At 40.2% G+C, this 288,358-nt stretch overlaps 2 protein-coding genes and 1 pseudogene across 4 annotated transcripts; 2 read left to right on the top strand and 1 right to left on the bottom strand.

Annotated features, from left to right (window-relative positions):
• Positions 1 to 25,158: 25,158 nt before the first annotated feature.
• LOC129023669 (BCL2/adenovirus E1B 19 kDa protein-interacting protein 3-like) lies at positions 25,159 to 32,222 on the bottom strand (annotated as a pseudogene).
• Positions 32,223 to 107,129: 74,907 nt separating this feature from the next.
• LOC129023613 (ankyrin repeat domain-containing protein 36A-like) lies at positions 107,130 to 239,991 on the top strand. The gene is made up of 82 exons (XM_063663411.1): positions 107,130 to 107,293; positions 108,031 to 108,732; positions 112,841 to 112,955; positions 113,122 to 113,295; positions 117,652 to 117,758; positions 119,206 to 119,343; positions 121,793 to 121,860; positions 133,415 to 133,437; positions 133,532 to 133,604; positions 135,290 to 135,318; positions 135,412 to 135,484; positions 137,171 to 137,199; positions 137,293 to 137,365; positions 139,141 to 139,171; positions 141,944 to 142,010; positions 144,562 to 144,622; positions 145,240 to 145,270; positions 148,072 to 148,138; positions 150,698 to 150,758; positions 151,381 to 151,411; positions 154,216 to 154,282; positions 156,836 to 156,896; positions 157,498 to 157,528; positions 160,336 to 160,402; positions 162,946 to 163,006; positions 163,575 to 163,605; positions 165,756 to 165,822; positions 169,824 to 169,863; positions 172,023 to 172,051; positions 172,137 to 172,209; positions 175,396 to 175,424; positions 175,511 to 175,583; positions 181,730 to 181,758; positions 181,853 to 181,925; positions 183,594 to 183,622; positions 183,717 to 183,789; positions 185,458 to 185,486; positions 185,581 to 185,653; positions 187,324 to 187,352; positions 187,447 to 187,519; positions 189,178 to 189,206; positions 189,300 to 189,372; positions 191,050 to 191,078; positions 191,181 to 191,253; positions 192,928 to 192,956; positions 193,059 to 193,131; positions 196,474 to 196,502; positions 196,597 to 196,669; positions 198,345 to 198,373; positions 198,476 to 198,548; positions 200,232 to 200,260; positions 200,355 to 200,427; positions 202,114 to 202,142; positions 202,241 to 202,313; positions 204,032 to 204,060; positions 204,155 to 204,227; positions 205,905 to 205,933; positions 206,036 to 206,108; positions 207,804 to 207,832; positions 207,927 to 207,999; positions 209,687 to 209,715; positions 209,818 to 209,890; positions 211,582 to 211,610; positions 211,704 to 211,776; positions 213,467 to 213,495; positions 213,598 to 213,670; positions 215,374 to 215,402; positions 215,505 to 215,577; positions 217,261 to 217,289; positions 217,384 to 217,456; positions 220,259 to 220,287; positions 220,382 to 220,454; positions 222,108 to 222,136; positions 222,232 to 222,304; positions 224,975 to 225,194; positions 227,562 to 227,745; positions 229,225 to 230,142; positions 231,540 to 231,692; positions 233,206 to 233,276; positions 233,599 to 233,692; positions 234,191 to 234,220; positions 234,823 to 239,991. Exons 1-81 carry the CDS (start codon positions 107,130 to 107,132, stop codon positions 234,212 to 234,214), a joined length of 6,552 nt encoding a protein of 2,183 aa, XP_063519481.1. The 3' UTR covers positions 234,215 to 234,220; positions 234,823 to 239,991.
• A 22,899-nt stretch (positions 239,992 to 262,890) lies between these two features.
• Positions 262,891 to 288,071, top strand: LOC129023616 (uncharacterized). 3 transcript variants are annotated; one of them, XM_054470538.2, is made up of 6 exons: positions 262,891 to 265,045; positions 266,428 to 266,569; positions 266,814 to 266,893; positions 269,794 to 269,954; positions 283,217 to 283,354; positions 285,549 to 288,071. In XM_054470538.2, the coding sequence occupies exons 1-6, from the start codon at positions 264,958 to 264,960 to the stop codon at positions 285,882 to 285,884; spliced, it is 945 nt and encodes a 314-aa protein (XP_054326513.1). In that variant the 5' UTR covers positions 262,891 to 264,957; the 3' UTR covers positions 285,885 to 288,071. The 3 variants fall into 3 exon arrangements, with proteins under 3 accessions (XP_054326513.1, XP_054326512.1, XP_054326514.1); XM_054470537.2 differs by having other exon boundaries at positions 266,428 to 266,590; XM_054470539.2 differs by lacking the exon at positions 283,217 to 283,354 and having other exon boundaries at positions 266,428 to 266,590.
• The last annotated feature ends 287 nt before the right edge of the window (positions 288,072 to 288,358 follow it).

The raw sequence follows: 288,358 nt of genomic DNA, 5'->3' as shown, positions 1-288,358 counted from the left end.
TCTCCTTTGTGCCATAAGGCATTTTCAGATCCATCATCTTATTGAGCCTCACATCTCCTTGGTGAAGTTGGAGTTATTGTCACTACTTTACTGATGAGTAAACTGAGGCTCAGAAAGGGGAAAGTCATTGCCCAGGGTTTCACTGTGGATTTATAGCAGAGCTGGGATTAGGATGCGTGTTCTATATACCCACTGGGGTGCTGGCCCATCTGCAGCCAAGGCCTGTCTTTCTGATTCCATGAGGACCCCTTCCCATTCCTTTCCTTCCCATGACAGCCACTGTCACCACCACCCAGGGTCTGTGCTCACTGTCACACCACCCCTCACTGACCCCTGCAGCTGGGCTGGAACCCACCATGTCCATCAGATTGATTTACATAAATGGTGGTTGGGCTCCAAATCCACTCTCCCCAGACTGACACAAATTGCACTACATGGGACCTCAACCATAGGCCTTTCTGGTCTAGAGAGAGAGATGGTCCCTTAGAAATGTCAATATCACTTGGCCAAGAGGAGTGGGGAAGCACAGGAGAAAGTTCAGGGAGTGAGTTCAGGAGGCGGTGGCCCTTGAGTTGGATCTTGAGGGATGTGTAAAAGCTATGAGGCAAGAACTCTGGGACGGGCATCCTAGGAGGAAAGAGCAGCACTCTCCAAGGCTCAGACTGGCCTGGTGGCTGCAAGGTAGAACTGGGTGACCCGGACCCCACGAGGCAGTGCTCTCTTTTCAGGAGGAAATCTGCAGTTCCCATACTTTGGGCTGTCTCAGAATGCCCCAGAGATCTTGTGAAATTGCTGGGTCTAGTTCCCAGGGATTCTGGTCCAGGCAGAGGAATCTGCACTTCTCACAGGCAGAGGCTGTGACCTCGCCCCACAGTTCTCATGCAGGTGGTCCCTGGACCACTCTTGGAGAAATACAAGCAGGACTGAGGAGGCTTTGACCCAAGCACTGTGTAGTGTTGGGATGGTGATAGATGTGGAATGGGCCAGAGGAATAGTGGTCAGAGCTGTACCCTCCTGGACCACCCTGTCTAAAATGTCGCTCTCCAATTCCCCTTCCCCACGGACACATTCTATCCTCCTTCCATTTTCCTTTTTCCCTGGTGCTCTTTTTTATTTTATTTTATTTTGTAGAGACAAGGTCTCACTATGTTGCCCAGCCTGGTCTCAAAGTCGTGACCTCAACCATCCTCACATCTCGGCTTCCCAAAGCGCCAGGGTTACAGGCATGAAGCACCATGCTCTCATCACCAACTCACATGCTGAACATTTGACTAGTTCATTTATTACCTGTTTCACTCTACTAGCGTGAGGGCTACATGAGGAAAGGGACTTTGTCTATTTCATTCAGTGCTGTAGCCAAGTGTCTACAATGTGTAAGGTCATGGAGGGAGCTTTTTTCTGTTTTTGTTTTTAATTTAAATGTTGGGAAGCAGAAGATATCTGAGTGGCCTCAGTGGCTGACAGGAAAAGGGAGAGCAGCCTTAGTGTGCACAAGAGTGACAGGGAGAACAAGACAGATGTCAGAGGACAGTTGCTGGAAGAGGCTGGGGGAAAGGCAGGGCAACTGGGGAGGGTCCCTCTGGATGTCAGTTCCTTTGAAGCTGGCAGGGACGGAGGAGGCGCGTGGGTGGAGAGGAGTGCCTGAAGAAGACCTCATTGGCTTCCACACTCTTTGTGAAGTGACAGGTGAGGGGCTTCCTGGGAAGAGAGGGCAGGGGAGGAGCGAGTGGAGGCTGGTCATGGTTGGCCTGGAGCAGTGCCCCAGGGAGAAGGGGCGAATGCATTACTGAGGCTGGACTATGGTCATGACCCTTGCCTTGGCCTCGAGACTCATTAAAAACCAGTCTCCTCCAGTGAGCGGAGATCGCACCACTGCACTCCAGCCTGGCAACAAAGCAAGACCCTGTTTCAAAAAATCCAAAAATAACAACAACGAAAAAGCCGGCCTCCAGTCCCAATTTGCCTAGCTGGACCATGTGCTGTTTCCTGGGTGTCCCATCATCACAACTGGACCACAAATCCCAAGTTACCTCCTCCAGAGAGCCTGCCTGGATTCAGTGCCCATCTGGGTGGGCTCCCACAGCACCTAGTCTGCCCCTTCTATGTGACTTGCCTCTGTCTGCCTCTCATCACAGGTGCCTGTGCTCTTACCTGCCTCAGAGCGGGCTCTTGAGGGCAGGGCCAGGCTGATCAATTTTGATGGCTACAGCAGGTGCCAGTAATGGCTGGGCTCTGCCAGACCCAGGCAACCGGCAGTCCAGGTTCTCACACTGGGCACTGGGTGCTCTTTCTGGGCCCAACTGGGCATGACCACTGCTTCTGAGTGGCCAGAAGCTTCCTAGGAGAGGCCTGGTTCTCTTGGGCTGTCCCTCACTCCCCAGTTCCTTCCTCCTTTCCTCCATTCCTGAAACGCTTCCGCATGTCCTCAAAATCCTGCTCCAGCACCAGCCGCCCCCTGGTTTTCATCAGCCTCAGGGAACTCTTCCTTATCCTTCTTGCTGTGAGTAAGAGGCCCGATCGCCTGAGGACACTGCTGCCTTGCTCTCCTCTGCTGCATCCCTTACCAAGGCCTGAGCGGGGTAGGTCCTCTTTTCTTCTCATTGCCTCCCTCTTCCAGCTCATCCTCCTTCTCTCCCACATAAGGACAGTCATGTGCCACGAAACGATATTTTGTTCAACCCAGACCGCATGTGCAATGGTGGTCCCATGAAAATATAATGGAGCTGAAAGACACCTACTGCCTAGCCCAGTGACATAACAGTAGTAACATTATTGCACAGTTACTTTAAAAAATTTATTTAAAAGATTTATAATTCTATAGAAAAAGAAGGCTAAAATATATATTAAAAATGTAGTATAGCCTAAGAGTCCAGTGCTTATAAAATCTACAGTAGTGCACAGTCATGCCCTAGGATTTCACTTTCACTCATCCCTCACGGACTCACCCAGAGCAGCTTCCAACCCTGCACGTTCCATTCATGGTAAGTGTCCTGGACAAGTGCACCATGTCTAGGTACCATACCATATTTTTCTATAGTGCAATACTATGTTTTTACTCTACCTTTCATGATATGTTTAAATGTACAAGTACCGACCATTGTGCTACAACTGCCAACAGTATTCTCTGCAGTAACCTGTGCCAAGGTGTGCAGCCTGACAGCTGTAGGCTGTGCCATAGAGCCTAGGTGTGCGGTAGGTACAATATTGAGTTGTGCGTAAGCATCCTCTGTGACATTCACACAAAGACAGATTGCCCAAGGACATGGTGACACATGAAGGGAATCAGTATTAAAGCTCTTGCCCTCAGATTACACCAAGGGCCACACTCTTATGCACTGAAGACTTAGCTCCCAGTTCATGGGGACTTTCTCCTGCTGAGGTGATGCCACCGTGCACATAGAGAGTCCTCCTCATGCTCTGGCTCTTGGTCCCTCCACCCCTAGAGATCTTTTCTCCACCCTCCCTCAGTCACCCACTCCCACCAGTATATTCTTGACCTTGTCACTGCAGAAACTGTAGCTACTCCAGACTCTCAACTTCAAACATCCTTTTTATAACCACCACTTTCTTTTTCTAGCTGCCTCCCAACTCCAAGACACTTCAGTGACTCCAAATTTTCACTTTTGTGTCTCACTCACCTTCTTGCAAATTTCCCCTTCTCCCAGCTGAGACTACACGGTCCAGCCTGTCATCCACCCTCTCTAACACCCTCCACTCCCTTGCCCCACTATTGATTGTACCCCCAGGGCAAAACCGCACTCCACTGAAACCCAGCCACCCAGTCCCTCTGCTCCTGCACCCAAGTGGCTGAAGACAGCCAGAGAGAAACACACATGCCTTCTGCTCTCACTTAATCATCAAGCCCAAACCTCTGGTGGGCCCTGGAGTCCTTCCTACAAACTCACTTATTTCCTGAGTCCATATATCTGCCAAACTTCTTTATTTTGTTTGTTATCTTAATAAAAATGTATATAATATTTGAAGCATGTTATGAATACCAACTCATTTCATTCTTATAAAACTCTATGAATCTGTCCTATGATAATCACCATTTCATAGCTGAGGAGATGACAGCACAGGAAGAGATGGAGTGACTTTCCCTGGAGCCCAGGCACCCAGCCCAGGAAGTGCTACACTGTCCCCAGGCAACAGTATCGTGCCTTCTCCTTCCTCCTTAAACCTCTAAAATCTTCCCCAGCCTCGCTTAAACCTGCTGCCTTGCTTCCTATTTCAATTTTAAAATAGATGCAATAAATAGAGAACCTTCCCTCCCACCCCCACATGTCCTGAGCTGCTTGCCTCTGTGCCTCCTTCTCCACCTTCCCTTGTTATTGTAGCTGTAGTGTCTGCACTTGTGTCAGGGGCAACTTTTCCCCACCATGTCCACAGCTCAACCCTCAACTCCTTTCCTGAGTGTCCCCTTTGCATGCTGCCCAGTTCCAGAATGCAGTTCTCCTGCCCATCTCACACCCTGCATGTTTATTTATTCATCATCCGTTCTGCTCTACTAGAGTGACAGCTACACAGGGGCAGGGATTGTGCATATCTTATTCACTGCAGATTCCAGGATCTAGAGCAGTATCTGGCACCTAGAAGGTGTTGGTAGTTAATGAAGTCAGTCATTCAATATACATGTCAGGCTCTGGCCTGGTGCTGGGGACACCGGGGTAATTCAGACAGGTTCCTGCTTATGTGGAGTTCATGGTCCCATAGGGGAGACAGACACATTACCTGACAGATTTGCAGGCAGCCATTTATCTTTGTCATCTTACGAAGCAGCCCTTATTGTAGTTGAGAGAAAATGCACTCAAGTCATGAGCTGCAGCCCCACCTCCCCCACTTCAGGACAGAAAGCCCTGGGCTCCAGCCCTTACATTCCTGGGCCTCCAGGGCTCCCTGGACTTTAGGAAATGGCTAGAAAGGGAGTCTAAGTCCACTTTGACTCAGAGCAGTGTGATGTATATGAGGTGCTTCCCCTCTCTGGTCCTCAATGTCTTTGTCTTTCAAGCAGAGATGATGATCCCAGCTCAGCAGGCTCCACGGGGCTGGGGCAAATGGGTCAGGGAGGGTGACAATACTTTGTGGACAGAGAGGAGGAGTTCTGAGTGGCTACCAGAAATGTACCATGTTTATTTGACAATTTCAAACATGACAGAACTTCAGAAAACAGACAGCAAGACTCCCCTGGAATTCCATTTGGGGTCTAGAGCTTAGATTTTGTTTTGTCTATGCAGAGGCAAACATTATATATGCATATGTAACCAGTTAATTGACGTGGGACCATAACATGTGTTTAAAAGTTATTGATGTGGAACATCTTTGCATATCATTATATAAGCATTTATTTTATTTGTTTTAATAGCTGTGAAATATCCCACTGTCTGAAGAAACTAAAATCTGTCCCTCTATTGTGGATATTTTGATTGCTGAAACATTGGAACAATACAGGGATGCCAAATAAAAGCATTTGACAGCCTGGCAGATCAAAGTGAGAGGTTTATTGCAGAAGACAGTAATGCTGAAAGGGGAGGAGAGCTAAGTGAATCCACCTGCTGCAATCAGAGCCCAGAATCCCACCATCCTAAGAGGCAGGAGACAACGCGGCCAAAAGGACAGAGGCCCCCAGGGCTCCCAGCAGTGAGGCCAAGTGCAAACTTGTCATCGCACCCTGTGTTTGGGCTTCTTATGCCCTGGACAGTCTTTCCTAAGACAGAGGCTGTTTTAAGAGCTTAGAGCACCCATTCTACAGCAGAATTTCTTATGAATGAGGTCCCTGTTCTGTGCTCCTCACCTATCCTGGGCCCTTGTCCAAACTTGACTATCGGTAGTGGGTGAACATCACTGGAGGCCCTGCTAGGTTACATTAGGGCCTCTATACACTTCTGTTGCTACCAATTTTACACATTGTTATAGCATTGACACCTCTTTATCCACTTGCCTAATTATTTAAGAAATGCAATTGCTAGGCCAATGTGTTTGCACATTTTCACAGTTTGGTACTGACTAGAGATATTAAAGGAACAAAAGCAAGATCCAGAAATAGATGCAAAGCCTTAAGGGAATTTAGTGACTGAGATGTGGTTTCTAATTGGGGAGAACAGATGGGTTATTGAAGGAACACTATTGGTACACAGGCCAGCCATCTGGAAAAAATAGCCTCACCCCTTGTATAAAAATACATTCCATCTGAAGCCAAGCTGTCAAAAAAAAAAAAAAAGTCAAGAAGGGAGAATTTTTATATGATTTATAAGGGGGAGGACACGATTGTCCTTACCCCAGAACCTGACTGATGACGCAACCATCACTCGGAACATTGCTGGACACTGAGGCTGAAGGAAATCATAAGCAGGGACTCACATGCAGCTTTCTAAGCACAGCCCCAAACCCAGAAGTTATCAATGACTGATAAATTTGACTCGATGAAAATTAAAACTTTCTATAAAAAACCCACAAAGTCAAAGATCTGTCAACAAACTCAAAGTTCTGCAACATACATAAGAGATGACAGGCTAATGTTCGTACTGACTGTTAAAACCTACTACAAGTCACCAAACAGAAAGCCCACAGCCAGACTGGAAAAATGAAGAGACAGTTCAAAGACAAACAAATGCAGATAATTTCTTAATGTAAGACAAGATTAAAATGTTTGTCAACTTTGTGTGTGGCCCTGGGTGTGGCCATGAATGGGTAGTCACTAGTGGTATTCAGATATTCCCTTTTTTCTCCTCTTGGCCCTTGGTGCAACTGCATCTCCCCACCTGTGAAATTAGGTACAGTCTTGCATCTTGCTTTGGAGGAGAAAGTGTAAGCAGAAGTGGGGGAAGCCTCCTGTGAGTCCTGGTTGCTTCATCAGTCTGGTTCTGGGGTGAGGACAATCATGTAGTGAAACAAAGTCTTCGGGGGACATGTTGTGTTTGACAAAAATAAACCTCTGTCATGTTGAGTTTTGGGGTGTGTATGTGGTAGAAGGAGAACCTAGCCTATTCTGACAGATTCCTCCAGCATTGCTGGTGGGTTGACAGCATTAACATAAAGCATTTGTGTGCCTTTTGTCTCAAAATTCCACTTTTAGGAATTTATGAAACAGACACACTCATGTTTGCAGAGAGCATGGATAAAGAGAGTCATTGCAACTTTGACTGCAATAGCCAAGGACAGAGAACAGCCTACACACCAATCAATAGGAAGTTAGTTAAGAACATTGTGGAAAATCTATAGAATGAAACGATCTGAACCCAGAAAAATAACAGAGTAGACGTTTGTGCACCGATGTAGTGTTTATCCCAAGATTAGGGCTGGGTTAGGATGTTAGAGATCCCAGGAGCTGAAAAGATTAAGGTACCCTTTTAAATTATATATAATTTAAAAAGACATAGATACTTCATTAATTTTTAAAAATGTGTTTAAAAGTCCATTTAAAATACTTTTATTAAAGTAGAGTATCTCTGAAAAGATATGCAATAAATGGATATATTAGATTTCTAGGGCTGCTGTAACAAATTACTACACAAGTGGTGGTTTCAGATAAGAAAAATTTATTCTCTTGCCATTCTGGAAGCAAGACTTCTGAAATCTAGGGTCCACAGGTTGCACTCTTGCCATGGCTCTGGAGGAGAAACCTCCCTTTCCTTTGCCAGCTTCTGTTGGCTCTTGGAACTCCTTAGCTTGTGTCAGCACAACTGCAATCTGTGCTTCCATCATTACGGGGCTTTCTTCCCTAGGTCTCTCAGTGTCCTTAATCTCTCTGTTTCTTAAACCTTTCTCTTAAAATACCAGTCATTGGATGCAGGGCCCACCCTAAACCCAGGATAATCTCATCATGAGATCCTTAGGTTAATTATATCTACAAAGATCTTATTTCCAAATAAGGAAACATTCACAGGTACCAGGGGTTAGGATTGAACACATGTATTTGGGGGACACATTCAATCCACTGTCATGGATAACAGTGGGTTCCACTGGGAATGTGGTGGTTCAGGAGTGGAAGGAAGATGAACTTTTCACTGTGTATTCTTTTGAATTATTCACGTTTTAAAAAACATTTTCCTTATTTGCAAACTATGCACCTAACAAAGGTCTAATATTCAGAATGTATAAGAAACTTAAATAATACTATAAGCAAAAAACAACCCCATTAAAAAGTGGGCAAAACACATGAACAGACCGTTCTCAAAAGAAAGAAATACAAGTGGCCAAGAAACATATGAAAAAACACTCAACATCACTAACCAGAGAAATGCAAATAAAAAGCACAATGAGATACCATCTCACACCAGTCAGCAAAGCTATTACTAAAAAGTCAAAAAACAACAGATGCTGACAAGGCTGCAGAGAAAAGGGAATACTTATACACTGTTGATGGGAACATAAATTAGTTCAGCCACTCTGCAAAGCAATCTGGAGATTTCTCAAAGGACTTAGAACAGATCTACAACTTCACCCAGGTATCCCATTACTGGGATTTGTCCATCAAAAAGACACATGCACTCATATATTTATTGCAGCACTATTTACAATAGCAAAGATGTGGAATCAACCTGGGTGCCCATCATTGGTAGAATGGATGAAGAAAATATGGTACATATACACCATGGAATACTACACAGCCATAAATATAGATACAGCTTTCCATGGATACATCTGGAGGCCATTATCCTAAGTGAATTAATGCAGGATCAGAAAACCAAATACCACATGTTTTCAGGTATAAATGGGAGCTAAACACTGGCTACACGTGGATATAAAGAAGGGAACAATAGATACTGGGTACTACTTGATGGAGAAGGAAGAGAAGGAGGCAGGGGTGTAAAAACTTCCTATTGGGTAATATGCTCACTACCTTGGTGACAGGATCAATCATACCCCAAACCTCAGCATCACACAATATACCAAGGTAACAAACCAGCACATATATCCCCTAGATCTAAAATAAAAGTTCAAATTATTAAAACAACTTAAAACAATACATACATTTTTTCCTGCAAAAATGTTTTTAATCAAACATACACAAACCAAAAACAAAGTTGGCATAATCAAAGTGTTGGTACTGCTAAATTGCTGGAATTTACACTCACACTGAGGGTGGCCGCAGGCTCTAAGTTTCTGAGGTTGGAGAAGGTGAATAGCGAGCATAAATACTGAGTTCTGTCTATTCATTCAGGCTGTGAGGAGAAGCCAGGGGCTGGAAGATCATTTTGAGGGAGAGTGAAAGTGCTGGGAAGCATTGTTAGAGTAGGAAAGATTGGAGAATGCTTGTGAAGTAAGGAAAAAAAATACAATGAGAGAAATTTGGAGGTCGGTGGGTGCAAGGAGATAGTGGGGGTGGGAGATCCCTGGGGAGGCCAGATTGGCATGGGGAGGGACAATGGAGGAGAGGAGGATGGTCTCCTCTGCCATGAAGTTCATCCTTCATGGCGTGAAGCAGCAGGGATGGGTTTTGAGCCAGAAAGCACTTGTGGCAGAGAAGAGGTCCTGAAGGGCTTCCCCTTTACCCTGACCACCAGCGCCTCTGGCTGGAGCAGGCTGGCTATTAGCTGGCTAGGGTACTGATCAGACAATAGGGAGGAGGGGACACAGCTGCTTTGGGCAACTCATGGGAGGCCAGGGTAATCAGTTAGGGAGGAAAGGCCTGCCAAGTGGCAGGAGTTCCAGCTGGGGCTGCCCCCCTACCTACGCAGAATACAGTAGAGGATGTGGGCTGAGAAGGGATTGCCCATCTAGTTCTATCTGTCACAGAGCTGAGGGTGCTTGTGGGACCTCCTCCCTCACCTCCCTCCAAACTCACCCATTGCACACTGGACAGTGGCCCCCTTCCTAAGCCTGGGGACATTCATGTCCCTTGGTGAACCTGCTTCCTCATCCTCTGGGTACAGGTAGGAACCTCTGGTAGGTGGAAGCTAAGGTCCCAAAAAGGAGCAGCAGGGAATGTTTGCTTCCTCTGTTATCAATGCAGGAGGCCTGTGAGGCAGAAGCTGCCAAAAGCTCATTGCGAATCCAGTTCCAGTTATAGGCAATGGGAAGGAGAACCACAGTTCACCTCTGTCAGCAAACAGTTCATGAACTCCCGTGCCAGGATGGTGGCCCATCGATGAGGGCTCTACCGTCTAGGTTTGTGTCACTGCATTCTATGATGTTCGCAGAATGACAAAACCACCCAGGAGCTTTGCAAAGGGCAAAGGGCGAGGCTCTGATCTCATTGCATGGAGGTTACGGTCGATCCCCTGGTTGCATAGTCTTTGCTCCCTGGCTCTTAGGAGTGAGGTCTTTGCAAACAAGGTAGAAAGGGCACTGACTGTGGACTGCAAGATCCAGTGCAGAGGAAGTCATTGTCCTCAAATCATCTGTGTATCTGCAAGGCAGGATCCTTAAGCTTCCTCTGTTTCTTCCCAGGACAGCCCTTCCTGGGAGGGAAGAGTGAGCCTCAGGTCATGCCATTCTGGGGCTGGGAGCTGCACTTTCCCCTTTCCATCCTCCTGCCCTGCACACAGTAGGTGCTTACTGGACACTTGAATTCTTGGACATAGTGTGGAAAATAAATCTTTGCAAATGGAATCGTTTGGAACACTGAGCCTGTGCCTATCATGGAAATTCTGAATGTATCTATATCACATCTTTCCAGGTTTAAAACCTGAATCTTTTTAGAGTAAATCCCTTCGAATGCATGCAGGCTGCAAATCAAAAGCAAGCAGTAGCTTCAAGCATGGGCGACTTGGTAAGGCTTTGGCAGGATGCATAAAGCGCAGAGGCCAAGAGGGGTTCCGGCTGAATTTGAAAGGATGCCAAGTTAAGGGGTGAAAAGAATTCTCTGGGCAAATGCAGTCACATTGATCATGCAGGGTCACCGGTGGCGGCGAGGAAGGCTCAGAAGATACAGTTGCAACGGGAGGCAAGCGAGGTGGCTGGCAGGCGGCCAGGCAGACATGGAAACACTGATGAGGTGGGCCCTGGAGAACTCTGGGTCTGGCATCGCACTCAGGGCTCAGGGCAAGAGGTGGGGAGGAGGCGCCTCTGGAGCCCAGGCCCGCATTCCAGCCCAGTTAGGATCTGGGGTCTTGTTTCCTGCCTCTGAGCATAATCTGACACTGTTTGGGGTGGGCGAGGTCGAACTCTGATTCTCTGGACCAGGGGCTCCCTTGATGCTTCCCCAGAAAAGGTCCGATCGGTCTTGAGTGATCTCTGGGTCCCAAATATCAAGAGCCCACCCCCTAGAAGGCTTCCTTGGCAGCGCTCAGGTGCGCAGGGCTGCAGATGGATGCCGTACCGCTGAGCTCAGGGTCTGAGCCTGGAGGAGTGACCAGACAGTGAGACTGCCGAGGTAGGGATGCGCTCCTGCAGTGCGCAGCCCCCAGCTGGGGCCCTGGGTGGCCCTTCCTGCCCTTATCTTCCATGCCCGTAGGTTCCTCCCCACTGCAAGGCACCGGCTCAGCGGACAGCTCTGCCCCGAATCTCTGGCCAGGACTGCAACCTCTCCTCTTGCCCTGATGCCGCTGCTGCTCCTCCATCCCGGGGTCGCCCCCTCTCAGGAGGACCAAGGCGGCAAATCCAGTGAGCTGTTGCTTGCCTTCAGTTCCAAGGAGGATGGGCACGTGGGCCTGGCACGTGGCCACCGCCACCTTCCACCGCTGCCCCATGGTTCAGGCGTGGGGGTGGAAGATGGGTGAGGCCGCCGCGGGGACGGTGCAGTTACCATTTCCTGTCTGACCTCAGTTTCTCTTCTGTAAGCGAGAGGTGGGGTTAAGATCTTTTAGGACCCTCTGCCTACCTGGCAATTCTTGGCGAGGTCTTGGGGACTGTAGCAGGGTGGCGGGGAGAACGGGGATGGTCGGCCTTTGGGGGTCACACTGGGTCTCCTAGTTGCACTGTGCGGAGGGAAGGTTCGCGGAGATGGGAGACTGGGAGGCACAAGCCGGGCAAGCAGAGGGCGCCGGTATCACCCATCTCTGTTTTAGACGCTTGGCACCACCTTGGCACAGTGAATGAGAAAATCAATAGCTGGAATGCACTCAGGCTCCAGTCAGAGAGGCTCACTCTTACTGTGCCTTCTGACTTGGTGGGGGAATCTGGGCAGTGGATGTGTGTGGTGGAGTCCTGGAGAGATGGCACCACCTGAGACGGGTGGGATGGGAGGGAAGCAGACGACAGGGACTGGAGGCCATTTCCTCATGCCACAGAACTCACGCTCTAGTGCTGCATCTTTCTGAGTAGAAGAAAAAAACAAACTAATGGGGAGGGGGCCGAGTTATTCTCCAGGCCCGATGGTGTCCTCTGGGGCTCCAGCAGGGAGGGGAGCTTGCTGCTCCAGAACAGAGGATGGCCTGCCTGGTAGTGGGAACCCCAGAGGCTGTGCGGGGAGCCACAACCCACTTGGCACTCCTCTGATAGTGCCGGTTAGGGTTTCCTAAGTAACTCGCCAGCTCCTGGCACCTGGGGTGATGAGAGCTCCTGCCTGGGGTTGGGGACGGGGAGATGGGCACTGGTTTCCTCCAACTCCAACCTGCCCAGGGCTTGGCTGAGATTTCCCTTGCCTGGGCTTGGAGTGGGACCTGGGGTGAATCCTGGCTTCACCTCACTAAGCCATGTGCTGCCTGACATGTCACTTAACCTCAAGTCTCCATTTCTTTAGCTTCAAAACAGAGGGGAGAATCTTCCTGAAATGTTGTTGTGATGACTCCATGGCAGTGCATGGGGGCGTGAAGGGAAAGGGGTTTTGTTGACCACCTGAGTCATCTCACTATGTAAGCCCAGGAAGAGATCACTGGCAGGAGGGAGTTATGTCCCCGCCTGCAGTGTGCCCTGCTGGTGGCCCTCTCTTTGCTCCAAACTGCAGCTCCTGGGGCAGAGGGGAAAATCCTGCCACTCACAGCTACCCACCTGCCCTACTGCTGGTGTGAGCTGGGGCTACAGGGTATCAGGCCCTGACTCAGCTCAGAGCACCCTGTTACTTGTTTCCTGAGCCTTTCACCTTCTAGAGGGATGTTGTGGGGTTGTGGTCAAGATAAGAAGGGGCGTGTCGAATCACCACTGCTCCAAAACAACTGGCCTGGAAGTAGCGTGTGTGCCATCCTGAGAGGTGAGTAAGCAGAGACCGCACCGCCACCTGAACCAAGGGCTTGAGGCTACTTCTTCCTTGGTTTACGTTTGGAACAGAAACCGCCTTAGTGCATTTATTCATTCATTTAATGGATATATTGTGGGAATCAAACTTAGAATGAAATTACTTTTGGCAAGCAGAAAAGGATTTCAAACTAATCCTTCTATTTGAATTATGAGGAACTGGGGGCCAGAGAGAGGAGTTGCACCTCTGGGACATTAGACATAGGCTTCCAAAACTCTCATTGCACTGTAGAGAGTACCCTCCCAATTCACCAGGTTTTCATAGAGTAGAGGTATCTTCGATGGGTGTTTGAAGCGTAGATGGGAGTTCAGCAAATGAAGGTGTCACAGGAATTTTACTGTAGGAGTAGAGGGTAGCATGAACAAAGGTACAGAACTGGGGAAGCCAGAGGTAGAGAGAAAGGAATACATGTCTGCAATTCCTCGTCTATCTTCTGAAATGCAAAAGGCTCTCAAAACCCAGAGGGCTTTGCAATTTTCATGATGGTTGCAGCTGACCTGAACTGCCATGAGGTTATATCTGATCTTTATTGATTCCATGAAGGTGATTATGGATGTTCGTATATTATGCTGCATGGATTACAGTGAGCATCCCTGGACTCCTCTGAGAAGACTCCCTGATTGCCCATTCCTAGCTTTCTAGTATCCAAACCAGTCTTGAATTTCAAAACTGGTTTTGCCCTAAGGTTTTGGGTAAAGAGTGTGGACCCTATTGTACTCTGGTGGGAATCTAAGGCATGCACATACAGAGATGTGGGAGATGAGGATGCAGAGGTGAGGGAAAGTAGGCCCACAGAGCAGCATGGAGTCTGGACTTGATCCATTAGGCTGTGGGGAGGCACTGAAGGTTCTTGAGCACCTGTGCCTGTTTGAAAACAGTTGGAACAGATAAGAACCAGGACCGAACCAGTAGGCTGTAGACAGTGGCTGCTGCAGTTATGTTTGTTTGCCCCTGCAAATCACATGCTGAAAAGTGATCCCCATTGTTGGTGGTGTGGCCTAATGGGAGGTTTTTGGGTTATAGGGGTGGATCCCTCATGAATGGCTTGGTGTCCACCTAGTATTAATGAATGAATTCTCACTGTGTTGCTTCCTGTGAGAACTGGAAACAAGAGTATGTCTCTGTTGTTAAAAAGAGCCTGGCACTTCCCTCTCCTCTCTCCTGCTTCCTCTCCTGCCCTGTGATCTTTGTACACACCACCTCTCCTTGGCCTTCTGCCAAGGTTGTTCAAGCTACTGAACAAGCTACTGCTTGTCAAGTCTTGTGGGACTATGACAGGGATTGACAGGATCCCTACCCTTGGGAGCCCTTGGTCTAGTAGGGGAGGCTGATTAGTCTATGCCTTCCATCAGTCTGCTCAACACCCACTGAATATGTGCCTACTGTGTGCTGTAGAGGTGAAGCTGCAGCAGCCCCAGTCCTTTCCCCTGAGCTCACAGTGACTGTCGGCACAGCTGAGTGTGTGGGGGGCAGTATGCTTGGCACACTGCGGGAGACACTGAGCAAGTGCCTGCACAGTGTCAGATACAGACAGGAGCCCCACAGGCCAGGGCAGCTTCTCAGCAGAAGCAGCCTGTGGCCCTTGCCAGAAGGAGATATCAGCACCATGCTTCCTGTGTGGTCTGCACAATCATGAGCTGAATAAACCTCTTTTCTTCATAAATTTCCCAGCCTCAGGTATCCTTTAATTGCAACACAAAAGGGCTAAGACTTTTGTGTCACTTAGAAGGTCAAGTCAAAGTGGCCTTAACTCTTCTTCCTGTTTGAGAAGTGTTGCCTTTGGTCACTCAATCATAACCTCTGCCTGCATTTCAGAGCATCCAGGTGGGAGTTTTACACAACCATCTCTCTTAGCCTTCCCAGCATGTCTGTTCCATGGGTATTGTGGTCCCTACAATACAGAGGAGATACTTGAGGTTCAGAGGAGTTGAGTAATTTACTCATGGCTACACAGCCAGCAAATATTGGAGCTGGGATTCAGGTCCACATTTTTTTTTTTTTTTTTTTTTTGCTCTAAAGCCTGTGAATTTTCCCCTCTGCACTGCCTTTGGAGGGGGACCATGGAGGGCCTAGAATGGGAAGGATGTCACTTATTCTGATTAGGGGAGGTGGAGGGGTGGTTTTCGGGCAAGGCCTCCAGGGGTGACCAGGCCTGGGATGGGCCAACTGGGAGCAAGGTACAGGTGCAGAGGAGAACCTGTTGTGAAGTGAATCTCACAGCTCAAGTTTTGCCTGACTGACAAATTTGGAAGTGCTGGATAAACTATGTTGATGCTAATAGTTGACTACCTGTGGTTTTTTGGGGTTTTTTGGTCTGCATTTGGCAGCTTCTCTTCATAGTCTATTATATTCTGTTGTGTGTCTTTTGTTATAATACTTATTTGTAAATAAAGGTGAGATAAAGTATGCGCAGAGTTTGTTGGGTTTTGTTCATGTCATCATGTTCCTTCTTACTTGGAGCCTGTGTGATGGTGTTGAAGGAGTGGACCCACCACCCGAGGATGGAGTGTATGCCCACCACCTGCAGGACCAAGCTGCATGCCAGGGCTGCCTCCCCAGTCCTGCATGGCTTTCATGACCCCCTTCTAGGTTTCCTGGTGATGATGAAGAGTGACCTGCTGGGCCAGGTGGGCCACCCTCTCTGGACATGGCACTTCCCGACAGGGCTGGGCCACCACATATATGCTGGGGACTGTCCTTAGTGTGCTCATTGCTGAACATCAGAAGACACCAAACATGTATTGAGCACTTTTCAGGTACTATGTATAGTGACTACTGGCTTTCTGTATAGAATGCCCTTTAAGCCTGGCTATGCTCCAAAGGTATGTCCACCTTCATATGAAAAATGGGAAGACTGAAGTTCAGAAGAGAACACACAGACAGCTAGGGGTGGAGCCGAGGTCAGACCCAGGGTTCTGCCTGCAAGCCATTTTTGTGCCTAGGCATCTGCTGCCCATAGGAACCTGTAGGGACAAGGCCCTGGGTCATCCACTGGAGCCTGAGTCATTTTACAAAATCATGACTGAAGGTCTACAATTCTTTTGAAGCTGCAGCTATCCAGAATAAGATCTCTCCTGTAGGACGGTGTGGCACTTCTCTCTCCTGGATGTCAGTCACATCTTTGGTGGAGGGGCAGAAGGAGGACTGCATAGTTGAGAACTTTTGGCTTCCCTTCTCTTCACCCTGGACCTAGTGCTTCAAAAGCAAACCTTAAAAACCTTCTTTGTTTTTGCTTCTGCCCCCTCTCCCAGCCCAACCCCTTCCTTCTCCTCTAACTTGATGAGAACATGCAGTTCTCATTTTCACACTGATTTGCTACATGACAAGGGTGCTTTTCAGCCTCCTGCAGCTACTGAGGCCCAGTGCGGTACAGGTTCTTGCCCGAGGTCACACAGCATGTAACTGGCAGAGTCAGAGTTTCACCCAGGTCTCCTAGCCCCACTACACTGCTGTTCCATGAGTGAATCAGCTCAGCATCCAGGGGCTGAACAGCTACTTCTTGCCAAGTCTTGTGGGGCCATGACAGGGATTGACAGGGGTCCTGCCCTTGGGAGCCCTTGGTCTAGTAGGGGAGACTGACAAGTCAATGCCTTCCATCATCAGTCTGCCCAACACCCACTGGACAAGTGCCTACTGTGTGCTGCAGAGGTGAAGATGCAGCAGCCTCAGACCCTTCCCCTGAGCTCACAGTGACTGTGGGGCAACATGCTTGGCACGGTGCAGGAGACACTGAGAAGGTGCCAGCATTGTGCCAGATACAGACATGAACCCCACAGGCCAGGGCAGCTTCTCAGAGGAGAGGAAGCCAAGTAGAAGGCTGCAGACATCCTGAACCAGACTTTGGCATCACACCAGCCTTGATTCAAGTCTCACCCAGCCCCTTACCATGTAGTCTAACAATGGGCAAATCCCTTCAGCTGAGCCTCTGAGCCTCATTCCTCTATTTGAAAGCCTGGCACAATAATGGGAACAGTCATTTCAGGAAAAAATGGGATCTTAAACTAAGCAACGCTAAGGACAAACTCCCTGAGGTGTGGCTAGGTGAAGGAGCCCCTTGGGATACTGAGGCATCTAGAATCTAGCTGTGGCAGGAAGTGTTACCACCTCTAGGTCAGAAGTGTGAGGAGAGGAAATAGTTTTCCCTCTGCCCAGCAGGAGCTGGCAGCATGGAGGAGAGGCTGCCATGGGGTGTTCCCCAGAGTTTGGCAGTGGTGGCCCCTGTACACAGCAGGATGGGAGTGGAGCAGATGCACCGTCATCCCCCAAACTCCTGCCAGTGCTTCCAACTAGCTGAGCCCAGATGAAAGCTGCTGTGAGGGCCCCTGGTGCTCCAGTCTGCAGGGTCAGCCTCCTGGCACTGAGAAGGGCAGAGAAGGTGGAGAATGGATCTGGGGATACACAGTATTGCCAGTGCTGTCACGCCATGATTTGGGCATGGAGTCAAGAGCCCGAGTTTCACTCCTTGTCCAGCCTGCCCAGAGCTTTGGCACTGCCTGGATACCCAGTTGAGATGCCAAGTTCAGAATCCTTCCTAAACAATCTTCCTTGCAGAGATCTGAAAGTTCTGGGCTCCCATCCTGATCAAGGTGCCAGGAAACCCTGGGTCCTAGTCTGTCATCCAGGGCACCAAGAGGGAATCTGCCAGGTCAAGGTGGGAAGAAGCTGGGCTGACATGTCAGGACAGGTCTGATCAGGTGGGGCTGAAGCTCTGGTGGTGTTTGCTGCTCTGCTGGAAATGGCTTAAGAAGAGTCTCCCAGCCTCTCTGGCTTCTGCAGGCCATGAGGTTTCCCCACGTCATGTACAGAAAGTAGATTTAGCTCAGATGGTGAGGGGCAGGGCATGGCTGGGGGTCGTACTAGGGTTGTTTTGAATCTGCCTGGTACCATGCAGGGACCATCCGCTGCAGGGATCGTCCACTGCAGGTTCCATGGGATGCTCTGGGCAAAGACTCCTCTGTGCTCTGCCCCTCGCCATCTAAGCTAAATTCACTTGCTCTGTCCTGGCCTCTCCTCTCTGTCTTGGTCCTTACCTCTCAGTTCTAAAGAACTCAGCATACTCTACTGACCACTTCTTTTCTGTCCCATCCCCACACCCTACAGCCCTGCTCCCTGCCTTCCTGTGGCCTCATGAATGCAGGAGTCCTTCCTTAAATGATCTTCTCTTCCACTTTCTAAAAGTTCTTGTTTGCCTCTTCTCTCCATTTGGAAGGGCCCAGTGGCTGCACTTGCTTTTGGGAGAGGGTACATCTCTCTGGGGCAGAGGGACCCCAGGTATCCGTGATTACCAATGCTCTGCAGACGGTACTGAATCCCTAATGGACAGACACAGCCCTGCCTGGGCTGCCTCCCTACGTGGACTCTGTCTTTGTCGCTCTTGCCTTATTCAGCCCAGTGTTTGATCACATCTTCCGTCACTCAGGCGCCAAGGGGGCATGGCCTAAGACCTTATCAATCAGTGTCGCTGGTTTGGGAGCTGTCCAATCAGGCGCACAGGTGGAGAGGCCTTAGCGGCTTCAGGCCCACGCTGGGGCCTTCGCCTCTCGCTGTGCCGGGATCTTGAGTTCCGTTCTTTACCGCTGTGTTCTCTGCTACTTCAGGCTCAGCCTAGGTGGCCCTGTGACCTGCAGGTATTGAGAGAACCATGCTTAAGACACCAGGGCCTCCTGGAAGCCTAGAAATGGTGAGTGTGAGGGGCCTGGTGTCCTGAGACGTGGCGGGGATGGCTGGAAGTGGCTGGAACCGCCTGTGGCGCAACCTGGGTTCCCTCAGGCCGCAAGATGGCGGCTGGGCCCGCCCTGGGACTTGCATCCTGTCCCAGACTTGCACGGCGACCTCGCCCTGTCTGCAGCATTCCATCGCCTGGATGGTGAGGGTGGGCTGGAGGGTCCTAGGGAGAGTTCCGATTCGGGGTGTGGGGCTTGTGCGAGGGGAGCTATTGTCCGGGGTCCCCTGTCCCTTCTTTCTCCTGTTAAACCTTAAAGGGCATCGTTGCAAAAATGTTAAATAATTTATTGGAGCAAAGAGCATTTAAGCATTGTCCAGCACTGAGCCACGGTTTGTGGTCCACAGGAGGGGCTTGAAGGACAAGCTTTCATAAGGTGCATGAGGACGGAAACCCAATTCAGTAAATGATTGGGGACAGTTATGTAGTTGTCTTATCTATACGATCGAGGTGGAAATTTTCTAGTTATGTAATCAGAGGTTAATTGGTGGTTTGTGGTGGGTTAAGCCTGAATTTTGTTTCCCTCTAAGGAAGGAATTTACAAGAAATACTTCTGAGTTAGATTCTTTTTTTTTTTTTTTTAAACATAGGAACACAGGGCACTAGAGCTACCTCAGTCTAATTGCCTGCTGTTTAATTATTATAACACTGTCCAGGGAACTGGTTTCCCCTTGCGTTTTCCAAATGCGTCTCAAGCAGGGTCTCAAGTCCAACCCCCTGTTCCCCCAGTCTAACTCTGGATTGCAGTAAAATAGTAAATTTCAGTCCGGGCACGGTGGCTCACACCTGTAATTCCAGCACTTTGGGAGGCCAAGGCGGGTGGATCACAAGGTCAGGTGGTGGAGATCACCCTGCCAGCATAGTGAAACCCCCGTCTCTACTAAAAATACAAAAAAAAAAAAAAAAAAAAAAGAAAGCCTGGTGTTGTGGCAGGCGCCTGTAATCCCAGCTACTCGGGAGGCTGAGGCAGGAGAATCACTTGAATCTGGAAAGCAGAGGTTGCAGTGAGCCGAGATGGCGCCACTGCACTCCAGCCCGGGCGACAGTGTGAGAATCCATCTCAAAACAAACAAACAAACAAACCCCCTAAATTTCTAGTTCCTTCTAACATTCCCAAATGTTAATTTCTCCTCCGTAATTCACAAGATTATCAACTATTTGTCCTTTATTGTACATTTCAGACACAGTATTTTAATTATTTTTTCACAAAGCATTGGATGGCACCTTATAAAATATTTGTTTTCTGTTTGTAAACATTTCACAGGAAAGTGGAGAATAATCTCCTGATACTACTGTAAAAAAAATCTCTGTGCCTCTCTTCCTTTTATCTTCCGTAGGCCCAGACTTCTTATGAGAATGTCTTTGGGTTGAGGTTTCTGTTTGGAAACTTTACAGGTTGATGTGTCCTCAGCCCCCTCCTGTGTTTTCCTGGTTCTGAACTTCAGTACTATCTGAGGAAGACCCAAGTTACTTATCATGGCTATGTCTGCTGGAGTGTGTAGTGCATATCAGCCCCTGGGTTATTTCCTCACGGAGAAAAACCTGGGAGTTATGGAGTGCAGTCTCTCAAGGGAGCAGGTGGAGGCCCTGGGGCTGAGAGGAGTCTCCTGGTGTATATATGGTACCTCTAAAAAGCTAACCCCTTGGGACATTTAGTTTGTCTTCATTGATTCTAGCTTCCGTTTCTTGAGACACGTTTTGTTGGTCAGCCAATTAGATGCTGGTTTTGAGGGAAAAAGAGAAAAATGATTCCTGCCCTCTGCATTCTCTCAGATTTCTGAAAGGAAAATTAAAGTATCTCAAAGGACAAGGAAAACCCATCCTAATGAGATGGTGCAAGAACCTGCAAGTAAAATGCACCTGGGTCGTTCACCCACTGATGCACAGTGCCGCGTGTCCTGGGAGGGTGGTCATTGAGCACTTCAGTGAGCAGGATGGAAAGATCTCTCAGTTATTAGATGGCCTGACTTCACATGAGTCAGACATGTCTGTGTTGCAATCAGCACTGCCACTACCTAGTTTTGCCACCTTGAACGAATTTGCTCACTTATTTAAACTTCAGTTTTTAAACTGTAAATTTAGTTTTATCAGTAGAACTAGAAAGGTAAGACAACATTTACAAAGGAAATGAAAGAGATAGATTTGAGAAAAAATTAGATAGCTAGTCAGGAATTCCAGTCATTAAAAAAATCTGATTTACCTTTTTTCTTTTCTAGAGGGAGTGTAGGAAGTTTCTCAGTCTGTTCTTTTTTAGGGGGTGATTTCAAATAGAATCCCAGGACTTAACTGTGGGAATGATATCAAGGAATAGGATAGTGAACATGTCTTCCGTTAAGACTGTATGACTTGAATACATTTCCATAAGAAAATGTGGTAGATTAATTGGTGAATGGCATGGACTCATTAAAACATCAGTTCCTCTTTTTGCAGTGTGAATTCGTGACAGTAGATATCTCTGTCCTACGTCTGTTATCTTGATTTCTGAGTTTAATTCTAAATTTCATGAGATGGACTTGACACCTCCTAGAAGTGTTCCTGTGTGATGAATTGTTTACTAAGTGAGTTGTGGAATAATTATATGTTTATTGTCTGAAAGGGATAAATGCTTCTGCTTTTCTTGTGGAGGTATGAAATGTAAGCACATTAAAATGTCCTTCTGTTACATATAAACACTGAGCAATTTGGCTGAATTTTTCAAAGACTGGTATTTTCTTATTTAAAATGAAGTGAATAACCCTAACTGGGAAGTTGAAGCCTGAGCCCAGTGACCCCAAGCTAAGGCCAATATTGAATCTGCAAAAGGAGTTCACCGGAGGTCCAGTTAATTCTTCCTGGGGAGCCTCCCCTGCAAGTGTCCCAGTCTGGTCACTCCAACCATGGAAGAAGGTTTTAGACTGGGAGAAGCTACAGAGCTCTGGAAAAGTAGGTATCCACAGGCAGATGCAGTTGGGTTTAGGGTGGAAGGGGATTGAATGGGTTGTTCTGAGGATGGAATTGTTATTTTCCAGGGGCTGTTTCTAGACTTTGCCAAATAAAACAAAGTCGGATTTAGGTAAGAAGTTAGTTTCAAAGGAGTATTGCAACAGGGAGAAGTAACAACTATAAGATCTTTGAAGATCCCAGAGGTTAGGCAGACAAGGGCTGCCTTTCATAGGGAGGAACAGACAAGATTAGAATGACGATTGGAGGGGAAGATTAGGACGGAGGATGGCAAAACAGATTCTAGATCGGAGAATGTTTCATCCGGAATTCAGTGTGTTCTTAGGAGGTACACACGGTGAGGTTGTATGTTGACTCAGACTGAGGGCAGGACAAAGTTCAGGGACCTGGGGGAGGGAGAGGAACGTAAGCAATGTTTATATAAGAAGTGTTTTGTTTTGGGCCGGGCGCAATGGCTCATGCCTGTAATCCCAACACTTTGGGAGGCCAAGGTGGGTGGATCACCTGAGGTCAGGAGTTTGAGACCAGCCTGGCCAACATGAAAAAACCCCATCTCTACTAAAAGTATGAAAATTAGATGGGTGGGGTGGCACACGCCTGTGATCCCAGCTATTCAGGAGGCTGAGGCAGGAGAATTGCTTGAAACTGGGAGACGGAGGTTGCAGTGAGCCGACATTGTGCCACTGCACTCAGGCTGGATGACAGAGTGAGACTGTCTCAAATTAAAAAAAAAAAAAAAAAGAAAGAAAGAAAAAGAAAAAAGAAGGGAAGTATTTTGTTTTGACCCTGAAGACAAAACTGTTCAGCCTATTCTTTATGAGAAAAAGATGGAAATTTACAGAGTGTGTGTGTAGCTATGTGATAGGCAAAAAGGGAGCATCATCTAAGTCGTAACTGGAAGAGTGTTGTGTTTCTTTTTGTTAAGCTGTTCCTGGAGGACACAAAGGATGGGAATGTCATTAATCACAGCTATTGGCCAGGATTACCTAGGAGCCACATCTTTCCCCACCACTTTTCTTTGTCCTGTACATCTCTTCCATTTGTCTCTTCCTGAGTCGTATCTCTTAAAATAAACTGGTAAATATTAAGGGCAGTGTTTTTCTGAGTTCTGTGAGAAGTTCTATCAAATTATTGAACTTGAAAGGGGATTATGGGAGTTCTGTTTAGAGGCAGTAGCTCAGATGTATAGATGGGCTCCCAGGGCTTGTGACTGGCATCTACAGTAAGGGCAATGGTGTGGGACTGAGCCCTGAAATTGTGGAGCCTGTGCTCACTCTGGATATCATCAGAATTGAAATTTAGGCACCCAGCTGGTGTTGGAGAGTTGCTTAGTTTTCAGCAAACTCCATAGATTTGGTGTTAGAGGAGCAGCATCACAGGGGCCTGGGTTTGAGAATCCGGGTGTCCAGGGAAGGTCATCTCTGCTCTCCTGCACACAGCCTGTCACACTTCACATTATCCTGTATTTGTGGGTCTCTTACCAGGGAGAGAGGGGACTGGGAACTTAGAGGAAAGGAGTGCTGAGAACAGGCCCTCTCCTACCACAGCTGCAGACGCGTGATTCCCACCCACTAGGGAACATACCCACTAGGCTTTCAAGTGGCCACACTTCTCCCAGGACTAGGCACCATCCTCATGAATTGCACTATGACATCTTTGCTCCTTAAGTTTCTTGCCAGAAACCCACAAAAGTAGTTAGAGGACCCCTGGTACATCTCCACCCTGACAATAAACTTGTAGCGGCAACTTATTAGCTCTGCCAAACTGGAGTTCTGGACAACCCAATTATAATCTCATCTACTACGTGGACACAGGAATAAATCAGAATATAGTCCCACCTGGGCCAGTATGTATAGCACAAACCAGTCTTTCCACCTACCTTGTACTCTCCCCAACCTGTGGATTTTTGATAGCATCTTTCTCTCTTCTGCTTTCCCTCTCACAAACCATCTTTCATGTGTATACTGTGTACCCAGGAACACCCCTTATAGACCTGAATCTAGTGCCTACCAAAATTCAGATATCCAGGAGCCACGTCCCTAGACCTGGCCATTGTAGGTGAAAATGCAAGCTAGAAATAAGAGGATTAATCTTTGAAAGTAAGGGAAGAGATTTTGTTCTTTTTCCTTTTCTTAAAGCATTTATATGTAATTTTTTCTGCTTTTTTAAATATATGACAATTATTTTAACAGCTAAATCAACATTTTGTCATTCCTTTTTGACTCAAGATTTTCTTTAGGACCTGAGAACCATGGCTTTGATTCTATTTTTGATTTAGCAAAGCTCGTTTTATTTATTTTTTTATTTTTTTTACGTTTTTTGAGATGGAGTCTTGCTCTGTCACCCAGGCTGGAGTGCAGTGGCATGATCTTGGCTCACTGCAAGCTCCGCCTCCCATGTTCATGCCATTCTCCTGCCTCAGCCTCCTGAGTAGCTGGGACTGCAGGTACCCACCGCCACGCCGGGCTAATTTTTTGTATTTTTAGTAGAGACAGAGTTTCACCGTGTTAGCCAGGATGGTCTCAATCTCCTGACCTTGCAATCCGCTCGCCTCGGCCTCCCAAAGCTCGTTTTATTTTTATTTTTCTGCTTTCTATCTTCTAAAGTAGACATAGATTTGTTTAGAATAAACTGATTTTAAAAGCACAAAAAACTTGAGCACAAAGAATAGGATTAAATTCAGCAATACAGAGTGATGAAGAGTAAAAGATATTGAGTAGCTTTCCTTTGACAGAAAACTGATCATCTAAGGCAATGACCTAGTATTTGGAGGCCTTGGTACTTACATGGCAAAAGCAAGAACAGTTTAGTGTATGAACAGAACAGTGGAATGTGTAGCTGTACCTTTGTTTCTGTTTATTACATAAGAACAGTTAGCATAGTTTTGTGTAGTATTTAGTAGACAACTGCATCCATGTAAATGAAACAGTATTTCATACAATAGTGTGAATATAAGGTTATAATATTTATTTTGGACAAACTCCTGAAGTAGTGACTTTAATATCAATATTACTTATTGTTTTGAAATATAAAGTATTTTAACTTAAATTTACAGATAATTTTAGAAAATACTGCATACATTATGACTAGTTTGTTAAAAATATTTGTAGTTATTTATATCTAATATCTAAAGAAAATTCACTACCACATTGTTACAGTAGATATTAGTCTGACATACTGCTTAGTTGATCCCATAGGTATAATTATATGTCAGCAAGATTTTGGAGTGTGTTCTTTTATTTTACTAAGTTAGGAATGCAGCTATTACAGAACAAATAGACACAGGTGATGCGGCCACCCAAGGATAACTGCTCTTCAGTTGGCATTGTTGCAAGCTCAGATCTAATCATCTAGATGAACAAAGTCAGCTTCCGATTCTTCATCAGAAAGTGCTGGTGGGGGTTGTCAGATGTGTTTCAATGTAGATGCCCAATCCAATGACCAGCAGATTACAGATCAGCATAGATGGAAGAAAAGCTTTAAGAAATTCTGCTGAGAATATTTTCCCTTTGTTCATAACACTAGTTTCTCATGCTGAGAGTAGCTGTGCACTTTGAGTGTTTAAAGGGGAACTGCTTCAGGGAATATTTTCTGGCCAACTTGAATAATCTCATATCTAACCTGAGTTTTTCTTTAAAATGCTTTCAACTTCTTTCTTTTCTCAATACAATCTTCCTCAGACTGAGAGCTGTTTTTCTCCCAATTCTTTGGGTAGTTGTTTCAGAAGACCTCTTAGTGTCTCTTGGTGCCTTTAAGAGGTGGGCTGTCACAGTGACAACCCTTGGAGCTGCTCTATCCAGACTCATGCTGGGAATCTAGCAGTCTTTTTTCTCTGTCACCTGTAGAAATAGAAACTGAAGCTGAAACTCTCCTGTTGCCATTATTGAGAAAATATAATTCTACCCAGGAGCCCTCCGGCAGCTCAGGGGTCCCACTCTATGATGTAGCACTGGGGTGCAGCTGTGACAGTTGGGGTCCACATGGGATATGGGTTGCCAGCTGTAGGCTGTGGGCTGTGCCTCAGCGGCAGTTAATAGGGTTCAAGAGAGGACACAGCTTGCCAGGAGAGGGCAAGCAAGAGTACTGCAGGCCAGAGCTCAGGGAGAAGGGACCCATTGCTTTGAAGTGTAAATAGCCAAGAAGATCACAAACTGTTCAATAGTATCTGTAGGAGAGTGGGAGGCTACCTTCCACAGGCACCTGGCTCCAAGTTGGAAAACTACTTCCTGTCATAAAGATGGGGAAGTTTATTATTTTTTGAATATGGCCAATTAGCATACACAGATGCCCACCCCCGATTACCAGGTAAATTTAGGGTGAACTATGTATGACAAATGGTGCTGCTAAGTCCTCCACTTGTGGACTAATGATGGTGACCTTCTTTCTATTTTTGCACTCTTCTAAGCAGATTGCCTGTGATGCAGGTCACATTCTGGTTTAATTGTGTGATACAATAGTACAATAGTTTTTTTTTTTCTGTTCTATTATTGTGGAGCTTTCCTGGCATTTCCCGAGTTTTGTTTCTAATTATATTCTCCAAACACTTTCCAGAATTGCCAGACATGATACAAACATATAAAGTTCCCACCACACTTCTTGCTGGAGGGGCCTTTCCCTCTCAGGCTTCCAGCCAATCCACAATTGTGCTACAAAGTGCATGCTGCCCCCAAAATACGCAGGCAGAATGGTGTTTCTCCCTATCTGGGATCTATTGTCATCTAAAGTCACTTCTAGAGAATTTTTAGACCATATTTCTACAAACTCCACAGGGCAGCAATCAACCATTCCACCTCTTTCAGTGATCTGAAACTGATCTGAAAGTGATCTGAAACTGATCCAGAGACCACAGGACCCAGAAACCCAGTCAGGATAACCCATGTGCATTGAGTAGATATGAGAAGAATCTCCACTTTCTCCTTCCTCTTGTCCAAATGCCCACACATGTGCAAATAACACCTGCTGCTTTTCTACCCATCCAAGACCTAAAACTATGCTCCAAATTCTGATTCCAGATCTTGAGATTTGAGAAAAGAGAAAAACTTTTATTTAAGGAATTCAAATATTAGGCCCAGAGAGACACTAAAATGAGGCCACAACCATGTCCTACTGCCTTGAGCTATGCATGCATCTCTTGAAACTGCTTGCTATTGCCACACATAACTATACATTAACCTAATAATCCCACACTGGACACTACACCCCACACCCTATAGCTTAACAATGTGTAGGCAATCAGTAATGCTATTTCTGTAAATCAATAAGAATTCCTCACAAACAACTCTGTATCAGCCCACTACTTGTCCTTTACTTTTGCCTTTACAAATCCACTTGTAACTGCTGCTAATTGAAGTGTATATTCAGGGCAGCTTGAATCTACGCTCCCAGGTTGCAATCCTCAAGCTTGGCCCAAATAAACTCTGCTTCTATGAATGTTGCCTCAACTTTTTTCCTTTTTTTTTTTTTTTGAGATGGAGTTTTGCTCTGTTGCCCAGGCTGGAGTGCAGTGGCATGATCTCAGCTCACTGCAACCTCCGCCTCCCAGGTTCAAGTGATTCTCTTGCCTCAGCCTCCTGAGTAGCTGGGACTACAGGCGTGTGCCACCATGCCTGGCTAATTTTTTGTATTGTTAGTAGAGATGGGGTTTCACCATATTAGCCAGGATGGTCTCGATCTCCTGACCTCATGATCTGCCTGCCTCCACCTCCCAAAGTGCTAGGATTACAGGTGTTAGCCACCATGCCCTGCTGCTTTTTTCCTTTTCAGTCAACATACTATTTAGAGTGTGCAGCGTCTTTGAGGGGATCTCTCCTCTGGTTTTACTCTGCTTGCTGTAATAGCCAAGAATGTAGAGACAGGTGGATCCCACCCAGAATCTGCACGTAAGAGCTGGCTACCATCTGGGATTTACAAAACAGGGCTAGACTTTGGATTGAGAACATACAGAAAAACCACAGGAGATATTTTCTGCATAGTGAGGTCAACATTGACATCTTAAAGTCCCCCTTACAGAATGTGTCCCTTTGAGCTTTCCAGATCTTGTCCAGTGACTTGCTGCAGATAAGTGGGAGGCTCCTGAGGTAAATAGACTCTGATGGCAGAATCTGTAAGTATAAACAAGCATTGTTAAACCAAAATTAAAATTCCGAGGCCTTCCCAACCATCTGAATGGACCCCTCCTCTTGGCCAGGGCATTCCAAAGTGAACCTGAAAGATTAGCTCAGACCATGACAGGAACTTGGGGTTAGATATGCTTCATTATGCCCTCTTCCCTTTGGAAATCAGGAAAAGCCAACCAAGGTTAACATCAACACAGACCTTTAGTCTGATAAGAAATATTTACACTCTATTATCTTTGAAGCCTGTGACCTGGAGGCTTCATCTGCATTATAAATCTGTAGTCCGCACAACCCCTTATCATGACCCAGACATTCCATTCTATTGATAATAACAATTTCAACCAATTGCCCATCAGAAAATTGTTAAATCTAACTATAACATGCAAGCACCCACTTTGAGTTCTCCTGCGTTTATGGGCTGACCCAATGTATATCTTAAATGTATTTGATTGATGTCTCATGTCTCCCTAAAATACGTAAAAGCAAGCTGCACTGAGACCACCTTGGGCACATGTTCTCCAGGTCTCCTGAGGGCTGTGTCATGGGCCATGATCACTCATATTTTGCTCAGAGTAAATCCATTCAAATTTTTTACAGAGTTTGACTCTTTTTTTTCAACATATCTTAGCAGTGAGAGGTCAATGCCAGAAAATAATTAGAGCTGTGACCACAACTACACCTACCTGTAAAATGTGACACTAGAGTAGAGTATTCTTGTCCTTCCTCTTACCTAAGAACTAGCTAATTAGGATGGGTGATATCACATCTGGATCCAAGTTCTAGAGCTCCACCATGACACTTTCATTTTCTGTTTAGAGTCAGGTTGGGTCTCTTTTGCCTGGATTACCATGTGGCCATAATCTCAGAGTCACTGGGAACCCTCTCACAATGGCCTGTGAGTCTGTGAGACATTTGAGGATGTCCTGTGCAGACTTGGATCAGGCTGACAAGAGTGTCTAACTCTGGTTCCATCTCAGAGTAAGATAAATGAGGCACCCAGTGTTTGTTTCTCTCCTCATGGAAGGAAGCTCCTTGGTTGGTACCCAAAGAAGAGTTTCTCCAGTTTCTTGGTACTTGGGTGAAAAACAAGGAGGAGGTCTCAAGACTCAAACTAATAAACCAATTGCCTCCACTTCATATGCCACAAGAAAAATAGGTGAAGCAGTCATGGTCCTTACCATCCAGGAACTTTCAGTCTGGAGCAACTAGATAAATGGTTGAGTTCAGCACCATGTGGTCAGTACAATGAAGGGAGGTGTGCAAGGCACTTGGGCTTCATTGGGACCATGTCCCTTAGCTGTTATGACTTCCGATGTTACCACCTGAAGGGCTATTCATTCACAGAAGAGTTGTGATGGTTGTTGTTGCTATTTCTAGTGTTTTTACCTTGCTAAGAATCCATATTTAGCTTCTAATAAAATTGTTCTAGAAAACCCTAGGAGTTTTGGTTAAATTGCTTAGTATTATATGTTATAAAATAGACAAGGAGGTAGCTAAAAATAGATTAAAATTACACAAACTCTTAGGCTTAGGAAAGAGAACTGGAAATACCCCAGGAGCTTTGAGAACATAATTCTACATAGGACCCTCTCCTTGCCCCATCCCTGTCCAGATTCACCCTCTTCTGGGGCTTCATCTAGGTCTTGAATCTCTCCTCACAGAACTGATTAGAGGAGATCAGAGTTTTGGGTGGTGGCTCCTGCTGCCTCTCCAGAACTTGTGCTTAAAATTTCCTGAAACTCAAAGGTAGACAAATGAGAGCAATTTACTGTATATTTTGGAGCCTTAATTTCTTTTTCATTGAAGTCAGGGCTTGTAGAGACATCCCTCCCAGCAACCTATGTTCTATTTCTGCAGATCCAGTAGTTGCTTAACAAGTCACAAGAAAGTAGACACAAACGTAACAATGAGAAATCTCTCTGAACTACACTTTACCCTTCCTTTCTATATTCCTATTGGTCTATATTTATCTTTCATTCTATATATTTTCTTTTCACATCAGTGATGAGGAAACAGAAGAAGAAATAAAAATGCTGGGTCCTTCATCTAAATCCTGGGAGTTATTGAACACTTAGTACCCAACTCTCAGGCTGTTATAAGGATTAAGTCACATAATGTGAGATTCCCAGAACAGTGCTCCTTAACATACTTTTGAGCACATAGTATCTGCTTAACAAACTGCATTAATGAATCTGTATGTGTTATTTTCCACTGCTTTTGCCTCCATCTGTGAACCTTAAGATGCCAGCAAAGAATGTGATCTTTCAGGATGGAGATTGGTTGTCTTCATCTGGATCATATGTACTTGTGACAGCAGTGCTGGGTGTAAGGGTCTCTGTGCTGTGCGTGCTTTCTTTAGCTGAGTGCTGCTAATAGGTCCAGGGGGATCAACATCAGCATTGACAGGGGACCATTCATGGACCCTTTCAAAATCTGCAGAATCACATTATGTATGGTGGGGCTAAGATTACCAAATGATTTATATGCACTGTGAAGCTGGAGAGACAATGCTTGGCTAAGTGGTTCTCAGCCCAGGCTTCTAATTAGTATCACATGGCCAGTTTGAAGAACTCTCTTGACTTGTGCCCTCCCTCAGAGTCTGTCTATTGGTCTGGGTGGAAGCATCCATGTTGTTTTAATAAAATGCCTCATGTAACTCTGAGGTGAGGCCAGGGTCAAGAACAAGGGGTTCAAGATAACATTCATGAGAGGTCAGTTCAACCTTTGCTCCAGAAAAAAGGTCACAGGGCCTGCTCTCCTTGGGTTTTGTAGGGTCAAGTCAGTGCAGCACAGATTCCCATTGCTGCAGCAGAAATTTCTGGCATCTGTGCTAGCTGAAGGCACCTGAGGGCAAGAAAAGAGAAACTTACATTTTGATCTTTGAGGAGGACCTCATTGTTCTCAAATCTCTTGTGTTATAAAAGATAGAAGGGTTAGACTTTTTCTGAACATCTAGGTCCTTCTGCCTGTGGTTGTGGTCATAGCAGGTGAATGGATTGTGCTGATACTTTTAAAGTCATATCCTCAAGATGCAGGTGTGACTTTTCCAGAGAAATCTGTGAAGGAATCCCAGAAGAGGAAGAAGAGGAAGAAATGGCTTTTTCTCAGGTGAATGTGTCTTAGATCGAGCTGTGTCCACTCTGCTTCCTGGAATTCCATGTGTTTAGAACTCGCAAACTTTTACTCCCCTATTTGTGCTGTTCCTCCTTAATGAATTTGTTTCAGCTATTTTTTTTCCTCTTTTCTTCTAATAGTCAGGAGCTTCTGGAAATTTTCTTTGCTATATACCAGAGCCTTCTCCACATTCTCTTTATCTTGCCTTCTTACAAGCCATGCAGAATTCTTACCATGAATTTATGACCTGTAATATTTAAAATGTTCTCTTTATGGCTGTTGAACATGGGAAGGTGTGGATACCCAAGGTTCCTATTGGGGAAGTGCTGGAGTCCTTGTATATTAGTCAAGAAGGAGAACATGTACTGTTTAGGTTCCATCCATGTGCTCCATCAGCTCTGTGCAGAAGAGGATTAAGAAAATACACATTTGAACAGAATGGCATTTATTGCCCAGATTAGTTCAGAAAGTTCTAAGAAAAATAATTTGGAGATACTTGCTCTCTAGGACGCTAAGTAAAGACTATTTAAATACACTATTAGAGATTACAGAACGTGGTAGCTATCTGTAGCTTGGACTTTTCATAAAATTGATGTATTTTGATGATTAGATTGAGATTACAGCTTATGTTTTTGAGGGGCCAGTATCAACGCAGTGGTGATGTGTTCTCTGCCTCAGCATACAATAAAAACCTGTCCTGTTATAGTTGATGTTAATTTCATTCACTTGCATAAAGAGCTCTGACAGATTTTTCTGCTGTGGAATGAATGATCTTTCCCTTTATTATTTAGTACCTTGGGGGTATTTCCCAGCTGATGTGCATAAACCATCACATTTAATTTGGAAGCTCCACTGTCTTCTTCGATTCTCTTTACATGTATCTTTCTTTGGAAAAATGAAGGCTCTCATTGTTTACTGGTCAGAAAAACTGGGATAAACCCAGGCTCTGCCACTGACTGGATGTTTAACACAATAGTCTTCTTAGGTCAGAAACATTAGCATCACTGGTGAGCATGTTAGAAATTCAGAAACCCAGGCTTTATCCCAGATCTCCTGAAACAAAATCTGCATAATGAGATCTTCAGTTTGTTGTTGTGCATATTAAAATTTGAGCAGTACCCTCTATTTCACCATAACTTTTTCATCTGAAAAATACATACAACTTATTCTGTATGATGTAAATATAGCCCTCAAAAATGTACATGTCTGTGTTCATGCTCTTAATGTTATATTTTATTATCCAGAAAAGCATAGGCTGATACACTGTTGTTACAGATCTTATTCCATCCTCTTTCCTCCAGGAGAGACTACTTCTGTGTTGAAAAGCATTTTATTAGGTGACTCTAGTCAATCATATAAGTCACGATCAGTTCTCTTCGCTTTTTTTGTCTTGAGTCAAATTAAGATTTATGCCTATGGCCACTTGGTAAAAAAGTGTTTGTGTACATTTTTTTGTGTGTTTGTTTTTTTTTTTTTTCAGAGACTGTTGACATTCAGGGATGTGGCCATAGAATTCTCTGTGAGGAGTGGCTATGTCTGGACCCTGCTCAGCAGAATTTGTGTAGGAATGTGATGTTAGAGAACTACAGAAACCTGGTCTCCCTGGGTGAGGATAACTTCAATACATTTTTCCTAATATACCACAAGGGTTTCATTTCCTTCCTTTGTAGAATTTTTTTTCTGTAGTTTCTGCTTTCCATGAATACATTTTAGATTCCTGCTTTCAAGACAATCTTGGAGATTTGTTGTTGTAGAAAAGAAATTCTCGAAGATGTTCCACCTTTACCTGAACTTTCCCCTTTCCTGAGCTGATCTGTGTTGTCTTTTATTATAGATAAGTGGTAATTCCAGAAGTTTGGTGGCTTAAAATATTGTTGCCCACACCTGAAAATCCAATTGCCACTACTAATTTTTGGTTGAGTAATACTGGGTAGTGGAGGTAAAGACCCAGAAATTTAAAATAAGTCCTAAATATTCTGGAAGTTCTGTCATGAAATAGTATTTGGGGATTTTCTAGACTTCTATTCTGTCTTCTTTTCCCTACTAAACATAGTACTAGGTTGGTAATTGGAAAATCCCAGCAACAGTTATGTTACTTTTTAAAATAAAACAGGTATTGCTTTCTCTAAGCCAGAGCTGATCACCTGTCTGGAAGAAAGGAAAGAGCCTTGGAATGTGAAGAGACATGAGACAGTAGCAAAACTCCCAGGTAGGTGAGAATGAATGAAGCAGATGACACAGCAGATGACAGATGAGAGGTCCGAGGTCAATGAGGAAGCCAGACCTTAAAATGTGATTTGGGAGGCCTGCCTTTCAATGGAAATAGTTTGTGAGAAGCCTGGATTTCTTTTTCTTTCTCTCATACAGGGGCATCTTCTGTCTCATGCTCTTAAATTCTCTATGGATTCTACTTTCCCTTTAGTGATCCTCCTTCTAGTTTACATTGAGAGGCAAAGTCATTTTCATGGCATATGAGGGACTACATGATCTGACTGCTTTTCTGTTGCCTTTAGGGACACACAAATATATTTTTTTAGAAACTATGATAAGCCATTTTTAAGTTCCCTTTTGAATCATGGCTAAAATTTGTGAGAGTAATAGTGATATTGGGATTTGTTTCAGAAATTCCAGGAACACTCGGGACAGATGTTATGAGTTTTCTGCTTTAAAATTTTCTTAAACTATGGCGGTTTCAAATGTGTTTCTACAGAAATTCATACTTGGTAATTTCATCAGAATACTAAGCATCTGCCCAAATTTAAAAAAAAATCTGATGTTATTTTACTTCACTTTTTTTAGTATGAACTGAGTTGGTCATTTAAAGTCTATATGCCCTAATTCCTTAACTGTAAGATAGTTTGATTTGTCTACTGCCTACATTTCTCAAATATACTATGCCATTAGGGAGCTTACAACATTGCTGAGCACATATTAAAGTCCCATTTGTGACCTTATTTTTAATAACTATTATTTTATCATTTTATCTTGTTTAGTATGAAGCTTACCAGGACTGTGTCATTCATGTGCCTGTGCATATATGTATGTGCATCTGTACTGTGGATGTTTTTTACAAATTACATTTGTATAACTACATATTTATTGTGTATAATGTAATGACTTGCTATGTGTATACACTATAAAATAATTAGTACAATCACATTAACAGACATATCTACCCTTAGTACCTTTTTTTGTAGTGAGAACACCTGTTTACTGCCTTAGCAAATTTTAAGCATACAAAACATTGTTAACGATAGTCATGAAGCTATATATTAGATCCTTAATGCCTTTTTTTTTTTTTTTTTGAGACTGAGTCTCATTCTATCGCCCAAGCTGGAGTGCAGTGGCACGATCTTGGCTCACGGCAAGATCCGCCTACTGGGTTCACGCCATTCTCCTGCCTCAGCCTCCTGAGTAGCTGGGACTACCGGCACCTGCCACTACGCCCGGCTAATTTTTTGTATTTTTAGTACAGACAGGGTTTCACCATGTTAGCCAGGATGGTCTTGATCTCCTGACCTCGTGATCTGCCCGCCTCGGCCTCCCAAAGTGCTGGGATTACAGGTGTGAGCCACCGCACCAGGCCAGATCCTTAAAACTTATTGATCTTATAACTGAAAGTTTGTATCCTTTGAACATTTATTCATTTTCCTCACCTTTAGTCCCTGGCAGCTACCATTGGACTCTGATTTTATAAGTTCAACCTTTTCAGATTTCTCATATAAGTGAAAACAAGCAGTATTTCTCTTAATGTGCCTGCCTTATTTCACTTAGTACAGTGTCCTTCAGGTACATCCATGTTGTTGAATTGGCAAGATTCCATTATGTTTTATGGCTGAATAATATTCTATTGTCTATTTGGGCCATATTTACTTTATCCATTCAGCATTCACAAACATGTAGGGTTTTTTATATCTTTGCAATTGTGAATAATGCAATGAACTTGGGAGTGCAAATGTTTCTTTGAAATACTTGTTTTGTTTCCTTTGATTATATACCCAAAAGTGGGATTGCTAGATTGCCTGGCAGTACTGTTTTTCAGATAACCTTCATATTGGTTTTTATAATGACTCTACCAATTTAAAACTCTCCAAGAGTGTACAGAATATTTTTTCTTCACATTCTTATCAATAATTGTTATATTTATTTACATATATATGTAAAGATGTGTGTGTGTATATGTATATATACACACACACATATATGAGCTTTTATATAAAAATTCATATATAGATGGATATATCTATACAACTCCATTCCATTCTAACAGATGTGAGGTGATAGCTCATCATGGTTTTTATTTGCAGTTGCCTGATGAGTGGTGATGTTTTGTAACTTTTCATATATTTGTTGGCCATTTGTGTCTTCATTTTAAAATATGAATTCAGTCTTTTGCCTATTTTTCAATTGGGTTATTGTTTTTATTATTGTTTTGGCTTTGGATTTGCTTATTTCCTTATTTTTCATATATTATTCTCTTATGTGTATAGTTTGCAAATACTTTCTCCCATTTCATGAATTTCTTATTTTATTCTATTTTCTGTGCAAAAGCTTTTTAGTTTGATGCAATTCAGCTTGTTTATATTTCCTTTGCTGCTGTACTTTTGGTGTTGAGGCAAAAAGTATATATTGCCAGGACTATCAATATTTCTTCCTATTTTTTTAGGAGTTTTAAGGATTTGTGTCTTATATTTAAGTCTTTAATTCAAGGTAATTTTTCATACGATGTAAGAAAAAGAATCTAATTTCAATATTTTGCTTGTGGGTATCCAGTTTTCCCAGATCTGAGTACTGAAGGGACTATACATTTTTCAGTGTGTATTTTTGGTGCACTTGTTTAGGGTTGACCTTATATGCATGAGTTTATTTCCAGGCTCTCTATTCTGTTCTGTTAATTTTTAATGTCTATTTGTTTCCGTGCTTACCATCTCATTTTTCTTAGTGTGGTCTTAAAATATAGTTTGAAATCATAAAGTATGACGTCCCTTTGCTTTGTCTTTTTTCCTCAAGATGACTCTGGCTATTCAAATCTATTGTAGTTTCATATACACTTTAGGATTGTATTTTGTATTACTGTGAAAAATGCCACTGGAATTGTGATAGGGACTTCACTGAATCTGTGGATGACTTTGGATAATATGGTACTTTAACAATATTTATTCTTCCAATCTATAAATGTGGGATAATTTTACATTTCTTGCATCTTCTTCAGTTTCTTTCATCAATACCTATATATTTCAGTATAAAGATCTTTTACCTCCTTGGTTAAATTTGTTCCTTAGAAATTTATTATTTTAATGCTGTTGTAAATGAGATTGTTTTCTGCTTTTTTTAATCAGGTAGCTTGATGTCAGTGTATGAAACCACAGCTGATATTTGTATGTTAATTTTATATTTTGCTAATTTATAGAGTGCATTTATTAGCTTAGACAGATTTTGGCTTACTGTTTATAGTTTTCTGTATATAGCATCATGTCATCTAGAAATAGCAACATTTTTTCTTGTCTTCAACTTGAATACCTTGTAAAAAAATTTTATTTGAGAAATGTCACATACTTTCAGTGCTATGTTAAAATAAAAGCATTGACAATGGGTACGATGTAGCCTTGCATTGGTGTCTGTGAATCTGAAGAAGCAAACACCTTTTCAAGTTTTTATAAACTGGTTTCAAGAGGTAAAGATCTCTTGTTGATTCCCCCAGGGGATGGGATGCCCTCAGGGTTTGTAGTGAATAGGGGTTGTAGCTGGGTCACAAGGCTGCTGGGTCTTGTTACCAGGGTATTGGGTGATTGTGATCCCTGTCTTATTCCTGGACAGACTGGATTTCCTTCAGGACTTGGGTCTTTAGGGCAGAAACAAGGGCAGATGTCTGCAGTTGAGTGTACATATGGTGGGTCTTATTACCAGGGTGTGGATGAGTGTGTGGCTCCCTCTGAGCACCTGGGCGGGTTTTCCCAGGTCACTGTGTGGGTTGCTAAATGGGCAGGACTGGCCATGAACTGTGACAAAGGAAGCTAGAACTGAGTCACTGAACTGTTTCAGGGGACACAGTAAAGTCCAAGGTCTGCAGGCGTTGGGTGTCTCTTCCAAGGTCTCTGGACAGACAGGACCACTCCCAGACTATACCTGAGTTTCAAATGATTACAGAGTCTGTTCAGTATTCTCAGTGGGATTGAGTTGGGAGACCATTTCTTGCTCTGTAGCCAAGACCAGGAGTCCTCTAGTTTGCCACCTGAATGAGGGCCTGCCTTCTAAAAAGGATGCTTCTCAATCTTGAGCTTTAGCAGGGTTTCACAACATCCCCCCAGATCCCAAAGATTTCTTAAAGGTACGCTTTTTGACATGGGGCCTTGCTATATTTCCAGGATAATCTGGAACTCCAGGCCTGAAGCAATCTTCCCATATCATTTAGCTGTGATTACAGGTGTGAGCCATGCTCACTCTCTCATAAAGAAACTTTTGTCAGGAAATAACCTACAATTATTTTTTGGCTATGGGATCATATACAAGCCAGGTACCATCTACTCCAACAGTGTACTGATGTCAGCTTCCCTCTATGTTTTGTCTCTGTTTTCTATTTCAGATTTGTAATTTTATATTCAGACATTCAGAACAATATGCCAGAATTTACATGTTATGCCTGAAGTAAATCAGATAATCAGTAAGCACCTCATATTTACTAAAACAGTCACTTATAAATTTTTTAGTGCAGGCAAAAAGGAATCATAGGATTTCCACCCACTTTCTTCAGTCTACATCTAAATAAAATATGATTTATTTTATATATCAGTGACTCTCACTTTATTTTACAAAACATATATAGTTTTTTATATTTAGAAATGTAACACTATTATATGCTTCTAAATGTTAAATTACAGCAGTATTATTTTGTGTAAGAATAGCATCAATATATTAAAAACATACTAAAAGTTGCCTCCCATGCCTTTGAAATGCTTACTCATTAAAATATTTTTATTAGAACCTTTTATTTATGGTTATAGTGCAGTTTGTATGAAATTTTACTGCCATACACTCCACATCAGTGATTTAAAATACCTGATTTCCATGAGTGCACACGGTTGATAATTGTAGCTATTTGGACAAATACTTTTTAAATGGTACATCAGTGTTGCATTCCAGGTTTTATGGGTAAATATTTCTCTTATTATATTTTAGAATTTCATATTTTTTGTGTAGCATTTTTGACATCAGTTTATTGTGTTTTTTTGTTTTAGTTATGTGTTTTAATTTTAGACAATGTGCAACTTTGAGTGTACATTTTAAGGCAGTGTGGGGCTTAAAAGATGAATCAGCCATATGTCTATCACAGTTAAGTTATATATGTATGTGATTTTACCTCTAAATATGACTCTAATTTTGTTATGGCTTATCTGATGTGTTTAATGAATATGTATTTTTTGTACAAGGGAACACTTGTGATTTGAAGGTAATTTCTGTATGGTTTTTTAGTTATCCTTTGAAAAAAGTTTAATTGTCATGAAAATACAAAACATTAAATTTGCCATCTTAATTGTTTTTAAGTGTACACTTTATGGCCAGGTATGGTGGCTCATGACTGTAATCCTAGCACTTTGGGAGGCTGAGGCAGGAGCATTGCTTGAACCCAGGAGTTTGAGACCAGCCTGAGCAACATAAGGAGACCCGATATCTACAACAAATAAGAAAACTTAGCTGGGTGTGGTGGCATGTGCCTCTGGTTTCAGATACTTGGGAGGCTGAGGTGGGAGGATCACTTGAGCCTGGGAGTTGGAGGCTGCAGTAAGCTGTGGTCACACCACTGCACTCCAACCCAGGCAACAGATTGAGACCCAGTCTTAAAAAGTGTAAATTTCAGTCATGATAAGTATATTGTTATGCAAAAGGCCTCTAGAACTTGTACGTCTTGCAAAACTTATAAAACTCAATACACATTAAGTAACAACTGCCCATTTTACCCTCTCTCCAGCCCTGGACAAACACCCTCCCACTTTCTGATTCTGAGTTTGACTACTTAAGATATCTCATATAAGTGAAATCAGATAGTATGAATGACTTTGTTACTGGCTTATTTCAGTTGACAGAATATTTTCAAAGTTTATTTTAAAATGTGACAAGATATCCTTTTTTAACAGTGAATTACATTCCATTGTGTGTATACAGCACTTTTATAAATGTGTTTGTCCAGGGACATAGAGATTGCTTCTGGCTTTTGGTTTTTGTGAATAATGATACAACAAATGTGGATGTTCAAATGTTTTCCAGGTCAGGTGTTGAATAATTTGGATATAGATTCATAAGTGGGACTGCTGGATTATATGATGTTTTCCTTTTTAATATTTTGAAGAACATTCATAATATTTTTTATAGTAGCTACATTATTTTTCCATAAGTCCACATGGGTTTTAATTTCTTCACATCCTCAACAAATTTGATATTTCTTTTTAAATTTATAGTGGCTAGTCTAATGGTTGTGAGGTGAGTTTGTTTTGCATTTATCTACAAATTAGTAATTTTAAGCGTCCTTTCAAATGCTTTTTGCCATTTTTATATCTTTTTTTGAGAAATGTCAGTTCAATCTTTGTCTATTTTTATATCAAGTTATCAACTTTTGTTGATTTTTAAGAATTATTTATGCTGGATATTAACTCCCATCACATGTGGTTTGCAAATATTTTCACCCACTTCTTAAGTGACATTGTTACACCACTAAGTGTTTTCTTTGACGTGCAGAAATTTTGAAGTTTAATGTAATTCAATTTTTCTGTTCTGTGTTGCTCATGGATTTGATGTCACATCCAAGAAACCAGTACCAAGACCAATGTCATATCTTACCCCTGTATTTTCTTCTAAGAGTTATATTATTTATATATTTTTAAGTTTAGCTATTTTGTTAAAAACTTTTTTTGTATATGGTACAAGGAAAGAATCCAACTTAAGTTTTTCAGTGTAGATATTCAGTTTTCAGCATCATTTATCTCTTTGTTTCAGTAGCACATTGCTTTTCTTCTTGTAGCTTCATTCTTGTAGTTTCATCCCGTTTTAGTCAGAAGACATACATTGTATGATTTTGGTCTTCTTAAGTTTAATAAGATTTGTTATGTGCCTTACCAGAATGGATCAGGTGCAATGAAGAATATGGTGTATTCTGTTGCTTTTGGCTGGAGAGTTCTGTACATGTCTGTTAAGTCTAATTGGTCTATAATAGGCTTTGGTTTGGATGTTTGTCCTCTCCACATCTTGGTTGAAATGTGATCCGCAGTGTTAGAGGTGGGGTCTGGTGTGAGGTGTTTGGGTCATGGGAGATAATCCCTCATGAATGAACTGGCATCATCCCTTTGGCGATGAGTGAGTTCTCACTTTATTAGTTCCCATGAGAGTTAGTTGTTTAAGGGCATTCTGCACATCCGCCTCGCACATGCTCCCTCTTTCACCATGTGAAACGTTTGGTCCTCCTTTGCCTTCTACCATGATTCTAAGTTTACTGAGGCCCTCACCAAAAGCAGATGCTGTCACCATGCGTCTTTTATAGTCTGCAGAACTGTGAGCCAAATCAGCTTCTTTATAAATTACTCCATCTCGGGTATTCATTTACAGTAATGCAAAATAGACTAATAGAGTCTATAATGTTATCCAAGTTTTCTTTTATTTATTTTCTACCTGATCAGCATTTCTCTCCTTTAGTTATATTTTCTGATCAAGTTTTAACATAAATTTTAAAATAAATTTCTACAAAACAATGTAACATTGGGATTTATAGCAATTATTTTGAATTTCTTCACCACTGGGGGTTATATTGACATCTTAACAAAATTATTTGACCCTTGAGCAAGAATATGTTGTAGAGTATGTTTAGTTTTATACTTTCTATTCTGATTTTTCTATTCATTATGAAAGTGTGATCTTAATGTCTGCAGTTACTATGTTGTTGTATATTTCTTGCATCATGTCTGTCAATATTTGCTTCATATATTTGGGAGCCTGATTTTATAGTTACATATACATATAGATAGTTATAACAGTTACAAATTCCTAGTAAGTAGACTTATTTTATGATTATATAATATCAGTCTTTGCCTCTTGTTCTGGTTTTTAACTTGAAGTGTATTTTCTCTAATATAATTATGACTACCTGACCCATTTGTGGTTACTATTTGTATGGATTTTAAAAATTCTGCTTCCAGCCTGTTTGACTGTTTAAAGTGAGTCTCTTGTAGATTGTGTATTTTATAATCTTGTTTGTTTAGCCATTTTATTTCTTTAAGTAGTTTAAACTGTTTCTATTGAAACAATTTCTTAAAGAAATGAATGTGCTGCTACGATTTTCGTTCTTATTGTTTTCTCTTTTTCTTGTAGGTAGGTTTTCCCTCATCTCCTGTTTGACTGCCTTCATTTTTGTTTGGTTGTTTTTCAGTGACATGCTTTGATTATTTTCTCATTTTATTTTGCATACTTTCTAGGCATATTTTCTTTGTGAGCACCTTGAATAATGGAGATTGCATAAAACATCTTAACATTATAACAATATATTTTGATCTCATAAAACTTCAATCGAATATGAATACTGTAGCTGTTTACATCCTTTAGTTTGTTATTAAATTCACAAGTTATTTTATATTGTATATCTAGTAACAGATTTATACAAATTTATATATTTTTCAAATTCTATAGCAGAATTTTAATAGTTTTATGCACCATCATTATGATAGTAAACAATTCTATGTCTGTTTATATATTTGCATTTAATGAAGAGCTTTATATTTTGAATATGGCTTTATGATATTGTGCAGCATCATTTTGATTTTCAACATAATGGACTCTTTCTAGCATTTTTTGAAGGCAAGGTCTCATTATGTTGCCCAGACCGGTCACGAACTCCTGGCCTCAAACAATTCTCCTATATTGTCCTTCCAAATCTCTGGGGTTATAGGCGTGAGCCACTAGGCATGCCACAGTTTTGCATTTCTTGTAGGAGTGTACTGGCAGTGATAAACACCCTTACTTTTTGTTTATTTTGGAAAGTCTTTATTTTTCCCTTATTTTTGAAGTAACTTTCTAGATCAGGTATTCTTGGTGGATAGTGTTTTTTTTTCATCACATTCAAATATGAGAAATTCATGGCCCCTTTCTTCTTCAAATAACCTTTGTACTATTTTTTTCCTATGTTATCCTTCTAGGAGTCCTTTCATGGGTATATTTTTCTACTTGCTGGTATCTGATAAGTTTCAAATTTCATGTTTTAATTTTGTTTTGTAATTTTGTATTTCTGTGTCTTGTATGTTACAGTATGCTTCCTGGCATCAGGTAATTGTTTTTAGTTTTTATTGTATAATTTTTTTTGAGATGAAATCTCACTCTGTAACCCAGGCTGCAGTGCTGTGACGTGATCTCAGCTCACTGCAAACTCTACGTCCCGAGTTCAAGAGATTCTCCTGCCTCAGCTTCCCAAGTAGCTGGGATTTCAGGTGTGCACCATTGTGCCTGGCTAATTTTTTTTTGAAGGGATTTTCACTCTTGTTGCCCAGGCTGGCATGCAATGGTGCGATCTCGGCTCACCACAACCTCTGCCTCCTGGATTCAAGTGATTCTCCTGCGTCAGCCCCCTGAATAGCTGGGATTACAGGCACCTGACACCACACCCAGCTAATTTTGTATTTTTAGTAGAGACAGGGTTTGTCCATGATGGTCAGGTTGGTCTCAAACTCCTGACCTCAGGAGATCCGCCTGCCTTGGCCTCCCAAAGTGCTGGGATTACAGGTGTGAGCCACCATGCCTGGCCAATTTATATATTTTTTAGTACAGATGGTGTTTCACCACTTTGGCCAGGCTGGTCTCGAACTCCTGACCTCAGGGGATCCTCCCGTCTAGGCTTCCCAAAGTGCTGGGATTATAGGCATGAGCCATCATGCCCAGCCATTTTATATCATCATTTTGTAAGGCAATATTCAGCTCTACACTTTAAGACAGTGTGCGGCAAAAGTCAAATATGAGTCAGCCATATGTCTGTTCCCAATATAATTATCTCTGTGTTTATTTGCTTGTATAAATACCCCCCTGTATTGTTTATGACTTTTATATTCTGTTGTTTGGTTGTCAGTGGTAGTTTTATGCTGCCCAGATGAGTAGTCATAGAAATTATCTTAATTTCAGTATCTATTGGTCAACTTACATTATTTTTGTGTGGGAGAAACACCTGTGATTTGAAGATAATTTTTAAAGAGCATCATAGTTCTGTATCTCCTTTAGGTATTATTACTTATTTCTAATTATCAAAAACACATAACTCAAAATTTACAATCCGAAATATTTTCAAATATTCAGTTAATTATGCCAAGTATATTCATATTGTTATGCAACATATCTCTAGAATCTCTAGTTTTCATCTTGCAAAACTAAATCTCAATACACATTAAAGTGCTACCCATTTCCCCCACTGTCTGGCCCTCTACAAATACTACTGCTTTTTCTGTGTCTAGCTCCTTTAGATATCTCATATAACTGGATTAATACAGTCTCTGTCTTTTTGTGGCTGTCTTATTTCATTTTGCATAATGCCATCAAGATGTATCTTTGTTATAGCTATTAGAATATTTTCTGCTTTTTAAAAACTGAGTAATATGCCATTATTTTTATATTCCAGATTATATTTATCCATTCGTTTGCTGAGGGAACTTTGGGTTGCTCTCATCTATTGGCATTCATTAATAAATAACACTTCATGTGATCGTATATGTGAGAGTTTATATTTATGCTGCATTATATTTTATTTGTCTAGTTATTCATTCACCTTTATGCCTGTACTAAACTGTGTTAATTACTTTAGCTTTATCATGTGTTTTTAAATCACGAACTGTGATATCCCCAGCACAGTTCCTGTGTTTTTATTTTCAAGATGGTTGGTCACTTCATTGTGCCTTGAAATTCTATATGACTTTTTGGTTGCTGCTTCTATTTCTGCAAAAATGAAATCGAATTTTAGAAGAAATTGCATTGAATCTGTAGATCACATTGGGCAGTGTGGGCATTTTCACAGTATTAATTATACCAGCTTTTGAAGAAGAGAATGCTCAAGTGAGTGTTTCCATATATTTGTGAATTTTTCACTTTTCTTCCAGTTATTGACTTACACTTTCATTGCATTTTGGTTATACATCTGTAAAATTTCAATTTAAAAAATTTTTTGACTTCTTTTGTGGCCTAACAAGTGCTCTGTTCAAGAGAATTTTTATGAGCCGTTGAGAAGGGCATGTAACCGGATGTCATTGAGATATGATTTCTATACTCCATAAGGCATAATTTTCTTAAACTGCTCTCAAATCCTCTGCCCTCCTATCAATATTTATTCATATTTTATTATTCATTACTGAAAGAGAGATATTGAAATATCCTTTTACCTATGTCTTGTTTCAATTCTGTTAATATTTGCTTATGTGTAACCATAATGTGAGACAGACACATACCCACCCCCCCACACACAAATATATGTATACACACATTTGTCATAGGTTTCCAGTGAATGAACCCCTTTCTTATTGTTTAATGTCATTTTTTGTCTCTTGGGACATTTAACCTAAAGTATATTTTATAAAATATGATAATTTTTGACTTAAGGTATATTTCAGGTAATATAATCTTGACCTCTCCTAATCTCATTTGGTCAGTATTTACAGAGGATAACTGCTTCCATTCTGCCAGTTTTAGCCTCTTTTCACCGTTAGATATAAAGTGACTCTTGTAGACAAACAAAATTGATTTTGGCTTCTAAATAATCATTATTATCATTATTATTATTATTATTATTATTATTATTATTTTGAGATAGAGTCTCTGTCACCAGGCTGGAGTGCAGTGGTGTGATCTCGGCTGACTGCAACTTCTGCCTTCCAGGTTCAAGCGATTCTTCTGCTTCAGCCTCCCTAGTAGCTGGGATTACAGGCACACACCACAACACACAGCTAATTTTTGTATTTTTCATAGAGACGAGGTTTCACCATGTTGGCCAGGGTGGGATCAATCTCTTGACCTCGTGATCCTCCTGCCTCAGCTTCCCAAAGTGCTGGGATTATAGGTGTGACCCATCACACAAGGCCTCTAAATTATTTTCATAAATCTTTTCACTTAGTGTATACCTTTTGATTTGGAAGTTTATTTAATTACTATTTAAACAAATTTGTGAAAAGGAAGTACTTACTATTGTCATTTTATTATTTTGGTTTCTTTAGCTTTGTCTTCTCTCTTTGTGTTTTCCTTTGTGTCTTTTTGATATTTGTGTTGATATGTTTTCACTGCTTTATTATTTTCTTTTGTGTATTTATATAGGCATTTTCTCTGTGTATACCTTGGCAATTATATAAAAGTTACAACAGAATATTTTAATCTGGTAAAAACGTAACTTGAGTTGCATAAAAAATTTTTCCTTACTATATTTGCCCTCAACTTTATGTTACAGATATCAATTTTATCTTATGTTATATACCCACTGACAGATATTTATGATTATTGTTATGCTTTTATCTTTAAAATTTTAGAGAATAAGTAAAACTGTTTCCAACAGCATTATGCTAATGTTACAGAATTTTATTTTTGTATATGTGCACATATTTTCTAGATAATTATGTGTTTTTATGTAATTATGTGTTGTTTTCTAGCATCATGTTTTTTTCAATGAAAGTGATTCCTTTCATTAGTTCTTATAAGGCAGGTATAGTGCTGATATACTTTTCAGCATTTGATTTTCTAGGAAGGTTACTATATTTTTCATTTTGTAGGACAGTTTTGCAAGTTATCTTAGCATTGCTTGAAAGCTATTTCTTTTTTTAGCAGTTTGACCATATCTCACAATTCCTTTCTGGTCTGCAAGGTTTCCGTGGACAAATTCAGTGGTCATAGGAGCACACTTACAAACGACACATCACTTTTGTCTTGCTCTCAAGAGTCTCAGCTTGTCTGACTTTTTAAATCTTGTCTTGTATATGTGTCTTGTTATGAGTTTCTTTGTGTGTATTGTAGTTGGAGTTTGTTGAGCTTCTTGATTTTTTACATCCCTTTTTCTTACATTTGAGAATTTCCCAGTCATTATTTCTTCTTGTAATTTTCACCTCCACAATTTGTTTCTTTTATATTTTAACTTTTTGTTGATAATCTCATTTTCCTGATTTTCGAGTATTATTCAGGTTATTTCAAATTTTTAAAATTGATTTATACATCTCCATGTTTTATGGTTGCTTTCTATATTTTTTAAATTTTTTTGATTGGACCATGTTGTTCTAGTATTTTGTACACATTGCATTCCTTGGTTGAGATTTTTTGCAATAAGAAAAAGCTACATGTCACAATCTTTATAATGTGGTTTTATCTTGACAGAGTCTGAAACCTAGTCTGGGCTAGACATTCTGAGAGCCTCTCAAATCTGTGCTTAGGATATGTCTGGAATGGTGTGATTATTTGTCAGTTAAATTTCATGTTTCTTCTTAAAAGGCTGTAATCATTTCCTACACCTTTTAACTGTCTGTGGTAGTGTAGTCTCTCTGCTGCTGTAACAATAATTTACCACTGGTCTCAGCATACCCAAGCTGTCTTTCCGGTGTATCCCACCATTCTTTTCAATAGCCTGTTTTACAGGAGACTGAAACCCATCTTTGGAAACATCCCCCTAAGCCAGAAGTAAGCATACATTTGTGAAAATCGTCTTTCTCTTTTGAGGAAGTGGCCAGGAATTGGCAGTTTACTCCTAAAGGCACCATGCTGTATTGCGAAGGAGGAAAGGGTGCCTTGGGTAAATGTAACAAACTCCTTCCCCTTCTATGTGGCTTTTTGCATTGTCCTCAGCTGGGGGCCTGGAAGCACTTAATTCATTTATAGAGTTATCAAACAGACATTTTAGTCAGTATCTTGTTGTTACATATATATGTCTATGAAGCTGTTAGGGCCTATGGTATTTTGTTTTGCCGTCTTGCAAATGTACTTGATACAATTTTATATGCTAGATTTATATAGTATATTTATCAAAGTCTAGTTTTGGGGTAATTTGTTATTTTTATTTTTTGCTGCTGTGTATTCTCATTACACCCAAGAGCTTTGGTCAGAGAAAGGCCCAAAAGATTCATTGCAAAAAGCACTACAGAGAAGATACAGAATATGTGGACATGGGAATTTACAATGTAGGAAAGGCTGTAGAAGTGTGAGTAAGGTACACAAAGGATGTTATAACAGACTTAACCAATCTTTGTCAACTACACATAGTAAAATATTTCAATGTAATAAATGTGTGAAAGTCTTTAGTAAATTGTCAGATTTAAATAGACATAAGATAAGACATACTGGAAAGAAACTTTTCAGATGTAAAGAATGTGGCAAATTTTTTCACGTATTCTCACTCCTAACTCAACATCAGAGAATCCACACTAGAGAGAATTCCTACAAATGTGAAGAATGTGGCAAAGCCTTTAACTGGCCCTCAAACCTTATTAAACATGAGAGAATTCATACTGGAGAGAAACCCTACAGATGTGATGAATGTGGCAAAGCTTTTTTACAGTCTGTAAGCCTTATTATACACAAGAGAATTCATACTGGAGAGACACCCTACAAATGTGACAAGTGTGGCAAAGCCTTTAAGTGCATCTCAGTCTGGAGAAAACATAAGAGAATTCATACTGGAGAGAAACCCTACAAATGTGAGGATTGTGGCAAAGCCTTTAAATGGTTCTCAACTTTTAGTAGCCATAAGATAATTCATACTGGAGAGAAACCTTACATTTGTAAAGAATGTGGCAAAGCCTTTAAAAGGGCTCATACCTTAGTGGACATAAGAAAATTCATACTGGAGAGAAACCCTACAAATGTGAAGAATGTGGCAAAGCCTTTTTGTGGGTCTCATGCCTTACTAGACGTAAGAGGACTCATACTGGAAAGAAACCCTATAATTGTGATGAATGTGGCAAAGCCTTTAAATACTCCTCAAACCTTAATGAACATAAGAAAACTCATACTGGAGAGAAAGCCTACAAATGTGAAGAATGTGGGAAAGCCTTTAAGTATCGCTCATCCTTTAGTGAACGTAAGAGAATTCATTGTGGAGAAAAACCCTACAAACGTGATGAATGTAGCAAAGCATTTAAGTGCACTTCAGACCTGACAAAACATAATATAATTCATACTGGACAGAAATTGTACAAATGTGAGGATTCTGGCAAAGCCTTTAAACAGTTCTCAATCCTTACTAGACATAAGAGAATTCATACTGGAGAGAAACTTTACATTTGTAAAGGATGTGGCAAAGCCTTTAAACAGGCTTCAGACCTTAATGGACATAAGAAAATTCATACTGGAGAGAAACCCCACAAATGTGAAGAGTGTGGCAAAGCCTTTAAGTGGTTGTCACGCCTTACTAGACATAAGAGGAGTCATACTGGAGAGAAACCTTGTAACTGTGATGAATATAGCAAAGCCTTTAAATACTCTTCAAACCTTAATGAACATAAGAAAATTCATACTGTAGAGAAACCCTACAAATGTGAAGAATGTGGGAAAGCCTTTAAGTGTCGCTCATCCCTTATTGATCATAAGAGAATTCATACTGGAGAGAGAGCCTACCAATGTAAAGAATGTGACAAAATCTTTAACTGGGCCTCCAGCCTTCTAAAGCATAAGAGAATTCATATTGGAAGGAAATCTTACAAATGTGAAGAATGTGGCAAAGCCTTTAAGTCTTGCTCAAGCCTTTCTAATCATAAGATACTTCATACTTGAGAGAAACTCCAGAAACCTGAAAAATGTGACAAAGTTTTATTTGGAACTCAAATGCTTCTAAACATAGATCATAATGGAGAGAAACCCTAGAAATGTGAAGAATGTTAGAAAACCTTTAAGTGTTTGTCACACATTACTGTACATAGGAGAATTCATACTGGAGAGTGCCCATACCAGTACAAAGAAAGGGGTATTACATTTAGTCAATGCTCATAGCTTATAGTATATGAAAGCAGTTATAGTTGGGAAATATTGTAAAAATACAAAGAATGTAGCAAAGCATTTAACATCTGCATAAATTCTACTCAGATTTCAATACTTCATACTTAAAGCATAATAAGTGTAATTAAGACTTTTTAGAAAATATAAGCCTTTATAGGAAACGAGTATTGATTTGGAAGATAAATATTAAAACTATAAAGAGGGTGTAATCACTTCACTTTGATCACAGATCTTTTTGTACACATATTTTATGCCAGAGGAAAACCCTGAAGAAGCTTCTCAAAGCTTCTATTACTTTATTAAACATCAGAGAATTTGTACTCAAGAGAAACACTACAAATGTATTAAATGTGGAAAAACATTTGTTTTTTTTTCTTTATCATTTATTATTTTTATTTGGACAACATATATACATATGTACAAAATACCTACTGTCAGAATCCTCTTTTATAATTTCATTTGATTTACAAAAATGGGACAGCAAAATAACTTAGGTCACTAATAATACTGTACAAAAATAAAACTGATTAAACAGTTGTAAAGATCAGCATCTTACAATGATACAGATCATCTGTTGTGAAAGGACATCTCAATCTATCCAGAGTACTGTGCTAAATCTATCTGCAAACTGACAAACCAATGCGTTTCTGTAATACCAACTTCCAAATAGAATTCTAAAAGGAAGCATGACGTGGGACTAAAGTTTAAACTTTAAAACTTTAATCCGGGGACTCATTCCACAATGGTAATGGGCTATCTTATTGCCTAACAAAGGAGTGGAGATATGTTAACTCTAAAACTATTAAATTTTCCAGAATATGACAACTACTTATAGTATTAGATAAAACAACATTTCTTCCTTTTTAAACACCTGCAATAGTCTTTCAAAAATTCTGTTAGGTTAGAAAAGTAAAGAAAAATTACTATCCTGCAATTGGATTTTCCTAAGTTAAATCCATGGTCTTTTTAATATAAAAAGTAACTGTTTCATAGTTTTAGTGTTCAATGAACTCAGTAGTCCTATTTGAACTGTATTTTGATATAGTAAATCTAATTTGAATGCTGGTTCCTCTTTTGTGACATTTTAAAACAGGATTGAATCACAAAGAATAAAAATTCTTGGGTTTATACGTTACATAACTATAACATATAAGAGCATATCAAATGTGTGTTTGTCAACAACTTCAAAAGGCAAGTAACAACGTTCTGGGGAAGCAAATTGTGCATTTTTTTAAAAACAAGTTGCTGCATTTATATCCACCTAAGTGCTTGACAAAAGCCACATATAGATTTACTCCTGAAACTATAAAGATTGTCTTTCACTGACTTAGCTTTGTTTTCTTTCATTTCTGTGAGTGAAAGATGACTTTTTACAAGTTAGCAAGTTGCTAGGCAACCCCAAACTCTTCACTCACTAAAAGGCAGCATGCAGAATATCATAAGCAGAACCATTCCATGAGCCCAGTAAGAAATAGGCAGCCTAACCTATTTCATATGGAAGAACAGATGCCCTTAAAACTTACTTTGGACCCAAAAATTAAAATTTGGTTTAAAATAAGTGTTTCCAAAATCTGAAACAGAGGTAGCAAGTGTTCTTTAGTGGCAAAACATTTGTTTAAAAACTACAGCTTAGGCGAAATCAGACAGACAAAATGTCTGCATTCAGGCATTTGACAGAATCAGAGTGTTGAATATAGAAAAGAATACAAAGCTAAAATTATTACATAAATTGTTTTTATGTAATTTTAAAAGGAGGAGATTAATGTTGAAGAGGTATATTTACATTCAACGTGTACTTTTTTCCATTGAACTATAGAATTTTCCATTGAATTTTAGAATTTTTGAAAAGCAAATATTGATCCAATTGAACTTTTAAATACCTTCATACTTTTCCTTTATACCTGTTGTTCATGTAATAGGACTGAGTCAACAACTGTTGCTGCATCATAGCTATGAGGGTTTTTTTTTTTTTGTATTAGATCACCACCATTCATGAAATATTCCATGGATGAGTGAGGATACTGAAATGCAAGATCCATGATGAAAATCTAAGTGGAGAGGTTCTTTTTGGTTGAATTAAGCCTTGTAAGGGATGCATGAGGTAGATGTTTAGAGTAATATTCATCTGCATTTTAATGAGAGGGAAACACTTTAAATGTTTGTAGTAAATTGTTTTACCAATTGCAGTTTTATGTAATAAAATGAAGTTAGTGTTGTAACACTTTTTTTGAGATTATGTGTGAACTTAATTTGTTTTAAATTCAAATTGTGTTTAATGTATTAAGACTATAATGCATGTAATGAAGTGTTATCTTGCCACCAACATTAAATTGTCCTCTTACTCAAGGATGTAAAAGATGGTAACAATATATTATTTGGTAACATAGTGAAATGACATCTCCAGTAATCCCTGCTGCCAGTGGCTTTAAACTACAGATAACTTGAAGAACATTCCTCCCATAGATTGCATTTTTATTTTTCTTTAAAGTTATTTAAAGTTATGTTTAATTTTTGTGAGTATGTAGTAAATGTACATGTTTAGAGCATATATGGAATATTTTGATGCAGTCATTACATGTGTAATGATCTCATTAGAGTAAAGGAGATCGCTATTACCTCAAGCATTTACCCTTTGTGTTACAAACAATCCAATTATATTTGTTATTTTTTAAATGTACAACTAAATTTTTAAGGACTACATGGTTATTATGATCTCAATGAAAACTTATAGGAGTTCAATTAAAATCTATATATTTTTGAGTCCTGAATGACTATTAACAAAATTTTGTCCTGTATTTTTATTTGAACATGTGTCCTCTTTCCCTACAAACATGTAACATATACAGACTTTTAGTTTTGATTTACACAGAGTTAAATGTACAAAGCCCTTACTCTAAAGATAATCTTTAGATATAAGGGAATTATGAGGCAAGTAATTGGGTTCGTGTGCATCTGTATGTACCTATTTTGAAAAGAAAAGAATATTGAAAGAAAATAATTTTTGTAGGGTTGGTAATTTACTAGAAAACTAATAGTATGATTTAGCCACGTGTCCCAACCCAAATCTCATGTCGAATTGTAATCCCCAGTGTTGGAGGAGAGACCTGCTGGGAGGTGATTGAATCATGGGGACCTACATTCACCTTGCTGTTCTCATGATAGAGAGTTCTCATGAGATCTTTTTAAAAAGTGTGCAGCACTCTCACCTTCTCTTTCTCTTTTTCCTCCTCTGGCCATGTAAGTTGTGCCTCCTTCACCTTTGCCTTCTGCCATGATCGTAAGTTTCCTGAGGCTTCCCCAGCCATGTGTTCTGTACAGCCTGGGGAACTATGAGTCAATTAAACCTCTTTTCTTTATAAATTACTCAGTCTCAGGTAGTACTTTATAGCAATATAAAAACGGACTAGTACAACTAGCAACTTCAAAGATTCTGAAAACAAATCTGTATTCTCTACTTTGTATTGAACTTATTTTTGTGAAATATTATGGCTCATGATTCAGAATCTCCCCATGCAAATTCTCTGTCTTTATTTGCCTGCCATTCATGCTAGAATCATAATTTTTTTGTTTCTTATAATATTCTTGTTTCACGAAGTATTCTTTATATGAACTGGTCAGGGATTATAAAAATAATTTTTATGAAATTTAGAAGTGCACAGAAAATAATTTTCAGATGCAAGTAATTCCACAATGATTATATTATTTTCACTGTCTTATGAGCTACATGTGGGCCATGAAGATTTCCATTAAAAACACACCTTAAAATATAAACTGTGGCCTAAAAGCGTCAAAAGAAGAGAGGGAGAACCTCACATCAAAGCCCAAATTAGAGCTGGGTGTAGTCCAGCAGTTGTTGCTGGGCTTTCCTGTGGGTGAAAGAAGCTTAGGGTGGGGCCCTCTATGGTTGTTCACTGCTGATGGGTGCAGGGAGAGCTGCTTGGTGTCTCAGGACTTCTGCCTACCTGGTCTTGGCTCTGCCAAGAGTTTCCTTCCAGTGGGGAAGTTGTGTGCCCAGCTGCATGTCCGTCCCTCATGGGGAGCCATGCTCAGTGTCTGGGGATGAGGACCCTCAGTCCACAAACTGGGGATCCACCTGGCCTCTGTGCATGGCTGCCTCCCAGGCTTCCAACCACTGGCAACCCTTGACCAGTCATTCTCAGTCAAGTCCCCACATCATGGTGTGCCCACGTCACAGGGCTCAGGAGTCCCCCAGGACACAATTGTTCACCCATAGAATCCTGCCTCAAAGTCTCAGGTTCTCATGTAAGGCAGGATGATGAGGGGGCAACCATGCCTTTGATTTGTCCTGCATCTGAACTGGGCACAGTTCTCTCTGCTCCACATATGTTACCTCATCAAATAGGTCACAGGAACAATCAGGTTGGGGGTCATGATGAGTGCACTGGAACTGGAGGGTTTCAGTTGCCAGAGCCTTCCAAGCAGCCACATGCAGCTGGCTAAGTCCTGAGCCCAGGGCAGAAACCACTGGACCCAGCCTGTAGGGTGCAATGACCAAGGGTGTGTTCAATGCCTGGAGTCAGCCCTGTGATCTGGTCTTAGGGGTGGTTGAGAGGCAAGCAGGGCCTGATGGAGTAAGAGCTGGGGGCCTGGGAGGTGCCACATCTATGCCATAACAGAGTTCTTAGGGACCTTAGGTTTCCAGAGCCAGGCAGCCCAGGTTCAAATCCTAACTGCTCAATTTCCTGGCTGTGTGACCTTGGGCAAGTTGCTTAACCTGTCTGTGCCTACATCCAGGATGGGGCTGCTATTTGATGAGATAACATCTCTTAAGATTTGGTAAGTATTTTATTGGTAAAATGTGGGCATGCATTTCTGTAAATATACAGATAGGATTGGTCTTCCATGGCCTTCTAGCCATGGGCTCTCAGCTCCTATAGGCAGTGGGTCAGGGCTGGCCTGGGCTGTGGGGAGGCCCGAGGAGCCCTGTTCAGTCAGCTCTTCACATATCCTGCTCTTGCAGGACTGCTGCTTGTGTGCTGCACTCCCGCTGGCATGGGGTACATAGTCAAAGCTTCCTGGTAGACTCCACCCACTCATCCCCAGAGAAGTCCCATGAAGGGCAGGTGCTCTGCACAATAGGGAGACTTTTGTCCAGAGGGAGGGGAGTATCCAGTGTGTCAAGTGCTCCTACATTGCCCAGGAGGAAAAATCACATTGATGGGGCATGGAGGGGGCAGATTTCAGCCCTGCCTATAGCATCATACCCACTAGGGCTCCTTCAGTATCCAGCAAGAAGCACCTAGGTACCCACCCCCACTGGGTCACCAGCACCAGCCCCCCAGCCCCAGCCCTGCCCTGTCACACTTTCAGATCTGCAGACACACACACACCTCCCAGCCTCAATCCAGGTTAGGGTGCGGTGGGCCCCCTTTTCCTCCCTCCTCAGGGTGCTCATAGATGAGGCTGGATGGCCCCAGACAGGCCACCACATAGTCATCATGAATGGGACAACTAGAAGGATAGGAGATGCAGAATTCACATTGTGTGGCTGGCAGGCTGGAGCTCATTTTCCCAGGAAAGTTCTATTTTGCAAATCAGGGATGATGGACTGAATCCAAACCCTACCACTGTACCTCAGCATGGTAGGCAGCAAGCCACAGCTCCAGTCCTCACCCAGCCATCCCAATGGGTCAGGCTCGTCACAGGCTGTCCTGTTGCCGAGGGACCAGCATGACTAAGGGATAGTGACAGAGCCCCTCAGTCACCCCATCCTAAGCCTCTAACCACAGAGAAAACCCCCTCTCTGTATTGTTAAAATTTTAAGAAAATTGAATTCATTAAGAATTTGCCTACACATACAACAAACAGACCCGCAAACAACCAAAGTGAAATAACGTTAAACAAGAGAAAACCACGACCACCACCCTAAAACAGCCTTGTTGAGTCCACGAAGCACCTGGTGCCCCATTGTCATATGTTTTTGTAATATTTTCAAAGTTGAGCCGTGTTCTACTCTTTGTCTTAAAGGGGGTCTTCAAATTGTATACAATGAAGGCCCACAAACCCTGGCTGTACCCTGGTGAGGGGAATTCTCACTTGTCTTAGGTCCCCATGGCATGATTTAAGTAATTTATTTCCTTTGCCAAGGGCAGGAATAAATCAGAGGGAATGGAAGATGTTCAGTTCCTGAGTGAGGCTGCAACCTCATGACCCCTGGATCACCTGGCTGCAGGTCCCTCACCCTTGGAAATTAAAGTGGCGCTCTGAGTAGAAAAGGCACTGCCTGGTCTTCCCCCAGCCACAGAGTCAGGAGTGGGTGACAAAGGGTGCAGTGCCCTGGCCTCTCTTCCAGAGACCTGGTTTAATTGATCAGGGGCACTGCTCACAGCTTTTGAGCAACACCAGACGGTGTGGGTGCCAGGTAGTTGCAGCTTCTGTTTCTGATAAAGGCCTGGGGACTAAGATTTAATGGATTAGTTAAGATGATGTGAAAAATTGATCTACAAACTACAATTTATGGCCCGCTGTTTTTTGTGGACTGTGGCATGTGGTTTTCAAGTCCTGCATCTTAAAGTCCTGGGGACACACAAGGCCAGCGTTATTTTCCCAACTTTGCCCTCAGGGCTCATCTTCGGCTCCTTTGCCCAATGCCCTCCAGACTTTTAAAAGAGGAAGCTTAATTTTGTAGAATTAAAAAATAGAAAACAGTACTTCATTATCTGGCTGTGAAATAGGGGTGTCCTGTTTTAATTTTAGTGGCTAATAAAATGCCTTTCCTGGAATTAACTACTTCTAATTTAAACACCACACGATTTTGGCTACTTGGATAGAGCGTTTTATGAACTGTTATATTTTGCACTACAGTTTTTAAGCTCCAGTATGACATATTTTTCTCAAGACTTATCAGGATTTTTTATATAAAGTAATATACTAGATGGAGGAGAAAAGGTAATCAGGTAAAATACAAATGGTAGCAAAATATAACAGATTAAAACTTCTTTTATTTGAAGTTCTCTCTCCTTATACTGTCACCCCACTCACTTTGTTCCCACTGTTGCTATAGAAATGATTTGGGAAACAATGGTCCTAGCTGCATCATTAATTCAGTATGTCTTCCAACTGGTTTCCAATTAGGCGTTCAATTTCAAGGCCAGTTGGACTTAAATGACTTTATGGAAACAGAAGAATCAGCCATGCCTGGCAAGCACAGCTGAGCATTCTGTGAGGAGCCCCGGGTGCACTTCAGTTTTCCAGCAGAATCAGGACAGCCACACAGGCTCATGTCCCTGTGACCCCTCGGCCACACGAGGTGCATGTCTTCAGCCACCATTCCCTTTGGGGAGGACTATTTCTTTCCCTTCTCCAGGACTATACCTTGTTATCCAGGACCCATTAGAATGAGCATGGGAGTTTCAAGCTTGGTGAAATTCAACCTTGGAGGCAGTGAAGGGAGAGATGGCAGGGCTGGGGCTCCAGTGTTGGGAAGTGGGGACCCAGCCATCCTGGGAACTGAGGCTACAAGCCCCAGCCATGCTCCATCGTCTCAGGGCACTGCACTTACATGGCACAAATTCAAAGCCAGTATGGCAAGAATTTCAAGATGGTGACAGAAGAGCATTTTTTTTTTTTTTTTTTGAGACAGAGTCTCACTCTGTCGACCAGGCTGAAGTTCAGTGGCCCAATCTTGGCTCACTGCAACCTCCACCTCCCGGGTTCACGCCATTCTCCTGCCTCAGCTTCCTAAGTAGCTGGGACTACAGGCACCTGACACCACACCCGGCTAATTTTTTGTAGTTTTAGCAGAGACGGGGTTTCACCGTGTTGGCCAGGATGGCCTCGATCACCTGACCTCGTGATCCGCCCACCTCAGCCTCCCAAAGTGCTGGGATTACAGGCGTGAGCCACTGCGCCCGGCCCCAGAAGAGCATTTTCAAGCTCAAGCTGGGGCCCTTCTGAGTGAAGGTCTTGTAGCTCTCATGCCCTGACCCCCTCCATGCTGGTGCTTGTGCTTTTGCGACTGGGAAACCCCATGGGGGCTGTGAGCAGATCTCAGCTCAGGGTAAATTCTGGGTAAGGGAAAAGGCTCACGCAGGCAGATCAGCTCTTGGAGCCCAGGCAAGGGGTGGGGGAAGGTTCAATCACCCTCAGCTCCAGGGCCTCCTGCCTGTGTCCTCTTCTCCCTCTGGTCTGTTGGCAGTGAGGTCTGACCAAGGAATGGGACTGGACAGTTGCCTGCCCTCTTGTGTTGGACAGTTGGTGGCAAACAGCTAGAGAAGTTCAGGTGTGCAGCTTGCCGTTATATGAAAACAAGCACATTGCAAGAGGATAATCACAGAGCCCTGAACATAAAACATTTACAAAATTAAGCTTATGTAGGGCCATCAATCAAGTTTCAAACATTTCCAAGGATTGAATTTATAAAGACAATGTGTTCTGATCATGTAGAATTAAGTTAAAAATTAAAACAGAGATAACCAGAATAAAAATCTTTCAAGTTTGGGAATTAAGAAAACAATTTTAAATAAAATACATGTCAAAGAAAAGAGGCACATTGGGAGTAAAAATAGTTTAAATTTAATGACAATAAAAAGATATTATACCAATATGAGTAATATGAAGCTAGACATTTTTGTAAGTAGACTTACTCTATAAATGCATGATAAAGAAAAGAAGAAAGCATGAAAGTCACTTATATGCACAGTTATCTCAAGAAGTTAATTTTAAAACCTCAGAGAAAGTAAGAAGAAAGTTATAAAGATAAGAAATTGATTAAACAGAAAACAAGTCTATAACTGTTAAAAAATAACTCTGGAATGAAAATTCTTCCCATAAAAATTCTAGATTTAGATGAACTTACCTGGTCAAACCTGTTAAACATTTGAGAAATTATGCTAATTTTACACAAACTCTTTCAAATAATAGATCAGGAAGTACTCTCCACAGCTTGATTATGCATCCAGCATAATCTTAATACCAAAATGTGATATAGGCATTATAAGAAGCTTTACACAGACTAATATTTTTGCCACCTCTGAACACAGATGCAAAGACTCTAGACAAAATATTAACAAGCCCCAAATCCTCAATATACAAAAATAATAATTACTTGAATTAATTGGGTTTATTCCAGGAATGCGAGATTGGATTCTCATTCTTAAGAATAAGAATTAATCAATGTAGTTAAGCACATACCTAGTATAGAGTAGAAAATTGTATACTAATATTAAGATTCATCAACAGCATTTGATAATACTTAACATCCATTCATAATAAAAACAAACATTTAGAAACTAGGAATAGAAGGTAGTTTCCTTAATCTGGCAAAATAAATATACAAAAACTTATGGAAAATATCAACATGATGGTGAATTGCTGAAAGCTCTCTGAGATTGGGAACAAGACAAGAAGGTCTGCGACTATAAATTTCAATCAACCCTGGCCTGGAGATCCTGGGCAGTGCAATAAGGCAAGAAAAAGAAACAAAAGCCATAACTATTAGAAAGAAAGAAATACTATTGTCATAATTTGCAGATAATACAATTGGGTAAGTAAAAAACCAAACAGAGCCTGGAGATCTATTATTAAAAGTAGCAAGTTTGGCAAATGTTTCTATATACATCAATAAACTGAAAAAACTTTCAAGTTAGCATGTATAGTAGCATACAATCTCAAATGCTGAGTAAAGAATCTTGTGAAAGGTATGCAAAACCTCATCAAGGAAAAATATAAACCTTCAGAGACATTTAAAAAACATATAAATTAGGAATACCGTACTTATTGGTACTGCAAAACACAATTATGTAAAGATGCCAATCCTTTACAGATTGAATTGGTAGAGCTGATGAAATACTCGTCAAAATCTCATATGGTTTTCTGTGTAAACTTACAGGGTAATTTTGAAATTTATATGAAAAAATTAATGAGTTTGGAAGAACCAAGAGGGAGCTTTTTATCCAAAATATAAAAATAAGTCTCCTATGATATTAGTTCATTCTCATGCTGCTATGCAGAAATACTCGAGACTGGATACTTTATAAAGAAAAGAGGTCTAATTGACTCACAGTTCTGGATGGCTGGGGAGGCCTCATGGCAGAAGGCACCTCTTCACAAGGAGGCAAGGGAGAGAATGAGTGCCACCTGGGAAAATGCCAGCTGCTTATACAATCATCAGATCTCATAAGAACTCACTCATTATCATGAGAAAAGCATGAGGGAAACCTCCTCCATGACTTAATTGCCTCCCACCAGGTCCCTCCCAGGACACATGGTGAGTATGGGATTATAATTCAAGATGAGATTTGGGTGGGGACACAAAGCCATACCATATCATCTACAGCTGCAGGAATTAAGATAGTGGAAAGAAGGACAAACAGCATTGTCATCAGCCCAAGGGAAGGGAATTAGAGGTAGCACCTCTGCCAGACTCCCAACTGCCACTTGCCTGTCTGCTACAGAGCTCTGCTATAAACAGACAAATCTCTGATGGTGAGAATGGGCTGGCACCCCTTAGAGTTGGGCATAGCTGAGAGGTCAAGGGGATGGTGAGCTCTCTCTCCACGGGCGTCCTGGACAGTTCAGAGAAATAGCCAAGCAGGGTCCACAGACAGCAGTAGAAGGCAGGTCTGCTGAGAAATGCCCTCACGGACACCTTCTCCTTCATCCCAGGTCCAATTGGAGCCACCTTTGGTCAAGGGGTGGCTGCTAGTTTGGGGGAGAGATGCTGGATTGATAAGGATGCTGAGTTTCAGTGACTAAAAAGGCCAAATTGATCAGTGACATCTGACATGGGGAAGGGGCAGGCAGTGGTGGCTCCAGCGTTCTGAACAGCTGGCCTGTCATAACAGCATCCAGGGGGAGCAGGAAGAGCCACACATGTGCCAGTTTCCATGCATCTGGCCAAGGGGCAGCATGAAGGACTCACAAGGCAGCTGGCAGGAAACAAACCCTGAAAGAAATTCACGTTAGAAACATCCTGGCAACCTGGTGCCACTTAACTTTCTCTTTCTGCTTTAATATGAGGGAAAGGAGATGCCAGGAAAAAGAGATGCAAATGTTGCTTAACAAGGAAGTCCAAAAGTCAGATAAGTTGAAACAGCTTTCTTCTCCTGCCAGAAAGATCAAAATGTGGAGAGAAGCCCCAGCCTGGACACCCATGCACAGGTGCAGAAGGCTCTACCTGCCCTATGACTGCAGCAAAGCCCTGGGGCCTCCCTTCCCTGGTAGGACAGTAACAGGTGAGACCAGCTGCCAAAGGACACCTGGCTGACACACTTACCTGAGTAAGCCCTGGTCTACTTAAAGGGGAGGGAGGTATATTTACTCAGACATTTTTATTAATTTTTGCTTTTGCCCTAAATTACAAAGACCAGATGGGACATTTTATTAGGTATCGTTGAACCAAGTATATTTAGTTAGCCAACATATTCAGCTAAAAACCTCAAGAAAAATGATTAAATTAAAAATTGCAATGTTACACAGGTGACTACGATGAAGACTTCTGATTTACTAAGGCTAACCCTTCTGGGAAAACCACACTGAGGCCAAGGCTAGCCCTTCTGGGAGTTCCAACAGCCTTGCCTAGTGACAGTGTTTGACCAGCCATCTCTAAGAGGAGAAGGCCTGTGTGTGCCCCTCCACAAAGGAAAGGGTGGGTGGATTCCACGGGCATCCTTTCTCATTCATGCTAGGGAATAGTGTGGGCAGGTGCCGAGCAACATCAGTGCAGCTGTCCCCAGCAGGGCGGCCTTGAACAGATTAGGCATTTCTGTGATGAAACCTGGGGCCAAGAGGAAGGAATAACACCTGCCTCTTGGAACTGTTGCAAGTGACAGGGCATATCCCATGGAAGGCTCACTGTTATGAGCCAAATAGACAACACTTCCCTGTCCTTGCTGACTGCTCCACCAGCTGTATGGATCTCCCAGATGTTCATTCCCATCTCCCTGCAAGACAGGAACTGTCCCCACCAAGAGGAAAGATGGCCTGGAGCAGGTGCAGCTCACAAGGGCCTGTGCCCTGGACTGTCCATTCCTCCCAGAGTCTTCCTCTCCTGGTGTAGTGCCTGCTGGTGTGGGCATTGGTTTTGTGGATTCCTGGGCAGACTCCAGGATCTGCAGAGGTCAACAGCTTTAGGTGGGATTCCCCATCTCACACCCTCCTCTATCCCAGAACATGTAGACAGAAAGGACACAGGGCTAGAAGATATTTGGAAGTCTACCTAGGTCATTCTTATTTGAATTCCCAGCTTCTGGCAGCAGAATTATGAGAAAGACAAGGGACACCAGGATGGGTGGAAAAGTCCTGAGGGGCTTGGGGCACTGGGGTCTCTGACCACCTCTAGCCTGAGGAGATGTCCTGGGATTACCTGCGCTGTGAGCCGTCCTCCAGGGTGTCCCTGCTTAGTTTACATGAGGTTCCCAGTGACATCCAACTTCTCCCAACACTTTCCAAACATAAGCCCCATTTTCTATGAGTATCATGAGACAAGGCCTCATTACATGAAGATGGAATGCCTGGACACTGAGAAGAAATTTCCTAGGGAGCTTCCTCTCCTCTGGGGCCCTGGGCCTCTCTCTCATGAGCCCTGCAATTTGATCCTTGTGCGTTCTGTGGACTTCTTCACTCCTGGCCCTTCTGTCCTGGGCGAACAGTGGCCTCTGCTCAGTAGGACATAAGCCTCGCCTCTACTTTCCCTCTTTGATCATGGCTGTTTCATCTCAAATTGCTATCAAGGAGCCTCTGAAGTAGGAAGGACAGGCTTGCATGCATTGGTGTTTGAGAGTCAGTTTATTCCTTCCAAGTAACTGTACTGGCCAGGAAACGGAAATAATCAATGGGGAATAACAACCAGCATTTAGAAGTTGTTCATAGCTAGAGGGACTGGCACACAAGCAGCCCGCACAGGATGACTCTGCCACCCACTTCCCCAGATGACAGTCCGGGCACTTCTCCTCTGTGGGGCTGTGTGCTCTGTGGGGGCCTGGAGACCTGGCCAGGTTTGTAGCTCTCTTGGCAATGAAAGACAGAAGCAGGCAGATCTGTTGAGATGCTTAACCCCATCTAGGGCAGAGCCCACCTCTTCAGCAAGCTCCTATGTTGTGGTCTGAGTTGTATTTCCCCAAAAATTCAGCTGTTGAAGTTCTAACCCCTAGGACTTCAGAATGTGGCTATATTTGGAGATGGGCTCTTTAAAGAGGCAAATAAATGAAAAGGAGACCGTTAGCTTGGGACTTCATCCAACATGACTTGGTTTCCTTAAAAAGAAGAGGCGATTATGACATAGACACCTGCAGAGGGAGGAGTCGACCATCTGCACACCAAGAGGAGGGGCCTCAGGATGAACCCACCTTGCCCACACCTTGACCTTAGACTTCCAGCCTCTGGGATTGTGAGGCAACAGATTCTGCAGTACTTTCTCATCATCATTTGAGCTTCCAGGGCTGGAGGAGCCAGAGGTGTCCTGGTGTGGATCTTGTCCGTGCTCCCACTTCCAGCACAGGTGCTGAGAGGATGCTGGAAGACGGGCAGGTGGCAAGTGCCTTTTGTAAATGGGATCCCATTTACACATATACATTTCATTTTCTGGTCAAACATATTTTCTCATTGCTTTCTAAATTTGAATAACATGAACACATCTCCTAAACTCACAGAGCCTATGGTCTATTAGGAAAATTAATAGTCACCTGGAGAAACTGAGGAGAACATATGTGATCATTTGGATTGCCATTCGGTGAAACTTCATCCTTCTTCCCCTTGCTGTGGGGGTAGGGTGACTTCCCCATTGTGGATTTGGGGAGGATGTTCGCACACCAATGCATGCAAGCCTGGCCTTGCCAGCTCAGAGTCCACCCTAGTGCTTTGGGAGGCCAAGTTGGGAGGATTGCTTGAGCCCAGAAGTTTGAAACCAGCTGGGCAACATAGCAAAAGCCTGTACCTACAACAAATGAAAAATTAGTCAGGTATAGCAAAGCTTGCCTGTTGTTCCAACTATGCAGGAGGCCGAGGTGGGAGGATCACTTGAGCCCATGAAGTTGAGGCTGCAGTGAGCTGCGATTGTGCCACTGCACTCCAGCCTGGGCAACGGAGCTGGAACTTATCTCATCTAAAAAAATGAGCACACACATATTCATCATATTGTGCTGTAATAGGGTGAAAAGGAAGTGTCCTTACTCCAGGAGAGGAGTCAGCGAATGACAGCCTGTGGACCTAAGCCAGCCTGTTTCTGAATGGCCCATGAGCTAAAAATGATATTTATATTTTTAAATGGTTGAAAAAAATCAAAGGAATGATAATGTTTTGTGACACATGCACTTTTTACGAAAGTCACATTTCCAGTTAGTAAAGCTGTATCGGAATGTAGCCACATGCCGCATGGCTGCTTTCAGGCTACAGCAGCAGTTTCATAGTTCAGACTCAGGATGCCTAAACGACTTACTTTCTGGACCTTTATAGTAAAAGCATGCTGATCTGTGAAGAAAAGGCAGTCTTAGGGTGAAAAACAAAAGTGTTGCCTCACATAGGGTGGAGCACAACTGCACTGTGACCCTGCAGCAGAGTGAAGCAGGCTTCAGGGCGCCTTTCAGAAACTTGCTCAGGCAGCCAGCTGACACCTCCTACATGCCCAGGTCTGTGAAAGCCTGCCTGCCCCAGCACAAGGAAGCAGAGGATTCTACCCTGTATTTATTTGCAGGGAAAGATCCCATTCTATAACCTTGACTTTAGCGCCAAATCTTTCCTGCTTACGCACTGTATTTTTTCTTTCCTTCAAGTTCTCATGACTTATCTATTCTCTGAACACCTTTCCAAGTGCAGTGTCTTGTGCTGAATATGAAGATAGAGAGTTAAAGATGGTCATCTGCCTGTCCGTGCTTCCACCAACTCTGCCATTTATCCATCCTTCCATTCATCCACCCATCCAGCAACCTTTCCATCCATCTATCCATCCACTCATCCATCTGTCTATCCACTCACAATTCATCCACCCAACTACCACCCATCCATATCATGATATATCTACTCATCTATCCATCCAGATATCCACTCATTCATCCATTCACCCATGCAAACTTCCACACATGCATTCAATGAGTATTTCCCAAGTGGCCATTTGCCAAGTGCCACGTCTGCTCAGAGATATGCTGATGAACAGCTAAGTCTGTGCCTTTGTGGAGTGCACAGTTTTTGAAAACAGGAACAAACTACTCTGTCATTATAAATAATAATGAAAAAAAGTAGAGGAAATGGGAAGTTATCCTGGTGATTGCAATGGAAAGAGAACTTTCTGAGAAGGGGAATTTAATCCAAGACTTGGAGTTGACAAGTAAAATGACATTTGAAGTGTGAGATTCCCGAGGCTGGACTAAGCTGGCCCCTGGGGCTGGGGGCTTGGAAAGGGTCACAGCCAGGAAGGGCCCTGGAGAGATTGGGGCCTGCAAACCAGAGTGGATTCTCATGTTCATGACATACTGTGACAGTGCCTTGTGCTCTAAGCCTCCATACCAGGACAGACCTAGCACTTCTGGGGAATGGAGGGTGGCAGGAGATGCTTGCTCAGAGGCTTTCTGGATCACCTGTGCTGGGAGCAAAAATTCACCTCAGAATTCATGTCCACTGGAGCCTGTGAATATGGCCTTATTTGGAAATGGGGTCTTCGGAGATGTGGTCAAGTTAAGATGTTAGCATACTGAGTAAGGGTGAACCCTAAATCTACTGACTGGTGTCCTTATAGAAGAGACACAGAGGGGAGACATAGATCAGAGGCCATGTGAATACAGTGTCAGAAATTGGAGTGATGCATCTATAAGCCACTGACTGCTGGAGCCGCAGAAGCTGGAAGAGGAGAAGAATCCTTCCCTAATGTCCCTGGAGGGACCAAAGCCTGCCAACACCTTGGTTGTGTACTTTTGGCCTCCAGAACTGTGAAAGAATAAATTTCTATTGTTTGTATCTGGAGTCACTCAGTTTATGCTAACTTGCTATCAGAGCCCAATAAACCAGCACATTGTCCCCATCCAGGGCAAATTGCTCCCCCTTAGTTACATGGCTGCTGGCTGGTGCTCACCTTGCCACATGCCCAGGACACAGCAGCCCCAAGGCAAGGCCGGCATTTTTGTCCAACCCATCCCACCTGAGGCCTTAACTGTAGCTCCTTGTGGGGCCCAGCTACTGGCCTGGCACACACAGTAATTGCTTTAGAATTTACACATATTTGCTTTATTTATTGTAAAATAACCATGGCTCTGCTCCCCAACCCATTCTTCATCTTGGACCCTGTGGCTCCCATCCTCTTGGCCAAAAGCTAAGGGGCCCCCAAGCTGGCTACTATGAGTCCTGACCAGCTGGTGCAGTCTGATGAGGATGGGGTTTTCTTTATCATCTATAAAAATGAGAAATCCCTAAACAAAGAAGCACCACCCACTTTGGAGCTGAGACTTGGGTAGAATTCAGTTTCATACTCAATAGGAAATGATTTATAAGAGGTTTGGAGGCCAAAAGTTGGCCTGAAGAGGTGGGTAGACAAAATAATTTATCAGAAAATTCCAAGTGACAGTCTGTAATGGTTGGAATGCTGCATGGTACAAACCTTTCCCAGCCAAGACAAGTGATGGGGGTCTGCCATGGTTGCCAATGCCTAGTCCTAGTTTGGTTCAGAGCTGAGTGGATGGGCAGACAGCCATCTGTCATTGTCACAGAGCCACTGTTGCCTCTGCTGACCAGAAGCATCCTCCCTGGGAAGACCTGAGGCTCCCAAGCACACACCTGATTTTCTGGGTGAATTTTAGGCTCAGTGACCCACCTCTCAGGAACCAGTGCACTGTGGATCCTGGTGGGCATGGAGCCCATTAAGACAGTGAGAACATTGAGCTAACAGATGGAGCAAGTGATCCTTCTCATGGGGAGACAGGGAAGACAGAGGTTGGGGCAAGTCCAGCTGCATCTCCACAAGACAGAAGGGACCTTGGGTGATGAATGCCCAGGGGCACCCATCTCCTCCCACCTGGGCTGTAACAGACACACAGCAGGGGTCTCTCCAAGCAGTAATGCCAGTGACCAGTCAAGTGACTGAGGCCGGAGCACAGGAGCCAGCGGCTGCACAGAGTGACTCTTTCCAAGTCTGGGTGCTGCAGCCTTGTTCTGGGGCCCCTTGCATTGGCCCAGAGCACGGTCAGCTCAGCCGTTTTCCCTTACCTGCCTAAATGAAACCCAGACATTCCCTGTGCACAACAGAAGAATAAACTCAACTTCCAGAGCTTCCTGTGTCCAGGCTGCTTCTGTATTTCAGATGAAAGTTCTTATGGGTGCAGTTGAGTTTGGGCATCCTGAAATCCCCAGAATCTGTGAGATTCTCTGACCAGGAAGAAACACGAGGTGAACCATCCCTGGACCTGCACACATGTACATAGCCCTGGGGGCGAGTGGACACTGACCACACCTGTGACACTGAGACATCATTCCCCACGCAAACAGGAGACACCCACATGCCTGTGCTGCTGTTTCCAGGGCAGCGTGCTGACCTCATCGCAGAAGTTGCTGAAGATATCACTCGAGTTGCACTCTGTACTTGGAAGTAGATGCTGATTTGGAAACCACTCCCCCAATAAGACAGATGAAAGTTTCAACGTGGAAAAGAGGTGGTGTTGTTGTTTTTTAATTTGTGGCCAGTTTCTCTGATGATAAAGAGATGGCTGTGCAGTTCTTATTTTTGAACCCCATGTACATATTGCTTATTAATATCAGTATCATCCATTAATCAGCAAGGTTTCCATTTTTAATCACCTATTGATATATGGCCTGTGTCTTTGTAGAACTAAACAAATTTCTACTCTTTGTGTCCCTCTACCACCTTGAGGCAGAGAGGCGCATGGCCGTGGGATGAAAATGTTTATTTACTGCCTGCTTTCTGATTAGAACATACCTAGTCCATGGCTTCAGATGGCTTTTACACAGAGGGACTTATGGCCACCTTCCTGTTATCCAGACAGGCAACATTGTTTTTTCAAGAGCATAAGGAATGCAAGGACACAATTGCTGCCCAGGACCAGCCCCAATGCAGAGGCAGAGAGGATTGCAGGGCTTATTATTTCCTTGTTCACGGGCTGTTTCTGGGGCCGGGTGCACTTGCCCCAGCTGCTGAGCTGCCAATTCCTCTCTGCTGTGCTCTCCTGGGCTTTGGCAGGCACTTGTCCTTGAAGCATTTGTTTGGGAAAGTGAGGGAGGACCAAGGTGACTTCAGGAAGGTGTGGGTGCTCCCTCTGTCCTGCAGGTCTGTATCCCGCAGAGGCCATTGGCCTCTTGCCTCCTCTCTGCTCCCCTTCTCTCTCACACACAATTTTCGGCCCTCACCCTAGTGACAGCTCTGATTTATTTGAGCTTTTTCACTGGCCAAGAGGCAGAGCCATTTCTGGTTACAAACAACCCAGCATAGAGCTGGGTACGAACAGCCAAAGACCACTCCTTTCCACCCCTTCCCAGGCATGGCAGAGATGGGGCTCAAGGAAACTAGAGAAGGACCCCACACTCTTGGCAGCACCTGGGGAGGCCACAGCTATCCTGGCCTGGGGAGGCTGGTTGGGATGGAGGGAAGAAAGTCCCTTGTTAGGACCTGAAAGCTGGAGGAATAGAGCCTCCCAGGCCTGGGGATGTGAGGCTCCCAGGCTGAAGCCTGGCTCCCTGTCCACCTGTGCCCATTTCACCCTGGGCTTTCAACTGCAAATCTTGCTCATCTGGAATTTTCATGGCAAGAAATAACCCTCTGTCTCTAACTGCCCTGAGGGAGGCCCGTGCTTCTTCATCTTCTAAACACCAGATCCACCAAGAAAGTGTCCATGGCCAGGCAAAGGAGGCACTCAGATGGCCAGGAAGGCTGGGGCCGAGGACTCAACAGACATCCTGGGGAGGGGCACATATGCCTCTCAGAAGTCCCCAGTCTCAGCCTCAGAATGAGCTTCCCCTCTTGCAGCTGGCTCTGCCTGGATGTTTGGGACTGGAGCCTGGCCTGACAGGACCCCTGGCAGCAGGCAGGCACAACCTAGGTGTCCCAGGCTGACTCTGGATGGGACTGTTATTCTTACAGCTGCAGTCACCACTATGGGTTCAAGACATAAAGCTGGGTGATCTCCCAGGCTATAGCCACCAAATGGTTCCAAACAGTCCCAAGAATTTGGGATGTCTCAAGGGCCTCCTGAAGGTGGGGGTGGAGAGGGGCACTGAGGGGCCAAGTGTTGCACCTATAGAATCAGCTTCATCTTTGCCTTTTTGACTTTGTTTTTACACCATTTAGTGGTTTATGGGGGAAAATAGATTCCTGCTGCTAAAATAAGTTGAAAGGCATTTACCTGCTGAAATGGGGAAACTGAGGCCCCATGGGAGGAAGCCCCAGACTCAGCTGGGATCCCACAGCAGAGTGAACAGGAATCCTAACCTTCAGTCTAGGGCCTGCCCCTGATTCTGGCCACCACCCCCCAGCTGAGGTTGTCAGGGAAGGATGGGCTCCAGCTGCAAGAGCCTCTGTGTGTACTGGGGGTGGTGGACAGACCCACAGGTGCACCACTGGCCACCCAGCAGAGGACACCTGGCCCTACAAGCACCTGCTGCCACAGCTGTAGGTTGGATGTGCGTCTGTGATCTGTAGCTTCATAAAATGCCTTTTAACGAAAGTAAAACAACACAGGAGGGTGGCCCTGGACACGAGGATGTGTCTGGGAGAAATGCTTCTTACAGTGTGTAATGATGGACAGAACACATCCCCAGTATTGGCCAAAGCTGTCGTTCAATCCCTTCCTGATGGCAGTGTTTTCTCTGGTGCACGGAACAATTTTTATTTTAATTATACTTTAAGTTTTAGGGTACATGTGCACAACGTGCAAGTCTGCTACATATGTATACATGTGCCATGTTGGTGTGCTGCACCCATTAACTCTTCATTTAACATTAGGTATATCTCCTAATGCTATCCCTCCCACCTCCCCACTCCCCCCACCCCACAACAGGCCCCGGTGTGTGATGTTCCCCTTCCTGTGTCCATGTATTCTCAATGTTCAATTCCCACCTATGAGTGAGAACATGCGGTGTTTGGTTTTTTGTCCTTGCCATAGTTTGCTGAGAATGATGGCTTCCAGCTTCATCCATATTCCTACAAAGGACATGAACTCATCCTTTTTTATGGCTGCATAGTACTCCATGGTGTATATGTGCCACATTTTCTTAATCCAATCTATCATTGTTGGACATTTGGGCTGGTTCCAAGTCTTTGCTATTGTGAATAATGCCGCAATAAACATACGTGTGCATGTGTCTTTATAGCAGCATGACTTATAATCCTTTGGGTATATACCCAGTAATGGGATGGCTGGGTCAAATGGTATTTCTAGTTCTAGATCCCTGAGGAATCGCCACACTGACTTCCACAATGGTTGAACTAGCTTACAGTCCCACCAACAGTGTAAAAGTGTTCCTATTTCTCCACATCCTCTCCAACACCTGTTGTTTCCCGACTTTTGAATGATCGCCATTCTAACTGGTGTCAGATGGTATCTCATTGTGGTTTTGATTTGCATTTCTCTGATGGCCAGTGATGATGAGCATTTTTTCATGTGTCTTTTGGCTGCATAAATGTCTTCTTTTGAGAAGTGTCTGTTCATATCCTTTGCCCAATTTTGATGGGGTTGTTTGTTTTTTTCTTGTAAATTTGTTGGAGTTCATTGTAGATTTTGGATATTAGCCCTTTGTCAGATGAGTAGCTTGCAAAAATTTTCTCCCATTCTGTAGGTTGCCTGTTCACTCTGATGGTAGTTTCTTTTGCTGTGCAGAAGCTCTTTAGTTTAATTAGATCCCATTTGTCAATTTTGGCTTTTGTTGCCATTGCTTTTGGTGTTTTAGACATGAAGTCCTTGCCTATGCCTATATCCTGAATGGTATTACCTAGGTTTTCTTCTAGGGTTTTTTATGGTTTTAGGTCTAACATGTAAGTCTTTAATCCATCTTGAATTAATTTTTGTGTAAGGTGTAAGGAAGGGATCCAGTTTCAGCTTTCTACATATGGCTAGCCAGTTTTCCCAGCAGCATTTATTAAATAGGGAATCCTTTCCCCATTTCTTATTTTTGTCAGGTTTGTCAAAGATCAGATAGTTGTAGATATGTGGTATTATTTCTGAGGGCTCTGTTCTGTTCCATTGATCTATATCTCTGTTTTGGTACCAGTACCATGCTGTTTTGGTTATTGTAGCCTTGTAGTACAGTTTGAAGTCAGGTAGCGTGATGCCTCCAGCTTTGTTCTTTTGGCTTAGGATTGACTTGGTGATGAGGGCTCTTTTTTTGTTCCATATTAACTTTAAAGTAGTTTTTTCCAATTCTGTGAAGAAAGTCATTGGTAACTTGATGGGGATGGCATTGAATCTGTAAATTACCTTGGGAAGGATGGCCATTTTCATGATATTGATTCATCCTACCCATGAGCATGGAATGTTCTTCCATTTGTTTGTATCCTCTTTTATTTCATTGAGCAGTGGTTTGTAGTTCTCCTTGAAGAGGTCCTTCACGTCCCTTGTAAGTTGGATTCCTAGGTATTTTAGTCTCTTTGAAGCAATTGTGAATGGGAGTTCACTCATGATTTGGCTCTCTGTTTGTCTGTTATTGATGTATAAAAATGCTTGTGATTTTTGCACATTTATTTTGTATCCTGAGACTTTGCTGAAGTTGCTTATCAGCTTAAGGAGATTTTGGGCTGAGATAATGGGGTTTTCTAGATATACAATCATGTCATCTGCAAACAGGGACAATTTGACTTCCTCTTTTCCTAATTGAATACCCTTTATTTCTTTCTCCTGCCTGATTGCCCTGGCCAGAACTTCCAACAGTATGTTGAATAGGAGTGGTGAGAGAGGGCATCTCTGTCTTGTGCCAGTTTTCAAAGGGAATGCTTCCAGTTTTTGCCCATTCAGTATGTTATTGGCTGTGGGTTTGTGATAGATGGCTCTCATTATTTTGAGATACGTCCCATCAATACCAAATGTATTGAGAGTTTTTAGCATGAAGGGTTGTTGGATTTTGTCAAAGGCCTTTTCTGCATCTATTGAGATAATCATGTGGTTTTTGTCTTTGGTTCTGTTTATATGCTGGATTACATTTATTGATTTGTGTATGTTGAACCCTTGCATCCCAGGGATGAAGCCAATTTGATCCTGGTAGATAAGCTTTCTGATGTGCTGCTGGATTCTGTTTGCCAGTATTTTATTGAGGATTTTTGCATCAATGTTCATCAGGGATATTGGTCTAAAATTCTCTTTTTTTGTTGTGTCTCTGCCAGCTTTGGTATCAGGATGATGCTGGCCTCATAAAATGAGTTAGGGAGGATTCCCTCTTTTTCTATTGATTGGAATAGTTTCAGAAGGAATGGTACCAGTGCCTCCTTGTACCTCTGGTAGAATGCGGCTGTGAATCTGTCTGGTCCTGGACTTTTTTTGGTTGGTAAGCTCTTAATTATTGCCTCAATTTCAGAGCCTGTTATTGGTCTATTCAGGGATTCAACTTCTTCCTGGTTTAGTCTTGGGAGAGTGTATGTGTCGAGGAATTTATCTATTTCTTCCAGATTTTCTGGTTTATTTGCATAGAGGTGTTTATAGTATTCTCTGATGGTAGATTGTATTTCTGTGGGATCAGTGGTGATATCCCCTTTATCATTTTTTATTGCATGTATTTGATTCTTCTCTCTTTTCTTCTTTATTAGTCTTCCTAGCAGTCTATCAATTTCGTTGGTCTTTTCAGAAAACCTGCTCCTGGATTCATTGATTTTTTGAAGGGTTTTTTTGTGTCTCTATTTCCTTCAGTTCTGCTCTGATCTTAGTTATTTCTTGCCTTCTGCTAGCTTTTGAATGTGTTTGCTCTTGCTTCTCTAGTTCTTTTAATTGTGATGTTAGAGGGTCAATTTTAGATCTTTCCTGCTTTCTCTTCTGGGCATTTAGTGCTATAAATTTCCCTCTACACACTGCTTTGAATGTGTCCCAGAGATTCTGGTATGTTGTGTCTTTGTTCTCATTGGTTTCAAAGAACATCTTTATTTCTGCCTTCATTTCATTGTGTACCCAGTAGTCATTCAGGAGCAGGTTGTTCAGTTTCCATGTAATTGAGCGGTTTTGAGTGAGTTTCTTAATCCTGAGTTCTAGTTTGATTGCACTGTGGTCTGAGAGACAGTTTGTTATGATTTCTGTTCTTTTACATTTGCTGAGTGCTTTACTTCCAACTATGTGGTCAATTTTGGAATAGGTGTGGTGTGGTGCAGAAAAAAATGTATATTCTGTTGATTTGGGGTGGAGAGATCTGTAGATGTCAATTAGGTCTGCTTGGTGCAGAGCTAAGTTCAATTCCTGGATATCCTTGTTAACGTTCTGTCTCCTTGATCTGTCTAATGTTGACAGTGGGGTGTTAAAGTCTCTCATTTTTATTGTGTGGGAGTCTAAGTCTCTTTGTAGGTCGCTAAGGACTTGCTTTATGAATCTGTGTGCTCCTGTATTGGGTGCATATATATGTAGGATAGTTAGCTCTTCTTGTTGAATTGATCCCTTTACCATTATGTAATGGCCTTCTTTGTCTCTTTTGATCTTTGTTGGTTTAAAGTCTGTTTTATCAGAGACTAGGATTGCAACCCCTGCCTTTTTTTGTTTTCCATTTGCTTGGTAGATCTTCCTCCATCCCTTTATTTTGAGCCTATGTGTTTCTCTGCATGTGAGATGGGTTTCCTGAATACAGCACACTGATGGGTCTTGACTCTTTATCCAATATGCCAGTCTCAGTCTTTTAATTGCAGCATTTAACCCATTTACATTTAAGGTTAATATTATTATGTGTGAATTTTGATCCTCTCATTATGATGTTAGCTGGTTATTTTGCTCGTTAGTTGATGCAGTTTCTTCCTAGCCTTGATGATCTTTACAATTTGCCATGTTTTTGCAGTGGCTGGTACCGGTTGTTCCTTTCCATGTTTAGTGCTTCCTTCAGCTCTTTTAGGGCAGGCCTGGTGGTGACAAAATCTCTCTGCATTTGCTTATCTGTAAGTATTTTATTTCTCCTTCACTTATGAAGCTTAGTTTGGCTGTATATGAAATTCTAGGTGAAAAATTCTTTTCTTTAAGAATGTTAAATATTGGCCCCCACTCTATTCCGGCTTGTAGAGTTTCTGCCAAGAGATCAGCTGTTAGTCTGATGGGTTTCCCTTTGTGGGTAACCTGACCTTTCTCTCTGACTGCCTTTAACTTTTTTTCCTTCATTTCAACTTTGGTGAATCTGACAGTTATGGGTCTTGGAGTTGCTCTTCTCGAGGAGTATCTTTGTGGCATTCTCTGTATTTCCTGAATCTGAATGTTGGCCTGCCTTGCTAGATTGGGGAAGTCCTGGATAATAACCTGAAGAGTGTTTTCCAACTTGGTTCCATTCTCCCCGTCACTTTCAGATACACCAATTAGACATAGATTTGGTCTTTTCACATAGTCCCATATTTCTTGGAGGCTTTGTTCATTTCTTTTTATTCTTTTTTCTCTAAACTTCTCTTCTCGCTTCATTTCGTTCAAACTTGAAAAAATCTTTTATCAAGGTTTTTAACTTCTTTTCTATTGGTTCGAACTTCCTCCTTTAGCTCAGAGAAGTTTGATCGTCTGAAGCCTTCTTCTCTCAACTCATCAAAGTCATCCTCTGTCCAGCTTTGTTCTGTTGCGGGTGAGGAGCTACGCTCTTTTGGAGGAGGAGAGGCACTCTGATTTTTCGAATTTTGAGTTTTTCTGCTCTGTTTTTTCCCCATCTTTGTGGTTTTATCTACCTTTGGTCTTTGATGATGGTGATGTACAGATGGGGTTTTGGTGTGGATCTCCTTTCTGTTTGTTAGTTATCCTTTCAACAGTCAGGACCCTCAGCTGCAGGTCTGTTGAAGTTTGCCAGAGGTCCACTCCAGACCCTGTTTGCCTGGGTATCAGCAGCGGAGGCTGCAGAACAGCGAATATTGATGGACAGCAAATGATGCTGCCTGATCATTCCTCTGGAAGTTTTGTCTCAGAGGAGTACCTGGCCATGTGAGGTGTCACTCTGCCCTCACAGGGGGTGCCTCCCTGTTAGGCTTCTTGGGGGTCAGAGACCCACTTGAGGAGGCAGTCTGTCCATTCTCTGATCTCAGGCTGTGTGCTGGGAGAACGACTACCCTTCAAAGCTGTCAGACAGGGACATTGAAGTCTGCAGAGGTTTCTGCTGCCTTTTGTTTGGCTATGCCCTGCCCTCAGAGATGGAGTCTACAGAGGCAGGCAGGCCTCCTTGAGCTGCAGTGGGCTCCACCCAGTTTGAGCTTCCTGGCCACTTTGTTTACCTACTCAAGCCTCAGCAATGGTAGCCGCCCATCCCCGAGCCTCGCTGCTGACTTCCAGTTTGATCTCAGACTGCTGTGTTAGCAATGAGCGAGGCTCCCTGGGCATAGGACCCTCTGAGCCAGGCGCGAGATATAATCTCCTGGTGTCCCATTGCTAAGACTGTAGGAAAAGCGCAGTATTAGGGTGGGAGTGAACTTATTTTCCAGGTGCCATCTGTCCTTGGCTAGGAAAGAGAATTCCCTGACCCCTGTGCTTCCTGGGTGAGGCAATGCCTCACCCTGCTTAGGCTCAGGCTCGGTGCACTGCATCGACTGTCCTGCACCCACTGTCCAACAATCCCTAGTGAGATGAACCCAGTACCTCAGTTGCAAATGCAGAAATCATTCATCTTCTGCGTCGCTCACGCTGGGAGCTATAGACTGGAGCTGTTCCTATTCGGCCATCTTGGCTCCATCGCATGGAACAATTTCTTACCAATCCCTTTTGCATGGGAGGGGTGTTAGGGGATAGAGCCTGAGCAGAGTGGGAAGGTCTGCAAAGGGTGTTTCTGGAGGCTGAGACCTGGGAGCCCAACCTCACCCCTTCCTGTCTTTAGCCCTTTCTCTGTGATGGCCATGCAGACACCCTGTGCTCCACCTGCCTAGGGTGTGGGCCAAAACTGGGCTGGCAGAGGTGCTGCCTGCAGTCCTCAGGGTGGCCCTATGGCTGGCTGTTCAGACACCTGCCCATGGTCCACTGTGTGCCTGCCCTGTGCGGGGCATGGGACATGTGCCCGGGCACCACCCACGGCCTCCTCTAGTGACACTCAGTGGATTTCTACAGGGCCTGGTGTGAGGAGGGCTCAGAAAATACTTTAGGGCTCACTGCAGCAGGGCCCAGGATGGACACTGCTCCAATGCCCCATTTGGGAGAGGACTCTCCTGAATTATGGAGATCCAGGCTCTCCAGAGGGTTGTGATCCAGGCGCAGGTACAGTGACTGCACCATGCCATGGTCATGCAGCAGGCCAATGATTGTGAGCCCCTCCTTCCAGTGCTTTGGTCCTAGGGTTGCCCCCATGGTAACTAAAGTGTCTGACTTCCCATCTGAGGACCTAAGCCTTGCTGGTCAGGGGGCACTGGGACTCTGAGGCCTGTGTCCCCCACTGTCATGTGGGCCTGTGATATTTGGATTTTTGGGACTTTGGAGAGTGGGAGGCAGACGAGTTCATGACCAGTCTTTTGGCTTCGGAGCCAGAAAGCCTGGGTGCTCAATACAGACAATGTCAGGAGGATGTGGCCTTCCTGCCTCCTAGCATCCTTTTCCCTTCTTGAGATGGGCCCAGCTGCCCTCTGAGCAGATTCTTCACTCATTCCCCGGCCCCTCCAGCAGGGGCAGTGGGCCCTGCCCCCACTTCCTGGGCAGAGGCCTTGACTACACCAGTGCAACAGCCTGCTTCAGGTCCCTGGCTGGCCGACAAGATCTGCCAGGTCTTTTGCTGTTCCTTAGGGGCCTGGAGGCTGGGTAGGGTGGGCTGAGGCCAGCCACTTTCTTGCTGCCATTGGAGCTGAGATGGAATCCAAGATAGCTAAGTAGGAAGGGAAGAGCTGGTGGGTGCTCACGGCTTCATGGAGCCCTGTGGTATCCACATCTGCCCTAGATCCTTACTGCCTATGTACATTGGTACAGCTTGGCTTAAGCTGGTTTGGGTTGTAGTTTCTGTCATTTGCAATTCCAACAATTGTAGCAGATGTACCCTCTGAGCCTCAGCTTCCACCCTTCATGCCTTGGGGAGAGGCTTTTCCTTGATTGGCAGCACCACTGGACAAGCCAAACCTCACCCAGGCCAACCCTCCCTGGGGTGGAAAATTCCTGCTGACACCAGCCTCCCTGGGGTGGTCCCACAAGAAGGAGGCCACCAACTGCCTGAGTCCTGGGCTGTGCCTGAGCCCTGGTGATTCAGGTATTGAGTGGTTCTGTCTGGGGGCAGCCCTGGTCTTGCTGAGAGGCAGTGTGGCCACAGCTAAGAGGTTCGGGGAGGCAGCCAGGGCTGAATCCTAGACAGATTGAACATGAGTCTGTAGCCCACTGATCACACAGCGGTGGCTCACTTAAACTTGGATGACAATAGCAGCTACCTGTCGGGGCCCAGGAAGACACTGGCCAGGTGTGGCCCTTCTCCTTCCCTGGGTAGAAGGTGTTGGGGATCTCTGTCCACTGAGGTCCTTGATTTTCACACCTGTGAGGTGAAGTTCCCAGCACAGGGGAACAGAACCCCTTCAGGGTCCACGTGGTGCCTGGGCCTTACTCACATCCTCCTGGGAGCAGCCTGGGGCTCAGGGCTTTGGGAGCCAGTGGAGAAGAGTAATTAATACCCCAGGCCTAGGGAGATGCAACGCCTAAACAGGGTGCACTGGATGGCAAAATTCCATTCTATCTTGTGGCGTCAAGACTGGAAGGGTCAGCCTGGCTGATGTTGTAGCCCATTCATCCTCTCCCTCAGCCCTGGCCCCACTGTCCATGGCCACAGGCTTCAGCTTATGCAGCTCCTCCTGGGAAGTTCCCTATCAGGATCTCATCCTTTAGGCACCTGGAAATCAAGGCCACCCACACAGCCCCAGGGCCCCGGGCTCACTGGACCCCAAGAGATTCAGAGCTATGGGGTATGGGACACACGTTCACAGGCAGCCAGACGGAAAAGGGGCTCGACCTGGCTGTGGATCTCCCGGGAGCCGAGACGTGTCGGGACACACGCACGCTGGGTGGGAACTGGAGTCTTGGGCTGCTGGGCCTCCCGCCCCCAGGGTGTGAGCTCAGCACACACTTCATGGCTCTTGTCCACACAGGAGCACTGGCTCAGATTCCTCCCAATGCAGCAGCAGGAACATCTCTCTCAGCAGGGTCCAAGGCAGGACCCCCAAAGAGGCTGCCTCCAGAAACTGCTGAGAAATGAGGTCCAGGGACCCTGAGCTCTGACTGGCACTGTCAGAGGAAAGTCAAGGCCGGGCTAAGAGCCCCATCCCCTCCCCTCAAGAGTGGGCATGAGACCCCATCTCTCCTTGCCTCCGTTTCCTCACCTGTAGAGTGGCTATGAGGAGTAAATTACTTTATCTACATGGGCTGAGCAGTTTGGAGGCACTGAGCTCTTGTGATGTGGATGTTCTTGTTGAAGGAAGGGCTTTTACAACGGCCACTGCTGCAGGGCCCTCAGCATCCCCATACACCATCCTTCCAGAAAGATCAATTCTGGCCATATCTCAGCACCAGACACCCCAAAGGGCCTGTGCAGTAGGACCTAGAGTCACACCCCCACCCTGCATGACAAGGGACCCTCTTTGAGAAGACCTTGGTCAATGTAGCAGGGGGGTCAGGATGCAGTGACGGGGAAGATGATGGCTGGGGCACCTCTGTTCAAGAAGGTGTCCTTTGTCCATCTGCAGCAGGGTCATATCACTGTCATGAGTGGACCGTGTGCAGAGCTGGCATGCCCAGTCCTCACAGGAGCTTCCCCTAGCTATAGCGCGCCTTGGCCAGCTTGCCTTAAGCATGCACTCACCTCGACCAACTGGGGGGACCTCATGGGTGCTGGGATTAGGAGCCCACCTTGCATGTGACCCCCAGCCCCTGACAAAGGATGAGGCTGCTCTGGTGCAGAGGGAGGAGGGAGAAGGACGCGCCCCCCAGGCTGGCCACAAACAAAGCTCTTGGCAGGACACCCCCACCCAAGGTAGCAATTCAGCAGGCAATTGAGGGCCCAGGTGTGGATATTTTTAGTCTGTGACCTGCCATCCACTCTTGTCTGGGTGTTAATGTCCAAATGTTTTACAAGTATATTACCAGAAAGAATTAATCCTGAGAGGCAGCCATTTGTGGGAAGGTGTTAGAAAAATGTTGCTTTTCATCCCTTCATCCTTACCATGCACAGAGGGCCGGGCAAACTGGCTTCTGAAGCTCTGGTAAGGTGTAGGCTGAGAAGGAACCTAGTGGACCCCCCAAACCATCCTGCTGCAGGAGCTGCTTCCTTGCATGGAGGGCCCAGAGTAAGCAGCACGGACACTAGAGCTTTTGGAACTCCTGCCGCAGTGGGTGCCAGAGAGAAGGGCTCCTCTATCTCTCTTGGAGGGTGATCCAGCAGCAGCCAGGGCAGGGGTTGCTGCCCTTCCTCAAAATGTGCTGGAACCCCCCTTTAGGAATTGGCTAAAGGAGAGCTGTCTGTCCTGTTCCTGCTAGAGAAGGGCTGGCGATGAAGGGGCTGACCAGATGGGACCCCAGAATCGTGGAGGCAGGAGTCAGCAGGATGAGAGGGGTTCCCTTAGACTGTGCCTCTTCTAGATGGACGGTCCAGGCCAACCTGTATTCCAGCCAGCCCAGGGCACGCACTTCCTGGAGGACTAGGGTAGCAGCCTGGGGATGGAGCATTCTGCCCTCCACCCGAGGCACATGAGGAGTCTCTGAGGAGAGCTAGATGGGCCAGTGGGTCACCTCAACAACCCTCACCCAGCCAGGACAGCCAAGGCATGTCACCTGGAATGACTGGCTCTCCAAGGGCCAGCTGGCCACCCTATCCTGGAGGTGATCAACAAAGCTTTGACCCTGGCCAGAAAGGAAGATGCTGGCAGGGCCCTGGGCTGAGGACAGCAAGGACATATCACACTTACCTGGGCAGGACCCACACACAGAGACTCCTGGAGAGGCACAGGGCCTGTCACCAAGATGAACAATCTCTGGGGATTGTGTCCCTGGGGACTGGCTGTGTGGGTGGACTGTGTGAGCTGCCCCAATGTGCCACCCAGAAAGTGGAAATGGCCCTGGAAAGCGGTAGCAGGGAAGCCCCTCCCTGGTGGCTTATTCTCCACCTGCCTCCCTCTGCTCCTGGCAGCCTTGCCCCATCTCGATTTTCAACCCCACCTGTGTCTGCCTGGAGGGTGCCATGGCTAGCTTTAGTATTTCCTTCTGCAGCTCAGTGATGGGCTCCAGCAGCCCTCACCATGCCTCAGAACCTGAGACCCTTAGGGAAGGACAGGACATGCTGCAAACACAAACCCAGTGTGAGAGGGTCCTCAGGCCACAGAGGTCACAGGTAGGGGGCTACAGACTCCAATTCTGATTTCCTGACCAGGATCCAACCATCAGCATGCTCTTTAACCTTATTAAGTCTTGCTGTTCCCATCTGTGACATGGGGAAGGCACCCACCTCAGAGGTTTTGTGTAGCAACAAATGAATATGATTAAAGTGCCTTTCCTGGTGCTATACATGAAGCCAGGTATGAGTCCTCGTGCAGCTGCCCGCCATGTCCAGGTCCCAGAGGGTAGCCTGGACCCTGACACTGGGCCAGGGCTCAACAATGCCTGGATGCCAGGCCCCCCGGAGATCCTGGGACCCTGGCCTGGGCCTGGACAGAAGGTGTTGCTGCGGCATTTGGAGATGATCCCATGGGTGAGGACTGGGGCCTATGTGGCCCTGTGAAGGGGTGCACCCTAAGGTGGGGCTTGGGCACCCAGGCTGAGAGGGTACAGGATGGACGGGCCGGCGGGTGAGATCCAAGGCCACTCTCCATGCTTCAAACAAACCCCTCACCCTCCATCTGCAGACTCAGCTCTGCATATTTAAGATACTAATGGGCCCTTACTTAAAAAATGATATTTTGCTTGTACACTCAGAGTTTTCATCCGACATCAGTAGGGAATCAAAAATCTCTTATTTGGAAACAGCACGTAGGGGAAGCAATGAAAACAGCATGGTACTGGTACCAAAACAGATATAGATCAATGGAACAGAACAGAGCTCTCAGAAATAATGCTGCATATCTACAACCATCTGATCTTTGACAAACCTGAGAAAAACAAGCAATGGGGAAAGGATTCCCTATTTAATAAATGGTGCTGGGAAAACTGGCTAGCCATATGGAGAAAGCTGAAACTGGATCCCTTCCTTATACCTTATACAAAAATCAATTCAAGATGGATTAAAGACTTAAACGTTAGACCTAAAACCATAAAAACCCTAGAAGAAAACCTAGGCAATACCAATCAGGACATAGGCATGGGCAAGGACTTCATGTCTAAAACACCAAAGGCAATGGCAACAAAAGCCAAAATTGACAAATGGGACCTAATTAAACTAAAGAGCTTCTGCACAGCAAAAGAAACTACCATCAGAGTGAACAGGCAACCTACAGAATGGGAGAAAATTTTTGCAACCTACTCATCTGACAAAAGGCTGATATCCAGAATCTACAATGAACTCCAACAAATTTATAAGAAAAAACCAAACAACTCCATCAAAAAGTGGGTGAAGGACATGAACAGACACTTCTCAAAAGAAGACATTTATGCAGCCAAAAAACACATGAAAAAATGCTCACCATCACTGGCCATCAGAGAAATGCAAATCAAAACCACAATGAGATACCATCTGACACCAGTTAGAATGGCAATCATTAAAAAGTCAGGAAACAACAGGTGCTGGAGAGGATGTGGAGAAATAGGAACACTTTTACACTGTTGGTGGGACTGTAAACTAGTTCAACCCTTGTGGAAGTCAGTGTGGCGATTCCTCAGGGATCTAGAACTAGAAATACCATTTGACCCAGCCATCCCATTACTGGGTATATACCCAAAGGACTATAAATCATGCTGCTATAAAGACACATGCACACGTATGTTTATTGTGGCATTATTCACAATAGCAAAGACTTGGAACCAACCCAAATGTCCAACAATGATAGACTGGATTAAGAAAATGTATAATAATAATAATAGTAATAATAATAAAAAATAAAAAATAAAATAAAAAAAAGAAACTTAAAAAAAAAAAGAAAATGTGGCACATATACACCATGGAATACTATGCAGCCATAAAAAATGATGAGTTCATGTGCTTTGTAGGGACATAGATGAAATTGGAAATCATCATTCTCAGTAAACTATCGCAAGAACAAAAAACCAAAAACCGCATATTCTCGAACTCATAGGTGGGAATTGAACAATGAGAACACATGGACACAGGAAGGGGAACATCACACTCTGGGGACTGTTGTTGGGTCGGGGGAGGGGGGAGGGATAGCATTGGGAGGTATACCTAATGCTAGATGACGAGTTAGTGGGTGCAGCGCACCAGCATGGCACATGTATACATATGTAACTAACCTGCACATTGCGCACATGTACCCTAAAACCTAAAGTATAATAATAAATAAATAATAAATAAATAAATTTAAAAAAAAAGAAAATTTGTCATTGTTCAACAACCTACACATCCTCTGGGAGTTATTGTTTTAAAATGCAACATGTACTGTTAGTTTAAATCATCCCAACTGTGATAACACTCTTTAAATCTTCAGTAAACCTTTGCATTTGAACCACTTGCAGATGAGAGTAAATCTATTAGGTGAGAGGAGAGTCAGCACTCAGTGGAGGTGAAATAAAATGAAGTAACAAAAACCTAGATTGTGGGCTAACACCTCCCACCATCCCCCTCAGAATGTGGCAGCTTGAACAAGGAGATATGGCAGGCCTGGCCACAGTGCCCAGTGGGGCTTCCCACCCTAGCTTTTAGGATACTGGACACTTGGGGCCAGTGTCCACCTGGGGCCTAGGGGTAAACCTAAGATCAGTGTCCACCTGTGGCCTAGGGGTCAACCTAAGACCTGTATTTCCCCTGGGACCTGATGTCCACCTGAAGACTGTTCACCTATGGCCTACTGTCCACCTGGGGCCTGAGGTCACTAGGGGCCTAGGTATCTTTCTGGGGCCTGGTGCCCACTTGGCCCTGATTTCTACCTGGATCCTGGGTATCCACCTGGAGCCATATACCATGAGCCTGGTTACCTTCCTGTGGCCTGGTGTCCATCTGGGGCCTGAGAGTCAACCCGGGGCCTAATGTACACCTGGAGTTCCGTGTTCACCTGGGGCCTGAGTTCTTGAGGAGCCTGGTCTTTACCTGGGGCCTGTATCTGTGTATGTGTGTGTGTAATCTCACTTTCTATATAGTTTTGAAAAATAACTCTCTGGGTTTTTTTTTTCTTATCATTGTTCTTATGCAGGTAAATTTCAAGTAAATGGACACATTGATTTGTTTCTGTCTTCTCATTTTTTCTTATCATCGTGCTTCATTTGCTTTATTATTTCTGTTCATCACTATTTGAAGGGTCAATCACAGGATACCAAAAATGACTTTATAAGGAACAGTGGTAAAGAAAAATTGACCAGAAAATATGAAAATCTGTAACATAAATATAATTAAAAGTGTAACTTTGAAATTTTAATTTAAACGAATAGGATAGGGAAAATAGGTGGAAAATTAATTTTAATTAGTTCTTTAGTTAACTAGTACCGAAATATTGAAAGACAAAAGTAAAAAAGCTGAAAAAAGTATAAATAACATGGTCAATAAGCTTTATGTAAAAGTATACAAATGTAAATTCAACAAAAAAACATAAATTTAGTCATGTTTTCAAATGTAGGTCATGAATTAGACAACCAAGGAGTAATCAATGCATTCTAAATAATCAGCATCATATTGTATTCCTCAAAGCCAGCACCAATTGGAGGTATATTTCTAACTTTAAGTATGTTTTTTAGAAAAAACTGAAAATCTAATAAAACAACTAAATCATCCACCTGAAAACCTAGAAAAAGCACATAAGTAAACAAAAAGCATAACAAATTTAATATAAACTACTTAAAGAAATAACAGAAGACAAAAGATTAAAATAAAATAATTTTTGATATTAGCAGCAACACCACTTAAGAACATAAGGCACATAAATGAAACACAGAATTTTGAAAAAGATATTACTAGAGATGTAACAGAGATAAAAAAATTTGGTCTTAAAATAGCAAGAAAAAATGTTTATCCCTGTTCCTTTCACAAATTCCTCCAAACTATCAAAGATACACAGAAAGAAACAAATAAGAACAAACAGAAAATAGAAAAGCACAACAAACCAGACCTGTTCATTTCACACTCTCCTATTAGGTTGGTGTAAAAGTTATTCTGGTTTTTGCCATTAAAAGTAATGTGAAAAACTGCAATTACTTTTGCACCAACCCAATAATCTTTTGCTTATGATTTGCCTTTTTCTGCATATGGGACTGCGGAGAGCACACACCAGCCATGACAATCCAAGTATTCAATTTCCATATGTGCATTATGACTGGCATGGGTTTGTGGGTGGTGGAGGTACAGAGCGTTGGCACAATTTGCTATGTAGGGGATGCTCTTAGACATCCAGATAGAGTTACCAGGCAGTAGCCCATCACCTCTCTGAGTCTAGAGGTCTGAGAACAGGCTGGGTGGGAGAATATAGCGAGAACTCTGTGAGGAATTAGAGATATGAGGGTTACACCCTTGACCTATGTGTAGCTGGCAAGTCCTATTCAATGTGCTGAGTTTTAGAGAAAGGCTCAGACAAGGGACCAGAGCATGTGCAGGAGATTCCACAAGCTCCCCAGGGTTCGGCTTGGGCCAGGGCCTTGACCAGCACAGCCTTGAAAGGACAGAACTGGGGTCATGCAGTCCACCTCTGTGGGCACCTGGAACTAGGACAGTCCCACTTACCCTAGTGTAGACAGGGGCTACAGGAAAATAAGCCTCCGTTTTCTCTTGTATATAATGTGAGGTGCTTAGAGCATGAAACCACAGGGTTCCACATGCTCAGAAAGTGTCTGTTGATCTTGATTTTTTATGAATGATCCCATTTGTGCTGAGACACTTGGAAAAAGCTATTCACTCCTGGGGGTCCTTCAGAGCAGAGAGAGGCTTGGAGGTTTGAGTGAATTATTTGGGATAGGAAAGAATGTGCCCAGGCACTGGACCCTGTGTCAAAAGTCTCAGAACAAGATCAAACCACATTTGGAAGTTGGGGGAAATTGCTGCCCTGGCTGAGGTGAGGATGCCTCGAGAGTGAACTGCACACCACAGGAGCTGGAGGCAAAGAGGGGACAAGAGAGGCTGCTGAGGTCCTTCTTACTGCCCCTGGAGCCTGCGGATCTGCTCCTTTGCATCCTGGGACCCTGGAGAGCCACCAACTTGAGGACTCCTAAATGCAATTTCCTGTTTTGTTCTGTGATGCTCCTGCCTGAGGCTGCAGTGCTGATGCTGGCTGGGTGGGTGGAGGACAACCTCCTGTGTTCCTGGCGCCCACTGAGCTTTGCTCTGCATCTGGGGCCAGGGGAGTCATGCTGAGGTCATGCATTTCCTGTTCTTGTGAATAATCTCCACATTATGAGGTGGTCAGAAGCAGGAAAGAGCATTTGTCATCCTCCCATTTATTCACTCAGCAACTCTGCCCTTGGCATTAGTCCTGTGTGCCAGGTGCCCTGGTGGGCCCAGCATATGGTACTGAAAATGATCTCGTGGTCCCTGACCCCTAGGGGCCAACAGTCTGAAGACAGGTAGACATCAAGCCCCAAGTTGATACCTAGGTGCCTGGTGAACATCAGGCCGCAGATGGACACCCTGGCCAGAGGTAGACATCAGGTCCCAAATGGAAACTCGGCCCAAGGTGGATATCTTGCCACAGTTGAATAGCTAGTCCCAGGTGGACATCAGCCTCCAGGTTGACATCAGTCCCCAGGAGGATATCTAGGCCCCAGGTGGACACCCACTGCATACTTGTAAATTGTCAAGATTGCTTTTTTAAAGCAACAGAGAGTTATCATAGAGCATGATAACTTTTACTAGATTTTGAATATTCCTAAACTCCATGAGAAATCATAGTAAATATTTTTAAAATCAGGGTGTATATGAAATGAGTATTTTTAAATTTCTCTTTCATGTTTAAGGATTTGGAATGAAAATGTTACAAAAGCTATCTGTGTTATTTGTAGAAAATGTAGACAATGAAAAAATCAGAGGGAAAAAATATCTATGTTTTTTGGCTATGGGATAATCACTGCTATATCACATTCCTTCTAACCTTATTGCCATAGATTTTTTACAATTAATATTGATTTTATGTCACATAGTTCATTACATATGTAATGGAGTATTACTTGTTCATTAGTAAATCACAAAGAGTTTGACTGTATGTATATTGAAAAAGGCAAAAGAGAGAGATAAATTTACATAATTCAGGTTTTTCCACTTAGCATTTTATCAATAAATATATGTGATTGAGTGCAGACGAATGAGAGAGTTGGTTCTGCATTTACTTCGGATGGCCTCATGCCCTATGTGCTTATCACTAAATATGATTCTATTGTAAACCATTTGGATTTATTTTTAAATATGTCCTTAAAGGAACAAAAACATCTACCTTTGATGTAAAGCAAATAAACAACAAGAATCTGTTCTAATGCTAGAGCAAAAGCAGACTGAGGATGATTGTAAAATTACATATATGAACACGTCACTTTAGAGGCCACTTAATTTTTTTCCAAGGGGATATCTGACTATATTTCACTTGCGTCTTATTTAATGATTTTATAATTTAAACCCTAAATTATAAATCTAGAATTTAGAAAGTATATTTCCTCACTGGATTACATTTTTGGAAATGTTATTTTATATGTGCACAAATATTACAAAATCACTGTAGACACCTGAAAACTATATTATCTTTTAAAGGCAATATTCTACATTAAACTGGTATAACAAAATTGTTTGGTGCATTTTTTCCAGTACATTTTGCATAAATTACATATTTAACCTTTTTTTATTCAGCAAATAATTTTTGAGTATCTACTAAGTGCTAGGTTCTGCATTACTAACTGAATTTAAGGAGTGAAATAACAGACATGGTCTCAGACAATAAAAATTAACATTAGGTCACCTATTTATATATTTTAAAATGGTAATTATGAAAACTTTTTGAGATTTTTAACTAGATAACATTATAATAACACACTTGATGTTGTTAATATTTGCCAGTGAGCAAAAAAGAAAATAAAAAGATGGTTTAATTCATTCAATATACACTTTAAAATTGCAGAAAATAGTCAAGTTTCTCTGCTTTGCAGTTGAATGTCTATGTGTTTTCTCTGCAACTTGGCTTTTGTGGAGTGAGAGAAACAATTATTGTTCCAGCCCAATAAAGGCAGAAGAGTAACAATAAATCTAATATTTTAAATGCTTATCAAAAGATAGTAAACATATTATTTCAGAATACTGAGATCAATAAGTTGACCTACAAAAAAAGCCAAACTGACAGTATTACTGAATAAGGAAAGGCCCAAAGAGACAAAATACTTTTTATTTTGTAACCTCGGTACGACACAGCTTACCCTAACTATAAAGACCCTAAATTACCAAGATGGGTGCTTATAATATGGAGAGTAAAAAAAGTCATTTCACTTTTAGCTTTTTTATTTCTCTCAGAATAAAAAGTGTATAAGGAGTTTATAAACAAGTTGATACTATAAGTGAATACTACAATGACAGCACTTTTCAAGAAAAAACTTTTTTCTCTCTTACAAATATCATGTTAGCAGTATTTGTTTTCTCCAGAAATAATGAGGAAATAAAAACATAAGTATGTGGGTAATCAGTGTAGTTTCTAAAGAAATGAGTTAGGCAACAGGCTAATAATGTACACTTCACTGGCTTTTGAATGCAAACAATCATATTCTTTATAAGGCACAGATTTTTTTAAAGAACAAGTTATGTGAACCTGAAAAGTAATCACCACTTGGTAGTGACAATATGGATAGGGTGAAGGGCGTCATCAAGAAGCAACGAAAAGATACATTTGCAGTTAAATTTGAAAACCATGATGTTTAATACATATGGTAGTAAAGAATACTTTCTCCTGTTTCAAAATTATTTTAGAATTTAAGATAGAAGCTAAAATACCTAGGGATAAAGATATGACTATCAAAAATTAAAAATTAAAGGACATTTTGAGTATTATAAGAATGAGAACTTACTACCCAATGAACAGGGGATAATTCATTATGCTCCATATCCATCGCATTAAAAGACAGGCCCATTACCTGGATAATTTGAAAGTTTAATTTTATTTAAAAGTCTTGTTGCATTCATCAAGCTAAAGGATTAGCTCCCAGAAATATTCTAGGATTGCATATCCCCAACTCTGTAGGAAGTATAGAAACAATGTTATAAGGGCCACCATCTAAACATTATTATGTAAATAATTTAGTACCATTCCATTTGCCTTTGTAGATTTAAAAATGTAAATGGCTTTCTCATATTCGGAAACATCATTTTTCAAAACCCAGATAAACATAGTCTATTGCAGGAGAATAATTATTTTCTTTATTCAAAAAGAAATACTGGATGCTAAGTCCAAAAGACATAAATTATTTTATACTAAAACTACTAACATTTTATTCATTAAAATATAAAGGTCAAAGATTTTAAAATGATCTTTAAATGATTAATAACATGTTGATCTCTTTTTCTTCTTTCTGTAAACCTTTTTGAGTCTTAAAAACACTAAACTATACAAGCAATATTAAATAGTATATAAACTTGGATTAAAATATTCAAATTTACTAGAATGTGGACATTGGAAAGAATGAAAATAAACAGAAGCATAAAGCAGCAGATATAAAATTAAGAAAGCAACTAAGAGTGTTTAAAGTACATATTCATCCATAGTCTAATGTCTACCATAAACAATGAGTCTTCTCAGTAAAACACAAATTGTTCATGAAGGGAAAAAGCATGTTGTATTAGAGAATATTCAACATAATTTTTTTTAGTACTAACTTGTGCCTGGAGCATTATTGGTTTTTCTATTATGAACTTATGCACTTGATAATTTTTTTCATAAAAAATTGTGTTTACAACTCCATTCAAAAGCAGTTTTTGGTGGTTTTTTTTATTTTTTTGAGACAGAGTTTTGCTCTTTTCACCCAGGCTGGAGTGCAATGGTGCGAACTTGGCTCACAGCAACCTAGCAAACTTTGCTTCCCAGGTTCAGGTGATTCTCTTGCCTCAGCCTCCCGAGTGGTTAGGACTACAAGCATGCACCACCATGTCTGGCTAATTTTGTGTTTTTAGTAGAGACGTGGTTTTGCCACGTTGACCAGGCTGGTCTTGAAGTCCTGACCTGAGGTAATCCGTCCACCTTGGCCTCCCAAAGTGCTGGGTGTGGGCAAGAGCCACCATACCCGGCCTCAAAAGCAGTTTTTAACAGCAAACACAATGTAACACCGAAGTTGAAAAATCCATGCTCACCCAAGGATGCCAGGTTTAATAAATTATTTATAGAATACTGCATCGAAAATAAGACAATAACTCAAAATATACCATTAAAGATGTATCCACTCCTACAACTAGAGACAATTAATCTATCTGGTAGCAAATGATACTTCAATCAGTTTCAGCATGTCTGAAATCTTTAAGGACAAAAGTGATAAAACGACTTCATTCTTCATTACACTCTTAGAACACTTGAAGGAAAATAATTTCTGAAGCACAAAGAACTAAAGAGGTGTAATCTTTCAAAAAGATATTCAGTGTTCAAAATCCAAGAGTGCAATATCAGGCTGGGTGCGGTGGCTTATGCCTGTAATCCCAGCACTTTGGGAGGCCATGATGGGTGGATCCTCTGAGGTCACGAGTTCAAAACCAGCCTGGACAACAGTGTGAAACCCTGACTGTACTAAAAATACAAAAATTAGCCAGGCATGGTGGTGTGCACCTGTAGTCCTAGCTACTTGGGGGGCTGAGACAGGAGAATCGCTTGAACTTGGGAGGTGGAGGTTGCAGTGAACCGAGATCATGCCACCTCACTCCAGCATCAGTAACAGAGTGAGATTCCATCTCAAAAAAAAAAAGAGTGTAATATCAGTATACACAGATAATATACTGAATGAAACAAATAGAATAATTTGAACAGGTATCTTGATGAACAAGGAGTAATCAGAAAGGTTGTATTCATGTCTTTGAAGGAAATTGCAATGTGAGAAATTAGTACTTTGACTACTATACTAAAAGTTTATTGCTAACATGTATTGAGTTATTAACGTGTGTTAGGCAGAGTACCACATAATTTACACGTATTGTCTCATTTATGGTAGGGAAAACATAATTTCGAACTCTGGGAGTATAAATGAATTAGATAGAATAAAATTCTATTTAAATGGCCATCAGTAAATCGGTATCTAGGAACAGGGTGATACAGTGCCCAAGTTTTCTATTCTTACTAAATGCTGTTTCATTTTCAATGTTTTCTTGGATATTGCTCTTTTTTGGTCATTTTGGTTTTTTTTTATTTTAGAAAACTAATAAATCGACTCTTCTTGGTACTGCCTCTTGGGTTTTATAGAAGAAAAATAATTAAATTCTGTACATTTACCTTTACCTCATTTTTTCTCTTTTATTTTAATTGACATATAATAAATGTACATGTTATGGGGTACAGAGTGATATTTTGATATATTTATGCAATGCGTAAAGATCAAGTCAGAGTCATTATCATATCCATTACCTAAATCATGTATTATTTCTTTAAAGTGAGAATACTCAAAATCTTTTATTTTAGTTATTTGAAAACACACAATAAATTCCCATTAACTACAGTCACCCAACAGTGCTGTAGAGAACTAGAACTTCTTCCTTCTCTCCAGCTGTAATTTTGTATGTATTAACCACATTTTTCTTATACTCTTCTTTCTCCTACTCTTTCCAGCATATGGTAACCAAAACTCTACTATCTACTTCTACGAGATTAGAAATTTTAACTTCCATACATAAGTAAGTGAGAACATGTAGTTATGTGGTGTTTATGTTTCTATGCCAGGCTTATTTCACCTAACATAATGCCCTCCACTTGCATTCTTGTTGCCACAAATAACAGGATTTTGTTCTTTATTATGACTAAATAATATTCCATTATATATGTATGTCACATTTCTTTATCCATTCATCTGTTGATGGACACTTATGTTGATTCCATATCTTGGCTATTGTGAATAGTGCTGTAGTAAACATGGGGGTGCAGGTAACTCTTTGATATACTGATTTTCTTTCCTTTGGCTATATATTGAAAACCATATGATTAAATTAATAAACACAATAAAAGCGTTTGGCAAAATTAAATATTCTTACATGACAAAAAACCTCTCAACAATTTAGTACAGAAAATATATGCCTTAACACAGAAGGACATAAAGGACAAATCTACAGCTAAGATCATACTGAATGTGGAAAAGGTGAAAGATTTTACTGTGAACAAGAAAAGGATGCCTATTTTCACCAATCATATTTCACATATTGAAAGTCTCAGCCAGGACAATTAGGTGAGAGAAAGAAATAAAGGACATCTGAATTGGAAAGGAGACAGTTGAATTGTCACAGTTTAAAGATAATGTGATCTTATACACAGAAAAAAATAAGACGCTACCAAAAGCTTCTCAGGGTGATACATGAAATTAATAAGGTTGCAGGATATAAGTCAACATACAAAAACCAGTAGCATTCCTATATATTGATAGTAAACTAGCTGAAACAAGAAATTAAGAAAGCAATTCCTTTGACAATAGCTACAAAAATGTACTTAGAAATAAATTTAACCAAGGAAGTAAAAGATTTCTACAACAAAAATGACAAATATTAATGAAAGAAATTAAAGAAAACACAAAAAAGGAAAGACATCCACATTTATAGATTGAAATAATTAATATTCTTAAAATGACCCACTATCCTATATGATTTACAAATTTAGTACAATCACTAGCTTGTATTTTTAAAAGCACCTTTGCTGCATATTCTTAAGATATTCAATGACAATGCCTGGATTTAAGTTTGAGGTATTATATCTATTTTATATTGGGCACAATATAATGTTATCAGAGAGAACAGTTTTGATTGGTCCTAGGTCATACAGTAATATATACATTGTGATTTATAGACAAGCTATCTTTTAATACTCAGGCATTTAGAAAGTTCATTTAGACAAAGTTATAAAAACTTGCCTTCCTTTATGCCTATATCACATAAAAATCCCAATTTAAGAGGTAATAACATTTTTTATTTGATATACAATTTATCAACACAATAAAAATCTAACAATTATCATGTGCAGAGTGTGAAAATCTCATCAGATTAAGGAACACAAAGACATCTTTTTCATATTTCGAATGTAAAACTCTTTTGGAAACTGTTATTTTTAGAAACAGTTAAAAACATTGTTTCATTAGTTTTTCATGTAAAATTGTTACAACCAGCATGAAATAACTGTCATCACAGAAGCATGGTGTATTCGATTCCAAAACATATTCTTTGTAAGTTTTAATATATTTATGTATTATTTATACTTAGATTGTAACCCATAATGTACAGATATTATTTTTCCTTCAACTCTTAAGAATACTCTTAAATAATAAAATTAAAATTAATGAATTATAATTTTTGTTGGTTGGGAAAAAGAATAGACACACACGTGACAGTGCATCACTTCATCTCATCATTTCATCTCATCATTTTATCTAATCATTTCATCTCAACCCATCTCATCTCATCATTTCATCATATCATCTCATCATTTCATCAAATCTCATCCCATCTCATTTCCATTTCATTTTCATTATTTCATTTCACCATCATTTCATTTCATCTAATTTCATTTCATTATTTCATTATGTCATTTCATATCATCTTATTTCATTTCATCTCATATTTTTCATCTCATCATTTTTCATATCATTTTTCATCTCAATTCATTTCATCTCATCATTTCATCGCTCATCTCATTTCATCCTTTCATTTCAACGTTTCATCTCATCATTTCATCTCATCTCATTTCAATTTAATTTCATTATTTCATTTCATCTCATTTCATTATTTCACCTAATTTCATTATCTCATCTCATCTCATCTCAATTCATCTCATCTGATTTCATCTCATCATTTCATCTCATTTTTCATCTGATCATTTAATCTCATTTCATTTCATCTCATCATTTCATCTCACCACATCTCTTCATTTCATCATTTCATTTCAACATTTCATCATTTCATCTAATCTCATCTTTCAATTTCATTTCAATATCATCATTTCATTTCATCATTTCTTTTCATTTCATATCATTATTTCATTTCATTTCATCTCATTTCAATTTATCTTATCATTTCATCTCATCATTTTTCATCTCATCATTTCATCTCATTTCATCTCATCTCAATTTCATTTCATTATTTCATTTCATTTCACCTCATTTCACTTCATTTCACCTCATTTCATTTCATCTCATTTCATTTCATTTCATCTCATCATTTCATCTCATCTTATCATTTCATCTCATCATTTCTTCTCATTTCATCATTTCATCATTTCATCTCATTTCATCTCATCATTTCATCTCATCTTATTTCATCTCATCATTTCTTCTCATCTCATCTTATCATTTCATCATTTCATCTCATTTCATCTCATCATTTCATCTCATCTCACCTCATCTCATCATTTCATCTCATCTCATCATTTCATCTCATCATTTCGTCTCATTTCATCTCATCGTTTATTTCATCTCATCATTTTATCTCATCATTTCATCTCATCTCAATTCAATTTCCTTTCATGATTTCATTTCATATCATTCATTTCACCTCGTTTCATTACATCTCATCATTTCCTCTCATCATTACATCATTTCATCTCATCATTGCATCTCATCATTTCATCTCATCATTTCATCTCATCATTCATCTCGTCATTTCATCTCATCATTTCCATTTCATTTCCACTTCATTATTTCATTTCGTCATTTAATTTCATCATCTCATTTAATTTCACCTCATTTCATTATTTTGTTTTTGCATTTCATTATGTCATTTCATTTCATCTCATTACATTTCATCTAATTGCATTTCATCTCATTTCATTTCATTACATCTCATCATTTCATCTCATATTTTCATCTCATCATTTCATCTCATCATCTCATCAACTCATTTCATCTTATCATTTCATCATTTCATCTCATCATTTCATCTCATCTCATATCTTCTCATCTCATTTCAGTTTATTTCATTTCATTATTTCATGTCATCTCATCATTTCATCTCATCATTTCATCATTTTATTTCATCATTTCATCTTATTTCATCTCATCATTTCATCTCATCTCATTTCAATTTTATTTCAATTTCATTTCATTATTTCATGTCATTTCATCTCATTATTTCATTATTTCATTTCATTTTATTTCATCTCATCAGTTCATCTCATCATTTCATCTCGTCATTTCATCTCATCATCTCATCATTTCATCTCATCATTCATCTCATCATTTCATATCATCATTTTATCTCATGATTTCATTTCATCTCATCTCATTTCATCTCATCTCATCATTTCATCATTACATCTTATTTCATCTCATTTTATGTCATCATTTCATGTCATCATTTCATCACGTCTCATCTCATCATTTCATCTCATCATTTCATCATTTCATCTCATTTCATCTCATCATTTCAACTCATTGCATCTCATCTCATCATTTCCATTTCAATATTCCATTTCATCATTTCATTGCATTATTTCATTTCATTATGTCATTTCATCTCATCACATTTCATCTCATCTCATTTCATCTCGTCATTTCATCTCGTCATTTCATCTCATTATTTCATCTGATTTCATGTCATCATATCATGCCATCATTTCATCTAATCATTTCATCACATCTCATCTCATCATTTAATCTCATTTCATCTCATCATTTCATCTCATCATTTCTTCTCATCTCATCATTTCCATTTCATGATTTCATCATTTCATTTCATCATTTCATTATTTCATTTCATCTCACTTCATCACATTTCATTTCATCTCATCATTTCATCTCATCATTTCATCTCATCTCATCATCTCATTTCATCTCGTCATCTCATTTCATCTCATCATTTCATCATATCATCTCATCATTTCATCAAATCTCATCCCATCTCATTTCCATTTCATTTTCATTATTTCATTTCACCATCATTTCATTTCATCTAATTTCATTTCATTATTTCATGATGTCATTTCATATCATCTCATTTCATTTCATCTCACATTTTTCATCTCATCATTTTTCATATCATTTTTCATCTCATTTCATCTCAATTCATTTCATGTCATCATTTCATCCCTCAACTCATTTCATCCTTTCATTTCAACATTTCATCTCATTTCAATTTAATTTCATTATTTCATTTCATCTCATTTCATTATTTCACCTAATTTCATTATTTCATCTCATCTCATCTCAATTCATCTCATCTGATTTCATCTCATCATTTCATCTCATTTTTCATCTCATCATTTAATCTCATTTCATTTCATCTCATCATTTCAGCTCATCATTTCATCTCACCACATCTCTTCATTTCATCATTTCATTTCAACATTTCATCATTTCATCTAATCTCATCTTTCAATTTCATTTCAATATCATCATTTCATTTCATCATTTCTTTTCATCTCATTATTTCATTTCATTTCATCTCATTTCAATTTCTCATCATTTCATCATTTTTCATCTCATCATTTTTCATCTCATCATTTCATCTCATCATCTCATCATTTCATCTCATTTCTTCTCATCATTTCATCTCATCATTTTATCTCATTTCATCTCATCTCAGTTTGATTTCATTTCATTATTTCATTTCATTTCACCTCATTTCATTTCATTTCACCTCATTTCATTTCATCTCATTTCATTTCATTTCATCTCATCATATCTCATTTCATCTCATCATTTCTTCTCATCTCATCATTTCATCATTTCATCTCATTTCATCTCATCATTTCATCTCATCTCACCTCATCTCATCATTTCATCTCATCTCATCATTTCATCTCATCCTTTCATCTCATCATTTCATCTCATCGTTTCTTATTTCATCTCATCATTTTATCTCATCATTTCATCTCATCTCAATTCAATTTCCTTTCAGTATTTCATTTCATTTCACCTCATTTCATTTCATCTCATTTCATTTCATCTCATCATTTCATCTCATCTTATCTCATTTCATCTCATCATTTCTTCTCATCTCATCTTATCATTTCATCATTTCATCTCATTTCATCTCATTTCATCTCATCTCACCTCATCTCATCATTTCATCTCATCATTTCATCTCATCCTTTCATCTCATCATTTCGTCTCATTTCATCTCATCGTTTCTTATTTCATCTCATCATTTTATCTCATCATTTCATCTCATCTCAATTCAATTTCCTTTCATTATTTCATTTCATATCATGCGTTTCACCTCGTTTCATTACATCTCATCATTTCCTCTCATCATTACATCATTTCATCTCATCATTGCATCTCATCATTTCATCTCATCATTCATCTCGTCATTTCATCTCATCTCATCATTTCCATTTCATTTCCACTTCATTATTTCATTTCATCATTTAATTTCATCATCTCATTTAATTTCACCTCATTTCATTATTTCATTTTTGCATTTCATTATGTCATTTCATTTCATGTCATTACATTTCATCTAATTTCATCTCATTTCATTTCATTACATCTCATCATTTCATCTCATCATCTCATCAACTCATTTCATCTTCTCATTTCATTTCATCTCATCATTTCATCTCATCTTGTATCTTCTCATCTCATTTCAATTTCATTATTTCATTTCATTATTTCATGTCATCTCATCTCATCTCATCATTTCATCTCATCATTTCATCATTTTATTTCATCATTTCATCTTATTTCATCTCATCATTTCATCTCATCTCATTTCAATTTCATTTCATTATTTCATTTCATTTCATCTCATTTCATTATTTCATTTTATTTCATCTCATCAGTTCATCTCATCATTTCATCTCATTTCATCTCATCATCTCATCATTTCATCTCATCATTCATCTCATCATTTCATATCATTTTATCTCATGATTTCATTTCATCTCATCTCATTTCATCTCATCTCATTTCATCATTACATCTTATTTCATCTCATTTTATGTCATCATTTCATCATTTCATCACGTCTCATCTCATCATTTCATCTCATCATTTCATCATTTCATCTCATTTCATCTCATCATTTCAACTCATTGCATCTCATCTCATCATTTCCATTTCATTATTCCATTTTATCATTTCATTTCATTATTTCATTTCATTATGTCATTTCATCTCATCACATTTCATCTCATCTCATCTCATCATTTCATCTCATCATTTCATCTCGTCATTTCATCTCATTATTTCATCTGATTTCATGTCATCATATCATGTCATCATTTCATCACATCTCATCTCATCATTTAATCTCATTTCATCTCATCATTTCATCTCATCTCATCATTTCATCATTTCATCTCATCATTTCTTCTCATCTCATCATTTCCATTTCATTTCCATTTCATGATTTCATCATTTCATTGCATCATTTCATTATTTCATTTCATCTCATTTCATTATTTCATTTCATTATGTCATTTCATTTCATCTCACTTGATTACATCTCATTTCATCTCATTTTATTTCATCTCATCATTTCATCTCATCATTTCATCTCATCTCATCATTTCATCTCAACATTTCATCTCATCTCATCTCATTTCAATTTCATCATTACATTTAATAATTTCCTTTCATTATTTCATTTCATTTCATCTTATTTCATTAGTTCATTTCATCTCATTTCATCTCATCATTTCATCTCATCATTTCAGCTTATCATCTCAGCTCACTTCATCATTTCATCTCATTGTTCATCTCATTCCATCTCATCATTTTATCTCATTATATATCTCATCTCATTTCAATTTCATTATTTCATATCATTTCATTATTTCATTTCATTTCATCTCATCATTTCTTCTCATCATTTCATCTCGTTGCATCTCATCATTTCATCCATCATCTCATCATTTCATCTCATTTCATCTCATCTCATCTTTCAATTTCTTTTCAATTTTCTCATTGTGTCTCATCATTTCATCTCATCATTTCTACTCACCATTTCATCTCAAAATTTCATCTCATCATTTCTTCTCATCTTATCTCATCATTTCGTCATTTCAATTCATCATTTCATCTCATCTCAAGTCATCTTATCATTTCATCTAAGTGACATGATGTAATGGAATCATGAAATGAAATGGATAGGATGCCCTCAGTGATGTTAAATTTAAAACTTGTTTGTTTTCATGTATTCATTTTTATATTTATATGTATTTATATTTATATTTACTTATATTTCTTTCTACTTATTTTTATTTATATTTTTACTTATTTCTTTATTTATAGACAAGGTCCTGTTCTGTGGCCTAGGCTGGAATGCAGTGGTGCATTCACAGTTCACTGCAGCCTCGAGGAAACCTCCCACCTTAGCCTCCCAGGTAGCTGGGACCCCAGGTGCGCACCAACACACCTGGTTAATATTTTATTATTTGTAGAGATGGAGTCTTGCTACGCTGCCCAGGCTGGTCTCAAACTCCAGGGCTCAGGCAATCCTCCTGCCTTGGCAACCCAAAATGCTGGGATGACAGAGAGGAGCCACAGTGACCAACCTATTTATTTATTTATTTAATAAAAACAAGGTCTCACTATGTTGCCCAGGCTGGTCAACTCCTGGCCTCAAATGATTCTCCAAACTTGGCCTCTCAAAATGTTGGGATTACAGGTATGAGCCACCATGCCTGGCCTAAAAATAGTATTATATTTTTGTATTATATAATTTTCAATTAGGTAATATGAATATTCTGTACAGGAAATACGCCCTTAATTACACAGGAATAAACATTTGTTATACTGAGAAAAATCTAATAGAGCTAAAAATAAAAATTAAATTGGAAAGGTCATTAGATACTCATACATTCTTACGTTTTATACATTCTTTCATATATTCATATATTCTTTTAACAGTATCAATGGTTTGAAGTTATGTGTACAAAACCAAGACCTATATGTAATACAACTAATAACAGGCACTTACAATTCAAGGCATATTATACACAAAGCTTTAACTTCTCATCATCAGATTTTTTTTCTTTCTGTTTTGGCAGACACTATGAACACAACATTCAACTCACAGACACTATGGAGCCTTTACTAAGCATAAAGTACTGTGAAAGGCCAGGGCTAGGACAGAACTGAGACAGGGCCAGGGCTAGGACAGAACTGGGGCAGGGTCATGGCCAGAGAAAAACCAGGGGCAGGGTCACAGCCAGGGACATGAGAGGACCAAGGCCAGGGCCAGAATCAGGGCAGAACCAGGGCCAGGGCAGGGACATGGCAGGGCCAGGGCCATGGCAGGATCAGGGCCAGCAGAAGGCCAGGGCAGGCCTAGGGTGGCACAGGGCCAAGGCAGGGCAGGGTCAGTGTAGAGCAAGGAACGGGCCAGGGTATGGCAGGGCAGGGACAGGGAGGTCCAGGGCCAGAGTCAGGAGCAGGACACGGACAGGGCAGGGCCAGAAACATGGCAGTACCAGAAAGGGGACAGGGCAAGGGCAAGGCCAGAGAAGGACCATGGAAAAAACATGGCCAGGGAGGGTCCAGGGCAAGGGCAAGGCCAGGGCAGAACCAGGGCCAGGGCAGAACCAGAGCCAGGGCAGGGCAAGGCCAGGGTAGGGCAGGGCCAGTGTAGGGTGAGGGTAGGGCCAGGGCGAGTTCAGGGCCAGGGCAGGACTAAGATAGCACAGGGCCAAGGCAGGGCCAGGGCAGGGCCAAAGGAGGGGCCAGGGCCAAGCATGGCCAGTGTGGGGCCTGGGGATTGTCAGGGCCAGGGTCAGGGTCAAGGCTGGGCCAGGGCAGGGCCAAAGGAGGGGCCAGGGCCAAGTATGGCCAGTGTGGGGCCTGGGGATTGTCAGGGCCAGCGTCAGGGTCAAGGCTGGGCCAGGGACAGGGCCAGAGCAAGGGCAGGGCCAGGGAGAAGGCAGAACCAGAGAGGATCCAGAGCAAGGCAGGGCCAGGGCAGAACCAGGACCAAGATAAGGCAAAGCCAAGGCCAGGGCAGGGCAAGGCCAGGGCAGGGCAAGGCCAGGGTAGAAAAGGCCAGTGTAGGGCCAGGCCAGGGTAGGAGAAGGCCATGGTAGGGCCAAGGCCAAGGCAGGGCAGGGCTAGGGTAGCACAGGGCATGGCCGAAAACAGGGCAGGGCCATAGCAATGGCAGGTCTAGCAACAGGGCCAGGGTAAGCGCTGGACCAGAGCATGGTGGGGACAATACAGGGCCAGGACAGACGATGGCAAGGCAGGTCCAGGGCCATTTCATGGACTCGGTAGGCCTGGGGTCAGGCCAGGGCAGGGCAAGGGCAAGGCCAGGGAGAAGGCAGGGCCGGGGCCAAGGCAGTGCCAGGGCAAGGCAGGACCAGTGCAGGACCAATGCAGGGTGAGGGCAAGGCCAGGGCATGGAAGGGCAGGGCAGGACCAAGGAAGGGCCAGGAGAGGGCCACGGCAGGGTCAGGGCCAGAATAAGGGTACGGCTGGGGTCAGGAATATGGTAGGACAAGGGCTGGGCCCAGGCTGGGACACGCAGGGCAGAGCATGGCCTGTGCAAGGCAGGGCCACAGCCAGGCCATAGAGATGGGAGGGCAACACCAAGGCAGAGTCAGGGTAGATCCAGGGCTGAGCAGAGTCAGGGCAGGTCCAGAGTCGAGGCAGAGCTAGGGCCCAAGCAGGGCCATGGCAGCGCCAGGGCAGAGGAGGGCAGGGCAATGCAGGACTGGGCCATGGCAGTGCCTGGTCAACTCCGGGGCAGGGCCAGAAGCAGGACAGCGCCAGGGCCAATGCTCAGGCCAGGGACAAGGCATGACAGGAAGTGCCAGAGCAGGGCTGGGCCAACGTTGGGGCAGGGCAAATCAGACCAGGACACCTCCAAGTCCAGCTCTGGCCCTGCCTTGGCCCTGGCCCCTTCCTGGCCTGACCTTGTCCCTGGCCCTGCCCTATCCATGCCCTGTGTGTTTGACCAGTTTTTATAACCAGAATCCTACAAGAAACTTAAATCAGCTCTTTTTATGCATTTTTAGTAGAGATGGGGTTTCACAATGTTGCCCAGGCTGGTTCCAAACTCCTGAGCTCAAGCCATCTGCCTGCCTTGGCCTCCCAAAGTGCTGGGATTACAGGAGTAATCTGGCCAAGTATTTAACTTCTTCATGCCTGTTTCCTACATTTGGAAAATGGGGATGCTTTAAGTACCTAGCACATAGAATTATTGTGAGAATCAATGCCTCACATATTTACATATTGATAAAATTATACTCATAGAAAGATAGTATTAGTTAAAATTTAGTGATTATTTACTGCAAATATTATTACTATTACAAACAACATAGTATAGACATTATTACTACTACTATAGTTATCTTAAAAATCTAAAATAAAAATTTTACACAATAGCCTAATGTAATCTCTCCTGCTCGGCCCTGGCTCAGCCCTAGTGCCGGCTCTGCCCCGAGTCCTAACACATCCCTGGCCCTGACCCTTCCCTGGTCCTGCCGCTGCCCTGGCCCTTCCCATCTTCAGGCCTTACCATGGCCCTACCCTGGTCCTGACCCTGCCCTGGTCTGGTCCTGACCCTGGTCCTACCCTAGAGAAGGGGTATGGCAGAGCCAGGGAAGGGCCGGGGCAAATAAGGGACAGGACACATCCAAATCCAGGAAAGGGCCAGGGCCATGACAGAGCCAGGGCGAGTCCTTGGCAGGGCCAGGAAAGGGTCATATCAGGGTCACTGTATGGCCAAGGTCCAGGCCAAAGCCAAGGCAGGGAAAGGGTCAGGCCTGCATAAGGGCAGGACCAGAACCAGTGATACGGCAGGGCCAGGGCTGTGCCAGGACAGAACAAGAGCAGAGCAGGGCAGGACCAGAGCCAGGCCATACAGAGAGCAGGGCAAGTGCCAAGGCAAGGCCAGGGTAGTGCCAGGGCTGAGGCAAGGTCAGAGAAGGTCCAGGGCTGAGTCAAGGCTAGAGCCAAGACAGGGGCAAAGGCCGGGGCAAACCTAGGGCACAAGCAGGGCAGGCTAGGACACGGCAATGGCAAGACCAGGCCATGGCAGGGCCAGCCCAGGATAGAACAGGGCACAGGCAGGGCAGGGCCAGGGCCACGGCTGGGGCATGACAAGGACCAGGACCGGGGTCCAGGCCAGGGGAAGTGTATGGCCAGGGCAGAGGTAGGGCCAGAGCCAGGGTCTGGAAAGGACCAAGGCAGGTCCATTGCAGGGCCAGGGTTCAGACCAGGGCCAGAGCAGGGCTGGGACAGGGCCAGGGCCAGGGCCAGGAAAGGGCAATGTCAGGACAAGGGCCATGGCAGGACCAGCAATGGGGCTAGAGCCAGGACAGGGACAGGGACAGGGACAGGGTCAGGGCTAGGGCCAGAATAGCATGCCAGGGTAGAGCCAGGACAAATTAGGGCCAGGACCAGGGCTGGGCCAGGGTATGGCCTTAAGTAGCGAAGCGCCAGGGCCAGGGTCCATGCCAGTGCCAGCGCTGGTCCAGGGCAGAGGCAGGGCCATGGCCAGGTCTAGGACAAGGCTGGGGCAGGGCCAAGGTCTGGGTCAGGGTCAGCACAAGACCAGGACAGAGCAGGGCCATGGTAGGGCCAAGTTAAATCAGGGACAAGACACCTGCAAGTCCACTTCAGGGCCAGGGCCGGGGCAGGGCCAGAGCCAGGGCAGGGCCAAGACTGTGGCAGCTCCAGGGCAGGGCCAGGGTTAGGACCATGGACATCTCCAAGGCCAGTGCCAGGGCAAGGGCAAGGGCAGGGGCAGGGCCAGGGTCATCTAAGAACCAGGGACAAAGCCAGGCCCAGAGCAGGGCCAGGACAAGTACCTGGCAAGGCTAGGGGGTCTGGGACAGGGCCATGGCAGGGCCAGGGCCACAACCAGGTCTGTGCTATGACCAGGTCCAACACAGTGCCCAGGTAAGGCTAGGGTGAAGGCCAAGGTAGGGCCAGGGCAGGGTCAAAGCCAGGCTAGGGCCAAGGCAGGGCCAGGAAAGCATAGGGCCAAGGCAGGGCAGGGCCAGGCCAGTGCCAAGACCTGGGCAGGGCCAGGGAACAGCCAGGGCAGGGCCAGGGCCAGGGCCATGGCCATGCCTGGGCAAGACCAGGTTTGGGGAAGGAGCAAAACAAGGGCAAGGATAGTGCAGGTTCTTGGCACAGCCAGGGTCCAGGACAGTGTCAGGGCAGGGCCAAGGCAGGGTCTCAGCCATGGTAAGACCAGCAACAGGGCTGGAGCTAGGCCAGTGACAGGACCAGAGTCAGGGCAAGGGCCAGAGCAGTGCAAGGCCAGGGTAGGGCCAGGCATTTCAGGGTCAGGGCCAGGGCCAGGGGAGAACCAGGGCAAGGTCTCAAGCAGGGAAGGGCCAGGGCCAGGACAGGTCCAGGGGCTGTGTTAGGGCAAGGGCAGGGCCAGAGCAAGGTAAGGGTCAGGGCCAAGGCCAGGGTAGGGACAGGGCAAGAAATATGGCAGGACCAGGGGCAATGCCAAGGCCAAGGCTGGGCCAGGGCTGAGCCAGGGCAGGGCAAGGCAGGGCAGGGCATGGTATGGCCAGTGCAGGACAGGACAAGAGTCGGTCTACAGAGAGACCAGGGCTGATGCCAAGAAAGAGCCAGGCTAGTGCCAAGGCTGAGGCAGTGTCAGAGCATGTCCAGGGCAGGGCCGGGGCCAGGGCCAGAACCGAGCCAGGGCACAGCCAAGGCAGGATAGGGGAGGGAAATAGCATGGCCGGGTCAGTACTGGGATAGGGCAGAGCAGGGAAGGTGAAGGTAGGGGCAGGGCAGGGACAGGCCAATGCAGAGCCATGTCACGCCGGGGCCAGGACACCTCCAAGTCCACTTCAGGGCCAGGGCTATGGCTGGACAAAGACCAGGGCCAGGGTCAGGGCCAGGTGTGTGCTAGGGTCAGCTCCAGAGCAGGGCCTAACGAAGACTAGGGTGAGGGCCAATGTAAGGCCAGGGCAGGGTCAAAGGCAGAGTAGGGCCAGGGCAGGGTGATGACACATCCAGAGCACAGCAGGGCAGGGTGATGGCAAGACCAGGGACAGACCACTGCCAGCTCAGGGCCAGGGAAAGGCCAGTGCAGAGCCACGAAAGGGTCTGGGTCTGGGTCAGGGCCAGGACCAAGGCAGAGCAGGGCCAGGGCCATGGCAGAGTCAGGGCAGGTCCTTGACAGGACCAGGTTCCAGGCCAGGGCCAGGGTAGCAGCAGGGGCAGGGCCTGGATAAGGGTAGGCCCAGGGATATGGCAGGACCAGGGCTAGGGCCAGGGCCAGGCCATAGTGAGGGCAGGGCAAAAGCCAAGGCAGGGTCACGGCAGGTCCAGGGAGCGGCTAGCACCAAGCGGGGCCAACGCACAACCAGCGCAGGGTAAGGCAGGGCAATGGTACCACTAGGCCATGACAGGGAAGGTCAGTGCCAGGAGAGGGCAGAACAGGCAGGCTCATGGTGGGGCCAGGACAGGGTCGGGCCAAAGCAGGGCCAGGACATGTCCAAGGCCAGGTCAGGGCCAGAACAGGAGCAGGACCATGACCATTGGCAGGGCCAGTGCCATGAGAGGACCAGGGTCAGGACAAGGGGCAGGTCCAGAGCCAGGGCCAGAGCCAAGGTCAGGCCAGTGCAGGTTCAGGGCAGGGCCAGTGCCAGGGCAAGACCAAGTCAGGGACAGGGTAGCACAGGGCCAAGACAGGGTCAGGATGGGACCAGAGCAGGACAGGGCTGAGAGTCCAGGTAACAGTAGGGCAGGTACAGGGCAAGGCAGGGCAGTATAGGGCCAGATCCACGGCAGGGGCAGGGAAAAGCCAGGCCCATTGCCAATGCACCAGCCCTCCCTACAAGGCTCCTACCACCTGGCCACTGCTGCAGCCCGTCCATCGCTGTAAGCCTGACCCCCAACCCTGGCTGCAGCCGCCTGCCCTCCTAGCGTGGCCGCTCTCCTACCGCTCCGGCGCACTGCAGTCTCCGTCGCTGCCACCCACCCGCAGCGAGGCGAGCCATGGTGTCGCAGGCTCTAGGTGTCTCCTCCTCCTCCTGGCACAGAGCAGCTGGGTGGGCAAAGCCAGAAAAGCGTAGAGGAAGATGTGAGGGGTGGAAGGGTTAGAGCCTCAACTTATCATGCCGGCCACTGGGTGGCAGGGGCCAGTTTCAGCAAAGGCACTCACACCTACCCTCCAAAGTCCAGCCTCTCCTTTTGGCCCAAGCTGGCCGGGAACTGGGGTCTGGGGTGGGTGCTGGAGACACCACAGCACCCAGCTCCCCACTCCACAGGAACCATTGGGCCCACCGGGGCCGCACTCCTCGGGGAGCAGGAGAAGCAGAAAAATTCAGACCCAGCCAGCCCTCCGCACCCAGGTGCCAATTCCTGTTCCGGACACCTCCACGCACAGGGCCCTGTCCCCCGTGGTGTCCCCAGGGGTGCCTGGCAGCCTCTGAGGCACAGACCCAGAGTGCACAGGCCCAGGAACCACGGTGGGTGTGGGGGCTCTGCCATGCTCAGGATTCCCACGCAAATGCTGCGCGCCTGCCGCACTCCAGTATGACCAAGAGTGGGTCGCCCTCTGGAGTGTGGAGTCAGGGAGAGGAGAACCACTCCTTCCTTGGATGCCAACTCTGCTGACCGCCGCCAGCAGCGCAGCACCTGATAGCACCGAACTCGCCCCCCCTCCACGGCTAGTCCTGCCCTCAATAGCGCCCCCCACCTCCATCCCCCAATGCCGCCAGTAGCGTGTACCTGATAGTGCCCTATCCTGTCCTCCTCCATGGGCACTGCAGCCCCAGAAAGCGCCCATAACCCACCCTCCCTGCCGTGGGCAGTGCAGCCCTGTACAGTGCTACCAACCAGTACCCCTAATGCAGGCAATGACACCCTGGATAGCGCCCCCAACCCACCCCACACTGTGAAAGGTGCAGCCCTGGATAGCCCCTGTCCTACCACTCTGGTAGTGCTGCAGTCTCTGTCACGGCCACCACCAACCACAGTGAGGCAAGCCAGGGGGCCGCAGGCTCTAGCACCCAGCAGCCAGGCACGGAGCAGCTCTCGCCGATGGCCGGCTCCTACCACTCTGACCACGCTGCTGTCTCCGTGGCCATCTTCTTCGACTACAAAGGAATAAAACTAGGTATCAGTAAGAAGAGTGATTTTGGAAACAATACAATCACATGGAAGTCAAACACTACCCTCCTGAATAAATGACTAGCAGGTCAATGAAGATACTAAGACAGAAATTCAAAAATTTCATGAAACAAAGGGTAATGAAAACACAGTATATCAAAACTTGTTACACAGAAAGCAGTACAAAGGCAGAGATTTACAGCTATAAGTGCCTACCATCCAAACTAAAGAAAAACTTCAAATAAGCAATACATCTTAAAGAACTAGTAAAGTAAGAACAAACTAAACTGAAAATAAGAAAATAAATAAGATCGTAGCAGAAATAAAATTGAAATAAAAAACACACAAAATTAAACGAAAAGTTGGTTTTCTGGAAAGCTAAACAAAATTGACAAACTTTTAACCAGGCTAACTAAGAAAAAAGAGACAAGATTCAAATAAATAAAATTAACAGCTAATAAAAAAGGAGACATTACAACTAATACTTCAGAAATTCAAAGGATCATAACTGGCTATTATATACCAATAAATTGGAAAGCCTAGTAGAAATTGGCAAATTCCTAGATGCGTACAACCTACTTAGGTTGAACAATGAAAACATCCAAGACCAGAACAGATTGGTAACAAGTAATGAGATTGAAGCCATCAGAAAAAGTCTCCCAGTGAAGAAAAGCCCAGGAACTGATGTCTTCACTGCTGATGGCTTCACACCAAACAATTTAGAGACCTAGTATGAATCCTACTCAAAGTATTTTGAAAAACAGGAGGGAATACTTCCAAACTTATTCTATGAGACCATTATTACTGTGATACCAAAATCAGACAAAGCCATCAAAGAAGGAAACTACAGGCCAGTATCTCTAATATTGATGCAAAAATCCTCAACAAAATACCAGTGAATCAAATTCAGTAATACATTAAAAAGATAATTCATCATGATCAAGTGGGATGTATCCCTGGGATGCAAGGGTCACTCAACATACAATGTGATACATCATATCAACCAAATAAACGACAAAAACAGTATGATCATGTCAACTGAAACTGAAAAAGCATTTGATGAAATTCAACATCCCTTCATGCTATAAATCCTCAAAGAAACGGGTACAGAAGAAACATACCGCAACATAATAAAAACTACAGGAAAGACACCCACAGCTAGAATAAGCAATCAGTGCAGCCCCTGATATGGCCCCCAACCCACGCTGCCCCCTACCACCAGCAGTGTCGCTCCCCCCAATAGCACACCCAACACACCCAAACCGCCCCGCCTCCCCGCACCATGGGCATTGCAGCACCCCACAGCGCCCTCAACCCGAAACCGCCACCCCCCCACCCCACAGCCTCGCAGTGCAGCCCCGGATAGCACACTTGGCCCACCTCACTGTTGCCAGCAATACAGTCTGGGATAGTGACCCCAACCGGCTCCCCGCCAAGGGCAGTGCAGCCCCGGTTTGGGCCCCCAAACCACTCCCCCGGTGCAGGCAGCACAGCCCCAGATAGCACACCCAACCAGCCACCCAAGGCGGGCAGTGACGCCTGAGATAGGGCCCCCAACCCGTCTCAGGCCACCCGCAGTGCAGCCCGGATAGCGCACTTAACCCGACGCATTTCTACGCTCTGGCTGGCTGCAGTGTCCATCGCTGCCACCAACCGCAAATAGGGGTGCAAACAGGAAGGATTTTATTCACCGTCGATGCGGCCCCGAGTTGTCCCAAAGCGAGGCAGTGTCTCCAAGGTCTGTGCTGAGCAGAACGCAGCTCCGCCCTCGCGGTGACACCCTCCCGCCCGCCCGGGTCTGTGCTGAGGAGAACACTGCTCTGCCTTCGCTGTATCTCCGAAGTCTGTGCAGAGGAGAACTCAGCTCCGCCCTCGCGATGCTCTCCGGCTCTGTGCTGAGAACGCAGCTCCGCCCTCGCAAAGGCACACAGCGCCGGCGCCAGCGCGGCGTAGAGGCGGACAGCGGCGGAGAGGCGCCCCGCGCCGGTGCAGAGAGGCGCACGTATCTCAGGCCCAGGCTCCACTCCCCAGCTCTGAAAGCGTAAGAACTGAGGGTGGCTGAGGCTCGGGGTTGTTCAGGGCGGGGTGGGCTCTGGACCCAGCAGGCCCGACACCCAGGCCAGGGCTCCAGGGGAGGCCAGGTGGGGCGAAGGTCAAGAAGGGGCCGGGGCTGGTCAGGAAGGTCTCCTGGTGACCAGAGCACTTTGCCTGAGCCAGCGTCGGAGGGAGGTGGGCTGGATGAGCCAGGGAGGCGCCGGGAGGGGCCTTGGCAGACGCGACCTCCTCCGTCAGCCCCCAGGCCACTGAACCCTGGGTAGCGAGAACCGGCAGGGGAGGCTGCAGACGGAGGAGTGGAGGCTCCTTGGCTTTGGGGGCTTTGAGTAGAAGCATCTAGGGGGTCCCTCAAGAGGCCCCCACATGCTGCCCCATGGTGAGAAAAGGCGCAGAGAGGCGCACAGCGCCGGCGCAGGCGCCGAGAGGCGCACAGGAGACCTCAGGCCCGGGCTCCACTCCCCAGCTGTGAAAGGGTAAGAACCCCGGGGCCAGCCCGGCTGCGGCAAGTCAGGCAGTCTTTGGCAGGAGCACCGGGCATGGGCTTCGGCCCGGGGTGCAGGAGGCGCGCACCCCCGGCCGGATGGGCGGCGCACTCAGGGCCCAGGAGGCCATCCCAGGGGAGCCCCGCCAGCCCCCGCTGGAGCCCGAGCTGCAGCTGCCACCTGCAAGTGGTGCGCTGGCTGCAGCGGTGGCAACCCCGGATCCCGTCCTCCCGCCCATCAGCGCGGACCCCGGGGGCGACGCAGTGGCGAAGTCGGGCTGTGGGCCCAGCGGCGGCACCAGGCGGAGAAGCACCACTCAACCCCATCCCTGGGCTGCAGAGGGCCCAGCGCGGGAGTGGCTCCGAGCGTCCGCAGCCGGTGGAAGAGGAGAAGAGCGCGTGGGCGACAGTCAAACAGGCCCTGGGGCAGGGCGCGCCTCGCGCTCCAGGGAGCCCCGCCAGCCCGCGGCATCTGCGCAGCAACCGCCGCCTGCACTGGGCGCGCGCGAGAGAGCTGCTAGGGCGGTTTCTCCCCCTCGGGCCTGTTGGGCGGGCCGGCTAAGGTGCGCGTGCTCGCTGGTCCTAACTGTTCTGTTGGGCGTTTCTGCTGAGAGGCGGGAGGCGCTGAGAGTCTGTGCGAAGGTCCGTGGACAGACTGCATTATTTGTTGTTGCGCTTCGGAGGCGGCGATTCCCGAAGGCGAGCTACGGCTGGAGCATTCCCAGGCTACAATTTGCAGCCATGATTGTGGAAGACTACGAGGAGGACTGGTGGCCCACCCTCAGGGAGCGCTTGTGCTCGGATGGCTTCTCATTTCCCCAATACCACATTAAATCGTCTCATCTGAGGAGGATCCACAGAGCTGTCTTCAATGGTAATCTGGAGAAACTGCGCTACCTTCTGATGACATTTCATGACGCCAATAAGAGAGACGACAAGGGAAGGTAATGGGGGCCGGGAGCCGGGGCTGCGGGAGGAGGCCTGTGGATGTGGAGAAGTACCACCCCCCCAGGCTGAGGGCTGCGGGGCTTATGGTCCGGGGCTCGGGGTATGGACGGGGGCTAGGGGGTGCCTGGCTGGGGTGGGAGTGGAGCGGGGCCTGGGGAGTGGGGGTATATGGGGTGGCGGGCTGCGGAGTGAGTTGGGGGATGGGAGTGGGGAGTAGGGGGTGCATGGGGTGGGAGTGTGAATGGGCTGAGGTGGATGGAAGGAAGGCTTGGGGGGTAGGGGCGTGGACGGTGTGGGGTGGGGAGATGGGGTGAGGGTTCAATGGGATAGAGGATTGGAGGTGGGGGTGAGGTGTGGGGGTGAATGGGGTGGCAGAAAGAAAGGGGTGCAGAGGTGAGAGGGGCGAGTCCTGTCACCAAAGGGGCTGGACTTTCCTGGCAGGCTCAGCCGCACCTGGGATGTGGAAACCTTGGCGGGGGCGAGCACCCAGGCCATTTTCACGAGCAGCAAAACAAAAACAAAACTTCAGTTGGTTTCCAATCACTCACCATGCTTCTTGTTTGTAAATCATTTTAAAGTCATTTCACTAATACAATTCAGCATGTACAGCGTTTTATTTTTAATGTACACATTTTAAAGCATAATGTTATATACATTATGGAAAAGGGCATAATGACAGAAAGCATTTCCATAATATATCAACTTCCTGACTAAAAATTCTTTGGAAAAAAATCCAATATTTAGTTGATATCAATAGACACCTATGTCAATGTGGTTTTCACTGAGGGACCTTAGAGGGAAACTTTGAAGTGGGAAGATTATGTTCTTGAATAGAAAGACACATTTTTCTAAAGTTCTGAGCTCTTTCTGTGTTTATAAATTTTACATAATCCAAATAAAGTTATCAAAGTGTTAACATTTTTGAATTACTCATGCTGTCTTTTACTATTGTGATGACATTAAGAAAACTTTTGAAATGGAGTCAAAAACTTGCCTTTCTAGATATGAAAATGTGCTGTTAATTTCCACAAGTTATTTACTAACAGCTGAAACAACAAATCAGTGAATGAAACAGGTTTGAAAATCCAGGAACACACCAATATGTGTAAGAATTTATTAGGTTGGTGCAAAAGCAATTGCGGTTTTTGCCGCAATTACAAGTAATGGCAAAAACCGCAATTGCTTTTGCACCAATCTAATAGAATTGGATAATGGTGACATTTCATATTGGTAGGAAAAGATGAATTACTCATAAATGAAGTGCCTGCTAACTATTTGGAGAAATCTGGCTAGATTTTTATGTCACAGAAATAAGTTTGTTTTGGAATGTAGATTAAAAATTTTAAATACACAAAATAAGAAAGATAACAGAAAAAAACACAAATGCCTACTTATATTGTTACGTGTTTATATTCCTAGAAATATCACAAGCACACATTCTGAAGGTCGATTTAGCAAAATAAAAAAAATCCAGTTTATAAGAAAAAATTAACAAAAGACAATATGTGTATATACATATTAGATAAGTGATTTTCATTTTACAGAGAATTCTTCAAATAAACAAGAACTCTCATTTAAAATAGAGCAAAGCATTTTTTTTCAGATATTAAAGCAACCTATGCACATGGGAAAAAATATTTAGTGTTCCTGGGAGGAGAAGGTATTTAAGTTAAAAAAGGAATGAAATACTGTTTTCTGTCCACAAGTTTGTGAGGGTAAAGAGTAGCAGTACATATACTGCTGTTTAAAGTTGACATTTCTGATGATTTTTCAAATAGACAATTTGTTGGTAAGTATCACACTTTAAAAATGTATGTGCCCTTCACCCATCAATTCCATTATACTAAAATATCTCTAGGAAATAGAGATACATGCAATTTGTTTTTCTCAGCACTGCTTAAAATAGCAATGTATTTGGAAAACCCCTTATAATGGATTTTATAAATTTTATAAATTTATCAATAAATTTCGGTGCATCCATAGGATGGGACAATATGGGACCTTCGCAGATGTCAGTAGATACAGATGTATGTTGAGGTGTGAAGATGTACTCTGAAAAAAAGTTGGTTTGATTATACATACACACAAACAGTCTATGGTGTTTATAAGCCAAGTATGTGTACAAAATATAACATTTCTTCTTTTCTGGCAGGTGTATTGTGATATTTTTTCTTATCTGTGATGTATAAATGATCAGTATGTTTAAAACTTCTAGTAAATGTTTTTTATTAATGAAATTATCCTTGGGAAAAGAAGAAATATAAATCTTGCAAAGAAAAAAATAATTCTCACTTTCTATTTTATTTTATTATTTATTTCTTTGTTTGTTTGTTTATTTTTGAGATGGAGTCTCGCCTTGTCGCCCAGCCTGGAGTGCAGTTGCATGATCTCAGCTCACTGCAGTCTGCCTCTCAGGTTCAAGTGATTCTCCCACCTCAGCCTCCTGAGTAGCTGGGATTGCAGGTGTGCACCACCATGCCCAGCTAATTTTTGTGTATTTTAGTAAAGACAGGGTTTCACCATGTTGGCCAGGCTGGTCTAAACTCCTGACCTCAGGTGATCCCCCCGCCTCAGCCTCCCAAAGTTCTGGGATTACAGGTGTGAGCCACTGTGCCTGGCCTTATTTTTATTTTTTTGTTTGTTGGTATCTTCTGTGAACTTTCAGCCTCTTCAGAGGCAGAGGGAATATTTTTATTTGTGCTTGATTATTTTATTATGCATAGATTTTAGTATATAAATAGGTTTTTATTTTAGTTTTATTACATATATGCAAACAATTTTAAATTAATTATTTTAGTTTATCAGTGTCCTCATGAAAATGAAAACGAGCAAATATAAGTGATTATCACTATTCCAAAAGCACTGCTTTAATTTATAGTTTTTTTCATAATAAACTCCCCAACTATATGTATGCATTCTTTCAATCCGGTTATTCATCAAGCATAACCTGAATACCTATTAGGTAGCAGACACATTCCACCATCTCTCAGGACTCTTCCACCCTTAACAACTTCATGTTTACCTGCCCAGCCTGAGCAGGTTGAGATTTAAAATGGAAGCATTAGGACTGAATCCCAATTGGATCTTTTATTCCTTTTTTTTTTTAAATAAAAGCAATTCTGAAGTTAGAAAATAGTGAAAGATAACCTTTAACTGCCATTTCAAAAACTTATGACAGTCTCAAATACTACTATTAATCATTGCAAATACCTAATTTACATAACATTCTGTAAGTATTGAAAAAAATGAGCCATACCTATTCATTTGAATCCTGAGTTTTCTTTGGATTACTTTTTTTTGAAAATTGAAGTAAGAATTACTTTGTTTTAAAAATTTGTTTTTTTATTTTTGCCTTCTTTTTCCACAGTACTTTATTTAGGTGCCAATCATATGAGTAGAACTGGCTGTTCTATGTACTGTATCCCACTTAATGTAAGGCATCATGGATTGGGTGATGCCACATTACTTTATATATGAATAAGATAATGTTTAAAATGTTGCCAGTTATAATTGTAATAAATAATGAATTGTAAACAGTATTCCAATGTCAGGAGATGTTAATATATAAGAGAATAGTAGCTTATATAAGAGAATAGTGAGAAAATGAGCATCTGAGAATGACTGAAATATAATGATACATCTAATCTTTAATAGATACCTCAATGTAGATATGATTGTATCATTTTACTTAATTAAAATGTCTTTGTAAGTAGTAATATCTAAAAATTAGTGAGCTGTTATTTGTGTTAGAAAGTGTTCTAAATGCTGTGCATAGATTGTTATGTAGGCATCACAGCAGTGTTCTGTGGGATAGCTACTATTCTCATATATTTTATTGATAAGGAAATTGAAGCAAAGAAAGGCTAAATAACAGCTAAGTGACAGAGCTTACAGTAAATTTTAAGCCCCAATTAAACTGAATCCAAAAGCCAAGCTTTTTCTATTAAGTAGCCTGCTGTTTCATTAATGTGGTGAGTAATAAGCGCTAACAAATGTTGTACTTTCTTCACAAGAAAATTACATATTTGTTTTGAAGACAGAGAAATAACATGCTAATTAATGCTTATAGTTACATGTTTTTTAAAAGTCCTGTCACTCTCACAGGACTGCCCTACATTTGGCCTGTGCCACTGGCCAACCGGAAATGGTATTTCTGCTGGTGTCCGCAAGATGTGAGCTTAACCTCTGCGACCGTGAATGCAGGACACCTCTGATCAAGGTATATAGTAGCTGACTCTTTAAGCATGAGATGGATTTGGTTTGAGTACGTAGGATAGAATGAATTTATCTCATTGGAATACCACTATATAACTAGTTAGTAAATCCTACGGAGTGTTTATTTTGATTTTTCAGTATTTGCATGTTTCTCGGTCTAATACTGACAGGCTGTACAACTGAGGCAGGAGGCTTGTGCAACTATTCTGCTGCAAAATGGCGCCAATCCAAATATTATGGATTTCTTTGGAAGGACTGCTCTACACTATGCTGTGTATAACGAAGATACATCCATGATAGAAAAACTTCTTTTATATGGTACAAATATTGAAGAATGCAGCAAGGTATAGGTCAACCAATGTTATTTTCAAACTATCTGAAATGCATTTATTTTAACATTGACACATGTAAGGGTCAATTTTTCATATTTGGAAGCTCAAACATTCCTTGAATGAAAATATTTTGAAATGCCTTAACTGTCTAAGATTTTACTTTAAATATTGGAACTTTTAAAGAAGCATTATAAGGTACAGCTTTTTTTTCATGCACTTATGGTAAATAATTATAAAAACAAATGAATTACAATAAATTTATAATTCATGACAACTGAATTTGGGAAAGGCAATAGTTAAGTGTTTTTCCACTAAATTACTTTTTTTCTAATCAGTGTGAAGTGACACAGGAAAGTAAAATTGGCCCTTATAAACAGGCTTTATTTTAAATTTCAAAGAAAATTAAAGAATTTCGGAATAAATGTACATCTTGTTGCTGTTGACAAGTATTGTATGTGAAGGTGATTTCATTTGAAAGTGATTCCTCTGTGGAAAGGCTTAAGAGGGAAAAATGAAGAAAAGGAGAGCAATTAGAAGTGCACAAGCTAATTTGGAAATTAGGTAATGAGGGAAAATACTGTGGAGAGGGTTTTTGTGTGTTTTGTTGTTTGTTTTCAATTTATATGTTTAGACAAGGATCGCTTCGGTTTTGGGAATGATTATTCTTACTTTGGGAAAGAGTTTGTGAGTTGTAAAATTGCCTAGGGATCAACTTCGGGAGGACTCTGAGGAAACCAGGTTGGCAGTGAATAGTGGTGATGATGTGGCACACAGTTCCGCAGAGAGAAGAACACATAATTAATGGACATTATTCAATTCTGGCAGAAACAGTCACTTAGACAAGCATCTAAACTCTACTCTCAAGTCCAGAATGTCTTGATGGGCAGGTGGGAGATAAGGAGCTTATAAATAGTAAAATCAAGTTGGATTTTGAGTTTACTAGTCTCTTCTCTACCCCTACCCAGGAAAAGTAAATGAAATTTTCAGTGAATGGCTGTATCTTTTGCTCTTTCCTCTTTTCAGCCAAATCCCAAATGATGAAGGGAATTTGCCATGTGGGTGAGAGATGAGACTGAAGTGATTATCAACTGTGCTGGTTCGCAGTTAGAATTGTGCATGGCAGTAACCTGGGGAAATTAAAAGCAAATCTCTAAGTCTAGGATATCCCCTGAAGATTTTAATATAGTAAATGTAATATTTACTATTAAATATTACTGGACCTGTATGTTTTAAAATATTTCCTTGAAGCTGGGCATGGTGGTGCATCTAGCCAGAGCAACAGAATAAGACACTGTCTCTAACAACAACAACAAAACAATAATAAATTTCTTGAGACACTGATACGCTGCTGGTTAAGAACCACTGAATAGATAAGTGTAATATAAATTCCCATATCTCAAACACATAAAAAATCTCTAGAAGAGTTGGATGATAGGTGCTGCTTCCTTTAAATTTCTCCTTTCCAATAATATTGGCCTGACTTTTACCTGTATCTACCTCTGTGGGTGGGAAGTTAAAAGGACTATTATTTGCAGTATCTATCAGTGTAAGAATAACACCTTTTCTTTGCCACCGTCACTTATTCGCTGCCATTCATAGGGTCGTTAGAAATTTGCTATTGTGGACTCTTTTAATAAGTAGAGACTGACTCTTTCAGGACTCTGAGTCTCTTTGTTATCATTCTGGTGATTAGGTCAATACATCATTATTAAAAGCAGGGTTCTCTCAATTACAATAGTAAAACATTCTAAACCTTTTTTTAAAGCTGAAGCTCTATTAGAGACTGCCTCAGTATGTCAGTTAAGTACATAGAACTATGGCATAATCAGGATAGCAGTTTTCAACACTGAACACCGTGAAGTCAGTAAGAATACAGAGAATGCATATAGGTCATTATTAGAGCTTTAATTGATAAGCCATTGTATTTTTATTTCTGATTTATATTTTACCTAAAATAAAAAAATTAGGTTACAATATAGAAACTAGAATAATTTAATATTATTTTAATAATTTAGTTGTAGCAGTCCTATGAACTAATTATACATTTAGTGAACAATCTGGGAAAATTAAACATAAATTATGAATGAATGAATGTTGTAAAAGTGCTCAAAGTGGGTATTATGACTCTTAGTAACAATTTTTATTGCATTCTTGGGCCTATTTTGGAAAAAAAATCTGGAACTAAAGAAAGGAAGTATTTTACATGAAAATACTTGTTTTATATACAGTCGCTTGGAGACATATCCATGGCAAATATAAAAATACAAGGTCTATAGTCTAAATGCGTCCCATAGATGTGTTTAGTTTGCCTGTGTAAATTGTCTCAGCATGGAAGGTTTAGGAGACTCGTGCACAGATCTGGATTCCAGGCTTCTCTTCAGGAATCCCATCTGGTGTCCCTTGAGCCTATCTCATGTTTAGGACGCTGTGCAGAGGTTGCCCCTTTCTATGAGGCATGTGGTCTCCATTTTGCTACTGTGCCTACCTAGGTACTTCACTTCCTCATGTCATCTCCCTTGCCTCTGTAGGGATGACTTTACAAGCCCTGTTTTATAATATATTTTAGTAAATATTTCAAGGTTTTCAAGACATTTTATATTTATTTAAATATGGAGTCTATATTTTATATAAATCCCTTGGTAATAGGGTTGAACTTTTGAATTTAGATGGTGGTGTTTTATAAACTATTTTTCTTTATATATACCATAAATAATCATCTTCCCATTAGAATGCATGTAAGCTTTTTAAGGTGAATCATGGTATAGTTGCATAGGTTATGCATATTGCAGACAACGTTATATTTTTCTCTTCAGCATTGCCTCCTAAAAATGCAAGTAATTGGCCAGGCGCAGTGGCTCATGCCTGTAATCCTAGCACTTTGGGAGGCAGAGGCGGATGGATCACAAGGTCAGGAGATTGAGACCATCCTGGCTAACATGGTGAAACCCCCTCTCTACTACAGATACAAAAAATTAGCTGGGTGTGGTGGCACACGCCTGTAGTCCCAGCTACTCGGGAGGCTGAGGCAGGAGAATTGCTCGTGCTTGAATCCGGGAGATGGAGGTTGCAGTGAGCCGAGATGGCACCACTGCACTCCAGCCTGGGCGACAGAGCGAGACTCCGTCTCAAATAAATAAATAAATAAATAAATAAATAAACGATGCAAATAATTTAGTGGCTTTCATTATGCTATAAATAATTCATATAGGTCATTATTAGAGCTTTAATTGATAAGCCATTGTATTTTTATTTGTGATTTATATTTTACCTAAAATTAAAAAAGTTAAGTAAGAATTAATATGGAAACTAGAATACAAATAAATTTTTAAAGGAGTTATGTACCAGGGTCCTAAGATTATAATTACATAAATATTTGCATCAGGGTCCTAAGATTGTAATTGAGAATAACGTTTCATACAGAGCTTTCTGACAGCTAAGATAAAAATATTACTAGAGAAAACCCATGGACTATTGAATAATAAGCAGTGAAAGTTCATTTGAAGCCTATCTCTATTAATTCAGAGCCCAGCTCTCCAAATTAAAAAGAGGCTTCAAATGAACTGTCAATCGTGTCAGAATCTCAGATGACAACGTCAGGTGCTCGCACCTGACGTTGTCATCTGAGATTCTGACACCATCGATAGAAGAGAATGAGGCGAGTGTGTATCACCCAGAGGAAACCTCCACCTTTGCTGGTAAACTGTCACAACTGTATCCCTGAAACTCTCATTTCTCAAATGTTAACGTTCTCCAAAATAAGTATTTACAAATAGGGATTAGGTGAAGTTTAAAAGATTTATTAAATACCAGACACATAATGCACAGTTCTGTAACATTTTTCAAACATGGGTGATCGTGAAGTCTTTCTTTTGGGGTATAATGTTCAACTTCTGGTAAAGTAAATATCCTTTGGAATATATTAATAGTTTAAGAAACACCGCTCTATAGATAATAATTTAGATCATTTATAAAAATACCTGAAACATTTATTACTGTATCTTAGAGTTTGAGGACATAGAGAAAAAAATACAGCTGCTGCCCTCAAGAAGCTCTTGGTTCAGGTGGGAAACAATAAAATCCTTGAAACATGCCATGCTAAATGCTGTGACAGAAGCAAAGATTCTTGGAACTGGGAAACGTTTGAAGTGAGTTTTGGAGATGACCAGAGTTCTTGTGGTGAGGCAGAGGAGGTTGTTTCCAGGGGAAGGAGCAGAACATAGAAAAGCACCGAGGAGTGAAAAGAAAGGGACTACCTCTTATGTCCTTTCAGTTGTATATATTTAAGCTCACAGGATCTTACATAAGGTTTTCAGTTCAGTTGATAAATATGTAATTATGTGATTATAAATTGTTGCTGTTGTTTTACAGACTGAACGTCAACCACTTTTATTTGCTGTATGTCAAAGAAAACTGAAAATGGTGGAAGTTTTATTAAAGAAAAATGCAAATATAAATGCAATTGATTGTCTTAGCAGGTACAGACCTTAGTTCTTATTGTGTTGTTTTTAAACCTGAGTGTCATTGTAGAGTTGGTAGCGGTCACTCAAGTCACAAATATTACATTAGTAAGAAGACTAACTTTTAATTATTGGGATATAGTGAGAAATATCAACATAGATCGTCACTTAGGTAGAAAAACAATTATTTGGACTGAGTAACATAAAGAACAGTATATAGCAGGATTTGTCTCTCTATATAGACATTATACACATAAAAGGCTTCTATATGTAGAAAGCTCTGTATATTGATAGATGTTTGTTATTTGTAATATGATGTGGTGTTATTTATAATGTAATAATGTGATGCTTTTGATTGTATGATCTTATGTTAGCTAAAGGGGTTTCATGTTAGTTTTTCATTTCTACTGTGTTTTGATGTTGTTTTTAATTGATATGGGGAGAGGGAGAAAAGATAGCTTTAAATGGATAAAACTTTAATGAAAACAAGCTTTAGGTTCACACAGAACTGGATTTAATCCCTAGCTTTCCCACTTGCTAGATGTGTGACCTTGGTAACATTGCTTATCACCAAGTATGTTTTCTTCTGTGAAAAGGAGGGCAATAATATATCCTTCAAGGGTGGTTGTGTGTAAGTAGCATTATATATATATATATAATGTTAGAATGTCCAGCTAACAGAGCAAGGTGCTGATGTTTTGGAAACAATGGCTGAGCATATAAGTATGTGCGTATGTATAATATATATATATACACACACATATGTATGTAAGAATATAATGTAAGTAACATCATATATAATATATAAATATATATTTATAGATAATATATAATCTATAATGTATATTATATATTTTATAGATAATATATAATATACAGTATATATATTTTATATATATATATGATGTTACTTATGTTACTTATACACAACCACCCTTGAAGGATATATTATCCTCCTCCATATATGTATATTTATATATATATAGTGTTTAATTAAATGCTGAACACATGCTTATCAGCATCATTAACTGAAGCTACGACTACTACTATTAGCATTCCTATTAATATTATTGTTGTAAGCCCGCAGATAGCTCTTATCTGACCCTTTAGCTGATTTTGCATTATAATGTATAGTATCAGACTAGGGAAGAAATGAATAATTTTTCACTTAAATTTGCCTACTGTAGATAGGTGGCCTGAGCATAGTTTCTTACCCATCAAAGGACTTTAAGTTAGCAACTTTATGTCATACCACAGTGGGACAAGAGGCTTCCTTTTTGTTCCTTGCTTTTAACCTTTGTGGTAACTTGCAAAGATAAACCCTTGAACACCCAAGATGCTTGTTTCTTAGTACACGTAATTGGGTTAATTCTACGTGGACAGACAACATATTAAGTTGATAAAGTATATAAACTTAGCTTTTGAAATGTCATTAAAGTTTTTAATTACCTCTCTGTTATTTTAGATCAGCCCTCATACTTGCTGTTACTCTTGGAGAAAAAGATATAGTCATTCTTCTTCTGCAGCACAATATTGATGTGCTTTCTCAAGATGCATATGGAAAGATTGCAGAAGATTATGCCATTGAGGCTGAGAATATAGTGTAAGTCTTTACATAAAAAGGCTAGTGAACACTAAATTGAAGTTTAAAATAATTGTAACAATTGCATCTTATATATCAGGTGAGATTTCATAGTTTAGTTTAAGTAGTTTTCAAGTGACAAATTTTCAAGTTTTTAAGTTTTCGAGAGTTGTGCAACTTCGTCAGCCAGAAATCAAGCAAAAGGCTAGATAAGTAGCAGTAGGTGCAGGATTCTTGATATTGAAACTTTTAGGACTTTTCTCCTTAGGGATTCCAATGTTGTACATTTTATTTCAAGTATAACCCCTATGCATAGGATAAAGTAGTTTCACATCTTTTATTTTTCTAATTAGTTATTTGGGTCTCAAAATGTCCAGTTTATCAAAAAATCTTGTGCTGTGTACTGGGGACCATCTACTATAGCCTGATCATTGAATTTTTCAAGAACTTAAGGGGTTCCCTAAGTCCAAGGAAGACAATCGGTATCTACAAGTCAGAAGGAGAAGGGGAAAGGACATTCTAATCATTGCTTTGTTTTCATTGATTCTGTTGCTGCTTTCTTGCCATTGAAAGTACTCTTGCAGTCTGGTAATGATTAACCTTTGCCACCCGGATGCCCTTTCTGTTTGAGATCCCTCAATCTTCATGTTGATCCATAAAAAGGCTTCAAAGTTACAACTGTTTTTTTTAGTTCACTTGCACATACTTATATGCTCAGCCATTGTTTCCAAAACAGCAGAACCTTGCTCTGTTAGCTGGATATTCTAACTTTATCAACATATATACTGAGCAAATTGACACTTTCACCCACAGTCAAAACCTGATGTAAAGCCCACATTTTAACCTGGGCTTCTAGACCTTCATGGTGAGTTATTTTTTGAATCCCTTTTTTTACTCTTCAAATATTAGTTGGGTTAGTTCTAAACTGTCAGAGATATTCAAATAATATTGTAGAAAGAGATCACAGTTTTTTTCTTTATTGCTACCAGATCTGTACCCTGAGACTTTTTAAATAAACAGTGTAAGAGCTTTTCTCAGGTAGTGGAAGCTTCTATGCCATCCTTCCTTAGAGTAGGAGGCATCAACTTGTGGTTGGCCCCTCAAGTGATCTGTTTTCTATAATAATGAAGATCTCCCAAGCTGCTTGCATCACTATCTCAAGTTTGTAAAATATTTTCGGATTCTACCTTACAGGAAGCCATTCATCGGAATTATCTAAGTCTCAAGGTGGTTAGTTAGATTTCACAGAGCTAACCCTCATCCATGACTTATCGGCATTTATATGTAAAAGTAAGGCTTTGTGCTTGCTTTGGCAGCACAAATACTAAAATTGGAACAATACGGAGAAAATTAGCATGGTGAAGCATTTCATATTTTGCAGTCACGGGAAGGTCATTTGACTGTTTGCTGGCTAGCTAAGTCACAGTTTGAATCGAAACAAAATGGGTGGCCCCTTATATTAGAATTGTGATTTTCACTACAAAAACATTTGTGTAAGGTGATCTATAAACTGAGAATGGAGATAAGTAACACATGGGGTGTTGTGTAAATATTTTGTTAGTATGTATCTTGGAAATGAGAAAATGTCAACTTTCATCTACTTCATGGAACTTAAAAAAGATGAAAGTAGGGTTTTGTCTTCCATGTCAGTTGGAGATAACATCACTGATGGAGATTAACCATCATTCTAGCAAACATCTGCTGGTTCAGTTAGAGTCTATAGAGAAGTAATAGTGGTAGCCCAAGCCAGATCTTGACATCTGTTAGTTTTCTGCCCTTGGAATTGATGAGCTCAATAATAGTGTACAATCGTGTTACCTATTTTAGTGAAATAATGTATTCATAAATTTATTTATGAATTATGAAATAGTTGAGATGCCCTGAATTATAAGCCACAAATAATAGAACAATAAGCAAAATTAGGACCTAACATTTTTCTTAAACTGAAGCATTTGAATATTAGAACCTATGAAAAAATACACATTGGGTTTGATTTGGGATTTCAAAATAGTTTCAGCAATAAAGTTCAAGAACAAATTCTACTGCTTTACTGTTTCTCTGTGAATGTTAAAAATGCTGCTTCATTAAACCTATATAACAACCTAGTGAAAGAAGATAGTAAAATCTAGAAGCAGACATTGTGCCTAAGAGAAGCAACTTGTTTAAGAGCAAATACCTGTTGGCTATAGAGCCAGGACCTTCCAGTAAGAGCCAGGAAGGTGACTTTCCATTATGTCAAGCTGATGTGAGATAGTTTGCTGAGCTGTACTGCCTTCACTTCATGAGTACTTCACCTGTTTTTATTATTTAATTAGAAAGGTACTAAGAAGTTTGTAGAGCTTACAGGAGAGAAGTGTATAGGATAATTAACATCCTGATATTGTTCAAGAGACTCTAATAATTTAGTATATTTGGTAAATGTTTTTGATAATAGTATTAAAATATTAATTTCATTTATTTTTATACATAGCATTTTCAAACTAATTTCTGAATACAGAAGAAAGAAATGTGAAGAGCTTTCTATATATTGCAATCCAGGTAAGATTTCTCATAGTGAATTACTCTTGATGGTACTGCCATAGATAAAAAAGAATAAAGATGTTTTGATTACAAAAAAGCAGTTTAAAAAAATCACTGTTTAAATTGCACACATTTAAAAAATACTTAGTAGTCTAGATTTTATAATTATTTAAAAAGTTAATTGTAGGTAGTTTATAATCTCAGTATTGTTTGAAAAAAATTATTATTTAATTATGGTTTCTAATATTCTAGATGATCTTTTTGTGTAAATAAGAAGACAAATTTTTAAGGTATTACATTGCATGTTTTTTATAGTCACGTAATAATGAATTAGACTTTTTATATAATTAGAACTTCTATTTAATTTGTAAAATAAATTCTTTGCAGTTAGTAAATGAATCAGTAATTACAGTTGGCCCTTGAGCAACATGGGATTTAGTGCTGCCAATGCCCATGCTGATGAAAATACATATTTGGTATGTTATATATATTATATATTGTATTCTGAATACAAGAAGGTAAGCTAGAGAAAGGAAGCTTTTGCAGTAGTTAAAGCTGTAGTTTCCTTGTAGTTTGATGCTTGAACTACTATCAATCTAGTGTAAGGTGTTCACGCATCCATGGTAAAATAAAGTAAATTTACTCCATTTACTCATTTTAAAATGTTGGTCTTTTTCTTGCCCTTATGCCTTCTTCATTTGTTTTACTTAAATTTTTATTTATAAAAAAACAATAATAGTTGGTAGGGACTTTTTTTCCTGTGAAAACCATCAATGAAGAGGCCATGTTGATCTAGGAAATATAAACATATGTATTTGGTAGCAGTAGAAATATAAAGCAGATGCAGAAAAGAGGTACAGTTAATATGATTTAGTGAACATTGAATGTAAAACATTAGTGGGGAGAGAGAAATCTTGGATCATTCATAGGTTTCCAGGTTGTGTACTGGCCTTTATACTGCACAGGAGAAAGGAGTAGGATGTGTTCACTGAATGGAGAAGTACAGCTGGTCAACAGGGAAGAGTAACTTCCCTTCCCTCCAACTCTGAGGTTGGAGATGCAGACGTAGAATGATGTTATTATAATTCTTAGGCAAAGTCATCGATCTCAACTGTCCATGATGCAGATGTAGAATGAGAAGGCATCCAGTGACAAAACCCTGGGAATGTCAACATTCCCTCCCGCCCCCAGAAAAAAAAGAGTTGGTAAAGGAAAATGAGCAGTGGCTAGAGAAAAGTAGGAGAGGAGTCAGAGGAAGTGATGTGGCAAAAATAAAAAATGTGAGAATTTTAAGGAGGGAGTATCAATTCTAACAAGTAAGGTTACTAAAAAGCCAATTAGATTTAACTTTTAAAAGCTCTTTGGTGGTACCCTTTTCAAAAGAACCATTTTTGAGGTGTAACGTGGGCTGTTGATGTGATTGGTATGTCTGGTGTCCAAATATGGAGGAACAAATCTACCAAGATCCTACGTAACTCTTTTGTAACTGCAGAAGCTACGTGCACAGGGTCAGGGAAAATGGTCTTGACTTCTGAGTACATGTGCCCACACTTTTACAGAATTGTGAAAACCTAAGGGTAATGTGTGAGAAAAACTGTGGTCTTCTTATCTGCTCCTTGTGGAAATACTTAGTTTGTACTGAAATCCCTGATAAGTTCTTCTGGATGCATTCTGAAACAAAAGTCTGGCAGCAGTAACTGGAACCAGCTTGTCCAAAGCACATACATCCCAACTCCCTCCAACATGGAATCATAACACAGCCACATTTCAAGAGTTTCAAGTTTCAATTGGAAGTAGTCTACAGAGGAGCAGTTTGGAGAAGCTGACATCTTATATAATGTTATGGAGAAAAATATAAGGTGATATGCTAAGTATACCAAGTCTCTGTGTTCTGGGACACTTTGTTTTAGTGCAGTTCCCTTTTCATGACCTCTTCTAATATCTCTGCTTTTACTGTTTTCTTTTGAATTTCATCCCTAAAGAAAATATTATTAGAACACACTCCTAACATAGGTATTTTTGACAACTATATATGATTTTCTTTTAAGAGAATTAGCTACCTATTCTAAAGTATATCTGGTATTCTATTAATCTTCAATGCTAAACTTCTTTATATCTTTAGCACAATGACAGTGTAAGTGATGCTGGTCCTTTAAGATTTTAAGTTTCTTTTAAATTTTCAAACTTTAAATGTCTTTTAAATTTTCAAATTAAGTTAAGACAGTTAAGGTGTCTTTTAACTTTTCAAACTTGACATAGTTTTAATGTAAAACACTTTTCTGGTATTATATTTCTTCAAATATTGGTAATCTGTTACTTAGCTGGAATATTTGGTCAGTTGGATTACCACACCTTTAACCATCTATATATAACTTTCTTGATTTTTTTTTTTTTTTTTGAGATTGAGTCTTTTGCAGTTTCCCAGGCTGGAGTGCAATAGTGTGATCATAGCTCACTGCAGCCTCAAACTTCTGGGTTCAAGTGGTCCTCTTACTTCAGCCTCCTAAGTCGCTGAGACTGCTACTAGCATATGCCACCACCCCAAGCTAACTTTTTTATTTTTTATTTTTTAGAGACAAGGGTCTCTCTCTGTTGCCCAGGCCAGTCTCAAACTTTTGGCTTCAAGTGATCCTTCTGCCTCAGCCTCCCAAAGTGCTGGAATTATAGTCATGAGCCATCGTGCTGGTCCATAACTTCCTTTATTCCCCAAAATGAGTTTAAAGTCCTATTGGCCCTTAATAATAAAAACCCACTGTTTGGGAGGAGAAGTGGATAACTCCTCCTACATTTTAAATGCAGTTTTTGACTTTTTGACCTGTTCTGTGAAGAACTGCCTTTAACAGATGATTTTTAGTTTTAATAGATATTTTTAGTTTTATAAGAACTTAAGAAAAAAGATTAGAAACAAATTAAGTGAGCTCTATGATTGATAGTACAGTATTATATCCGGTGGCTACATATATTTCTATAATTATCACAATGACCTGAATGATGCAAATTATTTTATGTATGTTTTTATTAATATATATATTTTTTGAGACTGAGTCTCGCTCTGTTGCCCAGGCTGGAGTGCAGTGGCGTGATCTCGGCTCACTGCAACCTCTGCCTCCTGGGTTCAAGCGCTTCTCCTGCCTCAGCCTCCCAAGTAGCTGGGACTATAGGTGTGCACCACCACGCCCAGCTAATTTTTATATTTTTAGTAGAGATGGGGTTTCACCGTGTTAGCCAGGATGGTCTCCATCTCCTGACCTTGTGATCCGCCCGCCCCAGCCTCCCAAAGTGTTTGGATTACAGGCATGAGCCACCGCCCCCAGCCTACTAATACATTTTAGAGACAGGGTCTCACTCTGTTTCCCAGGCTGGAGTGCAATGGTTATTCACAGGCACAATCTCCACTGCAACCTCGAACTTTTGATCTCAAGCAATCTTCCTGCCTCAGCCGTTGGAGTAGTTGGGACTACAGGTGCGTGTCATTGCACCTGGCCTGATCCCCAATTATTATAAAAGAAACCTTGGTGAGTTGAAGACAATTGGCTATGATCTTTTTGTTTCTCTTCTAGAAGCTTTCATACTATGGGGTATATTTTTAATCATCCATATTCTCAATTTTTTATTCTGGTTAAAATAGGATTGCTGCTTGTTTTTCTTTTTTTTTTTTGGCATAATTATTTCTATTCCTTTATGGATGTATTCATGCGGAAATACAGGAATCTCAAAGGCAACTGTTAAGGAAAACATATTAGGGAAAGGTATTCTATAAACAGCCTCTGATTGTAGTCACAGGTCACATCACCTTAAGGAAAACTAATTTCATATAATGCCATTATATCAGAGTTTCCCAAGACCACCTCTGTGTTTGGTGATTCACTTGTAAGGACTCAGCAAACAGTCCTACTCTGGGCTTTGATTTGTTACAGTGAAAGAATACAAAGTAAAATTGGCTCAGGGCAAAGGGGCATGTGGCAAGTCTTGGGGAAGCCGGGCACAAGCTTCCGGGAGCCGTCTCCTGTGGCGTCACCAGGATGTGCTGAATTCCTGCAGCTTCACGTTTTGACAGCACCTGGGCACTATTGTCTACCAGTATGAGTCTGACTAGACTGTGTCCAGGGTTTTTATGGAAGCTGGTTACATAGGCATTCTCTCTCACACATACACACAAATTCCACACTTCCAGAAGAAAAGCAGCTGTTCAGAGTCAACCACATTGTTTATGCAAACAGTTTAGGTACAGTGAGCTACTTTTCTCAGGAAATGGTGACAAACCTTTAAAATGCAAATTTCCAAACACCAGCAAAGGGCCAGTTTTGCATGTAGGCTTTTCTAAGAATGACAGTCTTACGACTGTTATATGAATTATTTTCTTCACAGCAGTTACAGCCCCAACTTAATTTTAGTGTCTTAAAAATTCTATTTAATAGTGAATAACATGGTGATATAGCATGGTGCTTATTTCATTTGCATCAGTTGCAACTTAATATGAAATATTAAGTTTCTGTGCTGTTAGATTTTGGAATTTTGGTGACTATTTAACAGGTTTCTATACAGAAGTTACTATGGTAATATTAGGTAATTATAATCTGTTCTTATTCGATTAACCTTTCAGTAAAATGGTTAGATAAAATAAGTAATGATTTCTGATTTAAAGTTAAAATAAAAAATTTGTTTCATTTTAATTATATAGATGGTTCAGTTTTGTGTTATATTTTGTTAAATTTCTGTTTATAATTATGAAATTTAAAAAATCAATCATCAGTTATTTTCTTGCCTGTTAATACAGTTATTTGCTTTATGTACTTTTATATACTGTAATTCTGGAGAGAATATTCATATTGTGTTTCAAATTGAGTACATCTTGCTATAATATATGGCAATATATTATAGCAATATATTAGTAATAGAAGATTCAGTGAAAATCTTTTAAAAAATTAATAACGTTATTTTAAGAGCAATTTTATATTCTCAGCAATATTGAAAAGAACCTAAAGAGATTTTTCATATATGCCATACCCCCTCACATGCATAGCTCCCCCCATTATCAATATCTCCCACCTGAGTGGTACGTTTGTTACAACTGAGAAGCTTACATTGCTGGATCATAATAATCACCCAAATTCCATAGTTTATATTTAAGTTCCCTCTTGGTATTGTACCTTCTATATAGTTGGACAAATGTATAATAAATGTACCTGCCGTTAGAATACTTTCGCTGCCCTGAAATTCGTCTCTCTTTTTTTATTCCTCCCTCCCAACTAACCCCTGTCAACTACTAATATTTTTGCTGTCTCCATAGTTTTGATATGTCCAGCATAGTCATATATTAAGGATAATATAGTGGATATCTTTTTCAGTATTACAAAACATAAATTTCCAAGATAATTGAATGTATTAATTAAGCTATCCATTTTGCTTTTTTGCTTTTAGTTTATTAATGTAGGATTTAATGGCATATGCTTTACATGTTGAAAAAGCATAATTTATATAGACATTTGCCACATAATAAGGAGGGTTGAGGAAAATGACTTCGTGCTGTGTATTACACAGCACTAACTGGATCATCCTTCTCTGTGAGATGGGTCCAGATAGACTAGAAGTGGAAAGGCACAATCTCAAGAGGCTGTACTTTATAAAACTGGAGTCAGAAAGTCTTTCCTATTTACCTTGCAGTTGGAAATAAGACCAGCTAGTGAATACTATAGGCATACAAATATGTTTCTTATTGACCTTCTTTCTTTGAGGGATCAGTTTGAAAACAGTCTATATTATTATAACATAACTCACTTATAACTAGGTTCTCCATCATGAAAAATGCCAAGAGAGTCATACTATTTTTGTTTACCTAAAGTGACAAAGATTTGTTGTTGTTGTTGTCTTTCCCACTAGGTAGTGGGACAACTGTTGACACATCTTGGTAGCTCCAGTGAGTTTATGGTTCCTTTATATATATTTTATATATTAGAAAGTCCTCCCTGGCAACTTGCCATACCTCCCCAGTGTTTCTTTATAAGCTTCTCTCTGACAAGGAGACAAGACTCAGATTGGATAAGCTTTTAAGGGAGTGCTATTTCCTCTGTGTGTGTTTTTTTGAAGGAGCTAAAATGAAAGCTGAATTTAAGCATTGTTTGTGCCCTACATAGGGTGAATGAATAGCTAGAACTAAGCAAACTTACCAGAATCTTCCCTAGGAGAGGATTAGTGAGAGTAAGGACACTGATCTCTCTTAGGCTCTTCTGCACTGGCAGCTGAAAAATCTTTGCAGGGATCCATGACCCTGGTCTGTATGCTGTATTTTGCCATAGAATAGAGTACAGTTTTCATAGACCTAGATTTTTTGTATTAGAATGCTTTATCCTGAATAGTTTAAACTGAAGAGGTGGAGAAACTGTTGTGTTTCAACAAAATAAGTACAGTAATTTCCTCTTATACATGGGGGATACATTTCAAGACCCTTAGTGAATGCCTGAAAACATGAATAGTGCTGAACTCTATGTGTACAATAATTTTTTTAAAAAATATATATCTATAATAAAATTTAATGCATAAATTAGGCACAATAAGATTAATAATATCTAATGGTAAAGTAGATCAATTGTAACAATATACTGTAATAAAAGTTATGTGAATGTGAGCTCACAAAATATCATGTACTATAGTCACCCTACTTTCTGCACTGATGTGAGATGATAAATTGGCTATGTGATAAGTGAGGCAAATGCAGTAGGCATTGCCATGTAGTCTTAGGCTACTATTGACCTTCTATTTGACTATATGTCAGAAAGAAGATCATCTGCTTCACGTGATCTTGGATCCGTGAGCCATGATGATATTGTTGGTTGGATGTTAGGAACAGATTATGTCAATGACTAATGAGCAGATATCATATATAATGTGTATGCACTTGACAAAGGGATGATTCACATCTTGGGCAGACTGGGATGTAATGGCTCAAATTTTGTCATACTACTCAGAATCTTATGCAATTTAAACCTTATGATGTATATACATCTGGAATTTTATTTATGGACCATAGTTGACCATGGGTAACTGAATCTGCAGTCAATAAAACCACCAATGTCATATTATGAAATATATATTTGGTCTTCAACCGCATTTTCTGTCATACAACTCCTAAAATCCTCAGAATTTCCAACATGATATCATTTATATGCTAATGATTGACTTATGGCAGGCAGCCTCCAGATGGCTTCAGGGTGGGACTCATCATCAGAGAGATCAGGGTGTGATTAGAGGGTTGGGACTTCCAGCCCCACCCCTCACCTCCTGGGATGTGAGAGGGGCTAAATGTTCAATTAATCAGTCATGCCTATGTAATGAAGCTCTCATAAAATCCCAAAAGGATTGGATTTGGAGAGCATCCAGGTAGCTGTAGTCATTATTTTTTGTCATAGAAGAATCAATATCATGAAAATGGCCATACTGCCCAAAGTAATTTATAGGTTCAATGCTATAGACTGCCATTGACTTTCTTCACAGAATTAGAAAAAACTACTGGAAATTTCATATGGAACCAAAAAAAGAGCCCATATAGCCAAGACAATCCTAAGCAAAAAGAACAAAGCTGGAGGCATCATGCTACCTGACTTCAAACTATACTACAAGGCTACAGTAATGAAAACAGCATGGTACTGGTACCAAAACAGATATATAGACCAATAGAACAGAACAGAGGCCTCAAAAATAATGCCATACATCTACACCATCTGATCTTTGAAAAACCTGACAAAAGCAATGGGGAAAGGATTCCCTATTTAATAAATGTTGTTGGGAAAACTGGCTAGCCTTATGCAGGAAACTGAAACTGGACCCCTTCCTTACACTTTATACAAAAATTAACTCAAGATGCATTAAAGACTTAAAAGTAAGTTCTAAATGTATGAAAACCCTGGATGAAAACCTAGGCAGTACCATTCAGTACATAGGCATGGGCAAATACTTCATGACTAAAACACCAAAAGCAATGGCAACAAAAGCCAAAATTGACAAATGGGATCTAATTAAACTAAATAACTTGTGTGCAGTTTTATTTGGGAGTGTGCGTTTTGTACCTCTGAGTTTTAAAAATGAAGAAAGTAAGTAGTCATGCTTTCCTGACTCTTTGGTAGACACAGCCTTTTAAGACAGTCATTCTGAGCTGTTATGGTCTTAGGGTTTTCTATACTACTAAAACTTATTGACAACATGTAACCAAGAACTTGAATTAAAATTTTTTTTAAAAAAATGAAAAATAAATCACCCAAATACACATTAAAAACCTCTTACAACATATGTACACATCCATAGATAACATGCAGAACTTGATTTTGTGTATTAAAACCTTGTAGAAAAGTTCAGACAGTGCACACAATGACTGCAACTTGGTCTTCGTAAAATCAGTGATATATATTTCAGATCTATCCACGTTGACCCAGTGAGGTATTTGATTTATTGTATGATCTAATGATATGCCATGTGATGACTGCGGCATATTTAATTATGCTCTCTTCATGCTGATACCATATGGACATAAATATGATGACGTACCAGCATGGATATGCTCACGTGGTAGCTTTTATTGATTTGTACTATATTAGAAATGAAACAGAAGTATTGGAAATCCCAGCAAGCATAGCTGTATCTCTCCCATGGCTGTGTTGATTGCAACTGTTTCCCCCTTAAAGCATGTCTTTTTGACATGTCATGACGCTGAGAAAATCCAGTGTGTGCTTTTCAGAGAATGACAGTAAGGAGAGGAAATGGCCAATGGTCAAAGTGTTACTTGTCCTCTCGGCTCCCCCTCATGAATGTTAAACTCTAAACTACTCAGGTCACAATTTAGAACCCCTTTGTTGATCCCTATAGAGTGTTCCCAGATGTCAAATGACAAATAGGCCCTTGAAAAAAAAACACTCTGTAAAGCCGTATTTCTCTGGTTTTTGTGTGTGAATGTGTGTATGTTTGTGTGTGTGTGTGTATTTTTTTCTCTTCTGAAAACTGTAAATAGAATAATTTTCATTACAAATGAAAATATTTCTGTTCCATATTTATTTCCTGTCTCATGGCACTCTGCTCTTCTTGGATCTAGTAAGGATCTCAGCGTGTCTTATTTATACCTGCAAAAAATTACATCATTCTTCATTTTTCATGTCAATTAGTGACATGTTTTCAAGTCTTCACAAGTTATTTCTGAAGACGTTGGTGCATTGAGGAGAGGCAGTGTCATTGTAGTTAAAGAAGTTTTTAAATAGGTTATGTTCCATAATATTTCAGAGCCCGTTTCTCTGGAAGGCATAGACATGGTGGTTTTATGCGTAGTTAAACATAAAATAGCTCCACAAAGTCTTGTGTACATGAAAGTGTTCATATCCTGGAAGATTCTAATTTACTACTCAGTACTGTCTCCTGGAGAGGAAAATAGGTAAGATAGGCTGCTGAGCCTATGATAATAACTCATAATATGAGGTGAAAGCATAGAGACAAAATGAGAGATGATAGATACTCAAACCGATGTGAGTGAAGAACAGCTGTGATAGAGTGTCTGTGAGGCTGTGAAAGAGTGTCTAAGAGGCCATGGGGCTGCTTTTGTGAAGAAGGAATTTGTACACGTTAGTGAAGTGTCTGATACATTTAACATTTTAATAAAGCAAAACCTTATCTTCACATGTGTCAGAATGGGATTGTACAGATATCACAATACAGTGGTGGTGAGAATAATGAAGAAATGAATGTGGAGGGCAAAGAATGAAGTCCACCAATATGGATATTAGATTTAGGAACGAAAAAGAGCGTATGTCAAATTAGGCAGAACAAAGAAAGCAGCTAGCTAGGTAATTTGGAGGTTTCTGATGAGGAGACTTGTGGGGAATCACTTAATGGAAAGCAGAAGTTAGAAGGATGAGGGTGACCCCCAGGGTTTCATTTCTCCTCCCTAGAAGTTTTGCACATCGATGATATGTGCTTCGTTCACATCAGTTAGCATATTGGGATGCAGCTTAATCTAGAAAAAGTGTTTTTTTTTCTTTAGGAAAGCTGTGTTTGCTGAGGTAGTTATTTCATAAAAGGACCTGAAAGACCCCTATGGTATATTATATCAAACTAGCTTTAGAAACAAAGTAATAAAAGAATGTATATCTTGAGTACTAAAACAAACTACCAATATTCTTGGCAATCATGACATATATATATACATGTACATATGTACATATTTGGTTGGTTATTAATAAGAAAAGAAGTCTCTTGTGATTTAGAGATTTTGTTTACCTTATTTACATGGGAATCTGATTATGCATGATTTCTTTGACATGTATGTTTTTGCAAAAGTGGAAAAAAATGGCAAAAGAGCTGAACTGCTGAATCTGGGAAATGTAGGAATATTAGGAGCCTTCATGAGTACAAAGAAAATGATTTTTTAAATTATGACTCTAACCGAACTCACTTCAGATGCATTTAGAATATTTGCATGAAAGATGATTTGATTTTGGCTGCTCCAGAAACTACTGGAAGAAGGAAAGAGTACTAGAATTCAGATAAACCACAGTGACTCGTTACTTCTCTTTGTTACTATTGGGAATCAGAGACATAGATTTTGTTGATATTAGTTATTCAAATGAAATAAACATGAACGTGTATACATTGGCTTTGTTTTTCAAGGAGCTAACTTTTGGATACAATAGCAATTTAATGAAAATTCTTTAGAGAATAACATGATACTTCAAACCAGACTATTTTAGAAACAAGAATAATGTTGAATTCATGAATTGATTCATAAAATGGTTATTTTCAATGAATATTGGAGTCATTTCCAAATGTGAAAGCTTATTAATATCTAATGCTTGTAGCAGTTTTATTTTGTAGAAGTCTGTCTATATTGATAAATGATGATACTTTTTATTGAGGTTTATATACTATACCTTATTGCCGTGAGTGGATGAAAAAACTTTCGGAAGGCTGAACTAGAGAACACAAGAAACTTGGGCAATTATTACACCACATAGATCTGAGAAATAATGAATACTATCTACTAGGATTCACGAAACATATATCCAAGCTGATCAATTTAGGACACTTCCACTGAGGAGATGTGAAGTGTACATTCAGCTCAAGTGTCATCGTAATTGTGTACCTTCTCAGTTATTGGGCAAGTTAAAGAGCATGATGAATGGTTGCAGTATAATGGTGTATTTCCTTCTCATCTCTTGCACTAAAGACATGTGAGAGCATGTACCACCTGCTTTGACATTGATTCCCAGGTGCATGAGTTGTTCCTCTGTTTTTAGACCACATTTGTTTTTATCCCTCCGCATATCCACATTGATACTGACACTGTTTCATTTTAGTTTTAGGCATATGACAAATCATATCACATTTGAAATTGTAAGTGTATATTTCATGAAGCCTGTATTGGTGTTTTCTTCAGTGTATTTCTGTCATGTTCCAGTCCCAAGACACAAAGTATAAAACATAAAAACCTAAACTAATAGGGGCAGGAGGATACAGCTTGATGGTAACAGTGCATGAATGTATGGATAATTTTATCATATTTACATATGATTGATTATGTATCCCTTTTGCTTTTCAGTGTCTTCTCAACCAGCCTTGAAGGTAATTACACATTCATTTCTGTTTTGAACTATTAACTATATAGTCTGTGAAATATACTTTATGTATTGATTATTTTGTTTCAAATCCCATTCAGGCTACAAGTGACAAGAAAGATTCTGTTTCAAATATAGCCACAGAAATAAAGGATGGAGAAAAATCTGGAACAGGTAATTTTGCAATACACATTTAATGTCATGTTCACTCAGGATAGAAGAGAACTTCTCTTCCCTGAAATAAATCACAGGGGGCTCATTGAATCTGCACATTCTGATTCAGCAGGCCTGAGATTCTGCTTTTGTAATAAGTTCTTGGGTGACGCTGATGCTACTGGTCCTTGGTCATGATCTGAGTAGTAAGATTGTATTCTTCCCCACAGTGAAATTGGCAAGAACGATTGGAGCGCAGTGCAAGATATAACAGGCTAAGGAACAGCATATTCTTGCTTTAATTCTACAGCATGTTTCCATCGTAAAGGGAAGGAGAAAGAGATTAAGTAATAAAAATTATAGGCATCAGGTCATATTGTTAAAACCACATGGAAGAAGTGATCGGAATAACCCATAAACAATGTAGAAAGAGAACTAAGGAGACCTCTGATGTAGTAATTATTTCACTCAAGGAGAGGGATTGAGAGGCAAGAAAGAGGGAAAAGAAGATGTTATTTATGTAATTTTGGGGTTTCTGCTGCAGAAACCTGGTGGGACTCACTTCAGATGCATTTAGAATGTTTGCATGAAGGAAGATTTGATTTTGGCTGCTCCAGGAACTACTGGCAGCAGGATAGAGTGCTAGAATTGTGATAAACCATAGTCATCTGTTACCCCTCTTTGTTATTATTGGGCATCAGAGATATATGTTTTGTTGTTATCAGTTAGTCAAATGAGATAAATGTAAATATGCATACACTGGCTTTGTTGTTCAGAGAGCTAACTTTTGGACAAAATAGCAATTTAATGAAAATACTTTAGAGAATAACATGATCCTTCAAACCAGATTATTTTAGAAACAAAACTAATGTTGAATTCATTAATTGACTCCTAAAGTGGTTATTTTCAATGAATATCAGAGCAATTTCCAAATGGAAAAGCTTATTCATATCTAATGCTTTTAGTAACTTTATTTTGTATAAGTATGCCAAATTTGATGGTTTATTATACTTTTTGATGAGGTTTATATATTATACCTTCTTGCCATGAGTGGATGAAGAAACTTCCTGAAGGCTAAACTAGAGGATACAAGAAATGTAGGCACATTATGACACCACAGCGGTGTGAGAAATCAAAGAATATTATATACTAGAATTCACCAAACATATATTTAAGCTGATCAGTTCGGGACACTTCCGCAGAGCACTTGGGAAGTGTACATTCAACTGAAGTGCCATTGTCATTGTGTACCTGCTCAATTGTCAGGCAAGTTTAAGAGCATGGTAAATATTTGTAGTATAAAGGTATAAATCCCTCTGATGCCTTAATGAAAAACATGCAGGAGCGTTAATCACCTGCTTCGACATTGATTCCCAAGTGTGTGAGTTGCTGCTCTGATTTTAGATCACATTTGTCCTCATCACTTGGCATATCCACATTGATATAGACACTGTTTTATTGTAGTAATAGACATACGAAGAATAATATCACATATGAAACTGGAAGTGTTTGTTTCGTGAAGACTATACTTCTGTTTTCTACAGTGTAATTCTGTCATGTTCCTGTCCCAATACACAAAGTAGAAAACATCAAAGCCTATGCTAATTCAGGCAGGAGGATACAGCTTGATGCTAACACTGCATGAAAGTATGGATAACTTTATCATATTTACATACGAGTGATTATGTATCCCTTTTGGTTTTCAGTGTCTTCTCAGAAACAACCGGCCTTGAAGGTATTACACTCTCATTCATATTTTGAATTATTAACTGTATAGTCTATGAAATATACTGTATGTATTGATTATTTTGTTTGAAATCCCATTCAGGATACAAGTGACAAGAAAGATTCTGTTTCAAACATAGCCACGGAAATAAAAGATGAACAAAAATCTGGGACAGGTAATTTTGCAATACACATTTAATGTCATGTACACTCAAGATACAGGAGAACTTCCCTTCCCCAAATAAATCAGCAGGGGGCTCATTGAAGCTGCGCATTCTGATTCAGCGGGTCTGAGATTCTGCATGTGTAATATGTTCTGCAGTGATGGTGATTCTGCTGATTTTTGGCCATGATCTGAGTAGTAAGATTATAGACTTCCCTACGTTGAAATTGGGAAGAAGAACCATTGGAGAGCAGTTCAAGACATAACAGGCTGAGGGGACAGCATCATTTTGCTTTAATTCTACAGCATGTTTCCATCAAGAGGGGAAGGAGAACAAGATGAAGTACTAGAAATTATAGGCGCCAGATCATCCTGCTAAAACCAGAGGGAAGAAGTGATCGTAATAAGCCAAAAACACTGTAGAACTAGAAGTAAGGAGACCACTGATGTAGTAATTATTTTCCTCAGGGAAGAGGGATTGTGAGGCAGGAAGAAGGGAAAAGAAGTTATTTATTTAATTTCAGGGTTTCTGCTGAGGAAACCTGAGGGAACTCACTTCAGATGCATTTAGAATGTTTGCATGAAGGAAGATTTGATTTTGGCTGCTCCAGGAACTACTGGAAGCAGGATAGAGTGCTAGAATTGTGATAAACCATAGTCGCCTGTTACCCCTCTTTGTTACTATTGGGCATCAGAGATACATGTTTTGTTTTTATCAGTTAGTCAAATGAGATAAATGTAAATATGCATACCTGGCTTTGTTGTTCAGAGAGCTAACTTTTGGATAAAATAGCAATTTAATGAAAATACTTTAGAGAATAACGTGATCCTTCAAACCAGATTATTTTAGAAACAAAACTAATGTTGAATTCATTAATTGACTCCTAAAGTGGTTATTTTCAATGAATATCAGAGCAATTTCCAAATGGAAAAGCTTATTCATATCTAATGCTTTTAGTAACTTTATTTTGTATAAGTATGCCAAATTTGATGGTTTATTATACTTTTTGATGAGGTTTATATATTATACCTTCTTGCCATGAGTGGATGAAGAAACTTCCTGAAGGCTAAACTAGAGGATACAAGAAATGTAGGCACATTATGACACCACAGCGATGTGAGAAATCAAAGAATATTATATACTAGGATTCACCAAACATATATTTAAGCTGATCAGTTCGGGACACTTCCGCAGAGCACTTGGGAAGTGTACATTCAACTGAAGTGCCATTGTCATTGTGTACCTGCTCAATTGTCAGGCAAGTTTGAGAGCATGATAAATATTTGTAGTATAAAGGTATAAATCCCTCTGATGCCTTAATGAAAAACATGCAGGAGCGTTAATCACCTGCTTCGACATTGATTCCCAAGTGTGTGAGTTGCTGCTCTGATTTTAGATCACATTTGTCCTCATCACTTGGCATATCCACATTGATATAGACACTGTTTTATTGTAGTAATAGACATACGAAGAATAATATCACATATGAAATTGGAAGTGTTTGTTTCGTGAAGACTGTACTTCTGTTTTCTACAGTGTAATTCTGTCATGTTCCTGTCCCAATACACAAAGTAGAAAACATCAAAGCCTATGCTAATTCAGGCAGGAGGATACAGCTTGATGCTAACACTGCATGAAAGTATGGATAACTTTATCATATTTACATACGAGTGATTATGTATCCCTTTTGGTTTTCAGTGTCTTCTCAGAAACAACCGGCCTTGAAGGTATTATACTCTCATTCATATTTTGAATTATTAACTGTATAGTCTATGAAATATACTGTATGTATTGATTATTTTGTTTGAAATCCCATTCAGGATACAAGTGACAAGAAAGATTCTGTTTCAAACATAGCCACGGAAATAAAAGATGAACAAAAATCTGGGACAGGTAATTTTGCAATACACATTTAATGTCGTGTACACTCAAGATACAGGAGAACTTCCCTTCCCCGAATAAATCAGCAGGGGGCTCATTGAAGCTGCGCATTCTGATTCAGCGGGTCTGAGATTCTGCATGTGTAATATGTTCTGCAGTGATGGTGATTCTGCTGATTTTTGGCCATGATCTGAGTAGTAAGATTATAGACTTCCCTACGTTGAAATTGGGAAGAAGAACCATTGGAGAGCAGTTCAAGACATAACAGGCTGAGGGGACAGCATAATTTTGCTTTAATTCTACAGCATGTTTCCATCAAGAGGGGAAGGAGAACAAGATGAAGTACTAGAAATTATAGGCGCCAGATCATCCTGCTAAAACCAGAGGGAAGAAGTGATCGTAATAAGCCATAAACACTGTAGAACGAGAAGTAAGGAGACCACTGATGTAGTAATTATTTTCCTCAGGGAAGAGGGATTGTGAGGCAGGAAGAAGGGAAAAGAAGTTATTTATTTAATTTCAGGGTTTCTGCTGAGGAAACCTGAGGGAACTCACTTCAGATGCATTTAGAATGTTTGCATGAAGGAAGATTTGATTTTGGCTGCTCCAGGAACTACTGGAAGCAGGATAGAGTGCTAGAATTGTGATAAACCATAGTCACCTGTTACCCCTCTTTGTTATTATTGGGCATCAGAGATATATGTTTTGTTGTTATCAGTTAGTCAAATGAGATAAATGTAAATATGCATACACTGGGTTTGTTGTTCAGAGAGCTAACTTTTGGATAAAATAGCAATTTATTGAAAATACTTTAGAGAATAACGTGATCCTTCAAACCAGACTATTTTAGAAAGAAAAATAATGTTAAATTCTTTGACTCCTAAAATATTTATTTTTAATGAATATTGGAGTGATTTCCAAATGGACAACCTTATTCATATCTAATTCTTGTAGCAACTTTATTTTGTGTAAGTATATCAAATTGGATAATTTTTATACATTTTGATGAGGTTTGTATATTATACCTTGTTCCCATGAGTGACTGACAAAACTTTCTGAAGGTTAAACCAGAAAATACAAAAGTGTAGGCTCATTATTATACCACATGGGTATGAAAAATAATGAATACCATATAATAGGATTCACCAAACACATATCCAAGCTGACCAATTTGGGACACTTCCACTGAGGAGCTTGGAAGTGTACATTCATCTAAAATATAATTGTCATTGTGTACCTGCTCAATTGTCAGGCAAGTCAAAGAGCATGATGAATATTTGTAGTATAATGGTTTAAATCCTTCTGATGTCTAGTATGAAAGACATGCACGATCCTGGCTCACTTCAGCTTTCACCTTCTGGGTTCAAGTCATTCTCCTGTCTCAGTCTCCTGAGTAGCTGAGTTTACAGGTGTGCACCACCAACCTGATAATTTTTCTATTTTTACTAGAGACCGACTTTCACCATGTTGGCCAGGTTGGTCTCGAACTCCTGACCTCAAGTGATCCACCCACCTCGGCCTCACAAAGTGCTGGGATTACAGGCGTGACCCACCGAGCCCTGCCAACAAGAAGTGTTTTTACTTTTTTAACTTTTTAAAAATAAAGATAGAGCGTTTCTGTGTTGCCCAAGCTGGTCTGAAATGCCTGGGCTTCTCAAGTGATACTTCTGCCACAACTTTTTGAGTACCTGAGATTACAGGAACAAGTCACTGTGCTCTTTTATGTTTTTAATATTTTATAGGTACCTATTGTTGATTTAAAATGCATTTTACTTTGTGTTTAATAGTGCTTCCTGCTGTTGAACAGTGTTTAAACAGGTATGATTTCACAGATTTTTTAAAGTGATATGTTAACATAGTGAATAGAGAGAATAGAAACTAGTATCCGTTAAGTGTTCTACTCTGTGCTAGACATCATATTACATGCTAATATTTATCAGGTCATGTAATCTCCACGCAGCTTTACAAACTATTTGTGCTATTATTGCTTTTTTACTAATTAGGCAACTCTGCTTTAAAGAGGTTGAAATATTGGCTCATGATTCCACGGTTAACAGGTAGCCAACCCATGATTTGACCATCATCTTGCCTGGCTCTCTAATCACTTCATTTGCCCCTAAGCATAGATGGATGCAGACCTATGCAGCAGTGCGATCACAGTACTGGTTTAACTCAGATCAATTCAGAAAGTCAAATTTTGTTATATATTATCTTTAGAGTATTCCTTAGGAGCCTGGATACTCCAAAAGTTTGTCCAAATATTTTGGAAATGGCAGTGGTAACCATATTAAATTTTTTTTAACCATCAAAATTTTAAAGGCAGATATCAGTTACCTGAGGTCACAGGACCCTAAGTTTTTCGTAAGCAAGACCAGGCCAGTCCTAGAAAAATATTATCTTACTGTGCATGGAGAATATCTAAATATAGACCATGTTATGTTAACTATATTTAGCATATATTAAAAAGATATTTCTAATTCATTTCTCCACTTACTGCCTACCCAGTTAGATTTTCTTATTAAGTGAGTACCCTGCCTAGTTTGCTGAAGCTTTTTCTTATTTTATGGATTCTTCTTTTTTCCTCCTATGACATTTTAGTATTTTATTGATTTCTTTTCACTTTCCCTACTTCTTTTCTTAGAGTTTAAGATCTTCTTTTATACTTTTCATGTATGGCAGCTAAATATTCCCCATTTTCCTACAGACACAATCAGAGGTGCATAGAATTTCAGAATGTTAAGAAATCCTGGAGACTAAACAAAATATCCTCTAGTACTTGAATCCTTGCTTATCATCCTGATCAATTGGTTTGTTCAGGTGGAGAACCTGAAACTCAAAGAGAGAAAATTATTTGGATACAGTAAATCAGAGAAATGAGAATTGCACTCAGGTTTCTTAGTTCAAAACCCAGTCTTCTTTTACATCATTCTGTCACTGAGTGATTTTAGTTTTAGAAAGAGGGAGTGGCTCTAGTGAACACGGTGGAAGAGGATGAGAATGGAATGAGCTGTTGAACCCAATGAAAGTGGATAAGAATGGAATTTGCAGGGGACAGCCAAATTTGAAGAGAAACAAACTCTTAGTTGGATAGAAATGAGGGTTTTAGGAAAAAATCTGAATATTTGGTTTAATGCAAGTTTGATAAAGATAAGGGAATTGAAAACACAGGATGTTGGGAGCTATCAAGAAAGGCATATTAGAATACGGCGTTCAAGGAGTTCTGAAGAGGTTGCTGCCTTTTTGTTTGTTTAACTGGAGGAACTGACAAACTTCAAGGTTTTATTGAAAAATGTTAAAAGAATTTGAGCCACTGGAAAGAGTCTCCGGAGCAGATAGGAATGTGGTATCATCTTCTTCCATCCCAGCTTACAGAGGGCTTAGAATCCCTCAAGAACTAGGGAGCTGGAGATTGCTTAAGTACACGGATCTGTGACCCAGGCTGGATGTCTCTTTTTTTCTGACTCTTTTCTCAATTCTCTCATGTACATGTAGGGTAGGGCAAATGTAGGATTGGCCGGCAAACCAGCAGTGAAGCTTCCTTTGGGTAGTTGGTAACATGCGTATGCTTGGGGTGGATGACTGAGACTTACTTTCCAGAAGCAGAGGGATAGAGAGCTCCTACTCTCAATTATGTTAGCCCATCTTTTGAGGAATCTGGGCTTTCCTAGGCTGAAGATGTAGATTGGAGGTTGCCACGGATCCCTGCAGAAGAGGGATCCAGAAGTGGGAGCCCATAGGAAGGAAGATATTTAGATAGTGATGAATGAAATGGAGGTATAAGTACTTAGGAGGGAGACTTTTCCAGCAGTCTCTCTCTTGGGTATCTGAGTGTCTATGAAGGTTCTTAAGCTTGCTGGTTTTTGTGGATCTGAATAAGGCAGGATCTATATAATGACAATAATTGGATTTTAAAATTTCTAATGTTGTAATCTTCTGTGAAGGATATTCCCAATAACAACCTAACAACCTATACATTTGTACTTTGACTTTTGTACACTCAGCTTTCAAACATTTGCAGTGTTTCAGGGGGCTCCCTGCAGTGTTCTAGGGTGAAGAGAATCAGTGGGCCCTCTTTAAGTAGCTCACATGCTGAAGATCCAAGACTCTCATTTTCCAGTGACACAGATTAGTCTTTGCATCAGAAGTAGATAATGGAGAAGAGACAGTGCCTTTTCTGCCTTGTTTTAGGTTATCAGGTTTACTCCAGTTCAGTAAGAAAAGTTGTGTCAGATATCCACTGGATTTTCAGTTTAGCCTTTAGGGTAGATAGTTTATAAGGACAAATTATTGTCTGGCCGTGCCGTTATAATGCCTGTCACTATTTGTTACGGGTTTAAGGGTGAGTCTGCATTGGATATTTCATAGTTTGGGAGAGGTGGAGGCAGAAATAGGTAACTGAAATGTTTTCTAAAATGGAAACCATATCTTAATTATACCAGGAAATATTATTTAATATGCAGATAACTGAGTTTCCTCAGACTTTGTTTTACCATTTTTTTTTGGAGGGGACATGCATGTATAGACTGACGGTTTTTGTTTTCTTTTAAGAAATGAACGTGCTCGTTTTTGTTGTATCTTTTTGCTCCGTAGGAGTCTCTACAGACCGGATACTGTTGTACAGCCTGTGACAGAGGATGAGTTTGATTTGGAATCTGAGGTAGAGTACTGTCTTGTGAAATTAATTTTCTCACTCTGAATCTCATGTTTTATATTATTTTCTTCTAAAACTTAGCAGTTGTCTACCTATCGTTGTTTTATGTTAGTATTAAAACTTTTATTAGAGATAACCATTTTAAAAAAATGGGAGGGGTTAATTTTAATTTTTTTACTTTGGCAAATAAGAAATAGTTGATAAATACTTTGAGAGGTGTGACCTGAAAAAAAAAATTGCTGGAAAATGCACAGTGACAGAAAAATGTTGTTCGGGAACGCTTTCCCACAATAGAGGAGATGCAAATTTTGGTCTAGGCTTATCTGAGTAAGTGTTTTTACTTTGAGTTGTATATCATATGAGTATGACCAATAATACCTCGTTTAAGTGAATCTTTGTTACCTCAGATGACTTATTATGGGAATCATGGAATCACCCTGTTACACATACCATGTAGTTTCTTTTTATTTCTTGTGCACCTATTTTAACATCATACAGTATTTTTGCAGAGAGCTATTTCTTTATTTTTATTCTTGGTTCTATAATTAGAGTGAAATAATATTAGAAATTGTGGAAATTTAACTAGACATGGTATCATGTGCCTGTAGTCCCACCTATTCAAGAGATCAAGCCAGGAGAATTTCTTGAGCCCAGGAGTTTAAGACCAAGCTTGGCAATAGAGCAAGAGCTTATCTCTAATTTTAAAAAGTTGTGGAAGATTAGAAATTTAAATTCTGTTGTCAAATCTGTATTAGAGAGGGTTTACACTGTGTTTTCCGGGTCCTTTTTATTAAGAGTATACTTTAAACTCTTTATCTAATTGAAGAATATGCGTTTTGTTTAAAATAACAACCTGTTTGATAAGCAGAGACTCTTCATTTTCCTAAGGTCAGACTTTAATTTCGCAAGGTTTGTGCATTGTAATAAAAAAAAAAAATCTACTCAAGGTGTTTGTATCGCATTCTAAATTTTAAATGTCGGAGGCTTTTGTGCTGTTATTGAAAAAATAATTGTAAAACTCCTGCATTACTATGAGCCACTTGAAGCTAGAAAACCTATTTGTATGTATCCTGGAGTACCCAGAATAATATCTGGCATGTAAGAAACATTTTATTAGTTTTTAATGTGACTCAACAACCAGGCAAATGGGCTTTTTTATAATGGAATGTTACAGGTGACATAATACGCCTAAGATATCTAATAATTAAATCTATTAAATTTCTTGAATGTTTTGAATTTATCTTTTCTTGTAATGTTGAGAATGTATAAGTTGAGGTGAGTTATGTTGAGAAAATATGTCATAGAGAAGAAAATAAAATTTAGAAAAGATGGAAAGGAAATAGGAAAGGTGGATACAGCGTGTTTTCTAATATCTTCCAACTGGAAGCTTGGATTAGGATTTTAGATTAAATTTTCTTAAATTTTTAAAGCCCCAACCATGTTCTACTAAATACATATTTTTCAGGACATACATTAGTCTTTCGAATTCTGAATAAAAATTCTGTCTCCACGTGTTAAGTTGCTGGAATTTTATTGTTTTGTTTTGTTTTTTTTTTTCCCCTCTCGGTCTGTCTGTCTCTCTCTGTGTAGTAAGAATGTTTCAGCTTTCAGGTGAATGATCATGGTTAACTCTTGGGATGTGTTATTTTATAGTAAACAAATGAAACTCTTTATTACATAAGTATTTACGCAAAACAAATTGTCGAGTAAATGCTAACCAGTATTATTAGGCATATATTATGAATGCAAGCTTTTCTTTTAAGCTCATATTTGATTGACTGGTCATGTCTCTTTTTTTGTTTGTTTCTCCCTCCTTCCCGTTTGTTTAAAAATGATTTACCTCAGTCTAACTTTTTCCTTGCAGACGGCATGTCTTTAGTGTCTGTTGTTTCATTTCACCTCTGTTTCTGTTGTCAGGATACTTAGTTACAGCTTTCTGTTTAGTAGCTATGTGTGGCCTTCATTCATGAATCACTGCTCCATAAGGTGGACGGTTGCTTTGTTGTGTCTTTTTTGGAAGGAGCTGAAGTTATACAATAATTTGTTTTTAGCTTTTGACACACAGAATAGAAGCAACTTATACTGTTTCCGACGCTGGCCCATTTAAATATAGTACTACTAAAAACTACATTCTCACATTTTTTCCCACAGAAAGTAATTCACACAAATATATATCATGCATAAATATTTTGAAAAATAAAGTGATTATTGACTTTTTATTATTAGTTTTGTTCAGTAATACTGTAAATTACATATGAGTAAATTTTTGTCCCAGTTTGTTGTGGTTAATGAAAGAGACTAATGGATATCATAGTATTTGTATAATAATCAACTGGGGTTGAAAGGAGTAACATTTTGAGAATATCTGTATCACCAATCATAATCATCATCCCATGTGAATATGTAGATAAGTAAATGGCAGACTTGGGGTTTGAATCTACGTATGAGTGACTTCAACGTGTATATTTTTTTCTGTTAGATCATGTAGTAATGGTGGCTATTATCATTATTTAAATTGCTCCATGTTATTCTTAAACCTATTGTGTTTTTCTTCTAGATTATTTCAAAACCATACATCCCAAAGAGAAGGATTATTTCTGTACAATCTACAGAAGATGGTAAGCTATTTGAAGCCTGCCTATTATATTATTTACTTACCCTTCATTTATTTGTCTTTTTTTTCTGTTTTCTTTTTTCTTCTTCTTCTTCTTTTTTTTTTTTTTTTTGAAATGCAGTCTTACTAGTCTGCAGCCCAGGTTGTGGTGCAGTGGCACGATCTTGGCTCACTGCAACTTCCACCTCCTGGGTTCAAGTGATTCTCCTGCCTCAGCCTCCCGAGTAGCTGGGATTATAGGTGCGCACCACCACACCTGGCTAATTTTTGTGTTTTTAGTAGAGATGGAGTTTCACGATGTTGTCCGGGCTGATCTCAAACTCTTGACTTCAAGCGATCAACCCACCTCAGCCTCCCAAACTGCTAGGATTACAGGCATGAGCCACCGTGCCAGGCCTTCTGTAGTATTATTATTATTATTATTATTATTATCATAAGGATAGAGTCTTTCTATGTTGGCCAGGCTGGTCTCAAACTCCTGGGCTTCTCAAGTGATATTTCTGCCTCAGCCTTCTAAGTAGCTAAGATTGTAGGAACAAGCCACTGTGCTCTTTTATGTTTTTAATATTCTGTAGTTTTCTATTGTTGATTTAAAATGCATTTTACTTTTTTGTTTAATAGTGCCTCCTCCTACTAAAGAGTGTTTTCACAGGTATGATTTCACAGATTTTTTAAATTGATATGTTTAACTAAGTGAATAGAGAGAAGAGAAACTAGTATCTGTTTAGTGTTCTCCTCTGTGCTAGACACCATATTACATGCTTAACATTTATCATGTCATGTCATCTTCACACAGCTTTACAAACTATTTGTGCTATTATTGCGTTTTTACTAATTAGGCAACTCTGTTTTAATGAGGTTGAAATATTGACTCAGGATTCCACAGCAAACAGATAGCCAACCCAAGATTGGACCATCATCCTGCCTGGCTCCCAAATCACTTCTTTTGCCCCTAAGCATAAGTGGATAGAGATCTATGCAGCAATGGGATCATGGTACTGATTTAAATCAGATCAATTCAGAAAGTCACATTTTGTTATGCATTGACTCTCTAAGTCATTTTGTTATGCATTGACTTCTAAGTGTTCCTTAGAAGCCTGGCTACTCCAAAAGTTTGTCCAAATATTTTGGAAATGGCAGTGGTAACCATATTACTTTTTTTTTTTTTTTTTAACCATCAGCATTTTAAAGGTAGATATCAGTGATCTGTGGCCACAGGACCCTAAGTTTTTCATAAGCAAGACCAAGCCCATGCCAGAAAAATACTATCTTACTGTGCTTGGCGAATATCTAAATATAGTCCATGTGATGTTAACTATATTTAGCATATATTAAAAGGATATTTCTAATTCATTTCTCTACTTACTGCCTATCCAGTTAGGTTTTCTCTTTTAATGAGTACCCTGCCTAGTTTGCTGAAGCTTTTTCTTATTCTCTGGATTCTTTTATTTTCCTTCTATGACATTTTAATAATATTTTCTTGATTTCTTTTTACTTCTGTTTTTCTTATGATCTTCTATTATAGTTTTCGTGAACAGCCGCTAAATATTCCCCGTTTTCCTACAGACACAATCAGAGGGGCATAGAATTTCAGAATGTTAAGAAATCCTGGAGACTAAACAAAATATCCTCTAGTACTTGAATCCTTGCTTATCATCCTGATCAAGTGGTTTGTTCAGGTGGAGAACCTGAAACTCAAAGAGAGAAAATTATTTGGATACAGTAAATCAGAGAAATGAGAATTGCACTCAGGTTTCTTAGTTCAAAACCCAGTCTTCTTTTACATCATTCTGTCACTGAGTGATTTTAGTTTTAGAAAGAGGGAGTGGCTCTAGTGAACACGGTGGAAGAGGATGAGAATGGAATGAGCTGTTGAACCCAATGAAAGTGGATAAGAATGGAATTTGCAGGGGACAGCCAAATTTGAAGAGAAACAAACTCTTAGTTGGATAGAAATGAGGGTTTTAGGAAAAAATCTGAATATTTGGTTTAATGCAAGTTTGATAAAGATAAGGGAATTGAAAACACAGGATGTTGGGAGCTATCAAGAAAGGCATATTAGAATACGGCGTTCAAGGAGTTCTGAAGAGGTTGCTGCCTTTTTGTTTGTTTAACTGGAGGAACTGACAAACTTCAAGGTTTTATTGAAAAATGTTAAAAGAATTTGAGCCACTGGAAAGAGTCTCCGGAGCAGATAGGAATGTGGTATCATCTTCTTCCATCCCAGCTTACAGAGGGCTTAGAATCCCTCAAGAACTAGGGAGCTGGAGATTGCTTAAGTACACGGATCTGTGACCCAGCGTGGATGTCTCTTTTTTTCTGACTCTTTTCTCAATTCTCTCATGTACATGTAGGGTAGGGCAAATGTAGGATTGGCCGGCAAACCAGCAGTGAAGCTTCCTTTGGGTAGTTGGTAACATGCGTATGCTTGGGGTGGATGACTGAGACTAACTTACTTTCCGGAAGCAGAGGAATAGAGAGCTCCTACTCTCAATTATGTTAGCCCATCTTTTGAGGAATCTGGGTTTTCCTAGGCTGAAGATGTAGATTGGAGATTGCCACGGATCCCTGCAGAAGAGGGATCCAGAAGTGGGAGCCCATAGGAAGGAAGATATTTAGATAGTGATGAATGAAATGGAGGTATAAGTACTTAGGAGGGAGACTTTTCCAGCAGTCTCTCTCTTGGGTATCTGAGTGTCTATGAAGGTTCTTAAGCTTGCTGGTTTTTGTGGATCTGAATAAGGCAGGATCTATATAATGACAATAATTGGATTTTAAAATTTCTAATGTTTTAATCTTCTGTGAAGGATATTCCCAATAACAACCTAACAACCTATACATTTGTACTTTGACTTTTGTACACTCAGCTTTCAAACATTTGCAGTGTTTCAGGGGGCTCCCTGCAGTGTTCTAGGGTGAAGAGAATCAGTGGGCCCTCTTTAAGTAGCTCACATGCTGAAGATCCAAGACTCTCATTTTCCAGTGACACAGATTAGTCTTTGCATCAGAAGTAGATAATGGAGAAGAGACAGTGCCTTTTCTGCCTTGTTTTAGGTTATCAGGTTTACTCCAGTTCAGTAAGAAAAGTTGTGTCAGATATCCACTGGATTTTCAGTTTAGCCTTTAGGGTAGATAGTTTATAAGGACAAATTATTGTCTGGCCGTGCCGTTATAATGCCTGTCACTATTTGTTACGGGTTTAAGGGTGAGTCTGCATTGGATATTTCATAGTTTGGGAGAGGTGGAGGCAGAAATAGGTAACTGAAATGTTTTCTAAAACGGAAACCATATCTTAATTATACCAGGAAATATTATTTAATATGCAGATAACTGAGTTTCCTCAGACTTTGTTTTACCATTTTTTTTGGGGGACATGCATGTATAGACTGACGGTTTTTGTTTTCTTTTAAGAAATGAACGTGCTCGTTTTTGTTGTATCTTTTTGCTCCGTAGGAGTCTCTACAGACCGGATACTGTTGTACAGCCTGTGACAGAGGATGAGTTTGATTTGGAATCTGAGGTAGAGTACTGTCTTGTGAAATTAATTTTCTCACTCTAAATCTCATGTTTTATATTATTTTCTTCTAAAACTTAGCAGTTGTCTACCTATCGTTGTTTTATGTTAGTATTAAAACTTTTATTAGAGATAACCATTTTAAAGAAATGGGAGGGGTTAATTTTAATTTTTTTTACTTTGGCAAATAAGAAATAGTTAATAAATACTTTGAGAGGTGTGACCTGAAAAAAAAAAATTGCTGGAAAATGCACAGTGACAGAAAAATGTTGTTCGGGAACGCTTTCCCACAATAGAGGAGATGCAAATTTTGGTCTAGGCTTATCTGAGTAAGTGTTTTTACTTTGAGTTGTATATCATATGTGTATGACTAATAATACCTCTGTTTAAGTGAATCTTTGTTACCTCAGATGACTTATTATGGGAATCATGGAATCACCCTGTTACACATACCATGTAGTTTCTTTTTATTTCTTGTGCACCTATTTTAACATCATACAGTATTTTTGCAGAGAGCTATTTCTTTATTTTTATTCTTGGTTCTATAATTAGAGTGAAATAATATTAGAAATTGTGGAAATTTAACTAGACATGGTATCATGTGCCTGTAGTCCCACCTATTCAAGAGATCAAGCCAGGAGAATTTCTTGAGCCCAGGAGTTTAAGACCAAGCTTGGCAATAGAGCAAGAGCTTATCTCTAATTTTAAAAAGTTGTGGAAGATTAGAAATTTAAATTCTGTTGTCAAATCTGTATTAGAGAGGGTTTACACTGTGTTTTCCGGGTCCTTTTTATTAAGAGTATAGTTTAAACTCTTTATCTAATTGAAGAATATGCGTTTTGTTTAAAATAACAACCTGTTTGATAAGCAGAGACTCTTCATTTTCCTAAGGTCAGACTTTAATTTCACAAGGTTTGCGCATTGTAATAAAAAATAAAAAATCTACTCAAGGTGTTTGTATCGCATTCTAAATTTTAAATGTTGGAGGCTTTTGTGCTGTTATTGAAAAAATAATTGTAAAACTCCTGCATTACTATGAGCCACTTGAAGCTAGAAAACCTATTTGTATGTATCCTGGAGTACCCAGAATAATATCTGGCATGTAAGAAACATTTTATTAGTTTTTAATGTGAATCAACAACCAGGCAAATGGGCTTTTTTATAATGGAATGTTACAGGTGACATAATACGCCTAAGATATCTAATAATTAAATCTATTAAATTTCTTGAATGTTTTGAATTTATCTTTTCTTGTAATGTTGAGAATGTATAAGTTGAGGTGAGTTATGTTGAGAAAATATGTCATAGAGAAGAAAATAAAATTTAGAAAAGATGGAAAGGAAATAGGAAAGGTGGATACAGCGTGTTTTCTAATATCTTCCAACTGGAAGCTTGGATTAGGATTTTAGATTAAATTTTCTTAAATTTTTAAAGCCCCAACCATGTTCTACTAAATACATATTTTTCAGGACATACATTAGTCTTTCGAATTCTGAATAAAAATTCTTTCTCCACGTGTTAAGTTGCTGGAATTTTATTGTTTTGTTTTGTTTTTTTTTTTTTTTCCCCTCTCGGTCTGTCTGTCTCTCTCTGTGTAGTAAGAATGTTTCAGCTTTCAGGTGAATGATCATGGTTAACTCTTGGGATGTGTTATTTTATAGTAAACAAATGAAACTCTTTATTACATAAGTATTTACGCAAAACAAATTGTCGAGTAAATGCTAACCAGTATTATTAGGCATATATTATGAATGCAAGCTTTTCTTTTAAGCTCATATTTGATTGACTGGTCATGTCTCTTTTTTTGTTTGTTTCTCCCTCCTTCCCGTTTGTTTAAAAATGATTTACCTCAGTCTAACTTTTTCCTTGCAGACGGCATGTCTTTAGTGTCTGTTGTTTCATTTCACCTCTGTTTCTGTTGTCAGGATACTTAGTTACAGCTTTCTGTTTAGTAGCTATGTGTGGCCTTCATTCATGAATCACTGCTCCATAAGGTGGACGGTTGCTTTGTTGTGTCTTTTTTGGAAGGAGCTGAAGTTATACAATAATTTGTTTTTAGCTTTTGACACACAGAATAGAAGCAACTTATACTGTTTCCGACGCTGGCCCATTTAAATATAGTACTACTAAAAACTACATTCTCACATTTTTTCCCACAGAAAGTAATTCACACAAATATATATCATGCATAAATATTTTGAAAAATAAAGTGATTATTGACTTTTTATTATTAGTTTTGTTCAGTAATACTGTAAATTACATATGAGTAAATTTTTGTCCCAGTTTGTTGTGGTTAATGAAAGAGACTAATGGATATCATAGTATTTGTATAATAATCAACTGGGGTTGAAAGGAGTAACATTTTGAGAATATCTGTATCACCAATCATAATCATCATCCCATGTGAATATGTAGATAAGTAAATGGCAGACTTGGGGTTTGAATCTACGTATGAGTGACTTCAACGTGTATATTTTTTTCTGTTAGATCATGTAGTAATGGTGGCTATTATCATTATTTAAATTGCTCCATGTTATTCTTAAACCTATTGTGTTTTCCTTCTAGATTATTTCAAAACCATACATCCCAAAGAGAGGGATTATTTCTGTACAATCTACAGAAGATGGTAAGCTATTTGAAGCCTGCCTATTATATTATTTACTTACCCTTCGTTCATTTGTCTTTTTTTTTCTGTTTTCTTTTTTCTTCTTCTTCTTTTTTTTTGAAATGCAGTCTTACTAGTCTGCAGCCCAGGTTGTGGTGCAGTGGCACGATCTTGGCTCACTGCAGCTTCCACCTCCCGGGTTCAAGTGATTCTCCTGCCTCAGCCTCCCGAGTAGCTGGGATTACAGGCGCGCACCACCACACCTGGCTAATTTTTGTGTTTTTAGTAGAGATGGAGTTTCACGATGTTGTCCGGGCTGATCTCAAACTCTTGACTTCAAGCGATCAACCCACCTCGGCCTCCCAAACTGCTAGGATTACAGGCATGAGCCACCGTGCCAGGCCTTCTGTAGTATTATTATTATTATTATTATTATTATTATTATTATTATCATCATAAGGATAGAGTCTTTCTATGTTGGCCAGGCTGGTCTCAAACTCCTGGGCTTCTCAAGTGATATCTCTGCCTCAGCCTTCTAAGTAGCTAAGATTGTAGGAACAAGCCACTGTGCTCTTTTATGTTTTTAATATTCTGTAGTTTTCTATTGTTGATTTAAAATGCATTTTACTTTTTTGTTTAATAGTGCCTCCTCCTACTAAAGAGTGTTTTCACAGGTATGATTTCACAGATTTTTTAAATTGATATGTTTAACTAAGTGAATAGAGAGAAGAGAAACTAGTATCTGTTTAGTGTTCTCCTCTGTGCTAGACACCATATTACATGCTTAACATTTATCATGTCATGTCATCTTCACACAGCTTTACAAACTATTTGTGCTATTATTGCGTTTTTACTAATTAGGCAACTCTGTTTTAATGAGGTTGAAATATTGACTCAGGATTCCACAGCAAACAGATAGCCAACCCAAGATTGGACCATCATCCTGCCTGGCTCTCAAATCACTTCTTTTGCCCCTAAGCATAAGTGGATAGAGATCTATGCAGCAATGGGATCACGGTACTGATTTAAATGAGATCAATTCAGAAAGTCACATTTTGTTATGCATTGACTCTCTAAGTCATTTTGTTATGCATTGACTTCTAAGTGTTCCTTAGAAGCCTGGCTACTCCAAAAGTTTGTCCAAATATTTTGGAAATGGCAGTGGTAACCGTATTACTTTTTTTTTTTTTTTTTAACCATCAGCATTTTAAAGGTAGATATCAGTGATCTGTGGCCACAGGACCCTAAGTTTTTCATAAGCAAGACCAAGCCCATGCCAGAAAAATACTATCTTACTGTGCTTGGCGAATATCTAAATATAGTCCATGTGATGTTAACTATATTTAGCATATATTAAAAGGATATTTCTAATTCATTTCTCTACTTACTGCCTATCCAGTTAGGTTTTCTCTTTTAATGAGTACCCTGCCTAGTTTGCTGAAGCTTTTTCTTATTCTCTGGATTCTTTTATTTTCCTTCTATGACATTTTAATAATATTTTCTTGATTTCTTTTTACTTCTGTTTTTCTTATGATCTTCTATTATAGTTTTCGTGAACAGCCGCTAAATATTCCCCGTTTTCCTACAGACACAATCAGAGGGGCATAGAATTTCAGAATGTTAAGAAATCCTGGAGACTAAACAAAATATCCTCTAGTACTTGAATCCTTGCTTATCATCCTGATCAAGTGGTTTGTTCAGGTGGAGAACCTGAAACTCAAAGAGAGAAAATTATTTGGATACAGTAAATCAGAGAAATGAGAATTGCACTCAGGTTTCTTAGTTCAAAACCCAGTCTTCTTTTACATCATTCTGTCACTGAGTGATTTTAGTTTTAGAAAGAGGGAGTGGCTCTAGTGAACACGGTGGAAGAGGATGAGAATGGAATGAGCTGTTGAACCCAATGAAAGTGGATAAGAATGGAATTTGCAGGGGACAGCCAAATTTGAAGAGAAACAAACTCTTAGTTGGATAGAAATGAGGGTTTTAGGAAAAAATCTGAATATTTGGTTTAATGCAAGTTTGATAAAGATAAGGGAATTGAAAACACAGGATGTTGGGAGCTATCAAGAAAGGCATATTAGAATACGGCATTCAAGGAGTTCTGAAGAGGTTGCTGCCTTTTTGTTTGTTTAACTGGAGGAACTGACAAACTTCAAGGTTTTATTGAAAAATGTTAAAAGAATTTGAGCCACTGGAAAGAGTCTCCGGAGCAGATAGGAATGTGGTATCATCTTCTTCCATCCCAGCTTACAGAGGGCTTAGAATCCCTCAAGAACTAGGGAGCTGGAGATTGCTTAAGTACACGGATCTGTGACCCAGGGTGGATGTCTCTTTTTTTCTGACTCTTTTCTCAATTCTCTCATGTACATGTAGGGTAGGGCAAATGTAGGATTGGCCGGCAAACCAGCAGTGAAGCTTCCTTTGGGTAGTTGGTAACATGCGTATGCTTGGGGTGGATGACTGAGACTAACCTACTTTCCGGAAGCAGAGGAATAGAGAGCTCCTACTCTCAATTATGTTAGCCCATCTTTTGAGGAATCTGGGTTTTCCTAGGCTGAAGATGTAGATTGGAGATTGCCACGGATCCCTGCAGAAGAGGGATCCAGAAGTGGGAGCCCATAGGAAGGAAGATATTTAGATAGTGATGAATGAAATGGAGGTATAAGTACTTAGGAGGGAGACTTTTCCAGCAGTCTCTCTCTTGGGTATCTGAGTGTCTATGAAGGTTCTTAAGCTTGCTGGTTTTTGTGGATCTGAATAAGGCAGGATCTATATAATGACAATAATTGGATTTTAAAATTTCTAATGTTTTAATCTTCTGTGAAGGATATTCCCAATAACAACCTAACAACCTATACATTTGTACTTTGACTTTTGTACACTCAGCTTTCAAACATTTGCAGTGTTTCAGGGGGCTCCCTGCAGTGTTCTAGGGTGAAGAGAATCAGTGGGCCCTCTTTAAGTAGCTCACATGCTGAAGATCCAAGACTCTCATTTTCCAGTGACACAGATTAGTCTTTGCATCAGAAGTAGATAATGGAGAAGAGACAGTGCCTTTTCTGCCTTGTTTTAGGTTATCAGGTTTACTCCAGTTCAGTAAGAAAAGTTGTGTCAGATATCCACTGGATTTTCAGTTTAGCCTTTAGGGTAGATAGTTTATAAGGACAAATTATTGTCTGGCCGTGCCGTTATAATGCCTGTCACTATTTGTTACGGGTTTAAGGGTGAGTCTGCATTGGATATTTCATAGTTTGGGAGAGGTGGAGGCAGAAATAGGTAACTGAAATGTTTTCTAAAACGGAAACCATATCTTAATTATACCAGGAAATATTATTTAATATGCAGATAACTGAGTTTCCTCAGACTTTGTTTTACCATTTTTTTTTGGAGGGGACATGCATGTATAGACTGACGGTTTTTGTTTTCTTTTAAGAAATGAACGTGCTCGTTTTTGTTGTATCTTTTTGCTCCGTAGGAGTCTCTACAGACCGGATACTGTTGTACAGCCTGTGACAGAGGATGAGTTTGATTTGGAATCTGAGGTAGAGTACTGTCTTGTGAAATTAATTTTCTCACTCTGAATCTCATGTTTTATATTATTTTCTTCTAAAACTTAGCAGTTGTCTACCTATCGTTGTTTTATGTTAGTATTAAAACTTTTATTAGAGATAACCATTTTAAAGAAATGGGAGGGGTTAATTTTAATTTTTTTTACTTTGGCAAATAAGAAATAGTTGATAAATACTTTGAGAGGTGTGACCTGAAAAAAAAAATTGCTGGAAAATGCACAGTGACAGAAAAATGTTGTTCGGGAACGCTTTCCCACAATAGAGGAGATGCAAATTTTGGTCTAGGCTTATCTGAGTAAGTGTTTTTACTTTGAGTTGTATATCATATGTGTATGACTAATAATACCTCTGTTTAAGTGAATCTTTGTTACCTCAGATGACTTATTATGGGAATCATGGAATCACCCTGTTACACATACCATGTAGTTTCTTTTTATTTCTTGTGCACCTATTTTAACATCATACAGTATTTTTGCAGAGAGCTATTTCTTTATTTTTATTCTTGGTTCTATAATTAGAGTGAAATAATATTAGAAATTGTGGAAATTTAACTAGACATGGTATCATGTGCCTGTAGTCCCACCTATTCAAGAGATCAAGCCAGGAGAATTTCTTGAGCCCAGGAGTTTAAGACCAAGCTTGGCAATAGAGCAAGAGCTTATCTCTAATTTTAAAAAGTTGTGGAAGATTAGAAATTTAAATTCTGTTGTCAAATCTGTATTAGAGAGGGTTTACACTGTGTTTTCCGGGTCCTTTTTATTAAGAGTATAGTTTAAACTCTTTATCTAATTGAAGAATATGCGTTTTGTTTAAATTAACAACCTGTTTGATAAGCAGAGACTCTTCATTTTCCTAAGGTCAGACTTTAATTTCGCAAGGTTTGTGCATTGTAATAAAAAATAAAAAATCTACTCAAGGTGTTTGTATCGCATTCTAAATTTTAAATGTCGGAGGCTTTTGTGCTGTTATTGAAAAAATAATTGTAAAACTCCTGCATTACTATGAGCCACTTGAAGCTAGAAAACCTATTTGTATGTATCCTGGAGTACCCAGAATAATATCTGGCATGTAAGAAACATTTTATTAGTTTTTAATGTGAATCAACAACCAGGCAAATGGGCTTTTTTATAATGGAATGTTACAGGTGACATAATACGCCTAAGATATCTAATAATTAAATCTATTAAATTTCTTGAATGTTTTGAATTTATCTTTTCTTGTAATGTTGAGAATGTATAAGTTGAGGTGAGTTATGTTGAGAAAATATGTCATAGAGAAGAAAATAAAATTTAGAAAAGATGGAAAGGAAATAGGAAAGGTGGATACAGCGTGTTTTCTAATATCTTCCAACTGGAAGCTTGGATTAGGATTTTAGATTAAATTTTCTTAAATTTTTAAAGCCCCAACCATGTTCTACTAAATACATATTTTTCAGGACATACATTACTCTTTTCGAATTCTGAATAAAAATTCTTTGTCGACCTGTTAAGTTGCTGGAATTTTATGGTTTTTTTTTTTTTTTTTTCCCCCTCTCGGTCTGTCTGTCTCTCTCTGTGTAGTAAGAATGTTTCAGCTTTCAGGTGAATGATCATGGTTAACTCTTGGGATGTGTTATTTTATAGTAAACAAATGGAACTCTTTATTACATAAGTATTTACACAAAACAAATTGTCGAGTAAATGCTAACCAGTATTATTAGGCATATATTATGAATGCAAGCTTTTCTTTTAAGCTCATATTTGATTGACTGGTCATGTCTCTTTTTTTGTTTGTTTCTCCCTCCTTCCCGTTTGTTTAAAAATGATTTACCTCAGTCTAACTTTTTCCTTGCAGACGGCATGTCTTTAGTGTCTGTTGTTTCATTTCACCTCTGTTTCTGTTGTCAGGATACTTAGTTACAGCTTTCTGTTTAGTAGCTATGTGTGGCCTTCATTCATGAATCACTGCTCCATAAGGTGGACGGTTGCTTTGTTGTGTCTTTTTTGGAAGGAGCTGAAGTTATACAATAATTTGTTTTTAGCTTTTGACACACAGAATAGAAGCAACTTATACTGTTTCCGACGCTGGCCCATTTAAATATAGTACTACTAAAAACTACATTCTCACATTTTTTCCCACAGAAAGTAATTCACACAAATATATATCATGCATAAATATTTTGAAAAATAAAGTGATTATTGACTTTTTATTATTAGTTTTGTTCAGTAATACTGTAAATTACATATGAGTAAATTTTTGTCCCAGTTTGTTGTGGTTAATGAAAGAGACTAATGGATATCATAGTATTTGTATAATAATCAACTGGGGTTGAAAGGAGTAACATTTTGAGAATATCTGTATCACCAATCATAATCATCATCCCATGTGAATATGTAGATAAGTAAATGGCAGACTTGGGGTTTGAATCTACGTATGAGTGACTTCAACGTGTATATTTTTTTCTGTTAGATCATGTAGTAATGGTGGCTATTATCATTATTTAAATTGCTCCATGTTATTCTTAAACCTATTGTGTTTTCCTTCTAGATTATTTCAAAACCATACATCCCAAAGAGAGGGATTATTTCTGTACAATCTACAGAAGATGGTAAGCTATTTGAAGCCTGCCTATTATATTATTTACTTACCCTTCGTTCATTTGTCTTTTTTTTTCTGTTTTCTTTTTTCTTCTTCTTCTTTTTTTTTGAAATGCAGTCTTACTAGTCTGCAGCCCAGGTTGTGGTGCAGTGGCACGATCTTGGCTCACTGCAGCTTCCACCTCCCGGGTTCAAGTGATTCTCCTGCCTCAGCCTCCCGAGTAGCTGGGATTACAGGCGCGCACCACCACACCTGGCTAATTTTTGTGTTTTTAGTAGAGATGGAGTTTCACGATGTTGTCCGGGCTGATCTCAAACTCTTGACTTCAAGCGATCAACCCACCTCGGCCTCCCAAACTGCTAGGATTACAGGCATGAGCCACCGTGCCAGGCCTTCTGTAGTATTATTATTATTATTATTATCATAAGGATAGAGTCTTTCTATGTTGGCCAGGCTGGTCTCAAACTCCTGGGCTTCTCAAGTGATATTTCTGCCTCAGCCTTCTAAGTAGCTAAGATTGTAGGAACAAGCCACTGTGCTCTTTTATGTTTTTAATATTCTGTAGTTTTCTATTGTTGATTTAAAATGCATTTTACTTTTTTGTTTAATAGTGCCTCCTCCTACTAAAGAGTGTTTTGACAGGTATGATTTCACAGATTTTTTAAACTGATATGTTTAACTAAGTGAATAGAGAGAAGAGAAACTAGTATCTGTTTAGTGTTCTCCTCTGTGCTAGACACCATATTACATGCTTAACATTTATCATGTCATGTCATCTTCACACAGCTTTACAAACTATTTGTGCTATTATTGCGTTTTTACTAATTAGGCAACTGTGCTTTAATGAGGTTGAAATATTGACTCATGATTCCACAGTAAACAGGTAGCCAACCCAAGATTGGACCATCATCCTGCCTGGCTCTCAAATCACTTCTTTTGCCCCTAAGCATAAGTGGATAGAGATCTATGCAGCAATGGGATCATGGTACTGATTTAAATCAGATCAATTCAGAAAGTCACATTTTGTTATGCATTGACTCTCTAAGTCATTTTTTTATGCATTGACTTCTAAGTGTTCCTTAGAAGCCTGGCTACTCTAAAAGTTTGTCCAAATATTTTGGAAATGGCAGTGGTAACCATATTACTTTTTTTTTTTTTTAACCATCAGCGTTTTAAAGGCAGTTATCAGTTATCTGTGGCCACAGGACCCTAAGTTTTTCATAAGCAAGACCAAGCCCATGCCAGAAAAATACTATCTTACTGTGCTTGGTGAATATCTAAATATAGTCCATGTGATGTTTACTATATTTAGCATATATTAAAAGGATATTTCTAATTCATTTCTCTACTTACTGCCTACCCAGTTAGGTTGTCTCTTTAAGTGAGTACCCTGCCTAGTTTGCTGAAGCTTTTTCTTATTCTCTGGATTCTTTTATTTTCCTTCTATGACATTTTAATAATATTTTCTTGATTTCTTTTTACTTCTCGTCTGTTTTTCTTATGATCTTCTATTATAGTTTTCGTGAACAGCCACTAAATATTTCCCGTTTTCCTACAGACAAAATCAGAGATGCATAGAATTTCAGAATGTTAAGAAATCCTAGAGACTAAACAAAATATCCTCTAGTACTTGAATCCTTGCTTATCATCCTGATCAAGTGGTTTGTTCAGGTGGAGAACCTGAAACTCAAAGAGAGAAAATTATTTGGATACAGTAAATCAGAGAAATGAGAATTGCACTCAGGTTTCTTAGTTCAAAACCCAGTCTTCTTTTACATCATTCTGTCACTGAGTGATTTTAGTTTTAGAAAGAGGGAGTGGCTCTAGTGAACACGGTGGAAGAGGATGAGAATGGAATGAGCTGTTGAACCCAATGAAAGTGGATAAGAATGGAATTTGCAGGGGACAGCCAAATTTGAAGAGAAACAAACTCTTAGTTGGATAGAAATGAGGGTTTTAGGAAAAAATCTGAATATTTGGTTTAATGCAAGTTTGATAAAGATAAGGGAATTGAAAACACAGGATGTTGGGAGCTATCAAGAAAGGCATATTAGAATACGGCGTTCAAGGAGTTCTGAAGAGGTTGCTGCCTTTTTGTTTGTTTAACTGGAGGAACTGACAAACTTCAAGGTTTTATTGAAAAATGTTAAAAGAATTTGAGCCACTGGAAAGAGTCTCCGGAGCAGATAGGAATGTGGTATCATCTTCTTCCATCCCAGCTTACAGAGGGCTTAGAATCCCTCAAGAACTAGGGAGCTGGAGATTGCTTAAGTACACGGATCTGTGACCCAGGGTGGATGTCTCTTTTTTTCTGACTCTTTTCTCAATTCTCTCATGTACATGTAGGGTAGGGCAAATGTAGGATTGGCCGGCAAACCAGCAGTGAAGCTTCCTTTGGGTAGTTGGTAACATGCGTATGCTTGGGGTGGATGACTGAGACTAACCTACTTTCCGGAAGCAGAGGAATAGAGAGCTCCTACTCTCAATTATGTTAGCCCATCTTTTGAGGAATCTGGGTTTTCCTAGGCTGAAGATGTAGATTGGAGATTGCCACGGATCCCTGCAGAAGAGGGATCCAGAAGTGGGAGCCCATAGGAAGGAAGATATTTAGATAGTGATGAATGAAATGGAGGTATAAGTACTTAGGAGGGAGACTTTTCCAGCAGTCTCTCTCTTGGGTATCTGAGTGTCTATGAAGGTTCTTAAGCTTGCTGGTTTTTGTGGATCTGAATAAGGCAGGATCTATATAATGACAATAATTGGATTTTAAAATTTCTAATGTTTTAATCTTCTGTGAAGGATATTCCCAATAACAACCTAACAACCTATACATTTGTACTTTGACTTTTGTACACTCAGCTTTCAAACATTTGCAGTGTTTCAGGGGGCTCCCTGCAGTGTTCTAGGGTGAAGAGAATCAGTGGGCCCTCTTTAAGTAGCTCACATGCTGAAGATCCAAGACTCTCATTTTCCAGTGACACAGATTAGTCTTTGCATCAGAAGTAGATAATGGAGAAGAGACAGTGCCTTTTCTGCCTTGTTTTAGGTTATCAGGTTTACTCCAGTTCAGTAAGAAAAGTTGTGTCAGATATCCACTGGATTTTCAGTTTAGCCTTTAGGGTAGATAGTTTATAAGGACAAATTATTGTCTGGCCGTGCCGTTATAATGCCTGTCACTATTTGTTACGGGTTTAAGGGTGAGTCTGCATTGGATATTTCATAGTTTGGGAGAGGTGGAGGCAGAAATAGGTAACTGAAATGTTTTCTAAAACGGAAGCCATATCTTAATTATACCAGGAAATATTATTTAATATGCAGATAACTGAGTTTCCTCAGACTTTGTTTTACCATTTTTTTTTGGGGGGGCACATGCATGTATAGAGTGACAGTTTTTGTTTTCTTTTAAGAAATGAACGTGCTCATTTTTGTTGTATCTTTTTGCTCCGTAGGAGTCTCTACAGACCGGATACTGTTGCACAGCCTGTGACAGAGGATGAGTTTGATTTGGAATCTGAGGTAGAGTACTGTCTTGTGAAATTAATTTTCTCACTCTGAATCTCATGTTTTATATTATTTTCTTCTAAAACTTAGCAGTTGTCTACCTATCGTTGTTTTATGTTAGTATTAAAACTTTTATTAGAGATAACCATTTTAAAGAAATGGGAGGGGTTAATTTTAATTTTTTTTACTTTGACAAATAAGAAATAGTTGATAAATACTTTGAGAGGTATGACCTGAAAAAAAAAATTGCTGGAAAATGCACAGTGACAGAAAAATGTTGTTCGGGAACGCTTTCCCACAATAGAGGAGTTGCAAATTTTGGTCTAGGCTTATCTGAGTAAGTATTTTTACTTTGAGTTGTATATCATATGAGTATGAGTAATAAGTGAATCTTTGTTACGTCAGATGACTTATTATGGGAATCATGGAATCACCCTGTTACACATACCATATAGTTTCTTTTTATTTCTTGTACATCTATTTTAACATCATAACAGTATTTTTGCAGAGAGCTATTTCTTTATTTTTATTCTTGGTTCTATAATTAGAGTGAAATACTATTAGAAATTGTGGAAATTTAACTAGACATGGTATCATGTGCCTGTAGTCCCACCTATTCAAGAGATCAAGCCAGGAGAATTTCTTGAGCCCAGGAGTTTAAGACCAAGGTTGGCAATAGAGCAAGAGCTTATCTCTAATTTTAAAAAGTTGTGGAAGATTAGAAATTTAAATTCTGTTGTCAAATCTGTATTAGAGAGGGTTTACACTGTGTTTTCCGGGTCCTTTTTATTAAGAGTATATTTTAAACTCTTTATCTAGTTGAAGAATATGCGTTTTATTTAAAATAACAACTTGTTTGATAAGCAGAGAGTCTTCATTTTCCTAAGGTCAGACTTTAATTTCACAAGGTTTGTGCATTTTAATAAAAAAAAAATCTACTCAGGGTGTTTGTATCGCATTCTAAATTTTAAATGTCGGAGGCTTTTGTGCTGTTATTGAAAAAATAATTGTAAAACTCCTGCATTACTATGAGCCACTTGAAGCTAGAAAACCTATTTGTATGCATCCTGGAGTACCCAGAATAATGTCTGGCATGTAAGAAACATTTTATTAGTTTTTAATGTGAATCAACAACCAGGCAAATGGGCTTTTTTATAATGGAATGTTACAGGTGACATAATACGCCTAAGATATCTAATAATTAAATCTATTAAATTTCTTGAATGTTTTGAATTTATCTTTTCTTGTAATGTTGAGAATGTATAAGTTGAGGTGAGTTATGTTGAGAAAATATGTCATAGAGAAGAAAATAAAATTTAGAAAAGATGGAAAGGAAATAGGAAAGGTGGATACAGCGTGTTTTCTAATATCTTCCAACTGGAAGCTTGGATTAGGATTTTAGATTAAATTTTCTTAAGTTTTTAAAGCCCCAACCATGTTCTACTAAATACATATTTTTCAGGACATACATTACTCTTTCAAATTCTGAATAAAAATTCTTTCTCCACGTGTTAAGTTGCTGGAATTTTATTGTTTTGTTTTGTTTTGTTTTTTCCCCCTCTCGGTCTGTCTGTCTCTCTCTGTGTAGTAAGAATGTTTCAGCTTTCAGGTGAATGATCATGGTTAACTCTTGGGATGTGTTATTTTATAGTAAACAAATGGAACTCTTTATTACATAAGTATTTACACAAAACAAATTGTCGAGTAAATGCTAACCAGTATTATTAGGCATATATTATGAATGCAAGCTTTTCTTTTAAGCTCATATTTGATTGACTGGTCATGTCTCTTTTTTTGTTTGTTTCTCCCTCCTTCCCGTTTGTTTAAAAATGATTTACCTCAGTCTAACTTTTTCCTTGCAGACCGCATGTCTTTAGTGTCTATTCTTTCATTTCACCTCTGTTTCTGTTGTCAGGATACTTAGTTACAGCTTTCTGTTTAGTAGCTATGTGTGGCCTTCATTCATGAATCACTGCTCCATAAGGTGGACGGTTGCTTTGTTGTGTCTTTTTTGGAAGGAGCTGAAGTTATACAATAATTTGTTTTTAGCTTTTGACACACAGAATAGAAGCAACTTATACTGTTTCCGACGCTAGCCCATTTAAATATAGTACTACTAAAAACTACATTCTCACATTTTTTCCCACAGAAAGTAATTCACAGAAATATACATCATGCATACCTGTTTTGAGAAATAATGTGATTAATTTCCTTTTTTTATCATTAGTTTTATTCAGTAAGAATGTGAATTACGTATGAGTACATTTTTGTCCCAGTTTGTTGTGGCTAATAAAAGAAACTAATGGATATCATAGTATTTGTATAATAATCAGCTGGGCTTGAAGGAAGGAACATTTTGAAAATATCTGTATCACCAATCATAACCTTCACCCCATGTAAATATGTAGATAAGTAAATGGCAGACTTGAGGTTTGAATCTACGTATGAATTACTTCAACTTCCATAGTTTCCCTGTTAGATCATGTAGTAATGGTGGGTATTATCATTATTTTAACTTGCTCCATGTTATTCTTAAACCTATTGTGTTTTTCTTCTAGACTATTTCAAAACTATACATCCCGAAGAGAAAGATTATGTCTCTACGACCTATAGAAGATGGTAAGCTCTTTGAAGCCTGCCTATTGTGGTATTTATTGATTCTTCATTTTTTTTTTGTTTTTTTTTTTTTTTGAAACACCGTCTTACTTGTCTGCAGCCCAGGCTGTAGTGCAGTGGTGTGATCTTGGCTCACTGCAGCCTCCACCTCCTGGGTTCAAGTGATTCTCTTGCCTCAGCCTCCCGAGTAGCTGGGATTACAGGTGCACACCACCACACCTGGCTAGTTTTTGTATTTTTAGTAGAGATGGAGTTTCACCATTTTGTCCAGGCTGGTCTCAAACTTTTGACCTCAAGTGATTCCCCCGCCTAGGCCTCGCAAACTGCTAGGATTTCAGGTGTGACCCACCACATCAGGCCTTGTTTATTATTATTATTGTTTTTATAAGGGTAGAGTCTTGCCATGTTGCCCATGCTGGTCTCAAACTCCTGGGCTTCTCAAGTGATACTTCTGCCTCAGCCTTCTGAGTAGCTGGGATTATAGGAACAAGCCACTGTGCTCTTTTATGTTTTTAGTATTCTATAGTTTTCTATTGTTGATTTAAAATGCATTTTACTTTTTCTTTAATAGTGCTTCCTCCTGTTGAAGAGTGTATTGACAGGTATGATTTCACTGATTTTTTAAAGTGATATGTTAACTAAGTGAATAGAGAGAAGAGAAACTAGTATCTGTTTATTGTTCTACTCTGTGCTAGACACCATATTACATGCTTAACATTTATCATGTCATGTCATCTTCACACAGCTTTACAAACTATTTGTGCTATTATTGTGTTTTTACTAATTAGGCAACTCTGCTTTAATGAGGTTGAAATATTGGCTCATGGTTCCGCAGTTAACAGGTAGCCAACCCAAGATTAGAGCATCATCCTGCTTGGCTCTCAAATCACTTCTTTTGTCCCTAAGCATAGATGGATAGAGGCCGATGCAGCAATGGGATCACGGTACTGATTTACATCAGATCAATTCAGAAAGCCACATTTTGTTATATATTAACTGTCTTTAGAGTGTTATTTAGAAGTCTGGCTACTCCAAAACTTTGTCCAAATTTTTTAAAATGGCAGTGGTAACCATATTACTTTTTTTTTTAACCATCAAAGTTTTAAAGGCAGTTTTCAGTTATCTGTGGCCACAGGACCCTAAGTTTTTTTTAAGCAAGACCAGGCCAGTCCTATAAAAATATTATCTTACTGTGCTTGGAGAATATCTAAATATAGTCTATGTTATGTTAGCTATATTTAGCATATGTTAAAAGGATATTTCTAATTCATTTCTCTACTGACTGCCTACCCAGTTAGGTTTTCTCTTTAAGTGAGTACCCTGCCTAGTTCGCTGAAGCTTTTTCTTATTTTCTGGATTCTTTTTTTTCCTTCTGTGACATTTTAATAATCTTTTCTTGATTTGTTTTTACTTTCTCTTCTGCTTTTCTTAGGGTTTATGATCTTCTACTATAGTTTTCATTTAAGGCAGCTAAATATTCCCCATTTTCCTATAGACAAAATCAGAGGTGCACAGGATTTCAGAATGTTAAGAAATCCTAGAGACTAAACAAAATATCCTCTAGTACTTGAATCCTTGCTTAACATCCTGATCAAGTGGTTGTTCAGGTGGAGAACCCGAAACTCAAAGAGAGAAAATTATTTGGATACAGTAAATCAGAGAAATGAGAATCGCACTCAGGTTTCTTAGTTCAAAACCCAGTCTTCTTTTACATCCTTCTGTCACTGAGTGATTTTAGTTTTAGAAAGAGGGAGTGGCTCTAGTGAACACAGTGGAAGAGGATGAGAATGGAATGAGCTGTTGAACCCAATAAAAGTGGATAAGAATGGAATTTGCAGGGGACAGCCAAATTTCAAGATGTCGATTGGAGATTGCCATGGTTCCCTGCAGAAGAGGGATCCAGAAGGGGGAACCCGTAGGAAGGATGATATTTAGATGGTAATGAATGAAATGAAGCTGTAAGTACTCAGGAGGGAGACTTTTCCAGCAGTCTCTCTCTTGAGTATCTGAGTGTCTATGAAGGTTCTTAAGCTTGCTGGTTTTTGTGGACCTGAATAAGGCAGGATCTATATAATGACAATAATTGGATTTTATAATTTTTAATGTTTTAATCTTCTGTGAAGAATATTCCTATAGTACATTTGTACTTTGACTTTTGTACACTCAGCTTTCAAACATTTGCAGTGTTTCAGGGGGCTCCCTGTCGTGTTTAGAGTAAAGAGAATCAATGGGCAATCTAAGTAGCTTACATGCTGAAGATCCAAGACTCCCGTTTTCCAGTGACACAGATGAGTCTTTGAATTAGAAATAGATAATGGAGAAGAGACAGTGCCTTTTCTACTTTGTTTTAGGTTATCAGGTTTACTGCATTTGAGTAACAAACGTTGTGTCAGATATCAACTGGATTTTCAGTTTAGTCTTTACGGTAGATAATTTATAAGGAGAAATTATTGTCTGGCTGTGCCATTATAATGCCTGTCACTATTTGTTACGGGTTTAAGGGTGATTCTGCATTGGATATTTCATAGGTTGGGAGAAGTGGCAGCAGAAATAGGTAACTGAAATGTTTTCTAAAACGGAAGCCATATCTTAATTATACCAAGAAACATTATTTAATATAAGGATATCTGACCTTCCTCAGACTTTGTTTTACCATTTTTTTTGGAGGGGACATGCATGTATAGATTGATGGTTTTTGTTTTCTTTTAAGAAATGAACGTGGTCATTTTTGTCATATCTTTTTGCTCTGTAGGTGTCTCTCCCTACTGAATAGTATTGCACAGCCTGTGACAAAGGATAAGTTTCCTTTGGAATCTGAGGTAGAGTACTCTCTTGTGAAATTAATTTTCTCACTCTGAATCTCATTTTTTGTGTTATTTTCTTCTAAAACTTAGCAGTTGTCTACCTATCATTGTTTTATGTTAGTATTAAAACTTTTATTAGAGATAACCATTTTAAAGAAATAGGAGGGGTTAATTTTAATTTTTTTTTTACTTTGCAAATAATAAATAGTTGATAAATACTTTGAGAGGTGTGATCTGAAAAAAAAATTGCTGGAAAATACATAGTGTCAGAAAAATGTTGTTCGGGAACACTTTCCCATAACAGAGGAGATACAAATTTTGGTCTAGGCTTATCTGAGTAAGTGTTTTTACTTTGAGTTGTGTATCATATGAGTATGACTAATAATACCTCTGTTTAAATGAATCTTTGTTACATCAGATGACTTATTATGGGAATCATGGAGTCACCCTGTTACACATAACATATGGTTTCCTTTTATTTCTTGTACACCTATTTTAACATCATACAGTATTTTTGCAGAGAGCTATTTCTTTATTTTTATTCTTGGTTCTATATAATTAGAGTGAAATAATATTAGAAATTGTGGAAATTTAACTAGACATGGTATCATGTGCCTGTAGTCCCACCTATTCAAGAGATCAAGCCAGGAGAATTTCTTGAGCCCAGGAGTTTAAGACCAAGCTTGGCAATATAGCAAGAGCTTATCTCTAATTTAAAAAAGTTGTGGAATATTAGAAATTTAAATTCTGTTTTCACATCAGTATTAGTGAGGGTTTACACTGTGTTTTCGAAGTCTTTTTTATTAAGAGTATACTTTAAACTCTTTATCTAATTGAAGAATATGCATTTTGTTTAAAATAACAACCTGTTCGATAAGCAGAGACTCTTCATATTTCTATGGTGAGACTTTAATTTCACAAGGTTTTTGAATTGTAATTAAAAAAAATCCACTCAGGGTCTTTGTATCTCATTTTAAATTTCAAATTTCAGAGGCTTTTGTGCTTAGTTATTGAAGAAATAATTGTAAAGCTCCTGCATTACTATGAGCCACTTGAAGCTAGAAACCTATTTGTATGTATCTTGAGTACCCAGAATAAGGTCTTGCATGTAAGAAACATTTTATTAGTTTTTAATGTGAATCAAGAAACAGGGAAATGGGCTTTTTTTAATGGAATGTTACAGGTAACATAATATGCATAAGATATCTAATAATTAAATCTATTAAATGTCTTGAATGTTCTCAATTTATCTTTTCTTCTAATGTTGAGAATCTATAAGTTGAGGTGAGTTATGCTGGGAAAATATGTCACAGAAGAAAATGAAAATTGGAAAAGATGGAAAGGAAATAGGAAAGGTGGATACAGCATGTTTTCTAATATCTTCCAACTGGAAGCTTCAATTAGGATTTTAGATTAAATTTTCTTAAATTTTTAAAGTCTCAACCATGTTCTACTAAATACATATTTTTCAGGACATACATTACTCTTTCGAATTCTGAATAAAAGTTCTTTCTCCAGGTGTTAAGTTGCTGGAATTTTATTGTTTTTTTTTTTCCTCTGTCTCTCTGTCTCTCTGTCTCTCTGTCTCTCTGTCTCTCTCTCTCTCTCTCTGTAGTGAGAATGTTTCAGCTTTCAGGTGAATGATCATGGCAATTAAGAAATTAAATAATAAAAATTAAAATTAATAAAAATTAATACATAAATTAATAAAAATTAAAATTTCTGGTTCATTTTTTTTTTTGAGACGCAGTCTCCCTCAGTCATCCAGGCTGGAGGGTGGTGGGTGATCTCGGCTCACTGCAAGCTCCACCTTCCGGGTTCATGCCATTCTCCTGCCTCAGCCTCGCGAGTAGCTGAGACTATAGGCGCCCGCCCTCACGTCCAGCTAATTTTTTAAATATTTTTAGTAGCGATGGAGTTTCACTGTGTTAGCCAGGATGGTCTCGATCTCCTGACCTCGTGATCTGCCCACCTTGGCCTCCCAAAGTGCTGGGATTACAGGCGTGAGCCACCACGCGTAGCCATTTCTGGTTAATTTTAAAGGAGGTTTCTAATTTATGTTCATTGAATGAGAAAAAATATATTTTTAACCTGGAACCCTCTTAAAGAAATAAATTATTACTTATTTCTGGAGCTAGTCTGACTTACCTTGTGTTGATAACATCTGTACTTAAGAACATACATGTAATGACTGCAATCAACACTCATGATTGTTTTCTAATCAAAGTACCTATTTTTATAGAATCCTAAGGAAAGAAATATTGCCCACAGAGTACACAGAATTATCTCTGGAATATTACTTTTTACTTTTAAAACTATCTCCTTCAGTTGGGACATTTTGTATTATTCTCTAGAAGCATTATTAACTTTATTAGTTATAGTTGTTATACCTTGCACATGTATTTATTCAGCTCTAAAACTCAGGAATCCTTTTGACTTGATGTTTAAAATAAATTTCTTCTCTCTTCATGTGAGTATTGGGTCCTGATTGACAGGCATAGTGTATTTGAAGACATGTAAATCTTCAGCTTGCATAGTCATATGATTATTTTACTTAATCCTTTCTCTGATTTTTAACTATTATCTTTATGGCGTAAGTAGGCAATTAGAGCTATTAGTATATCATTTGCAGGAGAATCAGAAAACCACATGAACTTTAAAATAGGTTTTACATTTCTCTCTTATATTTTAGCAGTACTTAAAATGCCGTATAATTCTATAATAGAATAAACATTCGTGCAATTTAAAAACTTTTAAGATGATTTTTAAAAAATGAGCTTTCTTAGGATTCCTTGAATTACTGGTTTAGATAACTGTTTTCATTAAGTTCAAAAATGCAGATGACCAAAATATTCCAGAAATAATATCTGCATACATTAAGAAAATATATATCTTTTAATCCAGTATAGAAATATATAATTGAAATTTTGAATCCCATGTTTTGTTTTCTTTTTATTTTCAAAACTTCAGGTTTCTTCATAGGTTTAAATTATTGAATCCTACCAGTTTAGTATATTTTACAAATGTTGACCTTCTCAACAACATATGGTTTTTTTGAGTAAGGTCATCTATTTCTACTCCAAATGTATTTACCCAGATCAGTCTTCTAAGTCCCCTTTGTGCCTCAAATTTGATAGGTCTCAAACTGCCTTCCAGATTCTTTCCTGACTCTTTGTAATCTACTCTGTCATCTGGCTTCTCAATTTTAGTAAATAACACCAAGAAAGTAGCAATGAAACATTGAAGCAGAAAAACTGCACTCCAGGTTTCCCTCACATTGCCAATCCAGTGACTCATCAAATTTTGTATTTTCTACCTTTAACCATTTCTCATATCTTATTACTGTAATACACTGTCTGCCCTATACTTTCGGAATGTTCGTTTTTGTTTCTCTCTTCTCCCCATGTTTATCTATATATGTCTTTGAGGGTGACCTTTCTTAAACATGTTTACTTTGATCTAACTCATCTGCTTATGTCTGAACCCTCATTACACGAAAGAAACATTTACGTTCCAGCATAACACTTATTTTGTGGTTTCACCTGTTTCTCCCATTTTATCTCTCCACTCCACTTTCTCTGTCTGTGTCCAAGTTTTACCACGTTATTGTGGTATTTCTTATTGGCTATGCTGTTTCATGCTTTATTTTTTTGCACATGCTGCCCTCACTAGAAACACTTCACACTCTTACTCTTCATTTGTCTATTTTAAAAATATAACCCTAAATTTGCCGTGTCTCAGAAGCTTCCCAAGTAGAAATAAGTGTTATTGCCTTTGTGCTATCACTGTATTTTATTGACTTGAATTGTAGAAATAATGAATTGTGTCTTTCTGCTTTTGTTTGTTTTTATAATTTTTTTCACTTGATATATAAATAAAATTAGCATTTTATTCATATCAGATTTTCCAGTATAGACCTCATGAATTTATAGACACAGAAAATGTTTCTTGAATTACTGACTGATTCAGTAGTAAATATAACATTTTCTGAAGATTTCTTTTTTTTTTTTAAATAGGAAGGGAAAGCACTACCAGCAACTGGAGAAAAAGCAAATGGTATTGGTATTATAAAAAGTGCTCCATGAGAGCAATCAAATAATGATAAGGTTATTTTTTGTGTACAAAAAAACAAAGGTGGTGAGGTAGTGAATATAGCAGAATAATTTTCTATGCTTTAATAATATAATTTTTGAAAATAAATATAACTAATTTAAATATAATTTAAAATAAATTTAAAATTAAATTAATTGTTAAATTATATTAAATTATAAGCCTAATTTTAATTAAATTATAAATATAATTTATTAATTTTTAATAGTAAATATAATTTAATTTAAGCATACTTTTTCTTAAAACTTTGGTGAACACTTGTAGATCAAAATATAATATTCATTGTTGAAAAATGGACATTAGTATATTTACAAAAAAAAAGTGAGGTGGGATGGTGTAAATTAAGAAAGCAGCTGGCTAGGTAATTTGGAGGTTTCTGATGAGGAAACTTGAGGGAACTCACTTTATGTAGACTCAGTATATTCCCACTCAAAGAGAAGATTAAATTATTGCTGCTTTGGAGCTTACTGGAAGCAGAGGGTAGAAGAACGACAGGAAACCACAGGAACTCATTTCTTCTCTCTATAGGGTTTACACATCAATGATATGTGCTTCATTCATGTTTGTTAGTGAACTGGGATGCAGTTGGATATCAAAACATTGGCAGTTTTCTTTAAAAACAATGCTGTTTTTGATGAAATAGCCATTGTATAAAAGTACCTCAGAGGCTGCTATGCTATAGCATATCAAACTGACTAGAAAAAAACAAACGAGAAATCTATTTCTTGAGTACTAAAAGTGTAACTGTCAATAATCATGGCAAATATTTTGATGTGTAAAAGTTGATTAAGCCGGGCGCAGTGGCTCACGGCTGTAAATCCCAGCACTTTGGGAGGCTGAGGCGGGAGAATCACAAGGTCAGGAGATGGAGACCATCCTGACTAGCATGGTGAAACCCCATCTCTACTAAAAATACAAAAAATTAGCCAGGCGTGGTGGCATGTGCCTGTGGTCCCAGCTACTAGGGAGCCTGAGACAGGAGAATCACTTGAACCTGGGCGGCAGAGGTTGCTGTGAGCCGAGATTGTGCCACTGCACTCCAGCCTAGGTAACAGAGCAAGACTCCATGTCAAAAAAAAAAAAAAAAAAAAGAAAAGAAAGTTGATTATTATGAAAAAAAAGTCAATGGTGATTCAGAGATATTTGGTTACATTTTGTAAATGAAAATATGAGTACTCATTAGTTATTTGATGTGTAATGCATACTTTTTTGCATAAGTGAATGAAAAGATGGCAAGAGAACTAAAGTTGAGAATCCAGAAGTTGAAAATATCAAAAGTCTTCATGACTGTGGATAACATGAGGATTTTTAGAAATGATTTTTCTCCAAGTAGATATCTAAACTAATGATTGAGAGCACTTCCTGCCAGCAGAAGTGAATGATACATTTTCTTTTCTTTTCTTTTCTTTTTTTTTTGAGACGGAGTCTGGCTCTGTCACCCAGGCTTGAGTGCAGTGGTGGGATCTCAGCTCACTGTGAACTCTGCCTCCCGGGTTCAGGCCATTCTCCTGCCTCAGCCTCCCGAGTAGCTGGGACTACAGGTGCCTGCCACCATGCCTGGCTAGTTTTATGCATTTTTAGTAGAGACGGGGTTTCACCATGTTAGCCAGGATGGTCTCGATCTCCTGACTTCGTGATCTGCCCGCCTCGGCCTTCCAAAGTGCTGGGATTACAGGCGTGAGCCACCGCGCCTGGCTGTGAATGATACATTTTCATGCACTCTCATTGCAACTTCATAGTTTCTAACATTTATTCTTCTGGGGTCCACTTTGGTGCTCTCATTTGATGTCACTTTTTTTGGCTTCATCCAGCAGATTCACATTGGTAGAAATACTTTTCTATGTTGCTTGTAGTCATGTGAAACCTAATCTCACCCTTGCAATCTGGACTGCATGTTTTATGGAATCTATATTGTGATTTTTCTTGTGCATATTCCTGTCATGTTTGTGTGCTGATGAAAACAAGAGCAAAGCAACCCAAAGCCTAATGGGTAACAATTTCAAGGGCAAGCACGAAGATTTCAGCTGGATACAAACACTGCATGATTGATGGTAGGCTGTGTCATATTTACCTGTAGTCAATTATGTGTTCCTTTTGCTTTGTAGTGTCTCCTGAGCAACTGCCTTTATTCACGGTAAACATATTTTCTTTAATTATTAACAAAATGCTCTGTGATATGTACATGATATGTTAATCATTATGTTGTCAAACCCATTCAGCATACGGTGAAAGACAGAGATCACATTTCAACTAGATTCTTAGGAAGTATGGATTCACTAACTTCCAGCGAAGGTAAATTTGCCACTACAAATTTCATTCTAGAAAATGTAGAATGAAAATATTGAAAATGCTCATAGTTTTTCGATTCCCACTTTTTATCCAAATGAGATGGAAGGATTTGATGTAAATATGCTGATGTTCTTGTTAATATCTTTGTTTATAAAATGATATTTAAGGCATAAGGCGGACATTTTACACTGTGCGCTCTAGCCCAAATGCTTTTCCTTTAAGGTTGTCATCATCTAAAGATCCCAGTTTTGAATTCCTGTGCATGTTAGGGATTTGAGGATGTGTATTTTGACACTAAATATTTTCAGTGCTTCAAAATTGATTGCAATACTCTTCTCTCTTCTTCATCTAGAGAAAAGCTATACCTGCTGACGTTACAATTGTTTTAGAACCTCAACTCCTTTATGTCAGTGTTGTTACATTGAGAATCTTTACTTAATCACATGTTCTGATTACCAGACTGAGTTTCTGCATGTGTATGTGTGTGTGTATCTCTGATTAAAAATGAATAAAATGATTAATCATTCTTTTGTAACTCTTTGGTAGATACAGTATTTTAATCAATGATTCTGAGCTGTTTTGGCCTTAGAATATTTTCTTCTACTACAATTTATTGCCTACAGGTAACCAACAGCCTGAATTAACGTTTTTTACTTTTAAGTCACTGCAATGCACATTAAAAATACTTTACAAGATACTTGCACTTTCATAGGTAATATGTAGAATCTGTTTCCAAGTATCAAGTCTTCTATACGATTTCACACAGCGTACATAATAGCTGCAACTCGGCTTTTCTAATCAGTGGTATATATTTCAGATCCATCCGGGTTGACACAATTTGGTCATCTTTGATTTGTTGTATGGTCTTGTGGTATGCCATTTTATGACTGCACCACAATTAATTAAAGTCTCTTCATGCTGATACAAAATGAACATAAATATGATGACATACCAACATAGATTTGCTTATGTGGTTGCCTTTATTGATTTGTACTATATAAGAAATTAAATAGAAGTATTTCAGATACCTTGAGTGTAGCTGTATACACTGCCATAGCTGTATTGACTACATTCATTACCCCTTAGAGCCATGTTTTTCCATCATGTTGTGACTCTGAAAAACTCCAGTGTATGCTTTTCAGAGAATGACATTGGAAAGAAGAAATGGCCAAAGTATCATTTGGTACCTTGGCTTCCTTACATAGATGTTGAACTCCAGGAATGATCAAATCACAGTTTAGAACCCCTTTGTTGGGCCCTATAAAGGGTTTCCGGATGTGAAATGATAAATAGTCTCCAGATGAAGAAATGCTCTGTAGCACCTCACCGCTGTGTTTTCCTGTATTTTGTCCTTTTCTGAAAACTTTAAATACACGAATTTTTGGTAGAAATGAAAATCTTTCTGTTTTATATATTTGTTTCTGTCCATGGCACTCTGATCTCTTTGAATCTGGTAAGGTTCTAGCCTTGTCTTATTTATACCAGCAAGCAGTGTTGTCACTTAATGCTCTCATTTTTCACGTAAATGACCGACATTTTCCGAAGTCTTCACAAGTGATTTTTGAAGATGTTGCTGCATTGAGCAGAGACTATGTCATTGTAATTGCAGAAGTTTTTAAATTAAATATGTTTAATAAAATCTTAGAGCCTGTTTCTCTGGAACACATAACACATAATGGTGTAATGTGTATTTAACCATAAATTAGCTTCACAAAAAGTTTGTGTACATAAAAGTGTTTATATCCAAAGAAATTCTTATTTACTGCTCAGTAATCTCTTGTGTGGAAGAAAATATGTAACATAGTTTGCTGAGTCTTTGATAATAACCCCCAGTGTAAAATAAAGCCGTAAAGATAAAATGAGAGTTGATACTCAATGAGACTGATGTGAGTGAATAGAAACTATGAAACTGTGTCTGTGGGAGAGAGGAGGACATGGGGCTGCTATTGTGAAGAAGGAATTTGTACAAGTTAGTCCATTTTCTGTAACTTTTATATTCTAATAAAGGAAAACCATATCTTCATATTTATAAAAATGAGATTTTACTGGTTTGATCACAGGGGTGATGAGAATAATGAAGAACAAAATGTGGAAGGCAAAGAATGAAGACCAGATAGTGAGATTAGATTTATCAACAAAAAAGTGTGCAAGTGGGGTGGGATGGTGTAAATAAAGATAGCAGCTGGCTAGGTGTTTGGGGGTTTCTGATGAGGAAAACTGAGAAAACTCACTTTATGTGGGCCTGGTATATTCGCACTCAAACAGAATATTGGATTATTGTTGCTTCAGAGCTTAATGGAAGCAGAGATGGAAGAATGAGAGTAAACCACAGGGACTCAATTCTTCTCTCTGTAGGGGTCACACATCGACAACAGGATAGGTGCTTCATGTTAGCAAAATGCGATGCACTCCACGTCAAACTGACTGTGGAAGCAAAACAATCAAGAAATATATTTCTTAAGTATTATTTACTTATTTATTTATTTTATTATACTTTAAGTTTTAGGGTACATGTGCACAACGTGCAGGTTTGTTAAAATGTAACTGTCAATAATCATGGCAAATATTTTGATATAGAAGAGGTGATTAACACGAAAAAAGCCTCTGATGTTTCAAATATTTTGGTTAGGTTTGTTTTATGGGAATCTAATTACACATTAGGTATTTGGAGTGTAATGTATACATTTTTTGCATAAGTGAATGAAGAGATGGCAGGAGGGCTAAAGTTGAGAATCCAGGAAATGGAAAAATACCAGAAGCCTGCATGACTGTGGACGACCTGAGTATTTTTGTTAACTATGGTTCTGTATGTAGATATCTGAACTAATGAACTGAGAATACATCCTGCAAGCAGAAGTGAATGATACATTTTAATGAAATTGATAGTTTTTAAGTTAGAGGACAAAATGAAGAACAGGAGAACTATTGTAGTATTATAGTATAAATGGTTCTTGGGTGATTTCTTCAGGGTACACCATAGCGTTCTACCATGGGCTTTGACATTTGTCCTTCTGGGGTCCTATTTGGTCCTTTCGTTTGACATCACATTTTTTGGCTTCAGTTAAGAGGGTCACATTGGTAGAAGTACTTTCCTGTGTTAGTTGTAGTCATGTGAAACCTAATCTCTCTCTTGAAATCTGGACTACATGTTTCATGAAAACTTAATTAAGTGTCCCTTTTGCTTTGTAGAATCTTCTGAGCGACCTCCTTTATCCACGGTAAAATATATTTTCATTTTTAATTAACAAAATGCTTTGTGATATATACATGATATAATAATCATTATGTTGTAAAACCCATTCAGCTTACTCTGAAAGAGGCAGATCCTAGTTCAAAAGTACCCATGAGAAGGAAGGATTCACCACCTCCAGGAAAAGGTAAATTTGCCAATACAAATTTCATCTGGAAAGAAGGACATGAGTATATTGGAAATGTTCATAGTCTTCTGATTCTTACTTCTTTTACCCCAATAGGATAGAAGGATTTGATCTAAATGATGCTGATGCTGTTGTTAGTGTCTATGCTTATAAAATGATATTTAGAAGAACAAGGAAAAGAAATTTTAAAAATGTGAGCTGTAGCTCAGATGCTTTTCCTTTTAGGTTGTGATAAAGATCCCAACGTGGAATTTGTATGCATGTTAGGGGTTCAAGGAGGTGAATTTTGAAACTATAAATATTTTTCAGTGTTTCAATTTCTGGTTGCAATACTGTCCTTTACCTAGAGAAAAGCTATACCAGCTGACATTAAAATTGTGTTAGAACTTCAACTTCTTTATGTCGGTGTTGTCACACTGAGAACCTTCGAATCTTCACCCAATCACGTGCTCTGATTACCAGCTTGAATTTCTGCATGTATGTGTGCATGTGTGCTTTTGTTTGTGAGTTTGGGTATGTGTGATACCTCTGATTCTGGAAAATGAATAAAGTCATTAATCACTTTTGGTGACTCTTTGGTAGATACAGGGTTTTAAAGCAATGATTCTGAGCTGTTTTAGTCTTAGAATCTTTTATACTACTACAATTCATTGCCTACAGGTAACCAACAACCTGAATTAATGTTGGTTTGTTTGTTTTGTATTATACCTTAAGTTCTGGGATACATGTGAAGAACATTCAGGTTTTTTACATAGGCATACATGTGCCATGGTGGTTTACTGTACCCATCAACCCATCAGCTACATTAGGTATTTCTACTAATACTATCCCTCCCCTAGGACCCCACCCCCCTGACAGGCCCCAGTGTGTGATATTCCCCTCCCTGTGTCCATGTGTTCCCATTCTTCAACTCCCACTTACGAGTGAGAAAATGTGGCATTTGGTTTTATTTTCCTTTGTTAGTTTGCTGAGAATGATGGTTTCAGGCTTCATCCATGTCTTTGCAAAGGACATGAACTCGTCCTTTTTTATGGCTTCGTAGTATTCCATGATGTATATATGCCACATTTTCTTTATCCAGTCTATCACTGATGGGCATTCAGGTTGGTTCCAAGTCTTTGCTATTGTGAATAGTGCCACAATAGACATACGTGTGCATGTGTCTTTATAGTAGAATGATTTTTAATCTTTGGGGTATGTACTCAGTAATGGGATTGCTGGGTCAAATGGTATTTCTGGTTCTAGATCCTTGAAGAATCACCACACTGTCTTCCACAGTGGTTGAAATAATTGACACTCCCAACAATATAAAAGCATTCCTATTTCTCCACATCCTCTCCAGCATCTGTTGTTTCCTGACTTTTTAATGATCACCATTCTAACTGGCGTGAGATGGTATCTCATTGTGGTTATGATTTGCATTTCTCTAATGATCAGTGATGATGAGCCTTTTTTTCATATGTTTACTGGCTGAATAAATGTCTTCTTTTGAGCATATCCTTCACCCACTTTTTGATGAGGTTGTTTGTTCTTTTCTCATAAATTTGTTTAAGTTCCTTTTAGATTCTGGATATTAGCCTTTTGTCAGATGGAGAGATTGCAAACATTTTCTCCTGTTCTGTAGGTTGCCTGTTCACTCTGATCATGGTGTTGGAAGTTCTGGCCAGGGCAATCAGACAAGAGGAAAAAATAAAGGGTATTCAAATAGGAAGAAAGGAAGTCAAATTGTCTCTGCAGATAACATGATTGTATATTTAGGAAACCAAATCGTCTCAGCCCCAAATCTCCTTCAGCTGATAAGCAACATCAGCAAAGTCTCAGGATACAAAATCACTGTGCAAAAATCACAAGCATTCCTATACACCGATAAAAGACAAACAGCCAAATCATGAGTGAATGCCCGTTCACAATTGCTACAAAGAGAATAAAATACCTAGGAATTCAACTCACAAGGGATGGGAAAGACCTCTTCAAGGAGAACTACAAACCACTGCTCAAGGATATAAGAGAGGACACAAACAAATGGAAAAACATTCCATGCTCATGGATAGGAAGAATCAATATCATGAAAATGATCATACTGCCCAAAGTAATTTATAGGTTCAATGCTATAGACTACCATTGACTTTCTTCACAGAATTAGAAAAAACTACTGGAAATTTCATATGGAACCAAAAAGGAGCCCATATAGTCTAGACAATTGTAAGCAAAAAGAACAGAGCTGGAGGCATCACACTGCCTGACTTCAAACTATACTACAAGGCTATAGTAATGAAAACAGCATGGTACAGGTACCAAAACAGGGATATAGACCGATGGAACAGAACAGAGGCCTCAGAAGTAACACCATACATCTACAACCATATGATCTTTGACAAACCTGACAAAAAGCAATCAATGGGGAAAAGATTACCTATTTAATAAATGGTGTTGGGAAAACTGGCTAGCCTTATGCAGGAAACTGAAACTGGACCCCTTCCTTACACCTTATACAAAAATTAACTCAAGATAAATTAAAGACTTAAACGTTTAAGTAAGACCTAAAACCATAATAACCCTAGAAGAAAACCTAGGCAATACCATTCAGGACATTGGCATGGGCGAAGACTTCATGACTAAAACACCAAAAGCAATGGCAACGAAAGCCAAAATTGACAAATGGGATCTAATTCAACTAAGGAACTTGTGCAGTTTTATTTGGGAGTGTGCATGAGGTACCTCTGAGTTTCAAAAATGAAGAAAGTAAGTAGTCATGCTTTCCTGACTCTTTGGTAGACACAGCCTTTTAAGACGGTGATTCTGAGCTGTTACAGTTTTGGGTTTTCTATAATACTAAAGCTTACTGCTGACATGTAACCAAGATCACCCAAATGCACATTAAAAACCTCTTACAACATATATGCACATTCATAGATAACATGTAGAACTTGATTTTGTGTATTAAAAACTTGTAGAAAAGTTCAAGCACTGCACTTAATGAATGCAACTTGGTCTTTGTAAAATCAGTGATATATATTTCAGATCTATCCACGTTGACCCAGTGAGGTAGTTCTTGATTTATTGTATGATCTCATGATATGCCATGTGATGACTACAGCATATTATGCTCTCTTCATGCTGATACCATATGGACTTAAATATGATGACATACCAACATGGATATGCTTACGTGGTTGCTTTTATTGATTTGTACTATATTAGAAATGAAACAGAAGTATTGGAAATCCCAGCAAGCATATCTATATCTCTCCCATGCTGTGTTGATTGCAACTGTTTCCCCCTTAAAGCATGTCTTTTTGACATGTCCTAAGTCTGAGAAAATCCAGTGTGTGCTTTTCAGAGAATAACAGTAAGGAGTGGAAATGGCCAATGGTCAAAGTGTTACTTGTCCTCTTGGCTCCCCTTCATGAATGTTAAACTCTAAACTAATCAGGTCACAATTTAGAACCCCTTTGTTGATCCCTATAGAGTGTTCCCAGATGTCAAGTGACAAATAGGCCTTTTGATGAAGAAACACCCTGTAAAGCCATATTGCTCTGGTTTTTGTGTGTGAATGTGTGTGTGTGTATGTGTTTGTATTTTTTTCTTTTCTGAAAACTAAATAGAGGAATTTTCATTACAAATGAAAATGTTTCTGTTCTGTATTTATTTCCTGTCTAATGTACTTTGCTCTTCGTGGATCTAGTAAGGATCTCAGCTTGTCTTTTTTATACCTGCAAAAAATTATGTCAGTGCTTCATTTTTCATGTCAATTACTGACATTTTCAAGTCTTCACAAGTTATTTCTGAAGATTTTGGTGCATCAAGGAGAGACTGTCATTGTAGTTAAAGAAGTTTTTAAATAGGTTATATTCAATAAAATTTCAGAGCTTGTTTCTCTGGAAAGCATAGACATAGTGGTGTTATGGGTAGTTAAACATAAAATAGCTCCACAAAGTGTTGTGTACGTGAAAGTGTTCATATCCTGGAAGATTCTAATTTACTACTCAGTACTGTCTCCTGGAGAGGAAAATAGGTAAGATAGGCTGCTGAGCCTATGATAATAACTCATAATATGAGGTGAAAGCATAGAGACCAAATGAGAGATGATAGATACTCAAACCGATGTGAGTGAAGAACAGCTGTGAAAGAGTGTCTATGGGAGAGAGAAGGCCATGGGGCTGCTTTTGTGAAGAAGGAATTTGTACACGTTAGTCAAGTGTCTGATACATTTAACATTTTAATAAAGCAAAACCTTATCTTCAGATATATCAGAATGGGATTGTACAGATGTCACAATACAGTGGTGGTGAAAATAATGAAGAAACGAATGTGGAGGTCAAAGAATGAAGTCCACCAATATGGATATTAGATTTATGAACGAAAAAGAGTGTCAAATTGGGCAGGTGTAAACAAAGAAAGCAGCTAGCTAGGTAATTTGGAGGTTTCTGATGAGGAGACTTGTGGGAAGTCACTTAATGGAAAGCAAAAGCAGAAGTAAGAAGGATGAGGGTGACCCACAGAGTCTCATTTCTTCTCCCTAGAAGTTTTGCACATCAATGATACATGCTTCGTTCACACCAGTTTTGTTTTTGTTGTTGTTTTTTTTTGGAAAGCTGTGTTTTCTGAGGTATTTTGTAAAAGAACCTGAGAGCCCCCTGTGGTATATCATGTGAAACTAGATTTAGAAAAAAGGAATCAAAGAATGCATTTTTAGAGTACTAAACAGATAACTGCCAATAATCATGACAATCATGACATATGTATATATATGTATTATGTCATATTGGTTGGTTATAAGAAAGGAAGTCTCTAGTGATTTAGCAACTTTGTTTAGTTTATTTTCATAGGAATCTGATTACACATTATTTCACTTATGTGTATGTTTTTGCAAAAGTGGACAAAGAGACAGTGAGAAGGCCGAACTGCTGAATCCAGGAAATGTAAAAACATCAGGAGTCTTCATGAGTATAAACAAAATGATTTTTTAAATTATAACTCTTAGATTAAGTGAACTCACTTCAGATGCATTTAGAATATTTGCATAAAGGATGATTTGATTTTTGGCTGCTCCAGGAACTACTGGAAGCAGGAAAGAGTGATAGAATTGGGATAAACCACAGTGACTCATTACTCCTCTTTGTTACCATTGGGCACCAGAGGTATATGTTTTGTTGATATTGGTTATTCAAATGAGATAAACGTGAATATGCATACATTGGCTTTGTTTTTCAAGGAGCTATTGGATAAAATAGCAACTTAATAAAAATTCTCTAGAGAATAACATGATGCTTTAACCAGACTATTTTAGAAGTGAAAATAATGTTGAATTCATTACTTGACTCCCAAATGGTTATTTTCAAGGAATATCGGAGTGATTTCCAGATGTAAAAGCTTATTCATATCTAATGCTTGTTGCGACTTTATTTTGTATAAGTATGTCAAATTTGGTAATTTATTATACTTTTTGATGAAGTTGATATATTATACCTTGTTGCCATGAGTGGATGAAGAAACTTTCGGAAGGCTAAACTAGAAGATACAAGAGATGTAGGCACATTATTACACTATACGGGTGTGAGAAAAAATGAATATTACATACTAGAATTCACCAAACATATATCCAAGCTGATTAAGTTAGGACACTTCCACTGAAGAGATGTGAAGTGTACATTCAACTAAAGTGTCATTATAATTGTGTACCTTCTCACTGATCGATCAAGTTAAAGAGCATGATGAATGTTTGCAGTAAAATGTTCCAAATCATTCTGATATCTTACATGAAAGACATATGGGTGCATGTATCACCTACTTTGACGGTGATTCCCAGGAGTATGAGTTGGACTGTGATTTTAGATCACATTTGTCTTCCTCACTCAGCATATCCACGTTGATATTGACATGGTTTTATTTTAGTTTTAGACATATGGAGAAAGTCATATCACATTTGAAATTGTCAGTGTGTATTTCTTGAAGCCTGTATTCCTGTTTTCTTCAGTGTATTTCCTTCGTGTTTAGTCCCAAGAAACAAAGTATAAAATATCAAAGCCTACAGTAATACAGGCAGGAGTATAAAACTTGATGCTAACATGCTATCCATGCATTAATGTATGGATAAACTTATCATATGTACATATGAGTGATTATGTATTCCTTTTGCTTTTCAGTGTCCTCTCAGAAAGAACCAGCTGAGAAGGTAATTAAAGTCTCATTTATATGTTGAACTACTAACGGTATAGTCTACGAAACCTAATTTATGTATTGATTATTTTGTTTCAAATCCCGTTCAGGCTACAAGTGACGAGAAAGATTCTGTTTCGAATATAGCCACAGAAATAAAGGATGGACAACAATCTGGGACAGGTAATTTTGCAAAACACATGTAATGTCATGTTCGATCAAGATAGAAGAGAACTTCCCTTCCCCAAATAAATCAGTGGAGAGTTCATCTAAGCTGCACGTTCTGATTCAGTACGCCTGAGATTCTTCATTTGTAGTGAGTTCTCGGGTGACCCTGATGCTGCTGGTCCTTGGCCATGATCTGAGTAGTAAGATTATAGACTTCCCTACATTGAAATTGGGAAGAAGAACCATTGGAGAGCAGTTCAACACATACCAGGCTAAGGGAGCAGCATAATTTTGCTTTAATTCTACAGCATGTTTCCATCAAGAGGAGAAAGAGAACGAGATGAAGTAATAGATGTTGTAGGCATCGTATCATATTGTTATACACAGAGGGAAAAGTGATCCGAATAACTCCATAAACACAGTAGAATGAGAACTAAGAAGACCACTGATGGAGCAATTATTTTCCTCAAGGAAGAGGGATTGTGAGGCAGGAAGGAGGGAAAAGAAGAAGTTGTTTATATAATTTTGGGGTTTCTGCTGAGGAAACCTGAGTGAACTCATTTCAGATGTATTTGGAATATTTGCATAAAAGAAGATTTGATTTTGGCTGCTCCAGGAACTACTGGAAGCAGGAAACAACGCTAGAATCGGGATAAACCACAGTGACTCATTACTCCTCTTTGTTACTATTAGGCATCAGAGATACGTGTTTTGTTGACTTTAGTTATAAAAATGAGATAAACGTGCATATGAATACATTGGCTTCCTTGTTCAAGGAGCTAACTCTTGGATAAAATAGCTATTTAATGAGACTTCTTTAGAGACTAACATGATACTGCCAACAAGGCTATTTTAGAAACAAAAATGATGTTGAATTCTAATTAACTCCTAAAGTGGTCATTTTCAATGAATATTGGAGTGATTTCTGAATGTAAAACTTATTAATATCTAATGCTTGTAGCAGTTTTACTTTGTAGAAGTATGTTAACCTTGGTAATTGATGATATTTTTATTGAGGCTAATATATTATCGTTTGTTGCCATGAGTGGATGAAGAAACTTTCAGAAGGCTAAACTAGTGGATACAAGAAACTTAGGCAAATTATTACACCACATGGGTGTGAGAAATAATGAATATTATCTACTAGATTTCAGGAAACATATATCCAAGGTGATCAATTTAGGACACTTCCACTGAAGAGATGTGAAGTGTATATTTAACTGAATTGTCATTGTAATTGTGTACCTTCTAGTTATTGGGCAAGTTAAAGGGCATGATGAACGTTTGTAGTATAATGGTGTAAATCCTTCTGATTTCTTGCAAGAAAGACATGCGGGATCATGTCCCACCTGCTTTGACATTGATTCTCAGGTGTGTTACTCCTCTGATTTGTCCTCATCACTCAGCATATCCACATTGATATTGACACGGTTTTATTTTAGTTTTAGACGTATCACGAATCATACCATGTTTGAAATTGTAAGGGTATATTTTGTGAATCCTGTATTCCTTTTTTTTCAGTGTATTTCTGTCATGTTCCAGTCTCCAGATGAAAAATAGAAAATATCAAAGCCTACACTAGTACAGGCAGGAAGCTACAGCTTGATGCTAACACTGCATGAATGTATGGATAAATTTATCATATGTACATATGAGTGATTATGTATCCCTTTTGCTTTTCAGTGTCTTCTCAGAAAGAACCAGCTGAGAAGGTAATTAAAGTCTCATTTCTATGTTGAACTATTAACTGTATAGTCCACGAAACCTGCTTTACGTATTGATTATTTTGTTTCAAATCCCGTTCAGGCTACAAGTGATGAGAAAGATTCTGTTTCGAATATAGTCACAGAAATAAAGGATGGACAACAATCTGGGACAGGTAATTTTGCAAAACACATGTAATGTCATGTTCGATCAAGATAGAAGAGAACTTCCCTTCCCCAAATAAATCAGTGGAGAGTTCATCTAAGCTGCACGTTCTGATTCAGTACGCCTGAGATTCTTCATTTGTAGTGAGTTCTCGGGTGACCCTGATGCTGCTGGTCCTTGGCCATGATCTGAGTAGTAAGATTATAGACTTCCCTACATTGAAATTGGGAAGAAGAACCATTGGAGAGCAGTTCAACACATACCAGGCTAAGGGAGCAGCATAATTTTGCTTTAATTCTACAGCATGTTTCCATCAAGAGGAGAAAGAGAACGAGATGAAGTAATAGATGTTGTAGGCATCGTATCATATTGTTATACACAGAGGGAAAAGTGATCCGAATAACTCCATAAACACAGTAGAATGAGAACTAAGAAGACCACTGATGGAGCAATTATTTTCCTCAAGGAAGAGGGATTGTGAGGCAGGAAGGAGGGAAAAGAAGAAGTTGTTTATATAATTTTGGGGTTTCTGCTGAGGAAACCTGAGTGAACTCATTTCAGATGTATTTGGAATATTTGCATAAAAGAAGATTTGATTTTGGCTGCTCCAGGAACTACTGGAAGCAGGAAACAATGCTAGAATCGGGATAAACCACAGTGACTCGTTACTCCTCTTTGTTACTATTAGGCATCAGAGATACATGTTTTGTTGACTTTAGTTATAAAAATGAGATAAACTTGCATATGAATACATTGGCTTCCTTGTTCAAGGAGCTAACTCTTGGATAAAATAGCTATTTAATGAAACTTCTTTAGAGACTAACATGATACTGCCAACAAGGCTATTTTAGAAACAAAAATGATGTTGAATTCTAATTAACTCCTAAAGTGGTCATTTTCAATGAATATTGGAGTGATTTCTGAATGTAAAACTTATTAATATCTAATGCTTGTAGCAGTTTTACTTTGTAGAAGTATGTTAACCTTGGTAATTGATAATATTTTTATTGAGGCTAATATATTATCGTTTGTTGCCATGAGTGGATGAAGAAACTTTCAGAAGGCTAAACTAGTGGATACAAGGAACTTAGGCAAATTATTACACCACATGGGTGTGAGAAATAATGAATATTATCTACTAGATTTCAGGAAACATATATCCAAGGTGATCAATTTAGGACACTTCCACTGAAGAGATGTGAAGTGTACATTTAAGTGAATTGTCATTGTAATTGTGTACCTTCTAGTTATTGGGCAAGTTAAAGGGCATGATGAACGTTTGTAGTATAATGGTGTAAATCCTTCTGATTTCTTGCAAGAAAGACATGCGGGATCATGTCCCACCTGCTTTGACATTGATTCTCAGGTGTGTTACTCCTCTGATTTGTCCTCATCACTCAGCATATCCACATTGATATTGACACAGTTTTATTTTAGTTTTAGACGTATGACGAATCATACCATGTTTGAAATTGTAAGGGTATATTTTGTGAATCCTGTATTCCTTTTTTTTCAGTGTATTTCTGTCATGTTCCAGTCTCCAGACAAAAAGTAGAAAACATCAAAGCCTACACTAGTACAGGCAGGAAGCTACAGCTTGATGCTAACACTGCATGAATGCATGGATAAATTTATCATATGTACATATGAGTGATTATGTATCCCTTTTGCTTTTCAGTGTCTTCTCAGAAGGAACCATCTGAGAAGGTAATCAAAGTCTCATTTCTATGTTGAACTATTAACTGTATAGTCCACGAAACCTGCTTTACGTATTGATTATTTTGTTTCAAATCCCTTTCAGGCTACAAGTGACGAGAAAGATTCTGTTTCGAATATAGCCACAGAAATAAAGGATGGACAACAATCTGGGACAGGTAATTTTGCAAAACACATGTAATGTCATGTTCAATCAAGATAGAAGAGAACTTCCCTTCCCCAAATAAATCAGTGGAGAGTTCGTCTAAGCTGCACGTTCTGATTCAGTACGCCTGAGATTCTTCATTTGTAGTGAGTTCTCGGGTGACCCTGATTCTGCTGGTCTTTGATGTGATCTTTGCAGTAAGATTATAGACTTACCCACATTGAAATTGGGAAGAGGAAACGTTGGAGAGCCATTAAAGACATACAGAGTCAGGTGACAGCATAATTTTGCTTTAATTCTACTGCATGTTTTCACCAAGGGTGGAAGGAGAAAGAGATGAAGTATAGATTTTACAGACGTCACATTGTATTGCTAAAAACAGATGGAGAAATTATGATAATAACCCATAAACACTGTAGAACGAGAGCTAAGGAGACCACTGATGTAGCAATGACTTTCCTCAAGGAAGAGGATTGTCAGGCAGGAAGGAGGGAAAATAAGAAGTTATTTATGTAATTTTGGGGTTTCTTCTGAGGAAACCTGAGTTCAGTTGCATATTCGAACATTTTCGTAAAAGAAGCTTTGATTTTGGCTGCTTTAGGAACCAGTGGAAGCAGGGAGGAGTACTAGAACTGGGATAAACCACAGTGACTCATTATTCCTCTTTGTTACTGTTGGGCATCAGAGATATATGTTTTGTTAATATTAGTTATTCAAATGAGATAAACATGAATATGTATATGTTGGCTTTGCTTTTCAATTAGCTAACTTTTGGGTAAAAATAGCAATTTAATGAAAATGCTTTGGAGAATAACAGTATATTTTATACCAGAGTATTTTAGAAAGAAAAATAATGGTGAATTCATTAATTGACTTTTAAAATTCTTATTTTCAATGAATATTGGAGTGATTTCCAAATGTAAGAGGTTACTCATATCTAATGCTTGTAGCAACTTTATTTTGTATGTCAAATTTGATCATTTATTATACTTTTTGATAAGGTTTATGTATTATACTTTGTTGTCATGAGTGGATGAAGAACCTTTCTGTAGCCTAAACTAGAGGACACAACAAATGTAGGCATATTATTACACCACATGGTTTTGAGAAATAAAGAATATTATATACAGGATTATCCCAACCTATATCCAAGCTGTTGAAGCTGGGACACTTCCACTGAGGACTTGTGAAGTGTACATTCTATTACGTGCCTTTGTCATTGTGTACCTGCTCAATTAGCAGGCAAGTTAAAGAGCATGATGAATACTTGCAGTATAATGGTATAAATCCTTCTGATGTCTCGCATGAAAAACATGCAGTAGCATTTAGTACCTTCTTTGACATTGATTCTTGGGTGTATGAGTTGCTCCTCTGATTTTAGATCACATTTCTTTTCATCATTCGGCATATCCGCATTGATATTGACACTTTTTATTTCAGTAATACACACATGACGCATACTACCTCTTTGTAATTTCTGACTGTATATTTTCTGGAAGCCTGTATTCCTATTTTCTTCAGTGTATTTCCTCATGTTGTTGTCCCAGAGACACAAACTGTAAAACATCAAATCCTGTAGTAGCGCAGGCAGGAGGACACAGCTTGATGCTAACACTGCATGAATGTGTGGATAACTTTATCATATTTACATATGATGGATTATATATTTATTTTGCTTTTCAGTGTCTCCTCAGAAACAATCGGCCTGGAAGGTACTTACTCTTTCATTTATATTTTGAATTATTTATTGCATAGCCTATGAGATATATATTATGTATTGACTATTTTGTTTCTCTTTACATTCAGGTTATATTTAAAAAGAAAGTTTCTCTTTTGAATATTGCCACAAGAATAATGGGTGGTTGGAAATCTGGAACAGGTAATTTGGCAATACACATTTAATGTCATGTGCACTCAAGACAGAAGAGAACGTCCCACCCCTGAATAGATCAGTGGGGTGTCATTGAAAATGCACTTTCTGATTCAGCAGGCCTGAGATTGTGCATTTCTAGTAAGTTCTCAGGTGGTGTTGATGCTGCTGGTCCTTGGCCATGATCTTAGTAACAAGCTTATAGACTTCCCTACATTGAATTTGGATAGAAGAATCATTGGAAAACAGTTCAAGACATAAGAAGATCGGGGGACAGCATAATTTTGCTCTTATTTCAGAGCGTGTTTGTATGGAGAGGGGAAGGAGAAAGAGAAGAAGTAACAGAAATTATAGATGTCAGATGGTACTGCTAAAACCAGAGGGAGGAAGTTGTCATAATAACCCATAAACACTGGAGAATGAGAAACAAAGTGACCACTGATGTAGTAATTATTTTCATCAAGAAAGAGGGATTGCAAGGCAAGAAAGAGGGGAAGGAAGAAATTATTTTGGTAATTTTGGGGTTTCTGCTGAGGAAACCTGAGTGAACTCACTTCAGATGCATTTAGAGTGTTTGCATACCAGAAGATTTGATTTCTGACTGCTCTGATGCCTACTGAAATCAGGAAGGAGTGCTAGAGTTGGGATAAACCGCAGTGCCTCATTCGTGTTTATTAGTATCAGACATCAGACATATATTTTTTATTAGTTATTCAAATGAGTTAAAATTTAATATGATTATATTAGCTTTTTTTCCAAAGTGGTGTCTTTTTCATTAAAATAGCTATTTAGTGAAAATTCTTTATAATACAATGATATTCCAGAGCAGACTAATTTTGCAGACAAAAATAATGTTAAATGCATTAATTGAATCCTAAAATGGTTATTTTCAATGAATATTGGACTGATATCCAAATGTAAAAGCTTATTAATATCTAATGCCAGGAGCCATTACATTTTGTATACATATGTATAATTTATTGTACTTTTTGATGGTTTATATATTATACCTTCTTGCCAGTAGTGGATGAAGAAACTTTCTGAAGGCTAAACTAGAGGATACAAGAAATGTAGGCAGATTATTACACCACATGGGTATGATAAATAATGAATACTATCTACTAGGATTCACCAACCATATATCCAAGCTGATCAATTTAGGACACTTCCACTGAAGACAGGTGAAGTGTACATTCAACTGAAGTGTCATTGTAATTGTGTACCTTCTCAGTTATCAGGCAAGTTAAAGAGCATGATGAATGTTTGTAGTATACTAGTGTAAATCCTTTTGATACCTTGCATGAAAGACATGCAGGATCATGTAGCACCTGCTTTGACATTCATTCTCAGGTGTATGAGTTGCTCCTCTGATTTTAGATCACATTTGTCCTCATCATTCAGCATATTCACATTGATACTAACACTGTTTCATTTTAGTTTTAGACATGAAAAATCATACCATGATTGAAGTTGTAAGGGTTTATTTTGTGAAACCTGTATTTGTTTTTTTCAGTGTATTTCTGTCATGTTCCAGTCCCCAGACAAAAACATCAAAGCCTATACTAATACAGGCAGGAGGATACAGCTTGATGCTAACACTTCATGAATGTATAGATAACCTTATCATATTTACACATGAGTGATTATGTATCCCTTTTGCTTTTCAGTGTCTTCTCGGAAACAACCAGCTGAGAAGGTAATTAAATTCTCATTTATATTTTGTATTAGTAACTATATAGTCAATGAAACATACTTCATTTATTGATAATGTGCTTCAAATTACTTTCAGGCTACAAGTGACAAGACAGATTCTGCTTTGAATATAGCTACAGAAATAAAGGATGGACTACAATGTGGGACAGGTAATTTTGCAAAACACATTTAATGTCATGTTCAGTCCAGATAGAAAAGAACTTCTCTTACCCGAATAAATCAGCAGGGGGCTCGTCAAAGCTGCACATTCTGATTCAGCAGACCTCAGATTCTTCATTTGCAATAAGTTCTCGGGTGACGCTGATGCTGCTGGTCTTGGACATGATCTTCGCAGTAAGATTATAGACTTCCCCACATTGAAATTGGGAAGAAGAAACATTGGAGAGCAGATCAAGACATAAGGGGCTCAGGGGACAGCATACGTTTGCTTTAATTCTACAGCATGTTTTCACCAAGGGTGGAAGGAGAATGAGTTGAAGTACAGATTTTACAGACATCGCATCGTATTGCTAAAAACAGACGGAAAAGTGATCGTAATAACCAGTAAAAATTGTAGAACGAGAACTAATGAGACCACTGATGTAGCAATTATTTTCCTCAAGGAAGAGGGATTTTGAGGCAGGAAGGAGGGAAAAGAAGTTATTTATGTAATTTTGGGGTTTCTGCTGAGGAAACCTGAGTGAACTCACTTCAGATGCATTTAGCATATTTACACAAAAAAGATTTGATTTTGGCAGCTCCAGGAACTACTGGATGAAGCAAAGAAAGCTAGAATTGGGATAAACCACATTGACCAATTACTTCTCTTTGTTACTATTAGGCATAAGACATATATCTTTTGTTGATTTTTGTTATAAAAATTAGATAAACTTGAATATCAATACATTGGCTTCATTCATCAAAGAGCTATCTCATGGATAAAATAGCTATTTAATGAATATTATTTAGAGAATAGCATGATCCTCCTAACAAGACAATTTTAAAAACAACTATAATGTTGAGTTCATCAACTGATTCTTAAAATGGTCATTTTCAATGAATATTGGAGTGATTTCCAAATATAAAAGCTTATTAATATCCAATGCTTTTAGCAGTTTTATTTAGTAGAAGTATGTCAAAATTTGTAATTGATGATGCTTTTTATTGAGGTTTATATATTATACTTTGTTGCCATGAGTGGATGAAGAAATGTCCGGGAAGGCTAAACTGGAGAATACAGCAAACTTAGGCAAATTGTTGCACCACATGCATATGAGAAATAATGAATATTATTTACTCGGATTCAGGAAACATATATCCAAGCTGATCAATTTAGGACACTTCACTGAAGAGACGTGAAGTGTACGTTCAACTGAAGTGTCACTGTAATTGTGTACCTTCTCAGTTACTGGGCAAGTTAATGAGCATGATGAATGTTTGCAGTATAATGGTGTAAATCATTCGGATATCTTGCATAAAAGACATGTGGGTGCATGTGCCACCTGCTTTGACGTTTTCCCAGGTGATGGAGTGTCTCCTCTGATTTTTTATCACATTTGTCGTGATCACTTGGCATACAGTTTTTGATATTGATACTGTTTTATTTTACTTTTAGATATACGAAAAATCATATTATGTTTGAAATAGTTAGTGAATATATCGTGACACATCTATTTCTGTTTTCTTTAGTATATTTCTGTCATGCTCCTGGCTTTAGACATAAAGTAAAAAACATCAAAGCCTACACTAATACAGGCAGGCGGATACAGCTTGATGCTAACACTGCATGAATGTATGGAAAACTTTATCATATTTACATATGAGTGATTATCCCTTTTGCTTTTCAGTGTCTTCTCAGAAACAACCAGCCTTGAAGGTAATTAAACTCTCATTTATATTGTGAACTGGTAAATGTAAAATCTATGAAACATACTTCATTGATTTCTTTATTTATTATTTTGTTTCAAATTCCATTCAGGGTAAAACTGATGAGAAGGATTCTGTTTCAAATATCGCCACAGAAATAAAGGATGGAGAAAAATCTGGGAGAGGTAATTTTGCAAAACACATTTAATGTCATGTTCAATCCATTTAGAAAAGAACTTTCTTCCCTGAATAAATCAGCGGGGGGTGGGGGGCGGTCGTCGAAGTTGCACATTCTGATTCAGCAGGCCTGAGTTTCTTCATTTGTAATAAATTCTGGGGTGACGCTAATGCTGCTGATCTGGAACAGGATCTTCGCAGTAAGATTATAGACTTCCCCACATTGAAATTGGGAAGAAGAAATATGGAGAGCAGTTCAAGACATAAGGGGCTCTGGAGAACAGCATAATTTTGCTTTAATTCTACAGCATGTTTTCACTATGGGTGGAAGGAGAAAGAGAGGAAGTATAGATTTTATAGACGTCACATCGTACTGCTAAGACAAGACAGAAAACTGATAGTAGTAGACACTGTAGAATGAGAACTAAGGAGACCTCTGATGTAGCAATTATTTTCCCAAGGAACATGGATTGTGAGGCAGGAAGGAGGGAAAAGAAGTTATTTATATAATTTTGGGGTTTATGCTGAGGAAACCTGAGTGAACTCACTTCAGATGCATTTGGAATATTTGCCTAAAAAATATGTGATTTTGGCAGCTCCAGGAACTACTAGAAGCAGGAAACAATGCTAGAATTGGGATAAAGCACACTGACTCATTACTCCTTTTTGTTACTATTAGGCAACAGAGATACATGTTTCGTTGATTTTAGTTATACAAATGAGATAAACTTGAATATGAATACATTGGCTTCCTTGTTCAAGGAGCTACTTCTTGGATACAATAGCTATTTCACGAAACTTCTTTAGAGAATAACATGATACTCCCAACAAAGCTATTTTAGAAACAAAAATTATATTGAATTCTAATTAACTCCTAAAATGGTCATTTTCAATGAATATTGGAGGGATTTCTGAATGAAAAACATTAATATCTAATGCTTGTAGCAGTTTTACTTTGTAGAAGTATGTCAAAATTGATAATTGATGATATTTTTCTTGAGGCTAGTATATTATCCTTTGGTGCCATGAGTGGATGAAGAAACTTTCAGGAGGCTAAACTAGTGGATACAAGAAACTTAGGCAAATTATTACACCACATGGGTGTGAGAGATAATGAATATTATCTCCTAGGTATCAGCAAACAGATATCCAAGGTGATCAATTTAGGACACTTCCACTGAAGTGATGTGAAGTGTACATTCAACTGAAGTGTCATCGTAATTGTGTGCCTTCACAGTTATTGGGCAAGTTAAAGAGCATGATGAATGTTTGTAGTATAATGATGTAAATCCTTTTGATTTCTTGCATGAAAGACATGTGGGATCAGGTAGCACCAGCTTTGACATTGATTCTTACATGTCTGAGTTGCTCCTCTGATTTTAGATGACTTTGTCCTCATCACTTGGCATATCCACATTGATATTGACAAGGTTTTATTTTAGTTTTTGACATAGGAAAAATCATTCCACGTTTGAAATTGTAAGGATATCTTTCATGCAGCCTGTATTCCCTTTTATCAGTGTATTTCTGTCATGTTCCAGTCCCAAGCCATAAAGTAGAAGACATCAGAGCCTACACTAGTACAGGCAGAAGGATACAGCTTGATGCTAACACTGCGTGAATGTATGGATAATTTTATCATATTTTTACATGAATGATTATGTGTCCCTTTTGCTTTTCAGTATCTTCTCAGAAACCACCAGCCTTGAAGGTAGTTAAACTCTCATTTATATTGTGAAGTAGTAAATCTATAGTTTATGAAACATACTTCATTGATTTATCTATTTATTATTTTGTTTCAAATTCCATTCAGGCTACAACTGACGAGAAAGATTCTGTTTTGAATATAGCCACACAAATAAAGGATGGAGAAAAATCTGGGACAGGTAATTTTGCAAAACACGTTTAATGTCATGTTCAATCCAGATAGTAAAGAACTTCTCTTCCCCGCATAAATCAGTGGGGGGGTGGGAGGGGTGGGAGGGGCTCGCGGAAGCTGCATATTCTGATTCAGCAGGCCTGAGATTCTTCATTTGTAATAAATTCTTGGGTGATGCTAATGCTGCTGGTCTGGAACATGATCTTCGCAGTAAGATTATACACTTCCCCACATTGAAATTGGGAAGAAGAAATATGGAGAGCAGTTCAAGACATAAGATGCTCTGGGGAACAGCGTAATTTTGCTTTAATTCTATGGCATGGTTTCACTAAGGGTGGAAGGAGAAAGAGAGGAAGTATAGATTTTACAGACATCACATCGTACTGCTAAGAAAAGACAAAAAACTGATAGTAATAACCTGTAGACACTGTAGAACGAGAACTAAGGAGAGCCCTGATGTAGCAATTATTTTCCCAAGGAAGATGGATTGTGAGGTAGGAAGGAGGGAAAAGAAGTTATTTATATAATTTTGGGGTTTCTGCTGAGGAAACCTGAGGGAACTCACTTTAGATGCATTTGGAATATTTGCATAAAAATATTTGATTTTGGCAGTTCCAGGAACTACTGGAAGTGCGAAGCAATGCTAGAATTGGGTTAAAGCACACTGACTCATTACTCCTTTTTGTTACTATTAGGCATCAGAGATACATGTTTTGTTGATTTTAGTTATACAAATGAGATAAACTTGAATATGAATAGATTGGCTTCCTTGTTCAAGTAGCTACCTCTTGGATAAAATAGCTATTTCACGAAACTTCTTTAGAAAATCATGGGTAGGAAGAATAAATATCATGAAAAGGGCTGTACTGCCTAAGGTAATTTATAGATTCAATGCCATCCGCATCAAGCTACCAATGACTTTCTTCACAGAATTGGAAAAAAATACTTTAAAGTTCATATGGAACCAAAAAAGAGCCTGCATCACCAAGTCAATCCTAAGCCAAAAGAACAAAGCTGGAGGCATCACGCTACCTGACTTCAAACTACACTACAAGACTGCGGTAACCAAAACAGCATGGTACTGCTACCAAAACAGAGATATAGATCAATGGAACAGAACAGAGCCGTCAGAAATAACCCCACATATCTACAACTATCTGATCTTTGACAAACCTGAGAAAAGCAAGCAATGGGGAAAGGATTCCCTGTTTACTACATGGTGCTGGGAAAACTGGCTAGCCATATGTAGAAAGCTGAAACTGGATCCCTTCCTTACACCTTATACAAAAATTAATTCAAGATGGAATAAAGACTTAAACGTTAGACCTAAAACCATAAAAGCCCTAGAAGAAAACCTAGGCGTTACCATTCAGGACATAGGCATGGGCAAGGACTTCATGTCTAAAACACCAAAAGCAATGGCAACAAAAGCCAAACTTGACAAATGGGATCTAATTAAACTAAAGGGCTTCTGCACAGCAAAAGAAACTACCATCAGAGTGAACAGGCAACCTACAAAATGGGAGAAAATTTTCACAACCTACTCATCTGACAAAGGGCTAATATCCAGAATCTACAATGAACACAAACAAATTTACAAGAAAAAAACAAACAACCCCATCAAAAAGTGGACGAAGGACATGAACAGACACTTCTCAAAAGAAGACATTTATGCAACCAAAAAACACATGAAAAAATGCTCACCATCCTTGGCCATCAGAGAAATGCAAATGAAAACTACAATGAGATACCATCTCACACCAGTTAGAATGGCAAACATTAAAAAGTCAGGAAACAACAGGTGCTGGAGAGGATGTGGAGAAATAGGAACACTTTTACACTGTTGGTGGGACTGTAAACTAGCTCAATCATTGTGGAAGTCAGTGTGGTGATTCCTCAGGGATCTAGAACTAGAAATACCATTTGACCCAGCCATCCCATTACTGGGTATATACCCAAAGGACTATAAATCATGCTGCTATAAAGACACATGCACGTGTATGTTTATTGCCGCACTATTCACAATAGCAAAGACTTGGAAACAACCCAAATGTCCAACAATGATAGACTGGATTAAGAAAATGTGGCACATATACACCATGGAATACTATGCATCCATAAAAAATAATGAGTTCATGTCCTTTGTAGGGACATGGATGAAATTGGAAATCATCATTCTCAGTAAACTATCGCAGGACAAAAAACCAAACACCACATATTCTCACTCATAGATGGGAATTGAACAATGAGAACACGTGGACACAGGAAGGGGAACATCACACTCTGGGGCCTGTTGTGGGGTGGGTGGAGCGGGGAGCTATAGCATTAGGAGATATATCTAATGCTAAATGACCAGTTAATGGGTGCAGCCCACCAGCATGGCACATGTATACATATGTAACTAACCTGCACATTGTGCACATGTACCCTAAAACTTAAAGTACAGTAATAACAAAATTAAAAAGAAAGAAAATAACATGATACTCCCAACAAGGCTATTTTAGAAACAAAAATTATGTTGAATTCCAATTAAGTCCTAAAGTGATCATATTCAATGAATATTGGAATGCTTTCTGAATGAAAACTGATTAATAGCTAATGCTTGTAGTAGTTTTACTTTGTAGAAGTATGTCAAAATTGATAATTGATGATATTTTTCTTGAGGATAATATGTGATCCTTTGGTGCCATGAGTGGATGAAGAAAGTTTCGGGAGGCTAAACTAGTGGATAGAAGAAACTTAAGCAAATTATTACACCACATGGGTGTGAGAGATAATGAATATTATCTCCTAGGTATCAGCAAACAGGTATCCAAGGTGATCAATGTAGGACACTTCCACTGAAGAGATGTGAAGTGTACATTCAACTGAAGTGTCATCGTAATTTTGAGCCTTCTCTGTTATTTGGCAAGTTAAAGAGCATGACTGATGAATGTTTGTAGTATAGTGATGTAAATCCTTTTGATTTCTTGCATGAAAGACATGTGGGATCATGCAGCACCTGCTTTGACATTGATTCTCACTTGTATGAGTTGGTCCTCTGATTTTAGATCACATTTGTCCTCATCACTCGGCATATGCACGTTGATATTGACACGGTTTTATTTTAGTTTTCGACATATGACAAATCATACCATGTTTGAAATTGTAAGGGTATATTTCCTGGAGCCTGTATTCCCTTTTTTCAGTGTATTTCTGTCATGTTCTAGTCCCCAGACACAAAGTAGAAGCCATCAAAGCCTACACTAATACAGGCAGGAGGACAGAAGTTGATGCTAACACTGCATGAATATATGGATAACTTTATCATATTTACATATGAGTGATTATGTATCCCTTTTGCTTTCAGTGTCTTCTCAGAAACCACCAGCCTTGAAGGTAATGAAACTCTCATTTATATTGTGAACTAGTAAACCTATAGTCTATGAAACGTACTTTATTTATTTATTATTTCATTTCAAATTCCATTCAGGGTACAAGTGACGAGAAAGATTCTGTTTCAAATATAGCCAGAGAAAAAAAGGATGCAGAAGAAACTAGTACAGGTAATTTTGAAAACATATTTAATGTCATGTTCAGTCGAGACAGATAAGAAGTTCTCTTCCCCGAATAAATCAGCGGGGGGCTTGTCGAAGCTGCACATTCTGATTCAGCAGGCCTGAGATTCTTCATTTGTAGTAAGTTCTTGGGTGATGCTGATGCTGCTGGCCTGGAACATGTTCTTCGCTGTAAGATTATACACTTCCCCCCATTGAAATTGGGAAGAAGAAATATGGAGAGCAGTTCAAGACATAAGGTGCTCTAGGGAACAGCATAATTTTGCTTTAATTCTAGAGCTTGTTTTCAGTAGGGGTGGAAGGAGAGAGAGGAAGTATAGATTTTACAGATGTCACATTGTACTGCTAAAAACAGACAGAAAACTGATTGTAATAACCCGTAGACACTGTAGAAGGAGAACTAAGGAGACCCCTGATGTAGCAATTATTTTCCCAAGGAAGACGGATTGTGAGGCAGGAAGGTGGGAAAAGAGGAAGTCATGTATATAATTTTGGGGTTTCTGCTGAGAAAACCTGAGTGAACTCACTTCAGATGTATCGGGAATATTTTCATAAAAAATATTTGATTTTGGCAGCTCCAGGAAAGGCTGGAAGCAGGAAACAATGCTAGAATTGGTATAAAAGCACACTGACTCATTACTCCTCTTTGTTACTATTAGGCATCAGAGATACATGTTTTGTTGATTTTAGTTATAGAAATGAGACAAACTTGAATATGAATACGTTTCCTTCCTTGTTCCAGGAGCTACCTCTTGGATAAAATAGCTATTTCACGAAACTTCTTTAGAGAATAACATGATACTCCCAACAAGGCTATTTTAGACACAAAAGTTATGTTGAATTCTAATTAACTCCTAAAATGGTCATTTTCAATGAATATTGGAGTGATTTCTGAATGAAAAACTTATTAATATCTAAAGCTTGTAGCAGTTTTACTTTATAGAAGTATGTCAAAATTGATAATTGATGATATTTTTCTGGAGGCTAATATATTATCCTTCGGAGCCATGACTGGATGAAGAAACTTTTGGAAGGCTAAACTAGTGGATACAAGAAACCTAGGCAAATTATTATACCACATGGGTGTGAGAGATAATGAATATTATCTACTAGGTATCAGCAAACATATCCAAGGTGATCAATGTAGGACACTTCCACTGCAGAGATGTGAAGTGTATGTTCAACTGAAGTGCCATCGTAATTGTGTGCCTTCTTAGTGATTGGGCACGTTAAAGAGCATGATGAATGCTTGTAGTATAATGGTGTAAATCCTTTTGATTTCTTGCATGAAAGACATGTGGGATCATGTAGCACCTGCTTTGACATTGATTCTCAGATGTATGAGTTGCTCCTCTGATTTTAAATCATATTTGTCCTCATCAATCGACATATCCACATTGATATTGACACGGTTTGATTTTAGTTTTTGACATATGAGAAATGATACCATGTTTGAAATCGTAAGAGTATATTTCCTGGAGCCAGTATTCCCTTTTTTCAGTGTATTTCTGTCATGTTCCAGTCCTAAGACACAAAGTAGAACACATCAGAGCCTACATTAGTGCAGGCAGAAGGATACAGCTTGATGCTAACAGTGCGTGAATGTATGGATAACTTTATCATATTTATATATGAGTGATTATGTGTCCCTTTTGTTTTTCAGTGTCTTCTCAGAAGCCACCAGCCTTGAAGGTAATTAAACTCTCATTTATATTGTCAACTTTTAAAAATATAGTCTATGAAACATACTTCATTGATTTATTTATTTATTATTTTGTTTCAAATTCTATTCAGGCTACAAGTGACGAGAAAGATTCTGTTTCAAATGTAGCCACACAAAAAAAGGATGGAGAAAAACCTGGCACAGGTAATTTTGCAAAACACGTTTAATGTCATATTCAATCCAGATAGAAAAGAACTTCCCTTCCCCACATAAATCAGCAGGGAGGGCGGGGTGTGGGGTGGGGGGGCTCGCTGAAGCTGCACATTCTGATTCAGCAGGCCTGAGATTCTTCATTTGTAGTAAGTTCTTGGGTGACACTAATGCTGCTGGTCTGGAACATGTTCTTCGCAGTAACACTTCCCCACATTGAAATTGGGAAGAAGAAATGTGGAGAGCAGTTCAAGACATAAGGGGCTCTGGGGCACAGCATAATTTTGCTTTAATTCTATAGCATGGTTTCACTAAGGCTGAAAGGAGAAAGAGAGGAAATATAGATTTTACAGATGTCACATCGTACTGCTAAAAAAAAAAAGACAGAAAACTGATAGGAATAACCCGTAGACAGTATAGAACGAGAACTAACCAGACCCCTGATGTAGCCATTATTTTCCCAAGGAAGACGGATTGTGAGACAGGAAGGCGGGAAAAGAGGAAGTCATTTATGTAATTTTGGGGTTTCTGCTGAGGAAACCTGAGTGAACTCACTAGATGCATTTGGAATATTTGCATAAAAGTTATTTGATTTTTGCAGCTCCAGGAACTACTGGAAGCAGGAAACAATGCTAGAATTGGGATAAAGCACACTGACTCATTACTCCTTTTCGTTACTATTAGGCATCAGAGATACATGTTTTGTTGATTTTAGTTATAAAAATGAGATAAACTTGAATATGAATACATTGGCTTCCTTGTTCAAGTAGCTACCTCTTGGATAAAATAGCTGTTTAATGAAACTTCTTTGGAGAATAACATGATACTCCCAACAAGGCTATTTTAGAAACAAAAATTACATTGAATTCTAATTAACTCCTAAAGTGATCATCTTCAATGGATATTGGAGTGATTTCTGAATGTAAAACTCATTAATATCTAATGCTTGTAGCAGTTTTACTTTGTAGAAGTATGTCAAAATTGATAATTGATATTTTTCTTGAGGCTAATATATTATCCTTTGGTGCCATGAGTGGATGAAGAAAGTTTCCGAAGGCCAAACTAGTGGATACAAGAAACTTAAGCAAATTATTACACTACATGGGTGTGAGAGATAATGAATATTATCTCCTAGGTGTCAGCAAACAGATATCCAAGGTGATCAATTTAGGACACTTCCACTGAAGAGACGTGAAGTGTATGTTCAACTGAAGTGTCATCGTAATTGTGTGCCTTCTTAGTTATTGGGCAAGTTAAAGAGCATGATGAATGTTTGTAGTATAATGGTGTAAATCCTTCTGATTTTTTGCAAGAAAGACATGTGGGATCATGACCCACCTGCTTTGACATTGATTCTCAGGTGTGTGAGTTACTCCTCTGATTTGTCCTCATCACTCGGCATATCCACATTGATATTGACACGGTTTTATTTTAGTTTTAGACGTATCACGAATCATACCATGTTTGAAATTGTAAGGGTATATTTTGTGAAGCCCGTATTCCTTTTTTCTCAGTGTATTTCTGTCATGTTCTAGTCTCCAGACAAAAAGTAGAAAACATCAAAGCCTACACTAATACAGGCAAGAAGATAACAGCTTGATGCTCACACTGCATCAACGTATGGATAAATTTATCATATGTACATATAAGTGATTATGTATCCCTTTTGCTTTTCAGTGTCTTCTCAGAAACATCCAGCTGAGAAGGTAATTAAGGTCTCATTTATATGTTGAACTATTAACTGCATAGTCTATGAAACCTACTTCATGTATTGATTATTTTGTTTCAAATCCCATTCAGGCTACCAGTGACGAGAAAGATTCTGTTTCGAATATAGCCACAGAAATAGAGGATGGACAACAGTCTGGGACAGGTAATTTTGCAAAACACATTTAATGTCATGTTCAGTCAAAATAGAAATGAACTTCTCTTCCCCGAATAAATCAGCGGGGGCGGGGGGTGGGGCCCGTTGAAGCTGCACATTCTGATTCAGCAGACCTGAGATTCTTCATTTGTAATAAGTTCTTGGGTGACGTTAATGCTGCTGGTCTGGAACGTGATCTTCGCAGTAAGATTATAGACTTCTCCACATTGAATTTGGGAAGAAGAAATATGGAGAGAAGTTCAAGACATAAGGGGTCAGGGAAAGGCATAATTTTGCTTTAATTCTACAGCATGTTTTCACCAAGGGTGGAGGAGAAAGAGAGGAAGTACGGGTTTTACAGACGTCACATCGTGTTAATAATAAAAGGCAGAAAACTGATCATAATAACACATAGACACTGTAGAATGAGAACTAAGGAGACCTCTGATGTAGCAATTATTTTCCCAAGGAAGTCGGATTGTGAGGCAGGAAGGAGGGAAAAGAAGAAGTTGTTTATATAATTTTGGGGTTTCTGCTGAGGAAACCTGAGTGAACTCAGTTCAGATGCATTTGGAATATCTGCATAAAAAATATTTGATTTTGGCAGCTCCAGGAACTACTGGAAGCAGGAAACAATGCTAGGATTGGGATAAAGCACACTGACTCATTACTCTTCTTTGTTACTAGGAGGCATCAGAGATACATGTTTTGTTGATTTTAGTAATAGAAATGAGATAAATTTGAATATGAATACATTGGCTTCCTTGTTCAAGGAGCTACCTCTTGCATAAAATAGCTGTTTAATGAAACTTCTTTGGAGAATAACATGATACTCCCAACAAGGCTATTTTAGAAACAAAAATTATGTTGAATTCTAATTAACTCCTAAAGTGATCATCTTCAATGAATATTGGAGTGATTTCTGAGTGTAAAACTCATTAATATCTACTGCTTGTAGCAGTTTTACAACTGTAGAAGTATGTCAAAATTGATAATTGATGATATTTTTCTTGAGGCTAATGTCTTATCCTTTGGTGCCATGAGTGGATGAAGAAAGTTTCCGAAGGCCAAACTAGTGGATACAAGAAACTTAAGCAAATTATTACACCACATAGGTGTGAGAGATAATGAATATTTTCTACTAGGTATCAGCAAACAGATATCCAAGGTGATCAATTTAGGACACTTCCACTGAAGTGATGTGAAGTGTACATTCAACTGAAGTGTCGTCGTAATTGTGTGCCTTCTCAGTTATTGGGCAAGTTAAAGAGCATGATGAATGTTTGTAGTATAATGGTGTAGGTCCTTTTGATTTCTTACATGAAAGACATTTGGGATCATGTAGCACCTGCTTTGACATTGATTCTCAGGTGTATGGGTTGCTCCTCTGATTTTAAATCATTTGTCCTCATCAATCGACATATCCACATTGATATTGACACGGTTTGATTTTAGCTTTCGACATACGAGAAATCATACCATGTTTGAAATTGTAAGGGTATATTTCCTGGAGCCAGTATTCCCTTTTATCAGTGTATTTCTGTCACGTTCCAGTCCCAAGACACAAAGTAGAAGACATCAGAGCCTACACTAGTACAGGCAGAAGGATACAGCTTGATGTTAACAGTTCGTGAATGTATGGATAACTTTATCATGTCTATATATGAGTGATTATGTGTCCCTTTTGTTTTTCAGTGTCTTCTCAGAAACCACCAGCCTTGAAGGTAACTAAACTCTCATTTATATTGTGATCTTTTAAATTTATAGTCTATGAAACATACTTCATTTATTTATTTATTATTTTGTTTCAAATTCTATTCAGGCTACAAGTGACGAGAAAGATTCTGTTTCAAATGTAGCCACACAAAAAAAGGATGGAGAAAAATCTGGCACAGGTAATTTTGCAAAACACGTTTAATGTCATGTTCAATCCAGATAAATAAGAACATCTCCTCCCCGCATAAATCAGCAGGGAGGGCGGGGTGTGGGGTGGGGGGGCTCGCTGAAGCTGCACATTCTGATTCAGCAGGCCTGAGATTCTTCATTTGTAGTAAGTTCTTGGGTGACACTAATGCTGCTGGTCTGGGACATGATCTTCGCAGGAAGACTATAGACTTCCCCACATTGAAATTGGGAAGAAGAAATGTGGAGAGCAGTTCAAGACATAAGGGGCTGTGGGGTACAGCATAATTTTGCTTTAATTCTACAGCATGGTTTCACTAAGGCTGGAAGGAGAAAGAGAGGAAGTATAGATTTTATAGATGTCACATCGTACTGCTAAAAAAAAAAAAAGACAGAAAACTGATAGGAATAACCCGCAGACAGTGTAGAATGAGAACTAACCAGACCCCTGATGTAGCCATTATTTTCCCAAGGAAGACGGATTGTGAGGCAGGAAGGTGGGAAAAGAGGAAGTCATTTATATAATATTGGGGTTTCTGCTGAGGAAACCTGAGTGAACTTACTTTAGATGCATTTGGAATTTTTGCAGAAAAAATATTTGATTTTTGCAGCTCCAGGAACTACTGGAAGCAGGAAACAGTACTAGAATTGGTATAAAGCACACTGACTCATTACTCCTTTTTGTTACTATTAGGCATCAGAGATACATGTTTTGTTGATTTTAGTTATACAAATGAGATAAACTTGAATATGAATACATTGGCTTCCTTGTTCAAGTAGCTACCTCTTGGATAAAATAGCTGTTTAATGAAACTTCTTTGGAGAATAACATGATACTGCCAACAAGGCTATTTTAGAAACAAAAATTATGTTGAATTCTAATTAACTCCTAAAGTGATCATGTTCAATGAATATTGAAGTGATTTCTGAATGTAAAACTCATTAATATCTAATGCTTGTAGCAGTTTTACTTTGTAGAAGTATGTCAAAATTGATAATTGATGATATTTTTCTTGAGGCTAATATATTATCCTTTGGTGCCATGAGTGGATGAAGAAAGTTTCGGGAGGCTAAACTAGTGGATACAAGAAACTTAAGCAAATTATTACACCACATGGGTGTGAGAGATAATGAATATTATCTCCTAGGTATCAGCAAACAGATATCCAAGGTGATCAATGTAGGACACTTCCACTGAAGAGATGTGAAGTGTACATTCAACTGAAGTGTCATCGTAATTTTGAGCCTTCTCTGTTATTTGGCAAGTTAAAGAGCATGACTGATGAATGTTTGTAGTATAGTGATTTCTTGCATGATTTCTTTTGATTTCTTGCATGAAAGACATGTGGGATCATGCAGCACCTGCTTTGACATTGATTCTCACTTGTATGAGTTGGTCCTCTGATTTTAGATCACATTTGTCCTCATCACTCGGCATATGCACGTTGATATTGACACGGTTTTATTTTAGTTTTCGACATATGACAAATCATACCATGTTTGAAATTGTAAGGGTATATTTCCTGGAGCCTGTATTCCCTTTTTTCAGTGTATTTCTGTCATGTTCTATTCCCCAGACACAAAGTAGAAGCCATCAAAGCCTACACTAATACAGGCAGGAGGACAGAAGTTGATGCTAACACTGCATGAATGTATGGATAACTTTATCATATTTACATATGAGTGATTATGTATCCCTTTTGCTTTTTAGTGTCTTCTCAGAAACCACCAGCCTTGAAGGTAATGAAACTCTCATTTATATTGTGAACTAGTAAACCTATAGTCTATGAAACGTACGTTATTTATTTATTATTTCATTTCAAATTCCATTCAGGGTACAAGTGACGAGAAAGATTCTGTTTCAAATATAGCCAGAGAAAAAAAGGATGCAGAAGAAACTAGTACAGGTAATTTTGAAAACATATTTAATGTCATGTTCAGTCGAGACAGATAAGAAGTTCTCTTCCCCGAATAAATCAGCGGGGGGTTTGTCGAAGCTGCACATTCTGATTCAGCAGACCTGAGATTCTTCATTTGTAATAAATTCTTGGGTGATGCTGATGCTGCTGGCCTGGAACATGATCTTCGCTGTAAGATTATACACTTCCCCCCATTGAAATTGGGAAGAAGAAATATGGAGAGCAGTTCAAGACATAAGGTGCTCTAGGGAACAGCATAATTTTGCTTTAATTCTTCAGCTTGTTTTCAGCAGGGGTGGAAGGAGAGAGAGGAAATATAGATTTTACAGATGTCACATTGTACTGCTAAAAACAGACAGAAAACTGATTGTAATAACCCACAGACACTGTAGAAGGAGAACTAAGGAGACCCCTGATGTAGCAATTATTTTCCCAAGGAAGACAGATTGTGAGGCAGGAAGGTGGGAAAAGAGGAAGTCATGTATATAATTTTGGGGTTTCTGCTGAGAAAACCTGAGTGAACTCACTTCAGATGTATTGGGAATATTTTCATAAAAAATATTTGATTTTGGCAGCTCCAGGAATGGCTGGAAGCAGGAAACAATGCTAGAATTGGTATAAAAACACACTGACTCATTACTCCTCTTTGTTACTATTAGGCATCAGAGATACATGTTTTGTTGATTTTAGTTATAGAAATGAGACAAACTTGAATATGAATACGTTTCCTTCCTTGTTCCAGGAGCTACCTCTTGGATAAAATAGCTATTTCACGAAACTTCTTTAGAGAATAACATGATACTCCCAACAAGGCTATTTTAGACACAAAAATTATGTTGAATTCTAATTAACTCCTAAAATGGTCATTTTCAATGAATATTGGAGTGATTTCTGAATGAAAAACTTATTAATATCTAAAGCTTGTAGCAGTTTTACTTTGTAGAAGTATGTCAAAATTGATAATTGATGATATTTTTCTGGAGGCTAATATATTATCCTTCGGAGCCATGACTGGATGAAGAAACTTTTGGAAGGCTAAACTAGTGGATACAAGAAACCTAGGCAAATTATTATACCACATGGGTGTGAGAGATAATGAATATTATCTACTAGGTATCAGCAAACAGATATCCAAGGTGATCAATGTAGGACACTTCCACTGCAGAGATGTGAAGTGTATGTTCAACTGAAGTGCCATCGTAATTATGTGCCTTCTTAGGGATTGGGCACGTTAAAGAGCATGATGAATGCTTGTAGTATAATGGTGTAAATCCTTTTGATTTCTTGCATGAAAGACATGTGGGATCATGTAGCACCTGCTTTGACGTTGATTCTCAGATGTATGAGTTGCTCCTCTGATTTTAAATCATATTTGTCCTCATCAATCGACATATCCACATTGATATTGACACGGTTTGATTTTAGTTTTCGACATATGAGAAATGATACCATGTTTGAAATCGTAAGAGTATATTTCCTGGAGCCAGTATTCCCTTTTTTCAGTGTATTTCTGTCATGTTCCAGTCCTAAGACACAAAGTAGAACATATCAGAGCCTACACTAGTACAGGCAGAAGGATACAGCTTGATGCTAACAGTGCGTGAATGTATGGATAACTTTATCATATTTATATATGAGTGATTATGTATCCCTTTTGTTTTTCAGTGTCTTCTCAGAAACCACCAGCCTTGAAGGTAATTAAACTCTCATTTATATTGTGAACTTTTAAATATATAGTCTATGAAACATACTTCATAGATTTATTTATTCATTATTTTGTTTCAAATTCTATTCAGGCTACAAGTGATGAGAAAGTTTCTGTTTCGAATGTAGCCACACAAAAAAAGGATGGAGAAAAATCTGGCACAGGTAATTTTGCAAAACACGTTTAATGTCATGTTCAATCCAGATAGAAAAGAACTTCTCTTCCCCACATAAATCAGCAGGGAGGGCGGAGTGTGGGGTGGGGGTCTCGCTGAAGCTGCACATTCTGATTCAGCAGGCCTGAGATTCTTCATTTGTAGTAGGTTCTTGGGTGACACTAATGCTGCTGGTCTGGAACATGATCTTTGCAGTAAGAGTATAGACTTCCCCACATTGAAATTAGGAAGAAGAAATATGGAGAGCAGTTCAAGACATAAGGGGCTGTGGGGTACAGCATAATTTTGCTTTAATTCTACAGCATGGTTTCACTAAGGCTGGAAGGAGAAAGAGAGGAAGTATAGATTTTATAGATGTCACATCGTACTGCTAAAAAAAAAAAAGACAGAAAACTGATAGTAATAACCCATAGACAGTGTAGAATGAGAACTAACCAGACCCCTGATGTAGCCATTATTTTCCCAAGGAAGATGGATTGTGAGACAGGAAGGCGGGAAAAGAGGAAGTCATTTATATAATATTGGGGTTTCTGCTGAGGAAACCTGAGTGAACTGACTTTAAATGCATTTGGTATATTTGCATAAAAAATATTTGATTTTTGCAGCTCCAGGAACTACTGGAAGTGGGAAAGAATGCTAGAATTGGGATAAAGCACACTGACTCATTACTCCTTTTTGTTACTATTAGGCATCAGAGATACATGTTTTGTTGATTTTAGTTATACAAATGAGATAAACTTGAATATGAATACATTGGCTTCCTTGTTCAAGTAGCTACCTCTTGGATGAAATAGGTGTTTAATGAAACTTCTTTGGAGAATAACATGATACTGCCAACAAGGCTATTTTAGAAACAAAAATTATATTGAATTCTAATTAACTCCTAAAGTGATCATCTTCAATGGATATTGGAGTGATTTCTCAATGTAAAACTCATTAATATCTAATGCTTGTAGCAGTTTTACTTTGTAGAAATATGTCAAAAGTGATAATTGATGATATTTTTCTTGAGGCTAATATATTATCCTTTGGTGCCATGAGTGGATGAAGAAACTTTCCGGAGGCTAAACTAGTGCATACAAGAAACTTAAGCAAATTATTATGCCACGTGGGTGTGAGAGATAATGAATATTATCTCCTAGGTATCAGCAAACAGATATCCAAGGTGATCAATTTAGGACACTTCCACTGAAGAGACGTGAAGTGTATGTTCAACTGTAGTGTCATCGTAATTGTGTGCCTTCACAGTTATTGGACAAGTTAAAGAGCATGATGAATGTTTGTAGTATAATGGTGTAAATCCTTCTGATTTCTTCCAAGAAAGACATGCGGAATCACGTACCACCTGCTTTGACATTGATTCTCAGGTGTGTGAGTTACTCCTCTGATTTGTCCTCATCACTCGGCATAGCCACATTGATATTGACACGGTTTTATTTTAGTTTTAGACGTATCACAAATCATACCATGTTTGAAATTGTAAGGGTATATTTTGTGAAGCCTGTATTCCTTTTTTCTCAGTGTATTTCTGTCATGTTCCAGTCTCCAGACAAAAAGTAGGAAACATCAAAGCCTACACTAGTACAGGCAAGAAGATAACAGCTTGATGCTCACACTGCATCAATGTATGGATAAATTTATCATATGTACATATGAGTGATTATGTATCCCTTTTGCTTTTCAGTGTCTTCTCAGAAAGAGCCAGCTGAGAAGGTAATTAAAGTCTCATTTATATGTTGAACTATTAACTGTATAGTCTATGAAACCTATTTCACGTATTGCTTATTTTGTTTCAAATCCCATTCAGGCTACCAGTGACGAGAAAGATTCTGTTTGGAATATAGCCACAGAAGTAGAGGATGGACAACAATCTGGGACAGGTAATTTTGCAAAACACATTTAATGTCATGTTCAGTCAAAATAGAAACGAACTTCTCTTCCCCGAATAAATCAGCGGGGGCGGGGGGTGGGGCCCGTCGAAGCTGCACATTCTGATTCAGCAGGCCTGAGATTGTTCATTTGTAATTAGTTCTTGGGTGACGTTAATGCTGCTGGTCTGGAACATGATCTTCGCAGTAAGATTATAGACTTCCCCACATTGAAATTGGGAAGAAGAAATATGGAGAGCAGTTCAAGACATAAGGGACTCAGGGAAAGGCATAATTTTGCTTTAATTCTACAGCATGTTTTCACCAAGGGTGGAAGGAGAAAGAGAGGAAGTATAGATTTTACAGATGTCACATCGTACTGCTAAAAAAAGGCAGAAAACTGATCATAATAACCCATAGAATAACTGTAGAATGAGAACTAAGGAGACCCCTGATGTAGCAATTATTTTCCCAAGGAAGACGGATTGTGAGGCAGGAAGGAGGGAAAAGAAGTTGTTTATATAATTTTGTGGTTTCTGCTGAGGAAACCTGAGTGAACTCAGTTCAGATGCATTTGGAATACCTGCATAAAAAATATTTGATTTTGGCAGCTCCAGGAACTACTGGAAGCAGGAAACAATGCTAGGATTGGAATAAAGCACAATGACTCATTACTCTTCTTTGTTACTAGGAGGCATCAGAGATACATGTTTTGTTGATTTTAGTAATAGAAGTGAGATAAATTTGAATATGAATACATTGGCTTCCTTGTTCAAGGAGCTACCTCTTGCATAAAATAGCTGTTTAATGAAACTTCTTTGGAGAATAACATGATACTCCCAACAAGGGTATTTTAGATACAAAATTATGTTGAATTCTAATTAACTCCTAAAGTGATCATTTTCAATGAATATTGGAGTGATTTCTGAATGTAAAACTCATTGATACCTAATGCTTGTAGCAGTTTTACTTTGTAGAAGTATGTCAAAATTGATAATTGATGATATTTTTCTTGTGGCTAATATATTATCCTTTGGTGCCATGAGTGGATGAAGAAACTTTCAGGAGGCTAAACTAGTGGATAAAAGAAACTTAGGCAAATTATTACACCAGATGGGTGTGAGAGATAATGAATATTATCTCCTAGGTATCAGCAAACAGATATCCAAGGTGATCAATTTAGCACACTTCCACTGAAGTGATGTGAAGTGTACGTTCAACTGAAGTGTCATTGTAATTGTGTGCCTTCTCAGTTTTTGGGCAAGTTAAAGAGCATGATGAATGTTTGTAGTATAATGGTGTAGGTCCTTTTGATTTCTTAGATGAAAGACATGTGGGATCATGTAGCACCTGCTCTGACATTGATTCTCAGGTGTATGAGTTGCTCCTCTGATTTTAAATCATATTTGTCCTCACCAATCGACATATCCACATTGATATTGACATGGTTTGATTTTAGTTTTCGACATACGAGAAATCATACCATGTTTGAAATTGTAAGGGTATATTTCCTGGAGCCAGTATTCCCTTTTATCAATGTATTTCTGTCATGTTCCAGTCCCAAGACACAAACTAGAAGACATCAGAGCCTACACTAGTACAGGCAGAAGGATACAACTTGATGTTAACAGTTCGTGAATGTATGGATAACTTTATCATATTTATATATGAGTGATTATGTTTCCCTTTTGTTTTTCAGTGTCTTCTCAGAAACCACCAGCCTTGAAGGTAACTAAACTCTCATTTATATTGTGAACTTTTAAATTTATAGTCTATGAAACATACTTCATTGATTTATTTGTTACTTATTTTGTTTCAAATTCCATTCAGGCTACAAGTGACGAGAAAGATTCTGTTTCAAATATAGCCACACAAATAAAGGATGGAGAAAAAGCTGGGACAGGTAATTTTGCAAAACACGTTTAATGTCATGTTCAATCCAGATAGAAAAGAACTTCTCTTCCCCGCATAAATCAGTGGGGAGGTGGGGTGTGGGGGAGGCTCACTGAAGCTTCATATTCTGATTCAGCAGGCCTGAGATTCTTCATTTGTAGTAAGTTCTTGGGTGACACTAATGCTGCTGGTCTGGAACAGGATCTTTGCAGTAAGACTATAGACTTCCCCACATTGAAATTGGGAAGAAGAAATATGGAGAGCAGTTCAAGACATAAGGGGCTCTGGGGCACAGCATAATTTTGCTTTAATTCCACAGCATGGTTTCACTAAGGCTGGAAGGAGAAAGAGAGGAAGTATAGATTTTATAGATGTCACATCGTACTTCTAAAAAAAAAAGATAGAAAACTGATAGTAATAACCCGTAGACAGTATAGAACGAGAACTAACAAGACCCCTAATGTAGCCATTATTTTCCCAAGGAAGACGGATTGTGAGACAGGAAGGCGGGAAAAGAGGAAGTCATTTATGTAATTTTGGGGTTTCTACTGAGGAAACCTGAGTGAACTCACTTTAGATGCATTTGGAATATTTGGATAAAAAAATATTTGATTTTGGCAGCTCCAGGAACTACTTGAAGCAGGAAACAATGTTAGAATTTGGATAAAGCACACTGACTCATTACTCCTTTTTGTTACTATTAGGCATCAGAGATACATGTTTTGTTGATTTTAGTTATACAAATGAGATAAACTTGAATATGAATACATTGGCTTCCTTGTTCAAGTAGCTACCTCTTGGATAAAATAGCTGTTTAATGAAACTTCTTTGGAGAATAACATGGTACTGCCAACAAGGCTATTTTAGAAACAAAAATTATGTTGAATTCTAATTAACCCCTAAAGTGTTCATCTTCAATGAATATTGGAGTGATTTCTGAGTGTGAAACTCATTAATTTCTAATGCTTGTAGCAGTTTTACTTTGTAGAAGTATGTCAAAATTGATAATTGATAATATTTTTCTTGAGGCTAATGTATGATCCTTTGGTGCCATGACTGGATGAAGAAACTTTCGGGAGGCTAAACTAGTGGATACAAGAAACTTAAGCAAATTATTATGCCACGTGGGTGTGAGAGATAATGAAAATTATCTCCTAGGTATTAGCAAACAGATATCCAAGGTGATCAATGTAGGACACTTCCACTGAAGAGACGTGAAGTGTATGTTCAACTGAAGTGTCATCGTAATTGTGTGCCTTCTCAGTTATTGGGCAAGTTAAAGAGCATGATGAAAGTTTGTAGTATAATGGTGTAAATCCTTCTGATTTCTTGCAAGAAATACATGCAGGATCACGTACCACCTGCTTTGACATTGATTCTCAGGTGTGTGAGTTACTCCTCTGATTTGTCCTCATCACTCTGCATAGCCACATTGATATTGACACGGTTTTATTTTAGTTTTAGACGTATCACGAATCATACCATGTTTGAAATTGTAAGGGTATATTTTGTGAAGCCTGTATTCCTTTTTTTCTCAGTGTATTTCTGTCATGTTCCAGTCTCCAGACAAAAAGTAGAAAACATCAAAGCCTACACTAGTACAGGCAAGAAGATAACAGCTTGATGCTAACACAGCATGAATGTATGGATAAATTTATCATATGTACATATGAGTGATTATGTATCCCTTTTGCTTTTCAGTGTCTTCTCAGAAAGAACCAGCTGAGAAGGTAATTAAAGTCTCATTTATATGTTGAACTATTAACTTATAGTCTATGAGACCTACTTCATATATTGATTATTTTGTTTCAAATCCCATTCAGGCTACCAGTGACAAGAAAGATTCTGTTTTGAATATAGCCACAGAAATAAAGGATGGACAACAATCTGGGACAGGTAATTTTGGAAAACACATTTAATGTCATGTTCAGTCAAAATAGAAAAGAACTTCTCCTCCCCGAATAAATCAGCGGGGGCGGGGGGTGGGGCCCGTCAAAGCAGCACATTCTGATTCAGCAGACCTGAGATTCTTCATTTGTAATAAGTTCTCGGGTGACGTCAATGCTGCTGGTCTGGAACGTGATCTTCGCAGTAAGATTATAGACTTCCCCACATTGAAATTGGGAAGAAGAAATATAGAGAGCAGTTCAAGACATAAGGGGCTCAAGGAAAGGCATAATTTTGCTTTAATTCTACAGCATGTTTTCACCAAGAGTGGAAGGAGAAAGAGAGGAAGTATAGATTTTACAGATGTCACATCGTACTGCTAAAAAAAGACAGAAAACTGATCGTAATAACCCATAGAAACTGTAGAATGAGAACTAAGGAGACCCCTGATGTAGCAATTATTTTCCCAAGGAAGACGGATTGTGAGGCAGGAAGGAGGGAAAAGAAGAAGTTGTTTATATAATTTTGTGGTTTCTGCTGAGGAAACCTGAGTGAACTCAGTTCAGATGCATTTGGAATATCTGCATAAAAAATATTTGATTTTGGCAGCTCCAGGAACTACTGGAAGCAGGAAACAATGCTAGGATTGGGATAAAGCACAATGACTCATTACTCTTCTTTGTTACTAGGAGGCATCAGAGATACATATTTTGTTGATTTTAGTAATAGAAATGAGATAAATTTGAATATGAATACATTGGCTTCCTTGTTCAAGGAGCTACCTCTTGCATAAAATAGCTGTTTAATGAAACTTCTTTGGAGAATAACATGATACTCCCAACAAGGGTATTTTAGATACAAAAATTATGTTGAATTCTAATTAACTCCTAAAGTGATCATCTTCAATGAATATTGGAGTGATTTCTGAGTGTAAAACTCATTAATATCTACTGCTTGTAGCAGTTTTACAACTGTAGAAGTATGTCAAAATTGATAATTGATGATATTTTTCTTGAGGCTAATGTCTTATCCTTTGGTGCCATGAGTGGATGAAGAAAGTTTCCGAAGGCCAAACTAGTGGATACAAGAAACTTAAGCAAATTATTACACCACATAGGTGTGAGAGATAATGAATATTTTCTACTAGGTATCAGCAAATAGATATCCAAGGTGATCAATTTAGGACACTTCCACTGAAGTGATGTGAAGTGTACATTCAACTGAAGTGTCGTCGTAATTGTGTGCCTTCTCAGTTATTGGGCAAGTTAAAGAGCATGATGAATGTTTGTAGTTTAATGGTGTAGGTCCTTTTGATTTCTTGCATGAAAGACATGTGGGATCATGTAGCACCTGCTTTGACATTGATTCTCAGTTGTATGAGTTGCTCTTCTGATTTTAAATCATATTTGTCCTCATCAATCGACATATCCACATTGATATTGACACAGTTTGATTTTAGTTTTTGACATACGTTAAATCATACCATGTGTGAAATTGTAAGGGTAGATTTCCTGGAGCCAATATTCCCTTTTATCAGTGTATTTCTGTCATGTTCCAGTCCGAAGACACAAAGTAGAAGACATTAGAACCTACACTAGTATAGGCAGAAGGATACAGCTTGATGCTTACAGTTCATGAATGTATGGATAACTTTATCATATTTATATATGAGTGATTATGTATCCCTTTTGTGTTTCAGTGTCTTCTCAGAAACCACCAGCCTTGAAGGTAATTAAACTCTGATTTATATTGTGATCTTTTAAATATATAGTCTAGGAAACATACTTCATTGATTTATTTATTTATTATTTTGTTTCAAATTCTGTTCAGACTAGAAGTGACGAGAAAGATTCTGTTTCGAATGTAGCCACACAAATAAAGGATGGAGAAAAATCTGTGACAGGTAATTTTGCAAAACATGTTTAATGTCATGTTCAATCCAGATAGAAAAGAACTTCTCTTCCCCACATAAATCAGCAGGGAGGGCGGGGTGTGGGGTGGGGGGGCTCGCTGAAGCTGCACATTCTGATTCAGCAGGCCTGAGATTCTTCATTTGTAGTAAGTTCTTGGGTGACACTAATGCTGCTGGTCTGGGACATGATCTTCGCAGTAAGACTATAGACTTCCCCACATTGAAATTGGGAAGAAGAAATGTGGAGAGTAGTTCAAGACATAAGGGGCTGTGGGGTACAGCATAATTTTGCTTTAATTCTACAGCATGGTTTCACTAAGGCTGGAAGGAGAAAGAGAGGAAGTATAGATTTTATAGATGTCACATCGTACTGCTAAAAAAAAAAGACGGAAAACTGATAGTAATAACCCGTAGACACTGTAGAACGAGAACTAACAAGACCCCGATGTAGCCATTATTTTCCCAAGGAAGATGGATTGTGAGGCAGGAAGATGGGAAAAGAGGAAGTCATTTATGTAATTTTGGGGTTTCTGCTGAGGAAACCTGAGTGAACTCACTTTAGATGGTTTTGGAATATTTGCGTAAAAAATATTTCATTTTTGCAGCTCCAGGAACTACTGGAAGCGGGAAACAATGCTAGAATTGGGATAAAGCACACTGACTCATTACTCCTTTTTGTCACTATTACGCATCAGAGATACATGTTTTGTTGATTTTAGTTATAAAAATGAGATAAACTTGAATATGAATACATTGGCTTCCTTGTTCAAGTAGCTACCTCTTGGATAAAATAGCTGTTTAATGAAACTTCTTTGGAGAATAACATGATACTGCCAACAAGGCTATTTTAGAAACAAAAATTATGTTGAATTCTAATTAACTCCTAAAGTGATCATCTTCAATGGATATTGGAGTGATTTCTGAATGTGAAACTCATTGATACCTTATGCTTCTAGCAGTTTTACTTTGTAGAAGTATGTCAAAATTGATAATTGATGATATTTTTCTTGAGACTAATGTATGATCCTTTGGTGCCATGAGTGGATGAAGAAATTTTCGGGAGGCCAAACTAGTGGATACAAGAAACTTAAGCAAATTATTACACCACATGGGTGTGAGATATAATGAATATTATCTCCTAGGTATCAGCAAACAGATATCCAAGGTGATCAATTTAGGACACTTCCACTGAAGAGATGTGAAGTGTACATTCAACTGAAGTGTCATCGTAATTGTGAGCCTTCTCAGTTATTGGGAAAGTTAAAGAGCATGATGAATGTTTGTAGTATAATGATGTAAATCCTTTTGATTTCTTTCACGAAAGACATGTGGGATCATGTAGTACCTTCTTTGACATTGATTCTCACTTGTATGAGTTGGTCCTCTGATGTTAAATCATATTTGTCCTCATCAATTGACATATCCACATTGATATTGACATGGTTTTATTTTAGTTTTCGACATATGACAAATAATACCATGTTTGAAATCGTAAGGGTATATTTCCTGGAGCCAGTATTCCCTTTTATCAGTGTATTTCTGTCATGTTCCAGTCCCAAGACACAAAGTAGAAGACATCAGAACCTAAACTAGTACAGGCAGAAGGATACAGCTTGATGCTAACAGTTCGTGAATGTATGGATAACTTTATCATATTTATATATGAGTGATTATGTGTCCCTTTTATTTTTCAGTGTCTTCTCACAAACCACCAGCCTTGAAGGTAATTAAACTCTCATTTATATTGTGAACTTTTAAATATGTAGTCTATGAAACATACTTCATTTATTTATTTATTTATTATTTTGTTTCAAATTCCATTCAGGTTACAAGTGACGAGAAAGATTCTGTTTCAAATATAGGCACACAAATAAAGGATGGAGAAAAAGCTGGGACAGGTAATTTTGCAAAACACGTTTAATGTCATGTTCAATCCAGATAGAAAAGAACTTCTCTTCCCCGCAAAATCAGCGGGGAGTGTGGGTGTGGGGGGGAGGCTAGCAGAAGCTGCATATTCTGATTCAGCAGGCCTGAGATTCTTCATTTGTAGTAAGTTCTTGGGTGACACTAATGCTGCTGGTCTGGAACATGTTCTTTGCAGTAAGACTTCCCCACATTGAAATTGGGAAGAAGAAATGTGGAGAGCAGTTCAAGACATAAGGGGCTCTGGGGCACAGCATAATTTTGCTTTAATTCTACAGCATGGTTTCACTAAGGCTGGAAGGAGAAAGAGAGGAAGTATAGATTTTATAGATGTCACATCGTACTGCTAAAAAAAAAAGACAGAAAACTGATAGTAATAACCCATAGACAGTGTAGAACGAGAACTAACAAGACCCCTGATGTAGCCATTATTTTCCCAAGGAAGACAGATTGTGAGGCAGGAAGGCGGGAAAAGAGGAAGTCATTTATATAATTTTGGGGTTTCTGCTGAGGAAACCTGAGTGAACTCACTTTAGATGCATTTGGAATATTTGCATAAAAAATATTTGATTTTTGCAGCTCCAGGAACTACTGGAAGCGGGAAACAATGCTAGAATCGGGATAAAGCACACTGACTCATTACTCCTTTTTGTTACTATTAGGCATCAGAGATACATGTTTTGTTGATTTTAGTTATAAAAATGAGGTAAACTTGAATATGAATACATTGGCTTCCTTGTTCAAGTAGCTACCTCTTGGATAAAATAGCTGTTTAATGAAACTTCTTTGGAGAATAACATGATACTGCCAACAAGGCTATTTTAGAAACAAAAATTATGTTGAATTCTAATTAACTCCTAAAGTGATCATCTTCAATGGATATTGGAGTGATTTCTGAATGTGAAACTCATTGATACCTAATGCTTGTAGCAGTTTTACTTTGTAGAAGTATGTCAAAATTGATAATTGATGATATTTTTCTTGAGGCTAATGTATGATCCTTTGGTGCCATGAGTGGATGAAGAAATTTTCGGGAGGCCAAACTAGTGGATACAAGAAACTTAAGCAAATTATTACACCACATGGGTGTGAGATATAATGAATATTATCTCCTAGGTATCAGCAAACAGATATCCAAGGTGATCAATTTAGGACACTTCCACTGAAGAGACGTGAAGTGTATGTTCAACTGAGGTGTCATCATAATTGTGTGCCTTCTCAGTTATTGGGCAAGTTAAAGAGCATGATGAATGTTTGTAGTATAATGGTGTAAATCCTTCTGATTTCTTGCAAGAAAGACATGCGGGATCACGTACCACTTGCTTTGACATTGATTCTCAGGTGTGTGAGTTACTCTTCTGATTTGTCCTCGTCACTTGGCATATCCACATTGATATTGACACGGTTTTATTTTAGTTTTAGATGTATCACAAATCATACCATGTTTGAAATTGTAAGGGTATATTTTGTGAAGCCTGTATTCCTTTTTTCTCATTGTATTTCTGTCATGTTCCAGTCTCTAGACAAAAAGTAGAAAACATCAAAGCCTACACTAATACAGGCAAGAAGATAACAGCTTGATGCTCACACTGCATCAATGTATGGATAAATTTATCATATGTACATATAAGTGATTATGTATCCCTTTTGCTTTTCAGTGTCTTCTCAGAAAGAACCAGCTGAGAAGGTAATTAAAGTCTCATTTATATGTTGAACTATTAACTGTATAGTCTATGAAACCTACTTCATGTATTGATTATTTTGTTTCAAATCCCATTCAGGCTACCAGTGACGAGAAAGATTCTGTTTCGAATATAGCCACAGAAATAAAGGATGGACAACAATCTGGGACAGGTAATTTTGCAAAACACATGTAATGTCATGTTCATTCAAAATAGAAAAGAACTTCTCTTCCCGGAATAAATCAGCAGGGGAGGGGGGTGGGGCTAGTCGAAGCGCACATTCTGATTCAGCAGACCTGAGATTCTTCATTTGTAATAAGTTCTTGGGTGACATTAATGCTGCTCATCTGGAACATGATATTTGCAGTAAGATTATAGGATTCTCCACATTGAAATGGGGAAGAAGAAACGTTGGAGAGCCATTAAAAACATAAGGAGTCAGTGGACAGCATAATTTTGCTTTCATTCTACAGCATGTTTTCACCAAGAGTGGAAGGAGAAAGAGATGAGATATAGATTTTACAGACGTCACATCGTATTGCTAAATACAGATGGAGAAATGATTTTAATAACCCATAAATGCTGTAGAACGAGAACTAAGGAGACCACTGATGTAGCAATGACTTTCCTCAAGGAAGAGGATTGTCAGTCAGGAAGGAGGGAAAATAAGAAGTTATTTGTGTAATTTTGGGGTTTCTTCTGAGGAAACCTGAGTTCAGTTTCATATTTGAACATTTTCCTAAAGGAAGCTTTGATTTGGGCTGCGTTAGGAACCAGTGGAAGCAGGAAGGAGAACTAGAACTGGGATAAACCACAGTGACTCGTTACTCCTCTTTGTTACTGTTGGGCATAAGAGATATACGTTTTGTTGATATTAGTTATTCAAATGAGATAAACATGAATATGCATATATTGGCTTTGCTTTTCAATTAGCTAACTTTTGGATAAAAATTTACCTTATACAAAAATTAATTCAAGATGGATTAAAGACTTAAATGTTAGACCTAAAACCATAAAAACCCTAAGAGAAAATCTAGGCAATACCATTCAGGACATAGGCATGGGCAAGGACTTCATGTCTAAAACACCGAAAGCAATGGCCACAAAAGCCACAACTGACAAGTGGGATCTAATTAAACTAAAGAGCTTCTGCACAGCAAAAGAAACTACCATCAGAGTGAACAGACAGCCTACAACATAGGAGAAAATTTTCGCAACCTACTCATCTGACAGAGGGCTAATCACCAGAATCTACGATGAACTCAAACAAATTTACAAGAAAAAAAACAACCCCATCAAAAAGTGGGCAAAGGACATGAGCAGACACTTCTCAAAAGAAAACATTTGTGCAGCCAAAAAACACATGAAAAAATGCTCATGATCACTGGCCATCAGAGAAATGCAAATCAAAACCACAATGAGATACCATCTCACACCAGTTAGAATGGCAGTCATTAAAAAGTCAGGAAACAACAGGTGCTGGAGAGGGTGTGGAGAAATAGGAACACTTTTACACTGTTGGTAGGACTGTAAACTAGTTCAACCATTGTGGAATTCAGTGTGGCAATTCCTCAGGGATCTAGAACTAGGAATACTGTTTGACCCAGCCATCCCATTACTGGGTATATACCCAAAGGACTATAAATCATGCTGCTATAAAGACACATGCACGTGTATGTTTATTGCCACACTATTCACAATAGCAAAGACTTGGAACCAACCCAAATGTCCAACAATGATAGACTGGATTCAGAGAATGTGGCACATATACACCATGGAATACTATGCAGCCATAAAAAATGATGAGTTCATGTCCTTTGTAGGGACATGGATGAAACTGGAAACCATCATTCTCAGTAAACTATCGCAAGGACAAAAAACCAAACACCGCATATTCTCACTCATAGTTGGGAATTGAACAATGAGAACATATGGACACAGGAAGGGGAACATCACACTCTGGGGCCTGTTGTGGGGTGGGTGGAGCGGGGAGCTATAGCATTAGGAGATATACCTAATGCTAAATGACGAGTTAATGGGTGCAGCACACCAACATGGCACATGGATACATATGTAACAAACCTGCACATTATGCACATGTACCCTAAAACTTAAAGTATAATAATAAATTTTTTAAAAAGTTTAATTGAAAAAAAAAAAGAAAATGCGTTAGAGAGTAACATGATATGTTAAACCAGACTATTTTAGAAAGAAAAATAATGGTGAATTCATTAATTGACTTTTAAAATTCTTATTTTCAATGAATATTGGAGTGATTTCCATAGTAAAAGCTTATTCATATCTAATGCTTGTAGCAACTTTAGTTTTTATAAGTATGTCAAATTTGATCATTTATTATACTTTTTGATAAGGTTTATGTGTTATACTTTGTTGCCATGAGTGGATGAAGAACTTTTCTGTAGCCTAAACTAGAAGACACAACAAATGTAGGCCCATTATTACACCACGTGGGTTTGAGAAATAAAGAATATTATATACAGTGTCATTGTCATTGTGTACCTGCTCAGTTAGCAGGCAAGTTAAAGAGCATGATGAATTCTTGTAGTATAATGGTATAAGTCCTTCTGATGTCTTGCATGAAAAACATGCAGTAGCATTTAGTACCTTCTTTGACATTGATTCCTGGGTGTATGAGTTGCTCCTCTCATTTTAGATCACATTTATTTTCATCATTTGGCATATCCACATTGATATTGACACTGTTTATTTCAGTAATACACACATGATGCATAATACCTCTGTTATTTCTGACTGTATATTTTCTGGACGCTTTTATTCCTATTTTCTTCATTGTATTTCCTCATGTTCTTGTCCCAAAGACACAAACTGTAAAACATCAAATCCTACACTAGTGCAGGCAGGAGGATACAGCTTGATGCTAACACTGCATGAATGTATGGATAACTTTATCATATTTACATATGATGGATTATATATTTATTTTGCTTTTCAGTGTCTCCTCAGAAACAATCGGCATGGAAGGTACTTACTCTTTCATTTATATTTTGAATTATTTATTGCATAGCGTATGAAATATGTATCATGTATTGACTATTTTGTTTCTCTTTACATTCAGGGTATATTTAAAAAGAAAGTTTCTGTTTTGAATATTGCCAGAAGAATAATGGGTGGTCGGAAATCTGGAACAGGTAATTTGGCAATACACATTTAATGTCATGTGCACTCAAGACAGAAGAGAACGTCCCACCCCTGAATAGATCAGTGGGTTGTCATTGAAAATGCACTTCCTGATTCAGCAGGCCTGATATTGTGCATTTCTAGTAAGTTCTCAGGTGATGCTGATGCTGTTGGTCCTTGGCCATGATCTTAGTAACAAGATTATAGAGTTCCCTACATTGAATTTGGATAGAAGAACCACTGGAAAACAGTTCAAGACATAAGAGGATTGGGGGACAGCATAATTTTGCTCTTATTTCAGAGCATGTTTGTATGGAGAGGGGAAGGAGAAAGAGAAGAAGTAATAGAAATTATAGATGTCAGATGGTACTGCTAAAACCAGAGGGAGGAAGTTGTCATAATAACCCATAAACACTGGAGAATGAGAAACAAAGTAGTAATTATTTTCATCAAGAAAGAGGGATTGCAAGGCAAGAAAGAGGGGAAGGAACAAGTTATTTTGGTAATTTTGGGGTTTCTGCTGAGGAAACCTGAGTGAACTCACTTCAGATGCATTTAGAATGTTTGCATACCAGAAGATTTGATTTCTGACTGCTCCGATGACTACTGAAATCAGGAAGGAGTGCTAGAGTTGGGATAAACCACAGTGCCTCATTCCTGTTTATTAGTATCAGACATCAAACATATATTTTTTATTAGTTATTCAAATGAGTTAAAATTTAATATGAATATATTAGCTTTTTTCCATAGTGCTGGTTTTTTCATTAAAATAGCTATTTAGTGAAAATTCTTTATAATACAATGAGATTCCAGAGCAGACTAATTTTGCAGACAAAAATAACATTAAATGGATTAATTGAATCCTAAAATGGTTACTTTCAATGAATATTGGACTGATTGCCAAATGTATAAGTTTATTAATATCTAATGCCTGGAGCAATTCCATTTTGTATAAGTATGTATATTATACTTTTTGGTGGGGTTTATATATTATACTTTCTTGCCATTAGTGGATGAAGAAAATTTCTGAAGGCCAAACTAGAGGATACAAGAAATGTAGGCAGATTATTACACCACATGGGCATGATAAATAATGAATATTATCTACTAGGATTCACCAACCATATATCCAAGCAGATCAATTCAGGACACTTACACTGAAGAGACGTGAAGTGTATGTTCAACTGAAGTGTCATTGTAATTGTGTGCCTTCTCAGTTATCGGACAAGTTAAAGAGCATGATGAATATTTGTGTTATAATGGTATAAATCCTTCTGATGTCTTGCATGAAAGTCATGCGGTCACAGTTAGCACCAGCTTTTACACTTGTTTCTAGGGTTATGATTTGCTCCTCTGATTTTAGATCACATTTCTCCTTCTTAATCTGCATATCCACATTGATATTAACACTTTTTTTTAAGCAATAGATGTGGTGCATAATCTCACTTTTTAACTTGTAACTGAATGTTTTTTGAAGACTGTATTCCTATTTTTCTTCATTGCATTTCTATCATGTTACTGTCCCAAAGAAACAAACTAGAAAAACATGAAACCCTACACTAATACAGGCAAGAGTATTCAGTTTGATGCTAACACTCGATGAATGTATGGTTGGCCTTACCATATTTACATATGATTGATTATATATTTCTCTTGCTTGTTAGAGTATCCTGAGAATCTGCCCACCTTGAAGGTAATTACTCTTACATTTATATTTTTAATTATTAACTGCATTTCCTATACCAATATACATCATGTGCTAATCATTTTGTTTTAAAACCCATTCAGGCTACAATTGAAAATAAAGATTCTGTTCTGAATACAGCCACCAAAATGAAGGATGTACAAACATCCACACCAGGTAAACTTTCCATCGTAGATTTAACTCTGGGAAGAAGTACATTAATCCATCTGTAATGCTCATAGTTTTTCTATTCTCAATTATTTCACTTTTTATGTTTTATTTCAGGATTTCATCTAAATAATGCAGCTGTTATCATTTTTATTTATGTTTTCAAAAATGGGATTTACATGCATAAGGAAAATATATTTTTAAAACATAAGGTTTTTGTTTTTTTTTTATTTGGAGACAGAGCTTTGCTCTTGTTGCCCAGGCTGGAGTGCAATGGCTCAATTGTAGCTCACCGCAACCTCTACCTTCCTGGTTCAAGCAGTTCTCCTGCCTCAGCCTCCCGATTAGCTGGGATTACAGGCATGCACCACCATGACCAGCTAATTTTGCATTTTTAGTAGAGACAGGGTTTCTCCATGTTGGTCAGGCTGGTCTTGAACTCCCGACCTCAGGTGATCCTCCCAAAGTGCTGGGATTACAGGCATGAACCACTGTGCTTGGCCTAAAAATAAAAGGTTTTATTCAAATGTTTCTACTTTTACATTTTGATACTCTGAAGTTTCCAATTTGGAATTTCAATAGTTTTTAGTGATTTAAAGAGATCAATTTTGACACTGTAAAATATTTGTGTTGCTTTAAAAGTCAATTCAAATTATGGCCACTTTGGTCTCATATATTGTGAGGCTGGTTTGTTATTAGGGGCATAAAGACTTAGGATTGTTATGTTTTGTTGATTAACTGAACCTTTTACTATTGTGACATGAGCTTTGTTATTTATTGCTGGATTTTTTTTTTTTTTTTGGCTATGAAATCTACTTTGGTATTAATACAGCCACTCCTGCTCAGCTGCCTTTGGCAACTGTTAGCATGTATCTTTTTCCATCCTTACAACCAATTTGTGTCTTTACATTTAAAGTGCATTTCTTATAGGCAGCCTGTAGTTGGGTCTTGCTTTCTTGCTGAGCCTGACAGTCTGTATTATAGTTGAGGTTCTTAGACAAGTGTCATTTATCATGTGATTATTGATACAGTTATGTTTGTCTAGTAGCTGTTTGATTGCTATTAGTCCCAACTGTTCTTTGTTCCCCTTCTTTTCCTGCTTTCTTTTAGATTAGTCAACTGTTTTTTATGATTCAATTTTATATATATTTTTGGGTTTATTAATGATAACTGTTTTGCTATCTTAGTGTTTAGGATTTTTAGTATATAATTTTAACTTATCACAGTTCACCTTCAGTAATATTATACATCATAGATGGTATAAAAATGACAATGATACATTTTCATTTTTTTCTGTCCCAGACGCTTCCTGAATCTGTGGGACTGTGGTTTGTATTAAGGGTTAGAATATTTTTGGCCATTTTTTCTTTAATTTTTTTTCTGTCTCTTCTTTTTTATTTGGGGAGTTATCTGTTAGCTGCTTGAAAGTTTCTTGCAGTTTATCGTGTCAAATTTAGGAATTTTTCCTTTGTTATCTGTAATTTGTGTTTATTTCCATCCACTATAGTTTTTACTTCTGACAGTGTAATTTGCATCTCTGCAAGTATGGTTTATTTTTTTTTTAAAAAAAACCTTCCCTGTTTCCACTTATTGTCTTGAGTTTTATTTGGAGTACAGAGATTTACTTATAATCTTTCCATTCTTGCTTTTATATTTGGGGTAATTCCTCACTCCTGAGGCAAGACCTTTCTGAATATTCATTGTCCTGTGAAGCATGTGGTATTTTGGCCTGGCTCATGGGAATGGACCCTCTTCCAGTCATTGTGTGAACCCCAGACATAGTTTCTGCTAATTTTCTTTAACCGTTTTTTAAATTTTATTTTCCATTGTTCTTAGGAAGTTTCCTAGCACACAAGCACTTTTCATTACTCCACTAAATACCCAAGAGGGAATCTCTGCACATCTCCAGGATTTGTTTCCTGTACTGCTTTTTTATCTCCAGTTTTCTGTCCTGTGATCTCTATCTGCTTTAGTTTTACTAGCCTCTCAGCTTCATCACCCTAGCTGTATGTCAGATTTTCTCCCTTTGTCATGGCCTCGAACCTCTGTCAAAACTCTGTCAAAAGAGCTGGGACATTTGTAAGGCCTGCTATATTTGTTTTCTGTCTTTCAGTGATCACCTACCATCTTCATTGCCTGAAGTCCACTGTGTTGAAAATCATTGTTTAATGTATTTTGTCTGTTTTGTTTTTTATTCATTCAGATAAGATGAAAAATCAGTATCTGTTACTCCATCAGAGCTAGTAACAGATTGCAGCAGAGCTTCAGCACAGCACATGCTGCAAACTGGCCAGAGTGCTTTGCTTTCCTCTCTGCTTAACTGCTTCTTTCTCATCCTTCATTTCTCAGTGTAGCATCTCTTCATCAGGGAAATCTTCCCTGGGTGAAGTATAGATCAAATTATCTTATACAATCATATAACTATTTTTTTTTTTTTTACAGGACCTATCTGAGTTTATAACTGTCACCTTTTTATCTTGGTTCTTCACTATACTTTAAGCTAAAACAATAGCAGAGGTGTTGTCTTATCTGCAGAGCTTATTATAATATCTTCCACCTTGTAGGCACTCAATATGTACATACTTGTTCAGTGTATGGATGAATACATGTTAAAAATGCACAGTCCTTTATATCCAAAAATCTACTCATGTATTTTATCTCTATTTTGTTTTTTCCCAGTTACAGATTGTGTTCACCTATTGAAAATTAAAAATACATCTTGTTTATGTAAAAGATCAATAGAACTTAAGGATAATCACTGTGAGCAACTTAGAGTAAAAATTCAAAAAATGAAAAATAAGGCTAGTGTACTACAAAAGAGACTATCTCAAAAAGAAGAAATAAAATCACAGTTAGAGCATGAAGCACTTGAATTGGAAAAAGAACTCTGTAGTTTGAGGTATGACCTAGTTTTAAATAAATGTTTGACCTATTTATTTTATATTAAAGACATATAAGGAGAAGTTTTGTAATTGCGAACTTTCTAGGATTTAACAGGGAAGAAAGCTTCTTAATCTTATGGGGTGTGAAATTATTGGATATAATATCACAAGTTCTTGATTGTGAATACTTCTCTAATAATTAAATGCATATTCTTTTAAATCATAGTTTTAATGGCTGTATAGAATTTTATGCTTTGGAAATCTCATTATTTAATTGATGAATTGAATTTTAGGTTTTAAAAAGTTTTTGTAATAATGCTACAAGGAACATCTTTTATATACACATAGTTTTCTACATTTCTAATTATTTACTTTGGATAAATTCTTCTGGTTAAAGTACAGAAACTTTTTTAGATCTGTTTAGATCTTTGATCAATATTTCTAAATTGTTCTTAAGAATGTTTATATTAATTTATAATTCAACCAACAGAGTATAAAACAGATATTTTTCTTTACCCAGAATAATTATTTTAAAAACTATCAGCCAGGTGCAGTGGCTCACGCCTGTAATCCCAGCACTTTGGTAGGCTGAGGTGGGCAGATCATGAGGTCAGGAGTTCGAGACCAGTCTGTCCAACATAGTGAAATGCTGTCTCTACTAAAAATACAAAAAATTAACCAGGTGTAGTAGTTGCACCTGTAATCCCAGCTACTCAGGAGGCTGAGGCAGGAGAATCACATGAACCTGGGAGGCAGAGGTTGCAGTGAGCCGAGATTGCACCATTGCACTCCAGCCCAGTGATAGTACAAGACTCCCTCTCAAAAAAAAAAAAAAAGAAAAGAAAAAATCCAGTTTTATTCTTAATATGCAGGGAATAAAAAGTAAAATAGAAAGTGATTACTGATTACCTTATTCAACATCTCTGTCTCTGCTATGTAGATAAAATTAATTCAGTTTTATGCTGAAGACATGTATTATTCTTTATTGTTTAATTAAATATTAGATCTTGTGTTGTTCCAAAACAGATTTTAAAATTGGTTATAAAATACATACTAATCAACAGGATAGACTGAAAGTGTTACCCAAAAAACAATCTTAAAAAGTGTAGGGTAACATATTACATTCTTAACCTAGTCTTGGATTACAGTAATCTGCTGATATATGTTTCATAAAGACATCGAAAATGCTATCTTACAATATAAATTATGTTTAGGGATACTTGCAATGAATGTTTCATGAAGATGAAAATGTATTTCTAGTGAATGTATGAACTTGTTTATAAAAAGTAACTATGTTAATTAACTAAATGATTCATCCTAATTGAGGAGTAATTACTGTGTGAAGAAAAGATAATTTTTATCTTGTAACTTTATTGAATAATTTTCAACATCCTTTTTCATACTATTTGCTAGAGTTACTAGTAACAGAAACTTATGCAGGATGTTCTTTTATCAATACATTTCAACTTATACATGTCCTTTGGATGAGATTGAGGTGAGAAATTAAAAACATGAGAACTAGAAAGAAAAATAGTATTTAAGAACATAGAAACTTTATTAGGATAATAAACCAATGTATGAATGTTTTATTTTCTAATATCAACAAAGAGAGTCAAACTCTGTAAGATATTTGAAGAGATTTATTCTGAGCCAAATATGAGTGACCGTGGCCCCCGACAGCCCTCAGGAGGTCCTGAGAACATGTGCCCAAGGTGGTCGGGGCGCAGCTTGGTTTTATTCATTTTAGAGAGTAATGAGACATCAATCAAATACATTTAAGAAATACATTGGTTTGGTTCAGAAAGGCAGGCCAACTCAAAGCTGGGGCTTCCAGGCTATAGGTAAATTTAAACATTTTCTAGTTGAAAATTGGTTGAGTTTATTTGAAGAGCTGGGATTCATGGAAAGAAATGTTCAGGTTAAGATAAATGATTGTGGGGACCAAGTTTTATTGTGCAGAGAAATCTCTCAGCAGACTTCAGAGAGAGCAGGTTGTGAAATGTTTCTTATCGGACCCAAAAGGGTGACTGGCTCTTAGCTGATTATGCCCTGGATCTGCATAGAAAGGAAGGAAAACAAAGGGGAAGGGCAGTTGTCTATAGAATATGGATTTTTCCCACAAGAGACTTTGCAGGGCAATTTCAAGGTATGGCAAGGAAATATATTTTGGATTAAATATTTTCTTCCTTGTCTCATAATGTTATGTCAGAGTCAGATTGAAAAGCAAGTCACAATATACAGGGTCAAATAAAACCCATCTGATAAGAATCCATGGTTTGTAGAGCATGACTCCCGGGACCCCTTAGGTAGGAATTTGGGCAAGATAATAAATTACAGCTTAGTCCTCACTCATAAGATAAATTCTAAGATAATTATATTTACAGATTTGCCATACAGCAAGAAAAAAAGAAAAGAAGAAATGTTGAAGAGTTGCACCAAAAAGTTAGGGAAAAGTTAAGAATAACAAAAGAGCAATGTAGGACAGAAGCTGATGTGACAAAACAAATTAAACTGGCTCTCAAATCAGCAGAGGTGGAATTGAAGACAGGAGGAAATAATTCAAATCAGGTAAATTAATGTTTGGTAAAACTTCATATTTCTACTCTTATTAATATTACTTATAATATCTCTTTCATTTAATGTATATTATTTAGGCCTAAACAATCCCCAAATTTTATTTCATCTTAAAAATGAATCATGGTGGGCCGGGCATGGTGGCTCACGCCTGTAATCCCAGCACTTTGGGAGGCCGAGGCAGGCGGATCACAAGGTCAGGAGATCAAGACCATCCTGGCTAACATGGTGAAACCCTGTCTGTACTAAAAATGCAAAAAAAAGTAGCCAGGCGTGGTGGCGGGCGCCTGTAGTCTCAGCTACTCGGGAGGCTGAGGCAGGACAATGGCGTGAACCCAGGAGGTGGAGCTTGCAGTGAGCCGAGATCCCGCCACTGCACTCCAGCCTGGGCAACAGAGTGAGACTCTGTCTCAAAAAAAAAAATAAATAAATAAAATAAAATAAAATAAAATAAAAAAGAATAATGGCATTTATAGCTACAATTATTTATAATAAATCTTGAAATATTTTATTTTAGTTCAAAGGCCTTGTGAAAACAATGCTATTCTATAATATATACTTAATGATATTGTAAGTATTTTGTTCCTAGTGACATAGTTCAGCATATTTTCTCCTATTTCATGTTAATTACATTTCAAATGTTATGGAAAAGAAATAAAAGTTATCACAATAGTAAATAATCTCATGATTTTCTAAAAAGAGCTTTATAAATTTAATTTTCTTGACTTTTGGTGTCTTGAAAAGGAAGATTATTTTTGTATGTATATATCTACCTCACAGAAGTTACTGATTTGTTGGAAGAGCACTAGGAGTAGAGTCAGAAAAGCTGGAAAAAATCCTGCAGCTTGCTTATATTTTTAACCTTTTGCTATAGAATTATAACTAAATGAGTTCATTGATTTGTGTGTGTAAAAGTGCTTAGTACAATGCCTAGACTTATCATTTATCAATAAATGTCATTCTTAAAACTGACCATGACAATATTAGAAAAGTAGAATAGATATCCTAGATATTTTAGATATTTTAGAAAAAGGGAACTTAAAGAATTTGGAAAATGTCATTCATCTGTCCAAATATCTGCCAAGCTAAGGCTCTCACTATAGGGAGAGGTATAGTTTAGATGTTAGAGTGTAAACCCAATTTTTTAATGTGGTCATAGTTATTAATTCTTTATGCCTTGCAATTTGTTGTAATGCAGTAAAAGCCTTTTTTTATCCTGAAATTTAAAAAAATTATCTAGTGGTTTCCTTTTTGCTTTCATGGATTCACTGTCTTCAAATAAACTTTTGAACTTTGGGGAATTTATGCTGTATGAGGTTTGAGGTTTTGACTCCACTTCTTTTTTCCCAGTTAGATATCCAGTTATGGCAACCTCTCGTTGTATAAATGTACGGGTTATTATTTAATTTCAGAAGCAATCACAATATGTTATCCTATTGGATACTAGTTACAAGTTTTCTTTGTTTTACTTAGATTTCTGAAACTGATGAAAAAGAAGAAGACCTGCTGCATGAAAACAGCTTGATGCAAGATGAAATTGCCAGGCTCAGGCTGGAAAAAGACACAATAAAAAACCAAAACCTGGAAAAGAAATACTTAAAAGACTTTGAAATTGTGAAAAGAAAGCGTGAAGACCTTCAAAAGACTCTAAAACGGAATGAAGAAACATTAGCAAAAACGATAGCCTGTTATAGTGGACAGCTTGCTGCTCTGACGGATGAAAACACAACGCTCCATTCCAAACTGGAGAAGCAAAGAGAGAGCAGGCAAAGACTGGAAACAGAAATGCAATCATACCGTTGTAGACTGAATGCTGCTCTATGTGATCATGATCAAAGTCACTCATCAGAAAGAGACCAAGAGCTTGCGTTCCAGGGCACAGTAGATAAATGGTGTCATTTACAGGAAAATTTGAATTCTTGTGTTCTGATTCTCTCTCTGCAACTTTCTAAAGCTGAGAGTAAGTCCAGAGTCCTCGAAACTGAGCTGCATTACACAAGAGAGGCTCTGAAAGAAAAGGCTTTGGTTTTTGAATACGTGCAAAGTGAGCTAAAGCAAAAACAGAGTCGAATGAAGGACATTGAAAAAATGTACAAAAGTGGATACAATAGAATGGAAAAATGCATAGAAAAGCAGGAAAGATTTTGTCAACTAAAAAAACAAAATATGTTGCTTCAACAGCAACTGGATGATGCTCGCAACAAAGCTGACAATCAAGAAAAAGCAATACTTAATATTCAAGCCAGATGTGATGCTAGAGTACAAAACCTTCAAGCTGAGTGCAGAAAGCGCTGTCTTTTACTAGAAGAAGACAGTAAAATGTTGGTCAATGAATTGAATCATTGGAAAGGAAAAGAACGCCAGTATGAAGAAGAGAAAGCAGAAAGAGAAGTAAGTATCAAGAAAAATAAGTATTTTTCAAACTTCCTGAAGTAAAATTTAAAGTAATATTTGGTTACAGTTGAATGTTGGATCTAGTTGAATATAAAAAAGGATACATATGATAAATATATCTGCTTAGAAACATTCCTTGTTTCCAGCAAGTCAAAGTTAGAACTGAGAGATGCTTTCCTCTGATTAAAGTCAATGTGTCACTTATAAAATTTTAAGTTATAAAATGTTAATATAGACTAATAATAATATAGTCTTATACTGCTGAAATAATAATTTTAATGTATTTATGTTGCAACATTTTAAGACCATGATCAATCAGATATATGGAAATGCTCATACCTAAAATGGTATTTTGAAATTGATTCAATTAAGTGGGGTACTTTGACAGTTAATTTCAGATTTCCTACATGAACTGAAGGGTATTCCCTATTTCATAATTACTTTTCTTCAGTAGCTTTAAATATGTCTTAGTTGGTAAAATTTTGTTTTTCTTCATGTCAATTTGACTTAAATCTGGAACTATTTCAATCTCAAATTATGTATAGATATGATCATTCTATTCTTTAAAGGCATCTAACTTTACTTATATTATAATATGGGGAAAATGCAGTAAATTTTAGCCAAATCATGTTTGATTTAATCTTCCCACTGGCATTTATAATTTACTTTCAGTTTTTAAATAAAAAATTTGCTCATACTTTTTATTTCAAGGCTCAATTACTATCATTTGGATATAACTTTGTCCAGGACAAAGAGAGGCATAGCTATCTGTGATTTATTAGTTTGACACTGGATCCCCATTTTCAGACTAAGGAGGATTTCAGACTAACGAAGAGTGGCAGGATTCACGTAGAGTAGGAATGGAGTGAGTAGGGAGGAGAGATACAGCAGCTGAGTCAGGGCGGGAGGTGGAGGGCAGGTTACTTAGAGCATCTAAGACCACTGTAATTTTACTTTTCTTCTGAGATACACATCTATTGGAAGAATTTAAGCAGATGATTTAATGTGAGGAACTCTGAGGTTGATTTGAGTTTCTAATAAAAAGAAAGAGGGAAATCATTCCACAATGTATAATTTACTACCATCGGTCTCACCCACATACTCATTTCTTTTTGAGACTTCAGGTTTTTAAGCATTGCAGATTCATCAGGGGAGGAATGACTAGTGGGCTGAAATGTTGTGTGAATAACAATACCAGTTTGGCAGGAAGATAACACCTTCTGTATCCTTAACTGGATTCATTAATACACAGGAATGTGTACACACGAGGAAAAGAAGGTGAATCGGTCTGTGTGGTGATATTTTTCATAGTGTATGCTTTAGAGTTAAATATTATTAATGGTTTAATAATAAGGTGATTTGTAAAATCAGTAACAAAAATAACATCTTATCAGGTAGCTGTGAGACAGCTTCAACGAAAACGAGATGATGTCTTAAACAAACAATCAGCAACAAAAGCTTTGCTGGATGCTTCATCGCGTCACTGCATCTATTTAGAAAATGAGATGCAGGATTCAAGGAAGAAATTAGACCAAATGAGAAGTCAAGTATGTATGAAACTTTGCATGCCAACAGCTGTTAATCTGTAGCTAGTTAACTAATATAAAGTGCTTTGGGGTACTAATTTTAGTGGATGGCTTTCTTTTGTATTTTTATTATAATTAATTTTATTAAAATTTTATAGTGGATGGCTTTCTTTTGTATTTTCCTTATTATTAATTTTATTAAAATTTTATTATAACACACCTATATCTTAATCTCTGGCTTTCATTCTGCCATTTTTTATACATATATTTTTTTCTTAAATATTTAACCTTAGGAAAGTTGAGAATTATGCATCAATTCTCACAGAAGTTGAGAGAGTTTTTTTTTCCTGTTAAACAGTCTATTTTTAATGATTTCTCTGTTGGCATGGTGAGGCAAGCCAGATTAATTCAGAGGATAATGTCTAATGGAATGTTTCAGAAAATTATCTTATTTTTAGTCTCTACTTTTCTGAATGTATAAAGAACCTGTGTATACTTATTTCATAGATTTCAGGTTAACTTGTTCAGAAAGGCCATTTTACTGAATAAATTTTTATTTCGATGAAAATCCTTACTCTCTGTATTGGGCTCAGAGAGCACATTCTGTCTCTATATGAATATGGAGAGTTAGCATTTGCCAACATGTATCTATTTTCTCTTATTTATAGAAAAAGCTAAACTAAAAAGGTGGTTATAGAAGGTCAGCAAAGGATGGGTTTGAGATGTTTGGGTTGGTTAAGTGGGCATTTAGACAACAAGATTTCTCCTTTGGCATGTTTAATGGACATCTTTGCAGTTTAAGATGACGCTTTTAAATTACTTCTCTCCTAATGATGACTTGAGTCTTGCTATTCAGTGAGAGGGTCAATAAGATCCTGTAGGACCTTATTTGGAACTGACTTTGTGGATTTTAATTTTGTTCCTGCTTGTTTTTTAATTTTCTTGTTGTTTCCCTAGAAAGGAAAGATGACACTTAGTTTTAAATATTTAAAAATGTGCAAGTTGCTTTGCTATAATAAAACTAAATGCATACATACAAAAAATAAAATTATAGTTGATGTGGTAGTGTTTGGAATTCAAAATATAAATGCTTAGCATGAGGTAATCCTTTATCTTTCCACATTTTACCAGTTTGTAAGTTTGAATATTTAACTGATAAAATGTAATTCAAAAGCAAGAAGAATGTTGTGTTTTAGTCTTAGAGCAGGGGTCTGTGAACTTTTCTGTAAAGGGCCAGATAGTATTATTTAAGGCTTTGTGAGCCATAAGATCATTGTTGCAATAACTCAGCCCTGCAGTTATAGCACAAAAGTAGCCATGAACAATATGCAGATTGAAGGGGTGTAGCAGTGTCCCACTAAAATTAATTACAGAAAACAGGTAATGGGATGATTTCTCCTAGATTCTGACCTTTTTTAAATAAAAAAGATTGTGATAGTCTAAAATATTTTATATATATTTTGTTGATTCATTAATCTACTTATGGACATTTAGGTCATTTCCAAATGTAATTTTTTAAAATTCTTTGTTTTAGTTTCAAGAAATACGGGATCAACTTACAGCTACTGTAAGATGTATCAAGGAGATGGAAGGCGACGCACAAAAGTAAAATTTGAAGCAGCACACAAAATAACTTAGCAAAAGAGCACTGTAGTATGAAAATTGTATCAGTTATGATAATAAGTATGTCTTTGTGAAGCCAAAAAATTTCATCTGTAAGCTATATTGAAATACATCATTTTTCTACATTCCTGAATTTTGCATATTATCAACAAAACACAGGTAGAAAAATGACACAGTAGCCCAATCATCTACTTTTGCAATCGCTAAGAATTTGTGTAATTATACCTTCAGAAGTTTGTTTAGGATTTACATGATTTAAAAACAATTATGTGTGAGAGTAATTATTTTAAAATGCACATTTTAGGCTTGAAGTAGAAAATGCCATGATGAGAAAAACGATTAAAAAACAGGATGACCAAATTGAGCGGCTTGAGAAAATCCTGCAGCATTCAAGTTTGGTAAGCTGATCTCTTAATTTCTGTCATACTGAAAAGGAATTTTATTTTTCCAGTAGGACGGGTTAAATATCCCTTGTCCAAAATGCTTGGGACCAAAAGTAGATTTTTTTCAGATTTTGGAATATTTGTATATACCTAATGAAATATCTTGGGGATGGTACCTGAGTCTAAACATGAAATTCATTTATGTTTCATATATACCTTATGCTCATAGCCTGAAGGTAATTCTCTACAATGTTTTACAGTAATTTTTTGCAGGTAACAAAGTTTTTACTGTTTTCACCAGAGCCTGTCACATGAGGTCAGGTGTGGAACATTGCAGTTGTGGTGTCATGTCCGTGCTCAAAAAGTTTCAGATTGTAGAGCATTTTGGATTTCATATTTTTAGATTAGGGATGATCAATCTACAGTACAGATGTTCCTTGACTTACAGTGGGTTTACATGATAATGTCTCTTGTTTGACTGAAACATTATAAGTAATATTTGATTTATTTCAGATGCTGCAGGTGTTCAAGAGCTAGATGAAGGTATGTTGCCAAAATTTATGAATTAAATTCAAATCATTGATTTCTGAAATAAACTCTTAAGTAGTGAACGGTATTTCTCTCAATTGCTTGGTTAATAAATGCTACATTAAATATTTTTTCTTACACACATCTAGTGAAAGATGTGAAAACATAAACATTCATAGTGAAGGGTATACTTATGCTTTGTTACTTCATCATGTTCCATAGCTTTAAAAAAAATCTCAAGAAGTCTGTGTATCCCTTTTTTTCTGGCCCTACACTTTTCTTCTGCCACCCCTATAGAACTGTCAGCCTGCACACTGAAACTGTTCTCAGAAAACAAAGGCATCATCAACTTCTCGAGGTTAAGGTAGTGACTTAAGGCTAACAGACCCCACACTCATGTGATAACAATTAGTTAAGTAATTACAGGTCACAAGCAGTCACTTGACCAGTGACATTTTAAATCTCTAGTCATTGACTTTGTCGTTGGTTTACTTTTGCCTCTGGGAAAAGTTGAAAATTCCTTAGCATGGAATCAAAACTCTCACATCAGTGTGGTTCTTGTCAGGTTATTCAGCCTTATCTTTCACCACTTACCATACTCTGCTCCTTTGTTCTAGCATCCAGCCGAACTAGACTACATGGAGCTCCACAGTGATCGTCCTCACCTCCAGCTCTTTGCATTTACTTCTTCCCTCTATCCTACATGTGTTTTCCTTCCCCTTCAAATATCAACCTATGACTTGCCTCTACTAAAAAGCCTACAATATTGACACAAATCTGGGCTAGTATCCCTTCTATGCCTTCCAGTAAGTGGTGTCTTATGCCTGTCATTGTATGTATGACTCTGTATGGGAATTGCCTGTTTGTTTTTTCAGATTATAGCATACAGTTGTTGAAGGGTGGACCGTATCATCTTTATCTTGTTATTCCAGTGCTTGTCCTAGTACCTTAGCACATGGTTGCTGAATACATGAATGAAGAGTGAGAAACCAGAAGCTCTGATACTTAACTGCCGTGATAATGAATTCAGTGTGCAACTATGGGCAAATTATATTTAATAGTAATTGCATATTGTACATATTTTTCATTCTTATTAACACTGATAAACTTTTCAACTTATACTGACTTTCTCTTAGTTAACTGTGAAATCATTTAGATAAAGAATATAATTCTTTTTCATTCTAACTTCTGAATTTAAATCTGAATCCTCTATAGCAGTGGTCCCCAACCCCCAGGCCACAGTCAGGTCCATGACCTGTTAGGAACCAGGCTGCACAGCAGGAGGTGAGTGGCAGGCAAGCGAGTGAAGCTTCATCTGTATTTCCAGCCACTCCCCGTTGCTCACATTATCACCTGAGCCCTGCCTCCTGTCAGATCAGCAAAGGCATTAGATTCTCATAGGAGTGAAAATCCTATTGTGAATTGCACGTTCAAGGGATCTAGGTCACATGCTCCTTATGAGACTCTAATGCCTGATGATATGTCATTGTCTCCTCTCTCTTCACGATGGGACCAGCTAGTTACAGAAAAACAAGCTCAGGACTCCCATTGATTCTACATTATGATGAGTTGTATAATTATTTCATTATGTATTACAATGTAGTAATAATAGAAATAAAGTGCACGATAGATGTAATATGCTTGAATCATCATCCTGAAACCATCCCCCAAACCCCCATCTGTGGAAAAATTATCTTTCACAAAACTGGTGCCTGGTGCCAAAAAGGCTGGGGACTGTTGCTCTATGGCTTCTGCACTAGAATCTACTAATGAGTAAAATCTAAATCAATAACTAGTTTTAAAAGCATAATAAGAATTTGTGCTGGCTGGCTGCAGTGGCTTATGCCTGTATTCTCAGCACTTTGGGAGGCCAGTGCGGGTGGATCACTTGAGGTCAGGAGTTCAAGACCAGCCTGGCCAATATGGTGAAATCCTGTCTGTACTAAAAATACAAAAATTAGCTGGGTGTGGTGGTGCATGCCTATAGTCTCAGTTACTTGGGAGGCCGAGGTGGGAGAATCACTTGAACCCGGGAGGCAGAGGTTTCAGTGAGCCAAGATCGTGCCACTGCACTCCAGCCTGAGCGACAGAGTGACTCCATCTCAAACGCAAAACAAAACAGAAAGAATACGTGCTGACAAAAAAAATCTAAAAGATAATAAAATTGTATTACTAGGCTATTAACATGATATTTTGTTTCCCATTAAATATGTGACATGCAAAGATGTTTATTAAATGAAAATATTTTTGTATCTTTTATGTCTGATGAAAATTTATATCGTGTTTTAAATAATGTTTCTTGGCCTCTTTAACTTTTTATTTTTTTATTATTTTTTTTTGAGACGGAGTCTGGCTCTGTCGTCCAGGCTGGAGTGCAGTGGCATGATCTTGGCTGACTGCAAGCTCTGCCTTCTGGGTTCATGCAGTTCTCCTGCCTCAGCCTCCCGTGTAGCTGCGACTACAGGTGCCCGGCTAGTTTTTTTTTTGTATTTTTAGTAGAGATGGGGTTTCTCCATGTTAGCCAGGATGGTCTCCATCTCCTGACCTTGTGATCTGCCCGCCTCGGCCACCCAAAGTGCTGGGATTACAGGCGTGAGCCACTGTGCTGAGCCTGAATATCTTATTACCTAAATAACTTCCCACTCTGCTCACACCCACAATCTTTCTATAATCCACATTCTCTCCTGAGACAAGAGCTTGGGAAGTTCCATCTTGCTGAGGGAAATTTATATTGTTCAGGAATTCTTTAATAAGGTTTTACACAGTTGGGGAAACCAGGGAAAAGCAGGTTTGTCACTGCTTTGCTGAGGAGCACTGACTCACATGCCTTGGAAGAATTTAGTAAACCTTCAATAGATGGCCTAAGATACTAACAGGGGCCATCTCATTAAGCTACACAGTTATTTATAAATGAAAGTATAATCTAGAACTTACATGTCAAAGTCTTCCACTAAAAAGATGGCAAGTATTTGGCTAAAACTGCAATGTTTGTCCCAGTTGACAAAACTCTAATCAAGTCCCTGCCCTTCTCATTCTGTTTTTCCCTATTAAACTTTTTTTTTTACATTTTAATTTTTCATTTGACAAATGCATATTTCTTCTTTATACCACGTTTCCAAGTGTCACTCTGATATATACCTTCAATGACCAGACACAGGATTGTGGAGATTGTTGTGGACACTCATCCCACGAATAAGGAGACTCAGATAACCTGAACAGAAGGCTCTAGAAAAGAAAGGAAACTTTCTTTTCCTTCCATACAGAGCTTCCTCCCATTATTTCAGTGTACACAAACCAATATCAGTTCTTTAACACAAAAATAAAATACTCAAGATCAAGCAATTGTGAGAGGAATGATCTTTCCAGAAGTCAGTTCTTCTAGCGGCTACCTTCAGCATATACTACATGAATGAAAAGAAGTTGGTAATGAGTAAAACTTTCCCACCTCATTCCATTTCTATCTACCCATTGACAACACCTTCAGTCTTCTCACAAATATTGAGTAGAAACACTGCCAACTCTTCACCTTTATCTGGCTCATTCCCAGAGCCAGGAGAAGATGTGACTTATTTGGTGGATGGGAAATCTTATCCATTGGTCCCATCAAATCCGTTGGTCCACGTTTGCCTGTTAGTAAGGCAAACTTACTCAATGATCAATGAGTACATCTAGTCTCTCTTTCTCCTCTGGATTCTGAACAGGAGGAGTGGAACGCAGATGCAGACCCTGCCTACACTGGTGGGTAACTGACTGTTCTTCAGATGAACTTTTTTTTGTTCAGGTTCTAAAGTCAAGGCTGGGGGAAATATTGGAAGTCTTTTTTGGTCAACAGTAAGCCATAGTTTCTAAATCAGTTTTACAAGGAATAATGTATTTGGATACTGATCTGACCTCTTGTTTTTATTTCTAACTTGGTTTGGCACTGAAAAGGGAGAGGTTTGTTATCAGTCCATACCCCTAATGCCCTGACACCCATGAATCCGTTTTAGTGGAATCCAGATCTCTAAGAAACAGATATAAAATATTTGATTACTATATTTCCAACTATGTTGCTGTCTGTAAGTAGAGTCTGCATACATGTTTCTGGTTCCTATATGCCTAGGGTTTCAGAGCATTACATTTCCATCAAAATGTAGATCCCAAGAATGCCAGAGAGGGTCAGGCAGAGGATAGAACAGACAGTGATTTTCAGATACTGCAGTAGAAAGGTGGATCCACCTCTTGACTGGTACTTGTAACCATGAAGTGTGGGAAAGTAATGACCAGACTGAGTAAATGACCAGAAATTCAAAACTAAGCCACAACAAATTTGTCTATTTCTGCTTTGGTTGACTGCTATCAGGGTTACATCAAAAACAGTATTGCTGAGACCAGTGTTGTGGAGCTTTAACTCTATGTTTTCTTCCAGTAATTTTACAGTTCAGGCCTTCTATTTAAATCTTCATTTGGAGTTGATATTAGTATGTGGTGTAAGTTAAGGGACTAACTTTATTTTTCCTGTGGATATTCAGTTTTCTCAACACCATTTGTATAACAGACTATCCTTTAACTATTGTGTGTCCTTGGCACCTTTGTCAAAAATAAGTTGACCGTGTGTGGGTTTATTTCTGGGTTTTCCATTTTGTTTAGCCAATTTGTCCGTTTATATGCCACTACCATGCTATTTGGATTACAATTGTTTTACAATATGTAATAAAATTAGGTAGCATGCTGTCTCTAGCTTTGTTCTTTTTGTTCAAGATTATTTTGTCTATTTTAGGTCTGTTCAATACAAATGTCAAGATTTTTTTCCATTTCTGTAAAAGAATGGCATTGGAATTTTGATAGTGATTGCATCAAATATGTTGCTTTTGGTATTTTGTTCATTTTCACAATATTAATTCATCCCATCCACAAGCATGAATTTTTCATTTACTTGTGTTTTTAAATTTTTATTCATTGGTGTTTTATAGTTTTTCATATACAGGACTTTTAATTTTTTGCTTAAATTTACACCTAAGTATTTAATTTGTATTGCTATCGTACTTGGGATTTTTTTTAAAATTTCTTCAGGTAGTTTGTTATTTGTATACAGAAACGCTTCTGATCTTTGTTAGTTTATTTTGTATCCTGAAACCTTATTGAATTCATGCATCAGTTCTAACAGTTTTTGGTGGAATACTTAGAGTTTTCTGTATACAGAATCATGTTGTCTGCAATTAGAGATAATTTCACTTATTTTTTTTCTGAGTAGGATGCTTTTATTTTCTTTTCTTGTCTAATTGTTCTGCCTAGGAATTCCACTGTTACGAAGAAAAGAAGTGGTGAGAGTGGTCATCATTGTCTTGTCCCTGAACGTGGAGGAAAAGCTTTCAACTTTTCATTGTTGAGAATAATGTTAGCTAAGAGCTTGTCATACCTGGTTCTTTTTTGTGTCAAGATACATTTTCTCTACACTGAATTTGTTGAGAGCTTTCATCATGAAAGGGTTTTAAATTTTGTCATGTGCTTTTTCTGCGTGTATTGAGAGAATCATATGATTTTTGTCTTTGACTTTGTTCATGCATTTTATCACATGTATTCATATGCATATGATGAAACCACCTTGCATCCAAAAGATAAATCCCACTTGATCATGGTGAATGATTCCATTCATATATTCTTAAATTTGGTTTCTAATATTTTGTTGAAGATTTTTGTATCAGGGTTCATTACTGACATTGGCCTAGTATTTTTGTCTCTTGTAGTGTCCTTGTCTGTCTTTGGTATCAGAATGATGGTAGCCTAATAAAATGAGTTTGGAAATATTTCCTCTATTTCACTTTTTTGAAAGTGTTTGAGAGTAATTACTATTAGTTCTTTAAAGGTTTGTCAGAATTTAGCAGTGAAGCCTTCTGGTCCTATGCTTTTCTTTCATGGGAGGCTTTTAATTTCTGCTTCAGGCTGGGTTTGGTGGCTCATGCCTGTAATCCTAGCACTTTGGGAGGCTGAGGCGGGTGGATTGCCTGAGGTCTGGAGTTCGAGACCAGCCTGGCCAACATAATGAAACCCTGTCTCTACTAAAAATACAAAAAATCAACTTGGCATGGTGGTGGGTGCCTGTAATCCCAGCTACTTGGGAGGCTGAGGTAGGAGAATAGCTTGAACCTGGGAGGTGGAGGCTGCAGTTAGCTGAGATTGTGCCATTGCACTCTACCCTGGGCAACAAAAGCGAAACTCCGCTTCCAAAAAAAAAAAAAATTCTGCTTCAATTTCCTTATTATTTATTAGTCCATTCAGATTTTCTGTTTCTTCTTGATTCAGTCTTAGTAATTTGTATATTTGCGGAAATGTTTTTATTTCTTCTATGTTATCCAAGTTGTTGGCATACAAATGTTCATTATATGAACAATTGTAATCCTTTGTATTTTAGAGTTAAAAGTTGTAATTTCTCCTATTTCATTTCTGATCTTATTTGTTGGAATAGTCTTTTTTCTAGTTAGTCTAGATATGGATTGGTTGATTTTGTTTATCGCCTTAAAAAAAAGTTCAGTATTAATTCTTTCCATTGGTTTTCTCATATCTATTTTATTTATTTCCACGTTAATCTTTGCTATTTTCTTATTTCTGCTAATTCTTGGCTTTGTTTCTCATCTAGTTCATTGAGGTATAATGATTGATTTAACTACATTGTATAAGTTTTGGTATGTTGTGTTTTCATTTTTGTGTGTCTTAAAATATGTTTTTTATTTTTTCTGTAACTCATGGGCCATTTATGAATATGTTAAATTTTGCCATTTTATGTATTTTTCAAGATTTCTTCTGTTACTGATTTCTAGCTTTATGCCCTTGGGATGCAAAAATTTTTTTTCTATAATTCAATTCTCTAATATTTCTTAAGATCTGTTTTGTGGCCTAACATATGATACATACTGAAGAATGTTCCACCCACGTTTCAGAAGAACATGTACACTTCTGCTGTTGGATAGGATGTTCTGGATATATCTGTTAGATCCAGTTGCTCCAAAGTGTAATTCAAATCTAATGTTTCTTAATTTATTATCTTTCTAAATGATCTTTCCATTGTTGAAATTGGGGTATTGAGGTCTCCTACTATTATAGTATTGCAGTATATTTTTCTCATCAGATTATTTAATAATTGCTTCATGAATTTAGGTCTTCTGACCTTGAGTGCATATATATTTACAAATATTATGTCTTCATGATGAATTAACTCCTGTATCATTATGCAGTGAACCCTATCTCTTTTATAGGTTTCGACTTAGTTTATTTCTTTTAACAATAAGTATAGCTCCCCCTGCTCTATTTTAGTTTCCATTTGCATGGAATATCTTTTTTCATCTTTTCAATTTCAGCCTATATATGTCTTGACTAGTAAAGTGAGTCTCTTGTAGGCAGCACATGATTGAATCTTGTTTTTTATTCTATCCATTGAGATGCTCTATGTCCTTTTATTTGACAATGTAATGCACTTACTATCAGGGTAATTATTTATAGGGAAGGACTTGCTCCTGCCACTTTGTAATTTTTTTTCTGATTGTTTTATAAGTTCTTTGTTTCCTTTTTCTCTCTTGCTGAACTCTTTTATAGCTTGATGGCTTTCTGTGGTGGTATGCTTTAAAATTTTGGATAAATTGCAAAATAAACTTTTTTATTTTGTGCAGTTACTGTAGGTTTTGTTTTGTGGTTATCATGAAACTTACATAAAATATCATATTCTTATAACAAGCTATTATAACAACTTCTGATAACAACTTCTCTTTTAATTGCATCCAAAAGTCTACATTTTCATTCTCTCTGCCATACAATTGTACAATTTTATGTCAGAATTTACACTTTTATTTCATATTTATCTATCTTAACAATTTATTGTAGCTACAGTTATTTTCAATAGCTTTGTCTGCTAACCCTACTAGTAGGGATAAAATTGCTTTACAAACCACCCTTAGAATATTAGAGCATTTTGAGCATGACTGTGTATTACTGATAGCATTGAAGCTTTTTACTTTTATATGTTTTTTTCTTACTATTTAGGCTTTTATTTCAATGTAAGGCTCTTCCTTTAGTAATTCCGATCAGTCAGGGATATTGATTATAAACTTTTTTAGTTTTTTTTTTTTTGTATAGCAAGGTTTTTATATCTCCCTTTCCCTCATTTCTACAGGACAGCTTTGCTAGGCACAGCATTTTTTTTTCAAGATGGAGTCTTGCTCTGTCACCCAGGTTGGAGTGCAGTGGTGCGATCTCACCTCCCAGGTTGAAGCTTGCTCACTGCAATCTCCGCCTGCCAGGTTCAAGCAATTCTCCTGCCTCAGCCTCCCGAGTAGTTGGGATTACAGGCCCGTGCCACCATGCCTAGCTAATTTTTGTATTTTTAGTAGAGATGGGGTTTCATCATGTTGGCCAGGCTGGTCTTGAACTCCTGACCTCTTGATCCACCTGCTTCGGCCTCCCAAAGTGCTGGGATTACAGGTATGAGCCACTTCACCTGGCCGGGCACAGTATTGTTGATTGGCATTTTTGTTTGTTTGCTTTAGCATTTTGAATACATCATCCATTTCTCTTGTGGACTGTAGGGTTTTCTGCAGAGAAATCCACTGAAAGCCATATTGAAGCTCCCTTGAATGTGATGTATTACTTGTTTTTTTTCTGTTTTCAGTATTCTTTGTTTCTCATTTTTAATAACTTCATTGTGATGTGTGTTGATAAACTCCTCTTGGATTGAAATGGATTCATGACCTCTACAATTTTCATACCTCGATGTTGTCATCATTCTTCATGTTTGAGAAATTTTTCATCATTATTTCGTTGAATATGCTTTCTAGGCCTTTTTCTTTTTCTTCTCCTTCAGAAACTGATATTATATGAAAGTTGGGTTGTTTGATTGAGTCCCATAATTGCCATATGCATTTGTTATTCTTTTTTGTTGTTTTTGTTTTTCCCCTGATGGAATCATTTCAAATGTTTTTTTCTTTAAGCTCACTGATTCTTTTTTTCTGCTAATAAAATCAGCTGCTGAAGCATTGTATTAAATTTTTAGTTTGTTGTATTCTCTCTATATAGAATTTCTATTTGTTTTCTGTTATCATATCTATTCCTACTTCAGAACTATCATTCTGTTAATGAATTGTTTCCCAAATTTATTTTAGTATGTTATCCATATTTTCTTGTACAGGCATATTTCAGAGATATTGCAGGTGTGGTTCCAGGCAACCACAATATAACAAGAACTTGAACTTTTAGTTTTACACTGCATATAAAAGTTTTTTATACTATACTATAGTCTATAAAGTGTGCAATAGCCTTATGTCTACAATTCATACTTTAAAAACTACTTTATTGCTAAAAATGCAAATGATCATCTGAGCCTTCAGTGAATTTTAATTTTTGCTGAGAAAGAGTCTTTCCTCTGTGTTGATGGCTGCTGAATGATTAAGGTGGTGGTTGCCGCAGACTGAGGTGGCTGTGGCAATTTCTTAAAATAAGACAACAGTAAAGTTTGCTGCATCAATTGATTCCTTTGATGAAAGATTTATCTGTAGTGTGCCATGCTGTTGGATAGCATTTTACCTCACAGTTGAACACCTTTCAAAATGAAAGTCCATTCTATCTAATGCTGCCACTGCTTTATCAAATCAGTTTGTATAATAAGATAGGTTTTGTGTGTGTGTGTGTCATTTCAACAGTGTTTACAGTATCTTCACAAGGAATAGATTCCATCTCAGATGGACGAGCTATAAGAAACAACTTTTAGTACATTCAAGTTTGATCATGAAACTGCAGAAATTCAGTCACAGGCTCAGGCTCCAATTTTACTTTTAGTTCTCTCACTAGTTCCACCACACTCACAGTTACTTCCTCCACTGAAGTCTTGAAACCCTCCAAGCTGTCTATGAGGGCTGAAATTAACTTCTTCCAAACTTCATATTTTGACCTCCTCCAAGGAATCACAAATATCTTTAATTTCATCTAGAATAGTGATTGCTTTCTAAAAAAATCCAGATGATTTTTAAGTTGCCTTGTGCAGATACACAGAAGAATCATTGTCTGTGGCAGCTATAGGCTTACAAAATGTATTCTTAAATAATAAAATGTCCTTGATCCATGGGCTTCAGAATGAATGTTGTGTTAGCCGGCATGAAAACAACATTAATCTATTTGTACAACTCCATCAGAGCTCTTGGGTTATGAGTGCATTGTCAACGAGCAGAAATATTTTAAAAGATATATGTATACACACACACACGTATACACACACACACACACACACACACACACATGTTTTCTGGACAATAGGTCTCAACAGTGTGCTTAAGATATTTGGTAAGGGGACCAAGCCAAGATGGCTGAATAGGAACAGCTCCGGTCTACAGCTCCCAGCATGAGCGACACAGAAGATGGGTGATTTCTGCATTTCCATCTGAGGTACCGGGTTCATCTCACTAGGGAGTGCCAAACAGTGGGTGCAGGTAAGTGGGTACAGCGCACCATGCATGAGCCGAAGCAGGGTGAGGCATTGCCTCACTTGGGAAGTGCAAGGGTCAGGGAGTTCCCTTTCCTAGTCAAAGAAAGGGGTGACAGATGGCACCTGGAAAATTGGGTCACTCCCACCCTAATACTGCACTTTTTCAATGGGCTTAAAAAATGGCACACCAGGAGATTATATCCCACACCTGGCTCAGAGGGTCCTACACCCACGGAGTCTCGCTGATTCCTAGCACAGCAGTCAGATCAAACTGCAAGGTGGCAGCAAGCCTGGGGGAGGGGCACCTGCCATTGCCCAGGCTTGATTAGGTAAACAAAGCAGCCAGGAAGCTCAAACTGGGTGGAGCCCACCACAGCTCAAGGAGGCCTAACTGCCTCTGTAGGCTCCACCCCTGGGGGCAGGGCGCAGACAAACAAAAAGCAGTAACCTCTGCAGACTTAAATGTCCCTGTCTGACAGCTTTGAAGAGAGTAGTGGTTCTCCCAGCATGCAGCTGGAGATGTGAGAACGAGCAGACTGCCTCCTCAAGTGGGTCCCTGAGCCCCAAGTAGCCTAACTGGGAGGCACCCCCACCAGTAGGGGCAGACTGACACCTCACACGGCTGGGTACTCCTCTGAGACAAAATTTCCAGAGGAACGATCAGGCAGCAGCATTTGCGGTTCACCAATATCCACTGTTCTACAGCCACTGCTGTTCTGCAGCCACCGCTGCTGTTACCCAGGCAAACAGGGTCTGGAGTGGACCTCTAGCAAACTCCAACAGACCTGCAGCTGAGGGTCCTGTCTGTTAGAAGGAAAACTAACAAACAGAAATGACATCCACGCCAAAAACCCATCTGTACATCACCATCATCAAAGACCAAAAGTAGATAAAACCACAAAGATGGGGAAAAAACAGAGCAGAAAAACTAGAAACTCTAAAAAGCAGAGCACCTCTCCTCCTCCAAAGGAACGCAGCTCCTCACCAGCAACGGAACAAAGCTGGACAGAGAATGATTTTGAGGAGTTGAGAGAAGGCTTCAGACAATCAAACTACTCCAAGCTACAAGAGGAAATTCAAACCAATGGCAAACAAGTTAAAAACTTTGAAAAAAAATTAGATGAATGTATGACTAGAATAACCAATGCAGAGAAGTCCTTAAAGGAGCTGATGGAGCTGAAAACCAAGGCTCAAGAACTACGTGAAGAATGCAGAAGCCTCAGGAGCTGATGCATTCAACTGGAAGAAAGGGTTTCGGTGATGGAAGACGAAATGAATGAAATGCAAGAAGGGAAGTTTAGAGAAAAAAGGATAAAAAGAAAGGAACAAATCCTCCCAGAAATGTGGGACTATGTGAAAAGACCAAATCTACATCTGATTGGTGTACGTGAAAGTGATGGGAAGAATGGAACCAAGTTGGAAAACACTCTGCAGGATATTATCCAGGAGAACTTCCCCAATCTAGCAAGGCAGGCCAACATTCAGATTCAGGAAATACAGAGAACACCACAAAGATACTCCTCGAGAAGAGCAACTACAAGACACATAATTGTCAGATTCACCAAAGTTGAAATGAAGGAAAAAATGTTAAGGGCAGCCAGAGAGAAAGGTCAGGTTACCCACAAAGGGAAGCCCATCAGACTAACAGCGGATCTCTTGGCAGAAACTCTACAAGCCAGAAGAGAGTGGGGGCCAATATTCAACATTCTTCAAGAAAAGAATTTTCAACCCAGAATTTCATATCCAGCCAAACTAATCTTCATAAGTGAAGGAGAAATAAAACACTTTACAGACAAGCAAATGCTGAGATATTTTGTCACCACCAGGCCTGCCCTAAAAGAGCTCCTGAAGGAAGCACTAAACATGGAAAGGAACAACCAGTACCAGCCACTGCAAAAACATGCCAAATTGTAAAGATCATCAAGGCTATGAAGAAACTGCATCAACTAACGAGCAAAACAACCAGCTAACATCATAATGACAGGACCAAATTCACACATAACAATATTAACTTTAAATGTAAGTGGGCTAAATGCTCCAATTAAATGACACAGACTGGCAAATTGGATAAAGAGTCAAGACCCATCAGTGTGCTTTACTCAGGAAACCCATCTCACGTGCAGAGACACACATAGGCTCAAAATAAAGGGATGGAGGAAGATCTACCAAGAAAATGGAAAACAAAAAAGGGCAGGGGTTGCAATCCTAGTCTCTGATAAAACAGACTTTAAACCAACAAAGATCAAAAGAGACAAAGAAGGCCATTACATAATGGTAAAGGGATCAATTCAACAAGAAGAGCTAACTATCCTAAATATATATGCATCCAATACAGGAGCACCCAGATTCATAAAGCAAGTCCTGAGTGACATACAAAGAGACTTAGACTCCCACACAATAATAATGGGAGATTTTAACACCCCACTGTCAATGATAGATAGATCAATGAGACAGAAAGTTAACAAGGATATCCAGGAATTGAACTCCGCTCTGCACCAAGCGGACCTAATAGACATCTACAGAACTCTCCACCCCAAATCAACAGAATATACATTTTTTTCAGCACCACACCACACCTATTCCAAAATTGACCACATAGCCGGAAAAAAAGCACTTCTCAGCAAATGTAAAAGAACAGAAATTATAACAAACTGTCTCTCAGACCACAGTGCAATCAAACTAGACCTCAGGATTAAGAAACTCACTCAAAACCACTGAACTACATGGAAACTGAACAACCTGCTCCTGAATGACTACTTTGTACATAACGTAATGAAGGCAAAAATAAAGATGTTCTTTGAAACCAATGAGAACAAAGATAAAACATACCAGGATCTCTGGGACACATTCAAAACAGTGTGTAGAGGGAAATTTATAGCACTAAATGCCCACAAGAGAAAGCAGGAAAGATCCAAAATTGACACCCTAACATCACAAAAGAACTACAAAAGCAAGAGGAAACACATTCAAAAGTTAGCAGAAGGCAAGAAATAACTAAAATCAGAGCAGAACTGAAGGAAATAGAGACACAAAAAACCCTTCAAAAATTAATGAATCCAGGAGCTGGTTTTTTGAAAGGATCAACAAAATTGATAAACTGCTAGCAAGACTAATAAAGAAGAAAAGAGAGAAGAATCAAATAGATGCAATAAGAAATGATAAAGGGGATATCACCACCTATCCCACAGAAATACAAACTACCATCAGAGAATACTACAAACACCTGTATGCAAATAAACTAGAAAATCTAGAAGAAATGGATAAATTCCTTGGCACATACACCCTCCCAAGACTAAACCAGGAAGAAGCTGAATCTCTGAATAGACCCATAACAGGCTCTGAAATTGTGGCAATAATTAATAGCTTACCAACCAAAAAGAGTCCAGGAACAGATGGATTCACAGCCGAATTCCACCAGAGGTACAAGGAAGAGCTTGTACCATTCCTTCTGAAAATATTCCAATCAATAGAAAAAGAGGGAATCCTCCCTAACTCATTTTATGAGTCCAGCATCATCCTGATACCAAGGCCTCACAGAGATGCAACCAAAAAAGAGAATTTTAGACCAATATCCTTGATGAACATTGATGCAAAAATCCTCAATAAAATACTGGCAAACCGAATCCAGCAGCACATCAAAAAGCTTATTTACCATGATCAAGTGGGCTTCATCCCTGGGATGCAAGGCTGGTTCAACATACGCAAATCAATAAATGTAATCCAGCATATAAACAGAACCAAAGACAAAAACCACATGATTATCTCAATAGATGCAGAGAAGGCCTTTGACAAAATTCAACAATGCTTCATGCTAAAAACTCTCAAGGAATTAGGTATTGATTGGATGTATCTCAAAATAATAAGAGCTATCTATGACAAACCCACAGCCAATATCATACTGAATGGGCAAAAACTAGAAGCATTCCCTTTGAAAACTGGCACAAGACAGGGATGCCCTCTCTCACCACTCCTATTCAATCTAGTGTTGGAAGTTCTGGCCAGGGCAATTAGGCAGGAGAAGGAAATGAAAGATATTCAAGCAGGAAAAGAGGAAGTCAAATTGTCCCTGTTTGCAGATGACATGATTGTATATCTAGAAAACCCCATTGTCTCAGCTCAAAATCTCCTTAAGCTGATAAGCAACTTCAGCAAAGTCTCAGGATACAAAAATAAATGTGCAAAAATCACAAGCATTCTTATACACCAATAACAGACAAATAGCCAAATCATGAGTGAACTCCCATTCACAGTTGCTTCAAAGAGAATAAAATACCTAGGAATCCAACTTACAAGGCATGTGAAGGACCTCTTCAAGGAGAACTACAAACCACTGCTCAATGAAATAAAAGAGGATACAAACAAATGGAAGAACATTCCATGCTCATGGGTAGGAAGAATCAATATCATGAAAATGGCCATACTGCCCAAGGTAATTTATAGATTCAATGGCATCCCCATCAAGCTACCAATGACTTTCTTCACAGAATTGGAAAAAACTACTTTAAAGTTAATATGGAACAAAAAAAGAGCCCTCATCACCAAGTCAATCCTAAGCCAAAAGAACAAAGCTGGAGGCATCACGCTACCTGACTTCAAACTATACTACAAGGCTACAGTAACCAAAACAGCATGGTACTGGTACCAAAACAGACATATAGATCAATGGAACAGAACAGAGCCCTCAGAAATAATGCTGCATATCTACAACCATCTGATCTTTGACAAACCTGACAGAAACAAGCAATGGGGAAAGGATTCCCTATTTAATAAATGGTGCTGGGAAAACTGGCTAGCCATATGTAGAAAGCTGAAACTGGATCCCTTCCTTACACCTTATACAAAAATTAATTCAAGATGGATTAAAGACTTAAATGTTAGACCTAAAACCATAAAAACCCTAGAAGAAAACTTAGGCAATACCATTCAGGACATAGGCATGGGCAAGGACTTCATGTCTAAAACACCAAAAGCAATGGCAACAAAAGCCAAAATTGACAAATGGGATCTAATTAAACTAAAGAGCTTCTGCACAGTGAAAGAAACTACCGTCAGAGTAAACAGGCAACCTACAAAATGGGAGAATATTTTTGCAATCTACTCATCTGAGAAAGGGCTAATATCCAGAATCTACAATGAACTCAAGCACATTACAAGAAAAAAACAACCCCATCAAAAAGTGGGCAAAGGATATGAACAGACACCTCTCAAAAGAAGACATTTATGCAGCCAAAAAACACATGAAAAAATGCTCATGATCACTGGCCATCAGAGACATGCAAATCAAAACCACAATGAGATACCATCTCACACCAGTTAGAATGGCAATCATTAAAAAGTCAGGAAACAACAGGTGCTGGAGAGGATGTGGAGAAATAGGAACACTTTTACACTGTTGGTGGGACTGTAAGCTAGTTCAATCATTGTGGAAGTCAGTGTGGAAATTCCTCAGGGATCTAGAACTAGAAACACCATTTGACCCAGCCATCCCATTACTGGGTATATAACCAAAAGATTGTAAATCATGCTGCTATAAAGACACATGCACACGTATGTTTATTGTGGCACTATTCACAATAGCAAAGACTTGGAACCAACCCAAATGTCCAACGATAGACTGGATTAAGAAAATGTGGCACATATACACCATGGAATACTATGCAGCCATAAAAAATGATGAGTTCATGTCCTTTGTAGGGACATGAATGAAACTGGAAACCATCATTCTCAGCAAACTATTGCAAGGACAAAAAACCAAACACCACATGTTCTCACTCATAGGTGGGAATTGAACAATGAGAACATATGGACACAGGAAGGGGAACATCACACTCTGGGGACTGTTGTGGGGTGGGGGGAAGTGGGAGGGATAGCATTGGGAGATATACCTGATGCTAAATGATGACTTAATGGGTGCAGCACTCCAACATGGCACATGTATGCATATGTAACAAACCTGCACATTGTGCACATGTACCCTAAAACTTGAAGTATAATAATAATAATAATAAAAGATATTTGGTAAATCATACTGTAAACAGATGTGTTTTCATCCAGGCTTTGTTGTTTCGTTTATAGAGTATAGGTAGCATAGGTTTAGAAGAACTTAAAAATGTAGCAGAATGGTAAATGAGTACTGCCTTTAATGTTTTATTGTAACGAGCTGCATTAGCCAGTACATAGAGAGTCAGCCTGTCCTCTGAAGATTAGAAGCCAGGCATTTCACAGCTATCCTCTATAGCTGTGAAAGTTTTAGTTATCCTCTTCTTCCACTATAATGCTGTTTTGTCTACATTGAAAATCTGTTATTTAGCATAACTGCCCTCATCAATGATCTTAGCTAGATCTTCTGGATAACTTGCTGTGGCTTTTCTATCAGCACTGGCTGCTTCACCTTGCACTTTTATGTTATGAAGATTCTTTTCTTAAACCTGATGAACCAACCTCTGCTAACTTTAAACTTGTCTTCTGCAGCCTCCTCACCTGCCTCAGACTTTATAGAATTAAAGAATGTTAGGGCTTAGCTCTGGATTCAGCTTTGGCTTAATGAAATGTTGTGGCTCATTTGATTTTCTATCCAGACCACTAAAACTTTCTTCACATCAGCCATAATACCATTGTACTTATCATTTGTGCATTCACTGGAGTAGTCTGTTTAATTTCCTTTAAGAACTTTTTTTTTTTTTTTGCATTCACAGCTTAGTTTGCTGTTTAATGTAAGTTGCCTAGCTTTCGGCCTATCTGAGCTTTCAACATGCTTTGCTCACTCTGTTAATCATTTCTAGCTTTGTATTTAAATACTGGCATCATGGGGGCTAATGTGGCTTACAAAGTATAATTCATCTGGCAGATGGAACCATAGTTTGACACTACCAGTCTTATGTCGGGCTCAACCCAGTAATAAATCCAAGCCTACCCATTCTTCCCAGAAGGAGCTTGATTATGCATCAAATTCCACAACCTCTATAGTTAGTGCCCAAGGACTGTAGAGGTTACACTTTGCTCTGTGAGTCGACAGGATTTTGTATTTTTGAATGCATTTAGATCATAGAAAACAAAGAAGTAAGCATACAGTGGGCCCACATTCAGAAGCTATCTCCTCAGGATCAGAGGCTGCATCCAGAGTGTTGCATACGTGTGTTTGTCACAGATCCTCTACCAAGCTTAATGGAGAGAGAGTGGGAGATAAATGTCCATACTTATCTTCATTATGTAACTAGAAAGAACTGAAACACTCATCCAGCCTTCTAACTTTTTAGCTACATCTGGATTGTCTGGCTCCTACCTTGACCAATTTCTGGTTACTGACAAGGTGTGGCACATCCTAAGTTCCAGGGAGCCACCAAAAACAGTCAACACTATAGCACACAAGGATTTGAGAGGTACCTGAAGATCTCTGGCTGGAAAGTTTGGTGAGATCCTTTTTCTACATGAGGCCAGTCTTATCAAATGCACAGGAGCCAACAGAGAGAGTCAAGGAAAAATGAAGAAACAGGGAAATATATTCGAAGTAAGAAAACAAGATAAATCTCCAGCACCTGAGTGAAGTGCAGATATGTAATTTATCTGACAGAGATTTCCAAATAATGGCCATAACAATAATCACTGAGGTCAAGATAGCTTTGCAAGAACAAGCTGAGAACTTGAAGAAAAGGAAAAACGTTACACAATAATGTCAAACAAATCATAGATCTAAAGTGTACTGTAACTGAACTGAAAAAATTTAATAGAGGTGTGCATTAATAGAATCTATCAGGGAACTTTAAGACTGGTCACTGGAAATTATCTAATCTGAGGATCAGAAAAAAAGATAATACAAACGGAGTGAAGACAGCTTTAGAGAGTTATGGGACACCATCGAGCAGGACCACTCATACATTATTGGCACGCCTGCAGGAGAAGTGAGGAAGAAAGGGGCAGAAAAATGTTTAAAGGAGTAATGACAGATAATTTATCAAGTATGGGGAAGAAAACAGCCTGATCCAGAAAGCCCAAAGGAAACAAAATAAGGTGAATCCAGGGACTCACAACAAGATACACTATAATCAAATTTTCCAAAGTTAAAGACAAAAAGAGAGTGATATTGTTTGCAAATTTGTACCCTCCAAATATAGTATCGAGATTTGATCCCCAATGTTGGAGGTGGGACCTGGTGGGAGGCGTTTGGGTCATGGTGGTTGATCTCTCCTGAATAGCTTTTTGCCGTCTTTTCACTAATGAGTGAGTTCTCACTGCGTTACATGAAAGATGGTTGTTTAAAACAGTGTGGCACCTCTCCCCTCTCTTCCTACCTCTCTAGCCATGTATGACATATCTGTTGTCTCTTCACCTTTAGCCACAAGTAAAAGCCTTCTGGGTCCCTGACCAGAAGCTGTGCAGATGCCACTGCAATGCTTCTTCTACAGCCTGCAAAACTGTGAGCCAAACGAACCTCTGTTCCTTATAAATTACCTAGTCTCAGGTATTTTTTTACAGCAACAGAAAAATTTGTGTTTTTCCGTGTTGCTCTTTTCTGTGTTATTCTGTGTTGCTAACACAGAAATTAGTACCAAGGAGTGGGGTTTTGCTATAAAAATATGTGATAATGCAGAATTTGCTTTGGAACTGGGTAATAGGCAAAGAAGACAGGAAGATGAGGAAACTTGTGGAACTTATTAGACCTTGGTTAAGTGGTCGACCAAAATGATAATAGGAATATGAACAGTGAAGGCCATGCTGTTGAGGTACATAGAATACAACTTTCAAGAAGTGGCTGCACCATTTTGCATTCCCACAGGCAATGAAGTTTCCTCTTGCTCCACATCCTTGCCAGCATTTGATGTTGTCAGTGGTTCTAGATTTTGGTTATTCTAATACGTGTGCAGTGGCATCTCAGGGTTGCATTTCTCTGAGGAAATATTATGTGTAGCCTCATTACATACGCTTATTTTCCATTTCTATAATATACTTGGTGAGGTACCTGTTAAGGTCTTTAGCTCATGTCTTTTACTGCTCAGCTTTAAGAATACTAATATGTTTTGAATAATAGTTCTTAATCAGATATGTTTTGACAAATTTTTTTTCGATCTGTGGTTTCTCTTTTCTTTCAGTGTCTTTAATGGTGTAAAAATGTTACATTTTCATCAAGTCCAGCTTATCAATACTTTCTTCTATTGACTTCAACTTTGGTGTTTTTTCTAAAGGTCATCATTAAACCCAAGATAATCTGTATTTTCTTCTATATTATCTTCTATAAATTTTATAGTTTTATGTATATTTATGTTGCTGATCCATTTTGAGTTAATTTTGGTGGGGGTGTAAAGTCTGTGATTTATTTTATTTTATTTTTTTTTGCATGTGGATATCCAGGTATTCCTGAACAAACTGTTTCATCATGATAATGCCTTTACTTTTTTGTCAAAAATTAATCGAATGTATTAATGTGTTTCTAGTTGTGAACTCTCTATCTCATTTTATCCATTTGTTCTTTCACTAATACCACACTGTCTCCATTACTGTAGCTTTACAGTAGGTCTTGAAATTGAGTAGTGTCTGTCCTCCAAGTTTGTTCTTCTCCTTCAATATGGTGTTAGCTATTCAAGGTCTTTTGCCTCTCCATATAAACATTTTCATTTAGATTGGAATTGCATTGAATCTATACATTGGAAAGAACTGACATCTTAATAGCATTGAATCTACTTATGAATATGGTACATATCTCTTTTTGTTTCGTTATTTGCTTTCTTTCATCAGATATGGACATTTCTGGAATTACAGAGCCCCCTCTACATTGAGCACAAGACAGTGATGAATCCACATTCTTCAGCCAGAAAGTCACCTCTGAGAGCCAAATGTCTGACGATAGACAGGAGAGTCAGAGAATGATAACGACATCTCAGGAAAATGGTGAAAATAATCAGCAACCGTATGTGGATAACCCTTTCAAATTTCTCCAGGGCACCTGTCATTTCAGCCAATACTTGCCAGCTTGTGCCAAGGATGCTGGAGCTCCCTGGGATGAGTTTCCCAGGGGAGGAACTGGCCGCCATCTTTGCTGTTTGGGCAACACAGCCATTCCAGCCTGTGGGCTTTGGACAGTGCAAACTGATGGGATAGAAGGGATCTCTAGCATAGCACAGCTGCTCTACCAACATGTGCCCAGATTCTTTTTTGTTTGTTTGTTTGTTTTTGTTTTTGTTTTTTTGAGAAGGAGTCTTGCTCTGTCACCCAGGCTGGAGTGCAGTGGCATGATCTCAGCTTACTGCACCCTTCACATCCCGGGTTCAAGCAATTCTCCTGCCTCAGCCTCCCAAGTAGCTGGGACTGCAGGTGCCCATCACCACGCACAGAGAATTTTCTTATTTTTAGTAGAGATGGGGTTTCACCATGTTGGCCAGGCTGGTCTGGAACTCCTGACCTCAAGTAATCTGCCCTGCTGGGCCTCCTGAAGTATTGGGATTACAGGCATGAGCCACCGCGACCGGCCCCAGACAGATTCTTTAAGGGGATTCCCAATCTGTTCCTCCCAACCAGGGCCTCCAGCTACCCTGCTGGTGTCTGGGGCTGACAAAAATTTGAATTCTCCCTGGGAGGGAGTTCTGGAGTTCCCGCCCAGTGGGAGTCCTTCCAACTGGGGCCTGGGGGAGAGGGTGGGGCCAGCTTTGGAGAGTCTAAAACGACTGGGGGTGGAAGGGATCCCCCAGCACATCACAACTGCTCTACCAAATAGTGGCCAGGCAGATTCTTTAAGCAGATCCCTGATTCTTTCCTCCTCACTGGGTGGGACCTCCCACCTAGGGCCTCCACCACCCCACCGGTGTTCTCAAGCTGACAGAAATTTACATTCTCCCCGGGAAGGAGTTGTCAAGGTCCTGCCCAGTAAGGAGGAATGGATCAGGAACCTGGTAAAAGAATCTGCCTTCTAAGATTTGGTAGAGTAGCTGTGCTGTGCTGATAGATCCCTTCTGCCCCTGGTAGGTATGGATTCTACAAAGCCCGCGGGCTGTAACGACTAAGTTGCACGAACAGCAAAGATGGCTCCTTGCTCCTGCGCATGGGAACTCATTCCAGGAATTCAAATCTCTGTCAGCCTGAGAACACCGGTGTGGGTGGCTGGAGGCCCCAGCTGAAAGGACCCTCATTGGGCTGGACCTCCAGGCCTCCATGCCAGGGAGAACTCAAATCTCTGTCAGCCCCAGAACACTGGTGGGGGTGGCTGGAGTCCCTGGCTGGGAGGTCCCTCACTGGGCCAGACTCTCTGAGACCTCCATGCCAGAGAGAATTCAAATTTCTGTCAGCCCCAGAACACTGGCGGGGGTGGCTGGAGGTCCCAGTTGGGAAGTCCCTCACTGGGCAGAACTTGGAGACCTCCATACCTGGGAGAATTCAAATCTCTGTCAGCCCCAGAACACTGGCGGGGGTGGCTGGAGGCCCCAGTTGGGAGGTCCCTCACTGGAAGGGACTCCAAGAACCGCATCCCAAAGATAATTCAAATATCTGTCAGCCCCAGAACACTGGCGAGGGTGGCTGGAAGCCTCAGTAGGGAGGTCTCTCACTGAGCAGGACCTCGAGACCTCCATAACAGGGGGAATTCAAATCTCTGTCAGCCCCAGAACACTGGCGGGGGTAGCTGGAGGCCCCGGTTGGGAGGCCCCTCACTGGGCAGGACCTCGAGACCTCCATGCCAGGTAGAATTCAAATCTCTGCCAGCCCGAGAACACTGGTGGGGGTGGCTGGAGGCCCTGGTTGGGAGGTCCTGCCCAATGAGGAGGAACGGATCATAGACCTTCTTAAAGACCCAGTGTGGCCACATTTTGGTAGAGCACCTTGCTATGCCAACCCCGCCAGTGTTCTCAGGATGACAGATTTGGATTCTCCCTGGCATGGAGGTCTTCAGGTCCTGCCAAGAGATGGACCTCCCAACCGAGGCCTCCAGCCATCCCTGCCAGTGTTCTGGGGCTGACAGAGATTTGAATTCTCCCTGGCATGAAGGTCTCACAGTCTGACCCAGTGAGGGACCTCCCAACCATGGCCTCCAGCCACCCCGAGTGGTGTTCTCGGGCTGACAGAGATCTGAATTCTCCCTGGCATGTAGTTCTCAAGGTCCTGCCCAATGAGGGTCCTTTTAGCTGGGGTCTCCAGTCACCCCCACTGGTGTTCTCAGGATGACAGAGATTTGAATTCTCCTTGGCATGGAGGTCTCAGGATCTTGCCCAGTGAGGGACCTCCCAACTGGGGCCTGCAACCACCCCCGCCGGTGTTCTGGGGCTGACAGATTTGAATTCTCCCAGGCATGGAGGTCTCGAGGTCCTGCCCAGTGAGGGACTTCCCAACCGGGACCTCCAGCCACCCCCGCCAGTGTTCTGGGGCTGACAGAGATTTGAATTCTCCCAGGCATGGACATCTCGAGGTCCTGCCCAGTGAGGGACCTCCCAACCAGGGCCTCCAGCCACCCCTGCCAGTGTTCTGGGGCTGACAGAGATTTGAATTCTCCCTGGCGTGGAGGTCTCGAGGTCCTGCTCAGTGAGGGACCTCCCAACAGGGGCCTCCAGCCACCCCTGCCAGTGTTCTGGGGCTGACAGAGATTTGAATTCTCCCTGGTGTGGAGGTCTCGAGGTCCTGCTCAGTGAGGGACCTCCCAACCAGGGCCTCAAGCCACCCCCGCCAGTGTTCTGTGGCTGACAGAGATTTGAATTCTCCCTGGCATGGAGGTCTCTGGGTCCCGTCCAGTGAGGGACCTCCCAACTTGGGCCTGCAACCACCCCTGCCAGTGTTCTGGGGCTGACAGAGATTTGAATTCTCTCTGGCATAGAGGTCTTTAGGTCCTGCCCGGTGAGGGACCTCCCAACCAGGGCTTCCAGCCACCCCCGCCAGTGTTCTGGGGCTGACAGAGATTTGAATTCTCCCAGGTATGCAGTTCTTGGTTCTTGAAGTCCCGCCCAGTAAGCGTTCTCCTAACTGTGGCCTCCGGCCACCTCCACCTGTGTTCTCATGCTGAGAGATTTGAATTCTTCCTGACATGGAGGTCTCCAGTTCCTGCCTAGTGTGGGTCTTTTCAATTCAGGCCTCCAGCCACCTGCCCCTAGTGTTCTCAGGCTGACAGAGATTTGAATTCTCCCTGGCACATAGTTCTTGAGGTCCTGCCACATGAAGGTCCTTTTAGCTGGGGTCTCCAGCCAACCCCACTGGTGTTCTGGGGTTGACAGAGGTTTGAGTTCTCCCTGGCATGGCGGTCTCGGGGTCCCGCCCAGTGAGGGACCTCCCAACCGGGGCCTCCAGCCACCCCCACCAGTGTTCTGGGGCTGACAGAGATTTGAATTCTCCCTGGCGTGGAGGTCTTGAGGTCCTGCTCAGTGAGGGACCTCCCAACCAGGGCCTCAAGCCACCCCCGCCAGTGTTCTGTGGCTGACAGAGATTTGAATTCTCCCTGGCATGGAGGTCTCTGGGTCCCGTCCAGTGAGGGACCTCCCAACTTGGGCCTGCAACCACCCCTGCCAGTGTTCTGGGGCTGACAGAGATTTGAATTCTCTCTGGCATAGAGGTCTTTAGGTCCTGCCCGGTGAGGGACCTCCCAACCAGGGCTTCCAGCCACCCCCGCCAGTGTTCTGGGGCTGACAGAGATTTGAATTCTCCCAGGTATGCAGTTCTTGGTTCTTGAAGTCCCGCCCAGTAAGCGTTCTCCTAACTGTGGCCTCCGGCCACCTCCACCTGTGTTCTCATGCTGAGAGATTTGAATTCTTCCTGACATGGAGGTCTCCAGTTCCTGCCTAGTGTGGGTCTTTTCAATTCAGGCCTCCAGCCACCTGCCCCTAGTGTTCTCAGGCTGACAGAGATTTGAATTCTCCCTGGTACATAGTTCTTGAGGTCCTGCCACATGAAGGTCCTTTTAGCTGGGGTCTCCAGCCAACCCCACTGGTGTTCTGGGGTTGACAGAGGTTTGAGTTCTCCCTGGCATGGCGGTCTCGGGGTCCCGCCCAGTGAGGGACCTCCCAACCGGGGCCTCCAGCCACCCCCACCAGTGTTCTGGGGCTGACAGAGATTTGAATTCTCCCTGGCGTGGAGGTCTTGAGGTCCTGCTCAGTGAGGGACCTCCCAACCAGGGCCTCAAGCCACCCCCGCCAGTGTTCTGTGGCTGACAGAGATTTGAATTCTCCCTGGCATGGAGGTCTCTGGGTCCCGTCCAGTGAGGGACCTCCCAACTTGGGCCTGCAACCACCCTCGCCAGTGTTCTGGGGCTGACAGAGATTTGAATTCTCTCTGGCATGGAGGTCTTTAGGTCCTGCCCAGTGAGGGGCCTCCCAACCAGGGCTTCCAGCCACCCCTGCCAGTGTTCTGGGGCTGACAGAGATTTGAATTCTCCCTGGCATGGAGGCCTCAGGGTCTGACCCAGTGAAGGACCTCCCAACTGAGGCCTCCAGCTAACCCTGTCAGTGTTCTGGGGCTGACAGAGATTTGAATTCTCCCTGGCATGGAGGTCTTGATGTGCTGCCAAGTGAGGGACCTCCCAATCAGGCCTCCATCCACCCCGACCGGTTTTCTCGGGCTGACAGAGAATTGTATTCTCCCTGGTATGGAGGTCTCAGCGTCTGGCCCAGTGAAGGACCTCAGACTCCAGCCACCCCTGCCAGGGTTTTGGGGCTGACAGAGATTTGAATTCTCCCTGGCATGGAGGTCTTGAGGTCCTTCCCAGTGAGGGACCTCTCAACTGTGGCCTCCAGCCACCCCCACAGGTGTTCTCGGGCTGACAGAAATCTGAATTCTCCCTGGCACATAGTTCTCAAAGTCCCACCCAATGAGGGTCCTTTTAGCTGGAGTCTCCAGGCAATCCCACCGGTATTCTTAGGCTGACAGATATTTGAGTTCTCCCTGGCATGGAGGTCTCGGGGTCTTGCCCAGTGAGGAACCTCCCAACCGGGGCCTCCAGCCACCCTCGCCGGTGTTCTTGGGCTGACAGAGATTTGAATTCTCCCAGGCATGGAGTTCTTGAGGTCCCACCCAGTTAGGGTTCTCCTAACTGGGACCTCTGGCCACCCCCACCTGTGTTCTTATGCTAACACAGGTTTGAATTATTCCTGGCATGGAGGTCTCCAGTTCCTGCCCAGTGAGGGTCCTTTCAACTCAGGCCTCCAGGCAACTCGCCCCACCCCCACCAGTGTTCTCAGGCTGATGGAGATTTTAATTCTCCTTGGCATGGAGGTATTGGGGTCCAGTGAGGGACCTCCCAACGGGGGCCTGCAGCCAGCCCTGCCAGTGTTCTGGGGCTGACAGAGATTTGAATTCTCCCTGGCATGGAGGTCTTGACTTGAGGTCCTGCCCAGTGAGGGACCTCCCAACCGGAGCCTCCAGCCACCCCCGCCAGTGTTCTGGGGCTGACAGGGATTTGAATTCTCCCAGGCATGGAGGTCTTGAGGTCCTGCCCAGTGAGGGACCTCCCAACCAGCCCTCCAGCCAACCCTACTGGTGTTCTCAGGCTGACAGAGATTTGAATTCTCCCTGGCACATAATTCACAAGGTCCCACCCAACGAGGCTCCTTTTGGCTGCGTTGTCCAGCCACCCCCACTGGTGTTCTCAGGCTGATAGAGATTTGAGTTCTCCCTGGCATTGAGGTCTTGAGATCTCCCCCAGTGAGGGACCTACCAACCGGGGCCTCCAGCCACCCCCACCTTTGTTCTGGGACTGACAGAGATTTGAATTCTCCCTGGCATGGATGTCTCCAGGTCTGGCCCGGTGAAGGACCTCCCAACTGGGGTATCCAGCCACCCCCACCAGTTTTCTGGGGCTGACAGAGATTTGAATCCTCCCTGGCATGGAGGTCTCGGGGTCCCACCCAGTGAGGACCCCCCAACTAGGGCCTGCAACCACCCCGCCAGTGTTCTGGGGCTGACAGAGATTTGAATTCTCTCTGGCATGGAGATCTCAGGGTCTGGCCCAGTGAGGGACCTCCCAATCGGGGCCTCCAGCCACCCCCGCCAGTGTTCTGGGGCTGATAGAGATTTGAATTCTCCCTGGCATGGAGTTCTTGAGGTCCCACCCAGTGAGGGTTCTCCTAACTGGGCCCTCTGGCCACCCCTACCTGTGTACTCATGCTGACAGAGATTTGAATTCTCCCTGGCTTGGAGGTCTCCAGTTCCTGCCCAGTGAAGGTCCTTTCAACTCAGGCCCCCAGCCACCACCCCGCCCTCTCCCCCAGTGTCCTCAGGCTGCCAGAGATTTGAATTATCCCTGGCATGGAGGTCTCAAGGTCCTGCCCGGTGAGGGATCACCCCACTGGGACCTCCAGTCACTCCTCCGAGAACACTCCTGGGTGTTCTTGGGCCCAAAGATATTTGAATTCTTGGGATGAGATGGCCAAAGGTGAGCTGCCATCTTTGCTGTTTGTGCAACTTAGCCATTCCAGCCTGAGGGCTTTGTAGAATCCATACCTACCAGGGGCAGAAGGGATCTTCCAGCACAACACAGCTACTGTACAAAATCTTGGTCAGGCAGATTCTTTTAGCAGGTTCCTGACCCATTCCTTCTTAATTGGCAGGACCTTGACAACTCTATCCGAGGGAGAATGTAAATCTCTGTCAACTCTAGAACTAAGAGGTAGAAGCCCCACTTTGGAGGTCTCACCCAGTGAGGAATGGATCTAGGGATCTACTTAAAGAATCTTGCCATGATTTGGTAGAGCAGTTGTGCTGTTCTGGGGATCCCCTCCACCGCAGTCACTTTGGACTCTCCAAAGCCCACAGACTGGTATAGCTGAGTCACCCAAACAGCAAAGATGGCAGCCCCCTTCTTCCCCAGGGAACTCATCCCAGGGAGAAATCAAATCTCAGTCAGCCTGAGAGCACCTGCAGGAGTAGCTGCAGGGCCCAGTTGGGAGGTCCCACCCAGTGAGGAGGATGGATTGGGGACCCACTTAAAGAGGCAGTCTGGCCACATTTTGGTAGAGCAGCTGTGCTGTGTGGGGGATCCCTTCTGCCCTCAGTTGGTTTGGGTTCTCAAAAGCCCAACAGGCTGGAATGTCTAAGTTACCCAAACAACAAAGATGGTGGCCTGCCCTGTCCCATAGGAACTCAGTCTCAGGTAGGTAAAACACTGTTGCTGGTGGCTGGCTGGAGTTGTTTCCTTGATTATGTGAGTAATGCGAGTACCTGGTTGTTTCAGTTGAAGGTGCTGTATTGACTTGCCCCTTTCATTCCTCTCCATGAGAGCCACGCACCCTAGCCACTTCTAGTCAGTCATCTTGGCCACACACCCCCATAATCATATTTTTTAAGTAAATCATTCTTTAAAACTCTAACAAAATATTTGAACATTTGAAAAGTGTGGAGCTTTAGAAATGCCTAATTACATCTTAAGTTTGAGACACATAGCGGTTATGTACATTGTCAATTCCAGATTTTGCATCTTATAAGGAAAGGACTTAGATCTTATTCAGTCTTTGTGTGTCTAAAATATCTTCACCTGTAAAATGAGTATAATGAAGTACTTTATAGAGTTGTAAATGTTATATGTAAAAATATAGCAGTGAGGGGGCAGTGGGCTGGCCAAGGTGGCCGAGTTGAAGCAGCTAGTGTGATTGGCTCTCACAGAGAGGAACACAAGGGGAGAGTCAATACTGCACCTTCAACTGAAACATCCAGGTGCTCACATTGGGACTAACCAAGGAAACAACTTGACCCAGGGAGAATGAAGAAAAGAAAGGCAAAATGACAGCACACCTGGGAGTACCACAGAGCCAGGGGAACTTCCCTCACCCAGGGAAGCAGTGAGTGAATGTGTGACCCTGGAAACCCATGCTTTTCCCATGGATCTTTGCAGTCCTTGCGTCAGGAGATCTCATGAACCCACTTTACCAGGGCCTTCAGTCTGATGGAGCTACGTGGAATCTTGGCACAGTAGCCACTCAGGCACACATGGAGACCTGGGAGGCTTAGGTACCTGGGCTTTCCTGCAAAAGTAGCTGCAACTCTGGCAAAGTGGGAGGTTAGACCCTCATACATATCCCTAGGGAAGAGGCTGAATTCAGGGAGCTGAGCAGCAACAGCCTGCAGACCCCACTTCCACATCACCTCACAGGATAAGAGCCACTGGCTTGGAATTCCAGCCAGCCACCAGCAACAGTGTTGAGCCTCCCCGAGACAGAGCTCCTGAGAGAAGGGACAGGCCACCATCTTTGCCGTTTGGGCAACTTAGCTGATCCAGCCTTTGGGATTTGGAAAGTCTCAGTGGATCGGGGCAGAGGGATCCACCAGCACAGCACGGTGCTACTCTACCAAAATATGGCCAGACTGCTGCTTTAAGAAGGTCCCCAATCCCATTCCTCCTCACTGGGCAGGACCTCCCAACCAGGGCCTCTAGCTGCCCACTCTGGTATTCTCGGGCTGACAGAGATTTGAATTCTCCCTGAGATGGAGTGCCCCGAGGGAGGGATGGGCCACCATATTTGATGTTTTGGCAACTTAGCCATTCCAGCCTTTGGGCTTTAAAATGTCCCAGCTGACTTAGTGTGGATATAGCCCCCAAGCTGCCGTACAAAAGCATAGCCAGACTGCTTCTTTAAGCAGGTCCCTGATTGATTCCTCCTCACTGTTTGGGACTTCCCAACTGGGGCCTCCAACCAACCTCGCTGGTGTTCTCCTGCTGACAGAGATTTCAATTTTTTCTGGGCTGAAGCTCAGTGATGGAGGGGCAGGCCACCATCTTTGCTGTTTTTGCAACTTAGCCACTTCAACCTTCAGTCTTTGGAGTGTCCAAGGAGACCAGGGGTGATGTGGACCCTCAGCATAGCACAGCTGCTCTATAAAAATGTGGCCAGACTGCTTTTTAAACACTTGCCCAATGTCATTCCTCCTCACTGGGCAAAACCTCCCAACTGGGGTCTCCAGCCACCTCCTAAAGGTGTGTTTGGGCCAGCAACAAGTTCATTCATACCTTCCTAGGGCAAAGCTTCCAAAGAGAGTGGTAGGCTCCCATCTTTGCTGTTTCACAGCCTTCACTGATGATAACTCCAGGTACTGGAAAATCTGAGGCTACTAGAGACTGGAGTGGGCCCTGGGCATACTGCAGCAGCCCTATGGAAAAGTGGCCAGACTGTTACCTGGGTTCCCATTCCTATATCTTCTCACTAGGCAAGTCTTGCAGGCTGGACCTCTACCTAACCCCCCTACCAGAGCTGTCGAGCCAGTAGCAACTCAGCCACTCCCTGGACAGAGCCTCCAGGGGCAACTGAAAGCCTCTCTGCCACTGCTTCTGCAGTGGAACCGTCCTTGCTACCCTCAGACTGACGAAGGAGCTAACACCCTTATCTACACCTTCAACAAGCTTTAATTGACCCAAGCCCATCTCCTATGGGTTCTACACACTCCCCACTGCTCATAACAGACAGGGAACCCCTGGATTGGCCCCAACAGCACAAATTCTCCATTCTGGGCTGATTGCAATGAACAGCTGCTTGACCTGTATCTCTCCAGGGATGGAACCCTGAGGAGACAAACAAAAGACCCCTGGCTACAACCACTACTAATGTCCCTTCCTCTTCTGCCTCAAAGTTAGGGAAGAAACATAAACACTGAGATTGCTCCTAGGCTGCAGTGGGCAGCCTAGGAGTGCCAAGCCATGATCTACAGCCAGCACTCAAGGGGGAGAGAAGTACATTTTCAGGTCATTGAGAGGGAACATGGCTGCAAACTGTGAGGAAACATAGGGGAGCCACATGACCAAGCAAGAGTCTACTAACTGACCAGTAAGCTCAAGTGCCACCTACTGGATCACATCCCAAAGCTTCAGCACCAAAAATACCTTACTAATATACTCCCCTCTGAAACCAGAAATGAGAAGTCAGCTTCAAATAAAGACCCTGCACAAAGCCTCCCTTTCACAATTGTTACAAAGAGAATAAAATACCTAGGAATATAGCTAAGGAGGGGTGTGAAGAACCTCTTCAAGGAGAACTACAAGCCACTGCTCAAGGAAATAAGAGAGGACACAAACAAAGGAGAAGGCCAGGGCATTGACCATGATCACCACGAAAGGCGTGGTGCCTGGTGGCTCTGCTGAGAGCATGCTGTCTGTGTGCCAGTGGCCTCTGTAGGCAGAGGCAGGAAGGCTTGCCCTGGCACCAAGATCATTAAATGCACCATCACAGGCATGACAGGGTGAATCGTGTCATCTCATGGGAAGCATACCTCAGTTCCCCTCACTCTTCTGAGGACAGATACTGGATCCATCCCTGGACCTGGGTTGCTCAGGAGTGGGGCTGGGATGGGCTCTGGAACCTAGCCCAGCCCTGCATTCAGCCCCCAGACTGCTCGGCCAGCCACTACCCCATGTACCAGAAGCAGCATGTGTTCAACAGCAACCTCCACTGGGACTCCGGGGCCTTCCGCAGACTCAGCCACCTGGTGCGAGAGACTCACCTCAACTTCTCAAGGTAACACAGCTGAGCTCCCTGGAGTTTGGGAGGTGGGAGGGAAAGGGGTGAAGTTCCTCCGTGCGACTAACAGCCTCTCCCTCGACAGGCCAATAGGAGAACACAGGAGACTGCAGACCATGCAGGTGGCCAGGCCACAGCCCAGGGGCAGGAGAGGCCTCCTGTTTACAGGGCAGAGGGGAGGTTGGCAGGCAGGGCCTCCTGGTGCCTAGCAGGGGTCATGGCAGCTTCCCTGGATCACGTTGTTCCATATGCAGGGAGACATTGAGACTTGGCTTGGTGTGAGTGGCCCACTGCAGGTGAACCTTCACATTCTGACTCCTGATCTCTGCTCCTCAGATTTGCCCACCAGTTCCTAGATCCAGGCACATACATGTTTCAAGACAATGGGCAGCCAGAGAGCCTGGCCATGGTGCTGGTGAAGGAGGAGGGGGTGGCCTGTAGTCCTGGCCTGTCCCCTGTGCAGCCCTCATCCCCATATCAGCTGGGCAGGCAAAGCGTCCTCAGGCACAGGCTGCCAAACCTGGGCCCAGACTGGGCAGTGATCACAGGTACTGATTGACAGGACATAGCAGCCAGGACTTGAGCAGGCAGGGAGGAGTGCCATGCCACAGGGCCCTGAGTGTCAGCCCTGTCCAAGTTCCTGGGACCCTAGTGTGTGTCAGCCCTGTCTGAGGCTCTGGGTGTAGCCACCAAACTCCAGATATGATGACAGTGACAGTGGCATGGTGCAGCTTGTCCTTGACCTGGGACTTCATTTGCAGGCAAAAATTTTCTCCATTTGGGGCCTCCTTTCTTCCCTCCCCTCCCCCCACTTCTCATGCTCCATTGGTCCTGGAAGCTGCCCCAGTGGACAGGGTCCCTGAGTGGAGTCACAGGATCACAGACATCCTAGACTAGCCCCCAGTGTGGGTTTCCCATCTTCTTTCCTTCTTTTCTCCAGAGGTCAGCAATCTGCACTGAGCTCTTTAGGCTTGGGCCTGCCCAGTGGGCAGAGAGGACACAGCCCTCTGATGGCTAAGACTCAGAGCACTGGGCACAGGGCAGCAGCTCTTTCTTTCACACACACACACACACACACACACACACACACACATATGCATGCATGCACACATACACTCAGAGCACAGGCCTCATGTGGGGCTGTCCCAGGAGGGTCCTCACACAGAAGGGCACAGGGTAGTGGGGAGGGCCTCCCAGGGGGAGACTAATGGCCCAGAGGCAGGAAAGGAGCATGAAGAGTTCAACCGCAAGGGCAGCAGGGCAGAGGCCAGGGCCACTGAGGCAAATGCAAAATAGCGGTTCTCATGTTCCCAGGCAGCCTGGAGGGGCTCTGAGTGGCCACCATGTAGCCCCATTCCCCTCTCCCGCCCACCTTCCAGGGGTGCTGCTGGCTGTTGGCTTGGCAACTGTGCTGTTGATGGGCCTGGGCCTCCTGCTGAGTCCCTCCCTGCCCCACGCCTGCCCCATGCAGGCTTGGAAGCCTCGGTGGAGAAGCCTGGGACAGCCTCAAGTGCCTGCTGAGTATGTGATCCTCAGGGACAAGTGAGTCCCCCCTGCCCCCCGCACACCAGGCCCAGCCCTGGCCAGCCCGGGGACTGCTGTGGTGGGTCTGGCCACTCTCCAGGAGCCCGGGCACTGGCCAAGCTTCCCCTGTCCCTGTGGACTTGGGACAGATGCCCTTTAGAGTTAACCTGTGATGTGGGCTCCACATGGGGTTCAGCACTGCCGCTCATGTCTAGGCACTGAGGCTGGTTCTTCCTTTCAGCCTCCCATTCTATGAAGACCTTGGCCCTTGGGGATCTGGGGAAGGAGCTGACTCCGAGACGGCCATGAGCTGGGGCACAGGTACCATGCTGGTGTGCAGCCAACCCCTCCTCAACAATACTTGTTATTTTCCTTTTACTAGATAGTAGGTATCCTACTAGGGGCGTATACATTGATATCTTTTTGTAGTTTTGATTTGCATTCTTCCCTAATGATTAGTCATATTGAGCATCTTTTTATGTGCTTATTGGCCATTTGTATATCTTCTTTTGAGAAATATCTATTGGAGTTCTTTGTCCAGTTTTGAATTAAGTCGTTTGGTTTTCGTGGTTGTTGTTGTTGACTTTCAAGAGTTCTCTATTTATCACATACATGATTTGACAATAGACAATATTTTCTGTGGTTCTGTGTGTTGCCTTTTTACTCTGTTTATGGTGGTTTTTGATGCATGAAATGTTTTTTAAGTCATGAAATTCAGTTTGCATATTTTTTCTTTTATTGCCTGTGCCTTTGGTATTGAATTCAAAAATTCGTTGCCAAATCCAATATTGTGATGTTTTTGTCCTGTGTTTTCTTCTAAGAATGTTATTGTTTTAGGTCATACATTTAGGTGTTTGATCCATTTTAGTTAATTTTTGTGTGTGGTGTTAGGAAAGAGTCCAACTTCATTCCTTCACATGTGGATATCTAGTTCTCTGAGCACAATTTATTGAAAAGACTGTCCTTCTTCCCCCTGAAGGGTCTTGGGTTCCTTGTCAAAAGTGATTTGACTGTATCTGGAATGGGTTATTTCTGGACTCTCAATCCTTTTACCAGTTATAGGTCTATTCAGATTTTCTCTTTCTTCATGATTTAGTCATGGTGGGTTTTGTGTTTCCAGGAACTTGTCCATTTCATCTAGGTTGTCTTAATTTGTTGGCATACAATTGTTCATAGTACTCTTATAGTCCTATTTTATTTTTGTAGACTTGTCCACATTTTCACTTCTGATTTTAGTAATTTGAATCTCCTCTTTTTCTTAGTTCATCTAGCTAAAAATATGTCAATTTTGTTCATCTCTCCCAAGAAACAACTTTTGATTTTCTCTATTTTTTGTGTTTATCTCTGCTGTAATCTTTGTTATTTCCTTCCTTCTGCTAGCTTTGAGTTAAGTTTGTTCCTCTTTTTCTAGTTGCTTAAGTTGTAAAGTTAGGTTATTCATAGAGAGATTTTTTTGTTTTTTGATACAAATATTTATAGGTACACATTTTACCCCTTGGGTTGGTAGGTGGTGCTTTTTTATGTTCAGTCATCTCTAATTCTTTTCTAATTTCCCCTATGATTGCTTCTTTGATCCACTGGTTGTTTAAAAATGTGTTGTTTAATTTCCAAAAGTTCTTGGATTTTTTAGTTTTTCTTCAGTTACTAATTTCTAGCTTCATCCCACTGTGGTTAAAGAAGATACTTTTTATGATATCCATCTTTTTAAATTTACTGAGACTTAATTTGTGGCCTAACATATGCTCTACCCTGGAAAACATCCCATAAGCACTTTAGAAAAATATGCATGCTGTTTTTGTTGGGTAATGTTTTCTATATGTTTGTTAGATCTAGCTGGTTTATTGTGTGTTTAAGTCCCCTATTTCCTTACTTACATGTTGTCTGGTTGTTCTATTATTAAGAAGTGGGTATATATACACCATGGAATACCATGCAGTCATAAAAAAGAATGAATTCATGTCCTTTGCAGGGACATGGATGAAGCTGGAAGCCATCATTCTCAGCAAACTAACACAGGCACAGAAAACCAAACACCGCATGTTTTCACTCAAAAGTGGGAGTTGAACAATGAGAACACATGGACACAGGGAGGGGAACATCACATACCAGGGCCTGTTAGGGGGTGGGGGGACAAGGAGAGGAAGAGCATTAGGACAAACACCTAATGCCTGCGGGGCTTAAAACCTAGATGATGAGTTGATAGGTGAAGCAAACCACCGTGGCACATGTATACCTATGTAAGAAGCCTGCACTTTCTACACATGTATCCCAGAAATTAAAGTAAAATTAAATACATAAATAAGTGGATATTGCAGTCTCCAACCATTATTGTAGAACTATTTCTCCCTTCAATTCTGGCAGTTTTTACTTTGCATATTTTAGTGGGCTGTCATTCAGTGCGTCATGCATATCATGACGTATCAAGCATATCCTTGCTGCATTGAACCTTTTATTAGTATTAATATATAGTGTACTTCTTTGTCTCTTGTAAACTTTTTTTATTTAAAGTTTATTTTGTGTAATACTAATATAACTATCCCTGCTCTCTTTTGGTTACTCTTTTTATGGAATATCTTTGTCTGTTCACTTTCAATCTAGTTGTGTCTTTGAATGTAAAGTCTACAAAGCTGATCATGTGTTTTTTATGATCATGTGTTGGATCATGTGTTTTTATCCATTCTGCCAATCTCTGTTTTTTTATTGGAGACTTCAATCCATTTACATTTAAGGTAGTTATGATAAGGATGGACTTATTTTTGTCATTTTGCTATGTGTGAGAACGGGTAGACAGTGAGGTGAACTCAGGTGGAGGGGAAAACAGGGAAAGGCCGTCAGACAAGGCCTAGGAGGACCCAGCAAACAGCCTCCCCAGCAAGGTTGAAGACAGGGAGACTCACTCTCAGCAAAGCGTGAGGCAGTGCTGCCACCCAGCTCTGGTGTCGCGCCCATCCTGCCACCTCCTACACCTAGAGGCCTCCTTCTTCCTCTGCCTCCATCAAGCCTCCTCCCACCTTCACCCCCCAGTGCTGACTCCCTCCCCAGAGCTGGCCCCTCCTGCAGGTGGGCATCCCACCTCCTCCACCTGCCCATTCTGCCTTCAAAGCCCTGTGAGAAAGAGGAAAGCTGCTGAGTGCACCTCTTGGCCCCAGGTCTCCTCATCCTGAAGTCTCAATCCAAGGCCTCCTCATCCTGAAGTCTCAATCCAAGGCCTCTTCCTGCAGGGGAGCCACTCCTGTCCCAGACCCTGGAGGACTTCAGCATCCGCACACTCTACGACAAGCTTGAGGACCAGAACCTGCATGTTGCATCCCAGCTGAGCAAGCACAGGAGTGATGCCCTGGCCTTCTACAGGGCCACTGCCCAGCAGCTCCAGGGACTCCAGGTCAGCCCCCATCCCCAGACTGCCACCTGGGGAGCAGCCATCCACCCCTTCTGGATACTGCTGAGCCAAGGACACCCACAGCTAAGAGGGTGACCCTGGTTCTTCCAGGACTTTCTGCAGGGCCTCAGCAGGACTGAGCTGCAAGCTCTGGGCAGGGGTGGAGACCCTGAGACAGATCCCAAAGCCATTGCCAGGGCAGACACTGGGCAAAGCCAGGAACCATGGGGCAGCCACACTGCAGCTTCTCAAAGGGAGTGCCAGCAGCCCCCTCCAGGTGAGGGTAGGGGCCTGGGTTGGGAGGACAGCAGGTGAAAACTCCTAGCATGAACTAGGAAGTGATTTGCATGCCTGGGGAGTGAATTGCCCAGTAATCAAGATAATAGGGGGCACAGCAACATTGTCTTGCCAGCATTGAGAGGCGGTGGAGACGCTCCCGCTGGGAGAAGAGCACATATGGCTGTCAGGCAGATGGTGACAGGGAGCTGGCCTCACCCCTCCTGCAGGGAATAGGGGATTCTGGGATTCCCTACTGTGTCCCTCCACAGCCCCCGAGGAGCTGTTTTATACACACAGGACAGGCATCGCCTCACTGAACCAATTCAGTTGTCACAGGAAACCTGTGAATGAAATTATCACCATCTCCATTTTATAGTTGAGGAACTGAAGCTTATAGAAGCTGACAGAACCAAACACAATCCTGCCAGAAGCCCAGTCCCAGCTACACCCCCTCCTCTCCAGCTGGAAAGGAATAAAGGGGCTTACCAACCAAGGTCAGCGGCTGCTCTGCCCAGCCACTGAGGCTCCAGTTCCAAGAGCCGCAGGCCTGCCATGGAGCTCCTGGCCCTTCCGGGGAGGCAGACTGGGTAGGCCGGGCTAGGGTCCCATCCCACTTGTCCTTCATGAAGGTCATGCTCCAGAAAGGGGTGGGTTTCTTGAAAATGTGTCACTTTTTTGTGACCATATCCCTGGATAAGGGGCCCTCCAAGGCCCTGTGGGCCCAGTTGGTGGGGAGCTGAGGAGCAGGTCAGACAGATGCCAGAAACTCTGCTGTCCTCACCCCACGCTGCAGAGCATGGGTTGAGCCTTCCTTGATCTTCACTGTAGGCCAGTTCTTCTCCATCTTCTGGTTAGTACACTGGTGAGCTAGGACACCTGGCCAAGTGACTGTGAGAAGGAAGGGGCCAAGAAAACCACCTTCTTCTGAACCTTGCCTGAGACTAAGCTAAAAACTCTATGTCCCAGGCTGGTCACGGTGGCTCACACCTGTAATCCCAACACTTTGGGAGGCCAAGGCTGATGGATCACCTGAGGTCAGGAGTTAGAGATCAGCCTGGCCAACATGGTGAAACCCCGTCTCTACTAAAAATACAAAAATTAGCCAGGTGTGATAATGCATGCCTGTAATCCCAGCTATTCTGGAGGCTGAGGTGGGAGGATTGCTTTAACCTGGGAGGTGGAGGCAGAGGTTGCAGTGAGCCAAGATCGTGCCACTGCACACTAGCCTGGGTGACAGAGCCTGTCTCAAAAAACAAACAAACAACAAAAAAAACCAAAACCAAAACAAAACAAAACAAAACCTCTATGTCCCGAAGATTCCCCTTCGCTTCCTGATTGGAAGCTGGTTGCAAGGCTGCACAAAGCCTTGCATTCCTCCCAAGCTATCACTAACTGCAAGGCAGGTTAAGTTTTTTTCTTAGAAAGGGACTTTTTTTTTAAAAGAGAAAGAAAGGATGGGATGAAACTCTTATCAAATTAATAAGAATAAAGCAATTAATCAACATTTTGGTGAAATTATCCTATAACTCAGAAAAACTACTCTGAGTGGCTATTTCAAAAATCTCACTGTGGGGCCCCAGAAGACTGTGCCTGGCATGGCTGCCATCAGGTGTGGGTGGCTGGGGGTGCCTGGGGTGTGAGAAAGTGTGGCCCATAGAAGGAAGGGTCAGAATAGCAGGAAGGGGCACAGGGGATGTGTAAATGAAAGATGGGTGGGTCTGTAAACATTTTTGAGTTAAAAAAAGAAAAGTAAAAAACAGGATAACATGTAGGAAGGGAAGAAAGATGTATAAAAACCAAAGCATTCATATGCAAAGCATGTGTCCCACAGGGTTCTATCCACATGTGTTTAGCACAGGACGGTGAGTGTCCCAGTGCAAGAGGGAGATGGAAATGGGCTCTGGAAATAGAGGGAAAAATAGAAGGTGAGAGGCACACACACAACCACACACAAGGCTTCAAAAGCAGGGGAGTGACGTGAACATTGGGTTGGGGAGGTCTGTGGCTGGGTGAGATGAACATATTGAGGTTGTCCTGTTCTCCTGTGTGAGATTATCTCCCCAGTCCACTGCTTGGTCTTCTGACCCACCACACAGAGCTCAGGCGGGCAGTGGGATTCATTAATCTTGCCCTCAGAGCAGCATTTGGAAGGAAAGGCAGGCACAGAGGGCCTCTGTTCAGGAACCCCTGCCTGAGCCTGTCAGGGCCACACACAGGCCACGTGCTAGTGCCCTACAGTGAACAGTGCAGAATAACACCAAGGTGGCATGTATCTCTGAGGGGCCAAGACCACAGCCCACATCAGGTCTTATCTCCCACCAGGCAGTTGCCTGTGGCCCCAGGAGCACCTGATGGTCAGGAACTAGGTCACAGGAATCCCAAGCTCAGATCAGGTCATGTGCCTTCATTGCTTTAGCAATGCTGCCCTCATCTGTCCATCACTGTTCTTTTCTGGGCCCAAAACCTAGAAGGGAAATTACAGGACTGGCTGGCTGTTCTTCCGAGGCCTCCGGTCAGCTTGGTGAACAGCCTCTCTCCAGCTGCCAGCGGGATGTGCTCCTGATGGCCCAGCTTGCACCCTCCAATGAGGAGTACCAAAGCACAAGGTGGGGGCAGGAACCAGACAAACTGCCACAGCAGCAGATGTGTCCCTAGGGGTGACCTCAGCTCCCTGGCAGTGACAATCTTATACCCAAAACCTGATTTAATGCCTTAATCCATTCAAATCCAGCTACAAGATTCCAGGGGTCCCTGCTTCCACAGTCCCCCACTGTCATGCCCACCTGGTTAGCCACAGGGTCCAGTGACTTGAGTAACTCATTAGGCCTCATGTCATTTAGAGAAATTATTCCCACCCATGGGAACAAGGCCACATTCAGGCTACTGGACTCCAGACTTCACATCCCATCTAATTTTCTTCATCTATATGCCATCTCTTCTGGGGTATAACCAAGGGATCTCTTTGTCCTTCCTCTAAGTTTACCCAGAGGCTAAGATGGATTTGTTTGTTTATGTTGATTGAGTTCTATGAATGTTTAGAGGCATGGTCTCTTTTTCCTTCATCCCCTTTTAATGACAGTAAGTGGTAACAATTATTGACTGCTTGTATTTATTAAATACAAAGTACTAAGATAAGCACTTTATCTGCTATCTAATTCAGTTCTCACAATAACTCTGTCAAGTATGTACTATCACTAGCTTCATTTAAAGATGAAGAAACTGAGGGTGAAGTTGCTGAGATTTCAGCTCAGAGGGTCAGACTCTCACAGCCCACCCTGTACTGCTCACCTGCTCAGGCCTCCCCTCCAACCCTCCACTAAAGCCATGGTCAGTCCTCCCTCCCAGAAACACCTCTGTTGTTAGTTTTTTGTTTGTTTGTTTTGTTTAAGAGGCTCAGAAAGTGTACACAAGTAACTAAAGTGTCCCGTAGGCAGGGAGAGAGCCTTGAGGTAAGGAGAGTTAAGAATCTGGGTCTCCAGATTCTAGACCACACTCTGCCCTGAATGTTGTGGATCCTGAGCAAACACTTTCTCCAGCCAGTTCCATGAGCTACCATCTGAGGATAATTTCATTCAACAAACAATGATGGCCATCTGATGTGGGTCATTGAGCAGGGTTTGAAGATGAGCAAGTCGGGTGGAATAGGCCTGAGAGTGCCAACAATGATAAGAAAAGGCGAGAAATGCTGAATCCAAGTGACCAGGTTCCAGAGATTTAAAGTTCGTAAGGATCAGCAAAGGGTTTGTGAAGTGGGGATCATTTGAGATGGGCTTTACAATAAGGGTGGGTTCCTAACTGGCAGAGGTATGGGGAAGGATGTTTCTTGAAAAAGATGCTAGGAGAGAAAGCCCAGGTGTGGCTCATGGACTAAGCAGTTCCAGAGGCACCAAGGCTCCCTGGGATGGCCCAGCTCTCTCCGTTCAAGGCATGGAAACAGATCAGAATTGACTTGCCTAAGGGGAGTCTGAAGAGTATAGCAATGCACAGAACAGGGTTCCAGCGTGAAACAGCTGGCACGTTCTAGACTGAAAACTTAACAGTGTAATAAGGGACTGTGTACAAAAGTATGGCAGGTACGTGTGACCACACCGGGCAGTGTCTCCCCTCCCAGACCTGAAAGCAGTGCAGTGTGAGGAGGTCCTGACACCGCGGCCTTTGGCCCCATCAAGGACACAGCTAGCCTGAGGTGGGAAAAGAAAATTGACCTTCTCTTCAACCCATTTTAGGCTTTCCAGCTGAGACACTGTAAATGAGACTAACAAAAGCTAGGTCAACAAGAGAAAAACAAACAGAAGTTTCTAACACATGCATTTGGGAGACCCATGGGGGCACCCAAGGGTGAGTAACTCAAGGGGGTGGTTAGAACTTGGGCTTATTTAGCATCTTTAAAAGAGAACACTAAATTTTCAGAGAAGTGACAAAACAAAGGAAAATGGCATTGAGTTTCTAGGGGGGTAAATTGAGGGAAGGTAAATATGTGAGGAAATGGATGGCAGATAAGGACCAGTTTTAGCAGTTTGTTATGTAGATTCCTCTGTGTGTACCTGTCTCTAGTGATTGATTGCCTCTGTCCTTCCAGGTAGAGAGGGGAAGGGAGGATACATTTATAAGTTTATGTCCTACTTTTAGGCAAATGGAGGGCCAAGAGCTTCTCTTGTATCTGCTTCTTCTCAAATTCCTTCAGCTCAAAACAGTCTTTATGGCAGCATGGCATGCTTTGGGGTGATAACATACATTCTGCTGCCCTTCACTGAGAAGGCTGCTCTGTACACAGAGGCAGAGCAGGCTACAGGGGCACATCAGGGATTCTAAGTGTTTATCAATTTCTCCATCACATTTATATCACAGCCTTTTCTAATGTCAGACACTCAGGGAGGAGTTGGAAGTGGCCAGTGTTCCTTTTGGATTCTGGCTGAGGTGAGATGTGCTTCTGGACAGCAGGGGCCTGAAAGGGAACCTTTCCTTCCTGTTACTTCAGACCCCAGCAGAACCCTGGACCCCCAGGCCTCCCACAGGGTGATGCTAAAAGAAGTGATGCTGAGAACTCAGGACCTGCAGAGTGGATCTTTGAGGTTGGACGCGGGCCTGGAGCCACTCCTGAGCTGCAGGCAGGTGCATGACTCTGGGACAAGGCCCTCTTCACCTCAGGAGCTCTTGAGGCAGCCTTATTCCCTGGACATGCTGTCCCCTCCATCAACCTTAATAATTAAGTATAAAGTTTGAGTACAAAGATTGAGGATGACCCCTCAGGAAACACAGCCTCCAAACAAATGGGATCAGCATTTCCAAGTGGAAAGTAAAGGTTTACTTACATAGGCACTGACAGAGAAATTTTAGCAGGATTAAATTTTCCATACAGGGACAGTGCATACATTACAGAGATTTGATTGGTTCCGGATCACTACATTCCAAGGAAGATTACTTTATTACTTTGTGAGGAGGGGTGATAATCTGAAGGGGATCTTATCTCTAGTGCCACTTGGTCTTCCAAATTATTTACAGAAAAATTTAAAAAAGGCAGAAGCTGCAACTACCGTGTGACTCAGGCCATATAGCCACACTCCTCTCAAGGCTCAGAATCATTTAAAGTTCCAACAGCTTTAAGTTTGAAAGACTTAGTTTTACATTTCCCCACTTTTATCAAGATCTTTCGAAGAAAGTTTTGTAAATGAACTCAAACTGTTTTGGCTCCATTTATGTTCAGGAACGTAGTTCTGTGTTGTGAGGAAGGCTCATTCCTAGAGGGTCATGTCCCACAGCTGGGGAACTGATCAAGCTATAAGGCAAATGGAGTATAGGCTGTATTTAAAGCAATATGTACCTGGTGATTTTGCACCTGAGTCAAACTACACAGCTGCATCTTTAATTAATGCAATTCTCTGAGTGACCATTATTTTAGTCACTATACTTGTGCATCAACTCCATTGTGAACAAATGCCACAGCAGCAATGGGAAAAAAAAATACAAGACAAAACACAACAAATGATTATAATTCCTGTAATAAATAACAGCTCTGCCATCAAGTTTGCCAAGATCCAATCCAGCTGTTTAGCCAATCATTTAGAGAAGCTGTTGATTCTGAAAGGTTAGGTATTTGGGTTTTCATATCAGCCATTAATTTAGTGTTGCTATCTGATCATTTGGAATATAGACACACATTCAGTTTTTAAGGTAGTGCAGGTTTCCCCTTGGGCTGCCATGAGTGTGTCTAATACAGCCTGCCTCATAAGAACAACTTTGTTGTTTAATAATGAGACACCCACACAGCTATCCTTAAGGACCTTTTTTGTGTAATTTGTTAGGGCCTCTGCATGCCAAATTGCATCCTCAATACCCTTTTGTGGCAGAAAGATGGAAGCTAAATGATCACATCAATGGAATACAGAATAAATCCAATGAAATGATAAATGAGGAAGATCTGAAGGCTTCGAAAAAATATGAACTATTTGACTTTGTGCCTAACCATTACCCAAAGAACACAGTCCTAACAATCCTGGGGGTAAATCATGGCCATGGATTGCTGCTGCATAACCAAGACATTCCACTGGAGCTATAGCCAACAAACATCCAGTCACTGTGCCCATTCAGTGGCATGCCTGCCAGTACTTGTAATGGTGTGGATACCCTCTCCTGTGGGTATCCCTCCATTTCACTAGTGCAATTGAACCAAGCTTCAGAATCTCCCCAGTTTTAAAGATTACACATTTTTCACTTAAGTCACAAAGATTTACTTCATCTTTTCAAAGAGAAACTGTTTTTCTCCATGATCAAAATTTTAAATGAGAGAAAAGATTGAAAAACTCTAAGGAATAATTCCAAGGAAAACCTTAACTTCAGAGAAAAGTGAAAACTAAGAATCTGTGATAAACAGAATCTCTAGAATAACAAATAAAACTCCCACCTTGTAGCAGAGCTTTAATTTCAAGTCCATCAAGTTAGGAACATGTGGTACCTGAATAAAGTCTGAATCTCAACCAAGCCAAGAGACTAGAACCTGACAGGGGCCTTACCAGAGATGCCCTGGAACTCTGGTGAGGCCAGATGAATGAAAGTCATTTATGTTAGTACCAGTGCTATAGTTGTCAGAGAAGTGACGTGGATCACTGGAGGCCTGCTTTTAGTTCCTTGGTAGTCACCAACATGTCAATTTTAAATGAGAGTCAGACAATATGATTATGCAGAGTTTGTTCAATCACAAAGTTTGAAGATAGCCACCTAGGACTATCTTCTAGACTCGAAATAAATGGGGTAATATTCCAAAGTGGAGAAGTTAAGGTTTCACTTATATAGGCAGACACAGAGATTTTAGCAGCATTACAACATTTTCCACACAGGGCTGGTGCACATCTTACAGAGATTAGATTGTTTACAGATTGCTATATTCCAAGGAAGATTACCTTATTACTAAGTACTGAAGGAGGTCTTATCTCTAGCACAGCTTGGTCTTACTAATTATTTACAGAAAAAAATACAAGAGTTTGAGCTACCTGGATTGTAACTCAGGCTGCATAGCCACAACACTCCCCTCATGGCTCAGAATAATTTAAAGTTCCAACAGCTTTAAGTTGGAATTATTTAATTTCACACCTCCAGGGCTTCTCTATGCTGTCCAGCTGTTTCACCTCTTAGCCCTGCTCCTTACCTACATGCCACAAGTGACTCTGGGAGACAGAAATCAAACACAAGGTTGGAGACAAAGTACTAGAAGGAATATTTTACAGACAAAGAAATTAAGATTGGAGAATACTAGTCAAGAGAAATAATTCATTCAATCAACAAGTATTAATTGATTGTCTACAATGTTCTCAAGACCAAGAGGTGGGAGCCTATGAAGGTTTTAAAGAATCTTCCAATAATGAGAGAAAACCCAAAGAAAGCAACAATAGATATGATCACATAACAATATAAAATAAATTCACTAAATTAAAATTTTACCATTAATAGATACCCTTGCTCTATTAGAAAAACATGTAAATGGCCCTAATAGTGTAGAGGAAAAGAGGGGAAACTTCCCCCTTTCGCCTTTTGTCAGGAGGTGAACTGACAAAATGCAGATTAAAGGAGAAAAAGGCATACAAAATTATTTTTAATGTGCATGTGAGCCTGGGAGCCATACACAAAGGATGAGGCTCAAAGCAGGGTGGAGGGGGATCAAATGGTTGAAGTTTTTATACCATCTTAAAGTTACAGAAAGAAGAGGGGCTCAAGGGTGGCAAGACAGGTTATAGGATGGGCAGAAGAGAAGGCCTGGCTAGCAAAGGTGGCCTTGCTATGCAGATGAAACCTCACAGGTAGCAGCTCTCAGACAGAACAAATGGTGAATGTTTCTTTCAGACCTTAGAAAGAGTCAGACTCTCAGCTAATCTTTCCTAGATTTAGAAAGGGGAGGGCCTCAGAGAAAGCCTGGCTGCACCAATGCACATTCTCTACAGATGCAGATGCTCTCTCCCAGGAAAGACAGCTTTGTAAGGCTACTTCTGTTTGCAGGCCCCCTCAACAGCCTTCTCAAAATATGTCAAAGAAGGGTATTTTGGGGTGAAGTCCTTTGATTTTCTTTTAAAGTGAAAAGTTAAAACCTTTCTGAAAAGCAACCTGGCAATTTGTATCAAAAGCCTCTAAAATATTTATTCCTTTTGACTCATTAACTCCAATTCTAAGAATCTCTCCAAAAGAAATAATTTTAAAATACAAGTGAACATGAAGAAACACGCTCACTGCAATTTTTGTAACATTAAAATGAATGGAGATGGCCTAAACTTTCAGTAATATAAGGGTTACCTGGATTATGCTAATGTCATGACATAGTAATAACTTTAGTAAAAATAATGTTACAGAGAATTTTTAGTGTCTTTAGGTTAAAAGATTAAAAGAGAATGCAAGTATGACATTGTTTCAAAAATGAGTATATGTATATTCATAAAGAGACAAGGTAGCAGCAGGGCAAGACAGAGAGCCATAAAAGCAGGAGAGAGACTAGCTTGGGGGAAGGGAGAGAAACTGAAAGGAGAAGACATGAAATGTGAGCTCAGTTACTGGGTATCAGTTAACTTTTGCTGCAGTACAAACAGTGCAAACCCTCAGCAGCAAACAGAAGCATCCATTGCTCCTGCAACGTGGGGGTTCAGCCTCTGGCCTGGACCGAGCTCTAGACTGAGCTTGCCCAGTGCAGTTCATCTGGGGCAACCAGGCACCAGGATCCCTCCTCCTCCCGCAGGGCAGCAGGCTAGCCGGGGCATGTCCTTCTCATAATGATGGCAGAATTCCAAAAGGCTATTTGAGGCCCAGGCTCAAAACTGGCAAATTGTGACTTCAGCTTCATCCGAATGGCTGAAGAAAGTCAGATGGTGGATCCCAGGTCAAGGGGTGAGAAAAAAAGCACCAACCATTGTGGGAGGGCACCACCAAACTACAGGCCAAGGACATAAGCCCAAAGAGGGGCCATCAGTGCAATCTATCTTAGTAGGTTATGGGCAACATTACTGTACTTGTTTGTACCTTTAATTGTTATCTTTACTAATATTCTCCAATGAGTAGGTGTTATCTTTTAAAATCAGAAAAAAATGAAAGTTGAGAGTTTTCATGTTCTGGCATATTTTTGTTTTTCATTTCTTTTTAATCGGAAGATAGTAGGGCAGATCTGATATGGAAGGAAAAAGAAAAGGGAAGAAAACCTTGAAACCTGTTTTTTGTCAATAGGGCAGCCTCCCAACTCCATGCTTTTGCCCTTCCAATGAAAACAAGCAACCCCACTCCTAAGGGTGTAGTAATCTGATACATTTCCCTAGTATTACTTCCTTGCACATCCTAGGGTGAGGACAGGGAAACTCTACACGAAGAACATATGCTTGTGTGCCAAGTGCACCATCTGTTAATGGGTACTGCTGGACCACACTGAAAATCACTGCCTCCTATGTCTTTCTTTATGTTTCCCATCCAATCACCTCTTTGTGCTACATCCCAGGTTATTTTCTCATAATCTTCTAGCAACTCACCGCAGTTGGCTCTGTCTGTAATCCACCAGTCATATTGTCATTTTATTAACATTTTTTCATTTCTACACTTTCTCTCTCTCTCTCTCTACAGTGTTCCCTTTCTTGTCTGATGGATTCTAGTCCTCTTTTTATTTTTCTTCATGTTGTTTAAGTATGAGGGAAAACAAAAGGAGTAATAGAATCCATCAGACAAGAACAGGAAAAACAAAAGGAGGAATAGAATCCATATGACAGTCATGGCTAGACTTCACCATTATCTTTGGTTTCTTGGGTGCGTTTTTTGTTGTTGACTCATGTCATCGGCTTTCCTTGCAGGTTTTGTGTTTTTGTCTGTAACATCTCCAGTGGGACTTTCCTCTGTGCAGACCTTCTTGTGCTGCGACTGTGGTTGTCTCTGCTTACTGTGTATGGGGTTGGTTGTTTCCAGTCCTGTTCTTAGGCTCTGGCCTTCCTTGGTGTGTGGCCTTGTGCTTCCAGTTTCTCACATCAATTCTTTTCCAACCACACCCTTGAGCAAGAAGCCTACTCGGCTACAGGGCCAGGTCTTCAGGCTGGATAAAGGTTTCTAATACAGGTTCAGAGAATGGACAACCACTTCCTCAGTCCAGACTTTTCTTAGGCACCCCTGCACCAGTTCTCCCACCATAATGGTGCTTATGGCCTAACACCTGCCTAAGGCAGGAATTAACAACTTGGCTTCTAAGGAGGAAGACCCACATGCCACATGCCTTCACCTCCCTCCTACCCCTGGCTTGTCTCATCAGCTCTGGTGTCTGAAGAGTCTCCTTTTAAACATGGCTCTTCATTTATATTTTTATTTTAGCTGCTATTTCCTGTTTGGAGCAAAAAGTGGGCTTTCTGTGACAGCCAAACTCACCATGCAGTTGAGGTTGTGTTAGCTCATGGAATGCCCACAGATGGCTTAAATGTAATATGTTCAAAAGCAAATTCATCAGCATCCAGGGATCTACAAATTCCAGGATCCTTCTATCTTTGTGCTTTATGATCCTTAGCACATGACTTCCATCTTCATGGTCATTTGTGGTTACAAGACAGCTGCTGGAAATGCAAGAGATAAAAAAGGAACTTAGCAGCTTCCCTTTTTAAAGAGGTTTTTCAGAATCCACCTCCTCAACAACTTTCTTTTACATCTCACTGGATAAAATTTAGCTGCATGATCACCTCTATCTACAGGAGAGCCTGAGATAAGTCATTTTTCAGCTGGGCACACTGGCATTTCCAAGAAAATGAGGGTTCTATTAATAGGAAAGCCTCAACATTGTGGGCTTTATGTGATCCCACAATGCAAGAAGAGCACAGGAGCCCTCCATCTCCTGCTGTCCCCAGCCTCCACACCACCCCCATTTCTCTAACATCATCTCCTTCCATTTTTCCAAACAAATCCCATGCTACTACTTCCCACAGCAACCCAAACAACTATCAAGTAACCCTCATCACACACCATTTCTTGTTCTGTGTCTGCCTTTCTTGATATACTGCAAACTCCGTGGAAGTTCACTAATGGAGTCCCAGAATGGATCCTTGTTTTGATACATACTAAGTGTGCAATAAGTCTTTTTTACTTATGGGTGGGTGGATGGATGGATGCGTGGGTGGGTGGGTGAATGGATGGATGGATGGATGATGGGTGGGTGGATTGGTGGGTAGATATGGATGGATGGATGGATGGATGGATGAGTAGATGGATGCATTGGTGGGTAAGTAAATGGATAGGTGGGTGGGTGGATGGATGAATGTATGAATCATCCATCCACCCATGGATAGAGGGATAGATGGATGGATGGATGGATGGAAGGATGGATGGATAGATGGATGGACGAGTAGATGGTTGAATTGGTGAGTGGATGAGTGGGTAGATGGATAGATACAAGGATGATGGGGGTGGAGGGGTGGTTGTATGGGTAGGTTGATGGATGGGTGAGTAGATGGGTAAATGGGTGGATGTATGGGTGGGTGGATGAATGAATGAATGAATGAATAGGTGGCTAAGTAGATGGGTGGATGAGTGGATGGATGAATGGATGGGTAAGTGGGTTACTTGATATGTAGGAAGATGAATGGATGGATGGATAGATGGATGGATGGATGGATGGATACATGGGTGTATGGGTAGATGAATAGATAGATGAATGGGTGGATGAATCGATGGATGGATAAGTGGGTGAGTAGATAGGTGGATGGGTGAGTTGATGAATGGCTTGGTGGGTAGATTGATGGATGGATGAATGAATGGGCAGGTGGGTTAATGTATGGGTAGGAAGATGAATTGATGGATGAATGAAAAGATGGATGGATGGATGGATGGATGAACTAGTAGATGGATAAATGGGTGTGTGAATGAATGGATGCATGGATGGATAGATAGGTGGATGGATTGATGGATGGGTAGATGGGGTGGGTGGATGGATGAGTGGATGGATGGATAGATGGATGGGTAGATGCATGGGTGGATGGATAGATGAATGGATGAATTAATAGATGGATGGGTAGGTTGGTGGGTGGGTAGATGGATGGATAGATGAATGGATGGGTGGGTGGATAGATGAACAGATGGCTAAATAAATGTTCCCTGTGCTTTCTCATATCTGTTGTTTTCCCACATGCTGTTCCTTTTGCCTAGATTGCTCTTCTGCCACTCTCCACCCAGCTAACTACTGTCTATCCTGTAAGATTCAGTTGATATGTCCCCTAATCCAGAAATCTCTCCCTGACAACTCTACCTTGCCTAGGCATCCCACTTTTTGCTTCTAATGTGCCCAGTGCCTCTCTCCACAATAGCTTTTCCTACTTTACTTTGCTGGACTATAGGTCTGGCTCATCTTGTCTTCAGGCTCTGAGTCTTCTGAGAATAGCACTGGATTTTGAGTCTGTATGTCTAGCACTTGCCCTGCTGCCTGTCATGGAGCAGGAGCACAAGAAAATTTTAATACAATTTTCATAAAAGTAATGAAGACCATATGCCCTTGTTTGTAGAGAAAGATAAGGCAGGTGGAAGACACTTTGGAGGCACTGAATGAGGAGTTCTTCCAGCTCACTGTTCAAGCCCTGGAGCTCCAGAAAGAGGAGGAGAGGCCAAACCCACTGCCTCCAGGTGAAGGTGGTGTGCTTGTGGTAAGCCCAGCAGCCCAAGGTCTCAGGTACTGAATTAATAGGGGCGGATCCCATAGGGTTATGGCCCTTCCACAGAGAGGAGGTGGGATCAGAACAGTCAGCTCTGATCAGAATGTCCACCAGCAAAAGTCAGGTTCTGCATATTTGGTTTGGTGAGTGGAAGGTTATTCCAGGAAGCCTTGGATCTGGGGCTGGAGACAGGGAAGCCCACACCATGAGTTTAGGGTTGCAGCTCTCTAAGTAAATCCATAGCCTGGAAATATTGAGGAAAATCATGGAAAGCAAACAATAAAAATGACTGTTTAAATATAGCCTATTGGACAGTGCATGCCTCGAATCAGGAGCTTTCTGTGAGCTGCATCTTCCATCTAGGTTGCCTTCCATCTTAGCTCCAGGCTCCAGAGGTGCAGAAACAGGGAAGTCTGGAGGGAAAAAAGACTAGAGACAGAAATGACTCAAGCCAGGTACAGTGGCTCACATCTGCAATTCCAGTACTTTGGGAGGCTGAAGTAGGAGGGCTGCTGGAACCCAGGAGTTCAAGACCAGCCTGGCCAACACAGCAAGACTCTGTTTCTACAAAAACTTGAAAATTTAGCTGGGTGTGGTAGCACCCTTGCCATCATGTGAGAGACTGAGTGGGAGGATTTCTTGACCCCAGGAGGTCAAGGCTGCGTTGAGCCATGTTCACACTACTGCACTCCAGCCTGGGCAACAGAGTGAGACCCTGTCTCAAAAAAAAAAGTAATCATGCAGTTGTGTCTGCACTCAGTGCAATACAACTTTATTTGCTAAAGCCGGCAGCTGGCCTGTGGGCCTTAGGTTGCAGTGTTACTGTTTTAACACTGCATAAAATACTATTTATCCTAACTTGAGGTTTTTGGCACCCCCCTCACATCATTTTGTCTTCACTGTGTGTTTGATTCCCACTTTAGCCATTGTGTCATGTTTCACCCTCCCTTCTAAACTGCAAGTCCCCCTGGACTTTTTCACCTAATCTCAGTGTCTCCCTTACCACACCGTAGTTCTTGAGTTGCTAAAAATGGGTAACACCCTGGATGTTAGAAGGGTGCAGGTGGGCACCTCCCCTCACCAGCCAACCCCCAGTGGATATCTAGGTTGGCATACCCTGAGACACCACAGAATCCCCTCTGTCCAGCCAGAGAATACCCCCTGCCACAGAAACCCTGAGAGTGGGGACAAGAAGGAGCCTTGAGTGGGTTTTCTTCTCTTCTCATTTTTGCACACAACGAGGAGGGTCAGAATGCTTCCTGAATATGGAAAGTTCCAAGAGAACATCGTGTATACCTGGGTCTTGATGTCTGGAGCATCAGGTGTTCTTTGTCAAAGTGACCTCTCTCTTAAGACAAAAATGGCAAGGAAGGATGACTATGTTCATGGACAACTGAGGGAAAATTTCTCCTGTGGGCAAACAAAGCAGGGTGGGGCCCAAGTAATGGCCATGAAATGCACAAACCCCTTCCCAGTGGGCTGTGGGAACTGTGTCTCTTATGGCCCTACAGCATTCCTGAGCCACAGAAGAGGGACCTCTCATGAAGCCCAAATGCAAACTCCAGCTTACCGTTATGTTCTATTCTCAACACACCAATTATTCTTGCCCAGAGCTTTATCTGGATGCCTTCCAAAGAGTTTGTGCTAAGCTGAGGAGTCATTCCTCTCTGAATCTGCCCCCACTCTACCTGAGACTGGCAGCTGTGAGGCCAGCTCCACTGCAGAGGCACCAGGTGCAGGGACCTGTCCTTGGCCTTGTCAAGGGGTCAGAAGACAGTGATTGGTGAGAATAGAGCAACAGGAGAACTTCATTCTTTAAAAAAAAAACCAATTCTATATAAATATCTCAGGTATTAAGGAAGGAAAAAACAGTAGTAGGCAAGGGACTATAAAATGCAGTGTGATTTAATTATTTAATAATTGTTCCAAATTGCTCAAATGACAATCGTGTAGTAATATACTTGGCTGTTGTGCATTAATGTGGTAACATAAACTCAGGGGACACTGTGTCGTCATTAGTTAATAATGAGATCAGTCCCTGGAGGTAGCTTGTTGCCCCTTTCCCAAGTGTGAGGTGGGTATTGGTGCCCAAGAGTGCCAGAGTGACAAAGATCATGGCTAAGGCCAGAGTGAGCAGAGGACTCTCAGGGGTCACCTTTCCTGGTTCCACATCTGTCCTTTCCAGGTGGCTACCAGCATCTTCCCTTGTGAGTGGCAGGAAGACAGACCTAACCCACTGGAGGCAGGTGGCCCAGGTGGAGAGAAGCTGGGAATCTGGGCCCTGAAGAGTGACAAGGCTCTAGAGCTGGAAGTGAGGAGAGTCCACCTGGCCCAGAGGATTGAGGACCTGGAGTGGGAGCTGTCCCTGCTCCTCCAAGTGGCTGCTGGCAGCTCAAGTGCAGGAGGGAGTTGGTCCAGCCAACACGCCAGCCTGGGGAGCACTGAGACACACGGGATGCTGCAGTGGCCACCTGTGGGAGGTGCCCTCTCCACTGAGAACACAGCCAGTTTCCCCTGGTAGGAATGAATGGGCACCTGAGCTCAGAATGTGTGCTGAGTTTATGATATGCTGCTGCAGGGAATACTCGGATTTCTTTCAGAGTCTGGACCTCAGCTTGTGCTGCATTCTGTCTTTGATCCTTTGGGGTGAGGGAAAACAAAGTCACATGGGTTGACAAAATTAATGTGGACTCCCATCGCTAAGTCTGACCCTCAATCCTCTCACTCAGGTGTGGGCCCTTGGTGCCTGCAAAAGCTTCACTTGGGACACCTGGATTGAGGAGTGAGAAGCACTTGGGGGGAGCCCCAAGAATGTAGGTACAGCCATATCACATCCACTCCCCTTCTTCCATCATGCCTCTTGGCTGAGTCTCCAAGGGGAGTCTCCAAGTCTCCAACATGGCTTGTGAGGAGCCCAAGTGGTCAGATCCTCTCCTGGCTCCAGCCGACCTCCTGAACAGAGAGAGGCAGGTGGTGCCTGTGGGCCAGGCCCCTCAAGCCCCACTAAGGGGCCAGCACCAGAAGAGACTCCCTGAGAGCAGCCAGGGCCAGCCCTCCATCAAACTGGAGCTTTGACCCCCTCCCCACTTCCCCCAATGACACTCACGCTCCTGTCCCCTGGGCCTTGCTCGAGCAGGTCCCTTCTCAGAAAGTCCTTCCTTCCACTGCCACCCCAGATGGAACTTGCTTCCCCTCTCAAACACACTGCAGATGACACTTGCTCCACGAAGTTCTTCCCGGCCTCTTCCCTGGTCTATCCCTCCTTTGTCTCCATCGTGTGCCCAATTCCCACCTGAGTTATTGTGCCATAGTTTACCCTCCATCTAGACAGTGCCTCAGAGCAGGATGTGTGGCACATTCCCCTTAGTGTCTCACACATAGAAATGGAGTCTCACCTTCACACAGACACAGACACCCAGACATACACACACTCACACACTCACACTTATATAGACATGGTGATGTACCAACACACACACACACATACCCCTGAGAACACTGCTTTGCAGGTACAGGGTATTAAGTGGCCTATAAAGAGTTTATTTAAATTTTATTTTCCTTCCCTCACCCATCCCCATAAAGACTTTTTGCATGTAATTGATTGTAATGACACAGCCTCCAACCCAGAGATCACACAGTCTTCTGGGGAGGCCACACAGGCACAGAGGGAAGTGCATGGGCAGCAGCATAGAACTGAGTGCCAAGCCCTGTAGACAAACTGGAACAAAAGGAGGAGCCTGGAGGCAAGTGAGATGGAGCTCCGGGCCAAAGCCCTTAGGGACAGCTTCACAGTAGGGTTGGCACTGACTGAGTCCCCGGGATGTGGAATGTGGGAGCTGGAAAGGGGCACCGAGAAGGGAGCATTTCAGATTTGTTAGATGTCTGGAGCTAAAATGACATGCAAGGTACTGGCCAAAAAGGGTTAGGGTGCAGCCCTTCAGGAAAAGGAAACAATAGAAGGGAATAGGGTAGAGAGGGTGTTCTGAGCCTCCCCTGATGCTCCCATAGTCTGTCTGTGTGACCCTCAGCACTGCAAGAGGCAGCTCTGAGTGGCTCTTCCCTGCTGAAGCAGCCATTGCTCTAGGGGGTGTGGGAATTTACGCAAAGGCCCACATCTAGGCCAAGCAAGTGGCCTTGAGCCAGGAGATCTGCTAGCTTCCAGCCAGCCTGCGGATCCCAAGGCTGAAACGAGAAGTGTATGACCAAGCAAAAGGCCCCAGCTCTTCTAAGAATCTCCAGGAGGGAGCAACCAGAGGAGATTCAAATGGATAGACCACCTCATATTGCCTGGTGCCACGGGCTCTTGGTGCCCCATGCGCCTCAAAACAGACAACACTCTATACTGTCTCCTAGAGCAGGCGCTCAACTTTAACCAAATGCCGAGGGAAGAAATGGACCCACACCCGGAGCGCAATACACAGCTACATCTTCCTAGTGGGCCAGGGAGTAACACTGGATAGCGTCTCGGTATGTTGAAACGCTAATCTCAAGAAACAGTGTAGTGAAGTCTGTCAATCTGGAGTTTTCACATACACAGGAACCAGCAAAGACATAACCAGAAATATAGACACAGACATAAATATGGATTTTTTTGAAATATGTAAATAACTATGTAATATATATAAATATATGTATCAACACATAAAAATTAAAATTAAGTATTTATGCATACAAAATGGAAGTGCTGCCTGCTACCCCATGGTGGTCATTCTCCATACAAGAGAGAAATATATACACATAAATATATATATACATGTATATCTGTATATATGTATCCGTATATACCTAGTACATATATATACCTATATGTATATGTGTGTATATACACACATACATATATATACACACATACATACACAAAGAAAGATATTGTATATGGTTACATATAGAAACAAATTTATATAAATATAAATGCATATGTATAAAATAAATTATATCCAAAAAACACACACACAGAAATACATGCACACTGACACAGCGATATATGGACATTTA

Source organism: Pongo pygmaeus, chromosome 23, assembly GCF_028885625.2.
Source record: "Pongo pygmaeus isolate AG05252 chromosome 23, NHGRI_mPonPyg2-v2.0_pri, whole genome shotgun sequence".
NCBI classification, from domain to species: domain Eukaryota; kingdom Metazoa; phylum Chordata; class Mammalia; order Primates; family Hominidae; genus Pongo; species Pongo pygmaeus.
This window is presented reverse-complemented; position numbering and strand designations above follow the sequence as displayed.

Coding starts and splice junctions, on each gene's coding strand:
- LOC129023613 (XM_063663411.1), top strand. CDS start 107,130: ATGCTCTCCGGCTCTGTGCTGAGAACGCAGCTCCGCCCTCGCAAAGGC. Junction 213,496..213,597: donor AGAAACCACCAGCCTTGAAG/GTAATTAAACTC, acceptor AATTCTGTTCAG/ACTAGAAGTGACGAGAAAGA. Junction 233,277..233,598: donor ATGGAAGGCGACGCACAAAA/GTAAAATTTGAA, acceptor TGCACATTTTAG/GCTTGAAGTAGAAAATGCCA.
- LOC129023616 (XM_054470537.2), top strand. CDS start 264,958: ATGTGTTCAACAGCAACCTCCACTGGGACTCCGGGGCCTTCCGCAGAC. Junction 266,894..269,793: donor GGCCATGAGCTGGGGCACAG/GTACCATGCTGG, acceptor CTCTTCCTGCAG/GGGAGCCACTCCTGTCCCAG. Junction 269,955..283,216: donor AGCAGCTCCAGGGACTCCAG/GTCAGCCCCCAT, acceptor CCTTGTTTGTAG/AGAAAGATAAGGCAGGTGGA.